General features: G+C 54.7%; 6 protein-coding genes and 1 non-coding gene across 9 annotated transcripts; 6 read left to right on the top strand and 1 right to left on the bottom strand.

Moving 5' to 3' along the window:
• The first annotated feature begins 5,334 nt into the window (after positions 1-5,334).
• Positions 5,335-10,724, top strand: ATP6V0C (ATPase H+ transporting V0 subunit c). Its single transcript, XM_052664019.1, has 3 exons — positions 5,335-5,567; positions 9,651-9,834; positions 9,972-10,724. Exons 1-3 carry the CDS (start codon positions 5,489-5,491, stop codon positions 10,174-10,176), a joined length of 468 nt encoding a protein of 155 aa, XP_052519979.1. The 5' UTR covers positions 5,335-5,488; the 3' UTR covers positions 10,177-10,724.
• A 159-nt stretch (positions 10,725-10,883) lies between these two features.
• AMDHD2 (amidohydrolase domain containing 2) lies at positions 10,884-18,504 on the top strand. Its single transcript, XM_052662700.1, has 11 exons — positions 10,884-11,018; positions 11,096-11,232; positions 11,313-11,452; positions 14,774-14,828; positions 15,005-15,217; positions 15,290-15,378; positions 15,453-15,597; positions 15,677-15,784; positions 15,948-16,016; positions 16,837-16,938; positions 17,298-18,504. Exons 1-11 carry the CDS (start codon positions 10,936-10,938, stop codon positions 17,384-17,386), a joined length of 1,230 nt encoding a protein of 409 aa, XP_052518660.1. The 5' UTR covers positions 10,884-10,935; the 3' UTR covers positions 17,387-18,504.
• A 9,845-nt stretch (positions 18,505-28,349) lies between these two features.
• On the top strand, positions 28,350-88,213 carry PDPK1 (3-phosphoinositide dependent protein kinase 1). The gene is made up of 14 exons (XM_052652428.1): positions 28,350-28,640; positions 54,448-54,711; positions 57,651-57,693; positions 57,945-58,082; positions 62,658-62,802; positions 63,542-63,639; positions 72,787-72,862; positions 76,301-76,369; positions 76,593-76,689; positions 77,599-77,772; positions 79,251-79,468; positions 85,082-85,139; positions 85,981-86,133; positions 86,546-88,213. The coding sequence occupies exons 1-14, from the start codon at positions 28,350-28,352 to the stop codon at positions 86,660-86,662; spliced, it is 1,941 nt and encodes a 646-aa protein (XP_052508388.1). The 3' UTR covers positions 86,663-88,213.
• TRNAE-UUC (transfer RNA glutamic acid (anticodon UUC)) lies at positions 74,521-74,592 on the top strand. Its single transcript has one exon. It is a non-coding gene; the product is annotated as a tRNA-Glu (tRNA).
• Positions 88,214-92,385: 4,172 nt separating the features above from the next.
• KCTD5 (potassium channel tetramerization domain containing 5) lies at positions 92,386-113,147 on the top strand. Of its 3 annotated transcripts, XR_008201213.1 has the most exons (8): positions 92,386-92,637; positions 102,287-102,395; positions 102,934-103,025; positions 104,600-104,695; positions 106,734-106,859; positions 109,046-109,104; positions 109,886-110,301; positions 111,750-113,147. XR_008201213.1 is itself a non-coding variant. In XM_052659372.1 (7 exons), the coding sequence occupies exons 1-6, from the start codon at positions 92,386-92,388 to the stop codon at positions 109,088-109,090; spliced, it is 720 nt and encodes a 239-aa protein (XP_052515332.1). In that variant the 3' UTR covers positions 109,091-109,104; positions 111,750-113,147. The 3 variants fall into 3 exon arrangements, 2 of the variants coding, with proteins under 2 accessions (XP_052515332.1, XP_052515333.1); XM_052659372.1 differs by lacking the exon at positions 109,886-110,301; XM_052659373.1 differs by lacking the exons at positions 109,046-109,104; positions 109,886-110,301.
• A 3,199-nt stretch (positions 113,148-116,346) lies between these two features.
• PRSS27 (serine protease 27) lies at positions 116,347-124,243 on the bottom strand. The gene is made up of 7 exons (XM_052636143.1): positions 124,211-124,243; positions 123,802-123,952; positions 119,981-120,007; positions 119,157-119,319; positions 117,801-118,072; positions 117,064-117,233; positions 116,347-116,640 (listed from the first exon to the last, which is right to left on the bottom strand). Exons 1-7 carry the CDS (start codon positions 124,241-124,243, stop codon positions 116,347-116,349), a joined length of 1,110 nt encoding a protein of 369 aa, XP_052492103.1.
• A 45,585-nt stretch (positions 124,244-169,828) lies between these two features.
• PRSS22 (serine protease 22) lies at positions 169,829-174,559 on the top strand. The gene is made up of 6 exons (XM_052636051.1): positions 169,829-169,910; positions 170,491-170,517; positions 170,939-171,110; positions 171,568-171,845; positions 173,510-173,667; positions 174,272-174,559. Exons 1-6 carry the CDS (start codon positions 169,829-169,831, stop codon positions 174,557-174,559), a joined length of 1,005 nt encoding a protein of 334 aa, XP_052492011.1.
• The last annotated feature ends 29,021 nt before the right edge of the window (positions 174,560-203,580 follow it).

The raw sequence follows: 203,580 nt of genomic DNA, 5'->3' as shown, positions 1-203,580 counted from the left end.
CCACCCCTCCCCTGTCGGCCTGCTGGTGACCGTCGGGCAGTTCTCACGGGGGGTGCTGTGCACGCACCCCTCGTGACAGCGTGGGTTTCTGGAGCCTGCAGTGCCCTCCTACTGTACGGGGCTCAGGGCCTGCTGTGGGGACACAGGCCAGGACTGGGCCCTGTGCCTTCCTGGCAGGAAGACCCTCTGTCCTCCCACACCTCAGAGGCCGGCCCCCCTCAGGCTGGGTCGCTGCCCTCTCCTCCCACTACCACCTCACTTGGACCCCCTCTGGGCCGGGTGCAGGGTAACCCCAGCTTGAGCTCCCACCTGCAGCCAGCCGTGGAAGTGCTTTGTTTTACTGTCTCTCTAAACATTAAGATGGTTGCCTTCAAAGGGAGTGAGGCACAGTGGCCCTCAGGGCTTCACAGCGCTGTGCACCCACCGCCTCCACCTAGCTCCCCATTTTCATCCCCCCAAAAAGGGAATTCAGTGAAACACTTGTTCCCCATTCCTCCCTGTCTCCTGGTTTTTTAAAACGGTGCAATGTGCCCCTAGTAGAAAATTGGTCCAGCACGGGAATACCCACAGGGTCCCTGGGGGCCCACTGCCTCCAGCAGCCCTGCGTGCACTTCCGGTGGGGACCGCCCCGTGCGCTCTCCCCAGCCAGCTGCCTGTCACCTGCGCGCACCCCAGGGCTCACCCGCCGGCTCCCATCTTGCCAGCAGCTGCCCAGCTTTCTGTGGTTTGGATGGTCTGTAATTTCAAGCACAGACAGGAGGATCCTGTCTCTCCTTTGCTCAAACTTTCCTCATCTTTTAAGCCCTCATTTAGAGATCACCTGCTGGGGGCTGTCTGAGCCTCACGGGCCCCTCCCTCCTTTGTTGCTGATTTGGCATTGGGAGCTCACTGTCCATGGATCTAGCTGCCCCCCACCACCCACCCACCCACACACCCAGGTAGAGTGGGAGGTCCCTTTCTCAGTCTGTATTCCTGGAGTCTAGTTCAGCGCCCACACATAGTAGATGCTCAACATGGGCCAGACAAGTGGGTTAGGGCCGAAGGCTGACTGTCAGAGCAGGGGAAGGTCGTGCTGACTTTCACGGTGCTGAGCCCACACCAGGCCAGACCGTGCCCTCGTGGGCACCCAGGGCTGAGGATTCATTCGACATCCTTTCTGCAAACCTGCTCCCCGCGCCGGGCTCAGCGCCAGGCCCTGCTTTGCTGTAAACCCACAGGATTCCCCCGGCCCCGGCCCTGGACAAAGAGCCGCACACCGCCCCCTGGCGGTCAGCACCGGCCCTCGGCTCCCTGCCTGCTGCCGGTTCGGTCACAAGAGTGGAGAGTCAATCAGACTGGGACTTCCCTGCACGTCCAGTGGCTTAGACTCCGCGCTCCCACTGCAGGGGGCCTGGATTTGATCTCTGGTAGGCGAGCTAAGCAGCTCAGCTCAGCTAAAAAGAAAAGAATCAGGCCCTGTCACAGCAGCCCTCAAGGCTCTGGTCAGTGAGAAGAGCTGCTCCATCTCTGGGATCACCCCCTTCCTCCACCTCTTGCCTCTCTCAGGGCCCGACATTTTGGAGTCACTTGGGGGATACAGTTTCCCCTGTAGGGCTGGCTGCCCCAGGCTGTGCCTCGACCTGCCTGTATAGAGGACAATTTTTTATTAAAAAAAAAAAAAGTGTATCATTTCGTGAGCTCCAATTATTTAAATTATACTCCAAAAATCATCTTATTTATCCCACCCCTTCCCCTCTGATAGCACTTTTTCTTCCATCTCCTCGAAACCTTGCCTGGGCCATATACGGCTCTTATCTAGCCAGGTCAGGAGGGCCCAGCGCCCTCTCAGCGTCACACCCTCTGGTGTGTCTTCATCGCTACTCAAAAGGAAAGGCTTGTCCGCTGGGAGAGGGCACTCTAGGTGGACACACCCTCTTCAGTTTCCTGATTTCTTAATAAAGTTGCCATGTCGGGCTGCAGGACTCTCTTCTTTCTGCCTTGAAATGGCCTTCTTCAGGATAAGTTCAGCTTTCCAGTCATCGGGGGCCCGTCATCCTCTCCCTTCCCTGTGTGAGGTGATATGTGTGTGCTGTGTACTAAGCCGCTTCAGTTGTGTCCCACTCTCTTTGACCCTATGGACCTTAGCCGGCTAGGCTCCGCTGTCCATGGGTTTCACTAGGCAAGAATACTGGTGTAGGTTGGTTGCCGTGCCCTCCTTCAGGGGATCTTCCTGACCCAGGGATCGAACTGGCATCTCTTGCGGCTCCTGCGTTGACAGACGGGTTCTTTATCACTAGCACCACCAGGGAAGCCCTTCCTCTGCAAAGTGTTACTGGGTTTCTCCTATCATCTTCCAGTGCAGACAGTGGGTTTGTTCACCTCCATTAGAACTCTCAGGAAAGTCGGGACTCCACCCCACATCTCTGTATACCTCTCCCTACCAAGGTCTCTGGCTTGAGTTTCCCAAAGCCCCTCCTTTCATTTATTTGGCTGTGTTTGGTCTTAGTTGTGGCACGCAAGATCTTTCGATGCAGCACGTGGGATCCAGTTCCCTGACCAGGGGTTGAACCCGGGCCCCCTGCATTGGGAGCACAGAGTCTTAGCCACTAAACCACCACAGAAGTCTGAGCACTTCCTTCTTTATTCCTGGAAATCCCCATCCGCACTTGGACAGGCCAGCGGCTTGTGATGCTGAGACTTCACACCAGGGGCCACACAGCTGGCGGGGAGAAGGCAGAGGCGTGCGTCCCTGGCCAGGCCCTTCCATATCCCCTGGACTTTCTCCCACCCCCAGGGCTCGCCTGGAGCTGGGAGGCCAAGGGGAAGGTGACCTGGGTCCCTCCTGAGTCTGTCACTGGTCACCAGACACTCCCTGACCTCTCAGGCAGGAAGCAGGCGGTGTAGAGAGTGCACGGGCCACGCTCAACCAGTGGGGCTTGAGTTTCAATTCTGCTCCTCACTAGCCAGCTGACACCAGGCAAGGTGCTTCACCTTCCTAGACCTGCTTCCTTGTCCACACGATGAGAGTAACGGTGAAACCTTCCTCAAAGGATCATTATGAGGATTAGGTAACGCGCCCCCTCCCCCAATACTTAGGGGGATGGTGAAGGATTCCCAAGAGACTTGTCCCATGTACCATTTAGGAAGATCCTCTGAGACAGGGTGGGGAAGACTGGGCAGGTGGCCAGTTGAGAGGCTGTGAAGATACCCAGGGCAGAGATGAAGGCCCGCTTGAGGGGTGGCGGCGCTGGGGTGGGGGACAGCCGAGAGCTGGGAAGCCACAGAACCTCAGGGCCTGGTGAGTAACGAAGAGTGAGCCATGACTCGAAGGCTGCTGGTGAGGCAGCTGCCTGTATGGTTGGTTGTGCCTCTTGCTGGAAATGGAAATAACCCAAGGGGAAGCCGCTGGTGAAGTTGGGGGAGGTGAGCTCAGTTTGAGGTGTCAGTGGCCCACTGGAGATCCACTGGGACCTCTCACACCAGAACTTGGGCAGAAAACCAGAAGACAGTGAGCAGAGCCGAGCTGCCCTCCACACCCGTGGAGGGAACAGTCTCCCTGAACTCCCGGTCTCGGGACTTCAGCCATAGAGGGGTTTGCACGCTCTGCCACCACCGTGCTTTTGGCTGTACAGCTGTCCGAGGGGCTGTCCTGCACCTCCTTTCCTTAGTCTGAATTCTGCCCCAGCATGCAGCCTCCCTCCCACCCAGCCGTGCCAGCTCCCTGCTCTGGGCTCCCCAGGCTGTGGACCCTAAGTGCCTGGAGTTATGGGGGCTGGGCCTGGGGCAGGCATTCAGGCATGCACTTGTCCGGATGGCTTCAAGTGTGGAAATGTATGGGTGATCACCCAGGACACAGCAGGCGGAGCCCTGGAAACACCCAGAACCTACAGTGACGCTGAGGCTTCAGCACCTGGGCCCGTCTTTGCTTCTCCTTGTGACCCGAGGAAGGCCATGGGCAGCAGGGCAGGTGGGGGTGAGCTAGAGAGAGTGGAGGGGTGGGGAGGTGGGCAGCAGGCTGAGACAGCAGACAGGCCCCTTCAGAGAGCCTGACAAATGGTCAGCTTGGTCACCAGCAACCTGCCAGGGCAGCGGGCTGGGGAGGAGCTGGAGACACCAAGTGAAGATTTCTTTCCAGAAGTCAGAGTCAGGCGGTGGAGGGCGGTGGGGAGGGCTCAAGCTGAATGGCGGCCTCCTCTCTTTGGAAACAGGACAGAGATGGCACTCAAGGGTTGCAAGTTTGGTGCTGGAGGTGGTGCAGAGTCAGCCTCACGGTGGAGAAGAGAGTATGAGGCAGGTTCCTGGTGTGGAAGATGGGTCCAGTGGGAAGGCCAGGCCAGAGGTAGTGACCCTTCGGCTGTTCATGAAGAGTGCTTTAATGTCAGGGTAAGGGGTGGGGCTCAAGGGAGACCCAGGATCAGATGGCAGTCACCCAGGGCTCCTGAAATGGGCCAGATGAAAGGGCAGAGGGAACCAGAGCTGGTGGGCAGCGATAAGGCAGCCAGTCGGGGTACCAGTATATCCACATGAGATTATCAGGGCAGTCCCAGCCCCAGGCCAGACGGTCTGCTAGGCTCAGAGGGAACCACTTACTGCTGTTCCAGAAACAAGGGCAGCCCTGGATTCGTGGGCTTGCTGTGGGAACAGGCAGGACAAGGGACCCCAGACGATGTAGCTATCCGGGGAAGACTTCACAGGTCGTGCAGGGTTTCAAACCAACAGCGCCTACAAGCTGAGGGGTAGAGACAACCCCTCCAAAACAGCAGTCTAGGTTTGATGCAAAAGAGGACACAGATACAGAGTAGGGGCCTCCTTTTCCTCGGAAGCCACGGGAGAAATCCCAAATTGCTGGGCGGGTTTGGAAGAGACTGGAGACGGGGTCGACAAGGGACGGGGGTGGTTGGTGCCTCGGGACACAGGACTCCAGCTCCGCCCTCAGGTCACCCCGGAGGGTGTGAGGACGTCGAGGGTAGACCGCAGTCCTGACTCCCTGCGGTCTGGACCGTTAGAACCCCGAGGCCGGGCTCCACTCGGAGACCGTAGAGGAACGCGACGCTCGGAACCGAAGCCCCGCGGAGCGGCGCAGCCGCAGAGAAGGCGGGGCGCCGCGAGCCCCGCCCCGTATGCTAATACAGGCGCGCCCCGCCCCGCCCCGGCCCTGCGACCGGACGGGCCCACCGCAGCGGGGTCCCAGGGGCGCCCGCGGCGGCCGGAGCGAGGCGGTGCGCTGGGGTGCAGGCCGGCCGGGCGGGGCGCCCGGCGTCCCCGCCGCGGCTCCCCCCGCCCGTGCGGAGTGGTGCGGGCCGCAGGGGCGGGGCCCCGGTCATGTGACGCGGCCGCGGCCGCCATTTTGTCCTGCGGTGGTGGTATTTAGAGCGCAGCGGCTGACGGGCCGGGTAGCCTTCGCAGCCTCCGGACAGCTCGCCTCGCGCAGCCCGCCGCTCGCCGCGCCAGGCCCGACCTCGCCCCGGCCTCGGTCCGCTGAACTCGCCCCCCCTCCCCACCCGCAGACATGTCCGAGGCCAAGAGCGGCCCCGAGTACGCTTCCTTTTTCGCGGTCATGGGTGCCTCAGCCGCCATGGTCTTCAGCGGTGAGCGCCGTGGCAGGAGGGACCCGGGAGACGGGGGACCCGCGGGGCTCGTGCCTGTTGCTCCCCGGGGTTCGGCGTGTGACGTCATTTTGACGTAATTTCGAGCTGTTGGGGGGGGGGTCCCGGGTTTCACGTGACTGCGGGGGTGGTGTTGGGACCCTGAGGGCTGCAGGGGCCGTCGGGTGTCTGGAGAGTGGGGCCCGCGGACTGGGCCCAGGTGTGGGTCTCAGGGTGTCCCGGACGGCCCCCTGCCAGCCGGTCTCTCCGGTGCGGGGGAGGGGCGGCGTCGTCGCTGCCATCTTAGTCCCCGGAGAGGCGGGGGCAGACCGGGGTGGGGGCCCGCGGTCCTGCGCTTGCTCCGCACCCGCCCCCCCCCCATCCTGTTGGCAGGTGTGACATCACGCCTCGGAAAGCTACCCCCACAAGGGGCCGCCCTTTGGGTGTTCCCCGCCGAGGTCCACTGACCTCGCCCTTGTGGCGGCCTGCCCCCCGCCTCCATGGGGCAGCGGGGGTGGGGGGCGTTCAGGTGGGTCTGCACTTAAACAGGTGCTTCCAGTTAGGGTTTGTCGGTGTTTCCCAACACTAGGCTGTGTGGGTTGGTAGGAAAAGCTGGATTGAGAGGTTGGTCTTGAGAGCAGGGCAGGAACTCAGAGGTGGGAGTGGAGTCTAGAGGTGGAGGTGGGTCAGACAGGCTGAGGGCGCAGGGTGGATGTCCAGGAAACAGGCCAGCCTCTGCACTGTGTGTGGACGCTTGTCTGGGTGGGCGAGTTAGCGAGGAGCCTCAGCGTTGAGGTGATTGAGCTTTCTTCCTTGGGAGGAGTCTTCATTTCAGGTCTGAATGAATGAATGACCTTTCTCCCCTTTGCTGAGGCCTGGAATTGGGAGGGGCTGCCCCAGGAATGGAGAAGGGGGCCTTCCAGTGTTCTAGATGACACTCTAGTTTTGAAGTGGGGTCTTAACAGTCTTGGGTGTAAAATTCAGTGGAAATTGGGCTTTCTGGGAGATGAGCACTTGGGCCCAGCCAGGGATGTGGGACTCAGAAATGAGTCCTGACCCCCTTACAGCCCCACCAACTGGTTTGGCCTGGTCTAGTCTAGGCTTCCTTGGGTTCGTCTGGCTTGGGGCTTTGATGACTCGCCCTGCCCCACCCTATCTGGGACTGGAGAGGCTTCTTGTGCAGGTATGTGCAGGGATTGAACTCCAAACAGTGTCTGCTGACTGTAAACACCAGTGGGGTGGGGGTGTGGGGACCTCCCTTTGCCCGGGCCTGCCTGCTGCAGGTCACAAGCCACTGAGTGGGCCCTGCCCTTCCCATCATGTGCGAGTTAGGGGTCATTTGTGGTGGGAGAAATGCCTGTACTTCCCCTTCCACCCTAGGTGCCGCCTCTATTTCCACATCTTCCAGAGCTGCCTGTGCCCGCTCCTTGGGGCGGACAGCTGTCTGTGCCTCCTTTTTCTCCAGTCTCTTTCGATGTTTGCTTCCGGAATACCTCCAGGGCCGGTGCCTGGCCCCTTGTGGGTTGTTGATTGTGTCTGTCATTGGCCATTCAGCCAATCTCAGTTGAACTCCTGGGTGCCAGACACTTGGGGACATCAGTGAGCAAGACAAGAACCTTGCCCACATGGGATGTGAATTCTGGCTTTGTTTTCCCCCAAGCCTTTTTCTGTATCCAGCTCCTGGCCGCCTTCCAGTCACCAGGTGCCTCACTTCCCGCTCTTTCTAGAACTTACTTGGTGCCTTTGAGCGGAGCCCTCACCAGCAGGCCTTTGAAAGTTACTGAGAATAGGGTGTCACTGGTCCAGGCTCCTGGGGATTGGGGGCCACCTGCTCTGGTTGGCTTGTACACAGCTCCATCCTTCTCCCCTCCCCGTAGGCTGCTTGCTGTGGCCGTACAGTAGCCAACTTTTTATACTTGTCCAGTTGGGTCAAACTCTGGTGTGATTTCTTTCTCGAGCCCACGTCTCCAGGGCTTGTTTTCATCCACCTTCTCATGCCTGCCTGCAGAGCCAGGCTTCAGGTGTTGCCAGGATGACCGCAGTGTGTCTGCTCTCCGTGGCTCAGATGCTCCTGGCCTGCCTGGATTGGATAAGGTCCACGCCGGATCCCTGTCTCCCATTCCAGCTTCCCCCTTTTTTTCTTAATTTGTGACCCAAGTCTTGTAGAGTCTTTCTTCATCCTGTTTTCTGCAGGCCCATCAGTGGCTCTTTCTCTGTCTTCTCTATGACTTCCTCCCTACTGGTGGGCCTTCAGAACCGTCTCCTGGTTTCTGTCTTGCACCATCTAGAGCCACTTCCGGCCTGGCCTGTGGAGCTGGTGTCCAGGCCTGCCCAGGCCAGGCTGCTTCTCCTTCTGACAGTCTTCCCATTCCTTCCCCTCGTTCCTCTGGTTGCTCCCCACCCCCAGCCACATGATCTCCGTGCTGCCCTCTGTGGGGATGGGCCCAGCTCACTAGCTGACTCCCCAACTGCGGCCTTGCCGGGCCCACTGCCTGGGATGCTGGCCTGCCTGTAAGGTCTCACCTGGCGCCACCCAGCAGCCTGTGCCCTTGCCCTTGAGTAAGGAGCCCTGGTACTGGCCTGCTGTGGTTCTGCGCCCGCAGGAGGCAGCCAAAAAATGCCCTGTTGCTCCAGGAACGGCTTCATAAAGACTAGCAGCTGATGGCCAGATGTCCGAACATGCAGGGCTGTGGAGGAGATCATGCGGGTCCTTTGCCCTGCCCCCGCCCGCTTCTTCCCTCTGCTCCCTCGCAGTGTCTGCTCCATGTGGTCTGGAATCGTCTTGTTTCTCTTGCCCCATCTGTCTGTGTCCACCAACTCACTGGCATCCCTCTGCTCAGTTATCTCCTGTATGAAGCCCTTCCCCAGACCTCGCCACTCTCCCTGAATGTGTTGCTGTGCTTGGAGGGGCCGTATCTGTCTCCTCATCATGAGCCCCTCTGGCCTCACCGCTGCTCTGCAGTGAGCACAGACTAGTCATCTTTCGCCGCCCAGCTAGGTGAGTCAGGTCCAGAGGAATGTCTGCGACCGTCCTGGCCCCTCCACCTCTGCCCCAGGTCAGCCTCTGCTCAGCAGGAGGAGCCTCGGGGGCAGGCAGCAGTAAGGTGTCCTGCTTGGGCTCCCTCTTGGCTTTCCCTTGTGCTTGCAAATGTTTTTCTAGACTCAGAGGACAGGCTGGGGGGGATGGGGGGTGGTTTCAGGAAGGCAGCCCACCCTGGGAAAAGGGAGGAGGGACGATGGCAGGGGAGACGGGAACCCCGCAGTGCCTAGACCTCCCGCCCACCAGAGAAACCGGGCTTCTTGGAGGTGTCTGCGGAGTCCTTGGGGTCAGCCTGGGTGATGACGTCACAGCCCACTGTCCTTCCTGTCCCTTGTTTTTGACTGGTTGAGATTCTCCCCAAACTCAAGGGTCCTGGCCTGCTGTGTGCCAAGTGGGCCTTTCCTGATGGAGCTCTCAAACACAACAGTGCTTGGTGCAGCATGTCTCGGGGCTGGAGCCATGGGGACTACTGCGGGTCCGGTTGGGAGTGGATGAAGCTCTGGCCTAGAGTGCGAGTTGCCAGGCCAGCTTCCCCTGACCCTGCGCTGCAGGGGCTCTGTGTGCTCTTTTGATGTGGTCCCAGGGTTGGTGGGCTGACCCTGGCTGGACATCTGGGCCATTGAGATATGCAGCTTGTGCTCTTCCAGGCCTTTGCTGACCTGGGAACGAGCCTGGAATCTGCACTGCTGCTGGGGACCAGCTACCTGTTTGCTGGCGTGACAGGGCAGCCTGTCCCAGCGCCTCTTTGGGGGTCTGAGGCTCTGTGGAAGCGTGGGGTCTGTGTAGTGGGCCTGGTGAGTGCTGGTGCGCCTGGGTTGGGGTTCCACAGGAGTGAAAGAGCCCAGGTAGGCCAGCCAGCCAGGAGGGCCTCCGGGGGAGGGGCACAGGAGACCCCAAGTGCTGGCCTATGGCCGGTCTTTCCAGAGGCTGCCTCCCGCTCTCTCGCCCTCGGGGTGAGCATTTGCGTTGGCCCTGGAGTACACCAAAAGCTGCCTGCCTGGTCCTGGCCCCAGGCCCTCTGGGCTCACCTCACTTTCTCCCGCCAGCCCTGGGCGCCGCCTACGGGACAGCCAAGAGCGGCACGGGCATCGCAGCCATGTCTGTCATGCGGCCAGAGATGATCATGAAGTCCATCATCCCGGTGGTCATGGCTGGGATCATTGCCATCTACGGCCTGGTGGTGGCAGTCCTCATCGCCAACTCCCTGAATGATGGCATCAGTCTCTACAGGTGAGGGCCGGCCGGTTCTCCCCGCTGCCTGCCTGGGTGGAAGCCGTGGGCGGGGTGGGGGGGCGGCGCGGGGCGCCTTGGGCCTGGCTGCCTCCCGGTGGTGGACCAACATGCCTCCTGTGTCCTCTCTTCCCCAGGAGTTTCCTTCAGCTGGGTGCGGGCCTGAGTGTGGGCCTGAGCGGGCTGGCGGCAGGCTTCGCCATCGGCATCGTCGGGGACGCGGGCGTGCGTGGCACTGCCCAGCAGCCGCGGCTCTTCGTGGGCATGATCCTCATCCTCATCTTTGCTGAGGTGCTCGGCCTCTACGGTCTCATCGTCGCCCTCATCCTCTCCACAAAGTAGCCCTGCCGGCCGCCAGCCACAGAATACGATTGATGTCAAGACCACCCCCTCATTCCACAGCGAACAGCCTGACACATGCACGGGGCAGCTGCCCGCCAGTAGTCGGTCTTGTAAATGCGCAGTGTCCTAGTGCACACCGTCTGTTGCCCCAGCCTCGCCCCTGCCCGCCCCGCCCCGTGCTGTGGACATCTGGGCCCACCAGTCCCCACCCCGGCCCTGACCAGTGAGGACGCCGGCCTCCGGCCGTCCCCGCCCATCTGCCCCAGAGTGCTCTGTGTATAAGGATGAATTAGAGTTGTCATTTTCTCTTCACTGGATGTTTATTTATAAAGATTTGACCTGTTCATACGTCTGTGGAGCAGCTCTCCGTCTCCCAACTCTATAGTAACCTTAGGTAGACTGTTGTTGCGTTGTGCGGTTACCGTTTACCCTGAGACCCGTTGGATGGAACCACCTCCTGCAGCCCTGGTTGCCCCGGGCTGCGGGCCAGTGTGCCGGGCCCGTGGGCCCTGGTGCCGCTGCGTGTCCAATAAAGTTCTCAGATGTGACCGGATGCCTGTGTGTGGGTCGCTGTCCGGGCCCCGGCGCGGAGACGGGGCGCTGGGAGGGAGGGGCCGAGGGCGGTGCCGAAGCTGCCGCCACGTCACTGCGGGCCGCACCGGTCACGTGGGAGAGCTGGTCACGTGGCTGCGCCTCCGTCAGCTGAGGGTCACGTGGGCCAGGCCGGAACCCGGCGCCTCCCGCTCGGCTGGGCTCAGGATGCGCGGCGGGCAGGTCGCGGCGCGGGCCCCGGTGATCCAGTTCACCAACTGCCGCATCCTGAGGGGTGGCGCGCTGCTCAGGTGGGCGCGGGTGCGGGCCGGGGGGCGCGGGCGGGCCCCGGACCGGCGACCCGAGCCCCTGCCCGCTCTGTGTGCAGGGAGGACCTCTGGGTGCGCGGGGGCCGCATCCTGGACCCGGAGAAGCTGTTCTTTGAGGAGCGGCGCGTGGCTGACGAGCAGCGGGACTGCGGCGGCTGCATCTTGGCGCCCGGCTTCATCGACGTACAGATCAACGGTGCGGCCCGGGCCCGCGGGGCGGAGACCCCGAAGGGGAGCTCCGAGCCCTGGGCGACCCCTTCTTTTCTGTGGCCGCAGGTGGATTTGGCGTTGACTTCTCACAGGCCTCGGAGGACGTGGGTTCGGGGGTTGCCCTAGTGGCCCGGAGGATCCTGTCGCATGGAGTCACCTCTTTCTGCCCCACGTTGGTCACATCGCCACTGGAGGTTTATCACAAGGTGAGGTCAGGCTCCCAGCCTCAAAGAAAAGAGGCCCCGTGAGCACTCGGCCTCTTGATTTTCAAATCTCATCTCTTTGGGTCAACCAGCACCCCGTTGGCACTCGAGCCTGGCCTCACCTGCTGGCCTTCTTACCCCGGGGCTTGGGGCCCCCTCCCCCTCCCCCTCTCTCTGGCTTTCTCATCCAGGTGGCCCTCTGCCTGGTCTGCCATTGCAGCTGTGCCCACGGGCTTCCGCGTTCCGAACCTCAGCACCTTCACCCTCCCCAGCCTGCACGCTGGCCACCTCTAGGCGCCAGAAACCGCCTCCTCGACTCAGTCGTCGTGTGTGTCCGTCTCCCCCGCCCCAGGGACTTTCAGATTGCCACATCCTTAGCTGCTCATCCCCCAAACCGGTCCGTGGCAGGCAGCTCCTGGGAACAGCTTTCATAAAGGAGCTCCATTGTCCACCCCAGGCTTCCTCTGCTGCTCCCATCCACACCCACTAATCGTCACTTCCTTAAGTTTTGGGATTTAGTTGTCCAAGGTCCATTGGTCCTTTAAGAAGTTTCACTTTGTACGCAGGTTTTCTGGTTTTGCTCTTTATCACGTTGTTATATTCCCTCTTGTCTTGTTCTGTGTATTGTTCTGTTTCTCTGAACTGTAGCAGGCATACATCATACTTGATTATTTGGTACTACTTAACTTTTTTAAAAGCTTGTGGTTACACGAATAGCGCAGAGTTCTTGAGTTCTCAAAGTTAATCAGATTATCCTTTCCTCTACCTTTTATGCCCCAGTTCTGTAGTTTTCCTCCAGAACAGGGTCCAGCCCAGGATCCCAGGTTGCCTGTCTGCTACGGGGTCCCCATCTGGGTGTCTGGGGGAGATTGGCCACACTCCTTGGGTTCAGTCCTGGCCTCCTGACTTCATCTGTCAGCTGAGCAACACAGGACATTCATTTCTTGTTTCCTAGTCTCAGTTTCGTCAAAACTTAAGCAAGGCTTAAGGTTTGAAGAACAGTGGAGTCCATCTATTAGTGTTGTGTGCTCAGCACTACCCTCGGTTCATATTAAGCCCCTGGTAGATGTCAGCTGCGCTCATCTTTCTGGAAATTTCCCCCCACTCTCTTATCACAGAGTCTGGTGTCAAAAACCAAGCTGATTTTCCCACTGCAGACTGGCCCTCAGTTCTGTGTTTTCTGCCTTAGTCATCAGGCCGTGATCTTCCTGCTCGGGACCCAGGAACAAATCCACGCTCTTGCTCCCTTATTCTTTGTCCTCACCTCTCTGGTCTCCGTCAGGGGGCGTAGTGGCTGTTATCCAGTCTCCCCACTGCTGTCCCAGCCCTGGGTCCTGCCCGGGTGTTTTCCCCAGGTGCCTGGCTCTGCACATCACCCACCCCTCTCCCACTGCCCTGCAGCCAGCCCAGGCAGCTCCCTCTGCCCCCAGGCGTTCTGCCTGGAAGGCCTTTGCTTTGCTCTCTCCGCCCCAGCAGTGGGCGCCCTAGCAGTGGGCGCCTGCAGCCGAGCTGCCCCCCAACTTCTGCAGCACCTTTGAGGATCCTGATAGAGAGTGTGGGGCTCCTGCCTTAGGGAAGGAGTTTCTGGCCAGTAGGGCTTCCATCTTAACATTTTCTTCCCAGCACTGGTCACCCTTCATAATTGCCTTGGGAGGTAGAGAGTAAACTGATTTGTGGAGGAAATTGAGGAGGGCTTTGAATATGAAAATGTTAATACAAGGTGATCGCCATAGAAGCTACAGGACTGTTCAGGGGCATGCCCCCACCCACTGCTCCTGCCATTCTGCCCGCCTTCCTCTGGGGGAGGGTCCTGTTCACAGTGCACAGAACTGGATTGCTAGTTGGTCAGAAGTCCTTCAGGGCCACTGAGACCAGCTGCTCTTTTTCTGGGGTCTCCTCCTCCCGCCTTACCCTTCGGGTCAAGCGTACCTTGTCCTCCGCCTTAGCCCTGCTGCTGAGTCAGCATCAGGCTCCTCTGTGCGACAGCCAGGCCTTCCCGCTTTGCACGCGCCTCATTCCCTTCGCCTGAAGACTGTGTTCTGTCTACTTGGTCTCTCTTTTAAAACTCTGTGCTGGGAAAACTCAGTCGTTATCTCTTTTTCTCGTTTTCACTCTTTAACTCTTAAGTGAATTTATGTGTATCACTTGGCTTGTTATGAAAAACTTCAGCCCTTTGCTCCCACCAGTTCCCTCCAAGAGATGGTCACTTTCCACTGGGCTAACCTGTGGAACTTGTCTCCATATCTCTAAAAGATGTACCGATACTCCTGTTTTTTGGTTTAGGGCAGCGTAAACGGGCTGGGAAAGATACGCGTTAGCCCTGGGCCCTGTCTCATGCCCTTCTAGCTCCCCGCCCTCCCCAGAGTCTCCCGTGGTTCTGATTCAGCTATCAAGACTCATCATTTTCTCATCTATCAGCTCTGTTTTCGTCGGAGTTCACCTTCTTTGTTGCTTAGATTTTCGATCTGCTGACTCAGCCCCATGGTTTCAGCCCGTTGTCTCCCTCTGGGTTCAGGATTTTGGGGTTCCGCGAAGGTTCCACCCGTCCTGTCTTCCTGTGGGAGCTTCAGCGCCCTGCTCTCGCTGCCCTGGCTGCCCCCGCCCACCTGGCAGCTGCTCTTCAGGCGTCCGGCTCAGCCTGCTTGTTTCCTGTTGTCTTTGTCCCACTGAGCATAAGCCTCTTAACCATCCCTGTGCCTCTCTGGCTCCGGCAGAGGGTGCCCGGGTCCCCCAGGCGCCCCGTTCCCCATCCTTCTCCATGCTGAAGGGGGTGTGGGCTGGGGCTCCTGCCTGCTTTGTCCACCTCTGAGATGTGTCACCTGGGTGCCTGGCACACACAGGTGACTTGGCCCCTGGTGTCCAGACCCGGGCACAGCGTGGCCGCACCCTTGGTGCCTAAGCTGTCTGGCCACTTAGCCCTGCCTCGGCCCCTTGCTCTGCCTGGATGGCGCGCACGCCTCCTGCCTCAGCCCCGCTTCCCCAGCCTGCAGCTTGGCGACGTCAGGCTGGTCGCCCTGGCTGGGTCCAGGCCCTTGGTGTGCGGCCCGCTGTGTCTTGGCTGCTGTGTCCTGATGGGGCCACCTTGAGGACCCCGCTGTCCCCTTCCTGGGTGCTGTCTCCATGGCTCTGGGTCATCTCGGGCAGGCCAGTCCCGCATCCCCAGGTCATTTCTGGATTGCTGTGCTTCCTGGTCGAGGCCTTCGACCATCTTCTGACACCTGAGGGCAGGGCTGCACTCTGAACTCCGGCCTCTGACCTTGGCTGGGCTGTGACCTCTGGGTGCTGGGCCATGGGGGCAGGGCTTTAACAGCTGGTTCCCCCCAGGTCCTTCCTCAGATCCCCGTGAAGAGTGGTGGTCCCCATGGGGCAGGGGTCCTCGGTGAGTGGCTCACCCCTCTCCCCACCCCTACCCTGGGAGGCTCCTTGGGGACCTGTTGGCAGCACCTCGCCTTTCCAGATGCCCAACCGGGGAGGGAGGGCAGGCAAGCAAGAGGGGCCAGGGTGGGGGCCGCAGGGCAGGGGGCCTGCTAGAACCAGCCCGTCCCCTCCCCCCAGGGGTGCACCTGGAGGGCCCGTTCATCAGCCGGGAGAAGCGGGGCGCGCACCCCGAGGCCCACCTGCGCTCCTTTGAAGCTGATGCTTTCCAAGACGTGCTGGCCACCTACGGGGGCCTGGACAATGTCCGCATCGTGACACTAGCCCCCGAGCTGGGCCACAGCCACGAGGTGATCCGGGAGCTGACGGCCCTTGGCATCTGCGTGTCCTTAGGTAAGGGTGGGGGGGTGTCCTTGCCTCAGGGTGTCTGCCGCGGCTCCCAGAGCTGAGTCTGGGTCCCCACAGGGCACTCGGTGGCTGACCTGGGTACCGCGGAGGAAGCCGTGCAGAGTGGGGCCACCTTCATCACCCACCTCTTCAACGCCATGCTGCCTGTGAGTCCTGGGCCTGCTAGGGAGGAAGGGGCGGGGCCCTGCAGTCACTCATCGCCCCCTCCCGCCCCACCCAGTTCCACCACCGCGACCCGGGCATCGTGGGGCTCCTGACCAGCGATCGGCTGCCTGCAGGCCGCTGTATTTTCTACGGGATGATTGCTGATGGCATACACACCAACCCAGCCGCCCTGCGCATCGCCCACCGGGCCCATCCCAAGGGTGAGTGGCAGAGCAGGGCAGGGCCAGAATGGGCGGGAAAACCAGGTGGGGCAGGTCCTGAGGCCCCCTCTCCCTGCAGGGCTGGTGCTGGTCACTGATGCTGTCCCTGCACTGGGCTTGGGCAATGGCCGACACACGCTGGGGCAGCAGGAGGTGGAGGTGGATGGGTTGACAGCCTATGTGGCAGGTGAGTGACCCCTGTCCCCAGCCCTGCCAGCGTGAGGTCAGCCCCCCGGCACTCCGGTGGGATGTGAGCACCTGGGTGTTCCCTGCTGACCCTCGGGGTGGCCCAGGATGCCTGGTGTCTTTCCCTCCACTCACCCCCAGAACCTGCCCTCTCTGCTCTCAAGGCACCAACACACTGAGTGGCAGCATCGCCCCGATGGACACCTGCGTGCGGCACTTCCTGCAGGCCACAGGTCAGTGAGGTTGGGGGTGTGTGCCACGTGTGTGCCCCGCGGTGGGGCAGAGGCCGTCTCTGGAAGAGGCAGGAAGCAGGGACCACCAAGGTCTGTGTCTGGTGGGGTCCCCAGGAATGTGACCAGGGTCCCGCCTGCAGGAGGTTCCGTCAGCAGGAGAGGGCGGCGCGAACCAGCCAGGGGCCAGAACCCAGAGTGACTGGCCCTGGAGCCACAGCACCCAAGGGTGGGGCCTGTGAGACTGTAGCCGCAGAGCTGTGGGCTGGGGGCTGTGCTTCAGGATTGGCATGTTATGGGGGGAGGGGTGGGTGTCTGGCAGAGGCCGTGATGGACCCTGCGAAGCCCTAGACAGTGCCCTGGGGCTGAGGTGTCAGGCAGGGGGCTGGGGGGAACGCTGTAGTCCAAGGTGCTGGTTGGAGGAGCAGGGAGATGGGTTAGAAGGCAGATGACAGTGGTGGCCTGGCTTGGCGAGTGAAGCAGGGGCTGGAGAGAATTGGGGTACCAGCAGCATCCCCAGGTTGGGGAGGGGAGGCCTTGAAGTTCCGGGGCTGGGAAGGACCCTGCTGGGGACCCTCTTGCCACCATGCCCCACCCCAGCCCTGCAGGGAACTTACTCACAAAACACTTTGGACCTGGCTGCCATCAGCCCCTCCCCTTGGCTTCCAGGGAGAGCATCCCTCCTGGAAGCAGGACCCTGGGCATCCGTGAGGCCACCCGGCACTTGGTGCTCTGCCCCTCACCCCCCCACACCCCCACCCCGTCAAATGGCAGAGCCAGCCGGGAGTTAGGGATGGTCACCACCACCTGTGTCCCCAAGCAGGCTGCAGTGTGGAGTCCGCTCTGGAGGCTGCGTCCCTGCATCCAGCACAGCTGCTGGGGCTGGAGAAGTGCAAGGGGACCCTGGACTTCGGGGCTGACGCAGGTCAGGGTCCAACAGGGGCAGCCTGGGACAGAGCTGGGGTGGGGGCAGGTGGGCCGCAGGCAGGCACTTCCCCATCCCCAGGGGCTTCGCCTGGCCAGGGCCTTGGTCTGGCCCCTCTTCCCCATCGGGCAGGCCAGGCTTTCTGGCTTCTGAGATGGGAATGGCAAGGGTGCGTGGGAGCGCTGTTGGCTGCCCTCTGCTGCCAGGAGCCTTGCTCCCGGGGCCTCAGTTGGTCTGTGATGGGCCAGGGTGTCCTGTGGAAATCGTGTTCTGGGCCTTGGTTCCCCCACCCCAGCCTCGTGGTGGGGGCAGCAGCGGCCCTGCCTCTGCCCCCTTCTCACCGGCCCCCTCTGACCCAGACTTCGTGGTGCTCGACGACTCTCTTCATGTCCGGGCCACCTACATCTCGGGCGAGCTGGTGTGGCAGGCGGAGGAGGCCAGGCTGTGACCCAGGACCACCGCTGGAGGGGATGCCCAGCCACAGCTGGACACTGTTGGTTGGGCACTGGGGAGCTGGTCTCCACAGAGCGAAGGGAGCCTCGGCCCAGGTGGAGGCCTCGGCCCGGAGGCGGCGGCTTGGATAAACGTGTGCCCCGTAGGGACGCGCCTGGTCTCTGAGTTTTGCTTCACAGTGGGACTTTGTTCCGCCCTCACCACATGCCTTTGGTGGGGGTAGGTGGGTGTTTGTCCCTTAGGGTTGGTAGTGGCCTCTCTACCCTACCTGTGGGATTCTGGGGCTCAGTGGAGGCAGCGGGGCCCCTCTCTGTTAGATGGATGTGTCGGAGGCCTCAGCCCCACAGGCAGATGGGCCAGTTGCAAAGGTGTGAAGGGCCGGAGGAAGGGGCTTAGGGAGCAAGCGTGAGGGTTAAGTTTGCCTGTGGCGCTGAGGGAAAGGGAGCTACATCTTGGAATGTTCAGCAGGAAAGAACAGGATCCAGTGCTCCTGGAGACAAAGAAATGGTGGAAGGAGCTGGAGAAGGGAGGGGCCTCAGGTGGGCACCGCAGAGGGTTTGGGAGGCAAGGGTGTGCCATGGGTCATTGTCTGCACTCCTGAGTTGGGTGGGCAGAGTGGAGGCCCAGGGCCACAGCACTGGACTGAGACACGACACCGGGCCCTCCTCTCTGACCTTCCAGAGAAGTCTGCACTGGGCTTGGGGACCCTGGGCTGACCCTGGTCAACCTGCCCAACCAGCAGTCCAACGCTGCCTGGAGCCCTTGGGATAATCAGGGCTCCAACCCCACCTCCTGACCCGACTCCTGAGCAGGTGCAATGATCCATGTGCCCCTGGGGTTGGCAGAAATGTGGGCGACCCTGCCTGTGCTGGTGGGCCACTCGAGGTCCTCGGTGTGTGTCCCCCATCCGACCTCTGTGTCTGTCCATCAGTGTCATCCTATGCCTTCTGTGTCCCTGGCCCTGGCGAGAGCCCGCTGTGCTGGGAGCTTGGGCTCTTGGGCTCCTTAGATAGAACAACTTTGAGGTGTGGGGCAGGGGGTTCAGGGGTGGCTTGCTGGCTCTGAGGACTGTGACCCAGCAGGGGTTGGTGCAGCCCCAAGCCTGAGGTCGTCTTGACGTCCCCTCATTTGGATCCTGGGGTGGGTGCCCCTTCCCCCTTCACAGGGGAGCAGCCCTGGGGGCAGCAGGTCTGGGCAGAGTTGTCCATGGCCCCAGCCACTGCTCCTGCCTCTAGACAGTAAAGGAGGTGTTTGGGCCCAGGGGGACAAAGATGGTTGCAGGTCCCAGCAATTTCTGGGAAGAGCAGCCATGTGACTCAGGGCTGAGGGGTGATCTGGGGCTGGGGGACCACCTGCCAGAGGAACAAAAGCCCCTACACCTGCTCAGCCCAAGGCCTCCTCCAGGTGTTCCAGTGTATTAACCCCTCATTTCCTTCTGTCTGTCCACAATCCAAAGGGGGTGTTCCTGTTTGTCAGTTGGGGAAGCGGGAGCACAGGGTCCCAGGGCTGGTGAGCATCAGCCAGAATGTGGCCTGACTGCCCACCCAGGGGATAACGCTGCCTCTGCAGAATCACGGAGGGGCTCATGGACGCGGTGGTCAGTGGGGTGACACCAGGGAGGGTAGGCTGGAAGCAAAGGGAACTACCCTGCACAAGCCCAGGGCTCAGGCTTAGTGTGGGGTTGGAGGGGGTGACTTGGGGGCTGGAGAGGAACTGTGATGTGGGGAACTGAGCCCTGCAGCTGGACTGGGAGTGTGGGTTTTGAGGTGGGGCAGCCATTGGAGGGGGGTGTGTGTATTGGAGGGGTGTGTGTGTGTGTGTGTGTGTGTGTGTGTGTGTGTGTGTGAAATGTGTGTGAAATACACAGATGGTTTGCCATGGGTTTTGAGGTGGGGCAGCCATTGGAGGGGGGTGTGTGTATTGGAGGGGTGTGTGTGTGTGTGAAATACACAGATCGTTCGCCATTGTAACCGTACTGAAGTGCAGAGTTCCGCGGCATTGAGTATGTTCACACTGTGCAGCCCTTATCAGCATCTCCAAGTCTCCACAAAGCCGACCTGCGCCAAGGACGCCCTCACTCCTACCCCTTCTCACCCCCTCACCCTCGTCGCTCACTTGTCCGAGTTTGAAGCTCTTAGGTTTTAGATACAAGAACGCCCCGCGTGGGTAGTAAGGAGACCCTGTGGGGTGGCAGTGGGGCCAGACTCAGGTAAAGTAGGGGGACAGGCTTTCCTTCATGTGGGCGTGGGGGTGCGGGGGGAGGTGACGCCAGGTGTGCGCTGAGTCACTAGTGAGCACTGGCGACTTTCACCATTTGGAGAAGCTGGGGTGGGATCAGGGCGGTGACCTGGCGTGCTCCCAGCTTCTTCGTGGTTTGTGTGGGTGTAGGTCGACGTGGGTAAGAGGCTCTGCAGGGACGTTCCTGTCCCTCTCAGCCGCCGCGTCGCGACTCCCCCGGGCGGGGGCAGGGGCCATCTGGCGGCCGAGCTCGGGCGCTGTGAGGCTTCCCCTGGCTGTTGCTGGGGGCTCCCTCCCGAATCCTCGGGCCCGTCTTCGGGATGACGGGGCTCGAGGCCCCGAGCGCACTCGGCATCATTGTGTGGGCTTGGAGCCGGCTGCAGGCGTGTGCAGTGATTGCGGCCGGAGAAGCCGGGTTGGGGACAGGCAGGTCGACAACGCCGAACCGGGCTGTGCCCGAGAGTCCGGTCGTCCACAACGAACCTGGTCCAACTCGCTCCGCCGCGGCTCGGGCGCCGGGCCTGAGAAAGAGCGCAGGTCGCGGAGGAGGCGCGGCGCCCGAGGACTCGCGCGCCCTGGGCGGGGCTCCCTCCCGGGGGCGGGGCTCCGGCTCAGGCCCTTCAGGGCCGCCCTGCGGAGGGCTGCGCCTCGGCCGAGCAATAGGGGCGCGGGGAGCCCTCTGACGTCTTCAAGGGGTGGGCGGGGAGCTGGAAGCCCGGCCCCGCCCCCTGCCCGCCTCTCCCGAACCTGTAGCGTGGGCACCCCAGTACTCTTCTCGGCGCCCTGCTCCTCCCAACCTGTAACAGCTAGGTGTGGTGCTTCCTAACGTGGTCCTGGACCCCTTTCCACATTTACGGCTCTGTTTTACAAGCCGGAATTGCAATTGTAATACGACTCTGCCCTTCACTAATTGAACGACATGAAGGGGAGAGCTTCCCAGGTGGGTATATGTGGACCTGTCTCACTGTTTTAACAAGATGTCCAGTGTTCTCCAAGATGGATAGTCCTTGACTTACCCACCGTGGACCTATTGGGTTCCTCCCCACCCAACCCCAGCTGCCCTGGGGAAGATGGACCGTCGAGTGACGGACAGGGAATTCTGCGAACTCTGGTGTTCAAGTGTGTCTAGAAGGCTGCAAGGGACCCTGCCTGGGCACTCCTTTGGGCCCCGTGGGTTCCTTCATTCTGTGGCCTCAGATGGGGCTTCTGTATTAATTTCTTATTGCTGAAAAAAAATAATTTCTTAGTACTACTGGAACAAATTACCAAAACCTAAGTGGCTCAAAAAAGACAAACTGGTTACTTTACAATTCTGGAGGTCAAATTCAAAAATAGGCCTCAGTGGCCTGAAGTCAAGGTTGTGCCATCTCTCAGGAAGACTGTCTTACCATCACCAGCTGGTGCACACCACCAGCCCTCCTTGGTTCATGACTCCCTCCCACTGGCAACACCAGCAGTGGCGGGCCAGCCTCACATCCCAACCCCCAGGCCACGGTACTGGTCCGTGGCCTGTTGGGAACCGGGCCACACAGCAGGAGGTGAGCAGTGGGCGAGCGGTCGAGGAGTCATCTGTATTTACAACTGCTCTCCATCACTTGCTTTACTGCCTGAACTCTGCCTCCTGTCAGATGGGTAGCGGCATTAGATTCCCATAAGAGCACAAACCCTACTGTGAACTGCACACGTGAGGGATCTAGGTTGCAAGCTCCTAATGAGAATCATCCCCAAACTATCCCCTCCTACCTGGTCCATAGAAAAATTGTTTTCCATGAAACCTGTCACTAGAGCTAAAAATGTTGGGGGCTGCTGCCTTAATAACTCGTGATTGTATTGGGCTTACCTGAATGATCTCCAGATTTTAAGGTCAGCTCCCTGGCAAGCCACCTTAATTCCTCCTTTTCACGTAAGACAGCATATTCACAGGTTGGGAGGTTCAGACGTAGACATATTAGGAGGCTCTGTTATTCTCCCACTGTATCTTCTGGGGAGAAGGGACTTGGCCCAGGCTCCGCACGGCTGCCATCAGTGTATGAAGGTGCTGTTGCCCTACATGCTGATCAAACCTGATGTTTGCAGTCTTTGGAATTTTGACTGACTTGAGGAGTCGGCCCATTTTAAAGCCGAGAAAGTCCAGTTCTGCCCTCCGTCTCCCAACACATACACATTGCCCAGGCTGTGGGATCTTAGTTCCCTGACTAGGGGTGAAACCCAAACCATGCCCCCTGCAGTGGCAGCACAAAGTCTGGACCGCCAGGGAAGTCCCAAGAGGAAACCCAGTTTTAGAGAAGGAAGCTTACTTACCTGAGATCTCAGGCAACTTTTTATTTCCAGAATTCCAGTCTAATGTTTTCCTCACAAAGCATGATTCATATAGGAGGATGTTTAGCCAGATGGCTTGGAAATCATTGGCTGAGTCACATTTTTCATCCATCCACTGGCAGCCATGAGCAAACGCATCTTGGGAGCCTCAGGAGTGGTGACCAGGGACTTGGAAGGCAGAGGCAGAGACCACACTGTGATCTCCAAGCTGTGACCTCCTGATAGTTCCGTGTGTGTGTGTGTGTGTGTGTGTGTACTCCATTATGTCCGACTCTTTGCGACCCCATGGACTGTAGCCCCACCCAGGCTCTTCTGTCCAAGGGACTCTCCAGGCAAGAATACTGGAGTGGGTTACTGTTTCCTCCTCCAGGGGATCTTCCCAACCCAGGGATCTCTTGTGTCTCTTGCGTCTCCTGCATTGGCAGGCAGATTCTTTACCACTGCACCACCTGGGAAGCCTGGAGAGTCCTCTTCTCTCTCCCTAACTGGATGCGCCCTGACTGGTCTCCCAGCCTGCCCATTCCCAGGTACAGCTCTTTTTTTCCAGACCCACAAACCTCCAGGGGTGCAGGCCTGGCACCCTTCTTCTGTCTTTCCCTGCATCCCAGCAGAACTGGAGTCCTGGCTCTGCCCTTGACCAGCTGTGGTGACCAGCCTGGAAGGTGGTGCCCAGTGATCCCACCTCCTGGAACGCACACCCTCCTGCAGTGCCTCTCACGTGGTACCAGGAGGTCCCGTGTGACCTGCAGACTGTCAGAAGTAATATTGTATTGCTTCGGACATTAGGTTATAAAAGTCATTGCGGCTTCCATCTTGGGTGTTCCCTGGGGAATCATTCTTTCTGGGGAAAGCCCGCTGCCATGGCACGGAGACAGACAGCCCTGTGGAGTGACCCCATGATGAGGAACCCAGGCTTCCACCAGCAGCTGGGTGAATGAGCCCTTCTGGAAGTGGATCCTGCAGCTTCAGTCGAGCCTTTCAATAACTCAGCCGCTGCTGACATCTTGCCCACAACCCCATGAGAGGCCCTGAGCCCGAACCCACCAGCCAAGCTGCTCCCGTATTCCTGACCCGAGCATCAGTGTGTGCTGTTTCATGCCTCTACATTTTGGAATGATTTGTTCACAGTAATAGATGATTAACGCACCAGCTCTGCGATGTTAGGTTCTGTAGCCTCTGAATCCCAGTTTCCTCCTTTGCGCCCCAAAAGTCATAGAAGTGACTGAAACATAGAAAACAGCACAGTGCAAGCACAGGGCCTGGTTTGCTGAGAGTACTCCACACCCAGGGCCATGTGCTTCCCAGCTCCCTCGCAGGTTGGTTACTGTCACCCTCCTGCCCCTCCCCAGGCGGGACTTGACCTCACAATGTCAGGCCAAGCCACTGCACTCCTGGCCTGAGGTCACCCTCGGCCGGCCAGGGACAGAGGCTCTGCCCAGGGAAGGGAGCAGGGGGCCGTTTCTCTCCAGCTGGGGTGCCTATGAACTGTGCCAGGCCAGGTGAGTCCATCTGCCCTCCTGCCCACTGTCCTGGGATGGGCAGCCAGAGGCATCCATGGAGTGGGTGGCCAGCCTCTCCCCAGGTGAGAAGAGCCGTCTGGCCTGACCTGGGCTCTGCACGCTGGTCGCCTTTCTGCCTTGTGAAGACAGAATTGTCCTGCGTTCTTCTCTCACCTGCCCCTCCCTGCCCTGACCCTGCCCCCGCTCAGTGACCTTCAGGGCCACAGCCTCCCCTCTCCCCTCATCCCTGCCCCTGAGTCTGGCTGGGCTCAATCCTCCCCACCTGTTCTCCAGTGGGCTTTAGCATTGACCACAGACTTTTCCCTCAAGCTTTGTTCCCCTCCCTGTTTCTCTTTCAATAACTCAAGATCACCATGGCCACGGTTTGGTGTCATAGACTCTAATTAAAAAAAAAATAAATCTCAGACTCCAGCTCATATTCTGCAGCTTGCTTCTTTGCCCTTATACTTAGTTTCCATGTTAGAGCTTTGCCTTGTGGTTTTCAGCAGCTGCAGAAAATTCAGGATGAGTGTACCTAACTTACTGCTCTCTCAATAAATATTTTTGTGTTGTTTTTTTTAAATTTGGCTTTTCTGCGTTTTGCTTCAGAATATAACCATGTGGTCACAGACATCCTCACACAGCTTTACATTCATGGGTGAGAGCTGCTTAGAATTTCCAAGAAGAAGTTACACCATTTTATTAATCTTAAAAAAAATACTTTTATATTTTTCTTCTTTATTTTATTAATCATTATTTGCATCAATGTTTAAGAGGCCAATTAGTCCTAGAAAGGCTGGAAATGAGAAAGCAGCACCCCCCCCCACCACCACCACCACCGCCACACACACATCTCTCTCTAGCCATGTTCCATTTACTGCTGGTTCTTCCGGGAAGTATTCTGTTTTTATGTCCATCTTTCTAAATAATATCTTTGTACTTTACGACTTGCTGTATCGGTTGCGGTCATTAGCTGCTGCCTTTGAAGGATTCAGCTGTCTCATACCCTTCTTCCTCTCCAGGTCCTGCCAGGGCGCAGTAGAGTAATTACCGGTTGAATCAATACATCTGTGTTGTGCATCTGAGTAGCTATTGCTTAGGGCTGAGATGAGCGAGCAGCCTCCTGAACTTCAGATGGTGCTTCCTTTCTGGTATGGCTGTTTTTCTGAAGTTTTCCTCGTCCGTCTGTCAATTTCTTCATTCACTTTTGTTTTTTAAGAAGCCACCTTGTATGGAAGGATCATTTTCCTTTTTTTTTAATCTTTAAAAATTATTATCATTTGTTTATTGTTGGCTGTGCTGGGTCTTTGATACTGTGCATGGGCTTTCTCTAGTTGTGGTGAGCAGGGACTACTTTTCCTTGCAGTGCACGGACTTCTCATTGGAGTGGCTTCTCTCGTCGCAAATCACGGGGTCAGTGGCCCTGCAGCATGTGGGATCTTCCCGGACCAGAGTTCATACCCAAGTCCCCTGCGTTGGCAGGCGAGTTCTTAAACACTGGACCACCAGGGAAGTCCCTTAATTCTTTTCTTTCCTTAAATTTTTTACATGGTGAAATCTCTCATAGAAGCTATCATTTTCAGTATTTTGGGGGAGCCTTCTGAAGCCTGTTCTCCTTGTGTCTGAGGACTCTTGCGACTTCTCTTCATTATCCATTTCAAATTGCACCATCTCCCTGGGTACTCCTGAGGCCCATTTACTTGATTTTTTCTCCCCCACAGCACTTATCTTCCAACATCCCATAAGATTTGCTTATTTATGATGCTTGCTGCCCTCCCTGTCCCCCTCCACACACACTGACTGCCCTCCACCGGTGGTATCAGAGTACCACGAGGGCAGAGATTTTTGCTTTTTGTTCACCAATGTCTAGCACACTGCTTTGCATGGAGAGGAGGTGCAGTGCATGCTTGTTGAATGGACAGTCTCTGGGACTCCCCTTTGTGGTCCTCCTATGTGCTTCCTCATTTGGCAGAGCTCATCCTTCCATAATTTTCTGAGAAAGGGTGCTTGTGAGATAGATATTTTCAGACGTCTATAGTTATGTGTATATTGACATGCACATTTAGTGTAGAATCTGCATATTTCTTCACATGTAGTTCAGTTCATTCGCTCAGTCGTGTCCGACTCTTTGCGACCCCATGGACTGCAGGCTTCCTTGTCCATCACCAACTCCTGGCTTGCTCAAACTCATGTCCCTTGAGTCAGTGATGCCATCCAACCGTATCATCCTCTTTCATCCCCTTCTCCTCCTGCCTTCAGTCTTTCCCAGAATCAAGGTCTTTTCCAGTGAGTCAGTTCTTCACATCAGATGGCCAAAGTACTGGAGTTTCAGCTTCAGCATCAGTCCTTCCAATGAATATTCAGGACTGCTCTCCTTTAGGATTGATTGGTTGGATCTCCTTGCAGTCCAAGGAACTCTCAAGAGTCTTCTCCAACACCACATTTCAAAAGCATCAGTTTTTCAGCACTCAGCTTTCTTTATGGTCCAACTCTTACATCCATACATGACTACTGGAAAAACCATGGCTTTGACTAGATGGACCTTTGTCGGCAAAGTAATGTCTCTGCTTTTTAATATGCTGTCTAGGATGGTCATAGCTTTTCTTCCAAGGAGCAAGCGCCTTTTAATTTCATGGCTGCAGTCACCATCTGCAGTGATTTTAGAGCCCATCAAAATAAAGTCTGACACTGTTTCCATTGTTTCCCCATCTATTTGCCATGAAGTGATGGGACCAGATGCTTCATGTGTGAGATGGTAATAAATATTGAGTCTCTCCAGGTTGTTCTTAGAAGTAAGATAAAATGGTTAGAATTCTTTGAGGACAAGGTATTAGTTTGTGAAGATTGAAGTATGCATAAAATAAGGGTTGTTGAGGCAGCTGAGTCCAGTGACTGAGAGCAGGGTGTCGGTGTAGGTCGGGCTCATTCTGAGTCCCGTGCTCTGTAACCTAATAACTCTATGACCAAGAGTAACCAAGTTACTGAAGCCTTGGCTTCCTTGTGTAAAGAATGATCACAGTACCTGTTGTTTATGGGGCAAAATCCGATACACTGCTCTGAATATACAGTAGGTGTGATTGATGTAGAATATTGTCGGATGTGGCTTGGCATGGGAGTAAGAGCAGTGTCTACCTTGGCCTTGCCTTTGTGTCCCCTGAGGGTTACAGTACCTGAAGTGGGGTAACAAAGAGCAATATACAGCAAAAGTCCTGGGAAGGATAGCGATGTTTTGACCCCCATTTCCATCTGCTAAGAGTTTATCTTAAGGAAAGAAGTAAGGGTGTGTCCAGATTGACCTACAGGGCCTTGCTCATGACATAAAAGTCTGGGAACCACTTCAGTATCAGGTGGGAGCTTGATCAATATCATAGATTTGGGGCTTGCCAGGTAGATCAGTGGTGAAGAACCTGCCTGCCATGCAGGAGACCCTGGAGACGTGTATAAATTGCTCTTCTTTTTTTTACAACTCTGCTGAGTTGGGAAGATCCCCTGGAGGAGGAAATGACAACCCACTGCAGTATTCTTGCCTTGAGAATCCCATGGACAGAGGAGCCTGGCAGGTTACAGTCCAGGGGGTCACAAAGAGTCAGTCATGACTGACCGGCTGAGCACGGAGGCATAGACTCTAGTGGAATCCTCTTTAGCTCTTACAGCTGAGGAAGATAGATATCCCGAGAGCTGGACAGGATACAGGAGGGTACACTGTTAAGTGAAAAAAGTGTCAGAACAGCAGGAGCCTTCTGAGGGATGGAGGTTACATTTGCCTTTTTACTGGTTATTTATTATTTAAATTTATTTTTGGCCGTGCCATGCAGCTTCTGGGATCTTAGTTCTCTGACCTGGAGTCGAACACCAGGCTCGTGGTAGAGAAAGCTTTTAACCACTAGACCACCAGGGAAGTCCCTCCGTATTGGTTTTTTAAGGTTTGTAAATAGAGGATTGGATGCCTGGACAAATAGAAGTCATATAGTCTAGTTGTCAAAGCACAGCCTCTGGGATGTGAGTATCAAGATCCTGGGTCTGGTGATAACAAAACTCAGGGAAAGCTAGAGTTATGCTATGCCTCAGCTTTCTCATCTGAGAAGTGAGACAACAGTAGCTGGTTGCAGATTAGACATGAACATTCCTTACTAAGAGTAAGCACTGCTGCTCAATGATTAATTCTGGCCAGTGAGATTAGGGATTCACTTATCTTACTGTTATTTCTCTTTATTGTCTGAAGAGTTTTTTTTTTTTTAATTAAGTGAAGATGTATTTCTTCTGGAAACAGAAAAAAAGATATTTTTATATAAATATATATTTAGTTTAAAGATATTTAAAATATGCAAATCTTCAGGTAACAAGGTGATTCTAAGTTTTTTTGAAATAACATCATCTTAGAACAACGTAAATGTACTTAATGCCACTGAACTCTAAACTGGTTAAGGTCTTAAATTTTATCACAATTAGAACAATAATACCACCGTCATCATCAACAGTAACAACTACAAAAAAGTTAAAAAGCAGAGAAGGAAGTCCTGAGGTAGTTCCTGGGACTCTCAGCAGGGATGAGATAGGACGGTTTTCTGCCTTACAGCTGTGGCTTGAGAGCCTCGTTTTGCTTCCGTGAAAACTTCTCAGTTTTGCAACTAGTGAAGTTGCTTCTTTCGGTGTTTACTCAGAGCCCCGCTTCCGAGTCCGCGCCGTGAGGCTGGAGCCCAGCCGCCGTGCCTGGGGCGTGACCTTGGCCGCCGCGTCCCCGCCCAAGCGAGCCTCAGTTTCCCGGTCCGGGAGCGAGGATGACAGCTCGCCCGGTCCCGCGCGCAGCCCCGCCCCGCAGCCCGCGGATTGGCTTTCGTGGGGTCGCCCCCCTGCACCGGGGCGGGGCCGGGCCGCTCCCGCCTGCCAGGCCCCATCCCGGAAATGCGGCTCCGGGGCGCCGGCCGGGCTGGCCCGGACCGTGGCAGAGCGACTGCGAGGGCGGCCAATGGGCGCAGGCGGCGGCGGCGGCCCGGCGGAAGTCCCGCCCGGCGTCGCGCGGGGGCGGGGCGGCGCCGGGGGCGGTGGGCCGCGGGGCGGGCGCAGGATGAGGGCGGCCATTGCTGGGGCTCCGCCGCGGGGAGGAGGACGCTGAGGAGGCGCCGAGCCGCGCAGCGCTGCGGGGGAGGCGCCCGTGCCGACGCGGGGCCCATGGCCAGGACCACCAGCCAGCTGGTGAGTGAGCGGCTGCCGCCTGGGCGCGCCGGCCCGTCACCCCGCTGAGCGCGGCGGTCGCCGGGGCCCGGCAAGGAGGGGCGGCCCCGCGGTCCCGGGGGCCGGGCGGCGCCGCTTCACCTGCGGCGAGCGCCCGGGCCAGCGACCGCGGGCGCCGTCGGGGCGTCGCTCGGCCGCCCCGCGAATCCCGGGCCCGGCTGAGGCGGGCGCTGGCCCGGCGGGGACACTGACAGGCGCGCGCAGGGCGGGGGAGGCCGGGGAGGTGTCACCGGCCCGCCGCGGTGGAAGTGCTTGGAAAGTTTGTTTTCGGCGCGGCGCGGCCTGTAGCCGAGCCTTCTGGGTTACCCTTCGGACCGTCTGCGGAGAAGCCGCCCTGGGCCTTCACCTGGGACCGGTCCCTGTGCCTCCGCTCGCCGCCGAAGCGGGATGTGCGAGTTCTTGCCCGGAGCACCTGATGCTCGGGCCCCTCCGAATTCCTGGTTGGGATGGAGTCCGATGCACTCGGGTGCGCTCCTTTCCCGGCCCCGCGGGGCGGCGTGTGGGTGCTTTACGTGCCTTGGGGCTCCGCTCCGGCACCGGAGTGTTGGGATGCCTCGGGGAGGCCAGGCTTGAACCCACCGCCGCGGGCTGGTGAGCGTGACCGGGCGGAGAGATTTTAGGGGGAAGGAAACGAAGAAGCGCTTGTTGGGTTGAATGTGTTGGTGAATGTATCGCTAGTGTTTCTGTGTTTTCTGTTTGTTGCTAAAAGTACCCCTAGTGTGTTTACGTTTGTCCTCGCTTCAGTTCGGGAGTCTTGGGAAGACGGTTTAAGGATTTATACCTTGGGTGCAATTGTGAAGTGGGTGCTGGATGAAGGTCTAGACTGCTTACAAAATCGGGTTCGAAAGGCGAATCCCTCCAATAGAGGAAGACCCAAGAAATTGACTCGACCCCTTATTTTTCTTATTTTCTGCGGTAGTGGCTGTTAATCTTTTTGATGGGTCATGAACCCCTTAAAAACTCAGGGCTTCTCTGAATTTTGTAATTACTTCGGGAGGTTTTTGAACCTTCTGCCGCTGGTCCGTGGACTGGAGAATTCTGCTTTGTAGAGATGGGTGATAATCTGAAGTGTGAGAGGAGGAAGACCTGGGCAGGTGAGACAAACGGTTGAAAGGCGAGGGGATGTTTCTGACTCTTGCAACACGTGTGGCGGTGCCCTGGGGGGCCTGGACTACCGTGCAAAAAACACCAACGAGGCTGCTTGGCGGCCCTCAGTGGCGGCTGGACTGACAGATTGTGGAAGTTTGTGAGACGAACTTTCACACAGAGATGCTGTGGCAATGCAAGGTGTGCGCTCCGATGGCCTCCAGGGGAAGAGGAAAAGAGCATATCATCTCATGGTCTTGGTAGTTCCACGTGACAGACACTTGGCATCTGGAGGTTTCTGTGCAGAAGGCAGCTTTTTCGTACAAAAACGCTGAAATCCAGTGAGAAGAAATGAGTTCCAAAAGAAAGAATGGACGTTCCCATCAGGAAGTGAGAGGAACGAGGTTTTTGTGTTTTCATCATCTAGATTTTCCCCACGTGTCTGAGAGAACATACCGTGTTTCCTATCAGTAGTGGTGGAGATGCCCCCAGTAGTGGGTTTTTTGTCTGAGGACAGATGGATTTGTGCTGTTCAAGTGAGTTTGCACCTGGATTTTTATGGTGGCACTTTATGAGAAGTCCCCAACCCGATTATTTTACTATTTCTTTACATGTGTGCAGCCAGCGGGGCAGCAGATGAGTGGGGAGGTCTGGAAACGGCCCAGCCCGGTTTGCTACTAAGGTGGCTTGGAAGCTGTCGGAACTGGATGTTGAGCTCTTACTTTAAAGCGGGCCCTTTGCCAGATAGCCCTCCTCGTGCTGCTGGGCTTCCATCAACAGTGTTCTGAGGTTTGCTCCCATTTTACAGGTATGAAAGCTTCAGTTTCCACAGTGCAGAGAGATTGAGTACCCATCTGATAGAGTACAGTTTGAACCCACGTCTGACTGATGGCAGAGGCCTGGGCGCCACCCTGCCTGCCCCTCCTGGGAGTGGTGCCCTCCCTGAGGGGGGCTCGCAGCCTGCTGCCTGCGGAAGTCCTCAGTGCCACTGCCCAGGACATGTTTCTGGGGGCCGTGCATGTCCTCAGACTGCCATGCAAGAGGCAGGAGGGACATCCTCTTCTAGACGGACAGCACACTTGGTTATTCCTCTGGGCAGATGGCTGAACTCTGTGACCCCTGGAGCCTCTTGCCGTCAGAAAGCCGCTGTTTGGAAAGAGGCTCTGGTCCCTCCTTATTTGAGGGCTGGTTTTCTGAATGGTGAGCTTGGGAATCCTCCCTTGGTGAGAAGCTGCAATGATGTTGTTAAAGGTGAAACTGTCGGCTGGGTAGAGTGGTCCTGCGTGCGCCAGGGTGGCTTTTGCAGGGTGGCTGCGTGTGTGGGAGGGTGTGGGGAAGGCTGGCAGCACGGAACGAAGTGGGCTCTGGGTCTCGCGTGCCCTTGTGCATAGCTTCTCCTCATGCGGCGCGTGCAGAGCGATGCTCCCCCACCCTGCCACGCTCACTAAGTTGAGTCCAGAGCTGGCAGCTGGGCACCCTGTACTCACATACTCAGTAAGGGTGGACGTGTAGGTTTGCCCTCCTCCTCTGATGTGTGTTTAGTAAGAGACTGCAGCACAGCCTGGAGCAGTACGGGCCCTGAAGAGAGGCCTTGGGCTGTCCCTCAAGGCAGTACCCAGCCTCTGGGCTGCCTGTAGCAGCAGTGTGGGGAGGAGGAAGAGGCAGCTCTTGGGTGGGCCCCCTTTTCAGACTGTGCCCTCCCCCACTGACCCACCCAATGGTGGGTTTGGGTGCACGGAGGGCAAGTGTGTTATGAATTGGGAAGTGGTGCAGAAGGGAAGGGGTGAACAAGGTCAGTGCCTTCCAGCTGGTGGTGTGAGGAGAGCCTCCATGGGCCCTACACTTTACCCTTTCCTGAGGAGGAGCTTCTGTGGATGTGGACTTTGATGGAGTCCCACGTGATGCTTCACTTCTGTGACTATAGAGCGAGGAGCCACTGCTGAGGGGCTTGATGCAGAAATGACTCCCTCAGCAGGTGTGGGGGTGGGGCCAGCATGTGCGTGCTCTATGCCTGCCCTTGTGAGGACAGCTGGCCGTAGGGGTGCGGAGCACAGTTGTTTTGAAGGCAGGTTCAAAGGGCAGATCAGCAGGGAGGAAGTGCTGGTGTGGAAACTGTAGACAGGGGCATGTATGTTAAGGCCTTTTAGGTAATGCATTCTTCTCTAACTGGGTTGCATTCTTGTTCCCTGTGATACCAGACCCTTTAGAAAATTATTTGAATATTGGGAACTAGTTGTATGTCCAGTCTGTATAGCAGTCAGCAGGCAGAGTCCATCTTTCTCTAGAGCAGTCAGGGACCTGTTTTGATGACGATGTCTTAAAAAGACGGAGGTCTGTTGGGTTCATGGTGGTTCTTGGGGGTCTGTTTTCGGTGCTTGGTGCTGGTTGTGTTTATATAGTTGCACAAAGTCTGGTTCTGTTTTCTTGATCTAGAAAATTTTAATAATTTAAACTGACGTTTTTACTCCAAGAAATCCCAAGTCATTTTGAATGTGTTGAGAGAGAGTTCACTGTAAAGGATTTACATTTGTGGGCTTCAGATCTCTTACCAGAGCAACTGGTTCAGGCGTCTGTCTACATGGTTGGATCACACGTGGGCTCACAGAAGCGAGGACTGACCGCACTGCAAGCTCTGCGTGTGAAGAGGCACAGACCTGACCTTCGGGCCAGCACCTGGGTGCACAGCCATCTGGAGTGTGGCCGAGGGCCTGCTAAAGGGGACGCAGAGCTCCTGGCGGCCCAGTGACCTCCTCTGTCCTGCAAATGGAATTGTGTGTCCGCTGTGCCAGCCACGTGCAGCCTTCAGAATATTTAAAGGTGTGGTTTGAAGGTGTGTCTGGAGGTCCGTGTCCTCTGCCTGTTTGTGGAGCGGGTGGCAGGTCTGCCCACGCTGGAGAGGGCTGATGAGAGGCTGTGTGTGTGTGTGTATCTCTTGGCAGTATTGCAGTCAGAATTGATCCGGCTAAAAGCTTATTTAACAATGAATTCATTGTTAAAGTCTCATTCTTCAACCTGTTCTTCCTTTTTGGAATTAATTTTAGCGCAGCAGGAGTTGTATCTCAAAGTGACAGCCGAATATTGGATGCTGTCAAGAAAGGTTGATAAGATTCGCCAGGAGGCTTGGAGCCTCGAGGTTCTCCTTAAGTGCCGTGGAAAGCTGTGGGGCTCGGGGTTCACTTTTCTGTCCCCCCCAGCCCCCGGATGCTGAGAGGTTGGGAGGGCCAGGCTGCAGGGGACCCGGAGAACTACCGCGTGCAGGGGGAGACCCTGGGCCTGAGCGTGGAGGTCGGTGCCTGTGGACGCCCTCCCACGGTGAAGGAAGGACGTCATGGCGGGCTGTGCTGCCACGCTGCGTTCTCGTCCTGCTCTCCCGCCTGGTGGTGCTGGAAACACGGACACGCTCTCTTCTTCGTTCTCCCTTTCCTGGTGAGGAGGTGGGGGGCTTCTGGGGGGTCCCCGAATTCTGATGCTCTTGTGCCTTCCCTCGCCTCTCCCAGCCCGTCACTTAGCTCTCCTCCACGCCGGTCCCTCAGACGCCCCCGCCGTGTGGCTCTCTGCCGGGCAGGTTCAGGACAGGTTCAGGATCTCCGACTGCCAGGCTCTCCTCTCCAGTTCTCCTCTTGGCCTGAAGAGATCCCCCTCGGGAAACACCCCTCCCCGCCCCAGGCTCTGAAGCCTTTTCTAGCCAATCAGCGTCTTTGTGCCCCTTCCTGCCCTGGGTCTGCATCAGCTCTGACCCCGTGTGCAGTGTCCTGTTTCTCTGGAACGGGTGTGTATAGCTCTTGTTAAATGTGTCTCCATGAACTTGGAGTCTCTAGATGGTTTCTGTTACTCTTTCTCATGCTTTTCTCTTCATGGTTTTCATCCCTGTCATAGTTGTCACAAGCCTGTCTGTCTGACCTTTGCTGTTTATTAACAAAGACATCTCTGAATCCTGCATGTTTGTTCTGACTCCCTGTGTTCAGAGCTGAATGTGTTTGAGGGGCGGAGGGTCTCACCGTAGTCTGTTGCTTAACACGAAAGCTTTCCAAACTAGAAGTCAGATGGTTAAAAGCATGGTCCCACGTTTCATTTCTTCATTGTGTGAGGAAATGTAATTCGGAAAGGGAATATATATATATATATATATTATACTTCATTCTTTATACACACTGTGCCACCTACCTGAGCCTTGAAAGGTTGTATTTCAAAGCCGTTGGCTCTGTTCTATCCTCCAGCCTCTCCCGGGAAGTTTGCTGATCAAATGTGGGTGAAATCTGGGTGAGTGAAGAGTCAGTGTCACACGTGCGGTGCTCTGGGCTGAGGTTCGCCACGTTGGCACTGCTGCCCTGCTCTGGACCACTGTCCTCACGGGTCAGACCTCGAGTGTCTAGCCTGGAGAGGTGCCAGCGCTGGCGAGGTGGACCCTGACTGCGGGTCGGGGTGTCCCTAGCGGATTCTCAGACCAGGCACCAAGCTGCTTTCCCCTCCTGCCGGAAGCAGCCGCCCTGTGCTGGGTCCCTCTGGCACACCTCTCTGCTGCCTTGGGGCAGGTCGGAGGGAGTGTTTCCCAGCCCCGGGCTCTGCTGTGTTTCCAGGAGTGCCCTGTCCCAAGAGGAACATGTGCTCCGTGGGCGCATGCGGCCCTGGGTGTGAGGGGCTCCACCTTCCTGAGACAGCTGTGTGCTGGTGGTCCTGGGGGACGCCAGCACTCCGTGTCCAAGCATCCCGCTGGGCACCTGTGCATGGCCGTGCGGTGAGTGAGTGTGAGTGAGCGACCCAGCAGCCTGGGAGGAGGGCGGCGGTGGACGGGCACTTGAGGCCAGCATGTGCCCACTCTGGCTGCGTGCAGAGCGTTTCCTTCGGGAAGTGATGGGCACGGCGCAGTCTCTGGGAGCCTGCCCAAGCGCCGGCTCTGCTCAGGCGCGCTCTCAGGAAGGTCTGGCCCGCAGCGGCGGGGCCGGGGAGCAGGCGAGTTCCAGGCTCAGCAGCTGGGCCACTGCTGTTTCCGGGGTCTTGTCATCTGTGACCTTGATCCCTTGGCTGCTCAGCTTTCCTCTCAGAGTGGCTTGAGACTTAACCTGGACTGGGGGCTGTTCCTTCATTGCAGGGTCTCGGGCACTCAGCCTGCGCTGCCTTCTTTTGTCATTGTTAACTCATTTTTTCTTTCTGCAGTTTGGCGTTTTTCTTTCAGGGTTTTTTCAGAATTACAGTCTACTGATTGTATGTACATAGCTGGTTATTATCAGATACACAGTTTTAAAAATTGCATCTAAATATAGATTTTGTTTGTGAACCTATTCTCATTCCTAAAAAAACAGAACTCATGTCATCTAAATGCCTTTTTTTTTAAATAAAATCTTAGAAAACTTGCCTGTAAGTGGCTGGCACTGAGCTTTGTGTCTCTGGGGTGGAAGGGGGCGAGGACGGTCTGGTTGTGGGTTAGGAGAAGCAGCGTCAACAGAATAGGTCTCCGTCCTTACGCCCTGAAGGAATCCTTGGGTGAAAAAGGCCTCGTCTGCATCTCAAGGGGTGGGGGGCAGCTCACCGCTCTGTGAGCCCCGCCAGCCATGGCCCTGCCTCGGGGAAGGAGGGAAGTGGCCAGCAGCACCGTCATTGCAGATGGAACCCGAGGGGAGGGCAGTGCCCTGCCAGGAGGGGGTGGCCAGCCCTTGCGAGGCTGCTGCTGTGAGAAGCCCAGAAGAACCGGGCCCCAGGGTGAACGGGGTATGCTGAGCAGGGGCCGGTCCTGTCCGGCAGCTGGCGGACAGGCCCGGGGGATGGCTGAGAGCGAAGACGTCCGAGGAGGGGGCGCCCCTTTGCTGCCGGGAAGACAGGTGGGCTGTGCTTGCCATGCTTTCTCGGGGCACCTGCTGTGCGCCCAGTCCTGGATGTCTTTCTGACAGTGCATGCTGAAGAAGGTGGTGGTGTTTGGAAGTTTGTACTGAGCTTATTCAGTGTCAGGGTTTTTCCCTTCCTGTCAAGTGTATTCTTTTCTTTCAGTAGCCATATATTTTTCAACTTAGTGTTCAGCATTGACTCAAGGAAAGTTTTGAGTCAAGTTTTTTTTGGCTACACCCTGCAGCATACAGGATTTTAGTTCCCCAACCTCAGATCATACCTGTGCTCCCTGCAGTGGAAACGCAGAGTCCCCACTACTGGATCACCAGGGAAGTCCCCTGAGTCAAGTTTTTAATGACACAGGATGTTTTCAGATCCTTTCTGTTTGTTTGACCAACCTAGACAGCATATTAAAAAGCAGAGACATTACTTTGTCAACAAAGGTCTGTCTAGTCAAAACTATGGTTTATCCAGTAGTCATATATGGATGTGAGTTGGACTATAAAGAAAGCTGAGTGTTGAAGAATTGAGGCATTTGAACTGTGGTGTTGGAGAAGACTCTTGAGAGTCCCTTGGACTGCAGGGAGATCCAACCAGTCCATCGTAAAAGGAAATCAGTCCTGAATATTTATTGGAACAACTGATGCTGAAGCTGAAACTCCAATACTTTGGCCACCTGATGCGAAGAGCTGACTCATTGGAAAAGACCCTGATGCTGGGAAGGATTGAAGGCGGGAGGAAAAGGGGACGACAGAGGATGAGATGGTTGGATGGCATCACCAGCTCAATGGACATGAGTTTGAGTAAACTCCAGGAGTTGGTGATGGACAGGGAGGCCTGGCATGCTGCGGTCCATGGCGTCGCAGAGTCACACATGACTGAGCAACTGAACTGATCAAAATAACCTTCAAAACAAACTTACTTTTAAAATAAACTTGATTTTTGGAAAAAGTTTGGGTGTACAGAAAAGTTGCAAGCACAACGTGGAGTTCCTGTAATACCTGTCGTCCCACTGTCCCGGATGTTAGCAGGTACACAGCCTGGCCACATCCATCAAAACTGAGCCCTAACCCTGCTAGCACACTGTGACTCCGCTGCAGACCTGCTGGGCTTTCCTCAGTTTCCCCAACCGTCGTCTTTCTGTCCCAGGACCCCACTCAGGGTACCACATTGCGTTTGGCTGTCACGTCTCCAGGGTCCTCTTTGCTCTGTGACGGTCAATCTTGTCTTGTTTGTCATGAACCTGATGCTTTTGAAGAGTGCCGCTCAGGTATTTCATGGCCTGTCCTGCAATTTGGGCTTGTCTGATGTCTTTTGGTGATGAAACTGGGGTTCTGAGCTCAGGAAGAATTCCAAGGATGTCAGGTACGCCTGGTGCGACCCGTCACGTAGCACCGGCAAGGTGGTGAGTGGTTCTGAGTGACTGGAGTCAAGCCTGCAGCCCTGCCCTGCTCTGCGGCCCTTGCTGATGGTGTGTCCCAGGATGGCTGCGGTATTTTGCTTGGGAAGGGACCTTCCTGCTCGCCCAGTCGGATCCTTCTGATTTCCAGATGAAGACAGTTGGGACTTGGAGGGCTTCTGACTTATGTATCGGGTCAGGACTGGCATGGGGTCCAGGTGCGTGGCCTCTTTCTGCGGGCTTGGGCACTCCAAGGACTCTGCCAGGACAGAGCTGTTTCCAGGTGCTGAGTGAACCCAAACTCACTGACAGAAATGGTTGCTCCTGGGGGAGGCCTGTGTCCCGCGGGCAGTCTGACAGCTGCTGTGTGTGATCTCATTAGCGCTCAGGTCCCGTGTGCTCCGTCTCTCCGTGCTTTCTTTGCAGGTAGGAAGCTAGTCCTGTATCACCTGGGCTTCGTGAAAGTAGTTGGTCAGCTGTGGTATGTTCTTCTTTGGCTCTTTTCTTGCCCGTGAAGCTGCTGCTGTTAAGTCACTCCAGTCGTGTCCAACTCTGTGCAACTCCATAGATGGCAGCCCACCAGGCTCCTCTGTCCCTGGGATTCTCCAGGCAAGAAATTGGAGTGGGTTGCCATTTCCTTCTCCAGTGTATGAAAATGAAAAGTGAAAGTGAAGTCGCTCAGTCATGTCCGGCTCTTCGCGACCCCATGGACTGTACCCTACCAGGCTCCTCCGCCCATGGGATTTTCCAGGCAAGAGTACTGGAGTGGGTTGCCATTAAAGCTAGAGTGTTATTATTGTCTTGAGTCAAGATTGATTTGTGGGCTGTTGACTCTGAGACTCTTAGATTGAGCCAAGAACAGAGCTTGGAGTTTCTCTGCAGATTTCTGAAGATGGATATTTTCAGGAAAATCATGAGTTGGTTTTGTTTTCCCACTCATCTATGGGTTTCCCCTCCAACCTCTTTTCTACATGGCCACAGCAAAAACAAGACTGTTACAAAGGTAGGGATTGGTAGGAAGAATGACGAAGAAAGTACTTTGAAGAAAATGAGGGAGCCGGCTCCTGGCCGCCACAGGGAGGCCTGAGGGCATTGCAGGCTGTCCCTGGGATTCCGGGGGCTGGACGCTGTCTAGGTGTTGGAAGTGGGCTAGGAGAAGGTGGGACAGAGCCTGGCCAGCCTGCCTGCCCTTCCTTCCTCCTCCTCCTGTCTTTGTTTCTGGTAACTGAACTTGCAGGTGGTGATCAGTAGAGGTGTGAATGGAGGTCATGCTAGACAAAGTCGGTCTTTCTATGCACACTGATGCTGTGAAGTTTTGCTGTGGGAGTTAGCTGTTCACAGTGGGACAAAGTCTGTCTGTCTCAATTGGTCATTATTGTTCCCAATAAGACACTCAATATTCAGAATTTGTAGATAAAGGCCCTGGAAAGGAAAGCATCTGTTAGAGGAGCCTTTTCAGGTGTCAGGAGAGGCAGTCTCAGTTAGAAATAAGCTGAGCGAGTTGACACTGCTGGAAGGGCGTTCCTGCCGGATGCTGTTTATGTGTATGGCCAGTGGCATTCTAGGGGTTGGTTGGGTTTTATTTTCTATTTCAAAGAGAGAGAAGCTTTAGAAGATTAAAAAACAAGTCTAAACACATTAATCTGGCTTTTTTTTTTTCAACAGGATAATCTGTTGGGCTCTCAGAACAGTTATCACTATCAGTGTGGCTGTTTCTGTGTGAGAGACTTGGATGGAGAATAAACAGTAGCAGGGCCTTTTTCAGGACGTCCCCACAGCCCCTTTGCCACTCTCAAGGACCCTGCACCTTGCCGAGGGAGGCACACGAGCCGTGGGCCAGCGTGGACAGACGGCAGTGCCATCCCCACTGAGGTTGAAGGACACAGGAGACAGCAGAGCTCGTGGTCCGGGGCAGCCAGGGGAAGGTGGTGGGGCTGCCGGTGTGGTCAGAGGCATGGGCAGTGCCAAGGGTCCCAGCCCAGCAGAGGGGAAGGGGGCTGAAGAGGGGGCTTGGGAGGGCTGGGACTCTGGAGGACAGTTCCCATCTCATTGGCAGTGCCCGTGTGCTCTAGATTTCATTTTAGCGTTTGACCTTTTAGTCTTGAAGGCCGAGTGAGGTTTCCTCTAAGGAGCTGGGGTTGGGAGCTAGAGAGCAGGAAAGAGGAGCCCCAGGCTCTTCCGGGAAGAAGGGAGACAGCTCTGTGCCTCTGGCTTCACCAGATATATCACTTAACTTTCAAGATGCCCTGCTTTGGATCAAGTTAGGTATCACTTAGTTTCCCAAACTAGATTGTAGTGGGAAAATGTTAGCTGAATGGGTTTAATTCCTGAGAAGATTCATTTGTAAGTAGTATAAGTGTGACTTGAGTTTAGAAGCTCAGTTTTTCTTCTTAGTTGTTGAGTTTAATATGTTGTATTATTTTAGAAAAATAGAAGGCAAGAGCTTCTTGATATTATTGTTTACTGGTTACTAATAGATTTTACTGAGTAAAGCTTTTATACACATTCTTTCTAGGTTTCCTTCACGTCATGTAGGTATGAGACAGAGTCTCAAGTATCTGGATGGGCTTCCCTGGTGGCCCAGATAGTAAAGCGTCTGCCTGCAATGCGGGACACCTGAGTTCGATCCCTGGGTTGAGAAGATCCCCTGGAGAAGGGAATGGCTATCCACTCCCGTATTCTTGCCTGGAGAATTTCTTGCACAGAGGAGCCTGGCGGGCTGCAGTCCATGGGGTCGCAAAGAGTCGGACATGACTGTTTTTCTGATACAGCTCTGGGATAACAGACTTCTAAAAGCAAAAGTAGGATTTCCATGCTGGGCCTCCACTGGTGGTTAATGATTTCTTCCACACATAAAAGATATCTAAAAGATACTAACTTACTCATCTGTGCATTAGCAGATGCTTTTATACGTCCCGTGTCTTTTGTGAATGAATGAACTGATGGACCTGGAAGGAAGTTCAGGAAGTCTGTGAGCCCCTGTGGTGTCACCTGTGTCTGTTGAGGACCTTGTGGCCCCTGTAGTCGGTGTGCCGCTGACAAGGTCCCTTGGAGGCCCCCACTGTCTCGAGCCTCTGCATCTACTGACCCTCCTCAGGTGGATCCCACCCCTTGCAGCTGTCCAGGTTCGTGGTTACAGGGAGTCGACCGGAAGGTCTATCTTTCCTTCACCCAGAGGTCATCACTGTTTCCTTTCTGTGTTTTTCTTTACTTATTTGGGGCGGCTCTGGGTCTTTACCACTGTGTGCAGGCTTTCTCTCCTTGTGGAGAGCGGGCACTGTCTAGTTGCAGTGCTCAGGCTTCTTGTTGCAGTGGCCTCTCTTGCTGTGGAGCCCGGGCCCTAGGTACTTCGGTAGGTGCAGGTGCCGGGCTCTAGAGTGCAGGCTCGGTGGTTGTGGCACATGGGCTTAGGTGCCCTGCGGCATGTGGGATCTCCCCAGACCAGGGATCGAACCGGTGTCTCCTGCATTGCAAGGCGGGTTCTTAACCACTGGACCACCAGGGAAGCCCCTCCTTTTTGTATTTTTTAAAAAACCAACTGGGACCCTTACTGTATATCTGAGACAGTTTTGTCTGCTGCTGTTTTCACCGAGTGTTTCGCAGGAGCCGCTTGCAGTGGCTGTGTGCTGCTCCCCTCTCTCGGTGAACCGTGAGCAGCCATTGTTCTCTTGGTGGATATTTACATAGGCTGTTTCCAGCTGTTTGGAGTAATTTCTTAAGAAATGCTTTCATAATATTCTTAGTATGATTTTGTTGCAGCTAGATTCAGTGTCGCAGAAGTTGTTGGAAGGCGCATTGTGGAGTCGTCACTGACTGCTTCCTGGACGGCCCTGCGTGCTTGTTCCCGGTTCACACTGAGCATCAGCTCCCCCCGCCACCCCCCCCCCCGAACTGGGCAGGGCCGAGGGAGTGTGCACCTGGCATCACTGCTGGGCTTGGGACTCAGGCAAGGGCCTAATCTGTGCCTTGGTGTCTCCGTCTGTAAAGAGGGATGCCAGTGGTCCTCATGCCCAGAAGTTGTTTTGAGAACTGTGATACCATGTGTGAAATGCTCAGAAGTGTGTGTTATTAAACAGTAACTGCTTAATAGTAATTTTTAGAGGTTGAGAAAAATGGCAGTTCATTAATTTCCCTTTAAGTAATGTTATTTAAAGTTGTATTTATAACGGGTGCATATAGAGAATTTGAAACCAACTGGCCTGTGCCACCACCCTCCTGTAAACACAGGATTTTGTTGAGCTCTTAGAAGCCCCCTAAGTGGTCCTGCTGATTATAATCTCCCCTCTCCTGCCCAGAAGTCCAGAAGTCATCCGCATCCTGATGCTCACGTTAATCAAGTTCATGGCTTGTAAAGTGTACCTGTATGCAGTTTCAGAGTATGGCAGGGAAGTGAGAAGGGCGAAGAGATCCTATACTTCAGTGTTTTGTAGTATATATAAAGTTAATGTTGGAGGTGCCAGTTTAGCACGATTCAGAGACAGCGTTTGCTGAGTCTTATGGTCTGTTAGACTTTATTGGTGGCTCAGGTGGTAAAGAACCTGCCTGCCATGCAGGAGACCTGAGTTCAATCCCTGGGTTGGGAAGATCCCCTGGAGAAGGGAATGGCTGCCCACTCCAGTATTCTGGCCTGGAGAATCCATGGACAGAGGAGCCTGGTGGGCTGCAATCCGTGGGGTGGTCTGTTAAGCCTGAGGACTGGACTTCATTCAGGCGGCTGGCAGCCATGACCTTGTGTTCCTGCCTCTGGCTGGGTGAGAGGCTCTGAGGGGCTGGAGAAGGGAGTAGGGGGACAGATTAAGTGGCCACCCTTGGGGATCACCCACAGGACGCTTCCCCCTTTGCTCGTGTCCTCTCTCCACCCTGGACAGGAAGGAGATCAAACCAGTCTATCTTAATGTAAATCAGTCCTGAATATTCACTGGAAGCTCAAACTCCAATACTTTGGCCATCTGATGCGAAGAACTGACTCATTTGAAAAGACTCTGATGCTGGGAAAGATTGAAGGCAGGAGGAGAAGGGGACGATAGAGGATGAAATGGTTGGATGGCATCACCGACTCGATGGACCTGAGTTTGAGCAAGCTCCGGGAGTTGGTGATGGACAGGGAAGCCTGGCATGCTGCAGTCCATGGGGTCACAGAGTTGGACACGACTGAGCTGAACTGAACTCTCTCTACCCTGCACCATGGAACAGCAGAAAGTCTTACTCGGGTGTTCATTGAGATCCCGTCAGCCATCCACCCGGGGTTCCTTGGTGTCATTACGTGCTGGTCAGGAGTGGTGGCATTTTGCTGTGTCTCATGCTGCACAAGCTCACTGGTGACCATAGTGTCCTGTGGGCCAGCTCCCAGTCTGCCTGTGCTTGGAGGCTCCCATGGGTGGAGCTGGTGGCCGCCGGCATTCTCAGCGTGCGCAGAGGGGCACCCAGGCCCCACAGTCCAGCTTTCAGCAGTTGCCATGTCTCGTCTGCCCTGTGGATACAAGACGTGGCCTTCCCAGAGTGCCTGTGAGCTCCTGTCTGTCATGGGCACCCAGCAGCCCTCAAGGAGTGGGTTGGTGTTCTTGACCTCTCTTTACAGAGAGTGAACCGTGGCTCGGAGAGTGGGCCTTTGCCCTGGTTGGCCCTGGTCTCCGCAAGCTCACCGGGGGTCCTCGGCTTGGTGCCTCCCCTGCGGCCCGTCTGGTGGGGCCTGGGCAGGGCTAGACTTGTGGGGGTCCTCGGCTTGGCTCTGTCCCTCTGGCCCCTCGTGGTGGAGCCTGGGCAGGGCTGGGCTTGTGGCTGCTGTGCTTGCCTCTGCCAGGTTCTGTGCGCTGGGCCCTGCTTTGCGGGGTTTCTTGAGGTGTGAGGAGGTTCTTACCAGAGTGTTCTTTGCCAGTGAGCACGCCTGACTGGAGAGCAGGGTCCCTTTGGGGCCAAGCTGCTTGGCTGGGGGGGGGCAGTCCACGCCACCCTCCTGCAGGGCCCGGAGGGAGGTGCCCCTTTCTGCGGCGTGTTGTCTGCACCCAGCAAGGCCTTTCGGAGCGCTGCCGCACACTCCGCCAGGGAGGCCCGTGGAATTTGGGATCCTTCCTCTCGCTGCCTGGAGCCTTAGGCAGCAGGACAGCATCCTGACCGTAGAAGGCCTGGCTGTGATCCTGATTCCGGAGCTCAGCCGTCCTGTGTCACCTCGTCTGCTTGCGGTTAGAGCTGAGCCTCTTCACTCAGTACATTGTTAGTTCAGGTTTACTCACAGAAAAGGGAATAGTATTTGAAAAGGGGATGAGCTTCATTTTGGTTGTGAAGGGCTTGTTTTATGATCTGATGACCCTTGGTTGAGAAAACTGTGTGTCTTCTGTGTTCTTTAGTCATAAAACTGCTTATAGCATGCTCGGTCTGAGTTGGCTTGAGTGCTTTGTGTAGATTAACTCATTAAATCCTCCTGGCAAGCCTGGAAGTTCCGGTTCTCCTCATCCCTGCTATTAGGTGAAGAGTCTGAGCCGCAGAGAGGTGACATAGCACGTTCAAGGTCAGATGGCTAGTGAGGAGCGGAGCTGGGGTCCGGCCTGGCAGAGTACAGCTTTGAACAGTTTGGAGGTGACTTCTCATCTTGTACCTGTCTCTGTTTGTCTGAAGTGGTGACTATTAATACGTGAGAGGTTTGGGTGGTTTAGTAAGTCATGGTTAAGCGTTTGGGACAGTTTACTCTTGTGACATCGTGAAGTTCGTGTCTTCCTCGGTAGGTCTGCAGGTAGAGATTTGAACTCTTCGGAGCCAAGGCGCTTTGAAAGCATCTGGCTGCGGTCGCTTCAGTGCAGGGTGTGCAGTTTTGAGTTTTGAGTCCTTGGCTGTGTTGCGGAGTGACAGGCTCCCCGCTCAGGCTGAAAGACTGACTCTCATCACGCCAACCATGAGTTGAGCTTGTTCTTCATGTGAAATTCTTGCTTAATGTGCACTTTATCCTTTTTAAAGAGGTAAAGATACAGAGATGAGAAAGAAGTATCCACAGGGATCCGAGGAACTTTAGGCAACCCCGCTCCCCTGCGTCCCCTCCCCTGCTTCCTGGTGCTGACTTGGGGGCTGTTTGCTGTTTGCTGTGTTCATCTTGGTTCCCGGGGCTCAGGTAGGATGGGACACCTGGTTGGCACTAAGTGAATATCTGTCAGAATGAACAGATAAATCACTTCCATTGCGAAGTATTTTTTAAATATAATTTTGTTCATTTTTGGCTGTGCTGGGTCTTCAGTGCTTGAGCTTTTCTCTGGCTGTGGTGAGTGGGGGCTCCTCTGGTTACGAAGCCCAGCTCTAGCGTGTGTGCACTTCAGCAGTGTGGCACGCGGGCGCTGGAACACAGGCTCAGTAGTTGTGGCACACGGGTTTAGCTGCTCTACAGCGTGTGGGAGCTTCCTGGGTCGGGGATCGACCCTGTGTCTCCTGCATTGGCAGGCGGATTCTTCACCACTGAGCCACTAGGGAAGCCCCATTGTAAAGTGTTTTAAACTGCATTTCAAAACAGAGAAGGAGAAACCATGAGTCTCTCATCCTGACACAACTTCTCTGAGCACTTTTGGAAAAGTCATCTCTGCTGAGCCCCTCCACGGGCAGGCCCAGCAGGGGCTCTGGGAGGCCGCCCAGGCTGCGGGCCGCGCCCCCTGCACGCTCGCCATGGTGCTGGAGCCTGGTGCGTGGTCGCCTCTCTGCTTCCTCATCTGCCTGGCGCACTACTGTCCTGCCGCCGCGTAATTAAGGTCTGGGGTGTGCTTTAAAAACACATGGCTCTGTATTTTAAAAACCAGCTCCCGTTCACCCGGCGGTTGGTCTCCTAAGGATTAAGGGAAGTCGTCACTTGCAGGTTGGGAAGAGGTGCAGTGTCTGGTGTAGGAAACTTGATGGAAGCTGGAAAAGAAACCTGTGGGTCACTGTTTTCTTTTGCTCCAAATTCATTTGCATTTTCATCTATTTGTCAATCATATTTGTCGCCTTTAGCAGTTTTGAATGTTGGATACTGGATTTGTTTTTCAGTGTTTGTTTATTTATTTGACTTGCGGCGTACGGGGCGGGTTCAGTTGTGGCGTGTGGGATCTAGTTCTCTGACCGGAGATGGAACATGGGCCCCTGTACTGAAGTGCGGAGGCTCAGCCCCTGGGCCACCAGGGAAGTCCCTGGATTCTGGATATTTTGATGCTCATATTTTCCTAAACTCCCTTAGTGGTTGACAGTGTCATTAAGTTAAACCTTGATGTGTTTTTGTGGATATGAAAATTAATTCATCTCAAATTAATTTTTCCTTTAGAGTTTCTACCTCTTAAGAGGAGACTGCTGAACTCAATCCTCAAAGAAATTGAAAATCCTATGTTCTTATATACACATTGCTGTAAAACCAATTTAAGTGTACAGAAAATGCCCAGTTTACGGACGATGCTTTTCCAAGTTCATTTGGAAGTTGGTTGTTTGAGACGTGGGCTTATCTTCTGTCAGGAATGCCCGCGTGCTGCCCTGGGCCTGACTGGAGACGGTGGGCCCTCGGGCGCCGCCTGCTGACTCGGTCACGTGGCACGGCGATGGTGCGGGATGTGATGTGTGTTGGGCGGTGTGACCGCGCTTCCAGAGACGTCACAGGTGCTCGGTGTTGGTGGCGCCGGCTCTTCAGGCTGAGTTCAGTTGAGAACAGCCATCCGTCCCTGTCCGCGGTGGAGCAGAGCCACAGGCTCCGCTTCGTGCGTTTCCAGAAGCCAGAGAGAGGAGCAGAGGGGTCCTGTCCTGCGGGGGTTAGAGGGTGCTGGTACCGGGACGTGGGGGAGTGGGGGTAGGGGTTGGAGCCCCTGGCGTGGGGCTCCAGCCTTCCCTCAGTGGGAGATGCTGCACTCGGGGTGTGCCGAGGGTGTTGGGAGGCCTGCAGTCAGGGCTTGTGGGGACGCGGTGGTGTCAGGACCCGGTGGAGAGCCGTGTTCCCGAGGACTTGTGACCAGGGCGGAGGAGACTGGGGGACAGGGTGCTGGAGCTTTAAATTTCTCCTGAGACTTACGTTTCAGAAGCTGTTGAGTAACCAGATGTGTTTGTTTACCATAATTTTGGGTCACCAAGCGGGTGGCGGGCTGATGGGGCTCTGCTGGGTGGGAGTGACTCACCCAAGGCCCCGGGCGCCCCGGGCAGTGCTGTCTCCACAGGACGCAGGGCCGGCGGGCTGGAAGGAGGCCCTCGTGAGCCTGACCCCCGCCGCGGGCCAGAGCTGGTGAGAGTCCTCCAGACCACGGTGAGAACGCCTCAGAGTTCCTTCTCTGCGGCTTAATTATCGCCTCGAAACGTTAAAAAATCAACCCTTTAGAGTGACAGCGGGAATACAGGTAAACGTTTGGGCTTTTCACTCTGGGCGAGGGATTTCTTCCTGGGCTTTTCATGTTACAGTTGGTGCTTTTAAAATGCTTTAACAGGTAACACTGCGACCATCATTTTACTGCCGAATTGAAACTGTTCATTAAAACATACCCATACCAGCCAGTTGTGACTGCAGGGAGAGAAAGCAGGAGCCCTGAGCTGTCCCTGTGAACGGCGCTCTGTCAGCACGGCCCTGAGACGCAGTCTCCCACTGGGGCGCTGGGGCGCTGGGGCTGAAGCAGGAAGGAAATTGCGGAATTCCACGAAGGAGAAAGGCTGGCAGTGACAGGCTCCTGTGTCACCATGCCTGTGGTGCTGATGCAGAGTGGGAGCTTCTAGGGCGTGTCCAGAGCAGCCGTGGTCTGGTGGCCAGCATCTGCCGCCCAGGGCTGATGTGGGACCCCACAGTGGGGTTCGGCCGGCATCAGACTTGGGTGCAGGAGGCGCCTGGACCCTACAGGAAGCCCCACTGCTCAGACTTCCCCGTTGAGGTTTGAGGTGCCCAGAGGGTGCCGGAAGTGGCCAGAGGAGGGGGTTTCAGGGATCCTGAGGTCTTGCCTGGCATCCAGAGGTCCTGTCTGGAAGCAGCCCATCCTGAGGGTCAAGCAGACGACTGTGAGTCTAGAGCCACTCTGCCGCCGGGCCTTTGCGTTGCCCAGTCATCTCCCTGAAGGTTCCCCACCTCCTCGGGTCTTTGTTCAGAAGTCACCTTCCCAGTGGGGGCGCCTCTGGTTGTTACATTTGCACCCCTCCTGTCCTCCTTTCCTGCTGTATTTTCTCACAGCGATTTATCACCATTTGAGACGCTGGGTTTTGCCAGGCTTTTGTGTTTGGAGGTCACCTTGCCTCCCCTAGAACGTGGGCCTCTTGAGGGCACGGGCTCGGTTCTTTGCTGTGTCCACCATGCCTAGGGCAGAGCATGGTGCAGAGTAGGTGCTCAGTGAATGTTAATGAGGTGGATAAAACTGTAAAAAAAAAATATTTATTTATTCAACTGTTCCAGGTATTAGTCGAAGCACTCGGACCCTCGATCTTTGTTGCAGCACACAGGATCTTTAGTTTTGGCATACCAATTCTTAGTTGCAGCGTGTGGAATCTAGTTCCCTGATCGAGGATCGATCCCGGGCCCCCTGCATAGGGAATCCTGCGTCTTAGCCACTTGCCCACCAGGGAAGCCCCGAAGCAGTGTGGTCTTGGGGGCACTGCATTTACCTTAAGTCCCTGAAGTGCTTGTGAAATGCTGGTGGTGGCCCTGCCCTTTCTCATAAAGCCTGTGGGGGAGAAAAGCAGGTGTGTGTGTGTGTCTGTGTATTACATCATCTGTTATTGCCATTTCAGAATGACTGGGTTTTCCTTCTGACTCAAAGGCCGCTGAACCTGAGTTTTGAGTCTCAAACGTTAGAGGAAAGTGAAACTCTGCCTTTGTGGCGCGTGGTTGGTTCCTCTTGCATCTCACTTTGTGTGTGTGAGTGTGCCCCTGCATGCCGTTGCAGCACCCTTGAGCCCCTGCCAGCCTCTTTGGACCTGCTGCAGCGCTCCCCCGCTCCCCGGAGCTCACTCTCCCGCCCCCCGCAGGCCTCTACCTGTGCCTGGCTGCCCGCACACTCTCCTTGGTGAGTTATGGGTGTGAACCTGCGTCTGTCACTCCCTCTCCCTTAGGATGTCGCTTCCTAGAGGTAGGGACTGCGTCTGCCTGGGCCTTTGCTAGCACAGTGGCCATGTTTGTTGAGTCTTTGGGTTAATAACGTAGTTCATTTACCTCCTTTAAGAAACAGTGATGAGCAGAATGAGTGCATGTATTTTCATGAAATAACAGAAGGGGTTGGAGAAGAGGGTGTCCTTGGGGAAGTCACTGAGGCGCTGTCGGCGGGGTTCCGCTACCCTCCTTCCCGGGTTGTGGGCTGTGGGCTGCGGCACACCGGTGCGGGCCTGCTGTGCGGGGGTGAGGGTGCAGAGGTGAGGGGACGGTGCTGTGTCAGGGAGAGGCACCTGGTGTGTGTGCAGACCCGCAGCCTGGCCCCAGGGCCACCTTTCTACCCGCCAGCAGCTCCAGTGCACACGGTTTCTCTGCTCTGACTCCAGTCAAGCCTTCTGCTTCAGTGCCCACCAGGCTGAAGTGGGCGCAGCTTAGCTCTGGCTCCAGAACCTTCTGCAGCTGTCCAGAGCATGCTGACAGTTGCAGCCAGCTTCCAATGACAAAAGACCTACTAGCTTATGTTAGTTTGCATGGTGTGTGTCCTTCAAGAGTGGCCTGTCAGCTCCTGCCTTCAAACCTGTCGTTGAAGCTGTGCTTTGGGGCTGGGAGCTTGCCAGAGTTCAACACTTCTGAGAATAAGTGTTGGCCTCAAGGGCCTTGATGTTTACTGGTGGGAAAAGCCTGGGCTCCAGCCTTTGTCTCGTGACCAGCTTGGGGGGATACAGGTGGCCGGGGCATCTCCCGAGGCACTCACCGCAGACTGGTGTTGAGGAGGACCTGAGCGGATTTCTACGGCATGACCCTCTGCTCTTTCCCTTGTTGGCTGGCCAGGGGCGCTCGGTGTCACAGGTCTGGAGGCAGGTCCAGCTCTGTCGAGATGGCTTGATCTTCAGCATGCCTTGGATATCCACGTGTCCACCAGAAGTGCTGCCACCTGGAGGGAGGCTGCATGTGGGGTCTGTGCCGCTGAGGTCAGAAGCAGACCTCTATGTTCTGTGCTGTCCTTCGAGAACCTGTTCTGGAGAAACTGCTCTGATGGAGAGGAAGCGCTCAGGAGCATGTCCGTGTCAGCTGAGTCTCATTAGACGCACCTGTCGTTGTCTTTGGAGGCTGTCGCCGTGGGCTGGACGCCTATTCATTTCGCATCCAGGAGGCTGCAGCTGAAGAGTGCGGCCCTCAGCAGGTGCTCCTGAGGCCGGCAGAAGCCGTGTTCACCATGTGAGCCTCCCCGGGCTGCCTGACGCCATCTGTCCCTGCTCGAGCTGGCTCGAGGGTGGCTGTCGTCCTGCCAGGCGCTCCGCCTTGGGGCTGGCCTCCGCCCTGTGTGCTGTCCCTCGGCTGGGCTGAGACCCTTGTGAGACCCACGTGGCACCGTTGCTGGAATAGTCACTGGGTCCAGAAGCATGTCTGTAAAATTACCTTTTTTTCAGGTCCACGAATCAACTCGTCACATTTTGTTATCTAGAAACTTCATGTTCGAGATTTTACTCGTTAGTTGATGTGCCAGTTTTGAATCAGAAGCATCTGCCACTGTCTGGCGCATTTCCCGTTGTCTCCTTGAGCCTTGCTTGGCGGGAGGCGGGTGCTTAGGTAAGGTCAGTAACCGGCTGGACTTGGCAGAACCCGTGGTGCTCTCCCTGCCCCCATCCCGTTGGGCAGCAGTGACCCCACTGGGCTTGTGAGCTGCCAGTCTGAAGCGGTGCCTGGGGTGGCGCTGCTGGAGCGCCAGCTTTTTCCTCCTCTTCTTGTGGAGTCCCTTCGGATCCCACATCCCTGCTGCGCCTCAGTCCTGGGCCTGAGAGTTTGCACTTGGGATGACCCCATGGGCACAGGGAGTGCTTACCCCTTGGCTGTGTCTGGGAAGCCTGTGAGGTGCTCGGTGGCCTATGGGCACAGCCTGGGGTCATCAGGCCCCTGGCCTGGATGCTGAGGCCAGCCCGGGCCTGTCTTGGTTCCTGATGGACCTCGGCATGGTGACTGTGACCTTCTCCCTACTTCCCACTGCCCTGGAGGACAGAAAGTTCCAGCTGATATCCAGGGGAAGCTCCTGAGTTTGATTACACTATTAGCTTCCCTGGTGGCTCAGATGTAGAGAACCTGCCTGCAGTGTAGCAGACGGAAGCTACGTGGGTTCGATCCCTGGGTCAGGAAGATCCCCTGGAGGAGGGCATGGCAACCTACTCCAGTGTTCTTGCCTGGAGAATCCTGGGGACAGAGGAGCCTGGCAGACTATAGTCCATGGGGTCACAAAGAGTTGCACATGACTGAGCAGCTAAGCAACACTTCTGTTAAGATTGTGTGCTTTGTTTATGGGACAAACCCTTAAGGTACTGGCTGAACCACAGAGCTGAGTCCAGCCCTCGTACCTTTCCTGAGGTGGAGGGTTTATGAGGCGCATCAGGCACACTAGACTTACCGTGAGCCTCAGTGTGTCCACGGAGACGGCAGTTTTCCAGAAGGAAGCGCTGTGCCTCGGGCTCCCATTCCACGAGAGGGCCCGCACTGCTGGTCACGTCTGTGCTGTCGGCCACGTTTAAAAAGGCAGGTTCTCTTAAACAGTCTCTACAACGCTTGTCGGTCACAGTCTCCTAGTGTTTCACTGATTCTCTGCATTGAGTTAATTCCTTCATATCTGTGTACCTTGCCTGAAGTGAAAATGAAGCCTGCCCATCCCAGCTGGGGAGCAGCTCTGGAGCTGGCGTGTGGCGTGTCCTCTGGGGTGACCTGCCTGAGCCAGCCTTCCCTGGCCTGGCCTGCCTTGCCGCAGACGGCCCAGGCTCCTGCCTTTCTTGCCGTCCGCTGCCTCGCTTCTCCTCCTCTGTGCTAGTCACGTTCGGGTCACAGGGAGTTCCGTCTAGATGTGTTTCTTACTTGTGTGGCTTTTGTGCCTCTTAAGGTGAGCGTCTGTCTCTGTCAGCTTCCCCTGTGGTTAAGCTGTTGCACTCCGCACACGTTGGTTACTGTGCCCACCTGTCCAGCCTTTCTTGGTGCACTTCCTATAGGACTCGGGCTTCTTTATAGTTCTCTGCATTTCTTCCCTGTATTAATGGAGAAAGAAGATTTTTATCTAGCCTTTCTGAACAAACATAGTTTGAGTAAACTCAGGGAGATGGTGAAGGACAGGGAAGCCTGGCGTGCTTCATTTCAGGGGGTTGCAAAGAGTCACGTCTGAGCGACTGGAAAACAACAATATACATATAAGAAACAACTTTGGCCACACTCCTTTACCTGTTTAAATTCATAAAATTAAGTGTGCAGTTGTCTTCAGCCTGCTTTTGTGTTACCATGTTGATGTACTTCTTACCACCTATCTGTGTGTGTTGCAGTCTCGATTTTCCCCAGTTTTCAGCTTATTCTTAGTAGCTGTACTTATGTTTGCAGGGACACAGCGTGGCCAGTAACAGTCCCTACAGGCCAGCTTCCCTGCCTTTTCCTCCTACACAGACAGCCTCCTTTTCAGACATAGCAGAGGATCACAGCCCATGTTGACAGCCGCCTTCCTGTTCCAAGATGTGGAGCCAAGTGCTCTTCTGGTTCTTTTAAAGGGCAGGACTGTTAGAGACAAATCTGGGTGCTCTGAGTTCGTTCCGTGTTGTTCCACAACAGTCTGGTGATGAGTAGGCCCATGATGTCACTCCTGGAACGCTTTAGGCTCAGACGGGAAAGGCTTTTCTTACAACTTCTGTGTATTTCCGATTTAACTTTGACACTATCTAAAAATCCTTCCTTAATGGCCATCTAAATTTTAAACTGTGCGTCTGTCCGCCTCTCCTAAGTATTTTTCTGTGTCTCACTGAGGAAAGTTTTCTTGTCAGTTTGTTGACAGGTTACCGCGTTGCTGTCCGAAACCGTTTCACTGGCAGCACAGTCCATGGTGCCGGGCACAGTTGGATGGGTTGGTGTACTTTAGCATAGTCCCGCCGGCCTTTGGTGTCTCTCTGTGTTGTAAACACACTCAGTCATTCTTCTTATCTAATAATTCATCTCCCAGCCTCTCCCCATGGTTAAAAATGTGTGCTGCGGTCTGGGGCTCTCGCTTGTATTTGAGACACATTTTCACAGCCCTGAGCTACGCTGCGTTTTTTTGGTGCTTATTCTTTTCTTAAAAAAGCAGTCTTGATGGTTTATGGATTCGAATGAGATCTTATATATAAATTTATTTAGTCATTTGTGTGATACAGCTATTTTTATAACAGCTTATTGAGATATAATTCATATACTGTATAATCCACCCATTTTAAAAGTGTGTAATTCAGTGGTTTTAGTGTATTTATGAGGCTATATGTCCCCACTTTCCAATTCCAGGACATCCTTCTCATTCCAGAAAGAAACCCCCGACCATTAGCAGCTGCTCTGCTCTCGCCTCCTGCCAGCCCCTGGCGACCACCAGCTCTCCTCTCTCTGTAGGTCTGTCTCGTCTGGACATTCCGTACAGACGGGATCACGCAGTATGTGGCTTTCGTGTCAGGCCCTTTTCACATCCCATAGTGTCTGCGTGTTCATCTGTCTCGTAGAGTATATCAGTACTCCTTTTTATGGCTGAGTATTCAGGTTTTATAGCTGCAGTGCATTTTGTTTAGTCACTTGTCTGCTGATTGCCCTTTCCAGCCCTTTTAGTTATCCGTAATGCTGCTGTGAACGTGCATGTACACGATCTGTGTGGACCTGTGTTTTCATTTCTCGGAGGGGGATTGCTCGGCTGTGCAGCGCCTGTTTCCTTTTGAGGAACTGTTGTATGTTTTCTGATGTGGTTGCCCCATTTGACATCCTACCGGCAGTGTGAGGGTTCCAATTTCTGTGCGTCTCCATCAATGCTTGTTATTATCTTTTTAATCCCAGTATGTGTGAAATGGATCACTGTGGCTTTGACTTGCATTTATTTCTGTAGTAGCTAATGATGTTGAACCTCTTTTCAGGTACTTTTTGGCCATTTGTATGGGTTTTTTCTTGGAGAAGTGTTTACTCAGATTTTCTGACTGTTTTTAAATTGTGTTTTGTTTCGTTTTTAATTGAATTGTTTGAGTTCTTTATACCGTCTGAATACAAGTCCCTTATCAGATAGATGATTTGTAAATATCTTCTCCCCGTCTTTGGGTTGCTCTTTCACTTTGTTGGTGGTGCCTCTGAAGCACTGAAGTTCTAAATTTTGATGGAGTCCCTTTGATCTGTTTCTTCTTTTGTTCCTGTGCTTTTGGTTTCATATCTAAGAATCCATTGCCAAGATCATAAAGATTTACTCCTATATTTTCTTCTAAGAGTTTTTTAGTTTTATTTCTTACATGTAGATCTTTGATCCATTTGAGTTAAATTTTGATGTGGGAAAGGCAGCCACCTTCGTCTTTCTGTGTGTGGATATCCAGTACCATTAGCAGAAAAAGGCTTTTTCCCCACGAAGCCTTGGCACCCTTGTCAAAGATTGATTGGCTGCAGACTTAGGAGTTTACTTCTGGGGTCTGCTCCGTTCACCAGCGCGTGTCGTCACGCAGCACCACACTGTCTTGATTACTATAGCTTTGTAATGAATTTGGAAACCAGGTAGTGTGAGTCCTCCAGTTTTGTTCGTTTGTTTTGAGATTGTTTGGCTATTCTGGATTCCTTGAATTTCAATAAGAATTTTGGAATCATCTTGTCAGTTTCTGCAAGGAAGCCAGCTTCTTTTAATAGGGATTGCAAATTTTAAAAACTTATTAGGTTTTTTAATTTGTTTAAATAACTAAAAAAGCATACAATTCTTTAATTGATTTGGAGGTAACTTGGGTGTGCAGTGAGCATTTTGGCTCTAAACCAGTTACCTTTCCAAGTTGTTAAGCATTATTCCACTACTGTTATTTTTGAGCAGCTTATCTCTTTATCAGCTGTACCTTTCCTGTGCAGTTGGCAGCTCTTGGACTCTTCTTTCCGTTTGGTTACTCTCTGTGTTCCGGGACTGCTTAGGTACCTGCTCTGTTCAGCTGTGGGACACAGTCTGAAGCTGGTCCTTTTGTTCAAGCCTCGGGTGCCTTCTGTGCATCTCGCCTTATATCATGTGTGGGTGGGTGAGCAGGGGAGGGGTTCTGGGACGGGAGACCCTGAGGTCAACAGGTTTGGCCCAGCTTGCTCTGTGACAGGCCACAGAAGGTGTTTAGGGAAGGCCAGCTGAGCAGGGCTGGGGGCATTGGAGGTGTACTCGGTCCGGAGGGAGAGGGTGAGGGCGGGTCATTGCTGGGTGGGGGTGGGTCTGTGGGCGCACAGACAGGGCAGGGCGAGGTTTGAGCGAGAGGAGAGTTTGGGGTAGAGGGCCGCAGCCTGGGCTGCATGTCCGAACATCGGGCGGTCTGCCTGTGCTTGGTGGCGGCTCAGCGACATCTAGACTTGACTTCAGACGCTCAGAACAGTGAGCCGCCTTGAACCTTACCTCTTTTTTCCTGTGTCCCCAGTATGACACGGTTCCCATTCAGTCCAGCGTGGTGTTATGCTCCTGCCCATCCCCATCAATGGTGAGGACCCAGACTGAGCCCAGCACGGCCCCCGGCGTTCCTAGCGGGGGGAGCAGGCAGGGCCCCGCCATGGACGGCACCGCGGCCCAGCCCCGGGCGAGCGCCAGCGCTCTACAGCACACCACGCAGCCCCCGCAGCCTCGGAAGAAACGGCCCGAGGACTTCAAATTCGGAAAGATTCTCGGTGAAGGCTCCTTTTCAACAGTGAGTACATGCCGCTGCCGTCTGTTGGACGAGGGTGTTCTCCTTGGGAGCACTGGCCTTTCTCGGGACGCGGAGCTGGGCGCTGAGATGCTGTGGTGGCGCTCCACCCCAGAGGAGCGTCTTGGGCCCCTTGGGATTGTCTCCTGTAGTGAAGGTGACTTGGGGCTGGCTGCCACCAATCAGATGAGATGGTTAAAATATCTAAGCTGTGATTTTTGTAGGTGAAAGCTTTAAAAGGCGTTTCATGATCTTGTTTTTAATTTTCTAAAAAATCCAGTGAAATTTTATTCTCATCAGGCATCAGCAAGTGACATTTCGTATCATTGTGCCCTATTGGCAAGACCCTGGGAGTTTTTTCTTCCTTAGATTGAACATCAGTATTGGTGTCAGTCTGTTCGTAGTTGTTGGGAAACATTCAGTTCAGTCACTCAGTCATGTCCGACTCTTTGCGACCCCTTGAACCACAGCACGCCAGGCCTCCCTGTCCATCACCAGCTCCCGGATTTACTCAAACACATTTCCGTCGAGTTGGTGGTGCGATGCAACCACCTCACCCTCTGTCGTCCTCTTCTCCTCCCACCTTCAGTCTTTCCCAGCATCAGGGTCTTTTCAAACGGGAAACATTGAACAGCCTTTATTATTTCTGTTGTTTTTAAAATGTATGTTAAAAGTACACACTAGATGTTTGCTCGAGTTGCAGTGCACGACCTGCTAGCTTCCAGATCTTTGTGTCCCCAGTTTCATGAATAGAAGCCTTATCACAGCACTGTCGAGTCACAGTCACAGCACATTCTTTTTGTTCCCCGAGAGAGTTGACCTATCTTGTTGTAGTTTTCCTCTTCGAGCAAAGATATGAAGGTACAAAGCTGCTGAGGAGAAGGCCTCATGAGCCGTGGCGGGGCTGGAGGCTCGCTGCAGGTACGAGGAGGCCAGAACCACGGTCCCCTGGCTGGCGTGGGGTCTCGTCTCCTGTGCCACCTGCCTGGCCTTTCTGTGAAGAAACCTTGTGTGAAATTTGTTTTCCTTTTCTCTTTTTCCATTTATGAAATATTTCAAAATACAAAGAACATGACATACTACAGCTCACCCATGTTCCCAGTATCATTTTAACTGTTAACTTTTGCTCTGTTCACATTTTTAATTTAGATTTTTTTATTGGCAGTATTTAAGTTATGAAAGAATTGGGTCCTCATGATAAAAACCTTCGACTTTGAGGATAAGGCCCAGTAGATCTGGTACTCACAGGTCCTTTCAGAAAGAGAAAGACTGTTTTGGAAAGAACCTTGGGTGTTCTGCAGTTACTTGCACGAGTCCAATCAAAGAAGCAGTGTTCTCCTTCTCTCAGCTGTCCCGCACAGGATGTTTATGTTGCCTGGAAAATGAGGACATGTTTGTGACGTTCTCCCAGTGTCCCTGGGTTTCCACTGTGGGTGAAAGTGCATGCCATCTGTTCTGGAGGCAGAGAAGCCCCAGCTGGTCTGGTTTTCCCAGTGCCCAGGAAAGCCCGAGAGCCCGCAGGCTCTTTCCCAGCGCTGGTGGGAGTCCTGCAGCCTGGGGTCTCCGATTACATGTGCTGCCCGCAGGTCTCTCCCACCACTCGGCAGCAGGTCTCCAGGGTGGGAGTGGAGGAGAAGAGGTGGCTCCCAGGCTGGATCCTGGGCCGGGCCCTCCCTGGGGTGCAGCTGGTGCTGGAGAGGGGAAGCCCGGTCCACTGCCCACAGCTCCCTGAGGGTGCTCCTGCCGTCAGCTTGGGCCGCGTGGACGGACATAGGAAACCTGCATGGAATGTGCAGAGTTCACGCGACAGAAAGATGAGACGGTGTCTGCTCCAGATAGGGTTCCGTTACAGGTTAGCAGCCGAGCCACGCCCTTCCTCCTTTTCACCTTACGTGGCCAGCGTGTGCCGCTGTCAGCCTCGCGTCAGTCCATAACCGCAGGAAGCCAGCCCTTCACCAGCCCCTCTCCTTACCCTTCAGCACCTGAGGGCAGTCCTGCGTCCCTCTCCCACAGAGATCCTTCTGATCTTTCTGCCTGAGCACATGTAATCCAACCTTGGTCTTACTGACTGCAGAGCTTCACACAGTGCCCAGGGTCACTTGTGATGAACTTGAGGGATTCTGTTATGGGATAGAACTCACAGCCCAGGAGGAGGCAGGTTTCCATCCGCTTGTGGGTTCGCGGCCATTCCCTGCAGGTGTCATAGGAGGGGAATTGGCACCGGCTGGTGGAGGAGGGGCCGCCCCAGCTCACTGCCAGGGGGGCCATCGGGCACTGGGAAGTTGTTGCTCACGTTGTGCCCAGGTGTGTGTAGAAAGGTCTCTTCCCTGTTGTGTGGGGCCCCACCGGTGCTCTGTCCCCAGGGTTGAGGGTCAGTTGAGGGTCAGGCTGTGCCAGGAGAGGGCACAGCCGGGGAGTGGTGCCGGCACGCTGTGGGTGGCTCTCCCTCCGTTGCCCACGCCCTCCAGGCAGGCGTGGGATTTATAGCATCTGTTGGGGGCATCAAGTGAAATGGATGGTAACAGTTATTGGTAAAAGCCCAAATTCAGGGCAGCCTTTTGCAGTGAACATGTACCAGGAACATATCCATAGGGTTATTTTTTTGAAGGAATCCCCAATGCCCACTTTGTGGAGGTATTACTTGCTGCCGCTTCCCATAGTTTGTGAGGGCTACGCTAGTGCTAAGGTGTTTGTGAATATATGTTTCACTGCATCGAGGAACACTGGCAGATGCTGAGGACCCTTCTGGAAACACGTGAGGAACATCTGTTTCCTTTATCTGTGAGAACACGTTATCTTAGTCACTGACTGCGTTTGTCCGCACCGGGCCGAGAATGTGTAAAGAGGAATTTCAGAGGGGGCGGGGTGCCTCGTGAGACTCTGTGCCCTAGTGACATTGGGTGTTTTTTCTCTTCTTTTTCCCTCTTTTCTTCCCAAACCAGGTTGTCCTGGCCCGAGAACTGGCAACCTCAAGGGAATATGCTAGTAAGTAACTAACTCCAGCGAGCTAGGCTGCTCAGAGTCTAGGAAACAGGGACAGCGCCCCGGGCCCGCGGCCGCCTGGCTGCCCCGCCCCCGGAGGGCGCTGCGCTCGTCTCGGGGGACAGGGCACTATTGATCACAAAGCTGGTGGGTGTGTTTTGTGAAACACTTTAATTTGTGTTTGATACTTTATGTGTTGTGTCTTTAGTGTTTTCTTACCATTTCCAATTGCAGTAACTTGCTTCTTTCTTAAGTTAAAATTCTAGAGAAACGCCACATTATCAAAGAGAACAAAGTCCCGTATGTAACCAGAGAGCGAGACGTGATGTCGCGGCTGGATCATCCCTTCTTTGTTAAACTTTACTTCACGTTTCAGGATGATGAAAAGCTGTGTATCCTTTGAACAATCAAAGCCTCCGAAATGCCATGCCAGCGATTGCTTATTGTTTTGGAACCGTGACCCCGTTTTTGTTTTCAGAAGTAGCCCCTTGCCTGGAAAGGAAAGAGTAGCATATTCTAGATACAGATGAATTCGCATCACTTGCTTTGGGACCCCTGGGATTACAGACAGTCACTGAAGTCGAACATTGCTTCAAGGGAGATCATCACAGCCACTTTTGAGGGTTTCTGTTGGTAAGCTTCATATCTCAAGAACTGTTTCACTGCTGATGTTGCTAGACCTTTACTGAAAGACATTGCCCCCACTCCTCTTGACCATTGTTCGTGCAGCACCCATCAGGTGTCGCATCCTGTGCGCAGATCAGGGACGTGAGCCAGAAGGGTTGTGGGCATCCAGGGCTCCTGGGAGGTGGGCACCACTCTGCCCTCCCTGGCCTGGCGCTCTGGGGTTTGGTTGGAAGGGGCATGTTTCCCAGGCTCAGCTGCCAGGTGAGAAGTTCAGGGAGCGACCCCCAGAAACCCAGAACCTTTCTCCCTGCCTCGGGCTGTCCTCCCCACCCCTCCCTCCAGGGCTGTGCTCCCTGCTTCTCCAACTGCTTCTCCAGCAGGGATGGCACACCCTGCCGAGTCTTTGCTTTATTTCAGGGCATCTCCTGAACTTGTTCCCTGACGTGTCCTCTAATCCCTGAGCGCTGTCCTTTTTCATGCTCCTTTGCTTGGGGTTGGGGGGGCCCTGTCTGTGCCGTTAGCTTGTCTGTCATTCCCCGGGCAGCCGGGCCGGCCGGTGCTCCCTGCTCCCAGCCCCTCTCCTGCAGCTCTTCTTCCAAAGCCAGCCTTCCCCGGCCCCTGGCTGCCCGGAGACGCTGTCTGAGCCCAGCAGACGCTCTTGGCTGCAGCTTGATGGGGGGTCACTCAGGTTTAAACCTTGTTCAGGCTTAAACCTCAGTCTGTGCATCTGCTCTCTTCTGCCCTTGGGTCGCCAGAGCCCCTCCCCCCCAACCACCTGGGGGTGGGCCTGCCCTGAACCCCCTCCCCTCCCACCCTCCTCTCTCCACTCTCCACCTTCTGGGTTAAAATTTGTCTTGATCCTGTTCCGCCTTTCACACCGCTTTCTGGCTCCTTCAGCCATCAGTTGAATGTTGTCTTTGGTTCGTTGAGAAGGCCTTGTTGAGTGCCGGGGTGGGAACACGCTGGTGTGTGAGGTGAGGGCTCTGCCCTCGGGGGGCTTGTGTTTCCCTGCAGAGTTAGATGTACACGGATGATTCCTGGCTGTGTGTAGGAATCAGGCCAGTGGGAGGTGGGAGTGTTGGAGCTGCTGTTTTAGTGGTCGGAGGAGAGGACGCTAGCCAGAGGCCTGGACGGAGCAGGGGCAGGTGTAGGTGGGTTGGGGGGCGCCGGGCCTAAGAGACCAGGGTCCCAGCAAGAGTTCTGAGTTTTCTTCTGAGTGTGGTGTGGAGCCCAGCAGGGTCTGGGGCAGCTGCTGCGTGCTCTCACCCGGGCCGCTGCTGGGAAGAGGCTCTTGGGAGGGGGCTGAGAGGCCGGGGCCTCGGAGCCTGCGCACGTCGCTCCCACACCTGACATGCGTGGTGGTGCCTGCTGCTTGAGACCCCGAGGTTGGGTTGGTGTGCAGACGGGGCCGCAGAGGGCTGGAGTGGGCCCAGCAGGGCAGAGCTCCAGGGAGTGGAGACGGCAGAACCCAGGGCCACAGCCAGCTGGTTCCGGTGAGGGTGCTGGCTGCCCGGCCAGACAGCGCCAGGTAGGCCAGTACTTGGGCACAGGCCTGAACTGTGGATCGGCCCCCAGGGAGGTGTGGAGAGCGCAGTCTGGGTGGGGCGCAGGTCTCAAGAGGGGCGAGCAGGCCCAACTGGTTTTCCCGGTGTCGCACTCTCAAGGGGACCGGTGAAGGGGTCCAGCGACCACGGCCTGCGGGGCGGGGAGTCCTGTGGACTTGTTTCCGGGGTCGCAGCGGGTGTGCCTCTCCGCCTGGCTTTAGCATCGCCCGCCCCCGCCTGTGTGCTGCCAGGGGCCTCCTGGGGACATCGGAGCGCCCCTCAGCCTGCTCTGGGTCTCACTCTGAGGCCGCCTTGACCCCTCGTGCCCTGTGCTCCTCTCTCAGCCTGTGGGGCTCTCTGGGCTGGTTCTCTGGAGTCCCAGGCCTGGGCTTCCAGCAGGGCCCCTGGAGAATGCGTCTTGTCAGCTGGGAGGCTCTGGCAGTCGCACACGCTGACGGCGCCTCCTCCCAGGGTCAGGAGCAGCGGGAGCAGGCCCTAAGGCTGGGTGAGTGAGCTTGCTGTCTGATTTCGGACGTGATTGGCCAGTGTAACGCAGGCGGAGGGGACTCTAGGTCTTTGTCCGACGGTGTCTGTTGCTCTTGACCTTTTAAGACCACTTTGAAAGCCCATGGAGATTGCAAGGGCTCACTTAACTTCTGACAGGAGCGAGACCCGGGGGGACTTGCACCCTACTCATAGTCTTTCATGGCACACAGTGTGTTGAAATTGAAAGCAAAGGAGACACTCTGCCTGAAGCAGAGCCCCAGAGTGCACAGCATCCTCCTTGTAGCCATGTGTCTGCTGGGGAGAACGGCGCCTCCTGCAACTGCAGGGGTAACCCCCGCCCTGGGATAGACGGGGCAGAGCCTGGAGACCCCCCTGCCACAGCCTGAGAGCAGGCAGGTTGGTCTGCGAGGGGACTTCTGGGCTCTGGCAGCCTTTTTGCCCTCTGGAGGTTCAGCTTGACCAACTCAGTCCCTGCTCCCAAGAGAGGCTGAACTCAGAGCACCCCGCCCTCCCTCCCTGGGTGTGGGGCAGGCTGGGCACTGGAGCCAGACGGCCAGGGTGCCTTTCCTCTAGCAGGGGTGCAGCTGGAGGGGCTTCAGGGCTACTGCCAGGCCAGCCTGCGTTCTTCCTCCACCACCCCCTGCCCGCCCTTGGTGTCCTCTTGCAGCCTGGGGACAGGAATGGCGCACTAGATCTCAGGAAGCTGCGCTGCAGGCTGGATGACCTTGAGTCAGTTGCTTAACCTCTCTGGGCTGGGTTCGCCTGCAGAGTGCAGGCATTGGGCTCAGCAGGCTCTCCAGCTCTGCCACGGGCCTGTGCTCCTCATCCCAGGAATTCACCTGTTCCCGCTGAGGGAGCAGCCTCCTCGTCTCCTGCCCTGAGGCCTTTGCTGTGCTGGGGAGGAGGAGTGGAGCAGTGAGGTTTGAGAGTATTCCTGGGGATTGAGGAACGTGTGTTGGCAGAGAGAACATGGACTTGGAGCCATGATCCCTCAGCATTTGTCGTGTTCAGAATCGTCGGTCACTAGCTCCCTGGCTGGACAGAGAACTCAGGAGTGTCCTTCACACAGGAAACAGGAACTCAGGGAGTGGGCAGATAAGGGGCAAAACCTGTGAAGCCGGAAGAGGCCCCGTGGCCGTGGCCAAGCCTCTCGGGGGCTGCTGGTCTCTGGGAGACCGCGCTCCCGAGCGGGGGCGGCACCATGGCCAGTCCAGGGCCAGTGGGACCTCTGCTCAGAGTTGGCTGGGCCAGAGTCTGCAGGCCGCTGGCGAGGCTGACCATGGGTGCTGGCCTTCCCCGAGGAGGGGTCAGAGCAAGGCGAGGGAGGAGGGGGCCCTGGCTGAGGCCCTTTGCTTTCCCTGGAAGTAAGGTTGGTTTTCCGCTTCAGCTGCCTGCTACACGTTGTTCTAGTTGGAAGGGCTTGGGTAGCCATGGAGGGGGCTCAGTCAGAAAGCTTTGAGCAGCTCCGGTTGCTGGTCTCTGCCCTGCTGGTCTTGTCCTCCCTGCACCGCGGTGTCAGGCACCTTCCTCTGTGGGCGATGCAGGGCCTTGGTGAACAGAAACCAGATGGAATACCTTGACCACAGGCCACCCCCGGCGCCATTGCTCAGGGTGGGCGAGGCCTTGGGCCACCCCGTCCCTGGCGGCCTATGCTTCCATTAAGAGGCGCCGTGCTCTGTGCCCCCAGGAGGAAGCAGTTCTGTGGGATCCGTTGCTCGCGTCAGCCTGTAGTCCGCTTTGGAAACGGGGGAAGAGGAGCGAGACAGAGCGCACTGAGGGGCTGAGGGAGAGGAGGCCTCAAGCCCCCCGGGGCCACAGAGAGAGTCAGAGTGAGCGAGACAGGGTTTCTCCCAGGGAACTGCTCACTTCAGTGTGCCGGGAGCCTTCTTTTGAGGAGTCTTTCCGCGACTTGGCTCCGCACAGCGCGAGGTGCGAGGCTGGCACGGGCTGTGAGGGTGGAAGCACTGCCCGCATCTCCAGCTGCTCCCTTCACGGAGCCCACGGGGGTCTTCTGGGGACGGGCGTCCGGAAGGGGCACTTGGCCAAGAGGCCTGTGTTTCTGTGCTGTTGGTGAGAACCCCCCGGGGTCCTGTCCTGGAGCCAGGCCAGGGGATCCCTCCAGACCCAGCTCCGCAGGTCTGGCGGGGGTGGGCCTGGCTGGGGGCGGGGCAGCTGTCTCTGGCCACAGGTACCTTCAATTTTCATTAATTTAAAAAAATTGCTACTGCGCTGCTAAGATTAGTTTAAAAGAATGACTTTTGCTGTCTTCCTTAACCATGCAATGTTTAGATTTTGGCCTTAGTTATGCCAAAAACGGAGAACTACTTAAATACATTCGGAAAATCGGTTCATTCGATGAGACGTGCACCCGCTTTTACACGGCCGAGATGGTGTCTGCCCTGGAGTACTTGCACGGCAAGGGCATCGTCCACAGGTACCGAGCTGGGGGCTGCCGGCTGCTCCCCAGGCCTGGGCTCAGCTCTGGTCTCCTTCCTGGAGGGTGGGCTGCCTCACTGTGAGAACTAAGAAGCGTGCACATCTCTCTGACGCTGAGAGACCGTGGACCTGAAGTACCAGGTGAAACTGGTCAGATGTCTTTTTCGCCAGGCTAATGACTCTCTCAGCCATCTTGGCTGCTGCTTTTATTTTGTCAGATTCTGTAGGTGCTTACTTCTGGTCTCATTTTCCAATAGTCAAATCGAAAGTATTCATTTGAGCTTTTTTTTTTCCTTACAATTTTTTCTTTTTTTTTGGTGGTAGTGGTAGTAAAACACACATACCCTAAAAATTTATCATTTAATCATTTTCCGCTCCCTGTTTTATTCTGAAGCAGTTGACATCCCCAAGTTTAAGGTGTGCGTTGTGATGGTTTGATTCACATTTATTGTGTAATGATACCACAGAAGGCTTAAAGGCTCTTTATAAACATGAGGGATTATACTTCAGTTAAAAGTTTATTAAAATGATAGATGCGGTTATGAAATGATTGACTCGAATGTCTCACTGGATGCAGTTGGTGGTGTTCAGTGCTAACTTTAGACTTGCATTCTTGGTTGTTAGTCTATACCGATTATAGGTATTAACCAGTTCATTTTGTTTTTAGCTAAATTTGGAGTGTGTAATGTTACTGTTTCAAATATTTCATCTCAAGTGTGAAAAATCTGCTTTCACAGGGACCTGAAACCAGAAAATATTTTGTTAAATGAAGACATGCACATCCAGATCACAGATTTTGGAACAGCAAAAGTATTGTCCCCAGAGAGTAAACAAGGTGTGTGTTTCATTTCCTGCAGACCCCCGCTCTGTGCTTCAGATCAAAATCCTCTTAGAAACCGGTGGAGTGCCTTGTGCTCATCATTAGTGACAGTTGTTTGTAGTACCTTTGTTATTGTAAAGAAGATGCCTGAGTGTTCAGCAGGGAAGCCCCTGCCTCCCGGGCAGCTCTAGCAGAGGGCCTGGTCGGCGACTGTCTGGTCTAGTAGGGGCCGGGAGGAGGCTTCCCCAGCATCCGTGGTTGGTCCTCTTGGCCTTGAGTGGTGCTAGGTCCCCAGGCGCTTTCTGTACCTTGTCGCAGGGCCTCGGATGCCTGCCGTGGCTCACCCTCCCTAGTCATCTTCCTGGAAGGTGCTGTGGTGTCTCATTTGTTCTCATCTCCCATGCAGAGGTGTGGGCTCAGTGGGATCAGCTCCCAGTTCTTCCTTTTGGCACTGTGGGTTCTCTAGGGCAGGGAGAAACACATTCACGATGCCCCCTGTCTGCCTGTCTCCTGTGTGCAGATGCCGGGGCGGTGGCCCCAGCACGCCGATCACAGGTTCTGTAAGGTCACAGAGTGGAGTGGGGGCTGGCTTTTCCTGCTGGTCCAGCGCACGTTCATCATTGCAGACCCTCCTAACCACTGCCCCTCTCTGGTGTTTCCTAGTTGGATTATGTGCTGTGACAGTTGCTGACAGCCTCCCTGAGGTAGAAGAGAGCCTGGCTGTCTTAGCTGGCCAGGGGCTTCTCGGCCAGGGTGGGGTGCAGGCATCTTTCAGCCCTTCAGGTGTTTGTTGACTGGAAATGATAAACTTCGAGGTATACAGAATGGCAGTTTAACTCTGAAAACTGTGTTGAGGTGTTGGGGTAGAGAGAGAAAACATAAAGTTCTGTGTAGTGGGGTTGCAGGAAGCTCAAGGCCCATGTGTGAATTAATAAATGACCCTGAAAATGAACCTTGGGTGTGGGGCCAGGTGTGACGGTTAGCGCTGCCCTGACCTGAGAAGCTGCTACAGGGACCCCCACGTAGGGGCTGTGCTTCTGCTGGGGCTCATGGGTACCCGTGAGACAAGGACCTTGATGGGGGGTGGGGACAGACACGCTGGGGTGGGTAGAGGGTTTGCTGGTGGAAGGAAGATTCAGACAGAAGCCCCCACTTTGCTGCAGCTGCTCTTTTCATCTGTAGCTTCTTGGCATCTCTGTTTTTTTCCCTTGTGTCTGTTGAAGAAACCAGGTCGTTGTCTTGCAGAGCTTCCCAGAGTTTGTTGATGGCACCTCTGTGGAGTCCTGTAGCGTGCTCCTTTCCCCTCTGTATGTCTTGAAAGTCGGGAGTTGGATGTGGCTGCTTGATGACATTCAGGTTCAGTCCTTTCACACCAGCGGCTGGTGTGCGTAGCATGTTCTTCCGTTGGGAGCATGTAATATCCAGTCATCTCTCCCTCTGTGATGTCAGCAGCCCTTTATAGCTGCAGTGGCCTAGATCTATCAGTTCATTAGAGAATGCAGAGTGCTCGTAGCCCAGTGCTTTCATTCTGGAGCTGGAATTCTTTAAAGAGAAACTTCTCCTTTGCCACTATTTGGTTAACTAGTGACATTGATTGTAAAGGAAAAACTGGATAAATGCTCGCTTCTTTCCCCTTTATTTACAGCTTTTGAAAAGTGTGAATTGGTTCACTGTCCTGATGACCAGTTCATCAAAAACATTATTACTCCACCTCATACCGTACACAGAAGTTAACTTGGATAGATCAGAGATCTGAATGTAGGAGCTAAAACAATTACACTCTTGGAAGAAGGCATTGGAATAAATCTCCATGACCTTGGGTGAGGTAGTGGTTCTTTAGATACAATACCAAAAATATAAGCAGCAGAACAAGTTTTAAAACTTTGGTGCTTTGATACATTAAGAAAGTGAAAAAGACAACCTGTGGGGTTGAAGAGGAAAAAAAATTTCAGCTCCTGTATCTGATAAGGGACTTGTACTCAGAATATATGAAGAATTCGTAACAACAACAAAAAATTTTTAATGGGTCTGAATACACATTTTCTCCAAAGAAGATAAACAAATGGCTGATAAACACATGAAAAGATGCTCAGTATCACTCATTTTTAGGGAAATGCAAACAAAACTGCAATGAGATATCACCTCACACCAGTCAGAATTACGTTCATCAAGAAGTCTACAAACTATAAATGCAGGAGAGGGTGTGGAGAAAAGGGAACGCTCTTGCACTGTTGGTGGGAATGTGGATTGATACAGCCACTGTGGAAGATGGTATGGAGATCCCTTTAAAAACTAGGAATAACACCACCATAGGACCCAGCAACGCCACTCTTAGGCATACACCCTGAGGAGATCAAAATTGAAAAAGACACAGGCATCCCATTGTTGATTGCAGCACTATTTACAATGGCTGGAACATGGAAGCAACCTAGATGCCCGTCGACAGATGAATGGCTAAAGAAGTTGTGGTACATACACGCAATGGAATATTACTCGGCCATAAAAAGGAACGCATTTGAGTCAGTTCTAATGAGGTGGATGAACCTAGAGCCTATTTTACAGAGTGAAGTAAGTCAGAGAGAGAAAGATAAATATTGTATTCAAACACATATATATGGGATCTAGAAAAATGGTACTGAAGAATTTATTTACAGGGCATCAGTGGAGAAACAGACATAGAGAATAGACTTATGGGCCTGGGGAGAGGGGAGGTGAGGGTGAGATGTATGGAAAGAATTAATATGGAAACTTACATTACCATATGTAAAATAGATAGCCATCGGGAATTTGCTGTATGACTCAGGAAACTCAAACAGGGGCTCTGTATCAACAGAGGGGTGGCATGGGGTGGGAGATGGGAGGGAGGTTCAAAAGGGAGGGGATATATGTATACCTGTGGCTGAAACATGTTGAGGTTTGGCAGAAAACACCAAAATTCTGTAAAGCAATTATCTTTCAATTAAAAAATAAAAGTAAAACGATTTAGAAAAGAAAATACATAGAAGAAAAGAAATAAGAGCAGAAATTAGTGAAATTGAAAAAAAAAAAAAAACAGTATGGAAATTTAACAGAGCCAAAGTCCAGAGGGAAAGAGGCTGAGTGGTCCGGGGATGCCAAATGTGAGGACCGTGGGTCTGAGGGGGAAGAATGCCCCTCAGTGTTACCAGGTCTTTGTAGAAACACCCAATCCCGTGGGGGTCTTTTTGACACTGTCATTTTGCCTAAGTACAAACAGAGTTGGGAGGCAGGTATTATTTTAACAGCATTTGAAACTTAAAAATGTGGGCACAGTCTTATGTTGTGCCTGTCACTGTTCTATGCTTCCATTATCCCTTTCTGCCATTCAGCACCCTTAAGACCTTCTCTGTTTCTCACCACCATTGCCTTTGCTGGCTCGCAGCAATATACAGTAGACACCTCTGGAGATTTTATTCAGGACGCAGTACCTGTAGGTCTGGGCTTGGGCTTAATACAAGGTCTCTGGGAGAACCATCTCTGGAAGAGAGGGCTCCCTGTTCTTGCTTCAGTTTAATATGCTGAAATTTGCAAATGCCATGCACACTTGTAAGAATGTCAGTTACAATTTAGTCTATAGGAAATGACCATTTGATCAATAAATTTTTGCTTTTAATTTCAAAAAAAAAAAAAAAGTGAAAAAGAACCCATGGGGTTGAAGAGGAAAAAAAAAACTTCAGCTTCTGTATCTGTACCCACAATATATAAAGCACTTATAACAAAAAAAAATTTTTTTAATAGGTCTGAATAGATATTTCCTCCAAAGAAGAGGAAACAAGTGGCTGATAAACACATGAAAAGATGCTCAAGATCCTTAGGGAAATGCAACTCAAAACCACAGTTAGACACCCCTCCATACCCACTAGGATGACTGTGGTTGAAAAGACTGTAAGAAGCGTTAGCAAGGATGGGGAGAGATTGAAGCCCTCATGTTCTGCAGGTGGGGTTGTCAAATGATGCAGCCGCTTTGCAAAAGTCTGGCAGTTCCTTAAAAGGTTAAGCATAGTTATGTTGTAGTTGACAGTTCAGCTTCTAGTTAATCTATCCAAGAGAACTGAAAAACGTTTATATAAAAGGTTGTACACTGGTGTTCATAGCAGCTTTATTTGTAATAATCAAGGCTTGGAAACAGCTCAGGTATCCATCAGCTGATGAACGGATAGATGAGGCATGGCTGTCTGTGCAGTGGAGTGTCGTTCAGCCTTGGAAGGCATGAAGGTCTCATAGAGGCTGCAGCCTGGGTGGACTGTGAAAACTGCTTGAGTGGCAGCCAGCTGGGATCAGGGCAGGGCTTGTGCTGCGTGGATAGGTCAGTTTGAGGGTGCTGCTGTCTTAACAGCATTGTCTTCTGACCCTTCACTGTGGAATGTCTTTCTGTGTATAGCTTTTGTAATTTCAAAAATTATTTGTAGGTTTTGGTATTACAAGCTTTGTGCTTCTTTTGTTAAATTTATTCCTAAGTATTTTTTATTTTATTTTTGAAGTTATTGTAAATGTAGTAGTTTTCTTAATTTTCAGATTTTTCATTGAGGGTGTTTAGGAATATAGTTGACCTTTTTGGTGTACTGATCTTACGTCCTGCGGCCTGGATGGACTTGTGTATTACTTGTGATAGCGTTTGAGCAACTTCCTGGGGACCTTTTATGTACAAGATGATGTCATCTGTCATTAGAGACGGTTTTACTCCTTCCTTTGCAGGCAGGATGCCTTTTGCCTCACGTTCTTTCCTGCTTTCCTGGTTTGACCCTCCTGTTGACTAGCGAGAGCAGGCATCCTTGTCTTGTTACTGATCTTAAGGGGAGAGCTTTCAGTCTTTCACCGCTGATGTTGACCACTGAGCGTGATGTTCCTTGTGGGTTTTTCATGGTGTCTTTATCAGGTTGCGGATGTTCCCTTCTGTTCCTAGTTTGTTTTGTAATTCATCATGAAGGAGTATTGAATTTCGTTAGATGCTTTTTCTGCATTTCTTGATCGAGTGGGTCATGTGGGTTTTGTTCTCTGTTCTTCGTTTCTTTATGGCTGTGCTGGGTCTTGGTTGCTGTGCATGGGCATTCTCTAGTTGTGGCCGGCGGGGCCTACTCTGCTTGGTGGTGCACGAGCTTCTCATTGCATTGGCTTCTCTTGTTGCAGAGCAGGGGCTCTAGGCATGTGGGCCTCAGTAGTTGGGGCACACGGGCTTGGTTGGTTGCCCCACAACATGTGAGATCGTCCTGGACCAGGGGTCGAACCTGCATCCCCTGCGTTGGCAGGTGGATTCTTAACCACTGGGCCACCGGGGACGTCCTTGTTCTTTATTCTAATGATGCGATGTCATAAATTGATCGGTCTTTAATGTGGTGAGCCACCCTTGCATTCGCAGGGTAACTCCCACTCGGTCGTGGTGTACACTCCTTTTTATGTGTTGCTGGATTCGGTTTGCTTGTCTTCTGTCCAAGGGCTAATAAGCACATTTTGTGGAGTGTTTGCTGTGCCTCACATGTGGGTTCACGGGTAAGACAACGGCAGTGTGCACTTTCAGCTTTGGAGAGGGTGTGAGTGTCTTCTGAGCTTAGCAGCACATCAGGCCCCTTTACGCCACCGGCACCTTGGGGTCCGACTTGCAGATATCTGGTGGCCAGAGTGGTTCCCAGCCCAGGGTACTGGGCGGGTGTTTTGAATCGCTTGGAGGGTGGAGATAAGAACCCAGCTCAAATCCTCCTCCTCTGGCCTGACCCTGTGGCCCCTGTTGAGTGGGCCGTGGCCCAGAGGAGGCAGCTCAGGTCCGCAGTGGCTCTGGGCCTGGTCTCCAGGGCCCGGGGGAGTTTGCCTCTGGCTGATCTCTGAGCGTCCAGGGGAGGTGACTAGATTACCTCCATGGTTTGCTCCTGCGCTCTCATGCTCTTCCCTGAGATGCACAGAGAAACCTGCTGTTTGTGAAGCTGGAGAGAACAGTCCTTGTTGTCACTAACCTTTCAGTGAAATGGAGCATTTTCTTCAGTTTGAAGGTGGGAGCAGACGTCTGTCAGTAGAAACCACAGATGTTTGCGTGTCCTGTCCCGGTCAGCACAGTTGGTCTGTTGTTTGTGCTCACCGCCGGATCTTGTTAGTGCATTAAAAAAAAAAACCACCAGATAACTGGTACCTTATGCATTTATTACTTTAATATTTTGATACTTTCATTATGTGTATAGTCTTATGTATTTTACTTTATGTCTTTAGAACATCATTCTGAGGACAGGAGTTCTTCTCCATACTGTGGAGGAGTGATTCATCTCTAGACTAATGAAAGAGCTCTTTTCCGGGGGTGTGACTCAGTATACCCCCAGGGTCTTGGAGTCCCTTTAAGAAGGTGGGGCTCCTGGGAAGAGGAAGCAGCAAGGGTCGCAGGAGACAAGCAGACGTAGGCCCAGGAAACTACAGCAGTGGCAGCAGCAGCAACCCGGTCCAGGGCCATTGTGATTTGCTCTTTAAAGCCCTGCTGGGCGGGGGAGGTGGGGGGGGGTGTCCTGTCCACTTTGTTTTATGCAAAATGTAGCTGTTGCAAAGCATGAGCGCTTCTGAATACTTTGTGATAGCCTGAATTATTTAATTATGTGTAATGCATATCTTTTCATACAAAATATATTTCTAGAGCTTTTTAATAGCATTTAAAAAAAATCCTGGAAGAAACGCACGCTTCTTACGCAGAGCAGGAATGCTGCCCGGGTGCAGTGTCTCGCGCAGCCCAGCCCCTGAAGGGTTGTGGTTTTGTCCTGCTGTCCGTGCCGACTTCATCCTGGAGGGTCAGGTGCCAGAAGGGCAGCCGCGGGGTCAGAGGGCACACCTGCCTCTTCTCTGTGGCTTTTGATGTTTGTTGGAAAGTTGCTACCCTAAGTGACATCATCTCACATCCCCACCAGTGACACTGCATGGCCTTCCTCCTCGCGCGCCGCTCGGCGCTGTGTGTTTCCCTCCCTCGTCGCTGGTTTGATGGCTGTCCTGTGTTCACGAACGCGTCTGTGACTCATTGTGAGGTTGAAGGATTTCACTGGGCTTCGGCTCCTACTGCTTCCTCTTGCAATCATCTCCGAGCTCTTGGTGTATCTGGGTCCTGGCAGGTGCAGGAGAGTCCTTGACCTCAGGGACCAGTCACAGGTCGCCAGGCCCTAAGAAGCTGGATCCCCCAGCAGGACTGAGCGCCCCTCAGCCCCAGGAGGGTGCTGGGTGGGGGTGTGTGGAGCCAGAACCTGAGCGGGGCCTCTGTCGTGGACGCGTCTGTGTCCTGGGGGTGGGCCAGGAGGAAGAATCCCCAGCTCTCCTTTCTCCCCTGGAGAAGCCCTCGTGGCTCCAGGGCCTGGAGACCAAACCTGGAAACAAATGGGGAAGAGGCAGCAGGGCGGCCTTGTGTGTGTTCCTTAGCTTCTGCCTTTGGAGGTCGTTGGACGCAGTCAAGAGGTCTCCCCCATGGGAAGCCCTGCTGGGTGCCCACCGCAGGGATGGCAAGTGGGGAGCGGAGGGCCACTGGCCAGCGGGCAGCAGACAGTTGCATGCAGAAGTGGTGTGGCCATGGGCCCTGGGCATTTTTGCCTTTCCATTCTGGTGTTAGGTTATTTGTATCTGCGTGCGGTGAAGACTCCAGCTGTGGGCAGGCATAGCACGGGTCTGGCAGGTTTACCGCAGGCAGCCGCACCCCATCAGGCTGTTTGAGGCGGGCCCAAGCCGTGGCGCCCAGGACAGAGCCTTCAACCTATGTGGGAGGCACTGTGGCCCCCCGACTGGAGCTCTGGGTGGAGTAGGTGGTGGGCTTCAAGAAGGAGAGACTAGAAGGCACTGTGAGCTGTCCTGCCTCCCCAGCTCTAGAGCAGTCCACACCGGGCTGGCTGCCCTGCGGCGTGCGTGACCGGAGCTCGTGTCTGAGAGGGCGCTATTGCATCCCCTGAGCCTGTGGGCTTGGAGAGGTCCTGGTGAGGGGCTGTCTGGTGCTCTGCCAGCGTGCTTAGGTGCACCCCTGGCTTCTGCCCACCTGGTGATGACAGCCGCTTCCCACCCCTCTGTCCGGGACCCAGTTGTCCACAGCTGAGGCAGGGGGCCAGCAGGCGGGCCCCTCGCCTGTGGCCTGTTGCTGTTCCTTAGCGTTGTCTGACTTCAGGTGAGCCTGCAGGGCTGGGGCCCTCTCAGGGGTTGGTGTGTAATGTTGCACCTGGCACACTTCCCAGGTCGGCTCAGGTGAACAGAGACCAGTAGTTTCTAGCCCACGTTATTAAAGCTGGTGAAGGAAAAGTCAGCTTGACTGCAGAGGGTCAGGCCAGGTGAAAGGGCCTGTGTCTGGAGCCCGCGGTATTGAGCCAGGAGAGGTGCTCTGTGTTGCCCTGCGGGGAGCCGTCGGAGGGACCGGTGCCGTGGGTGTCCCTGGGGACCCACCAGTGGGGTGACAGTACTTGACTGTGGGGTGCTCACGGGAATCCCCGGCCCCGTGTCCTCTGGTTGTGGCCAAGGACAAGAGCGGCTGTTCCGTCCCCATCGCGGGGATGCCTCCGGGGGTGGGGGAAGGGGGCACACGGACTGGCCGTGCCCGCAGTGCAGCTCTGTCAGGGCTGCCAGCTGGGGAGGAGCCCTGGGATCTCCTGAGGTGGTGCAGCGTCCACCTCCTCTTGGCCGTGAGGGGTGGGTCCGGCACCAGACCTCGCAGGGCTGCAGCTGACCTTGGAGAGCCTTGCACGCACAGTCCAGGACTAGCGGGGATAGAATGTTACAAGGGCATCGGGCCTTCCTTGGCTCCATGAGCTGTTGTTACGAGGAGAGGGTCTCCCTGCGGGGGGGTCCAGTCCTTGGCCACACACTGTGTGTGTGCAGGGCTGGGTTAGGCACCCCGGCTCTAGCAGTGTGCAGACGGGAGCCCGTCCGCAAGGTGCTCCCTGCTGACAGTGCGCTGGGCGAGGGCTACTCGGGGGGTGTGGGCGGGAGGAGGGCGGGCCAGAGGGCTGCCCTGGAGTCAGGGCCACCTGGCAGCCTCGGGGCGGGGGTGGGCCCCAGAAGAGGGTGCAGGGGGTCCCCAACAAGTCCCGCTCTCGGGAGGGTACAGGTAGATGGTGGGTGACCGCGGCGTCCTGAGAGGTGAACACTGACGGCAGTATCCGCGGTGGAAGCGCTGGCTCAGCATGACCGTCTCCTCTCCCCTCTTCTCATCAGCCAGGGCCAACTCGTTTGTGGGAACAGCCCAGTATGTCTCTCCAGAGCTGCTCACAGAGAAATCGGCCTGTAAGAGGTAACCTGCTTTCCTCTGACCCATGCTTCTCTCTCCTCTAAACTGCTGGTACTTCTTTCAGGTGAAATCAATAGTTAAGAGAATGCCTTTCATGGCCTTTACCTAGCTGAGCCTCCTTTGGAAGAAGTTAGCATTTTGCCGTTTAGACAGTATCTTTCCTTTGGTAACCTGCGTGTTAACTTTATTGTCACTGCTTATCCTTCCTGGGTGGTGATTGCTCTTATGCTCTGAGATTTGGTCTTGCTCCTCTCGGAACTACTGACCACAGCGAGGAGCAGCATGGCCAGCGGGTCTGTCTGATTGACCCGAGGCTTCCTGCCGTGGCCTGGCGCCCGGGGAGCCTCGGCGCCACCTCTGCTCAGGTCAGCTGCTGAGTGTGCCACGCTCTGCGGAGGGCAGGGCGGGCCCAGCCGGCCCTCCAGGAGCCAGGCCCAGTGGTGGCCACAGACTGGAGGACCCAGGCAGAGGCCTCAGTTGTGGAAATGAGAAGTGCAGGGGCTGGGATGTTGTCCCCAGAGGGAGGTCCGGAGCGTGGAGAGGGTTAGCGACGGGCAGTGGGCAGTGGAGGTCAAGCAGGTGGGCGCCGAGGGCCTGAGGCTGGGGGCATCTGCGGGGCTGTCCGGAGCAGGCGTGAGGCAGGCGAGGATGGAGAGGCGGCGGTGCGAGCGGGCCGTCAGGGTGCGGGGACAGGGTCTATGGTGAGGCCTTTTCAGTTCTTCCTGCCCTGGGCCAGGCCCTTGGCCCACAGGTGCCATCAGAGCTGACCAGGGCCCACACGGCCAGTGTCTGCGCCCGTGGGCTGCACGGTCGCCTTCCTGGCGCGACAAGCCTGTGCCAGAGGCAGCAGGGGTGAGGATGGTTCTGGGCACAGAAGTTGTTTCTGAGCCTAAAGGCTTTTCAAAAACTCTTAGGGAGTGGATGGATCCACAGGGCACAGACATGATGGGTAGAAAGATGTTAGGAAAACTTGGCCATCTTAGCAGTTGCTGGGCTCTTTGTTTTTTTGTTTTTTGTTTTGTTTTACTGAATCAACAGACTTGGAGCTCTTCCTGTGGCCAGACGCTGTTGTGGCTCAGGGCTTCCCCGTGGGGCAGTTCTCCCGACAGGGGACTTCTGGTCTAGACAGTTATGATGTCACACTTCATGGGTGGGGAGGCACTGGGTGGAGCTGGGGGTGCCGCCCAGCGTCCCGCAATGTGAAGGCCCCAGCGAGGACGGCGGGTCTCGGACGCCCCGAGGGCCCTTCTGAGGAGCCCTCCTCCAGGCACACTCAGCCAGACTCTCCAGTGTGTCCCTGCTGGCTGAGAACCGGCTTTTCCTCTCGTTGGAGCCACTTTTAGAAAGAGGAAGCTCTCACTGCTGATTGAGGAAGGTCTCCAGGCCCTGCTGAGGGAGAGGAGGGCGCAGGGGCGCTCATCTGTGCGTTTAAACCTCTAGCAGGACACACAGGGCGTGGACAGCTGGCTGGCTGTGGGGCAAGGGCTACACCAGGGCTGAGGGGCACACCACTGGGCATCCTTTATGCTTTTTAATTCTTAAAGTCATCTGATACATAAAAATAGTTAAGAATTTTTTTTCTGATTGTAAAAATGATACCTTTTCATTATAAAGACTTCTTAGAAAATATGAAGACTAAAAGAAAGCAATTAATAGGGAGTTCCCTGGTGGTCTAGTGGTTAGGATTCAGCACTTTCGCTGCTGTGGCCCAGTTTCAATCCCTGGTCGGGGAACTGAGATTCCTTAAGGCAAGCAGTCAAAACAAAAACAAAAAGCACTCAGAGTCTCCAGCCTACTTGCAGTCACAGACAATGGTTTGGTGTGGCCGTCTTTCCAGCTCCTTTTTTCTGTGTGTTGTGTATGTGTTTACGGAGTTTTTGTACAGCTGGAATCACACTGAATGACCAGTTTTGAATCACGCTCCCTGTGATTAGCTGATGGACATCTCCCATGTCACTCCCAGTGTTGGCAGAAATCTCTTAAGAGCTGTGTGGTCTCCTCACCTCGGTGTAGCTTATCCAGCTTCGCTGTGGTTTCTCCACGCCCGACACGCCTCCCGCGCGTGCACAGCCTGTGCTGGGGAAGACAGGCTCCTGCCTGAGCAGCCGGGCGCCACGCTGCCCCATGGTCTGCTTTGAATTTCAAGAATAGAATGACTGTTTAACTGAGCATTTAAAGAAATCACTGGTGCATACTGCTTTCCAGAAATGTTCATTGGCTTCCCCTGTTATTTTTCATCGCATTAAAAAACATTAAATGATAAGACGCTTGTGGAAGGTTAGCCCGGGGCTGGTTCTGCTAGCAGTCCTGCTCCCGGGAGATGACCCGGGACGGCTAGGGAGGCAGCCCCCCCCCCCCCTTTCTGGACACTGTCACAGCACAAGGCCGATGCTTTTCTGTCAGCGTTTGTCTTGTGTAGCTCCCCCTGTTAACTACACCAGACAGCAGAGAACGCCAAGCGTTAAGAACTAGTCATTGAGAATGCGCATTTGTTTTTAACATGCCTTCACCCCACCTGTGTGTTGTGACTCAGATTTCTGATCTGTGGCATTTTTAACTCACATTGAGTCCTTCATCTGCCTGCCATGCTGGTGATGTGGGTCCGAGGACCGAGCCTCCACCTAGGCCCCCAGCTCTGTAACTGGCCCGTTGTCTTGCCCACGACCTATGAGCTCGTTTTCGGAGTGCCCGGTGTGGCCTCTTCCAGGAGCTGCCTGTGTCCAGCACCCCATGAGCCTTGTACATTTAGGGCTTGCAGGGCGGCCGCTGGCCGTGCAGGGCGAGTTGCCTCTTGGTGCTTTCCTAGGGCTGAGCTGGGAATAGAATGCAGAACTGACAGAGGAAATAAAGCATGCAAAGTAGTTCTCAGCGAGGACTCTGCGATGCCCCAAGGGGAGGGCGTGGGTGGGAGCAGGGCAGCCCCTCCAGGCTTCCTGCAGCTGGTCCTGGAAGCTCAGAGCCCTGGGGTGTCTTTCAGAGTGTGTGGTTGAAATGTTCCTGAGGGGCGGGCAGTGCCCCCCGAGTCCAGGCAGTGCAGGAGAAGTGCTCCATGCGCAGCCTGACACGCGAATGGCGTCCATGTCCTTGGGGCGACAGTGGTGAGGGGGGACTCTGAGCCTGTGCCCTCCCTGGCACTGGAGGAGGGGCTTTTCTGCCAGTGGCTGCTGCCCTCAGGAGTGACCACTGCTCCCTGGTCAGGGTCAGGCCGAGCCTGTGCGGGCGCTGGTTGCCCCCGAGGGAGGCACCTGGTCTGGCCCAGCAGGGAGGCCCCCTCAAGGGGAGCCCAGAGCAGGTGAGGTCTCCACCGCACACTGGCCTGGTTTTAAAGGAGAGGAAGGGGTGAGAAGCTGAAGCAGGGGCGTGAACAGATGGAGGGACCTGAGCTGTGCTCGCCGCTGGAGTTACAAATGTCACTCTCCTGTGTTTTCTGTTCCCGTGAAGTTCAGACCTTTGGGCACTCGGATGCATCATATACCAGCTTGTGGCAGGACTGCCTCCGTTCCGAGCCGGGTAAGAGACCCTGCCCGGCTCTGGCCGCCCCTTTGTGCAGCCTGATGAACGGGAGAGGGAGGTCCTGGGGGCGTGGGGGGGCCCTCCTGCCGGCTCTTGAGTGACTGCGGTGGCTCTCTGCAGGAGAGGGAGCCGGCTGGGCCCGGAGGGCTGCAGCTCTGTTCTGGGATGGGCTGGAGTCTGTGTGCCCCCACCCAGAATGACAGCTTTTCTTGTTTTACAGAAATGAGTATCTTATATTTCAGAAGATCATTAAATTGGAGTATGACTTTCCTGAAAAATTCTTTCCTAAGGCGAGAGATCTTGTGGAAAAACTTCTGGTAAATGTTTTGCATTTTCTTCTCGTGAGCTCATCCAGTAGCCATCCCTGAGTCCCTCTCATCTTGTGGTCAGAGGGGCTTTCCTTGGCAGCACCATGTTTAATAAAGGGCATTTGAGGGTAGACAATGGTTATAGGTAGATGCGTGTCTCCAGTCTCTTCCCATCAAGCCTTTTCAGTTCCCAAGTGTCTGACTTTTGACCTTAATAAGACAGGAAGTTACTCTAGCACTCTGCAGTTGCTCATCAGCACACACCGCACTTTAGGTTGCGGGGTGCTAGGGCTGGTTGTGCTGCGTGGCTGGTGGTGTAAGTTCCGCCCAGCGACGTTGGTGGGTGTCCGCCTTAGAGTCAGGCACGCAAGGTGTCAGACGTTAGCACAGGGACAGTGTGCCCAGGAACGGAGTGTCTGTGTGTGTTCTGGAAACTGCAGTGTCCTTTCCCCTGGTGTGTGTTGGCTCCACACCTTCCCTTTGCTTGGTCTGGGTGAGAAGGGTGCGTCTACCTCTGCCTGCCTGGCCCTCCTGCGCTGTCCCCAGTCGGGGAAGCCTGCGTCCTCCATGGGGCTGGGAGCAGCCAGATGCCCAGGTCCCTTGGAGCCCTCTGTCTGCGTGAACTCTTCATTCTCTTCCTGAAGCCAGTGAGCTCCTCTTTTTCTTGTTTTAGGACTTTGAGAGGATACTTGCCACTATTCATGAACTTTTAGTGTCATGATTATTTTTGCCTGTGTGAGGAGGGGCAGAGACTCCAGAAAAGTGAAAGGATCCCTGAGGGTGACTCCGTTGTCCCCAGCCCTCCGTGTCCTTCCAAGTTCCAAGAGACCCCAAGAATTGAGAACTACTCAGAAGAGTTTTTTTGGGTCAGAATTGTGTTTTAACCCCAATGCTGACTTGTCTCGACTTCTGTTTCAGGTTTTAGATGCCACAAAGAGATTAGGCTGTGAAGAAATGGACGGGTATGGCCCTCTGAAAGCCCACCCATTCTTTGAGTCCATCACGTGGGAGGACCTGCATCACCAGACACCCCCGAAGCTCACAGCTTACTTGCCGGCCATGTCGGAAGACGACGAAGACTGCTATGGCAACGTGAGCCGCACTGGGGCGTCCCTGGGGGTGGGACGGTGGCCGGAGCGAGAGTCGGAGGAGATACGTGGTGGAGGGCGGTGAACACTGGCCTCGAGGTCCCCACTGGGATTGAAGAGGCTTCTGTCCTCCCCGAGCACAGAGTGCCAGGCCCGGGGCCGTGTGCGTCCCTTTCACCTTTCCTCTAGTTAATTTTTGCCCAAAGGGATTGGACCAGAGCCTGGGCACCAGTTCTCCTGGTGGGCTTCTGTCTTTGGGTTTTGGCTGGTGTCTTTATAATTGTGTATCTAAAGACATTCTAGAATGCTTCCTCTATTTCCCAGCGAGTCCTGGGCACTGCTGCTTTGCGCTTTCAGGGCACGTAGCATTGAGGATGGACGCTGGTTGCCGTCGGCTCTTAGCACCCAACTGTAGGCCTGAGGGGTGGGCAGCGGAGGCCTTTGGCGTACTTGGTTCCTTAACTCTCCTGGGGAAGGTTGTGTTTATGTGTAGTTTCAGATGTTTTTATTGTCAGCCACAGTCCATTTTTCTGGTGTGATTTCTGTCATTGTGGCTTGTAACCGGTCATCGTATATAGCGCTCCACCTCAGTTGACTGAGGAATTCTAGAGTTTATCTTAAAAGTAACTCACAGCTGAGTTAAAATTACAACAGGCATCGCCTCCTAGAGATCAAGAGCGCCTCTCCATGGCTTCTACCTACTGTTTAAAGCTGCACATCCCCCTTCTTTTGCCCTAAAATATCCTTTATGCTCAGACTCAAGGAGAGCCAGACATGGGGAGTCATCCATGCCCCCCCTCCGGTCTGCTTCCCTGTCTCACTGGCTCCAGCTGTCCGCGGCCTTTGCACACGCAGAGGACTTCCTTCTTGGCCCTAGTGGCCGACCAGACCCTTGAGCCCTGATGCTGGCATGGGCAGGGTTGCCAGGGCCTGTGGCAGGGGGGTCCCACAGAGGGCCACATTCTGCTGGCTGGGCTCCGAGGGAGTTGTTGTCTCTGATCTCAGTGCCCGGGGACCCTGGCTCCACAGGGCGTCTGTACACTCCTGCGTGTCCTGTGCAGGCCCTCTGTCTGCTGTCTCATCGTGTTTGCCAGGGTGAGAGCTCCGGTGTTGCCACCTTAATCCTGACCCTGCAGGGCAGCATGGGACCCACGGAGGTCAACAGGCCCAGGTCCTGGCTCTCCTCTTCCTGTAGGTCAGCCCCTCTCAGGGGTGAACAGCTTCTGAGGTTGCTGTCAGAAGCGGGGCGCAGGGCAGGCCAGGCCCAGCCTGAGGCTGGGTGGCCTGCTGTGTGGTGAGGAGAAGTCTGAGTGGCCCACACTGGTCAGGGCACTCCGAGCGGGGCCCCTGGTCAGCAGCTTGTCTCCCTGGGGGCTCGACCTTCAGGGTGTGGGCCACGGGGTACCCTCCGGGGCAGGGGGGTCAGGACCCTGGGGGCAGAGGGGACCTGGGCGCCGCGCTCACTGCCTGCTCTGCCCGCAGTACGACAATCTCCTGAGCCAGTTCGGCTGCATGCAGGTGTCGGCGTCCTCCTCCTCGCACTCCCTGTCGGCTGTGGATGCAGGCCTGCCCCAGCGGGCGGGCAGCAACATCGAGCAGTACATCCACGACCTGGACACGAACTCCTTTGAACTGGACTTACAGTTTTCTGAAGACGAGAAGAGATTGTTGTTGGAGAAGCAGGCCAGCGGAAACCCTTGGTAAGGACGCACGGGCGTGTCCCGCCCTCTGTCCCCGCTGCCGTCAGGGCCCCGGCAGGCATAGCTGCCTTTTGCACATGAGGACCCGCCCCTCGAAGCGCCGAACTGGAAGTGGGTGTTTGGAGCGCTGGCTGGGGGCTGTGTGGGGTTGGCCTCCCTGGGGCTCAGCAGGCCAGGCACGCCAGCAGTGTGGTTGGACTGGGATTCGTTGTGATGTAAATAACCGCCACCCCCTGGTGGAGAGTTTAGGATGCTCCGAGTTTTGGCTGCTCTGGGTCACCCTCTGCGCCTTGTCTCCTTCATGGTGCGCCCTGAGGCGGCGGGTGGGGCGCCTGGTTAGGGAGGCAGTGCTTTGTACCCACAGTGCCCGAGAGTATCCGTTTCCCGAGGGCCCACCTGCCCTTGAACGTCTGGCTGCTCTAGAAATGGGCCCTGTGAACGGGCACCTGTATTCTGGTCGGGGCATACCTCTTCCATGTGTGCTGGCCACTTGTGTTTATTTTTTGAGGTACTTTTATGTCCTTTGACCCTTTTTGGGGTGTACATTTTGGGTGTTTTGAAATTTGACTTTTCAGCGCCCTGGATATGAAGACTCCCTTGTTTATTTTGAGAAAGCATTCTTCTTCGGTTTATTTTTTCATTCTACTTGTGCATCATATTTTTGGGAGGGGAAGTTGCAAATTCTTACAAAGTAAAACCAGTTGGTGTGTTTCTTTTCTGCTTTCCGTCTTGGTCCTGTTGAGAAGAGGTTCTCTGCCTGGACGTTGTCTTCAAGCGTCTTCTTAGTTTCACCTTTTGCACGGGCAGAGAGGAGCCTTTGGAGGGCCAAGAGAAAGACCCTGAGTTCTCTGAATCATGACAGGGAGGAATCCACTCCAGAGAAACTGGGCACAACTGTATGAAACAGAAGCAAGACAGACGCTGCTTTCCCTGCCTGTGGGGTCTGCGCAGCTTGCTGTGTTGTGTCTGTGAACAGTATCTTTGCTGTTTTGGTGCCCAAGAAGTTGCAGCAGCATCTGGACACCAGTCACTCAGAATTTCAGAGATAAAAGAATGGAATGTTGTAAGTGACAGGTGATGAGCTCTTTCCAACCCAGACACCGTGCAGCCCCTGGAGCGCCTTAGCGAGGAGTTAGTTGTGGTGGAGCGCTGGGAGTCTGAAGAGTTTCAGGCCACTGGCCCTGCTGACAGCCCCTGGGGCCACGAGCATGGTCCATGACTCACTGGAGTGAAGATGTGGCTGCTGACGTGGGTAGAGAGTTGGTGTCTCTGCCTCCACGTGGCTCTCTCCCCTTCCAGGTGGACAGACCTCCAGTGGGACTGCACTCACTCACTTTGCTGGCATCTGTCTGCAAGCATTTGCCCCGCTTGCCATCAAAGAAAGTGTTCTTTTACGTTTTCCCTGTGTGCTTGGCAGGAAGCGCCATGTGTGAGACAGTCTGTGTTGAGCACCCCTTTTGAATGTCACGATTTCTTCTGGAACAAACGCGTTGCTGTGTAGTGATGGTTCCAGAGCAGTCGTAGGTAGACCTGCCAGCTGCAGGGCCAGGCGGTGCGGGAAGAGCCGGCTCTACAGCCAGCGGTCACAGGCAGAGGAAGACAAGGCCTGCTAGGGAGGACGTGTTTGGGGAGTGTGCTGTGAAGCGGGTGAAAGGGCTGCAGAATGCCTCCTGCTGCCCCTGCCTCTGGGGCGAGGCCGCTTAAGGCGGGCTCTGCGTGCTCACCTCGCTGAGAGCTGGACGGCTGGTCTGCTTTTGGGAGCCCGTTTGTCCTGGAAGGTGTGCCTGCCAGTTGGGGTTATTCAGTCAGCTGTTCAGCCAGTGGTGTTCTGGGAAATGAATGGAATGAGCCTGTAGCTTCAGGGAAAACAACTGCTAGTGTTTGTTACCAATGATAAAACCACAATCTTCAAGTGAAAATTCGAATTTGGGCAAACTTTACCCATCACTGTCAGCTTGACATCTTCCCAGTGCTTAAAAGAGAAGGTGCTTTTGAGGAGAAAGTTAGCAATGTTTGTGGATTGATTTGTTGATATCATAGAATGAAATCAGTCAGGATCCGGAAGAACCAGTGTTGGGTGCTGTTGGACCATTCAGGGTGGAGCACCCGGTCACAGTGCAGGGGGATGGGTGGGCTCTGGTGTCCTGGAAGATGGAAAATCCATCCCTGGGGATTTGGATTCCATGTGGCAGCTAACCTGTAAGAAACGACACTTGGAGGCTTCTGGTGTAGTGTCAAAGAAGAATGCCCACAAATAACTGAAAGGCTATAAGTACTCCCCTCTGAGGTCTTCATGCGCTTCAGCCTGGACACCGCATCACAGCAGAGTGAAAGCAGAAACGGATAGGAAAACCCAGCTCTCTGTGGAGCCGCATGTTAGAGGAATTTGCAGAACATGTAACAGTTTTCTGCTTCTTGTTAATTACCATTGTTTTGAAAGAAGTTATTTTAAAAATTAAATCATTTATATTAATATGGGATGGATTTACTTTGCCTTTTAATGAGCTAAATGTTTGAAATCTGTTTTAATTTCTTACGCATAAGTACGCATCTGACCCAAATGAGGGAGAGCTCTTTGGGGTCTTCGTAAAGTTGAGTGCATAAAGGGCCTCATGCCCTGAAGGCTTCAGAGAGGGCACTTGGGGTGAGCCGGCCATGGCCACCTGGCCCTCCCTCTCCTGCCTGGCAGCCTGGTGTGGGGGCCCCACTGCGGGGCCTTGTGGAGCCACCTCGGGGCTGAGGCCGGCTGACAGCCCTCCTGCAGCAGCCGGGGCTCGCTGGTAGCCTTGGGCTGGTGGCCTTGAGGTGGGTCTTCTCAGGGTCTGGGTGGGGTGGGAGGGGGGAGGGGGAGGGAACTGGCTCTGGAGTCAGGAAAGGGGGGGTTACCCTGTCCCACCGAACCCACCAGACAATGCCCGCCCCACAGAGCCCACTAAACTAGGGCCCCTCAGGAAGGACCCAGATCCAGTTAAACTGACACAGCACCATGTGGGTTCTGAAAACAACTCAGAAGAACATCAACAATAACAAAAAGTGTTGTGACTTTCATGAGAAAAAGTGTGATACTTCCTCTCAGAGGTACTTAAAAACCAAACAAAAACAAGACTTGAAACAGAAAAAAATCATGTGAAGTGACGTGGGTGGCTGGCACCTGAGTGGTGGAAGCCAGAGGCTGTGGGGCAGCAGGCTGCGTTAAGCTGTGGCCACACGCCGCTTATGTGCTGAGAGTCAGGTGTGTCTGACTCAGGTCTGCACGCTTGCCAGAGAGGCGGTGCCAGTGCCGGGTGGGGCCTGGGCGGTCCCCTCAGAAAGTGGGGATTGACTTTCGGAAGTGAAAGATGAAAATGCTTCCTTAGTCCTTACATGTTTCAGGGTAGCTGACTGGTTGGTCAGCCAAGTGAGTGGGCTGCCGAGCTGTGGCTGCTGCCCAGCCGCTCTGCACGCTGCTCCTGGGCTTTCTCACCGCGGCCTCCGCATCCAGCCTGCATCCAGCTCGGGCTGCTCCTGCCCTGCCCACCGAGGTTCTCCTATCTCGGGAGAAGCCGGGAGCGAGCGTGCGGGCAGAGGCCTGTGCCAGGAGATGGCCAGCCCTGCGTTTGCAGATTCCCGGATGGGACTGTTCCTGCTGGGAGCATGCTCCTCTTTGCTGTCTTTGCGTCCTGAGGGTAAATTCCTGGGAGTGGGATTCCTGCAGTATTCAGTGAGTCCCTCCCGCCGTTACTGCACCCCAGTGCATCCCGGGAGAACGCCAGAAGAGTAGGGCTCCGTGTCTTTGTTTAAAGCCATGGAGAATTTGGGGCCACTTCATTTCTTTGGGGAGAATTTCCAGCCTGTGCCTTTGGCTCAGCTTTCTCTCGAGGTTCTAACCCTTTCAGGCTGCTTTGCGTGCACTCTGAAGCTCAGGTGTTGGCTGTCTGTAGCTTATCTTTGCGGAAGGTCTTCTCCAGCCTGTTTTCCTGTAAACTGTGGTTATTTCTGTAGTTAGAGGTTCCTTTTGTTCCCTTGTATTGTGTGTGTTATTCTGTCTGGTGACTTGTTTTCAGCATAGAGAAGGCTCCTTCACACCGAAGCTTGCCTGCTGTCCCCTGCTCTCTTGTTCTCCTCCTGTTTGACCTCTTTATGCCATCCCCGCTGAGGCCGCGGAGGCTGCTTCTGTCCTTGCCTGCCTGACTTCCCGGGCGACCCGGCCCCTGCCGCCCCGCTAACTGCGGGCTTTGGCGGTGAGGTCCTTGACCACCCACCCCTGGGACTAGACTGTACTCGGGACACACACACACACACACACACACCCCTGGGACTAGACTGTACTCGGGGGACACACACACACACACACACACAACCCCATTATCAGATCGGATAATCTGATCATCTCCCACCTGTCATCAGTGTGTGGTTCTGACATGGTGGGACCTGCTGGTCACAGGGGCTCCTCTTGGACCCCATGGGTTCATCTGCATGTTTCTGCCCTGCAGGAGACCCTCATTAAGTCTCCTCACGAACTTCTTGATTTTTTTCTTTTTGTTTCAAGTCTTGTTTTTGTTTGGTTTTTAAGTTCCTCTGAGAGGAAGCATCACACTTTTTCTCATGAAAGTCACAACACTTTTTGTTATTGTTGATGTTCTTCTGAGTTGTTTTCAGAACCCACATGGTGCTGTGTCAGTTTAACTGGATCTGGGTCCTTCCTGAGGGGCCCTAGTTTAGTGGGCTCTGTGGGGCGGGCATTGTCTGGTGGGTTCGGTGGGGCAGACCTGGAGGCCAGTTAAACTCACAGGAGAAAGTGGCCCCCCAGCCGGGCTGCCTCACACGTGTGCCAGTCCCAGGAGCAGCCAGGAAAGTGGGCGGTCTGCTCATCTCTGGGGTAAGATCGTCACTGTGTCGGGTGACAAGCGTCTCATGCTTTTCACTGTTTCTACAGTAGAACCTTTAGATCAAGAGTTTCAGTCAAGTCAGACAAAACATAAAGCGCTAACGGCTAGCTTTAATCAAAAGAGAGAACCTGCAGACGCTAAGGTCCCAGGAGTCAAAGCGGACGGTACTTGTTACTAATATGTTTTAAGTCAGAATCTGTGTTTGGGAGTTTTTCTTCTAACTTCCTGCCATGTTTGGATACAAGTGCTTTGTTACTATGATAGAAACATCAGATGAGATGTTCTTAAACCAAGTTTCCAACTTGACTCTTTAGGGGTTTGTGATTCTACAGAGTACAGTGGTTTCCGAGCGCCGCGCCGCATCGGGGTCCCAGCTTAGCTCAGTGATGTGAGAACAGCAGTCTCTCTTTCCCCCCAGCTTTGCTTCCGGGTGGCGAGCACGTGTGTTCCCGCCACCTGCCCGTGCCTTCCCCTGTCGAGCAGACGCTGCTGAGGAGAGCCGAGGCTGGGGTCTTGCCAGCACCCGTGGCCCCGGGCCCACGGGCAGGCGCGGTTCTGTGCGGTGCACGTGCTAAGGCGCGTCTGCAGTTTGCTCCCCTCACTGGCGTGTGCTTGGGTCTCTGAAGGGGGAGGCTTGATTGAGGCAGGGTTCACAGTGCTGTCGGGGAGTTTGTTCTGAGGGAGGAGTTTGGAGAGTTTCTGACTCTGACATGAGTGTCTGATCCTTGTTTGCTTCTTTTTATAGGCACCAGTTTGTAGAAAATAATTTAATACTAAAAATGGGTCCAGTAGACAAGCGGAAGGTAAGTTAAAGTCTGGAGGCGCCTTCCTGAGCGTCCGTGTCTTCCTCCCATTCCTCCCTCTGAGAGATCATCTCTGCATGTCAGAGCTAAGGACGGCCTCAGCCGCTCGAGGAGGCCTCTGAGAGCACTGGAGGCTGGGCAGACAGAAATCCGGCCTCTTGTTGGAGACTGGGGAGCCAGGGTTCTGATTTCTGCCCGATGCTGGGGTTGGTCACTGAGGTCAAGGTTTTTGTCTGGTTGAGGAACCTCTGTTTATATCCCAGCAAATCATTTATTACTTTATCAGGATTGTTTTTGAAAATCTTACTCTGTTTTATGAATTAATTAAATGGATTAACGCGTCCAAAAATATCAGACTCTGCACACGTTCTCTCTCCGCTGCTGCGGGCCCTTGTCGGCTCAGGCTCCCCCACCGCGGGTGTCTCTGCCCCGAGAGCCTCTGTGAAGGTGGCGGGCAGGGGGTCAGCGTTCAGGACTCGGCCTTGGCGTGGAGCAGAGGGCCTGGGAAGCGGCAGGGCCTGGGTGCTGAGGGCAGGCTCTCTGGGCCAGGCTGCGGCCCCATCCCGTGCGGCAGCCAGAGTAGGACGTCCCGTCCTGGACGCCGGGATCCGGCTCGCACCAGCAGGCGTGGTGCTGCTGCTTCCGTCTGACCCAGGGGCCTGGTCCTGATGAGGGGAGGTGTGCCCGCCCCTGTCCCAGGCCAGTGGGCAGGGGCTGGTGGTGGTCCCCGTGCTGGAGCGCCCCTGACAGTCCAGCATCCGAGGCGGCAGCAGGAGCAGTCAGCCTCCACTCTGAGCCTTAATGAGCAGTGTCCTTTCTCTCCTGTTGTCATTTGCACCAGGGTTTATTTGCACGGCGACGACAGTTGCTGCTCACGGAAGGGCCACATTTGTATTATGTGGATCCTGTCAACAAAGTCTTGAAAGGTGAAATTCCATGGTCACAAGAACTCCGACCAGAGGCCAAGAATTTTAAAACCTTCTTTGTGCACACGGTGAGTTTGTCCCCACGGGCTCCCCTGCCTGGCACTCGGGCCTCTGTGCCTCCAGCCAGAGCAGTCAAATGCTGTGGCTAGCAGGGCAGGTGCAGCGGGGGGTCGTGGTCCCTCCTTCCCCACACGCCAGGGATCCCAACATTCACGGCTCAGCTCGGAGTAGGGTCAGGAGACACCGGTGCTTGTTCTCAGTCTCAGGGTGACCTCACCCCCAGGGAACTGCAGGTCCTGGCCTGCACGTTTAATCTCCGCACAAATGTGCAAGGAAAACGCCCACCTGCTCTCGGGCTTCCTGGAGGTGCTTGTGGTGGCTGCAGGAGCCGGCACCTTCTTTGTTCGATTTCTCACTGCCGGGTGGGTGCCGGTCGTGCTGGGACCCCTAGCGGAAGAGTCACCGTGTCTCTCTCTGCAGCCAAACAGGACATATTACCTGATGGACCCCAGCGGGAACGCGCATAAATGGTGCCGAAAGATACAGGAGGTGTGGCGGCACAGGTACCAGAGCCACCCGGATGCCGCCGTGCAGTGACGCCGCAGCCCGCCCGCTGTGGGGCCATGCCCCGCACAGCCTGCCGCCTCCGGACGCTTCCAGATCACCTGCCGGCCATCTCAAGGGGGACGCAGACGGCGGAACCTTGCAGCTTTTTTATTTAAAAGAAAAGAAGAAAAAAAACACCCAACCACACAAAGAACAAAACCAATAACGAAAAGGAATTCAGGGTCGCTTTGCTTGCTCTCTGTGCTGTGTGGAGCTCTCCACGCTCTGCTCGCCGTGGGGACCAGCGCTGTGCACGTCTGCCTGGCTCCCGCCCCGACTCGGGGACAGACTCGTGGCACCAGCTCTCCACTGCGGGCCTGTCACACCCGTCCTGCTGTGGCCCCTGGGCCCAGACGTGTCTCTGGGCTCTCCCTGCCCCTGGATCATCGGGGAACCAACTCTTCCCCAGGGAGCCAGGCGGGCCCCTGCTGGGGGGCCTCCAGTTCTGCAGGAGGCGGGGTTCTTGGCTTTTGTCCGTTTGCCCCTTTCTTCTCGTCCCCAGTGTCTGGCCTAATCCCCGCGACTGTGCTTGGCTCCTCCAGTAGTCGTGGCTGTGAGATTCCTGCGGTCCTTGCTGTCTGTCTGCAAGCACTCCTGCGTCGTGTCGGCCTGGCAGACTCCGGGCGGTGAGAAGTGGAACAGGTTGTCCAGGCGAAATGTGGAGCCGCTGCTGTGTCGGAGGACGCCAGCAGAGCGCGCCAGTGTGTCACCCCACGGAGCAGCACTGCTCCGGGGCTGGGGACCAAGCACTGCCCTGGGGGAGCCCCGGGAGCCGGGGCTCTTTGGCCCCCTCCCCTGTGAGGCCGGGGCAGCGGGGCAGACAGACCTGGTGGCCTCCTCTCGGAGGAGCGAAAGCCGATGGCCCTTCTGAGTGGTTGGCCGTTTGGTTGGAAGGTGGAGTGTGTCCGGGTGAAGTCGGGGCTGCGAGGTGCCCGGCATTGGGACATGGGCCGGTCCTCCATCACACCAAGGCCGCCCTGCACACCCTTTTCCTGCTAAAGTTGCCCCTTCTCCGAGTCTAGCTCAGAGCGTTTTTACGTGTCCACTGGGAACATCAAAAAGCCCTCACATCGTCGGGTCACCTGGTCCCTGTCATGTGGGCTTTGCCTGGAGAAGAGTGGCGCCACTCCCCTGGCACAGGGGCAGGAGCAGCATGCGTGAACCCGGGCCGCCCGCCCCCTCCAGTGTCAGGCTGTTTCCTCCTGCTCTGTAGGGGCATGCCCTGCCCAGGGTTGTGCCCTGCCCAGGGTGTCCCAGGGGCAGCCCTCAGTCCCAGTGGAGGAGGAGCAGGCGCTGTGGCCCTGTCCCCAGGGGAGGGGTGACTGCCACTTCCTCTGGACTTTCACAAAGGCACCGATTTAAACTCCCATGGAAAAGGTCCCCTGATGACTTCTGTGCCCCCACCTCCTGTCCCACCCATCACCGTGTGTGACCCACAGTCCACATGGAGGGAAGGATGTCTTAACCTCTGTTAGCGATGTCACAACAGTGGCTGTTAAACTTGGAAGGAAATTGGGCTGTGGGGAATCCCACTGTGCGGAGGCCGGCGGGGGGGCTGGAGGGGTGCAGGGATGCAGCCGGGTTCACCAGCAGGTGGGTGGGTGTGTGTGTGTTTGTGGGGGGATACCAAGGCACAGGGGGTTCCTGCCCAGGGTGGGGGTCGGCCCAGAAATTAGGCACTGCGCTGGGCATGTAGCCATAGACTGAGCCCCCTCTCCTCGCTTTGGAAGAGGCTTGCCTGTGTTCACCTGCTTTCCAAAAAGCGAGTCTGTCTTAAGCCTTTCTTTCAGGATTAGGACTTGGGTTTCAGGTGCACACCCCATTGAAATGCCCCCTCACCACAGCGCCCGCGTCTGTGTGTGCAGTTGGAGGGTGGGGAGCTGCTCCCCTTGGTGTCTGTCCTGGATGTCTGGGTGCAGGGGTGATAGGCAGAGCTGAGTCCTGGCTGTAAAAGCGCGCTCGGCTGGGCTGCTCGGGGAGAGACAACGCTCCCACTGCATTCTTCCCTCCGGAGAGCGCCACTACCTCCTGGGCTCAACCAACAAGCTCCATCTTAACCTCCAGAGCCAGAGACCCCGGGCTTCGGGGTTGAGCTAGCAGCTGGCAGAGCTGAAGTGACTGCCCTGGCCTGAGCTGGTGACAGCTGAGCCCTTCTTTGTCAGCCACGTTTCTCTGCTCACACGCCTCTTCCCTTATTTTTCTTTTAAAGGCCCTTAGATATTCTCTTCTTACCCTGTGCTTTCTTGTGTAGTCTTTAGTTTTATCCACCTCATCCTTTGAGCCGTCATCCTGGCAGGCAGGTGCCTTAACGTTCTAAGATGTGGGTGGATGTCAGTCTCCGAACGCGCGCAGACATACCTGGAAACATATGTAAACGTGGGCTGATCCAGGGTGAGAAAGAGAACGCCCTAGTGTTGAACAGCTCAGGAGCCCAGAGTTGTACTGAGAGGGGCGGGGCGGGGGCGGTGCAGAGCTGAAGCCAGTGCCGCTCCCCCACCGCCCGGCCCCCCTTGCCACAGAGCGGAGGCAGGAGGGCTGAGGGCTTTGCCAGCTGGCAACGTCTGGCCTCCCTCCAGGGGCGTGAGGAAGCCAGGTGTGACGTGACCAGGGTAGTGGGCAGCCCTACATGGAGTCCAAAGCCCCACACCAAGAGGGGCACCACGGGCCTGCCATTCTGAACCTTGCATCGCAGGAGGCTGGTTACAGACTTGCCTTGGGGAAGATGACTCTTGGGGTCAGGCCAGGGCTGAGGGGTACTGCACCTGCCCCAGCACCCTTGAGGGGCCAGTCTGTGGCATTTGTGGTGCAGGCCCAAAGGAATTGCAGGAGACTGACCGCCTGTGGCACAGACCCCCAAGGACAGGGTGCTCGCGTGGGGCTCCGGGTGATTTTGTACTTTCTTAAAACATTGTGTTCTGAGAAAAATCAGTGGGAGGCTCAGCACCTAGGAAGGACCGCTGCGCGCGTCCGTGTACAGGCCCAGCCTGCCGCCCCGCCTGCACACGTGTGTTCGCTTTTGTAACTGACCTGGGAACATGACAGTGCACACCATTTTGCATCCAGCTTTTCCCACTTGGTATTTTTTCTTAATGTGTCATGTTTGAACGGTGATTTAAAAACCTTATTTTTAATGATTGTAGAGTTTAATGGTTAATAATTTTTATCATAATTTATCTGACCATTTCACTGCTATAAAACATTTAGGTGGCTTCTGGTTTTTCACCATTTAAATAATGCTGTGATTAATATCCTCATAAATCTTTGATTTTGGACTCTGAATCTCCCTCGCCGCCACCCTGCCCAGATACCTTGAAGTGGTGTTTTGGGGGCAAAAAGTTTGTTCATTTTAAAGGTAGTACAGTGTCTCTTCTCTGTCTTGATCTGATGAGTAGATGCCCAGAGTTCCAGTACAGAACTTCCTTAGTTATGTTCTGCAGATTCTGAACAAATCAATTTCTGGTAAGCTGTGTGTTCCCAAGAATGTTTGAGTAAGATTGCTCTTTCCCCCCACCCCCTCTTAATCCTAAAGTGATGTCATTTTGCAAGCTATTTGTGACATATTTTTCCAAAAGCCAGTTTCCTTATTTTCATTGAGAAAACCTGGTTATGCTTGCATGTTACCTTCCCTCCCCTGCTGCTACGGCTTTCAAGTGCTTGGTGACACTTCCAGAAACTTGTACTTTGTGTCCACAATGGTACTGAATTTGCATATGCACAGTCAGCAGAGATAAAAAGTGTTGAACTGACCTTGCCACATACTTAGTGGATAATTTGTAATGAAGTTTGTAGACTCAGAAAGTACACTGGGCCATTTGGAATCAGCAAAAGAGCAAAGGCTTTACTTGAAACCATGTAGACAATTGGATTTTAGGGAAGTGTGCTTGCCCTCATGCTCTTCAGATCACAGGACTTAGGTCTTAGCCATTCATTAGAGCACGCTGGCCAGGTTTTTTCATTGTAGAAGGTGATTGTCCTGGCTGAAAAGGATTTAAGGATTTCTCCTCCCCTGTCCTTGCCCACCAGTGTTGCAGGTTGCCTAGTTGTCTTTCAAGTCCAGACCACCCAAATTTGGCTTCATCCTTAATTTCTGCACTTTAGTTTGGGGTCTTTCAATTTTGAGGTGGAACACGCATGGGAGACTTCTGGGTTCCACACTCAGTGCCACTTGGCGTCGTCAGGGGCTGTGGCCAGATTGTGCAGAATTAGCTCTCCCTTCCCTCTGATCACCTCCCTCTGGTTGGTCCGTAGGCTAGAGCAGAGGCTGAGCAGCTGTGAGCATGGTGAAGGTACTCTCCTTGGAGATGGCACCGTATGCGTTTCCCCACGTTTCCTTTCATTCCCAAACCTACCGTGAACTGATGGCGCCTCAAGTGGGTGTGGCTCTTGCCTCTTGGGCAGACTCCATGGCAAGTGCCTTAACTCAGGGCAGGAGTCACTCCCAGAGCCTCTGAGGGGTGCAGGCTGCTGGCCCAAGGCTGCAGGGTCGTGAACTAGGCTGCCTGTGGAGATCTGGCCTGGGGAGGAAGCTGTTCAGCAGAGGGCAGTTTTATCTGAGCTCAGACAGCATGGTGGGCAAGCCTCCAAGGATACCTGAATTTCCCCCAGACCCATTTCTTCACTATGAAGAAATACCAAACTATGTACAGAGAACTTTTTACAAAAGGCAAACTTTTTTAGCTGTGTAACCCACCCTAGTCTAACCCATCTGGCTGAGTGACTATGAATAGGGGTTCATTTTGCTGATGAAAAGCCTCTATTGTGATGTTTGATTGGACATCGACAAAATCAATACTTAGAGCTGCTGTAGCTGTTCCTGAATCCGTAGTATGGTAGCTGTCTTTCAGGTTGGTGGCAGTCAGTTATAACGTGTAATATTCTCTACCTGGTCTGTAGCTGTAACTGTGATGTACAGGCAAAGCAAACATTAAAAAAAGAACTTATGAAAACAAATAATGCAATGATACTAGGATATACACTTTTGTATTTTTATTCTTATATAAGGTTATTTGCTGGCTATTGTTGGCCTCTAGTTCAGTCTGTGTTATTTAAAATCTAATATATGAATTATTTGGATTGAATTCATGTTCGGGGCCACGTTGTTGTATGTATGGATGTACAGCCTTGAATGTGAATAATTATTGTAAACTATATTTTACAACTTTTTTTTCTGGCTTTATTATATAAATTTTCTATTTGGTCGATGATTTAATCATATCATAATTTAATGAATCTGTTTATTCCTTTTTTTTTCCCAAATATTTGTGCTTTAGATGTAGTTACCAGATGATGAATTTTCCACGTATGCTCGGTAGTCTTGTAATAAAAAAGCATGTAGAGTGTAGACGCTCGCTGACGTAGCTCTTCCTTTGGCCGGGGCGCCGGTCGGGTGTGGTCGGGCGACCAGGACTTGGGCCCGAGAACAGGGCGTCCAGGCATGGCACGCGCCCGGCGGAGGCTGGCGAACCCCTCTCGAGCCCGACACCCGGCTCCACCGCGGCTCGCCCACGTTGGCGTCACCAGGCCACGCCGCGCGGGGCTCCGGCCGGAAGAGGGTAAGGCCGGCCGCTTTTCCGGGCCGGAACTTCCGCCTCTCGCGTGACGCCGGGGTGGGCGCTTTACGAAGGCGGACCCGTGGGCGGGACAGAGCTCGGAGGACTGTATTAAAGACCGGACGCTTCCGGTGGCGAGGATCTGTGGCGGGGCTTGCTGGGATCATGGCGGAGAATCACTGCGAGCTGCTGCCGCCGGCCCCGAGCGGCCTCGGGGCGGGGCTGGGGGGCGGCCTGTGCCGGCGCTGCAGCGCGGGGCTCGGCGCCTTGGCCCAGCGTCCCGGCAGCGTGTCCAAGTGGGTCCGGCTCAACGTCGGCGGCACCTACTTCCTCACCACTCGGCAGACGCTGTGCCGGGATCCGAAATCCTTCCTGTACCGTTTGTGCCAGGCCGACCCCGACCTGGACTCGGACAAGGTGAGGGCCGCGCGGGCCAGTCAGGAGGGTTCGGGTCGCCCTGGTCAGCGGCCCGCCGCACGCCCGGTGCCCCACGCTGAGGAGATCCGCCTCGGCTCTGAGCCCCGCGTTCTCCGTGACCAGCTTGACCCAGGTCCGCGACTCCTTTTCTCGGGCCGGGAAAGGAGAGGATGGCACCTTGGCGCCCACCACTCTCAAGGATCCCCTGCCCGTCCACCTCGGGGTGTCTCTCTGTCTCGCCCTCTCTGCTCCTCTGTGGAGGAGGTTTTCCAGAGCCCAGACTAGTGTGGATCTACTTGCTTTCCTCCCTAGATTCTTTGGCCCCTGGTGCGAACGCCTTCTCTTCTCCGTCCCGTGTGCTTACTGGCCCTGGAATCTGAGAGCCCCGGTGTTCTCGTCTTCTCACGTTCCAGACGCTTGACTTTACGTTGGTGTGGGGGTTTACGCGGCTGGCCTCTCTTTCCCAGTGACTTGCATTTAGAGAGTTGGTGCTCCATGGTTTTCAGCCGCAACACGCACCCACTCAGCACTCCGAGAAAGTGCCGTCCATAGAGTGCTTTTTCAAAAGGAAGGTTGCTCATATTAAGGGATGGCTTAGGAGTGTTAAGGAAGGGCTAGATAGGACATTTTTTTCAGTCTTCTAAGTAACCTAGTTTTCCTAGTGCCCTCTCCGAAGGATAGGAATCTCTAGGTTGGTTTGCCGATTCTTTCGTCAGATGAAATGCTCCTACAGTTGTGCAGAAACTATTGTGACGGCTACATGTACAAGCTTCGTGTGCCTGAAGGAGCTGAACAGCGTTGACACTCACAAAAGGCGCTTGGAAGAACAAGTTTTTAACCTATATTTTTTCTAGTTCACACGTCTTATTCTAACTTTCCTGTGTCTTTCACTTGAGCCTACATAATTGCACTTGGCTTGGAGCCTTGGCAGCCCAGCGTTTGCCAGACCTAGGCTTCCCAGAAAGACTCAGACCATCTTCAGGATGCAAAGCCTGACCGAGGCCATCCTCTGTGTGGCATGACCTTACAATCGGGAAACGAGAGCTCGAGTTACCACAAAACCACCAGTCGTGGGTAGAAATCAGAGTTTGGGCTGCCAGCTCTCCGGTTCCCACCGCCCCCCACACACCCTCCTCTGCGGCTGCCCAGCTGTTTCCATTGCGCATTTGACCAAGCTCTCTGCTCTCAGAGAATTGACCTCCCAGAAAATGACAGTCATTTCCAGGATAGAAATAGGCTTTTGTTAGTTGTGATTTTCCTTTTATAGTGTTGGGTGTATGTTTTACTGTTTGAGCAGTGAGCCTTAGTGGTCATTCACTTGCATTTCTACTTGAGCCTTTCTGTTCTGTATACTGAGTCCATTTTCACATTGCTCTTGTCCATTGGGTTGTTTGAGGCAGTGCTGTCTATTCAGCACTGAGACAGTTGATTCAGGGCTGATTAACTATAGTTTGCCTGTTAAGTTAGTTCATCCCTTCATTTTAATCAAGACTACTTAAAAAAATTATGCTTTATAGTAGTTTTTTGCAGGGGGTAATTTATCAGAATATAAATTATATCTGTGTTACAGCTGCTCTTCTTCGTCTGTTTGTAAAGTTGGAATTCAGAACATGAAGGTAATGCGGCAGATACGGTTCCTGTCTAATGAAACGGTCGATAGTCACTGTGAGCTAGTTGTAGCCGCAGATGTGAGCTTGCCACAAAGAGTGATGCTAGTTTCTCTACGACTTTACTGCCATGCTCTAGTCACGGGAGTAGAGTGTTCTGCTTCAAATGAGAAGATGCATAAGGTACTCATTCTCCTCAGTTTGCCCCCCTTTGGTTCTGATGAAAGAATGTCCCAGAGAGTCACTCCTGGATAACAAAGTCCTGAGTAAGGAGTCTGAGGTTGAGGGTGGAGGGAAAGGGGCGCATTTGGAAGAGTGGGATGCTAGCAGTTACGTGATGGAAGAGAAAACAGGATGTTGATTCACGTGTAAAAATCTCCAAGCCCTGACCTCATAGTTAAGATTGATGGACGCACACCTCAAAGATATTCACAGGGCTGGACACACCTACTGGAAGATTTCCTGCTGGGCATATTTCTTGTGTTTATTGAGCACTTGGGCTTGCAGAGTAGTGCTTGGGTCGTGTTTGGGTGGGGAGACTTACCGGGGAGGAGTTCCCAGACGTTGAAGGCTGGAATCTTTCAGAAGCCTGATGGGTTTGGAGTTTGCTGGGAGAGTGCCTAGAGCTTGCTATTAAACACAGAATGTCTGGCAGGACCTCTGTTGGGAAACCTGGTGGGAAAGGTGGTGTCAGGATATTTCTCTGGAGGAGTGCTTCGTTCAACAGTGGACAGCCAGGTGGTTAGGGGCACTGGGGGCCAGGCTGTCGCTGGGCCCCACTGCCCACTGTGCCCTCTCGCCTGCTCTTCTGACCCGGGCCTCTGGCGGCTGTGACGTGCTCTCTGCAGTTAGCCCCAGTGCGAGTTCTCACTTCCTCCTGGTGCTTCCCCAGCAGGGCCGGGGCTGCGCCCTTCATTTCGGCCTCTGTTCGTCTGCTATCCTGGGCCATTTTTCTCTGCCCTCTTCCATCAGGGACGGGCCAGGTGTAGCACCTCTTCCCAAAAGTGCGGTGTAAATAGCCGGCATGTGATTCACTTGGGCTCGCTCTCTATTCCACGGTTCCTAGCCCAGTGGCATTGTTGAAAACAGGTTTCAGTTTGTTGAGAGTTTAGTCCGTCCCTGCTTCGGTGGGGAGATGCTTTAGGAATTGAAGGGAAACAGGAAATACTACTTGGTGGTTGGAAACCACTCAGATTAAATAGGATTTGCAGGGGAGGGGCTTCATTCTCTGCCACTGAGCCAGGTCTGGAGAAGACTGCGTTTCTCATCAGCCTTTGCCTTTCAGCAGGGCCCTTGTCCTAGCTTTGGGGCTGCAGGTGCGGGGGCATCAGGTGAGTCTCTGAGGGGTGGGCCGTCAAGGTGTTCTGATGACATGCTGTATCCCACACAGGTCTTGGCCTGTGCTGACCCCCAGGTGTTGGCTAGAGTTTCAGGATTAGGATAGTGAAAGGAGTTTCACAGATAGGGCTAAGTGACGGGGGTGTGGGTGGAAGGACTATCTTTTAAGCCGCTTGGCAGGAGAAGTGGGGATTACTTAGAGTGAAACGGCAGATTATGTTCTGTGTGACTAAGTCAGAGGCGAAAGGCTGTGAGTGTTGTAGCCCCACCGAGAGGGCTGGGGTGCTGGTGTGAGGCAGGAGTGGGGGGTCCCCAGGGGCTGTGCGTTTCATCTCACACTTTGCTTGAGTTCCGAGTGCGTCCTCAGCCGTGGCCCCGGGCCTGGCTCAGGCCCCTGGCAGGGGGTGCCCCAGTGCAGAGAGGGGCTCACTCGCTGAGGATGCTGCGGTCATCTCTTCACAAGGCCCCTCGGCCCTGACCAGCCCACGCGTCAGAGCAGGGACGTCCTGAGAAAGGGCTTGCTTCTAGGGGACAGCTGCTTCGGGCCAGCGGACTCGGCCGCCAGCCGTCCGAGGGTGGCCGGGAGGAAGTGGTCGTCTGCTGCAGAGCAGTTCCTCTTCCTGCTGACGGCTCAGGCGGCCTTCACTCACTCTTGGCCGGCGGGACAGTGACTGGCCTCGGTTTCCAGCAGCGGTCAGAGAGCTGGGATCCGCCTGCCTGTTTTGCAGATAGAGTTGTATGAGAACATAGAGATGCCGGCTCCCAGGGCTTGGCCGTGGCCACGTTCCCCTGGGGTGGCCGCGCTCAGCTGCTTTCCGGAGGTGCCTGAGGACCGCAGTCACTGGGCCGACCATCTTTAAACGTGCTGACTCTGCCTGGTACCCTGGGCACAGTCTGCGCGGCTCTCCCCAGCCTGCAGAACGCCCAGCACATTGTGGTCTAGAGTTGGTGGGCTGCGGGGCATTTTTCACGGTAGCCCACTTAGACTCAGGCCTGACTTTGACTCCACCCACAACCCAACCTGCCGTGGTGTGGGGCGGTTCCCAGACCTCTCTGAGCCAGAGTCCCAGGGGAGTTTGAGGACCAGGGACGTGGGCATCAGCTCCCCTGCCGATTGCCCACACTGCGTCAGCGCAGGAAATAGAGATGGCGCTCCCTGGGCTTTCTTTACCTCCACACTTTGTTTTTAGAAAGAATGTCCCAAGAATGCTGTATTATCGCCCTCGGAACTTGTTTTTTGTTCCCATTTGTTGCTTACACACACTAACTCACGCGTGCAAACCTCATGCCGCTGGCAGGGAGCCCTGGCTGCTGGGCCAGCCCCTTGGTGGGGCGTGGGCACTGGGTCCTGCAGACCCCCTTGCAGGCCTCCCAAGCTGCCAGTTCTCAGGATAGGCCCTGGGGGTCCGTTCCCAGCTCTGGGCATTGGGGCTGTGCCACGGGGGAGGGGCACGGGTTCCCTCCTCACAGGGAACGTGATGCCCTCCAGCCCGCAGGGCGCAGCTCCTCTGGGACGGGCTCCTGTCCTCAGGGAGGCTGTGTACGCTGCATCTCTTATTGGGGTCCATTCTGGGGGGCTCTGGTGTCCTTGGGCTGGGCGTCCAGGTTCCTGGCCGGCTTTGCAAGTCAGGCTCAGCTGGGGCTGGCTCTGGAGCCCCTCTGCCGCTGAATAGACCAAGGCGGGCTTCTCAAAGCAGTACGGGAGAGGCAGGCAGGCCTCGGTGAGGACGGGGAGTCGGGCGAGGGTGCAGAGGAGCGGTGTGCTTGCCCTTCAGCCCGGCAAGAAGGGAGGGTGAACTCTGCACCGGCTCCGCCGGCAGGACCAGGCTCAGAGGAGAACAGAGGGCACTGGGAGCCAGCAGGGCGGTGCTGTGGGGCCCTCAGGAGCAGCGGGTGTGGTGTGAGCCTGCCGTGGGCATCCTGGCTGCAGTGTCCTGCCTGCCCGCTGTGACTGGCATCCAGGGGACTGGAGACTCTGGGCCTGAGGGGGCCTCGCCTCCAGGCTGGCAGAGCCGCTGGGGAGCTTTGTGCCAGGGACCCTGGGCCCTGTCTGCGGGTGCTTCTCTCCCATGGTTCCTGCCTGTTTCCGTCTCAGGTTGACCTCCTGGTTGCTCACCCTCTCTGTCTCTCTCTCCCCTCTCCCTGTCCCCTCTCGCTCCCTCTCTCTCCCCCTTCCCCTCTCTTTCTCCCCTCTCCCTCTCTCTCTTCCTCTCTCTCTCCCCCTTCCATCTCTCTCCTCCTTCCCTCTCTCTCTCCCTTCCCTCTCTCTTCCTCTCTCTCTCCCCCTCCTCTCTCTCTCCCCCGCCCCCTCTCCCTCTCTCTCTTCCTCTCTCTCTCCCCCTTCCATCTCTCTCCCCATCCTCTGTCTCTCCCCCTTCCCTCTGTCTCTCCCCCTTCCCTCTCTCTCTCCCTTCCCTCTCTCTCTTCCTCTCTCTCTCCCCCTCCTCTCTCTGTCCCTTCCCCTCTCTCTCTCTCCCTTCCCTCTCTCCCCCCTCCTCTCTCTCTCTCCCCCTCCTCTCTCTCTCCCCCTCCTCTCTCTCTCCCCCGCCCCCTCTCCCTCTCTCCTCTCTCCTCTCTCTCCCCTCTCTCTCCGTCCCTTCCCCTTTCTCTCTCTGCCCCCTCTCTCTCCCTTCCCTCTCTCTCTCCCCCTCCTCTCTCTCTCCGCCCCCCTCTATCTCCCTTCCCTCTCTCTCTCTTCCTCTCCTCTCTCTCTCCCCTCTCCTCTCTGTCTCCCCACCAAGATAAGCAGCGTGGCATCTGTAGGGGAATTCTGTGCAGGTGTCCTGTAACTGGATTGTCTGTAGGCAGGGAAGTACCTGAGCAGTCCGGACAGGTGGCTGCCCCCTTGCCTTTGACAGAGGTGTTCATGGCTGGTGGGTCTCCCCACGGCATTCTGCTCACGACTGCCCCGCACCCTGGGTGCCTGGCCCGTCTCTGCACACAGTTGATACAGTGTCCGCTCCAAGCGGGCCCGGGTCCTGTGAGCCATCTCTGCTTGTTCAGGAAGCTTGGTGTGATTCCCCACCCCGCCTACCCCCTGGTGGATTGGTTCTAAGAGAAGAATCAGGAGCCTCGTGTGGGGGTCCTGTCACACACCCTGTAGTTTGCTTCTGAGTGAGCATCATTGGAGTCGTGGTTGTACCCTAGATTCTGTTCCTAAGCCACATGCTAGGACTGTGAGGCACCCTGGGGTCGGGGCCCCAGGAGCCCAGGGCCCCGCTTTCCTGCCCCGTTCCTGCGTGTGCCACGGGGGTGCCCCTCCACGGCGCGCAGGGCGGCGTGCGGTCAGGGCCGCCGGCTCTCCCACGCTCGTCAGTGCAGCCGCTGCCCACCCGGGCCTCTGCTCTCCGGCCTCCATTTCCTCATTTGGAACTGGTGATGTCTCAGGCCTCTTCTAGGTCAGGCACTTGCCAAACCATAGAAAACTAAAGAGAAAAGAGGGCAGAGGTGAAGGTTTTAAGTGACACTTAAAGAATCCCTTAAATGGATAATTTCAGAGTGAAATGTCTTTCTGATTATGTTGATTGCACACATTTGTGCACAGATAACTCCACACTTTTGCGTTTAGGTTTCAGATGGGGAATCTGGACAGCACACCTTGCGTTTAGCTGGGGACACTCAACCCCCTTAACTTCTAGCCTCTGGCCGACAGCCGCGATCATGTTGTGTTTCCTGGTGGCTGAGAGGAGCCGGGTACAGTGAGATGGAAACAGGATTCCTCTGTTTACAATCTCGCCTGAGGGCCCAGCTTCACCCTCTCCCTGTGGCCCTTTTCCTTTTTATGGCCCTTTGCATGGGCGGCCGCCTGCTCTGACCCATGGTGCTTGCTGGCAGGGCACTCAAGCCTGCCTGGACCATGCGGGCCGGGTACGGGCGGGCAGGCACACTGCCTCCTAACCAGCACCAGGGGCTGGGGTGGGGGTGTGTGGCATCTCCCATCGGGATTCCCCTCCCTGCCTCCCTCCTCTGACTGCAGGTCAGGGGTCCCGTGGGTGCCTGTGGCGTGGGCTTCTCCAGAGGAGGGACACGGGCAGGGCGCTCCTGGCCATGGCATTGCCTCTGTTGCCCAAGGCCCAGGTTCACTGTTCACTGGAGCCCACTGCTCAGCCCCGGGCAGGGCCTGAGAGTGAGCAGTGAGAGACGCCTGCTGGGCGTGGCCTCTGTTAAATATTCACGAGCAAGTTCAGCAGTTCTCTCCTCTGTGCCTTTGGGTGGAGGTATATTTCAAAGCCAGCACTGTGGAAGCAGGTCACATGCTAACTTGGCGAGAAGAGGGGATAGTCAATTTAAAAAAAAAAGGTTTGTTGAGCAAGCAATCTTAATTCTGGCTCTTTTACAAAAAAAAACCTCAAGCCTCACCACTATATGAATGTGACATAGGCTTGTTATATAAACTGAGGGCAGGAGAGAGATCCTCGAGTCTTCCTGCCTGTTGTCCGCCTGGCCAGGCCAGGCACAGGTCATAAGCTCATGCTTGCGGGATCTGGCACCAGGCGGCATTCCCCCGCTGCCGACTAGACAGCATGGAGGCCGCCCTCCCTGTCCTGTGGCTCAGGTGAGCCCGAGGCTGCTGCCTCTGGGACAGAGGGGTCTTCTCTCTCTCTGTGCTCTGTGTTTTTATTTATTTCTGCCTTAGGCTGGATGCCCCGGGGCCACTTATACACAAACAGCGTGAGGGCCCAGGGCCCTGGCGCCCCTCAGGCGCCCCTGGTGCAGCCTAGTCGCGGCCCAGGGCGCGGCTGCCCTTGCCGGCGCAGACGCGCTCCAGCAGCGTGGGCTCGGTGCTGGGGGCGCGGCTTCTGCAGAGCTCCTGCCTCTGTGCCTCAGGTGAGCGAGTGCAGTCTTCTGGGGGGCACCCTTGCGCCTTGTAGCGTGAGCACTGCCCCCCCCCCCCCCCCCCACTGCTGCTCGCCCGTCCTGACTGGAGTCTCGACCTTGTTTCTTAAGGAAGCCCTTCTGATGAGAACAGGGGCTCGCAGAGAGGCTGGGCCCGGGAGCCATGTGGGGCCCACGAGGAGGCCGCTGAGAAGACTCCTCAGGTCCTTCCTGGAGAGGTGGGCCCGTCACTGCCAGGAGTGGCCGCTTCCCTGCAGCGTTGCAGGGTGCCCGGGGCCTGCACTTCCAGGGCCAGGTGGGGGTTCCCTCCCCGGAGAGGGCACAGGGCTGGCGCCCCAGCCGCTGGACTGAATGTCCTGCCCTCAGCTGGAGACGCTGCAGGGGAGACGCGTGGAGTGTCAGGGCCCCCCCCTGAAGCCCACTCTGCTGGCCCCAGCCCCTGGAGGCCAGCTCAGGCAGTGGGTCCTGGGACCCCCGGGAGCTAGCGCGTGTGCCCTGAGGGTGGGTGGGTGCCCAGCTCTGGGCAGCCGTGCTCTGGCGCAGAGGCAGTCGAGATAGAAAACGGTAGAAGTATATGGAAGGCGTGCATCCTCACATCCCCTGGTCCATGCCAGAGGTCGCCTTTTCTCCTCATGGACTCGATGGGAAACCCTTGAGGCCTCCAGGTTTACCGAACGAAATTCCGGGGTCTATGCGCACGAGGGAGAAGGGGGCCCTCGCACAGCACGTTGCCTCACAGTTGAGAGTGGCTCTGGCACCCGCGGGCTCACCACGTCCAGGAGGCTCGGGGGGTCCTCCTGCACCCCCTCCTACCGTGAGCGCCCTGACGCTGCGCTGGGGACTCGGCCTGTCAGCTGCCCCTGCGTCCTCCATGGCTCTTGCCTCCGGGACCTCAGCCTCATCCCGGCAGGCACCTGCTGGACACGGGGGCCAGCCCCACGCTTCCTGACTTACGAGTCACCTGCTTGTCTCAGAGGAGTCCTGGGGCCCTTGGCCCAGGTGCAGAGGGAAGGGGGCGCCTGTGAGGGGAGGAGCCGCTGAGTCCCCCATCCTGCTGGCAGCCCTGCTGGATGGCAGCCTGGGCCAGGTCGTGCTCAGCAGACCAGAGAGCAGTGGACACTGCTCAGTAAACCGCAGCAGTGTCCTGGAAGAGGGGGGCCGTGGCCTTCTGTGAACCACAGACCCTGCCCTGCTTCTGCACCAAGGGCTGCCACAGGCCTCCACTGGCGCTTCCACGTGTGGGGACCACAGCCTCCCGTGCCAGGGCGTGTGTGTCCACCTCCCTCGGCCATGCCAGGGTGGTGGTGAGTTGACGCCAAAGGCCCGCCGTGGGCAGCAAGGGAGCAGAAAGATGCTGGCCCTGTCGGTGGGGGGCAGGGCCCACCAGGTGCTGAGGGGCGCCTTCTGAAGACAGGCCCTGGGAGGCACCGCCTGTCGGGGAGGCGTCCTCGGTTCCCTGAGCCTGGGACCCCACCCCAGTCCTGCCCAGGGAGGAGCCCCGAAATGAGCAGAGCGGCCATCAGCTGCTGTCCCAGAGAGTGTGGGGTCACTAGGGGGCGGGCCTGACTGAGCAAAAGGTGAACCCGCCCCAGGAGTCCTGGGAGCTGAGCAGAGAGGGTCTTGTGCACGGCCCCCCTGCCCGAGTGGCAGTCACCTTGCCGCCACAGAGCTGAGACTCAGCTTCACCTGCAGTGGGGATGGGTCAGGGCCAGCAGCCGCGGTGGCTGAGGCAGGCGATGCTGCTGGGGGTCCCCTGAAGTGCCACGTGCACTGAGCGCCGGTTGTGAGTGAGGCCCCTCGGGCCATGGCCTGGCGGCCAGCTGCAGAAACCACCCTGTTGTCTGGGCTCAGCTGGTCTCTCTCTACAGGACGAAACAGGTGCCTACTTAATCGACAGAGACCCCACCTACTTTGGGCCCGTGCTGAACTACCTGAGACATGGGAAGCTGGTCATTAACAAAGACCTGGCAGAGGAAGGTGAGTTGGAGGGGGTGGGGCAGGCGGTGGGGGCCCTCCAGCCCCGGGAGCGGAGCCCCACTCCTTCCCCAGCTCCCTCCTGAGGAGATGCTCGTCTCAGGCCCAGCCTGCCCGCCAGGGGCTGCGGCTCTCACTCCCTGTCCTTCAGGGAGGGCGGCTCTAACCTAGGGCCTGCTGCTCTCTGGGGGTCCTGGCTGACACTGCCTGGGGCCCACGCCCCTCCCGGGGCCCCCGGGATTGGCCACCCTTGGTTCTGCCCGCGTCTGCAGACGCTGGCCATGCTCCGGCTCCCAGCACGGAGCTGGGTGTCCTGACAGCCCCGGCTCGGCCCCGTTTTGCTTGTTGAGCTGCGCCCACTCCCTCCCCCTTTCTGGCCCCTCTGGCTCCAGCGACCGCCTGTCTGCATCTTTTTCTGCAGCATTGGTTTAGTGCGTACATGTGTGTTTTGTCTCTTATGTGCACAGGCCTTGGATTCATTGCGGGGCAGAGACAGCATTTATTTGATCTGGTGGGAATCAGTTATTTTTCTTTATCCTAGGAGTATTGGAGGAAGCGGAATTTTACAATATCACCTCACTAATAAAACTCATCAAGGACAAAATTAGAGAGCGAGACAGCAAAACATCACAGGTGAGATGGGTGACTGGCACCAGAACCCTTCCGAGACCTGCTTGGCTACGGGCCTCGCTCCCTTCTTCTGGCTGACCAGTTCCTCTGGAGCTGTCCTGGTGCCCTGCCTTGCCCTCTGGGCGCCTCTCGCAGTGCCTGCCAGCTGGCGCCCCAGCTGGCGAGGAGGGGCGGAGGACGAGTGAGAGGCCTCCGTGGGCCTGTGTGTGTAGCCGTCTCGGGGTGGGTGTTGCAGGCAGAGCTCTGCAAGCGTGAAGGTCCTGTGGTGGCCGACTCCTTGGCCCATTTGGAAGGCTGGCGGGGAGCCTGGGGGAGCCGGCGGTGGGCTGGTGCTGACGGGGACGTGGGGGTGTAGGCAGAGTGGGCTTGGCTCTGATCAGGAAGGAAGGGCTCAGTGGACAGCTCTTAATGCTGACCCCATCCCAAGGGCATGGAGTCCACGTGGGACCTGTCTGCACCTGGCCACGGTCAGTGGTGCTGGAGCTGGCGTGGGCACTCCACTGCCTGTTGGGCCAGTGCGTTTGGAGGCAGCTGTCTGGCACCTTCCCAGAGGCAGGCTCCTGAGGGCCTCGGCAGTGGTCCTGTCATGGTGCCAGGCTGTGCAGTGGCTGCAGAGTGCGGCCCCTGCCCGGGCCCCCACCCAGGGCCGCTGTGCACGCTTTCCCTGAGAGCCAGTATTCCTGACTAAGCATCTCTGCCCTCTTATCGCCCTGCCACTGCCTTCCGAGCCAGGCTTCCCCCCGGGGGCCTGCAGGCCCAGAGCTGGCATTCTCAGCCTCTCTGAAGAGCTTGCTGACCATCGGCTGCTCCAGGTGTCTCGTCAGGGACCAGGGGAAGGCAGGTGATGCTGCCACAGACCCCACCATCATCTCTGGCCAGTGTGCGGCCTTCCTCCCCGCTGCCAGCCCCCTCAGAGACAAAGCCTGTGACTGGGCCGGCCCGGCCCTCTGTGCCCGTGCTGTCGCACCCCCAACCCCATGGGGACGTGGGCGAGGCCCCCACAGGCGGGGCAGCGCTCAGCGCCCTCCATGTGTCCCGGGTGAAGGCTCTTGGGCTGTGTGGGGACCGGAGCACTGGGGCTGTGACCCCATCCCTGGGGCGGCATCAGGGCAGAGCTCTGGCTGTGCGGCCCAGACTGGGAGCGGAGCTGGGTGGAGTTTGGGGTGGGGGTGCACAGCCGGGAAGGCCTACGGGCTCCTGTCCGAGCAGCGTGCTTGGCTGAGCGCTGTCTTCCGGGGGCAGGGCCCAGGCCGGTCCTGCCTGGCGCTGCCGTTGGGGTCAGACACTTGATAAGGCTCCCCAGGGCGCAGGCGGGGCTGTCCTCATGCGTTCCCATCCAGCCACAGGTGCGCTCGGGTTTCAGGAACATGACTCATTTTATTTTGTAATTTAGAAATAGAAATATTTTTGGAGGCGGATGGGGAAGCAGAAGACAGTAGCTGTTGGAGCATGTTTGTTTTGCTTTGGGGTTCCTGTGGGCGTCACGACCTGGGCTGAGAGGTGGGAGGAACTGGGGCCTCCAGGGCTGTCCCCGGCTTGGCCCCCGGGCGGCAACATGCCTGTGTCTGCTCTCGCAGGCGCCGGTGAAGCACGTGTACCGTGTCCTGCAGTGTCAAGAGGAGGAGCTCACGCAGATGGTCTCCACCATGTCCGACGGCTGGAAGTTCGAGCAGGTAAAGGCCTCTGAGCCCGCAGGGCAGTGAAGCTTCTCTTTACCAAGGCCCTGCCCGGTGCTCAGGGCAGCTGGCCCCGGGGACCAGTAATGAGGTGTCAGGGGGGCTGCGGTTCCTGGAAGCTTGGTCCCCAGAGTGTCCCGCGCGCCTCTCACTAGCAGCAGCCTGTGCCAGCCCAGGCTGGATCATCATGGGTGTGGGGCTGGGGGCGGCAGGAGTTGGTCTTAGGGTCCCACTGCCCAGTCTTCGCTCCGCAGTTATCTTTCCTCGTCCGGTCGCTGCTTTGTGGTACGACTGTTCCCTGCGCTTCTCTGTGGCATCTCTACATGTGTGCATGTGTTTGTGTGTGTATACGTGTACATGTGTGTCCTTGAGTATATATGTGTGTGTGCTTCTCTGTGTGTACGTGTGTGTGATTGTGTATGTACCTGTATGTGTACGTATGTACATCTGTGTCCTTGTGTATATAAATGCGTGTGCACGTGTTTTTGTGTGTCCGTGTGTATATACGTGTATGTGCTGTGCTTGTGTGTATCTGTGTACATGTGTGTACCTATGTGTGTATCTGTGTGTGTACCTGTGTGTGTATGTGTGAATATCTGTGTGTGTGCATGTATGTACCTGTGTGTGTGTATCTGTGTGTGTGTCCGTCCTTGTGTGTAAAGGTGTGTGTGTGTATCTCTGTGTGTGTGTGTGTATCTGTGTGTATGTTTGTGTGTGTGTGTCCCCGTCCTTGTGTATATAGGGGTGTGTGTATCTGTGTGTGTGTGTGCATGCGTATATCTGTGTGTGTGTGTATATCTGTGTGTGTGTATATCTGTGTGTGTGTGTCCGTTCTTGTGTATAAAGGTGTGTGTGTGTGTGTGTGTGTGTCCTCGTCCTTGTGTATATAGGGGTCTGTGTGTGTGTGTCTCTGTGTGTGTGTCCTCCACCCCCCATCCCCTGGCCCGTGTCCACCCCAGCCCCCCAGGCCGTTGGTGCTGCTGTAGGCTGGGGGGCTGCCCGGTAGGCTCCTGCTCCGTCCTGCCCGTGACTGAGCAGCGCTGCTGACTCTGGCCCAACCCAGCCGCTTGCTTCCTCAGCAGCGCCCCGGCCAGGACCGCAGGGAGAGGGGACGAGAGCTGAGTCTCTTCCTCCCGCCCACCTGCCGCCCCATCCAGGGCGCGCTGACGGTCCCGCAGGCTCACTGCCCCTCGCCCCAGGGGCCTGCAGCCCATTACCTGGGGGCCTCTGCCCACGGCCAGGGTGTCCTGTGAGTGGGCAGTGCCCCCACAAGCTCAGTGTCCCTATGCCTGTGTCTCAGGCTGAGACTCAGAGGTTTGACCTCACAACCCCATGACCCCGCTGGCCCCTCTGGCTCCTCAGAGTGTCCCGTGGAGCAGACTACCCAGGGGAGAAATTAAAGGGCTCCTGGCATCTCCTAGTTAAGGCTACCCCTTTCGGGGGTGTTTTGAAATAATCACACTGTTCTTGGTGCCCCCTGTGAATCGTCACCAAAGGTGCTGGCTCGGTCCTCCTCAACCACTCCTTGGTCAGCAGCCCCGGCGTGAGGAAGCCCCAGTCCTGGCTTCCCCAGGGGGCTCGCCCTCGAGTGTGCTCACGCATGTGTGCTCTGGCCCATGCTCGTGGGCAGGGCAGAGCTCTGTGGCCCCCTCCTGCTCCTGGGCCCGGCCCCGAGGGGTCCCCCAGCGCCCTGCTTGCTCACTGCCAGCTCCAACGCCACACTCCCCTCCCTGGTCACTGCTCATCCCCTGTGGGCCCAGCCAGGACCCCCAAGGGGAGCTGGATACGCGGCACAGGAGGCCCGTCCCGCGTGGCTTTGTGTGTGTGTGTATGTGTGTGTGTGTGCGCGCATGCATCTGAGCCTAAGCCCAGGTGTCTGGAGACTGTTTTCAGTAAGTTCATAGAAAGTCTCTCGACTGAACCCTGTCCCTAGCTTCTTCGGCTGGGTGTCTCCGAAGGCCTCCCTCCCGGTGGGCTGGTCCTGAGCTGGGGGGGCGGCTCTCAACCCATGTCCCACTGGCCCTCTCTCCCTCAGCTGGTCAGCATCGGCTCCTCCTACAACTATGGCAGCGAGGACCAGGCCGAGTTCCTGTGTGTGGTCTCCAAGGAGCTGCACAACTCGCCACACGGCCCCACCAGCGAGCCGAGCGAGAAGGCCAAGGTGGGTGCCCTGTGCCCGCCGCCTGCCGGGCTGGCTCGCTCCTTCCCGCGTCGCCGCTCACCGTCGTCCCTGCGCCACGGCCTCGCGGGCTTCGCGGCCACTGGCTCGCCCTGTGCGTCTGCTCTGTCGTCCCTCATTTTCCCCGGGCGTGTCGGAAGCGAAAGTCGGGAACAGAGAGCGCAGACGCCCCTGGGCCGTGGGGCATGGGGTCGCTGGACACCCAGGCCCCCACCCTCACCGCCCCTGCCCACAGGCCTGCTCCTGAAAGTGCTCTCCTTGGTGGGAGCTGCACTTCTCTGTGATGTTTTCCTGGGGATGCGATGTTGGGGCTGGAGGGCAGGGCCTCCATCGCTGGTGTGGGGGTAGACGGAGCAGATCTGGTGGGTGTCTGATTCTTCGACTCCACAGAGTGCGGTCTCGGCCCGGCACCAGCCCCTCCCCGCGGGCCATCGGGCACTTCTCCGCAGAGCAGCTCAAGCACGGCCAGGGTGAAAACAGGCAAGGGGTGGTTGCTACCCTTGCCCAGAGGTGACAGGTTCTAAGGGCATGTCTTCTGGGCTCATCCCTGGGTCAGGACTCCAGATATTTCTGTCCATGCAGAGTCCAGCATTGTTATGGGCAGGAGTTCCAAACCTACGGGCCAAGCGGTGCCTGGATGACCCTGCAGCCGGCTTGGGGGGCCTGGGGCTCCGTGGCAGCCAGCCCGTGAGGCCAGGCCCGCAGACAGCCCTGGGGGAGGCTCAGGTGGCCGTCAGAGGTGCTCTGAGGGAGTGTGGGAAAGGCCCGAGTCAGGAGGGCTTTACCTGATAACATTAAACTGGGGCTCCCTGGCCTTCCCCACACGCTTGCCCAGGGGCACCCCGTCTGCTCCAGGCCTAGAACTGTTGCCGTGAGCCTTTCAGGCCCTTCCTTGGAGGCGTAGGCTCGGGACGGACTGCAGGGTCAGCACGCCCACAGTCCGTGGCGGCCGTCCCCCTCCTCCTCCAGGGCTGCAGGCACCTCCTCGCCAGGGTCCACCGGTGAGGTGGAGGTGAGGGGTCCGGTGGTGAGGGGGCTGGTGCCTTGCCTGGAGTGGGGCTCCAGGGGCTCAGAGTCGGCCCACCTCCCGGAGCCCCAGCCTCCAAAGGAGCCTCGTCTCCCTGAGCATTTGCAGGGCTGTTTGTAAGTTGTCTATTTTTAGCAGCTTTCATTTCTGAACTTGAAAAGTTTGCGTAGCCGAGCTCCCCAGGCAACCACCCGGCTCATCTCCCTCAGGTGCTTTTCAGCTGCGGGAGGACCCGTCTGTGCCGCCGGAGCGCCGGGCGTGACCCCAGATCCCTTTGCCAGTGGAAGCGCGGCCCTGTTTCTCTCTCCAGAAATACCTGGTCCTGGAGTGTGGTCACCACAGCAGCTTCTAAACGGGGGCGGTAGCAGAGGGGGCCTTGGAGCTGTGGGAAGCCGTGGGCGCCAGGTGGGGTGTCATTGGGGGAGCCTGTGCGCGGCCTGGGGGGAGCAGTGCCGTGAGCTCCAAGGGCCCCGTCACGGTGGCCCCTCCCTGGGCCGAGGCTGGGGCCGGCCTCCCCCACAAACGCGTCTCGGGGGAGGTGACCCGAGAGAGTGGGGGCGGGGCAGCTGGACAAGGGGCCCAGGCGCCCAGGTCAGGCACACGGTGCATGGGAAACTCGGGAGCGGATGTGGGGCAGAGGCCAGAAAGTGGGCCCACTGGAGTTCACACAGAGGTGCCCCTTGGGCCGCGGGGCCCTGCCCCGAGGGATGCACCCCAGCCTGTGTTCAGCCAGTCTATGGGGCTTGGTTAGGTAGACATGATTGATCCACGGATCAGTGATCGATCACCCATGTGCCTGATTGCAGCCTCCAGCCCCCCGGCCAACTGACCCCATCCCCATCACACAGTCAGACTCTGGTATGTCCTGGAGGTCATGGCCTCCCAGAAGCTGAGGGTAACGGCCAGGCTCTGGGCCTGGCACAGTGCTTCACAACGCGGAGGGAAGGAGAACTCTGCAGCCTCAGGGACCCAGGGACGGCTCGCTCCGCTGTGGCCAGCACGGCTGCTCCAAGGAGTCTGGCCCATCTGGGTGGGCTCCCCTGCCCGCACTGAAGGGTGGGCGCCCCCCGCCCCCCACCCTGCCTGCACTGACGCGCCCTCTCTTCTTCTCCTCCCTGCCGCCCGCCACGTGCCGAGCCAGAGTGACGACGAGGACACGGGTCCCGGTGACAGTGACTCAGATTAAGTGTAAATGTCACGGTGAGCCTGCCGCCCTCGAAACTGACCACGCGCCTTCGCCTCCTTGAGCCCCGCCTCCCCCGCCACATCTGCCCCGCACCTGTAGTTGACAGAGGCCCTTCTGTGCTCAGTCCCCACGCCGACCTGCCCGGGAGCGGGGCTGTCTGTCCCCCGGAGGATGCCCGCGTCGGGGTGAGACCTTGGCCGGGGCCCCCAGGCACTGTGTGTATCTGCCTGGGGGTGCAGCTGGGCCTCGGCCTGTGCCTCCTAGGGACATGCAGCCCCAGCCTCACGATATCCCCACCCTGTCCCAGCCACCCCCTGGCTCAGGGCTGAGGAGTTGGTCTTGGTGCCTCGGAGGGTGGGCCCTGACGCCTTGCTCCCCATGCCTCATGGGGCTTGCTGGTGGACAGGGGTCTGTGCCAACCCTCCAGTTGGCCATTTTGGGAGACCCCAGGGTGCCCCTCAGCCCTGCTGCCGCCCGGCCAGAACGCAGTCAGCAGGGAGCGCCAGGCCTGCCCCCTCGCATGGCCAGCGGAGGTGGAGCTCAGAGGGGCCGGGGGCCGGCGTCACCCGGGGTCCCCCGAGCCTTGAGGGTCTGGTCTGGGGGCACAGGCCAGGAATGGCTTCTTTGTTGTTAGTGGTGGTTTTTCTGGTGGTTGTACGAGTACATAATATCCTCAGTGTGCCTCTTGACCCGGAGATCATGCGGTGTCTGCCTCCTGGCCCTTTGAGCAAAGTCTGCAGGGCCTGGTCGGGGCTGGTGCAGCGCGGGCTCCAGCTGTCGTTTTAAACTTTGCAGCAGCCATGTGGACCAAGAAAAGGGACACAGGGAACAGGTGCGACGAGCGTCGGCTGTGACGGTCGTGACACTCGTTACACCGAGGGATCACCGCAGGGTCTCACTTCCCTCTTCTCATCCTGGAGTCAGAAGTGCAGTGTGCGGGTGGGGCCCGTCTCAGCCTGGAGTGACCGCCCCTTCGGGCTCACTGCAGTGGGGGTGCAGGAGCGCAGAGGAGCCAGCCTCCCGGAGGAGGGCAGAGGTTCTTTCAGCACTGCCCCCGTTACAGCTGTCGCGTGTGCTGGCGGAGGCCCTGACTCCGGGCGTGGACTGCTGTGGGGTGCTGCCCCGGCCCTTTGGGGGCCCTGCCGCGTACCGGGCTCGGCCTGCTCCGTTCCAGCGAGCTGCCTTAGGCCTTCTCGCCAGCGGCGGCTGAGGTGAGAGCCCATCCAGGTAGACGGGCCATGCCCACCGCAGCTCCCAAGCGGGGTCTCCGCCCTCGTGTGCAGATGGTGCTGGGACTCCGGCTGCAGCAGGCCGCTCCCTCCTGCATGGACCCTCACTCCCAGCCCGCTCGACCTTCCTACGTCTCAGTCCTGTGCGCTCAGACGCCCGGTGCCCTGCTGGAATCTATGGAGTGGGCAGCTCGTGGCCCCCCAGACTCCAGCTTTTCCTGCAGACTGCCATGGGGCCAGGGTCGCAGGCCCTCCTGAGATAGCCCCGGGTCTTGTCCTCGGGCCACGTCCCTGTCCAGGCCTTTCCCAGTGAGCAGGCGAGTCCAACTTGGGGACCTGCCCCATCCAGCCTGAGGAGGGGCCCTCAGCCCATTGCGCCCCCAGCCCATTGCGCCCCCAGCCCGGTGGAAGGTGCACCTCCTGGGCGGCTGATGGTGGGCAGGGCGGGAGGGCGGCCTGGAGGCCCAGAACTGTCGGACGCCACAGCAAGCGGGGGCTGTCGGGGTGGGCTGAACAGCTTGAACTTCGCCTGAGTCACTAGAACACGCCTGCGGGACGTGATAGGCTAGCCGCCTGGCTCTGGGCAGCTGTGCTGGTGGGGAGCCGCTGGCCCCGAGACAGCAGTCTGCCCGTGCCCGCAGGGCCTCACCTGACTGGCCTCCGTGTGCACTCGCCCTCCCAGGCACGGCCCAAGCTCGGGGGATCCAGGGCTCAGCACCTCTTCTCAGGGCCGTATCTCTCTCAGCTCTGAAACTCAAGTGGAAAATGCCCCCAGGAGACCTCTTTCGCTACCAGTGAGGTCGCAGGGAAGGTCATCTTACTGCTCTGGCCTGGGCTGGGTTGGCCTGGCTGAACAGTGGCCTTCCTATCCTGGCACCTGGGGTCAGGAGTGTGTCCCAGACTCCTGTCTGGTTACAAGGAGGGAGCTGGCCCCCCAGGCTGAGGGTCTGGTTACAGAAGACAAGACTCAGCCAGGCAGTGTGTGGACGAGGGGGTGACAGGGCAGGCCTGGGGGGCCATGTGGAGGGGTGTAGTTTGCAGTGGGGCATGGAAGGAAAAAGAGGGCCAGTTGGGTGGGGGCCCTGGCTGCACACCTGTGTCTTCCACCTGGACCAAGCTGGGGTGGAGAGAAAATCAAGGTTTGGGGCCAGTTAACCCCCAGGTGGGCTCTGGCACCCTTGGGAGGCCATTGAGGGAGATGCGGCTGGGGTCTTCTGGGCCTCGGTTGAGGAGCTGTCCCCCAGGGCTGCGCTGGTGAGTCTCAGGCAGCCCGAGAGGCGCTGTGGGGACAGGCCTGCGACTGCCTTGAGCGGGGTCACTTGGTGGTTTCCCGCAGCCTCCATGGGTCCATTGCTTCCCGGGCCGCAGCCCGCAACGCTGCCTTTCTGTTCACGGCCTGAGTCCTCACTGTCTGTCTTTGGCATTTTCAGATTTTGCAAGAAAGGGGTTCAAGGATGTGAGGAACACACTGTCGAAGCTGAAGAGACGTTTTACCTTTTCCCAAGACACAATGATCTGCCATGTCGAGGGAGCTTGGCCGTGAGAAGAAACCTGCTTTTGACAATTTCTCTAGAGATCTGGGTGTGAATGCTTTTTTTGCCTCTGAGGTGGGTGGTGAGAGACGGGACCAGCTGTCCGAAGCCGGGCATCGCTGCTCGCAGGCGGCTCCTGCTGGGCGGGCATCTCTGCGGGGACCTCCGCTCAGTTTCCCAAGTGCCGCTCAGGCCCGAGGCAGGGCTCCTGACTGGCCCTTATATCACCGAAGATCATTTCAAGGACCGTGTTCTTGGTGCTACATAAACAGTCTGTAACGGAGCCTGGGCCTCACTGGTAGGAGGTGGGCACAGTGCCCCGGGCTCTGGGTGCCCTCTGGCCACCCTGGTCCTTGGGGCAGGGGGTCTGCTGTGCCTCCCAGATGTGACGGCTTGGTGGTCTCTCCTGGCCTCCGCGTGTTCACTACTTCCTGGGCCTGACCCAGCCGGGCTGACCCAGGCTTCTCCGTTTGTAGTTTCTAGACAAGAGACCGTGACGTCCTTTTTTCCCCGTGTGGACAGACTCCCAGCGCGTTCACTTCCTAGAGACGCCTGAAAGCGCTGCTGCCTTTTGGGCAGACCTGTCCCGTCACTTAAAGGGCGGGACGAGTTTGCCTCCTCTGGCCCGCGCGGGGGCAGCCAGCGCCCCGCAGTGCCTTGCTCTCGCCTGGGCTGGAGGGCGGGCGGGAGGCCTGTCCACGGGCTCCCGGAGCTGAGACTCCAGGCCACGCTGGAGGTCGGGTGTTGACAGCGCACACGGACAGCCTCTGCCGGCGCGCGCTCATGTAACTATGCAGTTCTCCGACATTTCTGGGGCGCTGGGGAGGAGCCTGCACGGCCAGCCCCCGCCTGATGCTGGAGCTGCCGGATTGGATTCCTTTGAGGACGGCTGTCCGCACGCTTTGAGAGCTGACCTTCCCCAGCGGGTCGGGGACCTGTGACCCCCATCCCATCCGGGTGCCGACCTGCCTGGCTCCAGACGCTACCGGAGGCTTCTCGCCTGCCCCTCTTCTCCTTTGCTAATATTACCTGATGAACCAAGTTCTCCAGCACTAGGACTTACCTCCTTTTGTAAGGTCTGTTGTGCGTGGTTCAGCGTTTTTGGCTTCACACCGACCTTTCCATAGGGCACACTCGGCCCCGAGACCCGCCCTCCCCTTGGAGCCTCGGGGATACCGTGGGGCGCTGCTGACTGCTTCGCGTCGTTTGATTTGTGACCTTGACATAATAGATAGGCTTGTGGTTTGTTCGTTTTTTTAATTTAAAGATATTAAAACTTAATTCACTAAAATTTATTCTAAGGGGATATTTATACTTTTGTACTTTTTTAGGTATCCGTATTTTATCAGCTTACAGTTTAATGCCTAAGTTTCCCCTGAAAATAGCAAATAAAATTGTGTATTTATGACTGAGCAGAACAGCTGTTAGTGTCTTAAAGCGCACGGAAGAGCTGCTGCCGTGGAAGCACCACCTTGGGCTCGCCCCTGCGGCCAGGCCAGCCCCCGCTGCCTCACCTGGTTCTTTTGGAATCGTTTAAAAAGTGCCTATGCCATTCTTCGTGGAGCGTGTGCTGGAAGCACCAGCTTCAGAGACATTTCCCTGAAGTCCCTTGGGTGGTCCCCCCAACAGCCTCTCCAGCTCCCCCTGGTGGTGGCTCCTCAGGCTTGGGGGCAGTTCCCTGGACAGCCGCCCCGGCTGGGCTAGGACGTCTGTGACCCTGAGAGGCTGGTCTCACCGGCTGATCTGTCGTGTTTCCAGCGCCCGCTTGGCTCAAGTGGGAATTCCCTGTCAGGGGTGGGAGTGGGGCTCCAGGCATGCCCTGTACAGGGGGGCACATGGGGAGGACTTCAGATTCTCCAAGGAGTTTGCTTTCTGCAAGGACTAAACCTGGCATCTCCCAGCTCCCTGAGGTCAAGAGCAAAGCTGGACCTGCCTCCAGGCCCCTCTGCCCGACGGGCGCTTGGAGACGCCGCAGAGCAGCTGGTCTCGCGGCGCATGCCCGTCTCCTGTCTGAGCACAGGGCCAAGAGGAGATGGCGGTCCAGTCCGGGGCCTGTGGTCGGGGGCCCCTGTGCTGGGTCCTCAGGACAGGGTGGGGCAGTTGGGGGCACACTGCCACCCACACTTCACAGCTCTGAGCTCACTGTGAACGGCGTCAATAAAGTCTCTTCCCCTCCCACCTCCTTGAGTGTCTGCCTGGGTCTGGGTGGGGCCGGTGTCTGGGAGCCCAGGTCATGGGGGACCTGCCTTGGAATTGCATGCTGGCCACCCCCTGGGGCCCACCCAGGACCACAGTCTCGCCCTCCCAGCCTGGTGGGGGGGCAGTACCCGGGGTGCTCAGCTGTCCTGACATCTGTGCCCCTCCTCCCATAGAACCACTGGACCCAGAGCAGACCCCTGCCCTGTGGCAGAGGCAGGAGGCAGGAGGGAGGCTCCAGGGCACCCAGAAAGCTGGGATAGCAGGCAGGGGGAGGTAAAGACGGGGTGGCAGGACCCCCAAGGGGAGCCTGGTGCTCCCTGATCCCCACGTGGCCCCCCCTGGCCTCTCTCCACGGAGCTGGCAGGTGGGCTGCCCTACCCTCCTCTGACCCCACCATGGCAGGACCTGGAGTCTACTCCCCCGGGCAGGGTGGCCTCTCCATGGCGCCAGGACCCAGGCTAGCCCCTGCTCCCAGCCCCTGGGGCTGTACTCAGGACGCCCACAGCCCTGCCTTCCCCCGCCTCCCCGTCAGGCCTCGTTGCACCTGCTGCCCCACCTGATTTCCCCCGAGGCCTCGGAGCCCATGTCTGCTCTGGAGAAGGAGCTCGCAGACGGCCCACTTCCCGGGGCCACCGGGCAGCGCTCCCTGCCCCCCAGAAGCACGCCTGGGCAGAGCGGAGCGGACGGGAACGCGGTGTTCGTTCCTGCCTCCGTCCCCAGGGTCGGGCCGCAGCAGGTGCCTGCTAAGTGCTTACTGGTTTGCTCCGTAAACAGCCAGGCCTGCATTCCCCCAGCACCGGCCAGGCCAGCTGGGCCCGTGCACGCGCTTGCATGTGTGTTTCTTTGTGCGTGGGTGTGCACGTGTGTGCGTGTACACGTGAATGTGAACTGGTGTGTGTGTCTGCGTGGGTGCACGTGTGTTGTGTGGGCGTGTGTGCAGCGTGCAAGGCCCAGGCCTCCCAGGACTCTCATCCACTCGTGTTCACTGAGCAGGGCAAGAAGCCGCTGCCTTTCGGGAATCGGCCAGCACCGGGGAGTGGACTGGCTGGCTGCAGGCCTGCTGTGGACACACAGGCCAGGCGGAGAACCCGGGGCGGCCTCCGGGGACAGCCTCATCATCACGGCCTTGAAGGGGTCGGAGCGAGCTGCAGGCCTCAGCTCTGCGCCTGCTGGATTCCTGGGCCGGGAGGGAGTGGGATGGGGTGGCTGGTGGGACAAGGGGTGGGAGGGGCAGCAGAACTGGGGCTAGGGGACTGTGGGCAGGGAATCCCCAGGAGTCCTTGCAGAAACCATGAACTGCTCCGGCAAACAATCTGAATCCCAAACGTGGAGCAAGGGGGAGGGAGGCGGTCCTGGCCCAGGGAGCTGTCGAGGCCTGTCTGCTGGGGGCCTGGCCCGCCGACCTCCGAGCCTCACCATGGCCTGGGCCTCCCTCTTCTGTGTGACACCATCCAAGCCCGGCCGGCAGCGTGTGGACTCCAGGAGGGCCCTGCCCACCCCTGCATCCCTGGGTCTGGGGGGGTTCAGCCTGCTGGGCTGTTGGGTCTGCAGGGTCCCTGGACGCTTCCAGGTGGCTGTGGAGCCTTGCCTGATGTATGCTCGGGTGAGTTCACCATCCACACTGTGACCTGACCTGGGAGGCTGGTGGAGGTGCTGCCCAGGGTCACAGGAGACAAACGGTCTCCCAGCTGGTATGGACCCCTACTCCAGCCTCCCACCCCTAAAACTTCAGTTTCACCTGTGGGGTGGTTGACACGGAGGGAGGGAGAGCATGGAGGAAAGGAAGCCGGGGTTCAAGGGGCCCTGGGGCACCAGGAGCAGCCCCTGCCTCCGCACAGCATCTCAGCCTCACCAAGGGACGTTGTTGGGTGTCTGACAGGCTGTGGGGGTTGCTCCCTGACGCCCCGCAGAGCCCCCTCCTCCAGAGCTCTGCTGGGCCCCCCTGCCAGTGTCGGTCGCTGCCCCCAGTGCCATCCCCAGGTGCCCATTGGTGACACATGGTGACAACCAGGTTGGCAAAAAAGGACACAGGTGGGGGGGGTGGGGAGGCTGCCCGTGTGGGGCTGGGTGACATCCAGCTTCCAGTGTGGAGCTTTGTCCCCACACCCCTCCCTAGCACCAGACGCCCTGCCCCTGAGGGGCCACGTCCAGGCAGCCAGCCCTGAGGTTGGGTCTTTATTGGAGAGGGAACATAAATAAAAATACGTGGGAACTTGAGACGAGGGGGAACTGGAGGGCTATTTACAAATGTACACTGTGGACCTGGGCGGCCACTGCCCACCGGCCTGAGCAAGGCTCAGAGCAAGGCGAGCAGGGCTGCGAGGACCAGGATGGCTCGGGAAGCCAGGCAGCGTGCGGAGTTCTGACTGAGGGGCTGCCAGCTCCGAGGGTCCTGCTTCTGGGCACCGCCCGGCCCTGCCCGCTGGAACTGCAGTTCTGGGATGATCCGGTGGATCCAGTCATGGTGGGAGGTGAGCCGGATGTAGACACCTGGGCGGTTCCGGCGGGCACAGCCCTCGCCCCAGCTGATCACCCCGGCCTGCAGCCACACCTGGCCCACAAGGCACACCAAGGGGCCCCCGGAGTCTCCCTGCGGCCGAAGCAGAGGTGCCTGTGTCGGTGCAGGCAGGCCGAAGAGCCGCAGCTGCACGGTTCAGTGCCTGCGCCTGTCTCCCGCCCTTCACTCATCTCTGCCCAGGACACCCCCGCCCCCGAGGCCCTTCCTTTCCAGCCTGGGGTGCCTATTTCTCTAGCATTGCCACACTACCCACCCTGAATCACCTCAGAGAAGTGTCTTAAAGATGTAGCTTCCTGAGTCCCACCGCAGACCCACTGACTGACTCCCCCAGGCGGAACCCAGGAGCCTACTTTGCCAGCTGGTTGAATGCATAGCTCTGGTCTGGGCCCTGCGGGCCCACCTCCTAGGCCTTGTCCCTTGTCCCAGGTGGGCTGGTTTCCGCCTGGGGCCCAGGGAGCAGGGCTCAGCCTCGGCCCGCCCCACCCCAGTGCCCACCTTGCAGGCGTCCTTCTTGCCCTCAGCGAAGCCTGCACACAACATGTCGTCCTTGATGGTTCTGGGCTGGAAGCTGGACTCCGCATCCTTGCTGTATAGCAGGTTGCACTTGGGCGTGTCGATGATGGGCACGGCGAGCTTCTGCAGGGTCCGGGGTTTGGGCAGGCTGTCTACAGAGGGGAGACAGCAGGTGTGGCTCAGGGGACAGTCTCACCGGGGGCCCCAGGCCCTGGTTCTCAAGAACTGCAGCTCTGTCCCACCTGCTTTTCTCTTGTGTTTTTAGATCTTCTGGCTGGAGTCTTTGTGAGACAGAGTTCCTTCTTCCCACCTCCCACCCACCAGGCCGGGCTCTTTCTGTTCCCTGTGGCCCCTCCTCCTGTGTCTGCTGCCCCTTTCCCATACCTACTCCACCCATTTGAGCAGTGATCTTGTGGACCTTCCTGGTGGCTCAGACGGTAAAGAATCTATCTGCAGTGCAGGAGACCAGGGTTCGATCCCCGGGTTGGGAAGATCCGCTGAAGAAGGGAATGGCTACCCACTCCAGTATTCTTGCCTAGAGAACCCCGTGGACAGAGGAGCCTGGTGGGCTACAGTCCATGGGGTCACAGAGAGTCGGACACGACTGAGCGACTAACACACGTGTGGCAGTTTGAACAGAAGATGGTTGGTTCAGGGTGGCCCCCAGGCTGCCTTCTCTAGGCCCGCCACCCTTTCTCTCCCCGCCCTGCCCCCAGTACCTTGCTCACTGGGGCTGCCCCAGCCGGTGACCCAGCAGTTCATGCCCGACTCAAAGACGACTGAGGGGTCAGGCACACACACGGGGAGGATGTAGTTGGTGAAGGTCACAGGTGCCTCCAGCTCCACCAGGGCCACATCGGCGCTAGAGGCCATGCCTTGGTACTGGGGGTTGCTCTCGACCCGCTTCACCCGGGCATACACGGCATGTGGCCCTGGCCTCGCCAGCTGCAGCACCCCCAGCAGAACCTGGTACAGGGATGTTTCAGAGGTGCTGGTGGGAGAGTAGAAACCTGGTGTGAGGCGGCTGGGGAGGCGTCAGCGGAAGTTAAGGGGATGAGAAGTAGGGAGGAGTCGGACTTCCTCCCCGCTCCCCAGGGTGCTGACAGCTCAGTCTACACTTTGTCTTCCGGAGTGCACTCTCCAGGGGGGTGTACTACCGGACGAGGTGGGAAAGGGTGTACACCCCAAGCAGCTTTAAATTCCCAGCCCCACCCTGGCCAGCCCAGCCACCTCGCGCAAGTCACCCAGCAAGTTCTCTGTGACTCCGTTTCCTTGTCTGTAAAGTGGGGACAGTAACAGTCCCCACCTGAAAGGCTGTCTGTGGGGGTCGAAGGAGATGATCACCCACCAGGGCCCAGCCTGAGGCAAGTGAGTTGCTCCCTCTGAGCCTGGATTTCTGAACTCGAGATGTGAGGTTTTAGAATTGCAAGAGCTGTGGCGTGGCAAGAGCTGAGATGCCTGGGCAGCCCTGAAGGCCCCGGACCAGGCAGGTCATGGTGTGGAAGCAGGGTTTGGGTGGCCTGGCCCTTTGGTTAGGGCCAGTGTAGGTGACCTCAGCGTGAGGAGGAGGAATGGCCGTTCTGCCTCGTCCACCTGTGCCCAGAGCCCCAACCAGAAAGGGAGTGTCTGGATTTGAGGTGTGGGAGGAGACGAGGAAGAGAGGCAGGCAACGGGAGGACCCTGCAGCCAGCAGCAGGGGCGGCCCGTCTGGCGGAAGCACCTCACTGTGAGCCCCCGGGCGGGGGGTGTGGGGGGGATATGGACCACGCCCAGCTGGGCTGGGGGCAGCGAGAGCCCGGAAGCAGGGGCTGCTGCTGGAAGCTGGCCCCGAGGCTGGACCCAAAGGGAGCCCTGGCAAAGAAGGCTCAGATGACGCAGACGCAGCCTCTCTCGGGCCGTGGGGGCTCGGCCAGGGCGCCCCGCACGGCCGCTGTCCGCGGGCCGGCGCTGTCCGCGGTGCTGAAGCCCGGCGTTTGCGGGAGGCGCGCGGAGAGAGGGAGGTTCCGTCGCACGATCTGTGCCCCCGGCCCACCGGCGGAGAGCAGGGAGCGGAGTGCCGGGCGCGGCCGACTCACTTGGAGAAGCAGTGCGCGGCGGTGAGGACCCACCGGTCCGTGATGAGGCTGCCCCCGCAGAAGTGGCTTCCGTTTCGTTGAATGCTGACCTGCCAAGGCCACTCGCCCTCCAAGGCGTTCTGCCCGCCCACCATCCGGTTCAGCATCCGCGGGCGCCCGCAGGCTGGGGGAACAGAGCCGGAGCGGGGCTGGGGGGCGCCCATCCCCCAGCTCTGATTCCCACCCCAAAAACCACACTCAAGCCTTCCTATCCTGTTCCCTTCCTAGCTTTCCTGCCCCTGATTCGCTCTGGCACCTTAGGCCTAAATCGGAAGCCTGGGCATCAGTCAGCCTCTGACGCAGGCTGTGGGCCCCTTGCCCCTCACCTGTGACACCTGACCTTCTGGGCGGTGGGGGTGAGATAACACGGGTAAAGGTCTTAACCCACCCCCCGGCCAGACGGTAAAGCGTCTGCCTACAATGCGGGAGACCCAGGTTCAATCCCTGGGTCGGGAAGATCCTCTGGAGAAGGAAATAGCAGCCCACTCCAGTACTCTTGCCTGGAAAATCCCATGGACAGAAGAACATGGTAGGCTACAGTCCATGGGGTCGCAAAGAGTCAGACACGACTGAGTGACTTCACTTTCCAGCCTGACAAATGGGCCCCCAGACCTTCCCCTTCCACCCCCAAACTCCTGTCTGGGCTCCCCAGTTTTCCTCACTGTGGGATTCCCGTCCCGGGCCCATTCATTATGGGTCTCACTGGGGATGGGGGTCCTGGCCAGTCTCGGAGATCTCAGCCAAGCCCACTCCTGTCCCCCTACCCAAAGGCCTTGAATCCTTACCGTTTAGTGCCTCGCCCCCCTGAGTTCCTGAAAATGAGAAAAAAGAGGGTGATCAGCCAACTTTACCCAATCTGCGGTCCTCTGCTTGGACCTCTAAGGTCCTCTGCGGGTCCTTGGCCTGTCCCCTGCTCCACACCCAGCTTCCTGCAGACTCCACAGGACTGTCCACCGGGGACCTGGCAGGAGAGGCTAGCAGCCTTCAGCCACAGGTCCCACCCCCACAGTGTGCACAGGCCGGGCTGTGGGCCAGGGCTCACCTGCAAGGAAAGACAGGCACCCTGCCACACGAGGACCGATCAGAGAGGCCAGGGAGGGGACCCCGTCAGGGCTTGACCCTCCCATTTGGGGCAAGAGGGCTCCTTCGGGACCCCACTAGGGCTTTCCCTCCACACCCCACACTCGTCCTCGTCTGGAAGCTCTGCTGAGGATCTGGCCTTCCGCCCCGGGGCTGTGGGGCCTCCCCCCCAACCCCCTTCTCCAGCCTAGGGCTGGCTGGGATAAGGGGCCAGACAGAGTGAGCGAGGCTCCACGTCCAACCGCCTGCCCAGCCGCTTGGGTTTCGCTCGTCTCAGGGGAGTAGAAAGGCCAGCCGGTGGTCGTGGGGCAGTCCTCCCAAGATCCCAGAGTCCCAGGCGCCAGCCCCTCTCTCGGGCATTCCAGCAAGCTCACAGGCGGCCCCAGCACCCCTGCCTGTGTGAGGGACAGCGTGGGTGGGGGGAGGGCGGGGGGCACTCTTTGGAAGTGGACCCCTCTCCCTGGGACCACTGTCCCCCAGTCTTTGGACAAGGCACAGGGCCCGCCTCTTGGCTTTGACAGGCCCCTCCACCCCAGCTCAGAGACCCCAGCCAGGCCGACAGTCTCGACCAGTGCAGCTCCAGGTAGCCCACCCTGTACGAGAGCCCTGCTTGTGGATCTGGTCACTGGGGCGGATCTGATCCGAGCTTGGGGGGTCAGGACAACCTCTCCCCACTTCACACTCCCCCGACACCCCAGCCCCTCTCAGTAACCAGTCCCAGGCGGCTGAGGGGCCCCTGCGGCCGGGCAGGAAATGGCCGGGCTGGAAATGGCCGGGCTGAGCCACACCCCTCTGTGACCCTGTGGGTTTTGACAGGACCCTATTCTTCCAGCTGAGGGGCACACTCCCTAGTGCTGGGGGGGTGGACAGTGAAGCAGTTGCAGAGGGTGCTGAGCATGGGCCAAGAGGAGCAGGCAGGCACAGGCAGGACCGGTCACTTTTCCAGGTAGAGGCACCAACAGACACGTGGGGGTGAGGGCAGTCAGCCCAGGCCAGCAGGACATCTGCCCAGACACTGACTGTGTCAACAAGGGGCTCTTTAAAAATGCACACATGCCCCAGGCGGGCATTCCCTCCAGCCTCCCGTCTTAGTATAATCTGATTTCAATTCAGTTCAGTTGCTCAGTCGTGTCTGACTCTTTGCGACCCCATGAATCGCAGCACACCAGGCCTCCCTGTCCATCACCAACTCCCAGAGTTCACTCAGACTCATGTTCATCGAGTCAGTGATGCCATCCAGCCATCTCATCCTCTGTCGTCCCCTTTTCCTCCTGCCCTCAATCCCTCCCAGCATTAGAGTCTTTTCCAATGAGTCAACTCTTCGCATGAGGTGGCCAAAGTACTGGAGTTTCAGCTTCAGCATCATTCCCTCCAAGGAAATCCCAGGGCTGATCTTCAGAATGGACTGGTTGGATCTCTTTGCAGTCCAAGGGACTCTCAAGAGTCTTCTCCAACACCACAGTTCAAACGCATTAATTCTTCGGCGCTCAGACTTCTTCACAGTCAGACTGATAACCCCAGACCCTGCGCTCTTGCTTCTTGCACGAAGCTGAAACGCCCTGGCCAGCTTTTTCCCTCCCCATGGGACTTTCCCAGAGCCTTGCCCAGGTTCTCCCCACAGCCATCCCCGCTCCTGTATGAGTATGTGGATCCACTGTCCACGCCTGGGATCAAGGGCACTCGCACCCTGCCTGGCAGACCCTCCTGTTGAGGCTCTGCAGGCTTCTGCACCCCAGCCTGATGCACCTCGGCTTCTTGTTGGGACTGAGCCCCTGGCCTCTGAGGCTCCCCTGGTGGCTCAGATGGTAAAGAATCCATCTGTGATGAAGGAGAACCAGGTTTGAGCACTGGGTTGGGAAGATCCCCTGGAGAAGGGAGTGACTCTCCACTCCAGTATTCTTTCCTGGAGAATTTCACGGACAGAGGAGCCTGGCGGTCTACAGTCCCTGGGGTCACAAAGAATCAGACCTGACTAAGCGACCTTGACTTCACTTTTCCTGCCTGTGAATGTTTGTCCACAGCACCCCTTTCCTCCTGGGTCTAAATGCAGATTCTAGAGAGTGCTAATCCAGATCCTAATCCAGAGTGCTAAACCTAACTGAAATTCCTCCCCCTCCTCCAGGCAGCCCTCCTTGATTGTACTGTCTGGGCAGCCTGGCTCCCTTTGCTGAGCTTTCTGTCTTCCCACTTGGCCCCACAGAGCTCCTTTCACCTAGCCCTAGGGGTGAAATTGTCATCTCATCTCACCCATGAGCTCAGGATCTCTGTGGAAGCAGGGCCCACATCCTGGGAGCCTGAGCCCAGAGAATATATAAGCGGGACAGTGGGAGCAGGACTGCCTGAGGAAGAACGATGTGGAGACCTAGGCTGGGCAGGGTGGGCGTCCTGTTAGGGCTGGGTAAGCCAGCAGGGTGTCAGGCCCCTCCTCTGGTTCCAGGGCCCTTCTGCTCCTGTATCTGGTTGCTTGTGGAGGCAGGAGAGACCCAAGGCTTTAGGAGAGAACAGCCAGAGATGAGAGGCCCGGATGGTGCTGAAGGAGTTCAGGCCTCTGGTGTCAGCTGTTGGAGAGCCAAGTGCAGGCCGCTGTTTGCACTTTGGCAATGACCTCGATTACTCCACCCACCAGGAGCAATCACAGGGTTACACACGCTGGCAAAGAAGAGCTCCCTCAAAGAACGCTGTTATCCTGGTGCCAGGGGAGGAAGGCAGGGCGGCGAGGCCTGGGGGTCCCTGTGGAGCCCAAGGAGTCTGAGGTCTCCCCACCAAGGTGCCTCCTCCCCGGTGGGAAGCCTGGAGCCCTGGCAGGGCTGCAGCCCAGGCTGACAGCCGGGCCCTGTGAGGTGACTTGAGGACACGGAAGTGAGGAGGTGGCTGGGCAGGCCAGGCGGGCCCAGGAATGCAGGAGAGTTTCTCCAGCAGAGAGCAGCCTGCCTGGCTGGGAGGGGCCTGGCAGGTGGGGCCCCTGGCTGACACCTGCTCACCCTCACTGGGGCCTGGGAGAGGGGCCAGGATGCAGGAGCCGCCCCCCGCCCCCTCCCACCTGCACCCCTGCCCCATGTCCTGCTGAGCGCCCCCAGCCTTCTGTGGCTCACTGGCTCAGGCCGTGCTCGGCCACTCTTCCTGGCCCTGCGGATGCTGGCCCTGGGCTAGAGGCCCGCAGTCTTGAGTTCAGATCCTGCACCCAGGCAGCCCTGTGTTTGTGCCTTGGAGAGACCAAAATGAGAGGAAGTGGAATGCCAAGCCCAGAACTTGGCCCTGCTCACTCGAGGCAGCGGGAACAGGGGTGAGGGTGCGGGTGGGGGTGGATCCTGCCCGGGTCACCGCCTCAGGGCGCTCGCAGGCCTGCACCCACGCTGCCTTCCCCACTTCACTCCCCCAGGTGGGATGTCTGGAACCTTCCTCCTGCGAGAAGAGGAGGCCAGTGCTGCAGCCCCCAGCCTGGCCAGGGAGTGGGGACTGGGCTACAGCTGCCAACAGGACAGACCTGTAGGACCTGTAGGACTCTCCTGTGATCTGTAGGACTCACCGGACCGCAGCAACAGCAGGAGCAGAGCCACGGCTGGCACCTGCCTCATGGTCTCGGCCTGGCTGGAGTGCCCGCCGGGCAGGGGACAGCGGTGGCCAGAGTTGCGAGTGCTCGAGCACGACGTTCGGGGCTCCATGAAGTGGGTTATATGCTGCAGATGAGTGTCAGCTCGGCTATGCTGCTGGACCTGTCAGCCTGGCCAGCCCAGTTCCTCTCAACAAGAAGGAGGCACCCCAGAACTCTGGTTCCTCCATGACCTGGCCCTGAACCCCAAGGGGCCAGACCCCTCACCCAAGGGTTTGAGGACAGGGTGCATAGGCCCCATTTAGGCGGCTTGTGGCCTGGAGTTCTACCCCCTACCATGGCTGACCACGTCCCCCAACTGACCACAGGCCCCACATAAACTCACTGCCGTCCGCCGATGAGAGCCTCCCTGTTTCATTCATTCATTGATTTCATTTGTTCATTCATTCGTATTGATTATCTACTTCCCAGGTGACACTGGTGGTAAAGAACCTGTCTTCCAAAGCAGGAGACACAGAGCTGCCGATTTGATTCCTGAAGGAAGATCCCTGGAGAAGGAAACGGCAACCCGCTCCCGTATTCTTGCCCGGAAAATTCCATGGACAGAGGAGCCTGGCAGGCTACGGTCCATAGGGTCACAAAGGGTTGGGCATGACTGAGCTCACAGGCATGTGCGCACACGTGCACACACACATACACACACAGTCCATAGGGTCACCAAGAGTCTGGTATGACTGAACCCAGGAGTTCGCGCGTGTGCGCACACTCACTCTCTCTCTCTCTCTCACACACACACACACACACACACACAATGTACCCCGCATCAGTGAATGAAACAGAGTCCAGGACTGGGTTTTACACTTTTGTGGGGGATGGGCACAAAAAAGTCCAGGTCCCCTGTGCTTATGGAACAAAGTGGGGCAGGGAAGGAGTCCGGAGTGGGGGTCCCCTACCGACATCAGCGCCCTGGCCGGCCCTCCGTCCAGGGACTGGGTCCCAGCAGTTCCAGGACTCCCAAGGAGGCCACGACCACCTGCAGGCGGCACCCTCCTACCCCAGCCGGAGGGTGGGGGCAGTGGGGGGGGCTTCCCGGAACCGAGGGCCGGGTGGGCGGGGCGGAAGCTGGTTCTGGGAAGGCAGGGCCGGGTGACCATACCGTGTTCCTGCCCCGGGCGTGGCAGGCCGGGTTGGGGACGTGCGGCCGCCGCGGAAGCGGCTCCGGGAGGAAGTTATCTGGGGCACGGGGCTGATGTCAGAGGCTCTGGTCTGGGTTCGGCTTGGTGCCAGGGCCGGGGACCAGGTCCGGCAGACCCCCGACCCCAAGCCTGGCGTGGGGAGCGCTGGAGCACAGGCAGAGCCCGGCCTCAGCCTCCCGGCCTGCGCAGAGGGTGCGGCACACCCCGGGAGGCGCGGGGGCCGAGGCCGGCCGCCCCCTCCCCGTCCCCCGGCCCCCGGCTCTGGAGCGCCGGGTCCGCGCAGTCCTGCCCTCCGATGGCCGGGCGGCCGGGCAGAGCCAGGCCTGGGGGGGCTCCCTCCGCTCCTCGCTGTCCCCTTCCTCCCAGTCCGGCCCCTGCCCCTCTCCTGCTCCCCTCCCTTCTCCAGCAGCCCTGCGAGGGGAAGGGGGCGTCACCCGCAGTTCGGGCCTGTCACACACGCCCCCTCTCTCCCCGCCTCCGCCGCGGCCCCCTCGGCGCTGCGTCCTGTGCTCCCTGGGGAGGGGCGGAGTATGGAAGCCGGGCCCAGACTCTCTGGGGCTCATTGCACAAGTGTTCTGTGCGCACGCTGGGGGCCCAGCGCTGTCCCGTGCCGGGGAACATCCAGGTGAACGGTGTGGAGGGCTCGGCAAGACAGAATGAAGCTGAAAATGTCTAATCGCAAACGGGAAAGTTTCAGAAGGTCAGGACGGCGACATTTCTCCAGCACCTGACGGTCGATTCCCTGGATCTCAGAGGCCTCTCAGATTCTTCTGGGCCAACACTACCTCTAGGGCATCTTTCTTCGTTTGTTTTTTTTTTTAAAGCCATTTCTAAGAAGGCTGTGCCTTGAAATCAACCAAGCAACAAAAGTCAGGAGTGATCAGACAGCGGGGACACAGGGAAAGTTGGGCTCCCAGTGACTCCAGTGCCTAGAGAAGCGGCTCGTGTCCCCCTGGACACCTGTGGGCCTGGGGCCAGTGACGCCCCCACCAGGCAGAGAGCTGGGGTGGGGGCTGCAGGGTGAGCAGGAAGCCAGGCCTCTTTCTCATTCCCTCCACCAAACAAAGGAGGAGAACTGGAATCCAGAAGGATTCAGAGACTTGATTATGTTTTATCAATTCCTCCTTAAAAAAAAAAAAAAAGTGGCTATCTACCAACTCCGTCAGGGAGCATGTTTTCTAATGTTAGAAGTCACGGTAGGGACCTCCCCGAGGGTCCAGTGGTTAAAACTCAGAGCTTGCAATGCAGGGGGCATGGGTTTGATAGTGGCTACGCACTCCAGTATTCTTGCCTGAAGAATTCCATGGACAGAGGAGACTGACAGTCCTTGGGGTCGCAAAGAGTCAGACATGGCTGAGAGACTAACACTTTCACTGGGAACTAATATCCCACATGCTGTGTGGCAAAAAAAAAAGAAGTCACAGTAGACAGCATAATAGAGAGGTGGCCAGAAACTAAAAAAACACAAACAAAGCTGGCTTCAAAATAAAAAAGCAGGGACTTCCCTAGTTGTCTAGTGGTTAAGATTCCGTGTTCCCAGTGCAGAGGGTCAGTGTTTGATCCCTGTCTGGGGAACAGTGAACTCACAAGCCACATGGTGCAGCCTGAAAAAAAAAAAAAAAAAACAGTTTTTAAAATTTAAAAAAATTAAAAAGCAAACAATAGGAAAAATATTTGCAGGAAATGTGGCCAAATGCTGACAACATTATTGTCCAGAGCGCTTAAGAAATTCATCAGGCAAACCCTGGACCCCTAAAGACAAAATGAATGAAGGACACAGACAAGTCTTGGAAGAGGAAACCAATTTGGCTAATAGACTTACTGAGAAATATTCAGCCTCAGTAATTAAAGAAATGCAAATCAAAGCTACAGCAAGGAGATGTGTGGAGTTATCTCAGCCTTGGTGGAATGCTGTTAGTCGAGGCTATGGGGCAATGTGCCAGCTGGTGGGCACATAACTGGCCCAGCCCGTTTGTAAATCAGTTTGTTAGTGTTTGCTTCAACTTTTTAAAATAGTTATTCCCTCTGACTCAGTGAATTCATCACTGAAAGTCTATTCTAAGAAGAAAATCTTAAATACAGAAAAAGCATGAAGATGTCAGTGGTCAGCTCACTTAGAACTGCAAAAACAAAACAAAACCTTGTTTGGACATTGGTAACTAAAACAGCTTTTCAATATAATTTTTAAAAATTACACTTTCATGGAGAATGGGTAAATGTAGAAAATGCTCGTGATATAAGGGGACATTTTAAAAGAATGGGTATAAAGATTTTTAGGAAGTATAATAACTGAAAATTTATAGTTTAAAACAACAGCAGCAACCTCTGAAAGAAAAGTTTGCAGAATGTTCAGCAGTGACCATCTAGGAGGGATTCTGTAGTCAGTTGGATTTCTTTCCAAAGGAGATGACAGGAAGCCAACTGACACTCGTGAAGCACAACAGATGTTCATGGGACCTCTGCTTCTGGTTCATGGGCCAGTTCGTGGGACCTTCCTGTGATGCTCCAGCAGAGAGACAAGCTTCAGGACCCGGTGGACAGATGGCCTTCCTTCTAGCCCCCAGGTGGTGACTTGGTTCTCCAGTCTCCAAGGTGACTCCTGGAACCAGGCACACTCCAGTCTCTTCCTCAAGGGATGCGAGTGAAGAAGGCTGGAGCCCTCCTCTGTCCCATCCAACGTGAACAAGCCCAGGAAAGGACAGTAACTGTCTCACAACTTGCCCAGGCTGGTGATATGGCTACTATGTGGCCACAGCACAGAGTGTGTTAGCAGAAAGGAGAAGGGAAGGAAACAGGTCAGCAAGAAGTAATAACCAGCACACTGACTCCAGTGTGAGAGTGAAATAGACATTTTGAAACATGGAAAGTCTAAGAAAATTTTATCCCCCAGGCACGATTCTTGGGAAGCCACGGGCAGGGGTGGGGGTTGGGGAAGATGTTCTCTGACTAAAGAAAAATTAAACCAAAAAAGCAGCAAATGTGGGCTGTAGAAAACAGATCAAACTCGGAAGAAGGAGAAGGGAGTCTGTGGGATGCTGGTGAAGGGAGATTCCAGAACGGCAGCTGTGCCCCAAGCAGAGAGGGCGGTCTTCATGCACGAACACTGTGACAAAGGGGACAGGAATGCTGACACTGTCACAGTGTCATCATCGTGCCCTCTGCCATTGTGCTATCTTTTCAATCAGATGAAACATCTGGAGAATGTAAGCCAAGAAAGAGGAAGACGTGAGACACAGGACAGGGAACCCCAACCAGGAGAAAGACAAATGGAATCCCAAGATGGTAGTTAAAGGGACATCCCAGGATGACAGTGCTACCCAGAGAGCAAGTATCCCAGAAAAAGGAAAATGGGTGTATCAAGGTGGGATTAAAAAGAAGGGAGGGAAATGAAGTGATATATGTTCCTTAATGAGATCGCTCTGGTGGAGAGTCATAAAGTGTGGGTAGGTACAAAGGAAATCAACAACAACAAAGGCGATTACTAACTTTAGGGGAAAATTAAGAAAGGAAACAAACATAGTACACTATAAGACTCGGCCACACCCCCTGAAGTCCCATCCCATTATGGCATCAGCCAGCCTTGAGGCCCAGGGTCTTGTCAGCTAAACTGGATTCACATGCACTCGAGGCTTCTTGGGCATAATTCCTCTTGATCTGAAGAACTGTGAACCAGAGAGGTCACCCTGCCCACCCAACGTGCAGGGGAGAGGAAGGGACAGGATAACCAGCAGAGATAACCCACTCACAGCAAGGACTGGTCCACAGCATTTCTGTAATCTCGCTAAGCAACGTGCTGCCCCCTCCTGCTCAGGAGCGGGAGTGCTTAATTGTCCAGAGTCTGGAGAGACGTTCTTCATGACTCTTAGCCTCTGAATCATCTGTGCTTTCCCATAAGACACGGTTCATGTCTATAACTGAATAGTTTTCTCTGCCAACTTGCTTCTTGTCTGTAGAAAGTTGGGAATCTAAAGAACTGTCCCTTTCAGTTCAAGTTTGTAGAATTTGCTGACTTTTCAGCATAACTAATGGAGGCCAGAAGACAATGGACACGTTCTGTGTCCGACTCTGTGCGACCCCACGGACTGCAGCCTACCAGGCTCCTCCATCCATAGGATTTTCCAGGCAAGAGTCCTGGAGTGGGGTGCCATTGCCTTCTCCAGCTTAGCAGTAGCAGTAGCAGAAGGCAATGGAACAAGTCTTTGAAGTGACTTCCCTCGTGGTCTAGTGGTTAAGCATCTGCCTTCCCATGCAGAGGATGCAAGTTTGATCCCTGGTCTGGGAAATAAGATACCACAAGCAAAGAGGTGCAGCCAAAAATAAACAAATAATAAACAAATAAGGGGACCTCCCTGGTGGCAGTGAATAAGAATTCACCTGCCAGTGCAGGGGACGTGGGTTTGAGCCCTGGTCCAGGAAGTTTCCACATGCTGCAGAGCAACGAAGCCCAGGGACCACAGCCACTGAGTCTGTGTGTCACAACGGCTGAAGTCCTCTCACCTACAGCCTGTGCTTTGCAACAAGGGAAACCACCGAAACCAGAAGCCCAAGTACCACAACGAGGAGCAGCCCCTGCTTGCTGTAGCTGGAGAATGTCTGTGCGAAGCGACAAGACCCAACACAGCCATTAATTAATTAATTAAACAAATGAGGGTCTCTGGAATTTATTCCCGACTCTTACCCAGATGAAACAGCCCATCCATTTTTAGAAGCCACTTGAAGATTGATGGTTGACCCATCTGATCCTTGACATTTACCCCCCACAAGAGGCCTGGGTTGACTAAAAAACTGAATGCAAGATATGTTTGCACAATACTTGTGATAGTTTTCAGATCATTCTGCCCTTCCCCAGTGTTTGATATTCAGGGGCTCAAATATTGCCACAAAACTGTTCTTCTGAACTGGCACCAACTAATCACTCCACTTCAAAATAGCCTCTGTCAAGCGTGGTGCTGTAGGAGCCTGCTTTGAAGGGGCTGTGGAGAAATTCGGGCTTTCCAGGTGGCTCAGTGGTAAAGAATCTGCCTGTCAAGGCGGGAGACACAGGAGACACGGGTTTGATCCCTGGGTTGGGAAGATTCCCTGGAGTAGGAAATGGCCATCTACTCAGTATTCTTGCCTGAGAAATTCCACGGACAGAGGAGCTTGGAGGGCTGCCATCCATGAGGTCACAAAAGAGTTGGATAATGACTGGGCGACGGAGCACGTATGAAGGTGGAGAAATTCTGATGAGGGGAACGGTGCACACCTGGATGAGCCAGGCAGGCGCTAATGAGGGACAAAGACAGGTGTCACACAGGCGTGTCTCATCACCCGTGCTCTACCACACACCTCTCAAGGTTTCCCCAGAGTCGAGAAATAACTGAACTTGTCTTCTCTGATACCTCAAGGAAACCTACTCAGGACAGAATGGGTAGACTTTTGCTCTGCTACATAACCAACCTCTCAAAGTATGCAAAACAGATTAACCTTTGCCAGACCGTCTGGTTTGTTTCTCCTTTCTTTCTCTTTGACAGTATTTATTTATTGACTCACCCCACTTTATGGAAGTATAATTAACAAATAAAATCTGTACATATTTAACGCGTACAATGTGATATTTGATATATGTATACATTGTGAAATGGTTACCACATTCAAGCTAATTAACACATCCATCACCTGTTACCATTGTGTGTGGGGGGGTGTGGGGTGTGGTAAGAATGTGCGTGCATGCTCAGTCACTCTGTCGTGTCCAACTGTTTGCGACCCCATAGACTGTAGCCCGCCAGGCTCCTCTGTCTATGGAAGTTTCCAGGCAAGAACACTGGAGTGGATTACCATTTCCTTCTCCAGGGGATCTTCCAGACCCAGAGATCAAACCCACATCTCCGGCGTCGTAGGCGGATTCTTTACCACTGTGTTGCCTGTGGTAAGAACAGTTAATATTTAATCTCTTAGCACATTTTGAGTACACAATACAGTATCGTTAACTGTACTTACCATGCTGCACATTCGGTCCCTAGAACTTGTCATTTTTCAGACTTTTTTTTTACATTCATTTTTGGCTGCACGGAGTCTTCGTTGCTGTGCTGGGGTTTTCTCTCGTTGCAGCAAGCAGGGGCTACTCTTGGTAGCTTTGCGCAGGCTCCTCGCTGCGGTGGCTTCTCGTTTAGGAGCACGGCCTCTAGTGGGCTTGGTGGCTGTGGCTCACAGGCTCTGGAGCACAGGTTCAGTGGTTGTGGCGCACGAGCTTAGTTGCTCTGTGGCATGGGCTATCCTCCTGGACCGGGGATCAAACCCGGGTCCCCGGCAGTGGCAGGTGGACTCTTAACCACTGAGTCACCAGGGAAGTCTGAACTTATCAATCTTATAATCAGAAATTTGTGCCCTTTGACCAGCATCTCCTCATTTCCCCCACCTCCCAGCCCTTGTCAACCACCACTGTACTCCCTGCTTCTCTGAGTTCGGCTTTTTAGATTCCATGTAGAAGTGAGGTCGTACAGTATTTGCGTTTCTGTGTCTGGCTTATTTCACTGGGCATAATGTCCTCCAGGTTCATCAACGTCCCAAATGGCAGGATTCCCCCCCTTTTTTATTTAAATTAAAAACAATATTCTTTTTGGCTGTGCTGTGAGGCAGGTGGGATCTTAATTCCCCTACTGGGGATTGAACCTATGCCCCTTGCATTAGGGAGCACAGAGTCTCAGCCACTGGGCCACCAGGGAAATCCAAGATTTCCATCTTTTTATGGCTTAATGTTCCCCCATATATTTACACCACATTTTCTTTATCCGCTCATCCACTGAGGGACACAGGTTGTTTCCATACCTTGGCTACTGTGAATACTGTTGCAATTAACAGAGGAGTGCAAATATCTTTGAAATACCGATTTCAAAGTTGCCCAGAAGTTGAATTGCTGAAACATAAGGTAATCGCATTTCTAGTTTTATGATAAGCCTCCATACTGTTTCTGTCATGTCTATATCAACTTATATTCCCACCAACAATGAACAAGCACTCACTTTTCTCCATACCCTACCCGACACCTGTTAGCTCTTGTCTTTTTAATATTAACATTAGCCAGCCTCAGGGACTTTGTGCTTTCACTGCTGTAGGCCTGGGTTTGATCCCTGGTCAGGGAACTAAGATTCCAGAAGCCATATGTATTAGCCATTCTAACAGGTGTGAGGTGTGTTTTTTTCTTTTTTATTGTGATTCTGATTTGAACTTTCTTAATGATTAGGGATGTCAAGTATCTTTTCATATACCTGTTGGAAATCATGTGTCTTCTTTGGAAAACTAGTGACTCAGGTCCTTTGCCCATTTCTTTCTTTATTCTTACTGTTGATACTTACTAGTTTATTTGGCTGTGTTTTGTCAGGTGTGGCACTTGGGATCTTTAGATGCAGCATGCAAACTCCTGGTTATGGTGTGTGGGATCCAGTTCCCTGACCAGGGATCAACCCAGGCCCCTTGTCTGGGGAGTGCAGAGTCTTAGCCACTGGACCACCAAGGAAGTCCTTAAATTCTTTTTTAAAAATATCTTCAGGGGACTGACTTTGAATCCAGACACTCAGCTAAATGATAAAGTTGCATAAAGTTTCCAAAATGGAGTGTGTGTGTGTATGTGAGAGACAGACAGACAGACAGACAGAGACAGAGAGAAAACAAGTGTGTTTGAAAAGAGCTTCTGACAGGCAGCGTGGGCCAGGTATGGTGTCAGGAACCTTCAGCCACACTCTGAGTCAGTATTCCTTCCGGCTGGATCACAGAAGGAGGTAGGAGATGTAGCTGGAACTGCGTGTTGCTGCAGACACAGATCAGGACAGGAGAATACAGGGAACACCCCCAGACACTCGGTCAGGACCGGCTTTGTGCCCCCATGCTGACGGCTGCTGCTTAGCCTTGGCCGTGGGAACACCATGTCTCCAGACCCATCTCCCTCCCCTCAGCGCTCCTCTTCCAGCCACATCTCCAAGGCCCTCTACAGACCCAGGCCTTTGCCTGAGTGGTTCTCAGCCTGGGACCCGCCCCTCTTCTTTTGACAGCTGCAAGCCCCACTTGTCCAGGCTGGGTCATAGCTTCCCTGCCTCTTCCAGAAAGAATGAGTCAGTTGCTTCTTGGCCTTTTGGCTAAGATCAAGTGCAGGAAGAATGAGTCACCCGTTGGCACCTGTACCTGCTTTTTTCAATGCACTTATCACACTCGTAGTATTTGTCCGTTTACTGTCTCTTGACTCCCCGGGGCCGTGGATTGTGATCCACGCTGTTTTCCGCAGCCTTGCCCCTACACAGGCCCTGAGTGCTGAACCAAGTCTTGAATGAACAGGCTGGTTTCCTGGATCCTATTCCTTCCTCTCTTCAACCTGTCCTGCACACAAGCCCAATTCTCATCCCAAAGTAAAATTTGAATTCTATCACCCCCAACTCAAAATCCTTCCCTGGCTGACCTTCACCAGGGAAACTACTTGAAGTGTTGGCATTCAAGGCCTTGCACACCACACAGTGAGCACTGTTAGGTCACCTGGAAAAAGGTCAGTTGAGAGGTACAGTTGAGGTTGGACAAGCTGATCTTAAGAAAATGGACAGAGCCCAGTTTAGCAGGTAATTTTCTCTCTCCCTCCCTTCCTCACTCATTGAGTACCAGGGTCAGGACCTGTGCTGGGCCTCAACAAAGAGGAAAGCAATTATGTTCCTATGCTGCCCACCCCACCACACACACACACACACACACACGCATGCATGCACGCACGCACGCACGCACACACACCCACCCCCAAAGACGTGGGGCTTGTTCTCTGTCCACTCCACCTTTGTCTAACCAAAGTGGTGTGTTGGTGAATGTTTGACCCCCATGGGAAGTAGGGGGGCTATGGGGACTGATTTCTAGAGTTTACCAATTTCTGTGGGGTAAATACTCCCTTTATGGCTGATGTTAGACTAAGGTGGTCACTGAAGATGGAGTCAGAAGTAAACGTACAGAAGCACATCATTGGTATTTCCACCACATGGATATAATAGATACAAAAACCTCAAGAACACAGATAATAGTAAAATAAATAGAAGTAATTACTTTTGATTATTTGCTACTTTTGTCAATATAATTTAAATGTAAGTTTATATAATGCAGTTTTTTTTTTTAATGTGCTGGGTCTTTGTTGCTGCGTGAGGGCTTCTCTTGTAGTGGAGCACAGGCTCTAGAGAGCTCGGGCTCAGTAGTTGCAGTGACCAGGCTTAGTTGCCACTTGGCATGTGGGATCTAAGTTCCCTGACCAGTAATGGAAACTGCAACCCCTTCCCCTGCCTTGGAAGGTGGATCCTCAACCACTAAACTAGTCCACAGCGGGGAAATCCCTATAATGTAATTTTTAACAATGAGTTTTAAAAGATAAAAGACTGTATTGCACACCCAGCTTGCAAAACTCAACATATTCTCTCCTCCCATTTTTTATTTTATTGTTCAGTCTTTCAGTCGCGTCCGACTCTTTGTGACCCCGTGGACTGCAGCATGCCATGCCTCTCTGTCCTTCACCACCTCCCACAGTTTGCTCAAATTCATGCCCATTGAGTCAATGATGTCATCCAATCATCTCATCCTCTGTGGCCCCCTTCTCCTCCTGCCCTCAATTTTTCTCAATACCAGGGTCTTTTCCAATGAGTCAGCTGTTCGCGTCAGGTGGCCACAGTACTGGAGCTTCTGCTTCAGCATCAGTCCTTCCAATGAACAGTCAGGGTTGACTTCCTTTAGGATGGACTCCTTTGATCTCCGTGCAGTCCAAGAGTGAGCGTGTGTGTTTTACTTCCTCCACCGTGCGGGGTAACAAAGGCGGGAGGAGGGATGCGGCTCCGTGGGAAGCAGAAAGCCTGGCTGGAGTCCCCCAAACGGCCACCAGGGGGCGCCAGACAGAATCTGATCGGCAGCTCAGGCCAGAGGTCCTTGGGGTCCGCAGCCACTGCTGGGCTCCTGGATCATGGAGGCGCTTTTCCTTGTATTTCGGGCTCGTCCAGGACCAGGGCCGCTAGCAGGGGTTTCGGGACGCGGAGGGCTCGCCGAGTACGCACATGCCCTCGGGCCCTAGACTGAGAAATCAGAATTCTCGACCCGCCACCCAGCCACGCAGCCACCCAGCTGAAGCCCCTACCCGGCGGCCTTTGCAGCCGGAAGTCGGCCGTCCTCCGCCTTCCCGGCATCCCGCGTGCTTCCGCCGGCTGAGGGTACTAGTAAGCCTGGATCATTAGCTGGCTGGAGTGAATTAATCTGTAGGCAATTAGTTTATATTGTCCTCGGGCTGGATTAGTGCGGAGGGACGAGGGACAGGAGTTTCCTCCTGAGTGACCCTGAGGCCACAGAGCCTGGGAAATTAGGGACGGAGCTTCCCAGGCTTCCCGTGCAGGTGCGGACGAGGGCCATGTCTCGCCTGCGAAAGGCCTGCGTTCTCCTCCCAGCTTTTTGTCAACAGTCTGCGTGGCCTTGGGCAAGGCGTTTGACCCCGCTGGGCTCGGGTTACGGCGGCAGACGCTGTGGGTTGACTCCCAGGCACCTGTGCCCCTTTGTCCCTGTTGGCAGGTAGTGCCCGCCCCTCAGGGTTTCCCAGGTGGCGCTAGTGGTAAAGAGCCCGCCTGCCAATGCAGGAGATGTAAGAGACGCAGGTTCAATCCGTGGGTGGAGAAGATCCTTTGGAGCGGGGCATGGCCACCCGCTCCAGTATTCTTGCCTGGAGAGCCCCTTAGATTAGAGGAGCCTGGTAGGCTACAGTCCATGGGGTCGCCAAGAGTAGGATACAGCTGAAGCAACCGAGCACTCCAACCCCTCCAGCGGGTTTACTGCAGCTCTTTGCGCCCACTGTTTGTCGGTCCAGTTCCCCTCATCAAATGCTGGTTCCTTGAAAATACCATCAAAACAGCCTGCCACGAAGACTAAACTGCGTTTGTTGCTTCCCTTGTCGAGGGAGCAGCATCTTGAAAGACTCCTTCCTGGAGAGGGCAAAGTTGAGATAGGTTTCAGAGTCTGGCTTAATTTAAGGTGGACGTTAACTAGGATCGGTAGGGATCATGTTACATAGTTTAGGGCCGTTGGTCATGGTAGTTGAGGGTTTATAGTCTCAGCGAGGGAGTCTTGGATCTTCACCAGTTATTTGATACTACCTGTTTAAAAACATCGTGTGGTTTTTGATGGATTTTTCTGAGGTCAAGGTGTAAAATTATTTGCACATTTTCTCTTCCTGGTTAGGTGTTTCTGGGAGTAGTAAACTCATAGTAACACAGTCATGCTAGTTTGCTTCAACCAGGGTGAGTCACAGCCCTCTTCTACTTGCACCCAGAGGGATCTTGTGTGTGAAATGGGGATTGTGTTGCAGGGGGAGAGGGAGAAGACCAACAAGGTTTCACCCTGTAGTAGCCTTTCAGACTACATCATGGTGGGGCTTACAAAAATGTGTGCATCCTGAAAAAGAGTTCTTACTCTCAAATCTGAAAACAGAGCTGCCAAATTGAAAAGAATAGATGCGTATTAAATGTCTCCAAGATGTCACTATGTTTATTTGCCAACTGCAACTCACAGCATACAGTTCAGGGGTCATTATATTCACTCCGCAAAGGGAGGTGTGTGTTCACATGTTGATGGCACGTAGTGGAGGCTTCAGGTTTACGGATTATCAAGGTCTTAAAATGGCCACGGGGCATTTCACTCTTGACCTTCCTTCTTCCCAGTCTTCTAAGTTGGGGCGAGCTCCTCCCCTTTCTGCCTTCATTTCCTCCTAGGTCTGGTGGGGAGGACAGTGCTCTGAGCAGAGTAAGGAGGCTGAAGTGAGGTCATGTGTTGAGTGTGGCAGCCGGCAGTTGCAACTGAGGTGCGGATGATTCTGGAGCCCTGCGAACTGGGGTCTAGGACAGCTGTGGGAGACTGGGCCCATGGGAAGCACCAGGGAAGGACGCAGGGGGTTAATCAGGTTGGGAGAGAAAGCAGGAGAAACGCAGATGACAGTAACCACACTGTCCCAGTTCAGAGAGTCTGTGGCTTGTTCCGGTCAGTTCCTGCTAGGAAGTTCCCAACCGCCCCCAGGACAGGTGACAAGTGTAGGAACAACATAAAAAATATTGAACAACCAGTCCTTTACTGGCAGGAAACAGAACAGGATGGCTGGAGTCTGAGTCTCTGGAGGCCCCGTGTCTCAATGGACATTAACCTTTAATTGCCCTGTTTGGGGTGGGCTAGAGCAGCCGGGCTAATGCAGTTGGAGGCTTGAGGAGGCAGGTATTTGCAGCCTGCAGGTGACACGAAGTTGGGCCCCAACAGGGCATCCTGGCCGGATGTCTGCTTTGCTGGGGGTGAGTGGAGGTGGCAGGTGTGGGGTGATGGAGGTTGGCAACACAGCCAGGTGCTGGGCAGGTGTGGGTGAGGGCCACATTCTGGTCAGGTGGGTCCTCCCTGGACACTCCCAGACCCTGGCACCTGGTGGAACTTGGGCTCCTTGGGCTCTGGAGGCATGGAGCAGAGCCCTGGCACGGAACTTTGCCAGGCTTTCTGGTCCTCCCTTTATTTAGACTGGGGGAATTCCTTCCCTCTTCCTGTTTCTAGCATTTCCTGTCTCATCTTTCCCAGCAGACCTGAGGGCAAGGTTAGCCCAAGATAAGTCTTTAGCAGTTGGAGAACTCGTTCTCCTTTCCTCTAGGGCAAGAAAGACAGAATTTTTAGACTCTGCCAGGATATGAGGGGAAATATTTGCATTTCATCTTTCTGTGGTAAAGAGAGGAAAGGAAAACAAGTCACTGTACAACTTTATAATAGAGACTCGTTTGACAGTACATGCCAAAACCTGTATATACACTTACAACCTTTGACCTAGCCATTTCTCTTTTAGGAATGTAACTCCAGAAAATACTCAGAGATGGTCTTCAGAGATTTCTGAATAAGATCGTTTTCTGAAGTGTTCTGTATAACAGTAAAAAGAATGAGTGTCGAGTATTAATAATTATGTTATGAACAAATAGTTTACTGACATGGGAAGCTACCCAAATAATTACATTTAGAAAACAAATTTATATAGTATCATGGTTCCAGTGGAAGGACTGATGTTGAAGCTGAAGCTCCAATACTTTGGCCACCTGATTCGAAGAGCTGACTCATTTGAAAAGACCCTGATGCTGGGAAAGATTGAGGGCAGGAGGAGAAGGGGATGACGGAGAATGAGATGGTTGGATGGCATCACCGACTCAATGGACATGAGTCTGAGCAAGTTCCGGGAGATGTTGAAGGACAGGGAAGTTTGGGGTGCTGCAGTCCACGGGGTCGCAAAGAGTCGGACATGACTGAGTGATTCAACAACATGGTTCCAGTAATATAAAAGGGTAAGTACAGAATCTATAGCCTGTTTTATCAGTTAAGAAAAAACTTGTGAACTGTTTCATTAAGTCATCAATTGACTTAACAAAAGTGGGAGACACGACATCCCAAGAACTGTGGATATAATAGTGAGCTGTTAAAAGTGACCTGACTTTCCTGGTGGTCCAGTGGCTAAGACCACACTCTCAATGCGCGGGGCCCAGGTTTGATCCCTGGTCAGGGAACTAGATTCCACCTGCCAAACTAATGAAGAGTCTGTATGCTGCTGCTAAAGACCCCTGAACTGCAACTAAAAGAGATCCCACATGATGCAGTGAAAATCAAAGATTGAAGTTTCCGAGTTTCGCACCTAAGACCTGGCCCAGCCAAAAGATAAAGAACGAGTAAACGTGTAATTTTCAAAAAAGGTAAAAGCATGACTTTCAGATAAATATAAAAGTGGCATGTATCAGAGATTCAAACTCATTCACGAAGGAGGAAACCATCAAGATGTTACAGCTGATTTAAAAGAGAAACAGAAGAAGAAATCTATACAGGGGACATCAGGGATGGTGAAATCCATTTGCTAATAACAGATGCAAGACTGTTTAGGGCCTAGGGATTTCGCTGGTGGTCCAGTGGTTAAGATCTGCCTTCCAGTGCAGGAGTTAAGGTTTGGTCCCATCGGAGAACTAAGATCCCAGGTGCCGGGGATCAGCCCGTGCACTGAAGAGCCCTCGCGCAGCAGCTAAGACCCGACGCAGCCAAAAATGGATAAATACATATTTTTTAAAAACACTGCTGAGTCTGAAGCAAGAAAACGTCATGTTTGACGTCACCTCTTCCTCAGGACGACGAGGATGCCAGCCGGCAGCGCTGTCCATCCTCACAGATAGTAACCGGTCACATGGTGGGAGGTGGCTGGCTCTTCTAGGGGCAGGCCTGATTAGCGTTGCTATCAGTTGACCTCTGTCTCCACAGAGCTGTCAGCCAGCCTCACAGACACAGGCGCACACATGCCCCTGCGGGATCGGAAGATCCCCGGAGACTCATACTCGCCTTGGGAAGGCTGTTCAGGCCTCTCGTTTGCCCATTTCATGTCTTCCACACTTTCCCCACAGAACAGAGAGGGTGTCAGTTAAACTAAGGCCAAAGGAAAAGTGCCGACTCTGAAGATGTTGGTCAAGACCTTCCGGGCAGACAGAGCAGCACGTGCCCAGGGTGTAGAGGAGAGAGAGGCCCCGTGGGGCCGGGCGTGGGCCAGCAGTGAGGACAGGTGAGCACGGTGGATGCTCCAGTGCCTGCGGGGAGGGGACGGAGCGCTGGGATCCCCTTCTCAGTGCAGTGGGTACCGCTGGGGCTTTGAACAGGGAGATGCCATGAGCTCGTTGGAGTTTTGTTAAACATCTTGACCATTGCGGGAGAGGAGCCTGGAGGGGAGCTGAAGGACCTGTGTCAGGGGAGAGAGGAGGAAGCCTGGGCTCCCCCGTCGGCTTGTTCTGGGCTGAAGGCACCAGGACACGCTGATGGATCATTGGGACATCAGAAGTGTTGCTGTGGCCGGCTCAGCCTGGTGCGGAGGAATGCCTGAGCCCCACCCCAAGCCCACAATGCGGCAAGGCCCCCACAGATGTGTTGTGGCTGGACTGGTCCCTGGGGTTCTTACTATGATCACAAGACACACCTTAGCAATAACCTCAGGAGACTTTGGAAAAAAACCAGACTTATTACTCACAGGTCCTGGAGGGTGTACTGAGCACCCTAGGGCCACACGGTGAGGTTGAGGGTAGAGACAGGGGTAGGGGTGTGGACGGGGCTCTGCCTTTATTAGGGTCCAAGGGTGGGGAGGCTGGGGTTTCCAGGGTTCACTCTTTGCTGAACTTAAGCTCGAATTCCTTGCTGATTTTAAAACCTAAGGGGGAATTTGGGCTCAGGAAGAGAAAAGTGGGGTCAACCCACTGGTCAGTTATCTGGGTCACCGAGGGTTTTCTAAAAGGGGACCTTCATGGTTGGGGCCCCAGGCTCCTTAGCTGGTGGTCAGCTCGGAGCTGTGTCGCACTGCCTTCATTCGAGATGTTGTCTTTGAAATAGATTATCCAGCAGCCGAAAGTTTAATGTCAGAAGCTAACACTGCAAATGTGTATACATCAGCCCCTGCCCTGCCTCAGCCCCAATCCTGGAGCCCTTGGAATTCCCGGGTGATAGTATCTTTTGTTCTGTTAAGATGATTCTTGGTGGTCTCTTTGGCTCCTGGAGGGGACTGGTGACCGGAAAGACCAAGCCGCGATTGGAAGCTTGAAACCTTCATCTTCTGGGGAAGGGGAGGGGCTGGAGAGCGAATTAATAATGGATCGTGCCCACGTGATGAGGCTCCATAAAAATCCCTGAAGTACAGGGATCGCCAGGGCAGGAACACATCACACCCCAGCTCCACGGGGACAGAAGCCCTGGCACTCTGGACCCTTCTGGACCTCGCCCGAAGTGCCTCTTCACCTGACTGCACGTCTGTGTCCATCCTGGAATACACTGGCCACGCAGATGTTTCCCTGAGCTCTGTGAGTCATTATAGCAAATGAGCAAACCTGAGGACAGGCTTTCTGGGAACTCCTGATTCGTGGCTGTGTCAGACGGGAGTGTGGGTGACCTGAGGACACGCCGCTTGGATCAGCATCTGAGATGGGGAAGGTCGTAGGGGGCTGAGCCTGTAACCTGTGGGGTCTGCACAAACTCCAGTGTCAGCCCTGAGTAAAATCGTACGACACCCAGTTGGTGTCCACAGACAATTGCTTGGTGTGGAAAAAAACCACACACCTGGTGTCAAAAATACTCTCTGTGGGGTTTCCCTGGTGGTCCAGTGGTTAAGAATCCACTTGCCAATGCAGGGGACGCAGGTGAGATCCCCAGTCTGGGAAGAACCCATATACCGTGGGGGCAGCTAAGCCCACGCACCACAACTACTGAGCCCCCATGGCGCGATTGCTGAAGCCGAGATCTCTAGAGCCGGTGCTCCGCAGCAAGAGAAGCCGCGGCAAGTGAGAAGCCCGCACACGGCCACCAGAGTCGCACCTGCTTGCCGCAGCTAGAGGAAGTCGTGCAGCGATGAAGACCCAGCACAGCCGAAAATAAATAAACAAACCTTTGAAAACAATACGTGTACAGAGAAGGAGTATTTTCCTTTTTGGTTGGTAATGGGTGGGGAGGAAAAGGCTGAATCAAGAATGACTTGAATGGCTTGCGCATCTGGGAGAACGGTGCCATTTTCTGAGATGGGGAGCCTGGATCCCAGGGACTCTCAAGATCCCCTAGTCTGCGACGCTGGCTGGGAGTCCAGGTCCCCAGCCCCCAAGCCTGCACCTTCGAAGCACAACTGAGGGGTGCGGGTGGGGGTCTCTCTCTCCCCAGGCTCCCGTGCAGAGGGGCGCCCCAGTCCCAGCTGCCGACTGACTCCCCTAGAGCCTTCTGTCCTCCTGGCAGGAGAGCTGGGAGAGCCTCTGCACCCTGACTTGCCCAGGAGCCATTCACGAGCAGTAATTAGCACCATCAGTTATTTCCCTGGAGGGTTGATGGGGGAGGAGGAACGTGGTTGGCGCGGGTCTCCACCCTGTGGGGGAGGCTGGAACTGGTTTCTCCACACCTTCTCTCTGGCTGGCCGGAAGTGGCTGCTCAGTAGCTACCCCGAAGGCAGACCTGCAGAGCCCAGCTCTGTGTCCAGAGAACTGGGGCTTCTCATTCTGCACCTGCCCCCAGGGATCGTTCATCCTGTACAGTCAGTCACTTCCTCTCCAGGAGCCCTTGGCCATGAGGACTGAGAGTCACCAGGAGAGCTGGAAGCGGCCCAGACCAGCTCTGGACACCCAGCGAGGCAGCTGTTCCAGAGCACCCACCCCCTCCGTCCTTCCCAACTCAGCCCTCCCCAGCCTGGAGCTTCTGTCTCTGCCCCCTGGTGCAGAGGAAGCGCAGCCCTTCCAGACGGACTTCTCGGTGTTGCAGTAAGGGTCGTTCTAGCTGGTCCCGGGGAGAAGCAGGAGCTCTGCACTTGACTGGGGAGGAAAGGAGGTATTGCCAGTGATGTGGGAGGGCTGGCCACCTTCCCCCTGGAGACTCCCAGCCAGGCTGCTGGGAGGTTTTTCCAGGACAACAACAGAAGTCAGTGGGGAAAATGGGCTCTAAGAATTCTGGTGTGCAGCCAACTTTTCTGAAGGAGCGGGAGATTGTGAACAGAACCTAGGAGAATGCTGTAAGCTGTGGAAAGAAAATTCTGGAGGAAGCTGACATAGAGGAAGAGACGGGCCACTAAGGAATGGAGGAACAGGTGTAAGTACGGTTTAAAAAGAAGTGCAGAAGGTCTCAGTGGACCACATAAACAAATAATACTCTATATTCCAGGAAGATGTTAAGCAGAGTAAAGATACATGGAGTCACGCCATTAACATTTGGACCCTGGAGGACCAGCATTCTAAGAGTTGGTGCAGGGGTGGGGGAGCCCTGCATTTAGAAAGTATGGTATTGAGGATGGGACCAGGGAACAGGGACCCCTAAGATTACAGAAAGGAAGGCTGGGCAAGGAGGGAGAGGCTCAGCTTCCATTTTAAGGAAGTGTCAAGAGGACAGACAATGCTGCTGTGAGATGGAGAAAATTTTCTTTCCAAGAATTCTCGGTGGGGGTAGGGTGGACCACGTAGCCAAGGGTCAGAGAGCCTGAAGATGGGGAGATGACTCGGTGTGCGCCCATATGATGCTAGGCTTCTTGTGGAAACCGAACTCTGGGGCCGGGACGGCAGTGAGCAGGACCAAGAGGGCCTTGAGGAACTTGTGAAGAGGAAATGTGAGGTCTGAGGCCACAAGAGCCATGGGGAGGTTCTGATCAGGGCTAGGAGCCCCGGATGGGGCTGGAGTCAAGTCACACCCCAGGCAGGGGCTCCAAGAGGCAGGGAGCCCCAAGTGACACTGAAAGGGAAAAGGTAAAATTTTACTTAACCTCCTGGCCCTTCTGGCTCTGTAACAGCTTGCTCCTTGCAAAGTCTGGGTCAGATAGGTCTCAGAAAGTGGGGACTCGCAATATTAGGAACTGGAGCTTATTTCACTCACCCTTGTCCTGCTCTTTGCAATTGCCCAGCTCCTGCAAATCCATAAACCCTCTTAATCATGCCTGTCCATGTATAAAAACTCTGTAACCCCTTTGTTCGGGGCTCAGAGCTTGGAGTCTTAACTCCTCTGGGCCCACTGGCATAATAAACCTGAGTTCTCCAACTTTCTGGGTGTGGGGCTTTGTTTCTCGAGTATTGGTTTCTGCAGTATTTCTGGAGGCCCCAGAGAGATTCCAACCATGCCGGCCTCTTGAGCTGCCGAACTGGTGGCTTGGCCAGGCTGGAGTGAAGGAACCCTGAGACGAATGAGGAGACACGCCACCTGATGGTATTCTGGGTTCTCTTTCGGACCCGTGTTCTGACTCTCTGGATGACCGAGCACCAACTGGACTCATTGGAGGGACGGACCAACTCACCAGGAGTGGCCACAGGGTCAGTTAAGGCCCCGGGGCCAGTCCCCAGTCAGGTCCTACCCCAACAGGTAGAAGAGGAGGCTGATCACCTCCTTGGGCTCCCAGGAAGGGAGCATCAGATAGGGAGAACTGGGGACTCAGGGGAAGGGAGGCATCGTGAATGATAACTCCTTGGGACTCCCAGGAAAAGAGCAACAGTTAAGGAAACCTGGGGCCTCGGGGAAAGGGAGGCATTGTGATAGCCTCTGAATGATTGTGAGTGCGTGATTGCTGATTGAATGGAGTGAGAGAAATTTTTCTTTTGGAAACTACAAAACCAATTCTTTTTGCATATACAATTAGAAACAACTAGCCTGCCTAGGAAATTAAAAACAAAAGGCCTGCCTAGGAAAAAGCTTAAAGTTAACCCTTTCCATGTCCTTGAAATACACAGCCAACTTTGCCTGAGACTTCAGCCTTGGGCAAATTAGAACTTCAAGCAAAGACAAAAAAGGGGTCAAAGAGATATTTTGAATCTCAAACAGAAAACTATAAGATATCTGTCAGTCTGTCTGTCTGGATTTATGTATGTGTATGTGTATGTCTTGTTTTTTTCTGATAATATTGTTGAAGTTGTAAATGATTTCTAATTTAATTGGCCTAAAGTAAAGTGCTGTTGCTGCTAAGTCGCTTCAGTCGTGTCCGACTCTGTGCGACCCCATAGACGGCAGCCCACCAGGCTCCGCCATCCCTGGGATTCTCCAGGCAAGAACACTGGAGTAGGTTGCCATTTCCTTCTCCAATGCATGAAAATGAAAAGTGAACGTGAAGTCGCTCAGTCTTACCAGACTCTTAGTGACCCCATGGACTGCAGCCCACCAGGCTCCTCCGTCCATGGGATTTTCCAGGCAAGAGTTCTGGAGTGGGGTGCCATTGCCTTCTCCAAAGGAAAGTAATTGCTTACAAATCAAACAATTCTAAATACAAGAGAAATTAACCTAAATAAATTTCAGATTCACATAAATTTGGAAATATTCAATATTAAATATCTAGTATTAATGTTTGTTTGCTAATCTAATAAAGAAGTAGGATGTGTGTTTTTAATTAAAAAAAGGTATAAAAATAAAATTACATTTTATGAAGAGGAAAAGAAAGTAGGTCTGACATACAGGTGGCTGTTACAAAAAATGATTAGAAGGTTTATGGAAAGTGACCCTGAAAAAAATTTTTTTGTGCATGGTTAGGGCCGACTAAGTTTAAAATAAATTTAATTAAGTTTACCTAAATGAGTTTAAAGTAAGCTGGAGCAAAACTTGAATTCAGCCTTCCTCTCTGTTAAGAGGACATACTTTCTGCAGATGGTGAACTGCTTTTAATAATAGATTTAAGTTTCTTTACCTCTTAATTGATCTGTTCTGTATTTACCTTTGAAATCTTTTGTTACCTTTGGCTAAGTAAATAACTATTATTTCACACTGACTTATATCATCCTACCTGAGGAGTGTTATAAACCCTTTTGATATTTATTGACAAAACTTCCTAAATAACTCGACCTCTAGCTAACTTTGGGGTGCTTCAGAGGGCCCCTGAGACATTCCAAAGAGCTATTAAGCCACCTAGGTTCACTGGACATGTTAAATTACATGGGAAGTACTATTGAAGGGGTGATAAATCTTTTTGGGTTATACTGTATGGTTGATGTTACTAAATAGATACCTTAAAACTGTGTGAAATTCATGTAGATCTGATATGCCCTGAAAAAATATGGTCAATTATAATCCTAGTTATCATATTGAAGAGTACATATCACAACAATGACCAGGTTTCTTTGTCAATTACAATAGAATCAGTTTTTAAACGTGCCTTTCATGTGTTACTCTTGTGCCTTTAGAGGAATACTGCTAGTTCTTCAAGATTTATGGAAGAGACTTTCTAAGATTAAACAGATAAACAAATTTTGTTATTCACAGTAAGCTGGTACCAGACTAGAATTTGGTCTCTCTCTGTTTAGAGAACAAAATTTTCTTAGAATGCAGCTTTCAATAACAGATTATTAATTTCTTTGCCTTTAAGTGATTTATATTTGTTTTAAAAATCTTTTTGTTACTTTGGTAAAATAACTAAACAATATTTAAGATTATAATGTGGGCCTTCCTGGTGGTCAGACGGTAAAGAATCTATCTGCAGTGTGGGAGACCAGGGTTCGATTCCTAGGTTGGGAAGATCCCCTGGAGAAGGGAATGGCAACCCACTCCAGTATTCTTGCCTGGAGAACCCCATGGACAGAGGAGCCTGGTGCGCTACAGACCATGGGGTCGCAAAGAGTTGGACACGTTGTGGCTCAGCTGGTGAAGAATCTGTCTGCAATGTGGGAGACCTGGGTTCGATCCCTGGGTTAGGAAGATCCCCTGGAGAAGGGAAAGGCTGCCCACTCTGGTATTCTGGGCTGGAGAATTCCATGGACTGTATAGTCCATGGGGTTGCAAAAAGTTGGACACAACTGAGCCATTTTCACTTTCAGTTTCAAGATTATGATACATGTAGACAAAGCTCATTCTGCTTCTACAAAAAATAACCCTTCATGGTAAGACTTTTGCTATTCTGATGTCCTTAAAACATGGCAATAGCCTGCTCCTAAAACAGGAAATTAAAAATGGCCACTTGGCTTTTCCCAGCTCCCTGGCAGACCTCATTTTTATTTGATGGGTAGGATCACAATAAACTCTGGAAAATTCTGAAAGAGATGGGAATATCAGACCACCTGACCTGCCTCTTGAGAAATCTATATGCAGGTCAGGAAGCAACAGTTAGAACTGGACATGGAAAAACAGACTGGTTCCAAATAGGAAAAGGAGTACATCAAGGCTGTATATTGTCACCCTGCTTATTTAACTTCTATGCAGAGTACATCATGAGAAACGCTGGGCTGGAGGAAGCACAAGCTGGAATCAAGATTGCTGGGAGAAATATCAGTAACTTCAGATATGCAAATGACACCATCTTTATGGCAGAAAGCAAAGAACTAAAGCGCCTCCTGATGAAAGTGAAAGAGGAAAGTGAAAAAGTTGGCTTAAAGCTCAACATTCAGAAAATGAAGATCATGGTATCTGGTCCCATCACTTCATGGGAAATAGTTGGGGAAACAGTGGAAACACTGTCAGACTTTATTTTGGGGGGCTCCAAAATCACTGCAGATGGTGATTGCAGCCATGAAATTGAAAGACGCTTGCTCATTGGAAGAAAAGTTATGACCAACCTAGACAGCATGTTAAAGAGCAGAGACATTACTTTGCCAACAAAGGTCCATCTAGTCAAGGCTATGGTTTTTCCAGTGGTCGTGTATAGATGTGAGAGTTGGACTGTGAAGAAGGCTGAGCGCCAAAGAATTAATGCTTTTGAACTGTGGTCTTGGAGAAGACTCTTGAGAGTCCCTTGGACTGCAAGGAGATCCAACCAGTCCATTCTGAAGGAAATCAGTCCTGGGTGTTCATTGGAAGGACTGATGTTGAAGCTTAAGCTCCAATACTTTGGCCACCTGACATGAAGAGCTGACTCATTTGAAAAGACCCTGATGTTGGGAAAGATTGAAGGCAGGAGGAGAAGGGGATGACAGAGGATGAGATGGTTGGATGGCATCACTGACCCAATGGACATGAGTTTGAGTCAACTCCGGGAGTTGGTGATGGACAGGGAGGCCTGGCGGGCTGCAGTCCATGGTGTCGCAGAGAGTCGGACACGACTGAGCGGCTAAACTGAAAGCCTTCCCTGGCTACAGTGTTTATGCCCTCATGATGAGTTCTCAAAAAAAAAAAAACTATGTTTCACTGAATATTAAGTTCTAGTTTCATTAATTAAGGTCTGTGCTTACTAAGACTCACTTCTGAGCTGGTTCCTTGTTATGTTACATTGCTAAAAAGTTTAATTAAGCTTAAAAAGGACACTCTAAGATTGTTTCTACAGCTTATCTCAGTAACCAATCTTTGGATAAAGGTCAGATGGTCCGTGATGTACAACCAGGAGATTAACACTTGGCTATAATCATTTAACTGAGTCAGATGACCTGGGTTATACCAATGAAAGTTCTTGACTTGAATTTTTGCTTATGACCTTACTAATAACTGCTAGCTGTATTATCTTCTATGTAGCTTGTTTCAGAAGATTATTTCTTATGTTACCAAATGTGTAACTGAGCCTGTGATAAAATGCTGATATGCAGTTCCATATGTGATCAATAATTGTAATAATATAACTCTAGATATGGGAAGAAGCAACAAGACGAAATACTTTCCTGGACCAAGAGACTAGTAAGACAGGTATTGTCCAGAGACCTTTGCTGCTTACAAGGCCTGGTCTAGTGACAACACATTGAGTGGCCTGTCAAGGGAATCTTTGTTAGACCTGGGAATGAGCCTTTCCAGCACCATAGGCCACAATGACCATGAAATGCCCCCAGAACATGGTCAAATATGTGGCTATGAAGGGGCCCTGTGGGCTGGATGTTGGCCTCTGCAAAGATTAAATCATGACCACTGCAAGATGCTGACCTTCAACACCCCCTTGAAAGGAGTTCACTGCGGCTGCTAAGTCACTTCAGTCATGTCCGACTCTGTGCGACCCCATAGACGGCAGCCCACCAGGTTCCCCTGTCCCTGGGATTCTCCAAGCAAGAATGAAAGGAGTCCAGGGTGGAGACAAAAACTAAGGCACTCTGTGCTCTGGGAAAAAACCGGAAAAACAAGCCTTCAGATAGTCAGATGTTTTCAGGTAAAGATTTTCGTGAGTCCAAATTCTTGCATCTTCTCACATCTAGAGAAACACTAATGTCACGAACCGATGTCTGGACCTGGTTCTCCTGGTTAGCCCCACAGCAGCTTCCCTACTTCTATTGATCTTTGGGCCATATATCTTTAACTTTCTTGTTAAGTTTATCTCTCAAAGTAGTAGTATGTTGCCCTAAAGGTCCGGGAGCGAGTGGCGAGAATGAAAACAGAACACGAAATCTGATGCAATGGGTCAGGGGACCTGCAGCTTCTACTGGACTGAGATGCAGAGTCCACTCTGCGGCCAGCTTTTATTCCTGACTGCAGACTACAAAACTCTCTTTCCCAAGACACTACACTGACATAGTCCAGATCTTGTTTTTACTCCAAGCCGTTCCCTTCTGGGAAAGTGTCAGGAACAATCAGCAAGTGTGTAGAGAGCGTTCGTGCCTAATGCCGACCTGGTGTTCCAAGGTCCATGCTTTCGTGATCCCAGTCATACTCCCTTCTGGGCCTGGCCTTGAGGTCTGTAACAAGGCAATTATTCTAAGAAAAACATGAAAAATGGTTTTCATCATTGTTGATAAATCATCAACACAGTTTCTTGATATATGATGTGCTTCCAGGTGCTATTTCTATGAAATTTCTCAAAGCTGTGAAAGTACATGATGAGAAATTCCCACTACATCTCCCCCTTTTTGTTTTTGCAGGAGTAGATACGCTGTCCGAGCAACTTCTTTCTTTATCAGTTCTCAGATCGTTTCTCTCGTATATCTAAGGACTAGACGCAAAACAGTTAAAACCATACATCCTGATATTATACTACCAAGCGATCCTCCTCCTAAAGCTTTAATCCGCATCATGGGGTTAAGTTTATGTAAGCTTTCCTCAATTTCTTTAAATAAATCAGTTTCTGGGAGTAATTGTAAGTGGACATTCTCCGTATTAGAAATAGTAGCCTGTAATTGGGAAATTTCTAAGGACAGATTATTACGAACATGTCCTCTCAAATGTTTAGATAATTTATCTCAAGTATATGCACTTTGATTATATTTATGAGGTGAGATATAAATGAAGAAATATTCCAATCACACTTAAGATGAATTTGTAATTTTAAATTTTGTATTTCCTCCCCTAGTAGGGGAACTGCATATTCTAAGTTAGTCAATCATTCATTAATTTCCCGGTCTATGTCGGTTTGACCTCCCCAGGCAGAACTTGCATTTTGGTGCCACTAGTGTACAAACGGAAAGGGAAAGTGAAGTCGCTTAGTCGTGTCCCACTCTTTACGACCCTGTGGACTGTAGCCTACCAGGCTCCTCCATCCATGGGATTCTCCAGGCGAAAATACTGGAGTGGGCTGCCATTTCCTTCTCCACTTCCCTGGTGGCTCAGATGGTAAAGCGTCTGCCTACGATGCGGGAGGCCCGGGTTAGATCCCTGGGTCGGGAAGATCCCCTGGAGAAGGAAATGGCAACCCACTCCAGTACTCTTGCCTGAAAAATCCCACGGAAAATCCCAGGAGTGTGGTGGGCTACAGTCCATGGGGTCGCAAAGAGTCAGACACGACTGAGCGACTTCACTTCCACTTCAGTGTACAAACGTAGTCGTTTGTATAGTTTGATGTGGAGCCACCCCGGCTACTGCTGTGGTCGTGGCTATAGCAATAATTCCCACAACAGCTCTTATGAGGAGGCCAATAAACCTTTTGGAACATTGCAGTACTTTCTTTATAACCGTTAAAAGAGCATGTACTTCAGGGGAGCCTTCCCAAGGTCTAGTTTGATTTATTAGAAGCCATATTCCCAATCTCCTTCTTAATGTAACGATGAGTGATTAGGATTATAAAGTGAAGAATTTAAGCAAGCATATAATTTGTAATCCTGGCAAGAAAGTTCTTGTACACTTTCATTGATAGAAATTGTTCCTTTTAAGAGCACACAGGATCTCTCACACAAGCCTGAATAGAAAATGTCCCATTTGTACTGGTATTAAATGTCAATGACTGATTAGTTTTATCGGAATAATGTCCATCCCAAATTTGGAATTTTCTAAGACTTAAAGCCAATTTCCAAATCTCTCCTTGCCCTCTTCCTTGATCCAGTTGTGGGAAGGGGGTGACACGCCACTACCATGCCATATAATTGGATGGTCTGAATGAGTGGTGATATTAGTATGGTCTAAGACTTTATGCACCAGCCAACACAGCCTTTTGTGTGGATTGCAGGACTGATTTTGATGAGAGCAATTAGAGACTGCATACCCCTTGGGGGACCAGTCCCATACAATTCCATAGGAACCATTAATCAAAATTACTTCCTCAGTCCCGCGGCAATTATTCACTGAATACGATCTTGTTTTTCAGTCCACAGCTTGCGATGCTCGCATAAAGGTCTGTCTGATTTGGGGTCATTATTGGGTTCTGAGTCGTCATAAGCAAAGCTCAGACCAGAGAGAAGATGTAGTTGAACCTTAGTACAGTTATGATTTAAAGAATTAGTGGACAGCCAGGCTTGCATAGATAATTTAAGACATCCTGTAGCTGGTCCTACCCAAATTGGCCAGGATTCATACCCATAAATAACACTGACGGGAGTCCCTTCCTCTTTTTAAACAAGAGGAAGGCGTGTATCTTCAGGTCCTGGTCTCCAGGAAGAGCCATTAACATAAATGGGGATCATAGAATCCCCCCAATCAATGGGTTTTAGTAATGGGGGGTTAGGTATATATGCCCAATAAGTATAATTCTTTGCTTCTGCCGAAACCAGGGGTGCACCTCCTGTGACGGTTACCAGGGCAAACATGACCACGATGAGGTGGGCTGCAGCCACGGGTTGTTTCTGCTGCTTTACTCTACGAGCTGGACTCCACACAGGTTCTGGACCTTCTCCTGGGGAGATACAAACAAACCCTCTTTCCCATGCAATTACCTTTCCCGGTGACCAAGCGTTTGTTAGTGGATCTTGCCACCAAACCACAGGCTTAGTTGTATTTGTGGATGTAGCCTGAAAATGTCCCTCAGCTGTAGTTTCCATAGTTTGTGTTGAAATATTAAAAAATCGAGAGTAGATAAAGCTTTATTCAATATTGTTTATTGTCCCATGGCATTTCCCTCTTGTGTTTGTATTGCATGTTTAAGTGATTGATTGGCCTTCTCCATTGTGGCCTGTCTTTGTGGGTTACAGGGAATGTCAGTAGAATGTTTTATAGGTCAAATTTTAAGAAACTGTTGGAATGTTCTACTGGTATAAGCGGGGCCATTATCAGTTTTTATAGTTTTTGGTAGTTTTATAACAGCAAAACAAGCATATAAATGTCTTTGTATACGTTTTGTAGTCTCACTGGAGTGAGCAGGGGCCCATATAAATTGAGAGAATGTATCAATAGTCATATGTACATAAGAGAGTTTACCAAAAGAAGATATATGAGCTCATCCATTATAACTATGGATTTTATATGAAACTGTACACCATCATTTTGTCAGTGGCGAAGTCACACATTTGATAATGTAAGGGACAACATTTCTTGAAACAGGCAATGTAGAAAACAATGTAGTTAGCAGTAATAGTAAAATCATAAGTAAGAATTTAAGTCAAGAACTTTTATTAGGTATAGCCCAGTGACATCTCTAAGTCCTGTGACTTAGTTTGTTAAATGACAAAGCTTGTTAATTTCCTGGGTGTAGATTCTGGAGCATCTGATCTTTATTTAAAGACTGGTTACTGAGATAAGTTTTAAAAACAAACTTAGAGTGTCCTTTTTAATGAAGGACCTTTTTAATTTAACTTAATGAAGCCTCTTAGCAATGTAACGTAACCATAAGGAATTATCTAAGAAGTGAGTCTTAGTAAATACAGATCTTAATTAACAAAACTAGAACTTAAGATTCAGTGAAACATTAGAATCATAGGCCTGACATCAGTTGGGTGGATATTTCTTTTCGAGCTCCCCAGTATACTCTTGAGATTTTTGTATATGTCTGGAGACAGTGTTTTTTTTTTTAACCTTGATGAGGCTGTTCAGAACCCAGATGTTTCTAATTTCTGGAGGGACAAGGCAGAGAGAACAGAAAAATGTTTTAATTTTATCCACAGGTATAAATTACTAAATTGTTTTAAACCATCAGTGACTTGAGGAGAAGAGCTTTTTTATATTTGAAAACAAAGATTAGAAGCCAGTAATATGTCAGACAAAAGTCATGAAAATTGTAGTCATATTTAGCAGTCTGTTCAATCTCAGGTAACCAATCCCTTTGTTTTGTGGTCCTTGCCTGATGACCGAGGACGTCAGTAAAAACAATAGTCTCCAAGAAGTTTGTGAAGTTTTTTGTCAGTGTCTGTATGACCTGTCTAGCAAAATGGGTGTCCCAATCACTGGAGATCGCAGAAAATGTATTTTAACCATTTTTTTTTCATTGTGAAATGTTAGCCCTACAGCCAGGAAAGGCTTTATCCTATCAAATAAAAGTGAGGTTTGTCAGGGAGCCGGGAAAAGCCAAGCGGCCGTCTTGGACTTCCCATAGCTCTGACTGTTTGGTTTATAGCCATTTTTTATTCATTTTAAATTTTCTGATGAGGGGTTACTTTTGTAGAAGCAGGATGAGCTTTGTCTATGTGTGCCATAGTTTCCATAGATCATTGTGAAATAAATCTCATTCATTTTATCAAAGTAACAAAAGATTTTAAAAGCAAGTATGAGTCACTTAAAGACAAAGAAATTTACATAGTCTGTTATCAAAAGCCATATTCCATGAAGACTTTGTGTTTTTTCTTTTTTCAACAGGAACAGAAAATCAAATTCCAGATTGGTCCTAGCTGATATTCATTGTGAAATAATAGTTATTCACTTAGTCAAAGTAACAATAAAAGATTTCACAGGCAGTTTAATGTCTTAAGAAACTTGTATCACACACAAAGCTCTCTTCCACTTGACGCAAACCTTTTGTACACTTCTGTGTCCATCACTTTGTTTGCCCATTCAGAGAACAGCCACTTGTAAGTTCAGAAGTACTTCCTTTTTCCTTAATAGAATGTAATTCCATTCCTTATATCTTTTTATTAAAAACACACATCTTACTTTTTTTTAAGCAACCATGGACTGTCTTGTATATTAGCACTTTATAGATTGGTGAACATAAATGAATGATATATGCATGAGGGAATTGCTGTCACACTGGGTGTAAAGCCTTGGCTACAAAATTTTGACAAATAGTGGGACTGTTAAGCATATCTGGAGGTAATACAGTCCATGGAAGTCTTTTATGTGGCTCCTTTAAATTAAGGGAAAGAACTGAAAAGTCAAATCTGGGCTGATCATCAGGGTATAAAGGAATAGTAAAAAAAAAAAACACCTTTGAGATCAATAACAAACAAATGCCAGTTTCTTGGAATCATATTAGGATTAGGTAGATCAGGTTGTAAAGCACCCATTAAAGCAGCAATAATAGCATTAACAGCTCTCAAATCAATAAGCATTTTCCATTTACCAGATTTCTCTTGTATAATAAACATTGGAGAATTCCAAGGGCTAAAGGACGCAATAACATGTCCCTTGCAAAGCTGTTCATTAAGTAATTTATGGGTGGAATGGGTGAATTTAACACAGATGACCATTATATCTACTATTGCGGGCAGGAATCCCTCAGAAGAAATGGAGTAGCCCTCATGGTCAACAAAAGAGTCCGAAATGCAGTACTTGGATGCAATCTCAAAAACGACAGAATGATCTCTGTTCGTCTCCAAGGCAAACCATTCAATATCACAGTAATCCAAGTCTATGCCCCAACCAGTAACACTGAAGAAGCTGAAGTTGAACTGTTCTATGAAGACCTATAAGACCTTTTAGAACTAACACCCAAAAAAGATGTCCTTTTCATTATAGGGGACTGGAAAGCAAAAGTAGGAAGTCAAGAAACACCTGGAGTAACAGGCAAATTTGGCTTTGGAATGCGGAATGAAGCAGGGCAAAGACTAATAGAGTTTTGCCAAGAAAATGCACCGGTCATAGCAAACACCCTCTTCCAACAACACAAGAGAAGACTCTACACATGGACATCACCAGATGGTCAACACCGAAATCAGATTGATTATATTCCTTGCAGCCAAAGATGGAGAAGCTCTATACAGTCAACAAAAACAAGACCAGGAGCTGACTGTGGCTCAGATCATGAACTCCTTATTGCCAAATTCAGACTTAAATTGAAGAAAGTAGGGAAAACCGCTAGACCACTCAGGTATGACCTAAATATAATTCCTTATGATTATACAGTGGAAGTGAGAAACAGATTTAAGGGCCTAGATCTGATAGATAGAGTGCCTGATGAACTATGGAATGAGGTTCGTGACATTATACAGGAGACAGGGATCAAGACCATCCCCATGGAAAAGAAATGCAAAAAAGCAAAATGTCTGTCTGGGGAGGCCTTACAAATAGCTGTGAAAAGAAGAGAGGAGGAAAGCAAAGGAGAAAAGGAAAGATATAAGCATCAGAATGCAGAGTTCCAAACAATAGCAAGAAGAGATAAGAAAGCCTTCCTCAGCGATCAATGCAAAGAAAGAAAGGAAAACAACAGAATGGGAAAGACTAGAGATCTCTTCAAGAAAATTAGAGATACCAAGGGAACATTTCATGCAAAGATGGGCTCTATAAAGGACAGAAATGGTATGGACCTAACAGAAGCAGAAGATATTAAGAAGAGGTGGCAAGAATACACAGAAGAACTGTACAAAAAAGATCTTCATGACCCGGATAATCACGATGGTGTGATCACTCATCTAGAGCCAGACATCCTGGAATGTGAAGTCAAGTGGGCCTTAGAAAGCATCACTACAAACAAAGCTAGTGGAAGTGATGGAATTCCAGTAGAGCTATTTCAAATCCTGAAAGATGATGCTGTGAAAGTGCTGCACTCAATATGCCAGCAAATTTGGAAAACTCAGCAGTGGCCACAGGACTGGAAAATGTCCATTTTCATTCCAATCCCAAAGAAAGGCAATGCCAAAGAATGCTCAAACTACCGCACAATTGCACTCATCTCACATGCTAGTAAAGTAATGCTCAAAATTCTCCAAGCCAGGCTTCAGCAATACGTGAACCGTGAACTCCCTGATGTTCAAGCTGGTTTTAGAAAAGGCAAAGGAACCAGAGATCAAATTGCCAACATTCACTGGATCATGGAAAAAGCAAGAGAGTTCCAGAAAAACATCTATTTCTGCTTTATTGACTATGCCAAAGCCTTTGACTGTGTGGATCACAATAAACTGTGGAAAATTCTGAGAGAGATGGGAATACCAGACCACCTGACCTGCCCCCTGAGAAATCTATATGCAGGTCAGGAAGCAACAGTTAGAACTGGACATGGAACAACAGACTGGTTCTAAATCAGGAAAGGAGTACATCAAGTCTGTATATTGTCACCCTGCTTATTTAACTTCTATGCAGAGTACATCATGAGAAACGCTGTACTGGAAGAAACACAAGCTGGAATCAAGATTGCCGGGAGAAATATCAATAACCTCAGATATGCAGATGACACCACCCTTATGGCAGAAAGTGAAGAGGAACTAAAAAGCCTCTTGATGAAAGTGAAAGAGGAGAGTGAAAAAGTTGGCTTAAAGCTCAACATTCAGAAAATGAAGATCATGGCATCCGGTCCCATCACTTCATGGGAAATAGATGGGGAAAGTGGAAACAGTGTCAGACTTTATTCTGGGGGGCTCCAAAATCACTGCAGATGGTGACTGCAGCCATGAAATTAAAAGACGCTTACTCCTTGGAAGAAAAGTTATGACCAACCTAGATAGCATATTCAAAAGCAGAGACATTATTTTGCTGACTAAGGTCCGTCTAGTCAAGGCTATGGTTTTTCCAGTAGTCATGTATGGATGTGAGAGTTGGACTGTGAAGAAGGCTGAGCGCTGAAGAATTGATGCTTTTGAACTGTGGTGTTCGAGAAGACTCTTGAGAGTCCCCTGGACTGCAAGGAGATCCAACCAGTCCATTCTGAAGGAGATCAACCCTGGGATTTCTTTGGAAGGAATGATGCTAAAGCTGAAACTCCAGTACTTTGGCCACCTCATGCGAAGAGTTGACTCAGTGGAAAAGACTCTGATGCTGAGGGGGACTGGGGGCAGGAGGAGAAGGGGACGATCGAGGATGAGATGGCTGGATGGCATCACGGACTCGATGGATGTGAGTCTGAGTGAACTCCGGGAGATGGTGATGGACAGGGAGGCCTGGCATGCTGCGATTCATGGGGTCGCAAAGAGTCGGACACAATTGAGCGACTGAACTGAACTGAAGTAATTTATGTAAAGCCTCCAATTTTCCTTGTTTTAGAGGCCACTGCTCTATCCACACAGGTTGATCAGTTTTCCGATTAAGAAGTATAGGTGGGTGGAGGAAGATTAATAGGACCAGTGGCCACTGGTGAAAAAGGGGGCGGTTTGAAATCTTGAGCAAAGGATAAATTCTTCCCTATTGATTTTTACCCAGTCCCAATCTTGGTATATAACCTTGATTAAACATAATTTGGTGACTGGCCTCGCTATATTGATTTTGAGTTTTTTTCAAGAGTCATCATCGCTTTCATCAAAAGAATCAGAAGTCTGCAAAGGTACCAGTACTGACTGAGTTAATGCCCATGTACTCCAAACAGAAACAGGGAGTGGAAATCCTTTTGTATGTTCTTTCTTTAACTCGGCTCCAACCTTTCCCCAGACTTTTAAATCTAAGGTCCCTATTAATGGGAACTAGCAGCAATATTTATCCACTGCTTGTAACAATTCTTGGAGAAGGAAGTGGCAACCCATTCCAGTACTCTTGTCTGGAAAATTCCACGGACTGAGGAGCCTAGTAGGCTATAGTCCATGGGGTCACAAAGAGTCGGACATGACTGAGCGACTTCACTTTGTAACAGTTCTAATAATTGCCCTTCACTAATAGAAGCCCCTCCCGCTTTCAAGAGCTATCTTAATAAACAAATATATGGACGATAGTGTTCTGCACTCTTAACATTTCCCATTTTAACCCTGGGTAAAAGGCAGAGGAACCAGAGATCAAATTGCCAACATCCGCTGGATCATGGAAAAAGCATGAGAGTTCCAGAAAACATCTATTTCTGCTTTATTGACTATGCCAAAGCCTTTGACTGTGTGGATCACAATAAACGGGAAAATTCTGAAAGAAATGGGAATACCAGACCACCTGACCTGCCTCTTGAGACATCTGTATGCAGGTCAGGAAGCAACAGTTAGAACTGGACATGGAACAACAGACTGGTTCCAAATAGGAAAAGGAGTATGTCAAGGCTGTATATTGTCACCCTGCTTATTTAACTTATATGCAGAGTACATCATGAGAAACGCTGGACTAGAAGAAACACAAGCTGGAATCAAGATTGCCGGGAGAAATATCAATAACCTCAGATATGCAGATAATACCACCCTTATGGCAGAAAGTGAAGAGGAGCTAAAAAGCCTCTTGATGAAAGTGAAAGTGGAGAGTGAAAAAGTTGGCTTAAAGCTCAACATTCAGAAAACGAAGATCATGGCATCCGGTCCCATCACTTCATGGGAAATAGATGGGGAAACAGGGGAAACAGTGTCAGATTTTATTTTTTTGGGCTCCAAAATCACTGCAGATGGTGACTGCAGCCATGAAATTAAAAGACGCTTACTCCTTGGAAGAAAAGTTATGACCAACCTAGATAGCATATTCAAAAGCAGAGACATTACTTTACCGACTAAGGTCCATCTAGTCAAGGCTATGGTTTTTCCAGTAGTCATGTATGGATGTGAGAGTTGGACTGTGAAGAAAGCTGAGTGCCAAAGAATTGATGCTTTTGAACTGTGGTGTTGGAGAAGACTCTTGAGAGTCCCTTGGACTGCAAGGAGATCCAACCAGTCCATTCTGAAGGAGATCAACCCCGGGATTTCTTTGGAAGGAATGATGCTAAAGCTGAAACTCCAGTACTTTGGCCACCTCATGCGAAGAGTTGACTCAGTGGAAAAGACTCTGATGCTGAGGGGGACTGGGGGCAGGAGGAGAAGGGGGCGACAGAGGATGAGATGGCTGGATGGCATCACGGACTCGATGGACGTGAGCCTGAGTGAACTCCGGGAGATGGTGATGGACAGGGAGGCCTGGCGTGCTGCGATTCATGGGGTCGCAAAGAGTCGCACACGACTGAGCGACTGAACTGAACTAAGTGCCTGAGGACTTACCAGTGGGAATTTTCAGAGGCCTCTCAATCGTCCCAGGTTCTGCGTCGCTGTATTTTCACTCTCACTTGTAGCGGTCTTGCGCTCCAGCCCAATGTTGGGCTTCAGGCAATTGTTGCCCTAAAGGTCCAGGAGCGAGTGACGAGAATGAAAAGAGAACATGAAATCTGGTGCAATGGGTCAGGGGCCTGCAGCCTCTATTGGACTGAGGTGCAGAGTCCACTCTGCGTCCAGCTTTTATTCCTGACTGCTGACTACAAAACTCTCTTTGATCTATCTTTCCCAAGACGCTACACCGACACAGTCCAGATCCCCTTGTTTTTACCCCAGGCCATTCCCTCCTGGGAAAGTCTCGGGAACAATCAGCAAGTGCACGGGCAGTGTTCATACCTGACGCCAACCCAGTGTTCCAAGGTCCATGCTTTCATGATCCCAGTCATACTCCCTTCTGGGTCTGGCCTTGGGGTCTGTAACAAGGCAATTATTCTAAGAAAAACATGAAAAATGGTTTTCATCATTGTTGATATATCATCAACACAGTTTCTTGATATATGCTGTATTTCCAGGTGCTATTTCTATGAAATTTCTCAAGACTGTGAAAGTACATGATTAGAAATTCCCGCTACAGTAGTACAAGAATACCCCCCAGCCAACACCCAGACAGTGCCGGAACAAGCTGCCTTATCATTCTGGGCACTCTCACCTCCCTCCGTAAATGCACCCCGAGGTCCTCAGGCTCTTCTCCCTTTGAGATCTTATACGGGAGACCACCCCTGAGATAGGGAAGGTCAAGGGAGACCACCAACAACTAGCTGACCTGGAGATGTCCCGACGCCTCCAGGCCCTGGGAAAGTCTTCCACCATACCTTCCAATAAACCTTAGAAGGGACACCCATTCATTTGGGCAATTGGCTTCATCCCTATCAGCCAGGAGATGAGGTATGGGTTTAAGATTAGAAAAAAAAAAACCCACTTCAGCCAGTTTGGACAGGCCTTCACATGGTCGTCCTGGCAACCCCTACTGCTGTTAAAGTTATAGGCGTCATCCCTTGGACCCACCACACCAGAGTCAAGAAGGCAGCGGCTTCCTGTGATGAGGACAACTGGAAAGCAGTTCGGGACCCCAAAAACCTCCTCCAGGTCTGGTTCCGATGACCCTCACCCACAAAAGACGCTGAGCCCTGCTCTAGTTACTCCGGAAGCTGAGTAGCCCACGCGCAGCAGAAGCATGAGAATTCTTCAGCTTGCTCCAGCCACATGCCGGCAGTTGGCTGGTCAACGCACGGCAGAAACTTGAGGATCCAGCTATGAAAATATCAATGGATTTTCATTGTCAACCCTGGCTCTACCCCTGATTGCTATTATTGCTGTGCTCTTCGCTACAGGACTAGCTTCAGTCACACCCCAGGACTGGGATTTGGGTCAGAAGCTGCGGTTAGCTGTCTGTTATCTCATCAGAGTGGGAAGACTCATTCTTATTGGATGTCTTTTATGAGCGATTCTCCCTACTAACTAAATTGCTCACAGTATAGCCGACCCCTCTTCACAATAGGCTCAGTTGCTATAGCCATAACAACCCAAAGATGGGGGAAAACCTTTTGCTAGTGTTCAGTTATCTCTTATGGGCAGGCTGCTTTGCAGCCCTTCGGTGTTCCTTGCTGTGACATGTGACATGGTGCCGCTCCTTATCCATCATGCACCTGTCAACATTACAGTCAACCCTTGGAAAATTGCTTACTTAACCAACAGCTAGAACAATGTATAGATGGCCAATCCTATAGGCCGATCACCCGCTGCCTCCATGACCATGTGCTGTATGTCCAGGGGCCTGGGCACCGAAAATGTTTCCAGTCACGCCCCCCACTGCCACTGCCATTCCCCCATCAGAGGATCCAAATGCCTGGCGGCATCCCGACACCATGGGATGGCCACCATGCCCCTGCGCCTCCATCTACCCCCAAATGCCACGCAGATGTTACAACCCAGAACAGGTGTCTGTCTGCCAAATGGAAGAACCTACTGGACAGAGACAATAACACAAACGAAATCACAGTCCAACTTTGCCCCAAAAAATCAGGCTCTGCCTGCTGGCAGCGTGACCAGGTCACAGAGTTCACCGCCCCCAGACCCCTGTCTATACCGGGTACACAATGCAACTCATCTCCTTGCTAATGACACCAGCCCCAGCTGGTCGGGGGCTGCTGCTGGCTTTGCTCATCCATAGGTGCTCCACGGTACTTACCCACACCAGTACCACTGAATAATGCAACACCAATGGGGACTCCTGTAGACCCACAGGCTCCAGAATGCTCTATGAATGATGGAGGAGCTGAACCTGTAGGCCATTTAGCCAGGGACCGATGCAATCAAACTTTAAAAGGTGAGTGGCCCACTCATCTTCGCACAAACACAATATGGTGCTGCCCCATCCAGGCCTTTTCTTCATGGGCCAGGTGCTTACTTATGTCTACCTGCCAACTGGATGGGTGTCTGCGCCTTAGCTTCCTCACTCCCCAGATAAATACTGGCCCTAACAACCAGACTCTCACCGTACCTGTAACAGCACATGCACGGTCAAAAAGAGCCATCCAGTTTATACCCCTACTAGTTGGTCTGGGAATCACGGCTGGGACAGGTATGGGAACAGGAGGAATCGCTTCATCAACCACCTTCTCCCAGACACTATCCAAGGACGACACAGACGGCATTGAGAGAGTGGTCAGTTCTTTAGTGGCCTTACAGGACCAGCCAGACTCCTTGGCTGAGGCGGTTTTACAGAATAGGAGAGGGCTAGACCTACTGAGAGCTGAAAAGGGAGGACTCTGCCTCTTCTTAAATGAAGAATGCTGCTTTTATGTAAACCAATCAGGAACAGTCAGGGACATGGCCCAACAGCTAAGGGAACGAATCAGGAAAAGGAGAGAGGAGCCAGCAAATTCCTGGGGTCACCGGCACAACATCGGGAGCTGGGCATCGTGGCTCCTCCCTTTAACCGGTCCTCTCTCATGTTCTTCGCAGTGCTCTCTTTGGCCCTTGTATTCTCAGTGCTATTTCCCAGTTCATAACTTCTTGAATTAAATCCATAAAGTTACAGATGGTAACAGCTCAATATAGCCCCCTGAACGATGGGGAACTCTGCATGTCCTACCAAAACATGAGATGATGCTTTCTACGAGTGACAGAAACATCAAGAGGGGGGAATGAAGAGGAAACGGTAAAATTTCCCTTAACCTCCTGGTCCTGCTGCCTCAGCTTGTTCCTTGCAAAGTCTGGATCACGTAGGTCTCAGAAAGTGGGGACTCACAATGCTAGAAACTGGAGATTATTTCACTCACCCTTGTCCTGCTCTTTGCAATCGCTCAACCCCTGCAAACCCAAAAACCCGTTTAATCATGCCTGTTCATGTATCAAAACTCTGTAACCCCTTTGTCCAAGGTTCAGAGCTTGGAGTGTTAACTCCTCTGGGCCCGCTGGCATAATAAACCTGAGTTCTCCAACTCTCTGAGTGTGGGGCTTGGTTTCTCGCTACTGGTTTCTGCAACAACACCTGAGCTCCCAGGACAGTTCAGAAGTGTGTTAGAAAGAAGGAAGGGAGTCCTAGTTGGGAAGGTGACAAAATGTCAGCTGGTGTCACAACAAACTGTGGAAAATTCTTTAAAAGATGGGAATACCAGACCTCCTGACCTGCCTCCTGAGAAATCTGTAAGCAACAGTTAGAATTGGACATGGAACAACAGACTGGTTCTAAATCAGGAAAGGAGTACGTCAAGGCTGTATATTGTCACCCTGCTTATTTAACTTATATGCAGAGTACATCATGAGAAACACTGGACTGGATGAAGCATAAGCTGGAATCAAGATTGCTGGGAGAAACACCAATAACCTCAGGTATGCAGATGACACACTTATGGCAGAAATCGAAGAAGAACAAAGAACCTCTTGATAAAAGTGAAAGGAAAGTGAAAAAATTGACTTAAACTCAACATTCAGAAAACTAAGATCATGGCATCTGGTGCTGTCAGTTCATGGCAAATAGATAGAGAAACAGTGGAAACAGTGGCAGACTTTATCTTTGGGGGCTCCAAAATCACTGCAGATGGTGACTGCAGCCATGAAATTAAAAGATGCTTGCTCGTTAGAAGGAAAGTTATGACCAACCTAGACAGCATATTAAAAAACAGAGACATTACTTTGCCGACTAAGGTCCATCTAGTCAATGCTATGGTTTTTCCAGTAGTCATGTGTAGATGTGAGAGTTGGACTATAAAGAAAGCTGAGCGCCGAAGAATTGATGCTTTTGAACTGTGGTGTTGGAGAAGACTCTTGAGAGTCCCTTGGACTGCAAGGAGATCCAACCAGTCCATTCTAAAGGAGATCAGTCCTGGGTGTTCATTGGAAGGACTGATGCTGAAGCTGAAACTCCAATACTTTGGCCACCTGACATGAAGAACTGACTCATTTGAAAAGACCCTGATGCTAGGAAAGATTGAAGGTGTGAGGAGAAGGGGACAACAGAGGATGAGATGATTGGATAGCATCACAGACTCAACGGACATGAGTTTGAGTAAGCTCCAGGGTTTGGTGATGGACAGGGAAGCCTGGCGTGCTGCAGCCAATAGGGTCGCAAAGAGTCAGACACGACTGAGCGACTGAACTGACTGAACTGAGCAGTGTCCCTCAGACCAGCCAGGCCACTTTCCTCAAAACCACTAGTGCCCCAGACAACCTTGCCTGCAGACTGCACAGCCTGACTGCTGCTCAGTCGGCACTCAGCCCCGTGCAGCCACCAGCCCTTCGCCTGCAGGATCATAAGAGGCATGGCGGTGCTGACAGGCCCTCTACACAGATGGGTAAACTGAGGCCTGGTTGCAAGAAGCCGCCACTGTGTCCCTGGCCCCTTTAGAGTGCTCTGCTTGCCCTGGGAGCTTACTCATCACCCGATGGGGACAGAGCTTCTGTTCTGTCCCAGGCCCTGCCCTCTGAGAGCAGAAATGCCCAGAGTCACAATGGCCTGAGCAGCACCACAGAATGCAGGGGTCGGGGCTAGGTTGGGATGGATTCAGACCTCTCAGCCCAGTGGGGCCCGGGGTTGCCTCCGCTCCTGAGGTTCATGAAAAGGTAGACATTCACGTTTCTTTCTCCATCTTTCAGTTGTAGTGAAATATACAGAAGATTTACCATTTTAACCATGTGCACGTGTATAGCTGATGGCATTGAGTACGTTCAGTGTTGGGCAGCCCTCCATCTCCAGAACTCTTCATCTTCTCAAACAAACTGCCTCCCCGTCAGACACCAACTCCATTGCCCCTCCCCCCGCCCTCTGCTTTCTGAGTTTAGCTGCTCTAAGGACCTCAGCCCGCGAATCATGCAATACTTGTTCTCTTGTGTCCGGCCTGTTTGTCCCGGCATAATGCCCTTAAGGTTCAGCGGTGTTGTAGTGGGGGGTCAACGCTTCTTTCCTTTTTGTGCTGAGTAGAACACAATGGACTACCCTTTCTCTACCCATTCACCCACTGGTGGACACTGGATTGTTCCACCTTTCTGGCCGCCATGGACATGAGTGTGCAAGCAGGGACTCAGGCGCTTGTACAGTCGTGTTCACATGAGCACTGGCCAAAACACAGACTTCTTTGCTTTTTTGGCCACACCACATGGCATGGGGAATCCAGCTCCCTGACCAGAGATCGAACCTGTGCCCCTGCATTGGAAGCGTGGAGTCTTAACCACTGGACCACCAGGGAATCCCCCAGGCTTTTTTTTTTTTTTTTTTCTGTGTGGATTTGGCCAATTGAAAAAACAAACACAACAGTGCAGGTCTGACTGGAGGGCTGGATTCCACCCTGGTGCCCAGCCATGCTGGTCTCAGAGCCGGGTGGCCTGCCTGGAGTTCAGCATGGCCCCCACCCCACCCCACCCCACCCCCGAGGCTCTCCTCCCCCACTCAGAGACCCAGCCTCAGAGCCAGGGCCCGACGCCGTGAGAATGAGTCCCAGAGGGGAGAGCAGGTCCCACCGCCCGGCGCTGTCTGCTGGGTTTCTGTCTGCTGGGTTTCTGTCTGCTGGGTTTCTGTCTGCGCGGCTCCTGCCCCCAAGCCAAGGCTCCCTTCTGCGGGTGGGTCCACAAGGACCCTGGTGGTCCGGGGGCCTCTGTCCCGAGCACTTTGTGCCTGTGCCCTGAGCCGTGAGGCCTCTCACCCCGGAACGCTCTTCCCACCTCTTCTAGAGTCCCCAGCTCGTACTCTGGAACCAGGCTCAGAGTCACCTCCATGGGGTGGCCAGGCGGCCGGGCCAGGCCACCCCCAGTCCCACCCGCCCAAGCTTTTGGTCTGTGGCCATGCGGCATGTGGGGTCTTCCATCCCTGAGCAGGAATTGAACCCATGCTCCCCACATTGGCAGGCGAAGTCTTAACCACTCGACCACCAGGGAAGTCTCACCCGAGCCTCTGAGTTGGCTCCTCCTGCGGCTGGAATGGGCTCTGACCTTGGCCCTGTCCTGCCAGCCTCAGCTCAAGGCTGCACTATCCCAGGCTCCTCACTTAAGATGACAACCCTCACCCTGCCCCCCGCCTCCCATACCCCCTACCATCCCCACCCCTTCACCAGAGCGCCTTCCAGCTTTGGTTTACCCCCATAGACTTGAGCAGCTGCTGCTGCTGCAGCTGCTAAGTCACTTCAGTTGTGTCCAACTCTGCAACCCCGTGGATGGCAGCCCACCAGGCTCCGCCGTCCCTGGTATTCTCCAGGCAAGAACACTGGAGTGGGTTGCCATTTCCTTTTCCAATGCATGAAAGTGAAAAGTGAAAGAGAAGTAGCTCCGTCGTGTCCGACTCTTAGCGACCACATGGACTGCAGCCTACCAGGCTCCTCTATCCATGGGATTTTCTAGATTAAACGGTTTATGCACTCATGTTATTTCTTCTGTCCCCACCGGCATCTCTGCCGCAGGGGCAGGATGGCTTCAGGATTGTTTGCGGCTATATCACAGCAGGTGTTCGGTAGACTTCGCTGGACACTGAAGGGATACTCCCGATCATTATCAATCACATCAAAGGATGTGTGCCCTGCCTGGCCGGTGCCCACAGCTGAGATGCCGGTGCCCACAGCTGAGATGCCGGGGGAGGGGTGGGGCGCAAGACGCTCCTTTGGACTGAGCTCTGCTGGCTCTGGCAGCTTGCCCTCGGGTACCTCTGCAGCCCTACCCTGCCACCCCCAGCTCCCTGCAAATTCACCAGTGGCCCGAGGCAGCCTGGCAGGCACACAGAGATGGGGTGGCAGGGGGGCTGCCCATCCGTCTCCGGCCCCGGTGAAGAGATGCCCAGCCAGATTGCCTGGCATGCATCTGGCATACAGCGGGGTCGAGGTGGGGACTCGATGAATATTCTGTTTGAATGAATGCTGGATCAGAGCAAGGGCTCCACTCCTTGGGAACTGGGGAGCCAGTCTGGGGGTCTCTTTTCCAGGACTTGTGCCAGGAATTTTCCACTGGCTTTTCTGGACTTCCTTTTCTCCCCATCTTCCTGGCCACCCTGTCTCAAGGACAGCAACATCTCAGGGCACATGCCTGCCCCTTGGGTCACCTGGGCAGTGGAGCAGAATGGCAGGAGAAGCTGGCACAGAGAGGAACCAGAGAGGCAGGAGGTGGCGCAGCTGGTCCCCAGTGGAATTCTCCAGACTCAAGTCTCCCTCACTTGTTTATTCACTCGACAAGCATCCACTGAGCACCAGTGGGCACCAAGTACCAACCCAGGTCCGTGGGAAGCCTCCTCACCGTCCCTCCCTCTGGGAGTCACAGCACAGGACACCCACCCTCAGGAGGGCCCTCCAGGGTCCACACCCTCCACCCCCTCCCTCCTACCACAGTCCCAGGCCTCTGTGCCCATCGGCCCAGGACACCATGCCGTCATTACCTGCTCACCTGCCTCCCACCCCCGGGAGATGTGTGCAGCCCGAGGGTAGGACCTGATGTCAGCCCAGGACCTGGCACACAGCAGGTGCCCAGCAAATGTCTGCAGGGTGAGCTAGGGAGGCCAGCCGCCTTAGTTGCAGGAAGGGAGTGGGCTGGGGGAGCATGAGGGGCGCAGGGATGGACCCAGGACAGACAGTGGGTGGGGGAGGGGGCTGGAGAGATGTCCTCCCCTCACCCCGCTGGCATTGCGGCCCGGCTCCCAGTGGAGGCTCCCCTCACCCGGGCCACCCTGTCTCCCCACAGTCTCCCTGCCCGCAGTCCTGGGACAGAGGTGAGTCTGCCAGGGGCCGTTCAGGCTCCGGCGCCCCACCCTGGCCTTGGCTTCGGGTGGAGTGGGGCAGGAGCCTCCACGCAGCAGGAGGGCATCTCTGGATCCAGGTTTGAGCTGCCTCCTGCCTGTCCCACTGAAGCAGGGGCCAGTAAGATACCAAGGACCGACCTTGGTACCGACCATCTCCAGGGAGTCTCGCAGGCTCTCAGAAGCCCTAACAGCCCGAGAAGGTGGGCAGGCTCTGAGGGGATGCAGGATGTGTGCTGGCTAAGCCGTGGGGTCAGGAGAAGCCCTGGTGGGCAGTCTGCCCACTGAGGACCCTCACGGTAGGCCCTCCCAGCGCCCCGACCTACCCACCAGGCGCTTACTCCCTCTCTCTCTCCCCCAACCTCGGGCTTCCCTCCCCCGCAGCCCCCATCCCCAGCCTCTGAGGGTCAATTCCAGCCTCTCCTTCAGCCTCCCCCATTTAAAAAGGAAAATTATTTACTCCTGGCTGTGTGGGTCTTCATCGCTCTGCACGGGCTTTCTCCAGTTGCGGCGAGCGGGGCCTGCTTTTCCTTGGATCATGTTCTCAAGCCGGTGGCTTCTCTTGTTGCAGAGCGTGGGCTCTAGGGCGCGAGGGCACAGGCGCTGCAGCTCGTGGACTTAGTTGCTCCAAGGCATGTGGGATCTTCCAGGACCAGGGGTTGAACAGGTTTCCCCTGCACTGGCAGGCAGATTCTTAACTACTGGACGGCCAGGGAAGTCCCAGCCTCCCGTTCAAGGTCCTCTTTCTGGGCAGCCCTCGCTCGCTGCCCTCGTCCCCTGCCAACATCAGGTCCCTCCCCTGGGCTCCCACCTACCCAGCACTTCTGAGCCCGGTTGGTCCGTCTACTGGACTGGGCTCCAAAACGGGGTTCACCTCTGGGTTCCTCCACTCACCAGCTGGGAGACCTTGGATAAGACACTAACCTCCCTAAGTGGGCTCAGTTTGCTCATCTGCAGAATGGGAATAATAATGGAGACTTTGCAGGTTAAAGGAGGTGGCTATTGTTGTTTTCATGGCTGCAGCCACCGTCCACGGTGATTACAGAGCCCACGAAGAGGAAATCTGTCTCTGCTTCCACCCTTTCCCCTTCTATTTGCCATGAAGTGATGGAGTCAGATGCCATGGTCTTAGTTTTCTTTAATATTTAGTTTTAAGTTGGCTTTTTCACTCTCCTCCTTCACCCTCATCAGGAGGTTCTTTAGTTCCTCTTTGCTTTCTGCCATTAGAGCAGTATCATCTGCATATCTGAGGCTGTTGACGTTTCTCCTGCTTATCTTGATTCCAGCTTGTAACTCATCCAGCCCAGTATTTCTCATGATGAGCTCAGTGTAGAGGTTAAATAAACAGGGTGACAGCAGACAGGCCAGTCGCACTCCTTTCTCAATCCTGAACCAATCAGTTGTTCCATACAGGGTTCTAACTGTTGCTTCTTGACCTGCATACAGGTTTCTCAGGAGACAGGTACGATCATCTGATATTCCCACCTCTTTAAGAGCTTTCCACAGTTTGTTATGATCCACACAGTCATAGCCTTTAGCACAGTTGATGAAACAGAGTAGTTGCTAAGTCGGGTCTGACTCTTTTTGACCTCATGGACCAGACTTCCCTGTCCTTCACTATTTCCTGGAGTTTGTTCAAATTCATGTCCATTGAATCGGTGATGCCATTAAAGCATCTCATCCTCTGTCGTCCCCTTCTCCTCCTGCCCTCAATCTTTCCCAGCATCGGGGTCTTTTCCAGTGAGTCAGTTCTTCACATCAGGTGGCCAAAGGATTGGAGCTTCAGCTTCAGCATCAGTCCTTCCAATGAATAATCAGGGCTGATTTCCTTTAGGAGGGACTGGTTTACCTCCTGTTATGTCCATTCACAGAGAAGGCCAGCACAAAGTTTGTGGGTGAAATGACGGAAGGTCAGAGATACACAGTTTGTTTTGGAGACAGCCCCACTCCTCTTGCTTGGGGTGCGGGTGTCTGGAGGGTGGACTGCAAGGTCGGGGCTCTGGGATCAGGTGGGCAGGCTCCTCAGGGAAGTACTTGGATCCAACACCACCCCTGCTCCTGGGGCTCCCCATTAAGCACCACCCAGCAGCCCTCTCACCCCGTGAGGAGTCGGGGGGGGGGTGGTCCCGGGAGACCAGGGGCTGGGGGGTTTGGGGCCTCCTGGCCTCTGCAGGCAGCCACATCCGTCTCGGCCGCCTGGACAGCTGCTGCCCCGCCTAGGCATCCTGGACATCCAGGTGAGATGAGTCCTCTGGCTGCCCAGTGACGGGGCCCACAGGAAGGGGGACCCGGGACAGGTGGCTCCTGGGGGCCTGATTCATGGGCCTTCGGGAAGTGGGTTAACGGGCTGGGCCAGGTCTCCCGCTGAGTCACAGGGCCCGTTAGGGAGCCTCTGGCAGCCCCTTGCCAGCCCCCACCTCCCTGAGGCCCCGGGGCCTACCCAACAGCCCACACCCAGCTTCCCAGCCCGCAGGGTCTGGCACCTCCCTTTCAAGCTTGGGGGGCCTTCCTCTGCCCCATCCCCCCAGTCAACGAAAAGGCCCAGCCTAGACCCCAGGGCCCAGGGTCGCCGCTTGCCCCTGCAGAGCCCCACGCAGGCCCCAGGTAGAGGGTGCAGCTGGAAGCCCACCCCCCAGACCCCTTAACGGCTTATTTCCTCCCGGAAGCCCCACCCCTCCCTATGACCTACTGCCACTCACTCGGGGGACTGGTCCGACGGCATTCCGCCTCCCAGGATAAAACCTGGGGCGGCCTGCGGGGGAACCGGGCACTCCCATCGCAGCGCCATGGTGGTTCCCGCGACTCCCCCCACCCTGCGGGCGCCCTGCCTCGGGGTCCTGGCCTCCCTGTTGATTCTGGCCGCTCCAGGTGAGTCCTGCGGGCCTGCTGGCCTGGGCCTCCCCCACTGCCCACCCCCCACTTCCTCCCTGGTCCTGCTGAGTCCCTCCTTTCCTCTCCTCTGCTGTCTCGCTCTCTCTGTTTTGTAATTTGCCTGCTCTGAGCCTCAGTTTCCCCTGCAGCCATGAGAAGCACCGGAAACACTGCAGGTACGCGTAGGCCCGGTCAGCGCTCAGGGCTCTTGGCTCGGCTTCTGCTTTACCCTCTTCCCTTCCACTCTTGTCTCCCCCGTCTCCTCGGTTCACTGCTGGGGAGGCAGCATCTGGACCTGGGGCCTGCAAGGGAGTTCTCATGATCACCCCCCATGAGACCCCCACCCCAGACCTGGCCCCCACAGCCCCCAGGGCACAGGCTGGACACAAAGCTACGGGGAGGCCGAGGCCGCCGCTCACAGCCAGGGCCTGAGGTTTCTGCCCGCCCTGCCTAGGCTCCAGGAAATGCCCCACCCGGCAGCGCAACCCTGAGGCCCTGGGACTCAGCCACTGGGGAGGGTCTCAGGGCACCAGAGAGCCCCTCCACCGGCCTGACCCTTTCTTTCTCTTGCCCTCAGCCACACTGGATGCTGTCAAGACGGCTGGTGAGTCTGAACTGACCTCAGGAAAGCAGGGGAGCGAGGAAGCCTATGTGTCTGTCTGTGGGGGGCAGATCAGGAGTGGGCAGTGGGGCAGGAGGGAGTTTGAGCTGAAGAAGAAGGCACGCAGGAGAGGAGGCCCAGAGGGTCAAGGAGGAGAGGTGATGTGTGTGTGTGTGTGTGTGTGTGTGTGTGTGTGTGTGGAGCAGGGGGTGACTAAGCTGCCCCAGCAGGTGAAAGGACCAGGGGACTAGAGGATGAAGTGCCCAGCTCGGGGAGGGCAGAGGACGGAAGGGTCAGGCAGGCAGGCGGCAGGGCCGGGTTGAGGGGAGAGCGGCGCACAGGCCTTGGTGCTCGAAGCCAGGAGGGGGAGTTGGAAGGGGGACGGACAGCGCTCAGAGTCTGACAGACCCCCCTCCACCGCCAGGCCCCCCAGCCTGCGGGAAGCGCCTGCAGCTGAACCGGATCGTGGGGGGCGAGGACAGCTCCGACGCCGAGTGGCCCTGGGTCGTGAGCATCCGGAAGAACGGCACCCACCACTGCGCGGGCTCCCTGCTCACCAGCCGCTGGGTGCTCACGGCCGCCCACTGCTTCAAGGAGTACGTGCGCTCCGCCCGCCCCTCCACTCAGTATCCCAGACCCCAGGCTGCCCATCCAGCCCCGGTTTCCAGGCCTCCGTCCGGTCTTGGGTCCCTCAGGAGAGCTCTGGCTTCCGCCCAGAAGCCTCTTTTGCACACAGTGCATGTGTGCCCAGGACTGTCTGGCTCTTTGTGACCCCATGGACCCTTCCAGGCTCCAATGTCCATGGGATTTCCCAGACAAGAATATTGGAGTGGGTAGCCATTCCCTTCTTCAGGGGTTCATCCTGACCCAGGGATCAAATCCCTGTCTCCTGCATTGCAGACAGGTTCTTTACCACTGAGCCACCAGGGTCGCCCCCCTTTTGCACTCCAGGGGCCTTCATATGCGTGCCATTCCCCAGAAACCCTTCCCAGGCCCTTCCTGGCCACCCAGCAGTTCCTGGCTGATGCCAACCCCCCACCCTCTTCCTTTTAGTAATCTGGACAAACCAACCCAGTTCTCTGTACTGCTGGGGGCCTGGCAGCTGGGGAACCCTGGCCCGAGGTCCCAGGAGGTGGGTATCACCTGGGCGCAGCCCCATCCTGTGTACTCCTGGAAGGAGGGCTCCCGCGCTGACATAGCCCTGGTGCACCTGGAGCACGCCATCCAGTTCTCTGAGCGCGTCCTGCCCATCTGCCTGCCCGACTCCACCGTCCAGCTCTCTCCGGATACCGACTGCTGGATTGCCGGCTGGGGGAGCGTCCAAGATGGAGGTGCGGCTTCTTCCGGGGCGGGGGTGGGTGGGGACAGAGGGTAGCAAACACTGGGAGATACAGGTCCCACGGGTGGCAAAGAACAGAGGCCAGGGGCCGAGCATGATCCAGAGGAAAAAAGATGGTCTGCAGCCCAGAAATGTGATGACCTAGAAACAAAGGTAGACAACTTCAGATCAGTTCTAGTTAAAAGGTAGCTTAAGCTGTGTTCTGACTGCCAGATCAACCAAGCTATGAAGTGATATAGGAAAGACTGATAGGTTTCTGGGGCTTCTCAGGTAGCTCAGGGGTTAAAAATTCACCTGCCAATGCAGGAGACACAGGAGATGCCGCTTCGATCCCTGGGAAATGGTAACCTGCTCCAGTATTCTTGCCTGGAAAATCCCAAGGACAGAGGAGCCTGGAGGGCTACAGTCCATGGGGTTGCAAAGAGTCAGACACCACTTAGTGACTGAGCACACACACACTAGAGATTTCTATGGGGCCAAGCCCAACCCGCAGAATGAGAAAACAGCCCTGAGACTCCAAGTCAGAAGTAGGTGCCCCCTGGTGGCATCATGACACAATTGCAGGCAAAATTCCCAGGAAAAAATGTAATTCTCCATCAGTTCAGTTCAGTCGCTCAGTCGTGTCTGACTCTTTGCGACCCCATGAATCACAGCACACCAGGCCTCCCTGTCCATCACCATCTCCTGGAGTTCACTCAAACTCACGTCCATCGAGTCGGTGATGCCATCCAGCCATCTCATCCTCTGTCGTCCCCTTTTCCTCTTGCCCCCAATCCCTCCCAGCATCAGAGTCTTTTCCAATGAGTCAACTCTTTGCATGAGGTGGCCAAAGTATTGGAGTTTCAGCTTTAGCATCAGTCCTTCCAAAGAACATCCAGGGCTCATCTCCTTCAGAATGGACTGGTTGGATCTCCTTGCAGTCCAAGGGACTCTCAAGAGTCTTCCCCATAAGGGTAAAATATAATTGACAAACCAAGTCTGAAAGTTTGGAAAACCTCATCTAGAACACAAAGCAGATTAGAAAGTAAGAAGCAGAAAAGCTGTAGTGTGTGTGTGTAGAAAGAGAGAGAGAGGGAGAGAGGAGAGACAAAGAAAGGACAAAATGTAAGAAAACGGGACTTTAACCAGATTTCAGAAGAATTAAGAGAAATGACACCATTTTGGGCATCTGAGGAATCCCACTGACACTGAAGTTTCACCCAGCCTCCCCCTGGTCATTCTCAGGGGCTCCTGTGAAAGTTGGATTTATGGACTGGGGAAAGTGACCAACCAACCCTAGGGTCTGCAATCCCTCTAGGGAATGGGGAGGTCCTTCAAGTCCCGATAACATTCAACACCAAGTGGCCGTTAGTCTGTAGCAGTCCTCAAGCTGGATAAAGTAGTGCCTGAGACGGGACAAGCAGGGTCATTGGTTTGAACCTTCTTGTGGGCATCAGAGATCTCATTAAAGGTTCAGAATTTCAGGCTGCACATTCCTTTAGGATTCAGTAGGTCCAGAGTGGAGTCCTGGAATTTGAGTTTTCCGCAGGCATCGTGGCCGAGCCTGACAGAGTTGATCCATTTACCCTTTGAGAAATGCTCCTAAGGGGGATGGAGGGGACTGAGGAGGCCAGCAGGAGAGCCTCCCAAGCCTGACTCTCTCCTCTCTGCTCCCAGTGCCCCTGCCCCACCCTCAGACCCTCCAGAAGCTGAAGGTCCCCATCATCGACTCGGCCACCTGCGGCCGCCTGTACTGGCGGGGAGCTGGGCAGGGCGCCATCACCGAGGACATGCTGTGTGCTGGCTACCTGGAGGGGGAGCGAGACGCCTGTCTGGTGAGCACCTGCCTCCTTCCCGGCCCTGCCCCACTCAGCTCCAACACCCCTCACCTTGCTGGGCCTCCGTCTAGAATCTGCCCTGACCTGGCAGTCCCCCTAGAGAGATGCCTATAGAACCCGGCCCGAGCCTGGCCTCAGCTGTTCTTGCCTTTGTTCATACATCAGACGTAGTGGGACATGGTGAGAATGGGGTGTGCCTGACCCCATTCTCAGGGAGCCACATCCAAGGAGTGGGTGCTATGGTCCTGGCCCCCCGCCCCCAGCAGGCTACAGGGAGGAGGATGGCGGACTGTGGGACCTTGCACAGCTGGTCTGAGACACTCTTCTTTCTGAGCGTGGTTTCCTCATCAGTGAGGCAGACCACAGCCCTCGCTCCGTGCCTCCAGCGCTGTGAGGGAGAAGGTCTAGCACTAGGTGCTTCTCACCAGGAGTGAGCCTGGGAAGGGGGGCCCTCCCTGCCCCGGGGCGCTAGTTAGGACCTCGCTGGTCCAGGCCCCAAGGTCTGGAGAAATGGCCCGTCCGCCACCTGCTGCGGCGCGGGTACTGGGCTCTGCCCACCCCTTGGCTCACGCGAGCCCCTCACCTTCCTTCCTCTCCTCAGGGCGACTCCGGAGGCCCCCTGATGTGCCAGGTCGAGGGCACCTGGCTGCTGGCGGGCGTCATCAGCTGGGGCGAGGGCTGTGCGGAGCGCAACCGGCCCGGGGTCTACATCAGCCTGGCCGCCCACCGCTCCTGGGTGCAGAGGATCGTGCACGGGGTGCAGCTCCGCGGGCGCGCGCAGCGGGGCGGGCCCACAGGCCGCCGGGGCTGGGCCCTGGGGGCGCGGGGCCGAGAGGCGCCGCGCGGACTAGGGACCAGGGGAGACCTCTCGCGGTCTCCTCCGCTGTAAATAAGCCGTCTACCTCCGGGGGGCGCCCGCGACCCGGCGCCGGATCGCCTCCGCGGGAGGCCCCGCCCCTCTCCGGGCTCAGGCCCCACCCCTTAGGCCCGGAGCGCCTTTGTGTATATACATGTCAATGCTTTTTACAGTTATTTGTAACCGCACCCACATATCTTATTTATTCCTCCAACTTCAATAAATTATTTATTCCCCGTTCTGAGTCGTTCAGTCGTGTCCAACTCTGCGACACCAAGGACTGTAGTCCGCCGGGCTCCCCTGTCCATGGGATTCTCCAGGCAAGAATACTGGAGTGGGTTGCCATTTCCTTCTCCAGGGGATCTTCCCTACCCAGGGATCCATCCCGGGCCTCTAGCATTGCAGGCAGATTCTTTACCGTCTGAGCCACCAGGGAAACCCATTTCTTTATTATTATTTATTCCCCAGTTCCTGTTTTTTTCCCCTGGGTAGTGGACACTGGTCAGCAGGGGTCCGATTGGGGTTAAAATGGGGGCAGGCAGGTAGCAGTATGGATGGTGGCCTGGCCAGGGAGCCAGGTGTCCTACCCACCTGGGAGTCAACATCCTGACCTCTGACCTTGGTGCTGGCCTTTTATAACCCCCTCCCACCAGGGAGGCCAGCAGGGAGAGGAGACAGGAGGCCCAGCTCTGTCACCTGAAAGCTAGGTGGGGGCTGCAGGGCCAGGCAGGCCCACAACCTGCCTGTTGAATTTCTGAAATGGGGCTGGCTGAGAGAACCCCCCAAACACACAAGAGAGGGGGTGTCCCCCTCCGCCCGCCGGGCAGAACCAGGTGTCTCAGATTTGGGCTGAGGCAGCCAGGGCTCCCAGAAGCTGACGCACTGAATGACTCACTGCCAACTCTCTGAATCCTCCCTCAGAAGGACGAAGGAGAAAAACAATGAGACAGCAGGTCTCTGCTTGGGGGCCGGGGGGAGCCTTGAGTCACCTCAGCTGTCCCTACGGGTGGGGCTGGGAGCCCAGTCCTAGGCCACCAGGGGGTCTGCCTGGGACCAGCTAGTGCTCACGCAGGCTCCCCTTAACCAACCTGCCTTTCCTCCCAGGGCCTGGGAGGCCAAACCCTTTCTGGGACCCTGTGCCAGCCCCACCCAGGCTTCCCAGCGTGCAGAGAGAGGGCTGGGTGGTTGGTTTGATGAGTGTGTGCGAGAGATTTTTTCCAACAGGAAGACACGTAGGCCCAGCCATGAAGAGGACAGAGATGCGTGGCTGCTCCAGGGTCCCCAGTGAGAAATGTCAGTGCGGTAGACTTGAGAAGGCAGTACCGATATGGTTGGTAGGTAGGTATCCTTTACTGGTAGCACTGTTTTAAGACTTTTGTTCGTATTTTTTTATCACCCCCATGTTAATACTGGGCTTCCCTGGTGACTCAGTGATATAGAATTTGGGTGCAATGTAGGAGACACAGGAGGCTCAGTTTCGATCCTTGGGTTATCAGAAAAATCCCCTAGAGGAAGGCATGGCAACCCACCCCAGTATTCTTGCCTGGAGAATCCCATCGACAGAGGAGCCTGGGAGGCTGCAGTCAGTCCATGGGGTGGAAAAGAGTCAAACACGCCTGAGTCAACTTGGCACCCACTCACGCATCTGGTTAATATCAGATCAAGGTAAATGCTGTGGGGTTGCTCTTATTCACACACACTGGGACTTCCCTGTTGGCCCGGTAATTAAGAATCCGCCTTCCCTTGCAGGGGATTTGGGTTTGATCCTTGGCTGGAGAACTAGGATTCCACATGCCTCGGGGCAACTAAGCCCACATGTTGCAACTGGTGAGCCCAAACGCTCTAGAGCTGCGTGCTGCAGCTAGAGAGGCCCGCGTGTTACAGTGGGGCTCCTGCGTGCCGCCACTGAGACCTGGGACAGCCCAATAAATAAAGAAATGTTAAGCGAGTAAACAAACGCTAATCTGGCCTGGGAACCGGCCTGGGAAGTGAGCAGGTGGCTCAGGTGTGGCCCCTCCCTCTGTGACCTGGTCCCTCTTTGTCGCCACGCTTCCCTCATCCCCTTCCCGCCTCTCTGGGCTCAGTCCTCCGCCACCTCGTCCGTCGCCCTCCTCCCTGCCTTGGTTTCCCCCCTGTCTGCCAGGCTCTCCCTCTGCTCCTCACTCCCCCACGTCCTGCCCCTGTCCGCTTACCCTTTCTCTGTCTCCATCTTTGTTCTCTGGCTCCTGCTTCTTGTGCCTCAGTTTCCGCCATGCCCCATCCCTCGCCACCCTCCACCCCTACCTTCAATGCCGTCCCAACCGAAGCCCCTGAGAAGGCCACACCTTTGAGCCCCCTTGGTGGCAGACTCCTTTGGTTGGCTAAGGCAAAACCCATTCCAATGCCCCTCCCTTGCTTCCTCTACCAAAGAGACAGGGAAAGCTAGATACTCCCTTCCAAAGTCTCCTGCAAGGTCGCCATGGAAGCAGACATCTGATGGGTGGTTTCTTGGGAAGACTTTGTTGTTGTTTTTCTGATAGAAGGGACCTATTCAGCTAACATGATCCTTTCCCACCATCCTCCTTCTAAGATGCAGATGTAATACCTAGCCTTTAGCAGACATCTTATCACCATGAGGCTACGAATTGATGTGCTAAATTGGCAGTGAACAAAGATTCAGAAGCTGCAGGTGTAAGGATGTGGTTGAGAATCTGCCTCTATCCTTCTTGTGTGCTATTAAGCCACTGCTGGTCAGATATTCTTTTACTGCAGCTAAATGCTTCTGTAACTGATATACCAGTGTCAGACCCTCTGTTTTTGAATAGTTTTAGATTTACAGGAAAATTTTGGCTTTTTACAGAAAACTCTTTTCTTTGTCATGGAAACAGATTATAAAGGTTTTGAGCTCACAGCTGCCCACAAGAGCTTTGGACCTTCAGGGGGTGCTCCCGTTAGTTTCGGGCTTTCATATCGTGCTTACTCAAGAGCAGATTATTAAGTCTTTTTGAGAATCCACCTAGCAATGCAGGGGTTACAGGTTCAGGGCGACTAAGCCCCCACATAGCCAAATAAAAAGTAAGTAAATAAATAAATATTAAAAGAGCAAGTCTTTTTTTTTTTTCCTCTCCCTTTCCTGCTCAAAGCCTCCCAGTTAATGCTGCAGCCTGAGGTGGCAACTGAAGGAATTATTTCATCATTGCCCCTGTTGATGGTGCCCTTATGAGCTCACCAGTCTCCAGGACAAGGGCAACATCTCCCCAAGCTCCCCAGACTGCCTGGGGAGTGTGGGATTATACATAAAGGTAGAGAATGGTTTTTCCCAGCTTCGAGCCAAACTTTGCTACCAGTGCCCAGGTGGTTGTGCTCAAAGCATCACAAAGTAGCTCATGGGAACTAGGACTGGGCTGTGAGTAGGACCTTCAAAGCCTGCAGCCTTAGACCTCACGTGACGACACCAGGCAGACTGGCAGTGAGCTAGTGAGTAAGAGTGCAACCAGGGCACGGGGGAGGGCGGCATGTGTCAGACTGTGGGGGCCGAGTTCATCTGCATCACCTCTCAACCTTGACCCAATGGACGCGTGGGTCTGATTTCCTGTTGGCAGCTATGAAACAATCACACACAGACAAACAAGGGCAAATACCAGTTTTCGGGGACACAGTTGTCCCAATTCATGCTGAGTAGGGAATAATCACTTTCACAGAACATAGTCTATTTTGCTGGTTCTTCCTCACTTTCTCACCCTCTTCATGGTGGATGCCCCATCAGTGCTGGGGCTTCTCTGCTCCTTCACCTCCTTGCATCCCTGGGTGATAGCATCTGGTTTCTCAGTTCTGCTCACCATCCATAAAGGTGACTCCAGAGTTCTCTCTCCCACGTCCACTCAAATACTCAATATCCCCTTGTACATATCATATCATATAGCCATCTCAACCTTATTATGACTCCAAACAAATCCCAATATTTCCTCTCAAACTTGCTGCACTGATAGAATTTCCCATCTCAGCACAAGGCTTCCTTCCTTCCGACCGCTCAGTTTAGGAACCTCAGAATAGGGACAATGCCTAGGGTCGGCAAGGACACCTAGCAACTGAAGTGAAAAGTGACCTCACCCCTGTGGAAAAGATGCTCACTGTTTCATATAAGGTTGAATATCCTCACAGCAATCCTACCCCTAAGACCGATCCAAGATAGAAGAGAACATATTCACACAAAATCTGTCTGCAGATATTCATAATAGCTTTATTCAGAACTGACAAAAAGTGAAAGCAACCCAAGTTGCAAACTGTGATAAGCAAACTGTGGTCCATCCGTTCAGCAGAATTCTACTCATCAGCATAAAGGAGCAAACTATACACCACAGGGGGCTTCTCAGGTGGTGTTAGTGGTAAAGAATCTACCTGCTAATGCAGGAGCTGTAAGAGACTTGGGTTCCATCCCTGGATCGGGAAGGTCCACTGGAGGAGCGCATGGCAACCCTCTCCAGTATTCTTGCCTGGAGAATCCCATGGACAGAGGAGCCTGGTGGGCTACAGTGCATAGGATCACAGAGTCGGACACGACTGACGCGACTCTGTGCACACGCATGCACACACAACATAGTGAATTTTAAGCACATGTTGCTGAGGGGAGACAGCGGAACTCCAGAGGCTCTGTACCACGATTCCATCTATGCGACGCTGTGGTGGAAAAGACAGCGCTGCAGGGCCAGAGAGCAGACGCGTGGTTGCCGGGGGCTGGGATGCGGGAAGGACTGCCCCCAAAGGCGCATGGGGGGATTTTTAAATAATGACACAACTGGCTTATATCTTGATGGCAGTGATGGTTACCTGACTGGATGCATTTATCAAAACTTGCAGAACTAGAGTTTATTAAAAATGGTGATTTCAAGGGGACTTTTCTGGAGCGCTAAGACTGCGTTCCCAGTGTATGGGAACTGGGCGCCATCCCTGGTCAGAGAAATAGATCCCGCATGCCACAACTAAAACCTGGGCAGCCAAAATAAATAAATATTTTTTTAAAAAAAGAATTGCATTTTTTAAAAAATGATGACTTTTATTCTGTGTAAACTGTATCTCCATGAAGTGAAAGTGGAAGTGTTAGTCTCTCAGTCGTGTCTGACTCTTTGGGACCCCATGGACTGTAGCCCACCAGGCTCCTCTGTCCATGGGGTTCTCCGGGCAAGAATACTGGAGTGGGTAACCCATTCACTTCTCCAGGGTATCTTCCCTATCCAGGGCTTGAACCCAGGTCTCTTGCATTGCAGGCAGATTCTTTACTATCTGAGCCACGAGGGCAGCCCATACCTCCATAAAACTGATTTTTTTAAAATCCCAACACAATAACATGTAGCCTTCCTTTCTCCTCTGTTCCTCTCATTCTCTAAATTCGAGCCATCAGCAAATCCTGTGGGTTCTATCCTATCTCCAAAGTATGTCCAGATCTGGTCACTTCTTCCCACACCGTCCCAAGCCCCTCTCCTCTTTATCCCAGATTTCCCTCACGGCCTGTCTGGTCCTCCTACTTCTGCTCTTATTCCCACCAGGCTGTTCTCAACACAGCAAGCAGGGTGGTTCTCCTAAAACCACAGTCGGGGATTTCTCTGGTGATCCAGTGCTTAAGAATCCGCCTGCCAGTACAGGGAAAACCAGTTCAATCCCTGGTCCTGGAAGATTCCGGACATGCTGCGGGGCAACTAAGCCCATGCGCCGCAAGTACTGCGCCTGAATGCTGCAAGTACTGAAGCCCACGCGCCCAGAGCCTGGGCTGCACAACTAGAGAAGCCACTGCTATGAGAAGCCTCAGCCGTGAGAAGCCTGTGCGTCGCGAGGGCGAGGAGCCCCTGCTCGCTGCAGCTAGAAAAAGCCCGTGAGCAGCAAGGGGAAAAAAAAAGTCCTTGCTTGACTTCAGCTTTAAAGAAAAACAAGAGACTGAAGTCGGATCCCATCATTCCTCTATTGCGAACCCTAATCAGAGTGAATGACGTCATCCTCTCGGCCTCCCTCCTCACCTCTGTCCTCCTGGGTTACTGCGGCAGCGTCGCTGGCCTCCCGGCTGGGCTCAGGAACACAACAGGCGCGTTTCTGCCTCAGGGCCTTTGCACCCACAGTTTCCTCTTCCCCCGTAGGACTGCAGGGCCACTCCCTCACTTCCTACCAGTCCCTGCTCACGTGTCACCCTGTCATCATCCTGTTTACAACAGCAACGTCCCTTCCCTCCCTTGTTGTTCCTTTTCTTGCTTTCTCTTTTCCCAGGACGTTTATGACTATTTAGCATACTATTTGGTCCATTTGTTCTTTATCATCCCCTCCCCAACACACACAACCAGAAGGTAAGCCTCTGTCCCTGCCTTTGTCATGGTTTCGCATTACTCTCTGTTTACTTGATTATCTTTCCCAGGAAATATTCTGGGCTTACGAAGGGAGAGACCTTTATCTTATACACCTTGATGTGGTCAGTGTCCAGAAAAGGGTCCTGGCAAAATAGCAGATGTTAGTAAATGTTCTTTCTTTCTGTCTTTTTTTTTTTTTAACTGATTAATACACCATGTTTATTTTTTTATTTTTATTTTAAAATATTTTTATTTATTTATTTGGCTGCCCTGGGTCCTGGTTGCAAAATGCCAAATGTTTAGCTTCAGTGTGAAAATTCTTAGGTGCAGCATACAGGATCTAGTTCCCTGGCCAGGGATTGAACCTGGGTCCCCTGTATTGGGAGCTCAAGATCTTACCCACTGGACCACCAGGGAAGACCCTGTAAATGTTTCTCGAGTGAATGGTAATGAGTATGATCCGTGTCATCAGTTTCATAGACAATGTGGACACATCCCTTTCATTTTTCTAATTCTTCACTCAAGCCCCGTGTTCTCTCTTTAGCAGACGTTTAGTCTCTCCAGATGGCCTCACTCTGCCCAGAAATTGTCTAAGAATCCTACAGGCTGACTTGATCTGTAGGGACCTGCTCTATGAGAACTGGCAGGTTCTCATATTATTCCTTCAGTTCCGTTCCCTTGCTTGGGTCAAGGTCAAGTGGGGACCTCATGAGCATGACAGTCTGACACGCACCGACCGCCTCTCCCTGGTTACACTATAAGCGAGCTCATGCCAGCCCGCCCTGCAGTCAAGCCCATGAGGTCTGCGCTTGCGGGTCTAACAGGTCGTACTCAGAGGCCAGCACCTGGGGGGCCATGTTCAAGGAGCTTCTAGCTCCAGCCATGAGCTGACCTCCAGCCCTCAGCTCATGCTGCTGACCCCATCACCCAGGAGGATTGCCTTTGGGGTCCTTGGGGTTAGTTTCTGCTTACGGACCACACTGGGACTGTCCAAGTTCATCAGAGAAATTCCAATAACACCAAACTCACTATTCAACTTTCCTTGCCCTACCCAATGCATAACAAATGAAGGCTTTTTTTTGTGGTATCACCATGATCCCGGGAATTTCTACTGTCCGTGAGCCACAGTTACCTCTGGGAAGAGGGAGTGAGCAGGGCACTGGGTCTCCCAGACACAGGGGTGACGAGCTGCCTGCAGGAAGGCGGGGCTCCACGTCCACTCTGGGGAGGCTGGACCAGCTCCACAGACCGTGGCTCCTAGGAGGGGGTGGCCTCAGATGAGCCTGCTGTCCCAGACCTCCTTCTCTGCCATCTCCCTGGAAGGGCAGGACAGGAGCCCGAGAACCTCCAGGTCTGGGCGCACGTGTAGGAGACGCGGGAGGAGAAACAGAGGAGGAGACACGTCTGATGTGCGAGGCTGGGCCCCGTCCCCACCCGCCCGGCCCTCCAGGGTGCGGCCCCTCCAGGGAGGCCAGGAAGACTGTGGGAGACCAAGGGGCCCCTGAGGACCATGGCCGCCGCAGGTCAGCTGGGGACGGGCTCGAGGGGCGGGAGGGTGGGGCTCCGTCTCCCACCTGACCTTACCAGCCCTGCCCGGGCCCAGGACTTGTGCCAACACCTCCCCAGCAGGGCCCCCAGGACAGTTCTCTCTGCGGCTCCTGGGTCCATCTCCCCCGCCCACCCCGCCCCTAAGGCCAGGAGCGTGCTGGGTCAGGATCCCTGCTCTCTAAACTGTGGATCCCCCGGGGCAACATCTGCTGGTAGGACTGGGGCCTTGGTCCAGCATCCAGGATTCTGCCCTTGCTTGGGCCGATGAAGCTGAGGTCAGAGGTTGTGAGGTTAGCAGGGCCCCTCGGTCCCACGTAGAAGCCTGGGGCCTACACTTGCTCTCCGAGCCCCTGCTTCCAACTCTGGGAGGAGGGAGGAGCTGGGTGGGAGGAGCCGGAGATCCAGTCCCGGAGCCGGCGGGGGTCCTCCGGGCGGTGACCATGCCCCTTAGGGCTGGGGAGACCAGCCTGCGGTGCGCACAGGATGGCCCAGCCCTCAGGACCAGCCTCCCCCAGGAGGGCTGTTCTGGCCCCTGTGTGAGTGGAAGGCTCCAACAGGTGACAGTGTCCAGCCGTCCTCTTTCGGCGTGTCCCCGCCCTGTCCCCACACCCCAGGGTCCAGGAAGCACATGTTTGCCCAGAACCTCGACCTCAGAAGAAGGTCCACAGGCTCAGGGCTGGGAGGCCTGGGGCTCAGGCCCCGCCTCCCTGTCGCCAGGGTGACATGGGGGGCTGCTGCTCTGTCCCCTTGGTGGGACTTGGATCCGGGCCAGAATGGGAGCTGGCAATCAGGCTGCGCGGGGCCTCCCGGGCCTGGTGTCCACAGCCGTGTGCCCACCTACACTGACTGGAAGGGGGAACTTTGGCAGGGTCTCCCTCAGGCACCACTGGGACCCCTGCTTCCATTTCCTCCTTCTGCAAGCGGGGAAGCAGCAGTCCTGTCCCTCTAGGGCTTCCGGGCGGGGGGCTGAGGGGGGACAGGGTGGCCTCTGCACCGTAGTTGAGGGGCAGGCTGCTGCAGTCTGATGGAGGCATGGAGAGAATGTGCCAGGCCTGGGGGCTGCTTTCCTTTCCTTTCGGGCTGTAACAGATGCCCGCCTTTCAAGAAGTGGGGTCCTGGGGATGCCTGGCTCTGGCCATTCCCATGTTGATCTCTTGGCCTGGAAGGCCTCCCTCCCTTAACCCCACCTGGCCAGTTCTCACACAGCCTTTACACTTAGCTCAGATGTTGCCTCCTCCAGAAAGGCTTCCCTGAAGCACACCCTCCACTGGGCATGCGACTGAGCACAGGGAGGTAGACCTGTCACTATCAATGCAGATGAAAGCACCAGTTGCCTCCATCTGCTCCTGCATCCATTCCCCATGGGGACTCCCAGCTGAGTGCATGGCCCATTCTCTATTCCTCCAGAGTCCAGGGAGCCTGTAGCCAGCCAGGGGGCATACCTGTTCTGAATGGGTGAATGAATGATTGAATGGCTTCCCCAAGTTCCTGCACACTCAGAGAATCCTGAAATTGAGCCTGGACAGCTCAAGCCACCTGCATGGGCTTGCAGCAGTGAGCAAGGGATGGGGCCTCTGAGAGTCCCGAATCCTCAGAGATTATGGGATAGGCCTGGGTCTTCACAGGCAGGCCCTGCATCCTGTCAGAATCACCCAGCCCTGGGGTGTCGGACCCCCTCCTGCCTCCTCCTGCAGCTCTGCTCAGTGAGATCCGCCCTGGAGGCCTCTTCCCCACAAGCTCAGAAGGCTTGTTCGCGTCCCCGACCAAGGAGCACCCTGGACCCACTGTCGCTGCAGAAGCTGAATTTATTGGTGGATTCTGATTCAGGGCTGCACTCAGGTCCCTGGTGACTTGTGCCCACCACCAGCCAGACGGCCTTGGCAGGGTAACCCATGGCCCAGCCCTGCGGACCCAGAGGGGTCATTTCTCTTTGGTTGAAGTGCTATCTGCTTCAACTTGAAGGGCAATCCCAGTCAGAGCCGATGCTGGTAATGCCCTGAACCGTATACTGTCCGTAGACTCCAGTGAGCGCCTTCTGGCTGTCATCAGGGGAGGCGATAAAGAACTGCACATGCGGACATCCAAAACGGATGAAAGGCCATAGGCTGGTGTGTACGACCAAGTAGGAGAGGAAATGCCTGAAGGAGCCGAGGTCTCCTGTAATATGTTCACCTTTCTGCAGGTAGAATTCCTGAGGGTTCAGACCTTGAGCTCCATATAAGTTACTCCAGGAGGAGCCATGTCTCACCTGGAAATTAGAAGAAGAGGGAGCCTTGAAGGATCTGGAGACCCCAAATCCGGGGTCCTCTATCCCTACCATCACCAGCAAGGACAGCCTATCACTGCGGCAAAATCCCTGACGGGACTTTGCTACCTGAGTCAGGCTTCCTGGTGTCAACCCCTGCTCTGCCAGTTTTAGGCTCTGTGATTTGGGCCTTGTTACCCAGTCTCTCCGGGCCTCAGTTTGCTTATCTGCAAAGTGGGACTGATTTTGTGGAGCAATCACTGAGATCTTCCATCAAGAGAGCTCCCCAGAGTGCCCAGTCACCGTAACCCTCAGGAGGTGCAGCTGGTCTCATGGCTCAGGGAAGGGAGCTGACCCCGGGGCCAGCATTTGGAGCCCCAGTCACTGTACTAAGCCAGTTGGGGGCCCCAGGAGCAGGTTACCTGTCTCTGTGACCTTCCCCCACCTCAGTGTCCATCCCAGAGTGTCCCCTCCTCACTGGCCCCGCCCACACTCTGGCCCCCATGGTGCCTGCTGCTCTGGCCCATTCCTTCTCCCCAGCTCCCTGGGGCCCCATAAATGCAGAGCAAATATCTACCCCAGGCCTGGAGCAAAGCCCCCATTTAACTTAACCATTAGGGGAAGACCTGGCCTTGCTGCCTCTACGCTTCTAGTGTTCAGTGGTCTACTCTGACCCTCCTTCCTTTTCTCTTTGACCCTAACCTGGGCAGAACTTCTGCTTTCCCATAGGCATTCTCAGACTGAGAGACCATTTCTGGTTGAGCTGAGTCGGCATTGAAAGGAGACAGTGGGGAGAAGCACCCCTCCCTTTCGGCCATCCCAGGAAGCAGAGGCCGGACTTGCAGGAGGAGAGTGGAAGGGAGAGGGCTGGGGTGCAGTGGAGGAAAGAGCAGAGAAAGAGGGACAGACAGAAGGTGCTGGCTGGGGGCTCCAGGACCCCAAGGCCCCAGCTGACTCAGGAGACATCAGCACCCCAGTGAGGGTGCTGGGAGGAGGGGCCAGCCCCCTCCCCAGGTTCCCAAGACTGGGGCAGGGGCTGGGATGCAGTGAGGGACTCCAAGCCCTGCTCAACTCACCTCTTGATTAGGCCCAGAGGACCTATGAACACTCGAATCCCAGTGATATCGTTTTGGAAGTCTCTAGAGGTACTGAAATAGGTACCTCCTCCACGCCCAAATGTCTCTATTATATGAAAGAACCAGGTGGGGAAGAGGAAAAAATAAACACACAGTGACATGTTGGCTATTTCTGCCTAGAGGAGGACACAGCCCCTCCAGATGAGGGGACAGGCCTGAGAGCAGAGTCTGTCTGTCTCAAGGGCTGGCCCAGACCCCCCTGGACAGAGGGAGGGGGGTGAGGGGTACCTCCAGGGGGATGGGTGGAGGGGACCCCCAGCTAGACTTATGGTGTACCTAGCAGGTGGGGCACCACAGGAGGGCGAGGGTCAGCCACAGCAGCATGGCTTCTGGCTGGAGAGTCAAGGGCTCCTGGGGAGAAAAGGACAGGCCATCCCATCTCAGAGAGGGGCCTCCCCTGACCTCGTGGGCCCGAGCATGGTGGGGGCGGGGCCTTACCGGGCCTGCGGAGTCCTGTGGTCCCGTCCTGGTGCCGGGAGTCTGGTGCCTGGGCACCCTCCTCTGGGCCCTTTATACCCTCCTGGTCCGTGTGGCCCCCCGGCAGGAGGAACGATCAAGGGGCCAGTGGGACAGGAAGGAGCTGGGGAGGGCTCTTCCTGGGGGAATCCACAGAGCCGTCCGGGGGAGGGGACGTGCTCTTTACTGCCTTGGCCTCGTGGTCACCACAAACAACACGTGACTCTAGCGGCATTTTACCGTCACCTCTGGGTTTCCCGTCTGGACCCTGCACCAGACCCTGACCTCAGCCGTGGCGAGGTGTCCTGAGAGCCCTTCCCAGTTTGAGCAAACAGGGTTCAACCCCTCAGCTGCTTCAGCGTAGCTGCCCCCCAGCAGCTTCACGGGGCTCAGGGCTCCCTCCTCATGCAGAACCCGCTTCAGGGCCTCATTCAGGCCTGGGCAGAGCCTTGTGTGCCCTGGGCTTTCCCCTCTAACCCTCAGAGCTGCAGCAGACAGCTCAGTTCTGAGGGCCTGTGGCAGGTGGTAGAGACAGCCTGGGCCTGGCCCTCCATGGCCTGTCACTGGAAGATGCCTGTCACCTTTCCTTTGAGCCGGGTCTGGTATAGCTGGGGATGAACTGGGCCCCGTGGGCTATGGGATGACTGACAGCAAGGACCCCAGGATAGTGATCCTCCAGGTCAGCTCTCCCTAGAGCACCAGGGGCCAGACTGAGGGATCACCTTGTCCAGGAGGGAGTGGGGGCCTTCTCGAGGGCTGGGGATCTGGGGGCCTCATGGTCCAGCAGGTTCAGGCTCCCTGTGACTAGATGGTCTGCACAGCCTCCCCAACCATTGGGAAGAGCCATAGTGTCACAGAACTCAACACAGGGGTCACTGTGGGCATGGAGTCAGAGCCTGTCAGGTCTGAACCCCCACTTCCCTCCTCCCTGGCCCCCCTTTGGGGAGCTCAGGTCACCCACGTGTCTCAATTGCCCCCCTGTTATATGCGGGAAGCAATAGCCCCTCCTCACAGGGGTTGTGAGATATCAGTGACATCCTTCTCCACCCAGGGTGAATGCCGGGGTCTTACCCCTGTGGGCAGGGGTGCAGGTTTTCCTTTGAGCAGACTTTGCAATCGTGCAAAATAGAAGTAGAAAATTGCCCCTTATTTCTCTTGTTTTTTTAGTTACTAAGTCGTGTTCAGCTCTTTTTGAAACCATGGTCTGTAGCCTGCTAGGCTCCTCTGTGCGTGGGGTTTTTCAAGCAAGAATACTGGAGTGGGTTGCTATTTCCTTCTCCTGGGGATCTTCCCAACTTAGAGATCAAACCCATGTCTGCCCGCATTGCTGGTGGATTCTTTACCAGCTGAGCCACAAGGGAAACCCCAGAATACTGGAGTGGGTAGCCTATCCCTTCCCCAGGGGACTTCCCAACCCAGGTTTCAAACCAGGGTCTCCTACATTGCAGGCAGATTCTTTACCAACTGAGCTATCAGGGAAGGGGTGGCTTCCTATAAAAACCCACCTTTGTGCAGAGAAGGGAGCAGAGGGCAGCTTTTATCCAGAAAGCTGGCCCCTCCTTCTGGGCCTGCGCTGGCCCCCTGGACAGGCTTCTTAGGGCTCAGGCCCCCCTGACTCCTGTGGCAAAGGTGAAGCCCTCACCTGTCCTCCAGAACTCCGCACATGCCCCCAGAGGCCTCCAGCCCCATGATGCCTCTGGGCTGGCAAAGGGCAGGGCCAGCCGGCTGCAGGGGGCAGAGAAGCCCTCCCGGGGCCCCGGATCCTCGGATCCTCCTGGGGAGGCGGAGACGCAGGAGGCCTAGGAGCCCAGCAGGTACAGCTGCTGGAGGAAGAAGCCAGGAGACGACACAGAGGGGCTTGTGTTCCCTCCCCAGCCCAGCGTCAGGCACTTTTGAGATTTTTCTGTCAGTTGGGAGCCTTCCTTCTCTCTGCAGACTGCCAGGTTGTGAGCTCAGAAGGAAGAAGGTCTGTCTGGCCAGGACTCCAGGGTGCAGTACCCAGCGTGGGAGTTGGAGGAAGTGTTGGCTGCTGGCCTGGACAAGGGGGTGCTGACAGGACTTACCCAAGGGCATGGGGGGTGCATTTTCCCGGAGCACAAGTGCATAGCTGTAAGGGATGCACACGGGAGCTCAAAAGGTACTGCAGGCTCATTGGTGGATCCTCTTCAAACACACACCCCTGCCAGCTCTCCCGACAACAGGAGCTTGCACACGCTCCTCCACACACATGCATCATGCACACATAAGCAGCAAGCCCCCATCCCCAGGGAGCTTTCCTCCTGCCCGGCAGATGGTGGCTTTCTCTCTGCGTCCTCACTGGGCAGACATAGGCAGCTCTCTGCTGTCTCCTTCACAAGGACTCTGATCCCCCCATGAGTGCTGCTGGTGGAAGCTACTCCTGCGGAAGAGTTTCGTGTGTGTGTGAGCAGTTCTGTGATTTGATTTATTCCTGCAGTAGTGGATGGAGGGAGGGAGGGAGGGATGGAAGGAAGGCTAGCACTGATCCTGAATCCCCGTGGGGTCAGGCCTAATGCCCGGGGGTTTCACAAGTGTGATCTCATTTAATCCTCACGGCACCTCTCAGAGGGGTATTCCTCTCCTATCTTCAGGAGAGTTGACGTGCTTGACCCAGTGAGCTGTGGGATTTAAACCCCCCACCGCTCTGCCCCCGCATTCAGATGTCCATCCAGGGTCCATCTGGCGCCCTCTGGGGAGAGATGTCCCTTCCTGTGTCCCCGCAGCCCTCGTGCCCACGTGCTACAGACTCCCACGGCCTGGGGCTCCCTGCAGAGTTCCTGCTGCTGCTCTGGGAACCCGGGGCCAAGACGCTCAAGGCCTTTGGCAGAGCTGGCCTGGTGCCCATGAGCTCCTTCTCAGTGGTCCTAGAAAGTTCAGAGACCAGGCACGTGCCACACCTGAGCCCTGGGGTCCAGGCTGAGGGAGGGGGGCGGCTTATCCTGGGCTTGGTTCCTGCTCCTCATCTGGTCTGTGGTCAGACGTCAGCCCTGTGGCCTTTGGAACATTCCAGGGCCTCTAACCCGTTCCTTACCCATGTCCCAGCTGAGCCGTGCAGAGTCCTCGCATGTGTGCTGTGAGCTGTTTCTCCTCCGCAGCACTGACCAGTGCAGCGCCCGGCCCCTCCCCTGTCCTGTCCCTGGGCCGTGGGCCTCGTCCTGGGCCGCCAGATGCCCATCAGGGCACAGGGGCCAGCCAGCCCTGGGGCCTTGAGAGACATTCAGCCGTGCAGCAGGGCGTGGGCAGCCAGGGGCCAAGAGGAGCTGCTGGAGGCGGGGCTCCCTCCACCCCCCAGGAGACCCCCCCACGGGCCCCAACAGAACCCTCTTTGTCTGTTTTCCAGGCTGGGGCTAGGGTGGAGTTCTATAAGCACAAGTGTCAGTCTTCCGAATCCTCTGCAAACACCCTCTGGAAGCTGCGGGGAAACAGGACAAAGGGGCTGGAGTCTGGATCCTGGCCACGGTCGGGCTGCAGGGTCTGAGGTTCGGGCTCCTTCCTCCTCACTCACTGTTGACACAGCAGGAGGCGGGGTGGGGGCAGAAGGAGCCCGGGAGCTGAGCAATCTCTGCTGTCTGCTGCTGGCAAGAGTGTGGGGTCTGAGGGACACACACACAGAGACACACACACAGACACAGATACACACACAGAGACACACACACACAGAGATCCACACAGAGAGACACATACAGACACACACAGACATACAGACACACACAGACATACAGACACACACACACAGACAGACACACACTCAGACACACAGAGACACACACACACAGAGACACACACAGATATAGACACACACACACACAGACATGCACTACACACGGGGTGTTTGGCTTCAGTGATGACCAGCTGGTCCAGGACTCACCATCACCAGAGTCACTGAGACGGTCTCACTTGCCTGGCTGCCTCCTTCGGAGCCCCGATTGAGATGCAGGTTTTCTATCACTGTCGAGTCTCCTGGACTGCAGTCCCCACCAGGGTGTGAGTCTGGACTCCATCACTCAGGGTTCCCAGGGTTCCAGGAAGAGTAAGGCCAGCAGGGCTGCAGGAGGGTCAGAGCGGGGACCCCGGGGGTGCCTGAGGCGACCCTGCCCGGTCCTCCTTCCTGTCTGTGCAGGTGGGCACGTGGGTGTGGACACCAGGCCAGTGTGGCCCAGGCACCCTGACTCCAAGTTCACAGTCCTGCCAGGATCCAAGTCCCACAGGGGGAAAGAGCAGCGGCCCGCACATCACGCCAGGGACAGGGAGGCGGGACCGGGCTCCTGGCCCACCAGCCTCACAGCAGGGCTGAGGGGCTGTCCTCACCGGAGCCGCAAGGGCACAACCACCACCACAACAACGCAGCAGCAGTGCTGACAACACAACCCCAGCAACACAACGGCAGCCACACAGTAACAATCATGCCAGCAGCATAGCGACAACGCCGCAATGACCACAGGAAGAGCAGCAACATAAAACCAGGCAAGTCGGGGGCTGCATCCCGACCTGCGTCCTGGGCCAAGCTCAGGGTCCGGGGCCACAGGTGGAGACTCGCCCTCGACTCTTGCTGACCACACCCTCCTGCTTGAAGAAGCCCAGCTGTTTCCCACCATGCAAATCAACCAATCAATAAAGACCCAGGAGGGAACAGACACAGATCAGCGGGCAAGGTGAGGAGCCCATGGCCACCCTCCACCCACCCCACCCCCTGGAAGAAGCAGTCACACTCAGGGTGCCCAGCAGGCCATTCTCAGCTAACCTGCAGTGGCCACGGTTCTTCAGGGGCCCCTTGGCGTCCCACAATCTTCCCGGCCTCCCTGGAGGGGCCCCTGGAGGGACGGGCAGCTGGGAACCAGGCTGAGACTGCAGCCAGTCCCTCTGAGGGACCAGGGTCAGTGGAGCTGGCAGGGCCTCCCTAGAGTGGACATGGAAGCACTGTCATCCTGCAGGCAGCTTGTCACCAGGAATCCAGGAGGTGGGGGGTCCCCACTCCCTGCTCAGGGAAGGCCACCCCAGCCCCCAGCCCCATCCAGGGCCTGAGAGGTCTCCCCATGGACTGGCCACCTCCTGGCTTCCTTCACCCCAGAAAACTGCAGCTCACACCATGTAGAAACCCCTGAGTTCAGAGTGACTCCACAACAATCCTTCATTTGTTATCTGTGGAGTAAGCCAAGGGAATAAAATCTTTATTTGGAAAATTGGTAAATAGGAACAATAAATCAATGATCAAGCACTTTCTGCCTTTCCTACAGTACATAATCTGTCCCTCAAGAATATCAACTACAAAAGGAAAACTGGCTCTTCTTAAATTAATTAATTGTCATGTACTCCTGCTGGGCTGCACCTTCGTCGCTGCACGCGATCTCTCTCCTGTTTCAGTGAGCGGGGCTGCTCTCTAGTTGCTGCTCCCGGGTTTCTCACTGCAGTGGGGTCTCTTGTTGCTGAGCACAGGCTCCAGCACATGGGCTTCAGTAATGGCTCCCAGGCTTAGCCGTCCCAAGTCATGTGGGATCTTCCTGGACCAGGGCTGACCACTGCATTGCTCGACACATTATTAACCACTGGAGCACCAGGGAAGCCCCCAAAATTGACTCTTGATGGATGAATTCCAGCTACTCACCAGAGAAGGAATGAGAGAATATCAATCTGTTGCAATCGAAGGAGTTCATTGATCTTGGCAATGGTCTCCAACAACTCTTTGCGTCAGCAAGAGACAGGCAAGCTTCATGCGCCCTATGATAGAAGTCACACCTGCGAGCTCCAGTAGTTGGGAGAGGTGGCAGGGGTATGTGTTTGAGGAGGTATCTACCTGTGAGCCTGTGGTGCCTCTTGAGCTCACACGTGTGCACAGGCATCCCTTATAACCATGCTCATGCACTGTGTGAAAATGTGCCTCCCTGTGCCCTTGGGCAACTCCCACCATCCCCTCCTTGACCAGATTAGCAACCATCTTTTCCTCTCCCACTTTGGGTACTGCTTCCTTGTGTCCCAGTCCAGATAGACCATCCATCTGGGCTCAAACCCTGGGAGCCTGCAGAGAGAAGGAAGGCCCCCAACTGGCAGCTTAACAGAAAAAGTGCCTTCTGCCCTCTGCTCCCTTCTCTGCACAAAGGCTTGTTGATATGTTTAGCGCCCACCACCTCCCTGCAGTCAGCACCACGGACAGAGCTGCCCCCCCTGGTCCTGGGTGGGGAAGAGGGGCCCCCAGAAATCTTGATTCTGTGAGTGAAGGGCCACAGGGGTTAGAGTTCTGGGCCACAGAGTTTCTGTCGGAACTCTCCCTGTGCCTCTGCACTGGGAACACAGCCCCAGGTGACATCTCCGTGAATGGACAAGAGTGCACATAAGTGGGCAACGAATGATTCTGGAAATTCAGAGATTTTTACTTGTCACAATTTTAGTAGAAATAGGTGAAAAGTATTCTGAGCTCAGGCTTCCCAGGTGGCACTAGTGGTAAAAAATCTGCCTCCAATTCAGGAGATGCCGGTTTGATCCCTCGGTGGGAAAGGGCCCCTGGAGGAGGGCATGGCAACCCACTCCCATATTCTTGCCTGGAGAATCCCGTGGATAAGAGGGGCCTGGCAGGCTACAGCCCATGGGGTTGCAAAGAGTCGGACATGACTGAAGCCACTTAGCACACATGCAGTCAGAACTCACAGGTTGTGCAAAAACAAGTAGACAGCGGGAGTTTGCCTTTAATCCACAGTGTGCTGGCCCCTGGCCTAGGGACCTGATGTAAGTAGGCAGGTGGCAGCTGGACAGGGCCTCCACCCTGACACAGCCCCCCACACTACCTCCTAGTGAAGCCAGGGTCCCCAGTTCCTGCATTTCCCAAGAGAGGCTGTGCACATGCCAGGCCATGCTCTGCGCCCCTTCTCCTTGCCACCAAGTGGGAGCTTGGGTGCTCTAGCTTCTGCCCAGCCTGTCCTAAGGCAATGTATTGCTGGAAGCCAGCACGGGAGATCCCACCCATGACAAGGTCATGCAAGGAGACCTGACAAGCAAGGCAGATCAGGACTCGAGGGACCCCCTGGACCTGTTTGAGCATCCACCCCGAAACCAGAGTCTGTCTGTCTTGCTATTTTATGCCTTTCAGTAACTCCTCTGATACCAGTGGGGGGCTATCCCCGACCACCTTTCTCTAAAGAAAATCAGCTTAGAGCTCTAGTTAATAATCTCCTGGGCATAATAGAGTGTTCCAATCCAAACCCCTCTGATGACTCTCTAACTTGCCTGACAGGTTTATCCGGACTTTTACAACTATGCATATGATTGTTTACAGCCCCCCAACCTCGAGAGGCATGGGAAGTTTAAATAGAGCCTTTCGAGGAGTTAAAAATTATTAGAATAGAGCTGGTTAAGGGTTTCATTGCTGAGCCAATGCTTGCTGCCAAGTTTTCATATCTTTCGTTGTGTACCTGGGAGTGCATTAATTAATATAGTTGAAATATAAGTAGTGGCCTTGATATTAACAACATTAAACTTTGAGTTAACAAATTCTTTCCTTGTTATAGCCCAATACACCTTTGCCCTATAAGAATGTAACTTTATTTAGTGCTTTCTGAGAGTGGCACCAGACTTTAGAAAGAACAACACTTTTAGGGAAAGTAAGTTTTCTGGTTGACGGACCCTTATCAGAAAAGGGCCATAAAATGTTAATAGGCCTCCTGGCCAGAAGATGATGTAAATCACCTAAGACCTGTGCATACAGATAGGCATGCAGAAAGAATGCCTGGTCTCGATAAGGGTCAGGGCTGCTGACCCTGCATGACTTTGTATTTTCCATTATTCTCTACGTACAACATAGGGTATATAAGCTCCCTTTGAAAATAAAGTTACAGGTCTTGCACAAGCTTGGCCTCCCCATGTCGTTCTTTCTCTTTCTTTTCAGGCTAATTCCCTGGAGCGCAGGGGCCCTCTGAGTTCACTTTCCTTCCTGGGCTTCTAAGGCCCACTCGAGAAGGTGCCCAAGGTGGGGGCACCTTCCACTATTTGAGAGGGTGCCTGGGGCCTACGTGAACAATGCAAGTCCCATGCTGGGGCTTTATTGGCTTTCTGTGTAAACCAAGGAATATCAGCCTCTTTCTCTCCTCTATTTTCTTAACTGCAACATTCTTTCTTTATCTCCCTATATATCTATATATCTCTCTCGCCACGCCGTCACCCTGAGGATACCCGGGATCCAACCGGGGCTGGTCCCTGGTAATGTATCAGCACAGCCTGGGGTCCACTCCTCCGGGCCAGTATAGCTTCCCCTGTGGCGAGGACACCTCCATTCATGGAACCGGTAACTTATGGACAGGTCTGCCATTCCTAACCTTCGGCAATTGCAAAGTCTGCTCAAAGGAAAACCTGTGCCCCTGCCCACAGGGGTAAGACCCCGGCATTCACCCTGGGTGAAGAAGGGTGTCACTGATATCTCACAACCCCTGTGAGAAGGGGCTATTGCTTCCCACATATAACTTGGCGGGGGGTGGGGGGGGGATTGAGACACGTGGGCGACCTGAGCTCCCCAAAGGGGAGCCAGGGAGGAGAAGAGTGGGGGTTCAGACCTGACAGGCTCCGAATCCACGCCCACAGTGACCCCTCTGTTGAGTTCTGTGACCCTGTGGCTCTTCCCATTGGTCGGGGAGGCTGTGCAGACCATCTAGTCACAGGGAGCCTGGGCCTGCTGGACCATGAGGCCCCCAGATCCCCAGCCCTCAAGAAGGTCCCCATTACCTCCTGGACAAGGTGATCCCTCAGCCTGGCCCCAGGTGCTCTAGGGAGAGCTGACCTGGAGGATCACTATCCTGGGGTCCTTGCTGTCAGTCATCCCATAGCCCACGGGGCCCAGTTCATCCCCAGCTATACCAGACCCGGCTCAAAGGAAAGGTGACAGGCATCTTCCAGTGACAGGCCATGGAGGGCCAGGCCCAGGCTGTCTCTACCACCTGCCACAGGCCCTCAGAACTGAGCTGTCTGCTGCAGCTCTGAGGGTTAGAGGGGAAAGCCCAGGGCACACAAGGCTCTGCCCAGGCCTGAATGAGGCCCTGAAGCGGGTTCTGCATGAGGAGGGAGCACTGAGCCCCGTGAAGCTGCTGGGGGGCAGCTACGCTGAAGCAGCTGAGGGGTTGAACCCTGTTTGCTCAAACTGGGAAGGGCTCTCAGGACACCTCGCCACGGCTGAGGTCAGGGTCTGGTGCAGGGTCCAGACGGGAAACCCAGAGGTGACGGTAAAATGCCGCTAGAGTCACGTGTTGTTTGTGGTGACCACGAGGCCAAGGCAGTAAAGAGCACGTCCCCTCCCCCGGACGGCTCTGTGGATTCCCCCAGGAAGAGCCCTCCCCAGCTCCTTCCTGTCCCACTGGCCCCTTGATCGTTCCTCCTGCCGGGGGGCCACACGGACCAGGAGGGTATAAAGGGCCCAGAGGAGGGTGCCCAGGCACCAGACTCCCGGCACCAGGACGGGACCACAGGACTCCGCAGGCCCGGTAAGGCCCCGCCCCCACCATGCTCGGGCCCACGAGGTCAGGGGAGGCCCCTCTCTGAGATGGGATGGCCTGTCCTCTTCTCCCCAGGAGCCCTTGACTCTCCAGCCAGAAGCCATGCTGCTGTGGCTGACCCTCGCTCTCCTGTGATGCCCCACCTGCTGGGTACAGCAAAGTCTAGCTGGGGGTCCCCCCACCCTACCCCCCTGGAGGCCCCCCTCACCCCCCTCCCTCTGTCCAGGGAGGTCTGGGCCAGCCCTTGTCATAGATGGACTCTGCTCTCAGGCCTGTCCCCTCATCTGGAGGGGCTGTGTCCTCCTCTAGGCAGAAATAGCCAACATGTCACTGTGTGTTTATTTTTTCCTCTTCCCCACCTGGTTCTTTCATATAGTAGAGACATTTGGGCGTGGAGGAGGTACCTATTTCAGTACCTCTAGAGACTTCCAGACAATATCACCGGGATTCGAGTGTTCATAGGTCCTCTGGGCCTAATCAAGAGGTGAGTTGAGCAGGGCTTGGAGCCCCTCACTGCATCCCAGCCCCTGCCCCAGTCTCGGGAACCTGGGGAGGGGGCTGGTCCCTCCCCCCAGCACCCTCACTGGGGTGCTGACGTCTCCTGAGTCAGCTGGGGCCTTGGGGTCCTGGAGCCCCCAGCCAGCACCTTCTGTCTGTCCCTCTTTCTCTGCTCTTTCCTCCACTGCACCCCAGCCCTCTCCCCTCCACTCTCCTCCTGCAAGTCCGGCCTCTTCTTCCTGGGATGGCCGAAAGGGAGGGGTGCTTCTCCCCACTGTCTCCTTTCAACACCGACTCAGCTCAACCAGAAATGGTCTCTCAGTTTGAGAATGCCTATGAGAAAGCAGAAGTTCTGCCCAGGTTAGGGTCAAAAAGAAAAGGAAGGAGGGTCAGAGTGGACCACTGATTGAACACTAGAAGCATAGAGGCAGCAAGGCCAGGGGCTTCCCCTAATGGTTGAGTGTAGGCTCTGCTCAAAGTCTGGGGTAGGTATTTGCTCTGCATTTACAGGGTTCCAGGGACCTGGGAAGAGGCAATGGGCCAGAGCAGCAGGCACCGTGGGGGCCAGAGTGTGGGCGAGGCCAGGTGAGGAGGTAGGCTCCAGGACAGGCACTGAGCTGGGGGAAGATCACAGATCGGGGTCACCTGCTTCAGGTCCCCCCACCTGGTCTAGTGCAGTGACTGGGGCTGCAAATGCTGGGCCCGGGGTCAGCTCCCCACTCTGAGCCATGAGTCTACCTGTACCTCCTGAGGGTCACAGTGACTGGGCATCTTGAGGAGCTCTCCTGATGGAAGATCTCAGTGACTGCTCCACAAAATCACTCCCATTTTATAGGTGAGCAAACTGAGACTGAAGAGGCTGGCTAACAAGCCTCAAATCACAGAGCCTGAAATCGGCAGAGCAGGGAGACCTAAGACCAGGAAGCCTGTCTTGGGTCTCAATGTCATGTGTCACGGGCTTATGCGGCAGTGACAGGCTGCCCCCTTGCTGGCGATGGGAAATTGAGGACCTGGGATTTGGGGCGTCACCCAGATCCTGGACCTTCAAAGCTCCCCCTTCTTCTCAGTATCCAGGTGAGATACAGCTCCTCCTGGAGTGAGAAATACAGAGACCCAGGTGGGATAACTCAGGAGCTGCTCCTACAGCAGGGTGAACACATTATAAGAATCCACTGCTCCTACACGAAATACCTTCAGTCTTTGCTCATAGGCACTGACCTAGGACGTTCATCCATTTTGAAAGGAAATTAGACAACACTTTTGCTGCCTCCTGTGATGACATAGAGAAGGTACTCACCGGCGTCTATGGACAGTGTACGGTTCAGAGCATTACCCGCATCAGCTTTGACTGGAATTATCCTTCAAACTGAAGCAAACAGCACTTCAACCAAAGAGAAATGACTACTCCTGGGTCCCCAGGTCTGGGCCGTGGGTTATCCAGCCAAGGTCATCTGACTGATGGTGGGCACGACGCACCAGAGGCCTGAATCAGAATCCACCAATAAATCCAGCTTCTGCAGCGACAGTGGGTCCAGGGTGCTCCTTGGTCGGGGATGCGAACAAAGCCTTCTGAACTTGCGGGGACAGGGCCTCCAGGGTGGAGCTGCAAGAGAAGGCGGGAGGGGGTCCAACACCCCAGGGCTGGGTGATTCTGACAGGATGCAGGGCCTGCCTGTGCAGACCTCGGGCTGATCCCATAATCTCTGAGGATTTGGGGCTCCCAGAGGCCCCATCCCCGACTCCCTGGTGCAAGGCCATCCAGGTAGCCTGAGCTGTCCAGGCTCAATTTCAGGATTCTCTGAGTGTGCAAAGCTCCAGAGAAGCCATTCAATCATTCATTCACTCATTCAGAACATGTATGGCAAGCCCTGGCTGGCTATGGGCTCCCTGGACTCTGGAGGAATGGAGGATGGGCCATGCGTCTAACCAGGGGCTTTCCATGAGGAATGGATGCAGAAGCAGATGGCGCAACTGATTGTTCCGTCTGCATTGATAAGGACAGGTCTAGACCCTGTACTCAGACTATTTTCTTGGGCTCCAGAACCACTTCAGATGGTGACTGCAGCCATAAAATTAAAAGACACTTGCTCCTTGGAAGAAAAGCTATGACCAACCTAGACAGCATATTAAAAGCAGAGACATTACTTTGCCAACAGAGGTCCATCTAGTCAAGGCTATGGTTTTTCCAGTGGTCATGTATGGATGTGAGAGTTGGACTATAAAGAAAGCTGAGCGCCAAAGAATTGATGCTTTTGAACTGTGGTGTTGGAGAAGACTCTTGAGAGTCCCTTGGACTGCAAGGAGATCCAACCAGTCAATCCTAAAGGAGATCAGTCCTGGATATTCATTGGAAGGACTATGCTGAAACTGAAGCTCCAATACTTTGGCCACCTGATGGGAAGAGCTGACTCATTGGAAAAGACTCTGAAGCTGGGAAAGATTGAAGGCGGGAGGAGAAGGGGATGACAGAGGATGAGATGGATGGATGGCATCACCAACTCGATGGACATGAGTTTGAACAAGTTCTGGGAGTTGGTGATGGACACGGACAGGCTCAGACACGACTGAGCCACTGAACTGAACTCAGGCACAAGGCCAGTAGAGGGTGTGCTTCAGGGAAGACTTCCTGGAGGAGGCAACATCTCAATTAAGTATAAAGGCTATGTGAGAGCTGGCCAGGTGGAGTTAAGGGAGGGAGGCCTTCCAGGCCAAGAGATCAACATGGGAATGGCCAGAGCCAGGCATCCCCAGGACCCCACTTCTTGAAAGGCGGGCATCTGTTACAGCCTGAAGGGAAAGGAAGCAGCCCCCAGGCCTGGCACATTCTCTCAACGCCTCCATCAGACTGCAGCAGCCTGCCCCTCAGCCACGGTGCAGAGGCTGTCCTGTCCCCCCTCAGCTCCCTGCCCGGCAGCCCTCAAGGGACAGGACTGCTGCTTCCCTGCTTGCAGCAGGAGGCAGCGCAGGCCCAGAGGACACAGAGGCTCGGCCTGTCACACGGCACGAGTGGAGGAGTCGGGATTCAGGGGGAGGAGGTCTGGCTGCAAAGTCTGGGCTCAGATCCCCGGACCCAGTGAAGCTTTCCTTACTGATCAACATCTCTCTGCAGTTTCCTCACTGACGTGTTCCTCTTCTCTACTTTTACATTAATTATAAATGCTGGTTGCGTGTGGGAGAGGGAGTGTCAGGTCCTGGGACCCACAGGGACCCCCGGAGAGAATCCTTGCCTTTGCCCAGGAAACAAATCAAGAGCACGTCAGAGTCACAGGAGAGGTTTATTTGGGGAGATGCACACGTCCTAGGCAGAAGGCAGTCCATCTCCGAAGCTGAGAGTGACACCAGGGCTCGGGGTTAGAGGTTTTTACAAACTCAGTCATCTCCCGCAGTAACAAGTGGTGGGACATTTTTGCTACTTCTGAATAGGGTGGGAATTTCCAGGAAGTGGGCCACTGCCTGTATTTTGGTTTTAATGGTCACACTCGGAAATGTTGTGCTGAAGGGGGCTGATGCTCAATAATAAAACGAAGGCAGAGTGAGCTAAAGTTAAGGACCCAGCTATTGTCAGAGTCCCCTTGGCTTCAGCTGGTCCAGCCTGTCTTCACTGCCTGCTGGGCGCCTCCCTGCTGTCTCAGTTGAGGGCTATTTGGTGGTTCTTAGCCTGGAGCCTGTGGGAAGAACTCAGGGATCCGTGACCCAGGATGAGGAGAAAAGCTCCCATGTTTTCACTGTCCTCTCCGGGCAGTTTCCGGTTTCCTCTGGTTTGTCAAGGCCGGGGCCCCCCTTTCACAGCGCCTGTGCCCTCGTCCCGTCAGTTACAGTCACCCCATGCCCTTGGCCGTGGGGTCTTTCCTCTGATTCCCATCTTCTCCAATCCTGGGCCCCATCTCTCTGGGGTTTCCAGCTAAGCTTGGATTGTGTGATCTTTTCCACATCTATTCCTATGTTGGATGAGGTTGGCAAATATCCTTATTGTGGGTAAATGCACAAATTATGAAATTTACCATTTAGATCTTTTTAAGGAAAACAACTCCGTGATTAAGCATATTTGCTGGTTTTGCAATATTGCTGCTATTCAGCTCCCAGAGCCTTTCCATCACCCCTCAGAAATCCCACACCCAGTACCCATTAAGCAGGAAGTGCCACTATTTTATCTCATTTATACAATCGACCTTAAAAATGCTTTTGTGAATATAAGTTTTCCGTTTCACGCTCTCACGTCTGTCCGGATTTTGCTCGGAGATCTTGTCTACCTCGTCTAACGTGGTCACATGACCCTCCACAGGGTGTCGATAGTCAGCTATAGTCTCTCCCCAGTTTTCCTGTTTTGTTTCTATTCAGCTTTATTGAAGTACCATTTACATGTAATAACACGCATGTGTGTTAAGTCTGATGAGTTTTAGCAAATGTGCACACTGGCATCCATGCATCTCCCACACTCAGATTAAGGAGACTTTTTGCCGCCCCTAAACGGCACCTCGCACGCTCTTGGCATTTGGTCCCATCCCAAACTCAGCTTCCCTAATTACAGGTCTGCTTTTGTCACGGTGAATCACTTTTGTGTTTTCTAAAATTCCACATCCATGAAATCATACGGTCTGCTCAAAGGAAAACCTGCGCCCCTGCCCACAGGGGTAAGACCCCAGCGTTCACCCTGAGTGGAGAAGGATGTCACTGAAATCTCACAACCCTTGTGAGGAGGGGCTATTGCTTCCCACATGTAACAGGGGGGCAATTGAGACACGTGGGTGACCTGAGCTCCCAAAGAGGGGCCAGGGAGAAGGGAAGTGGAGCCTGTAGGGTCTGAATCCCCCCTTCCCTGGTGTGATCTGGGCCAGGTCGTCTCTTGTCTGTGGAAGATGGGTTTTCTCCAAGGTCTTCCTTTTCTCCTTGGATGTGTGAAATGTCCCTGCCACCTTGAAGGGGTGGTCCTTTAGTGAAAAAGCTAATACCTTTCAGGTGCACCTAAGCTGGCAGGTCACAGGTTCAGGAGTTGTGGCACACGGGATTCGTGGCTCTGCGGCCTGCGGGTTCTCCCAGACCAGGGACTGGATGCACGTCTCCTGCATCGGTGGTGGATCCCCTACCACGGAGCCACCCGGGAAGTCTGTGAGGGCTCCTTTTAAAGTTGAGGACTGAGAGCGCTGGGACGGGGTGGGGGTGGGGAGAGAGAGCAGGTAGGCTTGTATCACGAGAAATTCTGCTCCCACGTGCTGCTTGTAGAAATGGGTTTCTCCTAAAGAGCTTTGTGTGTCTGCTATCAAGTTTCCTGTCATCTCATTTATTCCTCGCATGAGGGGATGAAGGGTGGGTGGATGGATGAATGGATGGAAAGATGGCATTAATCCTGCACCCAAGTGGGGCCAGGCGGAATGCCAGGTGGTTTAACAATTATCTGATTTGATCCTCACAACAGCTTTCCAGTGAATGTTAATCTCCCATCATCACAGATGTGGAAACTCAGGCTGAGAAAGTTGAACGTCATTTGTAACAGACTCTGCTGTTTTTAGTAAGAACCACTAAGTGGCGCTCAACCAGCATGTAAAATGAAAATAAAGGTAGACAAGAATCAGCAAGTGTCTTCCCAGAGATGAGGATCCCTCTGGAAACCTTTGCTGGGTCTGGGGATCTGAGCCCAAACTTTGCAGCCAGACCTCCTCCCCCTTCACTCGTGCCGTGTGACAGGCCGAGCCTCTGTGTCCTCTGGGCCTGCGCTGCCTCCTTCTGCAAGCGGGGAAGCAGCAGTCCTGTCCCTCTAGGGCTTCCGGGCGGGGAGCTGAGGGGGGACAGGGCGGCCTCTGCACCGTGGCTGAGGGGCAGGCTGCTGCAGTCTGATGGAGGCATGGAGAGAATGTGCCAGGCCTGGGGCACTTTCCTTTCCCTTCAGGCTGTAACAGATGCCCGCCTTTCAAGAAGTGGGGTCCTGGGGATGCCTGGCTCTGGCCATTCCCATGTTGATCTCTTGGCCTGGAAGGCCTCCCTCCCTTAACCCCACCTGGTCAGTTCTCACACAGCCTTTACACTTAGCTCAGATGTTGCCTCCTCCAGGAAGTCTTCCCTGAAGCACACCCTCCACTGGGCTTGTGCCTGAGCACAGGGCACTAGACCTGTCACTATCAATGCAGATGAAACCACCAGTTGTCTCCATCTGCTTCTGCATCCATTCCCCATAGGGAGCCCCTGGCTGGACTCTTGGCCCATTCTCTATTCCTCCAGAGTCCACAGAGCTTTTTGCTGGCCAGGGTTTGCCATATGAGTTCTGAATGAGTGAATGAATGACTGAGGGCTTCCCTAAGCTCATACACACTCAGAGAATCCTGGAATTGACCCTGGGCTGCATAGGCCACCTACATGGGCTTGTAGAAGAGAGCAAAGGATTGGGCCTCTGGGACCCCCATGATCCTCCCAGATTACGGGATCGGCCCGAGGCCTGCATGGGCAGGCCCTGCATCCTGTCAGAATCACCCAGCCCTGGGGTGTCGGACCCCTTCCTGCCTCTTCCTGCAGCTCTGCTCAGTGAGCTCTGCCCCAGAGGCCTCATCCCCACAAGCTCAGAAGGCTTTGTTCGCATCCCAGGCCAAGGAGCACCCTGGACCCACTGTCGCTGCAGAAGCTGGATTTATTGGTGGATTCTGATTCAGGGCTGCACTCAGGTCCCTGGTGACTTGTGCCCACCACCAGCCAGACGGCCTTGGCAGGGTTACCCACGGCCCAGCCCTGGAGACCCAGGACTGCTCATTTACCAGGCGTAGGCTCAGTTCCAAGCTGATCTTGGGTAGAACTTTCTTGATCATAGGTCAACTGTACTATTGGATAATCCCACTCAAAGCCGATGCTGGAGATGCCCAGAAGCTTATGCTGTCCGAAGACTCCAGTGAGCACTTTCTCACTCCCGTCAGGGAAGGCAGAAAAGCTCCTGCCACTCTTCTCTCCAAATGTGGCCTTACGCCCATAGCTAGTGTAGATGACGAGGTGCCGGAGGAAAAGCCTGTAGGAGCCATCAACTTCTGTAATGTATTCACCGGGCTGCAGGACAAATTCCTGAGGGGTCCCACCTGGGGCTCCATATTTCTCACTCCAGGAGGAGCCAAACTTCACCTGGATACTGGGAGAAAGGGCGAGCTTTGAAGGTCCAAGGTCTGGGTGACCCGCAAATCCCCAGTCCTCTAAATACCACCCCCCTCTGTCCAGCAAGGACAGCCTATCACTGAAGAATACGTCCCTGACATGACTTTGGTGCCTGAGACAGGCTTCCTGGTCTCAACCCCTGCGCTGACACTTTCAGGCTCTGTGATTTGGGGCTTGTTGACCAGCCTCTCCAGGCCTCAGTTTGCTCATCTGCAAAGGGTGACTGATTTGGGGGAGCAGTCACTGAGATCTT

This window comes from Budorcas taxicolor, chromosome 2, assembly GCF_023091745.1.
Source record: "Budorcas taxicolor isolate Tak-1 chromosome 2, Takin1.1, whole genome shotgun sequence".
NCBI classification, from domain to species: domain Eukaryota; kingdom Metazoa; phylum Chordata; class Mammalia; order Artiodactyla; family Bovidae; genus Budorcas; species Budorcas taxicolor.
The sequence above is the reverse complement of the archived record's forward strand: the minus strand, read 5'-3'. Positions and strand labels throughout refer to the sequence as shown.

Bases quoted from the DNA above. Each gene is read 5' to 3' on its own strand.
- KCTD5 (XM_052659372.1), top strand. From the start codon at position 92,386: ATGGCGGAGAATCACTGCGAGCTGCTGCCGCCGGCCCCGAGCGGCCTC. The intron at 92,638-102,286 runs GTGAGGGCCGCG...CTCTCTCTACAG, and splicing joins CCGACCTGGACTCGGACAAG to GACGAAACAGGTGCCTACTT. The intron at 104,696-106,733 runs GTAAAGGCCTCT...TCTCTCCCTCAG, and splicing joins ACGGCTGGAAGTTCGAGCAG to CTGGTCAGCATCGGCTCCTC.
- ATP6V0C (XM_052664019.1), top strand. From the start codon at position 5,489: ATGTCCGAGGCCAAGAGCGGCCCCGAGTACGCTTCCTTTTTCGCGGTC. The intron at 5,568-9,650 runs GTGAGCGCCGTG...TTCTCCCGCCAG, and splicing joins AGCCGCCATGGTCTTCAGCG to CCCTGGGCGCCGCCTACGGG. The intron at 9,835-9,971 runs GTGAGGGCCGGC...TCTCTTCCCCAG, and splicing joins GATGGCATCAGTCTCTACAG to GAGTTTCCTTCAGCTGGGTG.
- PDPK1 (XM_052652428.1), top strand. From the start codon at position 28,350: ATGCGGCTCCGGGGCGCCGGCCGGGCTGGCCCGGACCGTGGCAGAGCG. The intron at 57,694-57,944 runs GTAAGTAACTAA...TTCTTTCTTAAG, and splicing joins AACCTCAAGGGAATATGCTA to TTAAAATTCTAGAGAAACGC. The intron at 86,134-86,545 runs GTGAGTTTGTCC...CTCTCTCTGCAG, and splicing joins AAACCTTCTTTGTGCACACG to CCAAACAGGACATATTACCT.
- PRSS27 (XM_052636143.1), bottom strand. From the start codon at position 124,243: ATGAAACAGGGAGGCTCTCATCGGCGGACGGCA. The intron at 120,008-123,801 runs GTGAGTCCTACA...TCTCATTTTCAG, and splicing joins CCTGCTGTTGCTGCGGTCCG to GAACTCAGGGGGGCGAGGCA. The intron at 118,073-119,156 runs GTGAGTCGGCCG...CTCTCCCACCAG, and splicing joins GCCGCGCACTGCTTCTCCAA to CACCTCTGAAACATCCCTGT.
- PRSS22 (XM_052636051.1), top strand. From the start codon at position 169,829: ATGGTGGTTCCCGCGACTCCCCCCACCCTGCGGGCGCCCTGCCTCGGG. The intron at 169,911-170,490 runs GTGAGTCCTGCG...TCTTGCCCTCAG, and splicing joins GTTGATTCTGGCCGCTCCAG to CCACACTGGATGCTGTCAAG. The intron at 170,518-170,938 runs GTGAGTCTGAAC...CTCCACCGCCAG, and splicing joins GGATGCTGTCAAGACGGCTG to GCCCCCCAGCCTGCGGGAAG.
- AMDHD2 (XM_052662700.1), top strand. From the start codon at position 10,936: ATGCGCGGCGGGCAGGTCGCGGCGCGGGCCCCGGTGATCCAGTTCACC. The intron at 11,453-14,773 runs GTGAGGTCAGGC...GGTTCCCCCCAG, and splicing joins CACTGGAGGTTTATCACAAG to GTCCTTCCTCAGATCCCCGT. The intron at 15,785-15,947 runs GTGAGTGACCCC...TCTGCTCTCAAG, and splicing joins GTTGACAGCCTATGTGGCAG to GCACCAACACACTGAGTGGC.